Genomic DNA, 285,268 nt, shown 5'->3' on the forward strand with positions numbered 1-285,268 from the left:
GTATTTTCTTTTTTCTTCTTTTACCTTTTATTGAATACAGTTCATTCCAAGAAAAGCACGAATGCACGATATAATAGATCTAAAACAAATATTTTCCTTAGAAAAAAAGATGTAAAACAAAAAGAAATACTTATTATTACAATTACAATGAAATTGTATGATATTTTTTGTAACAAGTTTTTCAGTGTTTTTTTTTTTATTATATCAACTATCCTATCTTGCACATTCTCATTTTTCCTCCAAATTATTTCTGTTATATAATATTTTGATATTTGTTATATCAATATACTTTCCATCATATAAAATGAGTAAAATAATTTAAGCTAACTTTATTGTATTATTTTGTAATTACATTTATAACGTTTTATAAAATAACTTTGAGGAGTATTTTAATTAAATCTTAATTGGATTATTAATCAATATTTTCTTATTATTTTTTCATAATTAATTAACGCTTGGACAAGTACTCAATGAATAAAATTATAGATACTAAAGTTACCGCTACTCACACAAATGAAATAGAGTACAATTTTTTTTTCTTTCTTAAATACAAGTGTATCGACTATCGACCTCGTGTCCTAACATTTTGTATCGGAACAACAAGTATAGCTGTATAGAAATAAATAATATATTACCTTATCCAGATTCTACATTTCTACTTTTATTATTTCACAGGGAGTATTTATACTTTCTTTCATTAGTGACTTAGTGTATTAACCTATAGCATCATACACTTTAGAACAAGTACATGGGATGCCACAGCTTCGGCTTGGGCTCCAAATTCCTACTTTTTGCATGAAAAATAAAATGTAACTAAAACCATTATTTACAGAATAAAATTAAATAAATAAACCATATTGAAAAGAAGTAAATTAGATTGACAAAAAAAAAGGTAGATTAATAAATTGATCATGCAAAACCACGTAGTAAGTTCCTATTTTTATTTTTATTTTAGAAAACCTCATATATATTCTATAGTTGACAAATTTATTATAATAGGATAGGACTACTATTCATCCTTCGGTTTAAATTAATATTTGACTATTTTTTTAAATGTCAAAAATGAAATGTTTTACCATGTAATATTATAGTACAACAATCTTTTCTTTACTCATATACAAAAATAATTATATATCTCTATTTTTTTGAGATAAAATCCGTTTAAAACATGTGTAAGTTTAATTACTTACACCAAATCTTATTCGTCCATTCAATTAGATCTAATGCTTTAAAATATTCACTTAAAAGTTAAAAAATAAATTAAGTGAATTATGTGACTCCTCCTTTTTTATATCCAGTTTCCGATTGATACCTCTCATCATTTCTTCGAAGTTCGAAATCAATTATCATCACCATATCGTTTCCGTTCTAAGGAGGAACCCCTAGTAAGAGAAAGGTCACTATTTATTCGACTACAGAACCTGATATTGCCACCTCCAACGTTTCAATTGGCCCTCCTTTGTTTTTTTACAGATATATAAGAAAGGAACTATTTAATTTACCGTGCACTTCAATTACATGATTTTGATTCAATTCCAATCAGCTTTAATGGATTAGCATGACTCAATCAATTGAGATAGGTAATCGAAGAAACCTGCAGAAAAAAATAATTATTAGATTAAAAAATTATTTGTTAAAAAAAAAACAAAAGAATTACGTGAATCAATTATAGCTTCAATAACCATTATTACGTGAAGCTGAAAGATCAATTCTGAAAAATAATAATTCTTGCTCTTGTAATTCTTGAACAGTTGAACGTGAATTAGAATGTCTTTGCGAGGCTATTTGCATTGAATTAATTAAGTCATGCTCCTGTAATTCTTCTAACACAGTGAACCAATTCTCTAATTCTTTAATTAATTGGGGTGCATGTCAGTTGAATCACATAATGGCCCAGACGGGTGGAGAGATTTGCATCTAATTAAGGCAATTTTAGGGTTTTTGGTCACGTGCCTCACTTAATTTTTCTTTAAACTTTTTTAAAGTGAATTGTTATATATAGTTACATCTAATTGAATGAATGAGATTTGTTATAAGTCATTAGACTTACACTTTATGTAAATACATCATGTTCCATTTTTTTTTATGTATAATGATAACAATCAGAATTAAACCTATTACCATCCATCTACTTCAATCTTTCACCCTTAAGTTAACTGTGTTGCTGGTTCTATTTCTCTCTTTATTAAAAACAAAAAAAAAAAATGACTTTCTAACAATCAGAATTAAACCTAAATCACCATGTATCTACTTCAATCTCTCACCGTTAAGTTAACTGTGTTGATGGTTCTATTTCTCTCTTTATTAAAAACAAAAAACAAAAATGACTTTCACTTCTCTTTTTCTTCGAATAAAATTAAATATCAAAAAATAAATATATAAACAAAATACTAGAAAGTAAAGTTCTTAAATTTATTAACTTTAAACTACAATGTGAATCACAGGCTCATCATTCCCTTATCATTAATAATGTACAAGAAAACTAAATAAGTTAAACAAACACAACACACAAACCACGAACTAACCTCATTCACTTATCCTTAAACTCCTATTAAAATTTTCACATCCTTTCTCCATGTTTGCTGTTGCAACCTACACTAAGAGATCAATGTTGCTATGTGAGACAAGTAAACACTAGCCCCCATATCTAAGACGTTTAGATTGTGGTGGTAGTAGATCTTCTAATGACACATATAAACGATGTCATTTGAATAATGTATTTAGATTATCATGCATCAAGCTCGTTGTCTACTGTTTGGATTGTACTGACACCATCAATGTTTTGTGGGGTCTCCAATGTTGTTTTTCTTATTTAAAAAAAGGAACCAATGTTGTTGTTATTACTTATTATTTTTCATTCAAATATGTTTTAATCCAGTGAACCACTATTTTTTTTTTTCATTTTCTATGCATCACTAAAAAAACGAAACATAAATGACTATAATTAGTTACAAAAACTAATTTTTCTTCTTCTTAATATAGGGTAAAAAAAGTATATGATTTTTTCATTAATTTTATTTTATTGTAGTGTGTTTATTTTATTTTACTTTTGTCTTTTTACTTCTTGGTTTTTTATAAAAAAATTCAATCAATAAAAAATATAATAAAAAATGTTAAAAAGAATGTGTTACTAACATTTTTCTTATTAAATAGACCTCCCTCTTTACTCAAAGATGACGTGACCTTTTACGATGGTAAAACAATAAAGATAACCTTCCTTTTCCTCATTTCATTCAAACTTTTGCTAAAAAAAAAAACTGACTTTATTCATCCCATTCAGACGAATTATGAAGATGTAAGCATAGTACGTCATAAGATTGTCACGTTGCCAAAATTCATTGAATTAATTCGAGTTATGTAAATACAAACGCATTCCCGAGGCTCTTTGGCTCCAAAGTAAAAAGGTTTAATGTTAGAGTAAGATATTTTCTTTCCATCAAGATATTTTAATTACATTTTTTCCTTTTAAAACAAAAACACACTTCTTCCTTGCGAAATCAATATATGTTATTACATTTTAATTCATGTCATGTTAATATAAACAAATTATAAGTAAAAGTGAACGACAATAAATGAATTTCATAGGAATAGATTTTTTCTTTCTTTCGACTTTTAAAGTTATTGCCCATTAATTTTGAATATTATATTATTAACTTGTACACCTAGTATATTAAATGATATTTTGATCACTCATATTATCAACTTTAAAAATTTATTCAGAATTTTCATTTCATTTTTTACCATATCAAAGTGTATGCTAATGATTCAAAACCAACCATTGATAATACTAAAATATTTTTAAAAAAGGACTTAAAATTCGTTTAATTAAAATTTAAATGGTTGGATATACAACTTCTTCATAAATGAAATGGGCTTTGTCTTAAAAAATGAAATGGACTTGCTTTCGGACTAGCAACCGTTTCAAACATAATTGGGCTATTTTGGATTGCCATATATTAAAAATGTTGTGACACTCAACAAATTTTATTTGGGCCTAGTAGGCGAAATCAATTGGATCTGGCATATTGCAGTGGTGTGCATCTAGATAAAGGATGATACTAATGTCTACAATTTGTAGTTTGGCTTTGTGTCCCTTCCCTTGAAGACTTGTGATTGGGAAGATAGGGGTCATTGATGAAGAAAAAAAAAAAGCCTCAAAGAGCCTGCTGATTTTGTTGTTACAGCACCAAAGGTTTATAAATTTCTTTATTCTGGGATTTCTTTCTTCATGCATTCACATCAGAATCCATATTATTCCTCGGCCCTAAGGATATGTGAACTAGGTTGTTTTTTATTTATTTTTATATTTTATCTAGGTTATTACTTGAACACACGATTTTTACCTCTCTTCATTTTCTCTTTACCATCAAGCAAATTTTATAATCCCTTTAAATTATGTGTTTGGTTAAGTTATTTTAAAAAAGTAATTAATTATATTCATCTGAGTTACTTAAAAAAAAAAAACACCTTATTTTTTCAAAAAAATATTTGTTTGAAGAAAACATTCATGAAATCATTTTTGAAGATTACAAATATAAGACTTTTTTTTAAAAAAAAAGTTATATATTGATAGTGTCTCATAATTTTACACTATCATTAAATTATAAACTATGGTGTATGCATTCTTCCTGAACTATTCCCCATTATGTGATGTTTGTTCTTGATGGAATCAGTTCAAAAGATAAGGGTGAAGGCATTCCAGTCTTCCTGTAATTAAGCATAAGCCTCGCGGAAATTAAGCAAATTACCTTATAAGAAGCACCACCAACAAACATGGCAAGGAAACATATTTGGTCTGGTTTTAGGCATAGCAGAAAGAATGCCGATAATTTTGTGCTTTGAAGTTAGCACGTCCCTTTGCTAAATTTGTATGCACTGAATCTGATAAATGGAAAATGACCACGCTGTTGTGAGTGCATACTTTGACTATACAGCACAATTTTCCCATATGTGTTCAATGAATTGCACTAGGCCGAAATATATACATTGGATAATGGTCATGAAAAGTGATTCTGTCTTTACAAAATAAATAAAGATATATTTATTTTTAATTTTAATGAATTAAGATTATAATGACCCCGCTGCGGAAATAATGAAAATAAAATAAATAGTATTATATGATAAATATATAGTCTTTAAAATATTAATTGATACATTTAATTTTCTTAATTTCATTTTAATTCTGTTTCTTAAACTATCTTTTATTAAATTAAAACTTGATATTAAGAATAAAAAATATCATTACAAAGAGAATTTTAATTAATTAAATGAAATGTATTTTAGAGATAATTTCATTAAATTATAAAGTAAATTTAGTTATGTAATAAAATTTGTTTAAGTAGAGACTAGAGAGTATCGACTATCAATGAAGCATTTAATTAAGTGTTCGGTAGTTTTAAATTTCAATAAAATTAATCTATGTACTAATTTTTGTCTCAATCCTTCGTAAAAGAATTTTCAATGCAATCATAAAAGAAAAGTTCAATGCTAAAGTATGCATGGCTCCATATAATTTAATAAATATCGATAATGGATAGAATTTGGCCGGATAGATTATTGTAGATTTTATACCCATATTTTGAAAAACTATTTATTTCTGAACTTATATTAACGCGTGAATAGCATTTTCATGGTTTATTCTCGTGGTCTTTTTGTAGTTACATATTAGTATGTAAACATGTTACTCACACTTATAAGATTATGTTAACATATAAATATGAAATGGGTCGAGTAGTAAAATTTTCGTACCCTCGCTCATCCTTGTGAAAACTTTCATTTAACAAACAATTCATCTCCTCATTATAGATATCTTTTGCAAATCGCCATTGAATTTGAGTTCAATTGTTATCCCTGATCATACAACTTGGATCTCAAAGCCTGAAAAATCGATTACTCAAATTATTTTACCCACTGTTTACCAAATAGTTCTGCAAACGCCATTTTTATGACAAGGTTAACATAGATTTCCAAAGCAGCACCTTGAACATTGAATTCCTTCTTTCATTGTTGGGATACTATACACGATGGAAGAAGGGCTCACTCTCCTACTCATTTCTGAACTGTATAGCGCTATTCCTATGTTAGGTTCAAAATTATATGGCGCAGTGATTAAAAGGCATAGCCACTTCGCAACACGTCAACGAATTAAGCAAGAAATAAACAATGACAATGAGTCATGCACACATCACAAGAGCATAAAGGATAATATAGCAATTGGGATACAGAAACAAGAATATTGTTCAGCTTGAGGTTGAGCTGAGCTGGTTTTCTGTTCTTGTGGGCGTAGGTTGTATTTTCTGTTTTCTTTTTCCTTCTTCAAAATGAGGTCTCATGCCGAAATTAATTGAATGGATGGGCGTGACTAAAAATAATGCCTTCTTTTCCTCCCTCGTGCTGCTTTTTCGTTTTCTTTAATGGGAGCAACAGAAAAAAAATAAAATTGGTGAGACCCTTATTAAAAAATTTAAATAATTTCTCAAGTTAGCCTTGTATATTAATTTTAAGGATTTTTCGTTAGTTCCCAGTTTTGTAAAATGTTATTTATTCTAGTTATTTTTAATGTGAAAAAACAATAGAAAATAAAGTAAAGAAATGACCGATATGAAATCCACATATACTAATTCAAGAATTTGTATAATTTTTTCTTTTCTATTCTTATCCAAATAAAAGAAGATGATATTTCTTTTTTTCCGGAAATCTCTCGTTCCAAAGTTTTCACTGATGTATAATCAATAGTCTACAAGTTCGGGGATATGTTATTAACTTATTATGCGCGTCTAATTACGATTGTGCAGAATAAAGTTGATCATTATGGACCATTCGGCTATTACGGTGAGAGCCCTAATTTAAACAATTCTTAACTAGATTCTTTATCCACTTGCTACGTTGTAATTTTCAGCAATTGAAGAATTACAAACAATTTTTTCATGATTTTGTCCCATTGAAAAAGCTAGAGAGAAGAACGACTTAGTTCAAAACTTTTTCTTTTTTGGATGATTGCTTAGTCAGATTTCTGTTTCCAAAATAACGGCTACTACGGTCAAGTTTACAATTCAACTCAAGAAATTATTAATGATCATTGACGGCACCACTCTTCTACTCAAACCCAGTTCCCTTTTCTCATCGTGGCTGGTAATTTTTTTTATTTTATTTTTAATAGTGGATATCGAAGGCAAGCGTGATTGCATTGGTCGCAGTAATCAAACATTTTTTTATATGTAATTGGACGTAACTTATTTTTAAAATGTAATTATTATTGAAAGTTAAAATAAGATGTTGTAGTGATTTATAATAATTTAAGGGTAAAAATATTTAAAAAAGAATAACACCAAATAAGATTATTATTACTTTAATTTATAATAGTTACATATTAGGGTTATGATTAAAATAATATATAAGTGAGATAGAATTTTTATTAGTCAGTTCATAAATTAGATTTTGAAGTTAATTTAAATTTAAACCCAAATCAAATCTCTAAATTCAAATGTTGGAGAGAAAGGCGGCTCTAAGCTGTTTTTGATGGAGGCTAGATAAATGTCTACAATAGATCAGTTCATAATTCAACTAAGAATTAAAAGTCTTTTGAAATTCACGAGTAACAAAAAAATTGGATTTTCAACGGACATTTCCTCTTAATCGTACTTTTTCCTTTTCCAAAATTCTAAAAACTTGAAATCTTATTTAATAAATTTTAGTCTCGGTTTATGCAGACTGTACACTTTTCTTACGCAACCCAGGCATTCTTAATTTCTTATCATGTAGTAAAAGTTTAAATTGTTGCTCCGCACTACAATCAGTGATTGCAATTATTTTACTTGTCATAGCAATCAACTGTACCCTATTTTTTTGGGGGTCTATCAACTATTTGTTTGTGATTAGATGGATATCACAATTTCGCAACATAAAACGCCTATTTGAGCGCCAAGCTTTAAATTAGTGAAGATGTTAAAGGATTGATTCAATTGACTTGTACTACATGGTTGGTAGTAGTTTGAGAAAAAAATAATAGGGACGGACTTCTGTATATATTATGATTTTTTTTTTTTTAAACAAGAAGCCTCACATATGCACATGATAAGTGTGAGTTTTTTTTTTTCATCGATATATTTATATGCATTTCTTCCTAGTTATCATAAGTAACTTCACACTTAACTTTTAATTACAATTTTTATTTTAAATAAACTATAATGAGTTGTTTTCAATTTAAATATATATTAAAATATTATTAATTATTATCTTTAACTATTATCATTCCTAAAACATATATTAAAGTGACAGTTCTCATTTCCTTTTTTTTCACAAGTATATATGCTGCACCACTACTAATCTCAATGGGTGACATAACTTAAAATATATTCCAAATATGTTTAGTTATTTTTTAAGATAACATGAGCTCGAATGAACATATACATGTTTAGTTTGAGTTATTTCACATAATTAATCACATTTTTTAAGTGAGATTTTGAAGAAAAAATGAATATTTCTTAAAAGTTTAACTAAATTGAAACAAATTAAACATGTCCGGTCACGCCAGTAAAAAAATAGCTTTGAAGTTAATTGATATAAGTCAACTAAAGACAATATTAAATATAGATGTTAGACGAAATACTGAGTGAATACTAACACGTGAAGGTTATTAACATGACATAATCCGATGAAGTAAATTCATAGACACATGCAATAAATTTAAAAGATGATTTCTACGAGTTAGTGACGGAAAAATATTGACAATTAAGAAAGGAAAATAAGATATTTTTTTAACATTGACTGTTATTCATATATAGTTTTATTAGTAGACAAAAGCCGAGTCTATTACAAGTAAAAATTATAAATACACATTAAAGATCTAATTCCAATTATTATTCTTACTTGCACTACTTATCTTTAAACACTAAATTCACCTAAAAGTTCAACGATGTGTTAAAGAATATTAATTATTATTCACCATTTTAAAAACTTCATATCGTATTCGAAAATATGATACAAAAGTGAATGATTTTATTTATTTTGCTGTAAACATGGAAAATATTCTTCTTCCCATCATTTGGAATAGATTTATCAGTGAGATTTTCAACAGTTAAATCACGTGCAACTGCATATGTTAATTAATGATTTTTGTTTCCAAGTGCAAGTGCGAAGCTTTCACCGAGGATAAGGTGTACACAAAAAAAGAAAAGAAAAGAAACTAACGATAAGGGCATAAATATATGATTAGTTTCTGGGCGGCTTTTATATTCGCGACCAAAAGGCAATGCGAAAGAAGAGAAGAAAGACGGCCAAGTGAAATGAGGTGGCAATTCGATCTTATCCAGAACGAACCTAGACGCCCACGAGTAAAATTCCTAGTGGGATCAAAAGTTGTTGCTTCAAGTACTTTGTCACTTGGATTTCTTAATTAGTTGAAGGAATTTCTCACTTGAATCTCTTAATTAAGATATAAAAAGTGATTAATTGAAGTAGTTCCCTTGGATATTTTTTAAACTGAGGTTGATACTTTCCCGAGCGAGCGAATCAGAAGAGGGAGCCATCAAGCCGCATTTGAAAGGTGACACTTGTTTTTAACACGTCATTGTCATTCCCACGAGCCAGACATCGCCGACAACTTCACACACCTCACCATTCACCAACCCACCCCCTCTTCAACCCTATCTTTCTTTTTCACCCCAATGTTTTCAATAAAGGCACCGAATAATATCATAGAATGACAATTGAAAATTCATTATCCATGCTAGCAACTTCCAAACATTTAATTATTGTTTTAACTTATGTAAAAGTTTACTTTTTACAACTATTCTTTTGTATTGTGAACCAAAAATATGTTACTAGGTGGAGTAGAATTATATTTAAAACTTTTAAGTAAAATCTTGTCTGCAAACTTTTAAATGGACTTTTTTATGTTATTGTTTTATTTTGTGAACCAACAATAAGTTTTCATATGTAATAAAAAAATCATGCATGTTTAATATTTCAATTTCAATATTATCATATACTCGTATTGATAGTAGAAAACCACAATAAAGAAAATTAATAAAAAAAACAAGTTTCACCACTGTAATTCTAAATAAATACTAGCTAATAATGAACTTGTATAATTTATATAACCGATCTTATTTAATTAGTGAAATGAAATTTTATTTTTGTTGTTGGTGATGTTGCTGTAAGAAGAAGAAAAAAATATTCTCTTGTGATTTAAATTCAAGAATAGATATAAGCATAAATACGTTGCCGGAAAGATGCTTACCCCCCCCAAAAAAAAAACGTTAGATGCTTACCCCCCAAAAAAAAAACGTTGCAGGAAAGATCAAGGACAGTTATATTGTTTCAAAGCCAAGTTTTTTTTTTTAGTATGTAGAATACCATTGTGCGCATACTTCTTAAAAAATCTCATTAATTTGTATACCTTCCGTTCTCTTTTATAAGATTTTTTTAAAAAATATATATATATAAGTAAAACTAAATTATTTTTACTTAATGACATTATATTTAAAATACCTTTTATTTAATCAGAAAGCTGTGCCCAATATCAAGTTTTAATGAAGCATAATTTAGATAAAATGGTTATTTTTAATTGAAAATGACATAATTTAATAAAGTAGACTAATTTTTTAAATAAATATGAATTTTTTTTATAAAAGAGTTTTAGAAAAAATTGTTTGATATGGTTTTTACTTTGGGTGTCTCCAGAATGTTTTTTATTATTATTATTATCAAATTAACAACATCTACTTCTTTTTTTACTCCCTATACACTGTTTTCCCAAAATTTCTCAATCGCCCCAAGTTCTGACGACACGGTTCTACTTATTTGAGTTTTATTTTAAAATACATTTAAATCTAGAATAGTTGTACGGATAGAATGTGACACACTAGGAGTTTACACTTTACACTTATTTGTCGGGCACACGGTTGGTAACAAGACAATAAATTCATCTTAAAATAATTATGTGACGACGTACAAGTTCATTGTTGAGTTAATATTATTGGTCCACCTCAAAACACAAGAAATATATTTAAAGATTACAAGTCAATTAGAGAGATTTTACAACTACAATAAAAGTAGGCCAATATTTTAAAAATAGTCAAGCTTTATTAATACAGGAGAAACAGGGAGGAGAGGGAGAGACGGAAATACACTGGTTTGTTTGGTAAACCGTAGAGTGTAGACATGATTAGGGTGAGAATATTTTTAAAATTTGAAGGATTTACCTGTCCTATTTTTTACTTATTTGCCTGATTCTATGGTGAGTTTTAATCAATTCTAACTCAGTTTCTTTCTCTATATTAAGAGATTTGAAAATGCAATACAAAATAATACATGTTATATTAGTAACTTTTATGTAAAATTAAATATATCTATTCTTAAAGTTGTAATTAATTCTTTAATTTATTACTTCTCTACATTGTGTGACTTATTTTATATTTTTTCAAAAGACAATAAACTATAGATGATGTGTTGTACAAAGAATTAAGAAAAATTCTTCAAAGGTAAAAAATTATTTAGATCATATTGTGTGACTTATTTAATGATATGTTTTCTTATAGGTTAACTAAAAATAATTACAAAATTGACACTTTTTTTCATAAATTATAGAAAATTTAAATATCATTCTCAAATGCATGTATTATTTGATTTGCAGGATCTATGATTGTCAATTATTACAGTATTGTAAATAAATAATATTTTTCCTTTTGACTTTTATAAATGTAATATTTGTAAATTGTTATCTTTGTATATAATTTAATTTATTTATACTATTATAATACACATCAATGCACAATATAATAAAATATAAAAAAATTTAATGATTTTAACAAAAAAAACACGATAACACAATAAAAATATAGATACACAAGCGCAACAATGTGTGTTTGACTAGTTTTAATAATATTTTGGCTTTCTTTTTTACTTCCCCACCCGTGGACCACCTATTTTATAGGTCTACCGAAGAAAGAGCCTATTTTAACTTATATTTTTGTCCTCTCATCATTTCTTAAATTATTTTTTCTTTCAACCAAACACCTAAATAAAAAATAAAATTAAAATTAAAAATGTTTGATAAAAAAATAAAAAGAGAGAAAAAATAAAAATATATGAAAATACACCGAGCAGGAATTCCAACATTTAAATTTTTTATTTTATTTTCAAATATCCAAAAATATTTCCATTCATGCTATATTATTTACATTCACTGTACCAAACAAGGGATTTACTCTTGTAATTTTTTTTCTTTAATGATTATATATATATATATATATTGCTTGAGTACTAGCACTACTTAAAAAAATGATATATGAATATTTTTATTTTCATGTTACAAATATTTATTTGACACTTTTTTTATTAATCATATCATATTTATGTTTCTCTGGATTTTTTTCCCTAAACGTCAGATAACATCGGAGTGTCACACTGTGACTAAACTTTTTCTCTACGTATATTATTACAAAAGCGATCATATGACACTTTGAGAAGAAGGGTAAGATAGAAAAAAGAAAAAGGAAAAAAATGATAAATGATGCACTTTATGTCAAGATGAGTTTTCATATAAATAAAGCTACCACTCCACTTTATTCCATGCAAGATATCAAGTGAATTGACGTTCATCAATTACAAAATTTAAAAAACTAAATTTGTTTATCACAGTTATGCCTTAGCAATAGGCTCCTTACGTGAAACTACAGATGACATATAATGTAATTAATTTTTTAATATGTAATTGTATGCAACAAAATAGAACTTAGTTAAAATGTATTTTCATATTTTTTATTCTCATTGTAAATATTAGAATAATTATTCTAGACCAATGAAAGGGAGCGAATGTGTATGAAGGTGAAGAGAATAGAATAACTAGATGAGTTGCTTGTGATGCCTCTTAACTACGTTTTAGGTGTAGTGATCTGTAAAAACTTTGTGTCAGTTGTTGAAATAGTAAAAAAAATTAATATAATTGGAATATGTGCATTTTGTACCCATTGTACTTTGTGGTTTATTAATGCCCCCTTGTTGCATGGGTGGTACCATCGTACATGAATGATACGTCTTATATCTAATTGTGAGGCGATTATTATGAATATTTTTCCAAATGTGATCTAATTAGTGCAACTTGTATTATTTTGTTGTTGTGCTTGGTCTTGGGTGTTTATTGTTAGGTCTGGATAATAGTATCATTAATCACTTGGGCTGACGTGTTTCACCGAGAGATCTAAATATGAATTATATTAAATTCTTTCCTTTTTAAAGTCAAATTATTATTATTTTTATTCGTGCGTTGTATGTTTTTATTTTAAATTTCATTTTTTCGTTAGAAAATATAAAAAATTAAAATTCTAATAAGTTTATAGTACTCCACTATAATGAATAGTCATTTAAAGTTTGTTTTCATATCTATGTATAATATAGAAGCTATTCCATTATAATTTTAATAGGATATTTTGGTTATGTTCAGTAAAATTAATTAAAAAATTAATTGTTAGTTGAAAGTTGAAAAATCAACTTACTAAATTAAAAGTGTTTAATAAAATTAGCTGTTAAAATAACTAAATATAAAATAATAAAAAAATAATAAAATCATGATTTATTTAAAAATAAGAAAAATAAATAAATATATTGAACATAAAAGTGAAAAAAATATAAAAATTAAAATTTAAAAACTAACATTTTTTAAATGTAATGTTTAAAAAATCCTAAAAGTTACTTAATTTTTTTTTATTTAATAAATAAATAAGTTTTTCAGTTAGTAAAAAAAATAAAAATTAACAATGAACATAACATTTATCTACAGTTTTGTTAAAAACAACTATTGTACTATTTGAATGTTTTTAAATTTTATTCTTGCATGTTTTAATAAAAAATATTTGAATCATACTACTCTTGCCTTATTCTTGCTTTTTTTTATAAAAAAAATAAGTATTTCCTCAAAACAACTTTAATTGAACATGTGAAATACGTCATAATATATGCATCTTCATTAAATCTCACTCGGTGTTGTTGCTATACTGAAACATTTTTGTTTATGATTTTATAAAGTGAACACACTTACAGTGCAAATCAATCGAACAAAATAAATGAAGAGCAAAAAATAATACTAATGTATTTACCAATTATCAATTTATGGTTTAAATATATTTTTGTTTTGTAAGTTAATATATTTTTTTCATTTTCATTCTTGTAAATTATTTTTTTCCGTTTTAATCCTTGCAAAATATATATATTTTTTATTTTTTATTTATCTTTTAAGTGTTTTAGATGTATTTTTTTTCTGCTATTCAAAATGTTTTTTATTATTTAAAGCGTTATCTAAAATATTTTAAAGATAAAAAATAAAACATACATTTTATAAGAATTAAGATAAAAAAAAATTACAACAATAAAAGTGAAAAAAAAATTAAACTGCAGACACAAGAAATATATTTAAGTCCTTATTCAAATAGAGTGTTGGTGGAAACTGGAAAATGTCAACTTGAAATGCCTAACACGTATGGCAATTGGCTGAGAAGTTCTGGTGAATGAATTAGTTCGTGCAATTTTGCGTTCATGGCGGGTCAATATCACAGTTCAAGAAATTTGAAGCGAATTAAAGAGCATTTTTTAATTTTACTTTTCCTACAAAACAAATAACAAATTCATTCTTTTAATTAAAATAGTCAAAATTAACAGATAATTAGAACATAACGGCTAATCAAGTTGGAGCTTTGCGTGCTAATTGGAATAGATAATTGGAGATTCTAGGGATAAACACACAGAGGAAAGATTCTGCAGTTAAATTTGATTTAACAAACAATAAACTAAAAACGGTTGGTGTTGGATTCTATTCGCCGAAAGACTAATTTATTGGTGTCGGTTTGACTAAGACCCTTTTTATACAGAAAAAGATGGAAGTCCCACTAAAACAAAAACACATTCTTTCCTCTACAAGCCCGCGAGGTTTCAGGAATTGGAATAAGAAAACACTGGCTAAACACAATAAAATGGAAATTTCCTGTATTCATTTATCACATACGCGTTTGTTCTAAAGCAAAATTGAGAAGTAGGTAAAGCCAATTCGTTACTGCGAGCAACGCGTTTAATCTCTTCATGAGCATGTTTCACTACCCAAATAAGTATACTCTTATCCACATTCAAAATTAAAAGAAGCCGGAGAGCATCAAGGAATCTTAGGAATGAATCGTATTCACTTGACCACACACACGAAAATGACTACTATGCAAAGCTCTATAGAGAGCATAGCTTAATAAACCGGCTGCATATAAACATAAACCACATTTTACGACAACGTTGCTCACGAGAAGTGCATATATATATATTACTATACAAACACATGCAATTGACAGTCCAGTTCCTGCCTGAACTTTAGAGAATGCTCTCCCAGATACAAATTTTGAACGGTTCATTTTAGAGATTGCGAATGTCGTTGGAGAAACACTTTGATTAAGTATCCGTGAAATATTTTTATGTCTTATAATTAAGACTTATATTATAAATAAATTTTATCTTTCATTTCAAATTAAGTTTCAAGACAAGATCGAAATGAAATTCACTTTACAATTGGATCCTATTGAAAATCAAAAAGACAAACTTTTAGTTTTACCTTTTAAACATAAATTGAACATGTCTCAACTAAAAATCAAACATGCCATCCGATATTGGTGATCACCTACAAACACTCTTACCTTTGATTAATGGTCCGACATAATGTCTATATAGTAATAGAGGTGGTTAACGTGACAAGATACCACATTTTGTTGGTTCATTAATTGTTTCTACGTAACCTAAGCATAAAAGAATAAACTTCATATTGTAAACTAAATTTGCAAAAGTGACCTTCATTTTTCTTCCATTTCAAATTAAGTTTTAAGAAAAAGTTAGAAACAAAACTCAATTTATAAGTGAATTCAACCAAAAAATAAACATTTTTTTTTAGTTTTACTTATTGGACGTACATTCCAAATATGTCTATGGTTTTTTTTTTATTTTTTATATTTGCATAAACATGTCTATGGGTGACGGCCACTTTCAAACATTCTCATACTTAAATGAGTACTAGTTTGCTAAAGTAACCTTCCACCTACAAACCATGAACCCTAACTCCTAAAACAAGCAAGAGAAATTCCTAATTTTACTCTTTGAATGTATGCTTAGGACATTATGTTGCATAATGCATGTATAGAAAAATGGAGGTGATTTATGAGGCAGGTCAAGCAAAATGATGACAAGTTTTGTCTGTCTATTAATTGCTTTTACATAACCCAAACATAAAGGAATTGTCCATATTTGTGTCAATAAGTAATTTCATAACTTATGATGATCGAATGTTTCAAGAAATGTGTAAAATTCGACATTTGGTATTTAGATTTCTAAATGACATAAGTCAAGTGTAGTGTCTACCTGTGATCACAATAATAAAATGAATAACTCAACATGTTTTTTCGTCATCAGCCTAAAAATATGTTTAGATTGTAACAAAATTTCACTTTCAGAATAAAATCATGGTTAAATCATCACAAAAACAATTATTTATTATTTTATAAAATCATGATACAATTAACTAACTTCTTATTAAACATAAGTCAAGTGAAGTGTTTATTGATGATCACGGTAATGAATTGAATAACTCAACATGTCTTTTTGTAATTAGACTAATAATATGTTTAAATTATAATAAAATTCCCTTTGAGGATAAAATCATCACCAAAGCAATAATTTATAATTTTAGAAAATCATAATGGGTTTAATTAACTAACTTGTTATCAAAATGGGTAAACAAAATCATTATTATTATTATTTTCCAAAAACAGATGAAACGGGGAGTTGTTTCTTTCTTTCTTAGCTTGTACTGTACAGTATGACAAGGAAACAAAGAAGGAAAATAAAAAACAATAAAAGGAAAAACGTGTTGCTATTGAAGACCAGATGAGCTGGACCCACCACAACAGGTTTTCCAAACCCCTCCTAAAACTAAAATAGTTTTTTCATGAACAATTAGAAGAAAGTAAAACAATTTGTTTTAATTAATTTCAAGTCCCCTATAAATGAATCGCGTTTGTTTTCTTAAATCTCTCACCAAACCAAACAAAGGCAGAAGCGAGATCTCCTAGAAAGCGAGTTTCTCTTTTCTCTCTCTCTTTCAATTTTCACATAGTCAGCGAAAACAAACAAACTATTGGAGATTTGGAGCACGAAACACAACACAAGCAGCAGCCACCTCGTTTCATTGTTTTGAATTCAACTGAGAAAAACGACAACGAGGATGTTTCAGGAGAGCAGCGTGACGCGGTGGCCGACTCAGTGGACTCGCTACCACGACAAGCTATTCGAGCGGGCCCTTCTGGTCGTGCCGGAGGATCTGCCGGACCGGTGGGAGAAGATCGCCGACCAGGTTCCCGGCAAGTCGGCGGTGGAGGTAAGGGAACACTACGAGGCCCTCGTCCACGACGTCTTCGAGATCGACTCCGGCCGAGTCGAGGTCCCGAGTTACGTCGATGACTCGGTGGCGATGCCGCTCAGTGGCGGTGCTGGAATTTCTACGTGGGACAACGCTAATCAGATCTCATTCGGTTCCAAGCTTAAACAACAAGGCGAGAACGAAAGGAAGAAGGGCACGCCTTGGACTGAAGAGGAACACAGGTTTGTTAACGCGTCAACGATTTCGCTTCAATTCGATTCCTTCTTTTTCTGTGTATGGGGTTTGGGGTTTTGATTTTGGGTTTGTTTTCTTTTTAAGAGAGCTGTTTAGGTGTTGTAATTTTAGAAAAAAAAAAAAGGAAAAAATTTTCAAGCAACTTTGGGTTTCTGTTTGATGCTGTTTTGACCTGGAATTTTTTTTCTTCCTGAATTTTATTTCTTGATGACCAGTTCGGTTTTATAATCTGAGGAATTGTTTGTGTATTTTTATCTTTTTTCTGAGAACATGCTATAATCTGAGGCAATATATTTTTGTTTGTCATGTATTTGAAGATTGTCTAAACCCTCAATATTCAAGTTGCGAGTGCCATGAAGGTGAAGGGCAATGCTAATTTCATGGTTGCTGACCTACTCTTTTTGTGACAGGCTGTTTCTCATTGGGCTTAGTAAGTTTGGGAAGGGAGATTGGAGAAGCATTTCAAGAAATGTTGTTGTGACAAGAACACCAACTCAAGTAGCTAGCCATGCCCAGAAATACTTTCTTCGCCAGAATTCGGTGAAGAAAGAGAGGAAGAGATCAAGCATTCATGACATAACGACTGTGGACAGTAACTCAGCGCCTATGCCCATTGATCAGACTTGGGTTCCTCCTCCGGGTGGTTCAGTGCAGCAGTCACAGCAATACCCATCAAGCAACATGCATGATCAAATGGGTACATTTGGGTATTCAAACTATGGCTTTGACATGTAAAGAATGCTAGAAGCCATGTGTTCTGTATATAGTGCTGTAGCTTTGATTCATAAGGTTCCCCTCTTTGTAAAGTTTTATGGTTTTGCTAGCTGACAAGGGTGATTGGGAGTATTGCTAGTTATTGAATTTTTATCAGTGTAGGTTTCGTTTGAATACCTTTGTGAATCCTATAAATGAACCATGAGGATGAAAGGGTAGTGAATACTAATAGTGAACCTTTAGGAATGAATTCAACAGGAATGGAAATTCTTTGTATGTGTCCAATTCAATTACTGCTTTGCAATTCGGATTTAAGTATTGAAATGAAACCATAAATAAACCTTGGCCATTTGTTCAGTCAGTTTCACTTGAGTCAAAGCTGCTTACTATGAGTATGCATTCAATCAGCAACCAAAGCCTGTTTTGGTTGCTATTTCTTGATGGCTACTTTATTATGGTAAAAGCCTGTAATCTTATTGAAGGTAATGAAAAGAGTTGCAGAACTCTTGTGTAGAAAAATGCATTGTGTTTCAGAGGCGCCCATTGTTTACTGATCTTGTGCCCACTACTAGATCGTTTTAATTTTTTTCTCTCCTTTCTTTGCCGAAGACAAAACTTCACGAAATCAATTGCACTTTAAAGCGCAATATATAAGAGAATCATAAAATAAGAAAAGAAATGAAAAAAAAACGGCTGAATCAAGGATTTAAAATCATTTTTCAACTCGGCTAAACATTATTTGGGAATGGTTTGAATGGGAAACACATGTTGTGGCAAATGTGGTACCTGAATTATTATCAAGTATAATAATACGAGTGCAACAAGCTAGGGGGGATGATATGTGGGTTTGGTTGGAGAACCCCACAGGGAACTACACAGTAAACTCTAGTTATAGGGCGTTGTGTAGATTGAAGAGGGGGAGCCATTTTGATGAGATGAGAAGTTTCATGATTATGGAAGGCAAAAATACCAACAAAAGTGGCACAATTTGCTTGGAGATTACTTAAAAACAGGCTGACTGCTAAAGATAATTTGAAGAATACCTATGCCCTTTTTGCAGACAAATGGAGATGACTAGTTCACATCTCTTTCTCTCGTGCTCAAAGATCCAAAAGTTGTGGGTAGAGTACTATGCATCATGGCTCGTCTAAATGCTGTTTTTCAAAATGATGCAGTGACTCAAGAAGGAGAGATGAGAGAAATGCATGCGTGTTTAAGGAGGTCATTGATACAACAAGAATTATGCTCACATATATCTTGGACATGGTTTAGAAGCCTGGAGGCAGATTTTAGCAACAGAGTGTGTTATTGACACGATAGTATACATGCACTCTGATGGCGGTTATTAGCATGGTAGTGGTATCAAAAGGTTAGGCTGGTTTGTTATTGGGAACGTTGGGTTCATGTACTTCCTTAGTAGGGATGAGCAATAACTTTAGGCGGCGCTATTAATTCTGGTTATTTTGCATTTTTAATCCCTTTAGGATGCCCATAATTCAGCTATTAACGCAGAGCAATACCCAATATGAGATATAAAATCTTTAGTCAGAACTCCATTATCACCCTGTAAAAATGAAAAAAAATTCTTAAATTGGCCCTTAAATTTGTAGGACCAACATTTTAGATCAGTCATGTTGGTCCTTAAATTTTTAAAGCTTATTCATGTCTTCACAAAAAAACATTCATCTTAATCATTTTCACTTTATTCTTCATTATAGTTTTACAGAAAAGGGAACATCATTTACACTTTATTCTTCATTATTGTTTTACAGAAAAGGGGACCAAAGAAACGACACTTGAAAAGTTAACTAAGAGTTCATATAATTTCGTGGATTAGAAGTCTAATTCATTTAATCTGGACTAACACAGAAATGACTTCCTAAGACGCCCAGGCACTACCCAGGAGGACAATGCCAAAAAATGTCATAATGGCTTCAATCCTAAACCAAAGATTGCGCATCAGCTTCCATCTGAGAACCCGTGATTTCCCCCACATTGCATCGGCGTCCATTTGAGAACCCGTGATTTCTTGTTCATATCGTCTGTGTTGATGACGTTGGGCTAATAAATCCCACTGCAAACCATCAATTTTAGACCCATTTACCCATTTGGAAAAAGTACTTATGAAAAATATAAAAAAAAAAACAATCAATTTGTTTGATGAATTGATCGTGTAAATTCGAAATTTATAAAGAATTCTTAAGAAAATAAAAACTAAATTATGATTTCAATTTTCTATTCAAGAAACATATATGTTAACTGTTTTCTTGTCTATACTTTGATCTACTAGTATATCCTAACGGAAACAAATTAAACATGGAAAAGCCGTATCAGCCACTCCAATCCCAGAAAGAACCTTGAGCCCACTCTATAGGCTCGAAAACGGTGGGTTTGGGTATAGTAGCGGCATGTAACTTTATACCTGGAATGACACTAGATTGGACCAGAAAATCATTCTCCATTCACAATCACCCATATCATCTTTAATCCCAATACTACAGCCAAGTTAATCTGTTACCTGCATCCAGTCCCTTTTTTAAGCATTGATAAGTTACACAGAGAAGCTTCGATCTATTCAGTTGACTTGCTCATTTCCTAAACTGAATTCATCCACGACGAAACTTATATTAACTTTCCCATTTTTTCCTTAATCGAAACATACTGATTAGTTTTGGCACCGACAACTCACAAAAGTGAACAATTACTGGAAGGGATTACATGACAAGTTCATAATAAACGTACCAAGTTTGGTGGATGCAATGACCTGGTTTCATCCGTCAAGAAACTACAAATAAACAAGAAACACAATCTATACAAAGACCAAAGTTCACTAAGGGTCAATGTGTTTTATTCTCCATCATGCTTATTTCCCACAAAGTGACCTTGCCGGGTTGTGTGAAGGATAAACTCAGCCCTTTTGAGAACCTTCAGGTTTCTACATAGAAAAGAAAAAAAAGTGTTAGATTGATGGAGTGAAAGAAAAAGAGAATAACATAAGATCCGCAATAAAATTTCAATGCCACCAAGTTGCTAGAAAACAGATGCAATAAGTAAATCTAGGTAACCACCCCACCAACACTGCTATGCACATGTGTGGCATATGGTAGCCCTCATTGGGAAAAGATCCCCCTTTGGTTCACAGCAAATTGAGTTTGATAACCAAAAAATGCAAAAACAAAATATTAAAGAACGGAACTGTATCAGCAATCAGCATTTCAGATTCAGAAGTAAAGAATTTTAATGCAGTCCCTTCAAGGGTATACCATTTCACGCACCTTAAACATGGCATCGAATTGATAGCAAAAATAAAGAGAGAAAAGTGTAAGGCTAAGGCTTGAATTCATTCCATGTATGATATAATGATGAGCCTAGCAGAGTATCAAAGGGATTTTGCAAATGATCTCAAATCAATTGTTCATTATATGGAAAATGAGCATAATTGCGTAACAAAGGTATACACTCTGGGTAGTCCCTCCTCCCCACAAAACAGAAATGGAAGAAACAAGCTTCAAGTCATGTCATGATTCACATGAACGGTAAGTAAGTTGAGTGTTTTTGTAAAAGATGGAAAATGGATATTCAAAATTAAAAGAAATAAGCAGAAAGCAACATAATATTCTCAAAATAAAAACAGTGGATGGTGGCAGAAAAGGTAACAGACACAGCAATGGCCCACAAATCTAATTTATCCCCACGAACAAAAGGATTCGTATTCGTAGAAGCGAAAGGAAGAAGAGAAGCGTGTCCTGTACCTTATCAGCAGCAGCATCTTTGCCCTTGTCTGCCTTGGTCTTCTCAGCCTGTTGCTTCTGTTTCTCCAACCTCTCCCTCTCCCATTTCTGCACACAAACACAAAGTAGTACTTCAACGTTAAGAAGATGGATCTCGAGATCCGACCCGACCCGAATAGGGTGAAAGTGGAAGTACCTACCTGGATGTAGACGTTTTCTTTGGCCTGTTCCTCCTCGCTGAGAACGCGACCCTTGTCGCTGAAGAAGCGACTGAAAGCCCCTCGATTTGCTGAGTCCATCAAACGAGTCACGGATCCTCGACTCACCCACGATCTCATAGCCATTAGTGGAGGCGGTGCTTGTTAGAAAGAAAAGAAAGAGTCAAAAGACAACTATCTAGAACTTTCGATTTATATATTCACTATCCTCGGACGTGTCACTGTGTCAAACTCAACCCGGATAAAACTCACCAAACACAACAACCCACAACTCACAACTATTTAACTAAGTATTTCTTAAGAATCTTTTGTTCTTATCCATTTATTTGGAATATAATAGTAGCAATTAATAATTAACAAATTTAATAATAGTTCAACCTATACTATATAATGGTACATGCAAGACTCCAACATTTTGATTTATTAGTACAATCAATTAATTGATCAATTATATTATAAAATAATTAATGTTATTATATGTAATATTAAAATTTTTAATATATATAAGTTTATATAATAAATTTTTTGACAATTAATTTTCATTTAATAATTAAATTTTTACATATATAAATTTTTATTAAATTTATAATTTTTATTTAAAAAATATATATATATAATATTATTAGATCAAAATTAATTATAATAAAATAAAAAATAAAAATATACTTAATGTAATAATTATAAAAATCTATAATCAAATTTATTAAAAAAACATTAAAAATACTTTTTAAATTTTTTTTAAAAAAAATTAATTAATACAAATTGACAATCCATATATTTATTAGCTGAAATAATTTTAAAAAAGGGCGTGCATGTGCCAATTTGTAGTGCCCATTAAGAGTAAGCTATGTGAAGGCCTATGACGGTAGCAGTCCAGCTTCCTGTTGCTTCCTGTGCTGTTGGCATAATTGGGCTAGGCTAGTCTGCTTGGGCTTTTGTTATTTCCAGACTCCTTATACTTAAGTTCACCCCCCCAAGTTTGTAAGAAATTACCCTAACCTTTTCCCTCCCTCTCCCCTGCTCACTCGCTAAGATCTTTAGCACATAGAAGATCCCTTTGTCTTGATGTTCCTTCCACAAACGGATAAACCTCTTATCACTGTTGTCACGTTAGTCACAAACATAATGAGGAACTGTGGACAAAATTGCATTTGCTGCTCCTCCCAATTTATTTAGTAGACGACTCTTCCAAGAAGCTAACCTTGACTTTATTTGCTCCACAATGTGATTCAAGTCTGCTCTCTGAATTGTTTCATGCACAATCTTAAACACCATTTTTTTTAGTTACTATATGAATCTCCCATTTTTTTATGGTACAATTTATTTAGATTGAACGATAAAATGAAAAAACTAAAATAGCTAAATCAGATAATTTTTTTATTAAAAATCAATCCGTGAATATCTTTGTCTAAAATTTTATATAAAAAATTCAAATTCAGTTTGATTCTTAATAATTTAAGACTTTTTAAAAATACATGTATGACCATGAATATTAAAATAATTAAAAAAGGAAATATATTTACAAGAATTACAAGTTTATTTAAGCCTTTCTTTTAAAAAAATACATGTATGAACACGAACATTGTAGTATCATGGCCACATCCTACTTGTTACCATCCCTGTTGAATCACATATTTGGTCCTGTTCTCCATTGAAAAAATGACACCATGTTAAAAAAATTGTTTTAAATATGAATATTTTCTCTCATAATTAATATTTTTCTGCAGTATTTTTTTTTCTTTACTTAAAAAAGCGGGTTCAAAAGATGCAGCTGATCTGATTCTCCACTTGTCTCGGATAGACATCACACTGATTACAGGTGGAAACCAAATTTGCCAAAGTTGCAACGCCTCGGTGTGACTCAGCCCGATCGAAGTGACGTCAACCAAACACGTCCTAGCTAAGGTGAAGAAGAATCACAGGAGAGTTAGTGGAGAAGCACTTCTCTTTTTTTCTATGTTGAAGATGTTTTCCGGGAAATAAATAAAATAAAGTAAAAATCTTAATGCATGTTTGATTGTTTGAAAATTTGGTGTCGAATGACTTTTGAGACGTTAAAGAATTAAGATTTTTATTTTTATAAGTTGGATTTGTATTGTAACATATATTACAATAATTGTAATTGCAAATCAAACATACACTTAATTATGCATTCTAAAAAATAATTATAACATGTACCCAGTTTTTTTTTAGTTAAAATATAATTTTTTTCTTTCTTATTTTTTTAAATTCGTAATTTTAATTCTCCTATTTTTTTAATTGAAACATTTAATCTTTTATTTTTTTAAAAAATTTACAATTTTAATCTCCTTACTTTCCGAATGATACATTTTGTCTTCCACTCTTTAAAAATATACCATTTTAGTTTTCATTTTCAATTTAAGATTTGACTATGTACTTTTTAAATTCTCTTCTTTTTAATAATTAACTTTTTTAGCAATTATTTTTTTTTTAAATTGTTGTGTGGATAAAAAATAAACACTTGTGCGTCAACATTTATATAATATATAGAAAAAAATTTGAAATTAATCACAAAAACTAAAATTAAGAATTTGTCTAAAATAAGAATAAAGTATCTCAATTAAAAAATAAAAACTAAAATCACAAATTTTAAAAAAGTGAAGGATAAAATGTATCATTTTATGGGAAAACGAAAATCACATATTTAAAAAAATAAGAGATAGAAATTGCATTTTAATATTTTTTTTTTATTTCTCTTCCTTTTTTAATTATACTTTTAATCACATTAATGATTTTATTTTCTATTTCTCTTCTCTCCACCTACATACATCCCAAAGATGGAGGGTGCAATTGTAAGTTTATTAGCACTCTTGTTTTTACCTGCATTTGTGTGTGCTAACCAAATTGCATTCTTCTCTTTACATAATGTATTTGATTTGAATTTTCATACCACATGCAAGCATGATTACGTACGTGTCCATGATCAAATACAAATGCTGTCTGGTACTGGCAATTTGGTAAACAGCCATCCATTTTTTTTTGTCTCTAATTATTCTCTAGAATATCTGAAGATTCCTCTGTCATCGAATTCCTTGCTTGGTAACAACGTCGTCAAGTTATTATTTTGTTCTATTTTTTTTTATCATATTTCTTATTTTGTTCCAAGTATGTCATATTTTGATCCATCTTGACAAGTAGATTGTCATGTAGGAATAGGAATATCACTTTAAATTTTAAAGCATTGATTAGTCTGTAGGCAATATTGTCTTCTTCTTCCTCCTTATTAATATTTTTTATTCTGCCTTCAATCACCAGTTATGGGAGATGGATGTAATACTAAATACCATAGTTGTTCTGCTTGAAGTTTAGTTGTATAGTTGTTCTGCTTGAAGTTTAGTTGTGTGTAATGTTTCAGCGTTGGCTTCCCCTGTAACTGCTACAATGGTACTGAATATATATTTTTTGCATTGTTCATTTTTTTCTTTTACTTAATCTTCATTGCTTTGAAATTAATAAAACAAAAAGAAGGACCGAATAGTTTGAAGTTTGAACTATTGCCTATTCATGTAACTTATTCACCCAATCTTATATAGTTTTTCTGGTAGAGATCATTTTAAATTGAAGGATATAAATTAAGAGGAAATACTTGTATGTGATGTGTGGCAATTTGGAAGATCATGCGTAGAGAGTTTAATGGCAGGGTTTGCAAATTGACCTGTAGTCATAATTACACTGGGCCCTCTCGGAGTTTTGTGCCTTTTTGTTGTCGCTGTGTTTGGTTCTGCATGTTAGCCTCACACAGATATTTAGTAGTTGTTGTTCTGCATATAAGCCTCACACGTATACTAAACGAGTGAACCTCAAAATCATGGCCTTACACCTATTGAGTGAAATTAATGAACAGTGCATGTGAGTATGTGACTGTGACACAACCCCCGGTTTTCATATTGCAATGTGCTACTGTGGTGATTAACCTTGCTACACTGTCGTCCTTGTTTGTTTCCTTATGTATATTGATACCATAAATTATTACTAGTATATCATTTTATATTGTCCATACCATTACGTGTTTATAGTCTCTTTATGACATGTAATTGAATTTTTTAATTATAAAAAATAATAAAACTTAATTACGTACTATAAAGAGATGCTCTTGACTAGAATTGTGATCTCCTAGTTTCCTAACCATATACTAATATTTGCTTGTATTGATAGCCCCTCCGTTCCCAAGAGTATAAAACTGCATCGAATAATACAAGCCACTAGGCATGGTAAATTAAATTGTGCCTGCACCTCGGGATATTTCATGTGGGGTTCATCATATTTGTTGAGGAAAAGAAACTCCCGAAATTGAATTATGCATTTATATATCCTTTTTCATTTCTAGATTTCCTGAAGGCTTAGGTGTAGGCACCTAGCTAGTAGCTACAATATCAGCACTTCTCTCTATTGATAAACAATTGGCTGTAATGCCGCAGTAGAGGACGATCACAACATTTCGTGCTGGTTACTTTTTGTTTTATGGTCATGATTTCACTCTCTCTAATCTCTCCATTCATTTTGTAGTTGTCATTATCTTTAGATTTTTCACTACCTGGTTTAAAATTGAGGGATTGTAGTTCTGTTGGTACATATTACACATTCAGCAAAACAACTGAAACTCAACTGAACTTGTTTATACTTTGACACAGGGTCTAGCAAAGGAAACAACAATGGGAGGTAGAGGTCGTGTGGCCAAAGTGGAAGTTCAAGGGAAGAAGCCTCTCTCAAGGGTTCCAAACACAAAGCCACCATTCACTGTTGGCCAACTCAAGAAAGCAATTCCACCACACTGCTTTCAGCGCTCCCTCCTCACTTCATTCTCCTATGTTGTTTATGACCTTTCATTTGCCTTCATTTTCTACATTGCCACCACCTACTTCCACCTCCTTCCTCAACCCTTTTCCCTCATTGCATGGCCAATCTATTGGGTTCTCCAAGGTTGCCTTCTCACTGGTGTGTGGGTGATTGCTCACGAGTGTGGTCACCATGCCTTCAGCAAGTACCAATGGGTTGATGATGTTGTGGGTTTGACCCTTCACTCAACACTTTTAGTCCCTTATTTCTCATGGAAAATAAGCCATCGCCGCCATCACTCCAACACAGGTTCCCTTGACCGTGATGAAGTGTTTGTCCCAAAACCAAAATCCAAAGTTGCATGGTTTTCCAAGTACTTAAACAACCCTCTAGGAAGGGCTGTTTCTCTTCTCGTCACACTCACAATAGGGTGGCCTATGTATTTAGCCTTCAATGTCTCTGGTAGACCCTATGATAGTTTTGCAAGCCACTACCACCCTTATGCTCCCATATATTCTAACCGTGAGAGGCTTCTGATCTATGTCTCTGATGTTGCTTTGTTTTCTGTGACTTACTCTCTCTACCGTGTTGCAACCCTGAAAGGGTTGGTTTGGCTGCTATGTGTTTATGGGGTGCCTTTGCTCATTGTGAACGGTTTTCTTGTGACTATCACATATTTGCAGCACACACACTTTGCCTTGCCTCATTACGATTCATCAGAATGGGACTGGCTGAAGGGAGCTTTGGCAACTATGGACAGAGATTATGGGATTCTGAACAAGGTGTTTCATCACATAACTGATACTCATGTGGCTCACCATCTCTTCTCTACAATGCCACATTACCATGCAATGGAGGCAACCAATGCAATCAAGCCAATATTGGGTGAGTACTACCAATTTGATGACACACCATTTTACAAGGCACTGTGGAGAGAAGCGAGAGAGTGCCTCTATGTGGAGCCAGATGAAGGAACATCCGAGAAGGGCGTGTATTGGTACAGGAACAAGTATTGATGGAGCAACCAATGGGCCATAGTGGGAGTTATGGAAGTTTTGTCATGTATTAGTACATAATTAGTAGAATGTTATAAATAAGTGGATTTGCCGCGTAATGACTTTGTGTGTATTGTGAAACAGCTTGTTGCGATCATGGTTATAATGTAAAAATAATTCTGGTATTAATTACATGTGGAAAGTGTTCTGCTTATAGCTTTCTCCCTAAAATGCACGCTGCACGGGACAATATCATTGGTAATTTTTTTTTAATCTGAATTGAGGCTACTCATAATACTATCCATAGGACATCAAAGGCATGTTGCATTGACTTTAATCAGAGGTTCATCTAGAGGATTACTGCATAGGCTTGAACTACAAGTAATTTAAGGGACGAGAGCAACTTTAGCACTACCACGTCGTTTTACAAGGTTATTAAAATCAAATTGATCTTATTAAAACTGAAAATTTGTAATAAAATGCTATTGAAAAATTAAAATATAGCAAACACCTAAATTGGACTGATTTTTAGATTCAAATTTAATAATTAATATAAATTAAACTTAAATTTTATAATATATGTCTTGTAATATATCAAGTTTTTTTTTTATTATTGAGTTTGGAAACATATAATAAGGAACATTAGTTAATATTGATAATCCACTAAGATCGACTTAGTATTACAGTATTTGGATGATTTGTATGAGATATTCAAACTTCACTCTTATCATAATAGAGACAAAAGTTAATACTGATGGTGGAGAAAAAAAAAATGTTATTGGGAGCATATGGTAAGATAAGACGGATAAAAATATGCTGCAGCCTGGAGAGCTAATGTATTTTTTGGTGAAGTTTTCAAGTGACAACTATTCATGATGAGAACACAATAATATTTTCTACTTACCTATCCCACATAAAATACTGATTTTAATAATGATGATAAATAATGATTAAAATATTTGATTCTTTGTTAAGAGAAATAAGGAAAACATAAATATTCTCATGGAAAAATCAGCTTGTAGGAGTAGAAACTTTCTGATTATAATTTTAATCAAGTTTAATTCATTCTTTTAATTTTATTATTAGTACAAAATCATTCTCTTGAATTTAGAGATGTATGTTGTAGCTTAATAGTAATTTTTTATTTTTATAATAAAATTCAAGCAGTCAAATTTCATCCAAATAATCGTGTTCGTGGGTGTAAGTCAGTTATTCCTTCTTATCTTAATATACACGCAAAGGAAAAAATAAAAATAAAATTCGAGGAAGCGCAGCAGCAGCTGATACCACGTTGCTTGACGAAACTGATAAAAAGCGCTGTCATTGTGTCTTTGTTTGATCATCTTCACAATCACATCTCCAGAACACAAAGAAGAGTGACCCTTCTTCTTGTTATTCCACTTGCGTTAGGTTTCTACTTTCTTCTCTCTCTCTCTCTCTCTTCATTCCTCATTTTTCCCTCAAACAATCAATCAATTTTCATTCAGATTCGTAAATTTCTCGATTAGATCACGGGGTTAGGTCTCCCACTTTATCTTTTCCCAAGCCTTTCTCTTTCCCCCTTTCCCTGTCTGCCCCATAAAATTCAGGATCGGAAACGAACTGGGTTCTTGAATTTCACTCTAGATTTTGACAAATTCGAAGTGTGCATGCACTGATGCGACCCACTCCCCCTTTTTTGCATTAAACAATTATGAATTGAGGTTTTTCTTGCGATCATCATTGCTTGAATTGAATCATATTAGGTTTAGATTCTGAATTCGATTAGATTTAGCATTTTAGGTTTGCAATTACAGTATAAGGCTTTTCTTTGGATTTTGTGATTAATTCTTGTTATTTACAACTTGGATTAGTTGTTGTGGGATTCAGGTATTGGTGTGATTGTTTGTACCATCCGGTGGTGGAGCTTGTTGGAAATTGGAGATGAGTCAGAGGGGTTTAATATATAGCTTTGTTGCCAAAGGAACTGTTGTTTTAGCAGAGCACACGCAATATACCGGGAATTTCAGTACCATTGCCGTTCAGTGCCTGCAGAAGCTGCCATCAAATAGCAGCAAATACACGTATTCCTGTGATGGTCACACCTTCAATTTCCTCCTAGACAATGGATTTGGTATTGATTCTTCTTGATTGATTTTATTTATGTATTGGCTGTTAAGTGTTAAGATATATGCCAATGTCTTAAAGCTTTTTCTCCGCCTTGCAGTTTTCCTTGTTGTTGCTGATGAATCGATTGGCAGGAGTGTTCCTTTTGTATTTCTTGAACGGGTGAAGGATGACTTTATGAAGCGCTATGGTGCTAGCATTAAGAATGACGGTGCCCATCCACTTGCCGATGATGAGGACGATGACGATTTGTTTGAGGACAGATTTAGCATTGCATATAATCTTGACAGAGAATTTGGGTCCGTTGTTGCTCGGTCCTTTTTAAATTTTCGTTTACTTCTTTTTAGTTTTGTTTTTAGTGTTTTGAATTTTTTTATCTGGTTATGCAGACCAGCACTCAAGGAGCATATGCAGTATTGCATGAACCATCCAGAAGAAATGAGTAAACTATCAAAATTGAAGGCTCAAATAACTGAGGTCAAGGGGATAATGATGGACAATATTGAGAAGGTATATAATACTAAGCCTAATGACATGCAAACTCTTTTGGCTGCTAGTTGCTATCAAATGTTTTTAGCTCGGGATCCTAGAATTTATCTCTGGATTTGCTTGGAAGTGATTTTAATTTTTGGGAAGGGGATAATGGTGGAAGGATGATAACATTAGTATTGCAATGCTGTTTCAAACAGTGAATTTTAATGTGGCTTCCTAGTGGGACTCAAAAAAATTTGAAGGCCATTACTTAATATTAATACGGTTACAACATGACACAAATACGGGCATATCAGAAAGTCTTTGATATAGAAGATATGGTATAGCCTAGATACATTTTTGAAATGTTTGTTCTGTTTTTTTTTGTAATCTCTCTCTCTCTCACAAATCACACAATTGCAATTGTGTTGGGTGTCATGCTTCTCAACTTGAACTTAGTAGATCTTTTTAATGTCAATTGATATTGCAGTGCCTCACCCTTTTACTACCCATTTTAAAACTATTCACCATGATTTTGTAATCTCAGGAGTCAGTGCGAATAAACAGTTGAATATATTAGGATGGTAATAAAGATTTTTCAGAACTGGCTAAAGGTCAAGGTCAATAAGCATATATGTTAGGCCCCACATGTATTTATTTAATAATGTTATACTTATTAAAATTATAATATTCAACATATTTCTAATAGTAAATGTACAATTTTCTGTGTGAAGTTATTTTCAATAATAAGCTCAGTTTATTAGTTATTTACGATGTACATAATTACTAAAAGGCTACACATTACTCAGTTTCTTTCCTAACTTAATAAGATCTTTTATTATCTTTTTTATCTGTTACTTTTTTATCATCCATCTATTATCGATTTATTTGTCCTGTTAATAGAGGAGATAAAAAACATGTGTGGAAATTACAAATAATTTCAATATACATAAGAACATTAGTTATGTTTCTTAATCTCTCTGCAATAACCTTAAAAGACAGTTAAAAAGGACGATTAAAGATTAACACTATGTTCAATAATGAAGAGATGCATACTTTTTTATTTGGATTTAGACCTGTAAGTGGATTGAGCCACCGGAGGGTGAGTTGATGAAGACTGGTTGTTGAGTCTTTTGCACATGCATTCATAAAAGACTGGCAGCTTCTGTTAACTGAGCCAAAATATTTGGAAGGTTTTCTAGTCATGGAAAAAAAAAATAGTTTCTGTACATGCACAAGAGATTGTATCTTCTGGCTTGTAAAAATGACATGGCTCATACAGGAAATGGTTACATTCATCTCAATTTTTAGTTTTTTAGGCATACTCAAAGATCCTCTCCTATCACTGGACCATTATGTTGGGGGAAGAGAGAGACATTTTATTGTGTACCTGCCATGGTGGGTTATAAGGTCCTCTAGGTATATTTAGTCAGCTTTATCTCTCTGACAGGATCTTCTCTTGTTAGTATCTAACAAGAAGAGAGGTTCTGGATCCAATATTAGATGAAAATATCCCCTCTTAGGCCATGGTAGCTTCATGAGATTGCTTGGGTTTGATTTCAATAGCATATTAGTATGTCCTTCAAAGGTTGTAATTCAATAATCACCCCTTTAGTTACTCATAAAATGTATGTGTATAAAAGCATAAGTTCAGCGATTGTGACAGTTAGACCAACAAAAAGGTTATTGACGCCCTTAGTAAGTAGCTTTGGTTTTAGGAAAGGCTATACTGCTATAAAATTTAATCCACATAATTGAGGGACTAGAGAAGATTTTCATCACATCTAAACTGTCACAGAACTGGTAAATCGAAACTAGAACAAGAGACTGCTTAAACATTTCAACTTTTTCGAAAAGCCATGTTGTAAAATATTAAGCACTTCTAAGCAACATCTGTACTTGCTGTTTTGAAGGTTTTGGATCGTGGAGAGAAGATTGAACTGCTGGTGGACAAAACAGAAAACTTACAGTTCCAGGTATGTATGTATGTATGTATTATTATTATTATCCTAATCAAGCATTAGTATCTCTCCTTTCTTAATAAATTCTTTGCTTACCCAAAAGAAACATTATTGTTTGAATCAACTAGTCTGAACTCTCAAGTAATCTTGCTGATGTTATGGTATTTTCCGTTCAAATTTAGGCTGACAGCTTCCAGAGGCAGGGCAGGCAGCTGAGAAGGAAGATGTGGCTGCAGAATCTCCAAATGAAGCTGATGGTGGGAGGAGGAATCCTTATCTTAATTATAATTCTGTGGGTTATTGCTTGTGGGGGTTTCAAATGTTGATGGAGACACTGGAAGTTTAAGTCTGTATAAGGCAAGAGATGCACAAAATGATATACTACGTGTACATGAAATTTGGCACTGGAATTTATGGTCACTGTCATAGACTGTAATTAAGCTTGTGGTGAGCTGCTAGTTATTTTGAATCAAGCTCTTACTTTAGATGGCATATCTGGATTGGTTGTGTGTATCAAGACAATGTTTTTACCATTAGATAGACTATTGACACTTGCCCTCTCTTCAAGTTTATTTATTTCTTTCAATTAAAAATGTTAACTGGACCTGCAGGGGTTAAAAAGCGATAGCAGGTATCGGATGGCCACAAATCTCTTACGGTGGGAAAGAAATGTGGTCCACAGGATGTGGGTACTTTTTGAGATAAGTGTGGGACTACATTAGAAATGCCCACACTAGAGTATTATTATATTTTATATATATATATATATATATATAAAAGTGATTCCCTCCTGTTGTTTCCATTCTTTCTCGTTGCTCGTCAAGGGGTGCAGGTGGATTTTATCCCATCCGTGAATCCTCCTTAGATTTTTGTTGTTTGGATTAGATTTTCGTATACAATTAAAATCAATAATATAAAAATCTTAAATTAACACATCTCAAGAATGAGATAATATATTATTTATCTAAAGATAATGTATTATTTGAGTTTATTTTCTTTTATTTATTTTAAAGTAATAACATTGTTTAATAAATGGTACTGTAAATATGTATTTATGTTTTTTTATGTTTATGATATGAGTAGTATAATATTTTATAAATATTAATTTTTAAAATATCTTTATTATTCTGTCAAAAAAATAGTTATTATTTTTGAATTTGAGAATTATTTTAATTTTTTTTTAATATTAAAAAGGTGACATTTTTTTAATGAACCAATCCCATTTAATTTCACTAAAATTGGACTGATAAAATAGAAAAAGACAAACTAAATTCAATCTAATTGAATAAAGTTGAAAAAAAAAAAGTCACAAAAGTCAACCTAGGCGGTTCACTAACACCCGTCTCCTAATTTGCCGTTTGGCGTATCTACTATATAGTTGTAAGATGATGACATATTGGCCTGAAATGAACCATTGTACCTCCCCGGGAGAGAACAGCGTTCATCTCGCCCGATTCATCCCGGGTCGGGTACCACAAATGCGAAGATACAGTATCGTATAAACTGTTGTCGGGAAAACATTTATTTCCGAGAGTTCACAAGTTAATTTTGTATCCATGAATATTGATGAGAAAAACATTTTCAAGAGTTTAATCTTAAACACTGACAGAAGCAGAAAAGGGAATAATTTTTCTAAAGCAATCCCACATGTATCTCAAAAAATACCCTCATCCTACGGACCCCATTGTGGGAGACTTGTGATGCTTGACGTCGCCACATATGTTTGTATACAAGTTTCGCAATTGCATGACATTTCTATGGATTCAGGTGCAGCTTCCATCAATGATAGTAGTTAATTTCAAGGTTTGAAATACCAAGTGACAACTCTGATGATTTCTTTCGGCTTTATAATGCAGCATTCTGCCACATTTGCATTTGCTGGAAAACTCAACCCCTATTTGGCTTTACAAAACAGCAACACCAAAACAGGAAAAAGAAAGCAATTATTAATTTCATCCCATATCACCCCAGTTAGGGGTTAAGAAAAGATTAAAAATGATGGACTGAGTTTCAACAGCTTCCATTTTGGCTTTAAAAATGATGCCCAGATGGTACTTTCTCCCTCTACAAGGACTTCTTCTATACACTTGCATTTTAATCTTAACAGAGAAAAAAAATTCTTTAAATTTAAGGAACATCTTAAAATAATTTATGTCTCCCAACATGTTTGAGACCTGCCATGTGGGTTATAAGCTCCGCTAGCTATATTTAAAATTGTGCCTTTCGTTCTGACATGACTTTCTCTTGTTTTTTAATCAGAAGAGTTCAGAATCCAATATTAGGTGACGTCCCTTTTAGGCTGCGGTGGTTTCTTGAGATTGCTTCGGTTTGACTTCTTGGTGTATGAAAGCGTAAGTTCAATTAGACAAACATAAAGGACGTCGACGCCCTTTGTGAAATAAAAAGATTCTCGTTCCTATAAAAAATAAATAAAAAGATTCTCTCAGAAAAAGTTTCACATTAAATACCGAATGGATTCAAATAAGAAGTTAAATTTGCCCGTCTAATTGGTTTACTCCCATGTATTAAAAATTAGAATGCATTTGACAATACTAGTGTCTACAACGCAGAAAAGGGAAGATAGGAAATGCATCCTTCCGCATAAAAGATACATGCTATAGAGTAAACAGACACACTTGAGCATTAATTATGTAAATCATACTTTGCGCCATGTCTTGCGAGGTAAAACTAAGTACAAATTCGAGAATAGAGGCAAGTACAACTTAGCAAAGCCTATTGATAAAAAGAACTACGACTGTATAAGCAAAACTGTTATAGGAACCCAAATTCAAGAGGGAAAGTCAATCACACAATTTGGTAGCTATCCGTTATCAGCTGTGTTCTCTGAGCAAATTTGGGAGGATTACCACCCTTTAATGGTATGATGTTGGTAACCTGCAATGAGTAGTAAAAAAAAGGGTAAGTTTAAGCTCCCATTAAATCAATATTTAGACGTGGATGGTAAAAATTGATGACATTGACAGAAACGATACTCTATATTTAGACATGAAGATATAGGACTTCCCCAGCCACAATATAAAATAAAATAAAATAAATATCCAGGTCAATAAATGTGTGTAAGGTTCAACTAGATCATTTTGAAACATCATTTCACATAGAACTATAAATACACAGCTACAGTTAAAGTCAAAATGTAAACAAACCTTCAGGTCACTAAACGTGTCAGTTGCCATAAAGCAGACTGAAATGGGAAAGAATGTTGATGAATCTGCTAGTGGAACAACAAACTCCATTGACCCACTGCCAAACATATAGTCAGACAAAACAAAGTAAACAGAAATTAAAAAGAGAGAGAGATAATAACACAGCATAAGTTAGCTCTAAAAAAAAATCACTCCAGATCTAGCATACCTGCGGTTGGAATTATCAATCAGAAGGACAGACCACTCCAAAATGGAATTCCTAGAGTCATACCTGCAAAGCCAGTTTTACATGAAATTAAATAATTTAGAACCAAAACTAAAATATTAATGATTAAAATCAACAATTTCTGATCTTAAAAAAAAATCATAGAGCTTTCTAATCCATGCAAATCTGGTCAGTAGATTCAGTACTTTCATGTTTAAAAGAATGCAAACCACCATTGACATGTGTGTGACACAGATAATTTCTAATACAAAACCACCAGCTTATTTACTGCAAAATTCAACCCAAAACAGAAATTATGGTTGTCCCTAACACTTATTAAGAGGAAGGAAAAAGCAATCCACAACATTCCGCTAACCTCCATTCCCCATCAATCTGCCTAACAGATGGTGCTTCTCGAAGAGCTGGAAGAGGTACAGAGATCACAACATTCCGCAGATCAAACATTGATGAAGCCTCATATTCAATGTTGACATAAGTTTCGTTTCCAGAAGAAGAGGGCCAACAGTTGACTGCAATAGGCACATATAGCACACAAGTTATTAATGCACCAATACGTAGTAGAGCATATAGAAGATAGTTATAAACCCACTTGTCAGCGGCACCATTGACTCATCAGTACTTTGCATTCTCCACTTTAAAAGACCAACACCTCCAGCATCACTGGCTTGACCAGTGGGGAAAGGCCTGTTGGGATCTTTTAGGCCTAGTATATAATCATTGGCAAATAATTCTTTATTCATGTTAGGGTGTGTCTTGAAAGAGACAGCTTGATTGTCACCAGTTTGGACCTGCAAAAGCAAGGCACAATATGCAATTATTAATACTTTTACTTGTCCTCCCAAGCCTATATCTGCATTCAAAACCAGTCTTAGCAAGAAAAAAACCTAGGAGCACTACAGAGTGAAGGATGGTAGGATCAACATTAGTTACTGTGCAGAAAATTTGGAAAAAAGTAGGTTGAAATGAAAAAAATAAAACTGAACATAAAAATAAATCATTTGAATATCTACAATTGTATTTCAATTTTCAGACAGACATACACCTTATTGTTTTTCTTCATTGATAAAAGAAACTAGAAATTCATGCTAACCTAAAATGATTATTTCAGGAAAAACCTAGATATACATCACAGACCAAAAGCACCAGAATACTTTATGGACAAACCAAGGAACTGGCACTATTATCACCCTACAGGAATTGTAACCACCATTATCTGCCCTTTCATTTTTTTTTCTGCCTAACTGAATTGCCACTGCTATCTGGTCCCTTTCCCTTTTTGTGTTTTCCTTTTCTCTTACTCCCTTATATTTTCCCTTTTGGCCAGCATGCCTGGTTCAAAAGTCTCCAGTTTTTTTAAGCAAAAAGACAAACTGATATAATTCAACACAGTTGACTTTATGGTTGTGCGTGATGAGAAGATTATTTGAATAAGTACACCAAAACCTGCTAGCATTTATGCCTCAAATTAAAAGTCTGGCTAAAACTTATGATTGACTTACTCGAGCCTGGCACTGCTTTTGAAACATTGTTCTTTTGAAAACTAATTAACTGTCTACCGACGAAATCAGTATCAACTACACTTAGAGGATGCAAACTGTGAGGAGTGAATGTAGGCAAAATAAAGAAAAATTAGAAAATAAAAGAAACTAGTCAGAGGAGAAAAAATTGTTTCATAGATCTAAGGAAATGATTTTTGACATGACACAGTAGTGTTATTTGATCCATGTAACTGATCCCACCTACTAGGAAAGGCTTTGGTTATCATCCTAGTTGAAAAAAAAAGTGTTTAATATGAACTTCTTCCCCTTAATGCTGATAAGATTTAATGAAACAATTATTTCATATCAATAAATAATTAATTATTTAAAAAAATACTCAGGTTATGAAAACCAGAAGCCTAATGGACACACATTAAGGTATAATCAGAATGCAATACCTGTACTTGAATATGTCCATCCTCTTGGTTAAGAATTTGGAGAGACAATGTGCCTTGAACATCAAAATTACTGACACCACCATCTCGTTTAAGTATCACATTTAGTTTCTCCTCAACAGTCAAAGTGATAGGATCGGTAAGTTGTGGGGCGGCAGCCCGAGACTGGGAGTGTTTTGGCTGAACATCTTCAAGAATGACCTCACCTTCTGCTTTCAATGATTCCAAAAACTGGTTTGTCCTTTGAGACTTACCAAGCTTCATTCCAAGACCTTTAGGTGGAGCAGTGGCTGATGAAGTTGGACGACCTAAGCAAGAGAATGATGGAGTACATAAATGTAAAGGCTACTCTTAATTTAGCAACATGTTATTTTGAATATAGAAAAAACCAAAGACAGGATACAGCATGCTTCAATGCCCTTTTAAGTCATTACATATAGATGCATTCTAGAAGAATGCATGAAAATCTATGAAAGCCAACCTTTAGGCTTGGTTGCAAAGGAATCGACATCAGAAGTCAATCCAAAACCAGAGCCACTTCCAAAACCAGTTCCACTGCTAGATATGCTCAAATCACTAAAGCTATTTTCAATTCTTCCAGAGCCCATTGACTGTAATGGACCAAATCCTCCTTTATCAGCTCTGTTCTTTTCAATCTGTAGAGAGGACACGTGACTTGAACGAATGATGTGCAATCCCAGACTTAAAATATAAACAAATAATAAAACATAGTCCCTTCAATCATACCTTGCTTTTATCAATCTCACTAGCTTTTCGCTTCATAACATCCTTAGTTTCATTAATCTTGCTCTGCAAAACCAACTTGTGCAGCTTCTCTTCATGACTCTCCATCTCACAGTATTGCTTAACTTGTGCAACAGTCACATTTTCCTTGTGCCCAAGAGAGATGACTTCATCAAATGCAAAAATCAACTCAAAGGCATGTTTGCAAACACCCTCTTCATCAAGGGAGTAAGAATATTCAGGTACCTAAAAGTGTTTAGGAATGAACTCACTGTAATATTGATATTTTGGCAAAAATTTTACCAAATGGCTCTAAAAATGACCAATAAATCTAAAAAAGCCTCCCACTACCAGCCATTTGATCTAACTTAAACCTTCCTGAACCTTCATATAAAAATCAATATATTAAATGCTATGTTTAAGGTAAGAAAAGGCTATAAACTGAATGATTGCTCCATTGAAACTCTGTGAGAAAACCAAAATGACAAGAAAATGAGTAGACAAGGCACAGATGACAGAACAAATTCCAGATTCAGGCCAGTAGGTCATACTAGAGAGAACAATGCTACTAACCAGGTAACAAAAGACCAAAGCAGTTGAAAAAAAATTACATAATAACAGAAAATGTCAAACTTAAAGCATCAGAAAAAGGATACAAGTTTAGAGAGAAGTCTCAGAGTTTCCAAATCTTCCAGTATGTTGCTGTTTTTGTTTGTTACGAGAAGCAGGTACAGTGCCTCTATTGGCTGGTAAACATAGCGCACATTCTCAGTCTCAACATATGTGTGTTGTTTTCCAGTCCCTACCAACTTGGGAAATGCTGCTAGAAGACCTTCAATTCTTATGCGAGTCATATCCACAAACTGTCTAGAAACTAGCACTGCAAACAAAGCAAAGGGCTTGCCAGCATAAGAGCATTGATGTCGAATTCAAATACATAATTATTTAGTCACCACCAAATTCAACATCAACTCATGACTTAGCTATTCTTTATAAACTAAAATTTAATCCTGAATATTAAAAAATCAAGTAATCCCAATTTAATAAGATGTAATATTGAGAATCCTACACAACTAACAGATTGAAATATTGAAGTAGGAAAAGGATTTCATAAATATGTTGCATACAGAGTGATGAGAAGATAGACTATACAAATAAAATAAATATATAACCAGATCATGTTTCCCAATTTAGCCCATATAACATATGTTAGTGTATATGAGGTTTCACAGTGGGAAGTATCGCAATTGATTTTTCCCTATCAAATGTGATTTTAGTGAAAATGTATGTTTGTTATTGTAAGGTAAAACTGTTTTTGCCTCAAAATCTCAATTTGACCAGAAGTGATAAAAAGTAGTTTTTGCATTAGGTTGGAAAATTTACACTAAGTTTTACAGCAAAGTTTCTTTCAGGGTAAAAAGATTCAGTGCATGTTTAAATTTACGTTGAACTATACAAAATCATGTTGAAATAACAACAAATGTAATTTTTAGGCAAATGTTCACATGTTTGGTTCTACCATTGAGGAATTGATTCTATATCTAGAATTAATTTTGAGTTGAAGCTAACTTTAGGTATCTCAACATCAGGACCCAAGTTTTGAACCAGATCAAAAGATATGACTTTCACAGCAGACTCCTCACATGTCTCATTAATACATATATGGCTGGAAAGCAATTACCCCTCCTGGAACAGGAATTAATATCATATATTTTCCAAAACTATATAGCCTGGAATTCATATTACTAAAAAGGAAGTTAACTATAGTTTCACCTAAATAGCAAAGGAATATAGGCCATCTTATTTTTTAACGCTGAAGGATAAGTAACACAGTTACAGCTTATGGGTGTTCAAAATTCAAATAATATTTTTTTTTAAAAAAGAAGACCACATGTCCAGACTCTAATTATAACTATATTCTAAAAATATGAACCTTGAATGGGCAATGTGTCTAATGTGTTTCTCTTCCCTTTGGTGAAATTATCAGTTATTGAGGTTATAATTAATACAACAACTAAAAAAGGGAGCTAGCCTAACACACACTATCAGTGAAAATAATTCCAACAAGGATGGAATGAGTCAGGTGTAGAGGGCTGCAGAGAACTAACCTTTCCCAGATTTGCTCACAATGGATGCAGCAAGGACAACCTGTTGGATAAATTAAAAAAAAAAATAGAGAATTAATGGAGCAGAGGGGAAGTGAAGAACTGATAGAAAGAGAATATACCAACCCCATTCCCAAGTGAATTCTTCTTTTTCCTAACCCAAAAGTTATAATTCATTGTTTATTTTATTTTTTCATTTTTCACAAGGGAATGTGCCTGTGACCTCTGCCAAACCCCATCCCACCCTCACCATCACAACTGGCATTTGGAAAGCAAATTGCTCGTATAATCAAGCATGGCGCCAATTCTGGATTACATTAAACATTTAAACATTCAAAGCTACATAGCTTAAATCAAGTTGAACAAAAACAACAAAATGTAGCACAAGCTACACGAGAATATCCAAAATTACATGTAATTTTACCACGGAGGGGAAAAAATTATACAAGGATTTCAATTTTAAAACAGTTCAAGACATACTAGTAAGTCCCTTCAGCCTGTAATTCTAGATCACAGGTTAAACTACATACATATAACGAAATCGACATTTGTAGGAAGAGATTCATGCCATCAACGTGATATACTAGCATTACAAGCAAAAAGCGACAGTTAAATAAATAAATTAAAGAAACAACAAATAATCAGCGTTAAATAGTTAAGCGAGATAAGAAAATCCTCGAATGTTAAACCAAGGGAGTGTACGGAGTGTTACCATGTTGTTCGCTTAATCTTTGAGGCGAGGAAAGTGTCGAATTGAATCTGCCAAAAAAATAAACACAGAGAGTGATAGGAGGCATCAGATCCCGAAGTGAGAATGGGGTGTAATTGACTGGCCAATTGGCAAGAGACCAGAGTGGACAAACAATTTACCCAAACGGAGAGAGCAGATCTGATCCCAGACGACCAAACTCAAGAGAAGAACGATTGCAGCGTCTAATGAAAACACGATACGGTGCGCTTTCTTTTTTTTTCCCCTTTTTTTTTTCAAATTCAACGTAAAATAACAATATCTTTTTAAAAAAAATATTTATTTTATCTAATTTCATAATTTTAATAAATAAAAAATGGACCTATAATTCATAACTTACCGATTTTGGTCATTCTGATTTATTTATATTTTATATTTTGATTCCTATTTAAAAAAACCTACAATTCTAGTCCATCTTTAATTTTATATATGTTTTTTTTCTTTTATTTTAATTCAATTCAAAATTAGACCTAATATATTCACATAAGATATCGTAAAAAATAATTTTATTAGTTTAAATATAAAAAAATAAATGTAAAATTGAATATTATAACAAAAAATAATATTTTTTAAAATATAAAGATCTAAGGATAGAAAGATTAAATTGTGAATTTAAAATTATGGAAAATCAAAATTATAATTTAATTTTAAATTTTTAGAATAAAATATGTTTAAAGTTCTTGTAAAATTTTAAAAATATTAATTTTATCCTTATAAAAATTTATATTAATTTGATTCTAAATATATTTATGTTGATCCTCGGTAATAATTTCATTATACGAGTGTAATAAAATGGATAACAAAAATAACACCAAATCTTCTTTTATAAAGAAAATTAACACCATGTCATTTAGCAACTAAAAAACAACAAAATCTTAAACAAGTAACTTCAAGTCCTCAAATTTTCTAATTCTAGATAATTTTGGTGCTTGGGAGTCCTTAATGATTAAATGAACCAAGATTTTACCATGACTGCAATTTTAGAGAGACGCGAGAGCGAAGTCATACAAAAATCCAGTGCATATATTTATAACTTTTAGATCTATTTAAGGAAAATATTCACTCTCTTTTAAATGCGTGAAATCAGTAAAAATTGTCCTTTTTTAATGCAATCAGAAAACACAAAATATTTGCAGGAGGGCAAATATGATTAAAATATTTAATGATATCTTTGAGGCTAGTTTAATATATAATTCATTATTTATTATTTTATATTACTTTAAGACTTAGATAATTTTATTAAACACATATAATTTAAAATAAATTACACTATGATCCCTTCTGGTTTATTCATATTTCTTGATACCCCTCCTTTTTTTTCATGAACTCCTAATTATTTGCTTCCCATTACACAAACCACCTGCACCCTGCACCCTAAACACACGTTAGCTCTGTTTACATGATGCGTCATGTGACTGCACGTGATTTTCTAAATGTTTTCTTTTTCCTAGAATGCCCCTTCCCCGACACATGTTAACAATTTTATAAGGATCAAACAAGTGTCTTACAACATAAAAATAAGAACAATGAAGAGCCCATGAATTTTCAATCTGCAAAATTTGACTGAATCGAGCAGTAAAACCACTCAATTTGACACCAAGAAAACTAGCACAACATGCCCAGAGTTGGATGAATTTACATCAAGACACAAACACCTAAAATTCACACGAAACAGGTGTTGATCCGTGTTCAATTACTATTCAAATTTTGACGCAAACAAATTCACAACAACAACGACAAATTACTTCTAACAGATCTTCGCGAGCGATTACACACTCTTAGGTTTACTCAAGACATTATCGGGCTTCTTCACCACCTTTACAGTAGTCTTCTTTGTCGCTACCTTAGCAGGCTTTGCCTTGGGCTTCGCAGTTGCAGCAACGGAGGGGAGATCGCAATAACAGGAGAGGAGAGCACAGATGGAGTGATTGCGGTCGTCGTGGAGTGGATCTGGAAAAATAAAACGATCGTGACAGAAAGGAGAGCACAAAATGGAGGGAGATTGCGATCGTGGTGAAGTGGATCTGAAAAAATGAAGGGTTACGTGAATCGCTGTAGTGCATGTTGTCGATCAGGAAAGCATAGAGGGTTGGGTTGAGGAGGAAGCGGGAGAATTCAAGGAGGATGGGGAGAGAGAAGGAAGGAGGAAACAATAAAATCATGTTTTGTTTAAAAAAATAATTAGAAAATTTAATAAATATATTAAAGATAAAAATTATATATATAATAAAAAATTAAAAACTAAAATTTAATATTTTAAAAAATACCACTTCAAGTTTTAAAAAATAATAAAAGTTATTAAAATAATTTTGTTTATCAAATACTTAATAAAAAAATTATAAATTAATTGGAATTATTAACTATAAATTAACTGGAATGCCTTCTCAAATATAATCAAAATGTATAAATTATATTTTTAACATAACATTTAAATTATGAACTAAATGGATGGATTGGATTGAAAGAAAAAAAAACACACAAATTAAATGGACCAACGATTTTAGAAATGTAGTGAGGTGCGGGACAAGTGGGAGAACATGTGGTGTCTTTGGGCGAGGTTATGCCACTTAACATTTATATGTGATTCTGCCAGATGAAGGAAAAGCGTCATGTAGCCCTGTACATATCCTTCATTTTGGACAATAACCACTTCCTCAAAGCCAACTACCGGTTTATGTACCTGGTGTAGACTACCTTTGTGAGGTAATTTAATATAATGTTTTTATTATTTTTTATATATAAAAACAAATAATTTATTGGTTGTATTTTCCCTTTTATGTGAGATATTAATTTATGCATTAGGACAATGATTTCTTTTGAAGTTTGATCAAATGTTGTATATAACTCAATTGATTCTTTGAAACAAAAATCTCAAAGGATGGAAAACATATTTATCAAATCATTATTGTCTTTAAACTCTATGTAGTCATATTCGACACAATGATTACCTACATATATAAGTTGATGTTAAAAACTGTCAAATAACATTCTACTAGTTTTGGTGGTATTTTATCAAAGTAACAAACAATGTGTTCTCACTTATTCTAATGAATTTAAGACATTTAAACAATACACTCTCAAAAATTGATCATGTATCATCCTAATACACAACAACAATAACTTCCTCAATCTTTTAAGAAATAAGGTGAAAAAACAAACAAGGGAGTAAGTTGCCTTATACCACCAATGATATTTTTATATTGGATGATGTACTATTTTTCTGGTGAGTCAATTATCACACTCTTTGTACCGTGTCTAACAAAAAATAATGGTTAAGATTACATTAATTAAATATATGTTTTAGATTGCATCGAGCTTTACGGAGGTATTATTTACACGTTAGATCATCATTAATATGTTTGCTTAGGTGAAGCAGAAGAAATACGCATTTTTATTGTTCATTAGGGGATGTTAAAAAAAATAACAACGGAATTACGATTTGTTGTACTATTTCAACAAAATTATATTTCCGTTGTTATTTCAATGGCGGAGGTGTGCAACTTGGTGGCATAGTGCACACGGGGTGGGCGAGTGGAAGTGTGCGTCGGCGCAATGGTGGTGCAAGGGACTCGTAGAGAACAGGCAGTGGTGCAGAGGGAGTTGCAGAGGTGGCTTTGCGACGATGGTAGCTGGATCATGGTAGAAGGGGTCACATATGGATTTAATGTTAAGAGTGGGTGCGACGTTGTTGGAGCAGTGGTTGTGTTGCACGCAGCCAACATTGGGGTCGTGGGGCAGTAATGATGGGTTGCTGGGAAGGGGAAAAGGAAGGTTATTGAGAAGTAAGGAGATCTTTTCACAGATTTACAGGGGCTAATAGCAAAGAGAGTAGGGGTCAATAGAAGTTCCCAGTGTAATGTAATATAGCTATACGAATAATCAACTCTTGGATGGATGACTGATATTGGATATTTTCCATTCCTACAACTTTCTAAATAGCCCACTTCACCACACTGAATAAACATGTTGCAACAACTTTCAAAATCTTTATTTCTTGCAAGATGCAAGCCTGGAGGCGCACTATATGTACCAGATGGGAGGGGGGAGAAACTAATTCCATAGATTTAGCTTCCATCTCACATAAAATGACAAATATTTCGACCTCTCTTTCAATTCATCTTTTTTTCGAAAGCCAAATAATAGGCTTTTGGTTTGGGCCGTTTCATTAGTACGAAAAAGGAATCAATATAGTCCATTTTCAACGCATATAGGATCTTCATCAATAAGGAAATCTATCGCATGTGGGTTAATGTGATTTGATATTCGTTTAAAGACCAGATCTTCATATTTGAATCTTTGGGTGCGATTGGTTTAAATGATGAAAATAAAAAAAATGGATATGAAAGATAGATTTTTGAATTAAAATAGAGTTTAAAACGTGTAGATCCTAAAAAAATATAAAATTTCTTTTTAATATTATCTATTTTTTCTCTACCAAACGCACCATTAGAGTCTCCATTGACAACAAAAATCTCAAATTTCCTTTTTTCGCATTCCCTATGTATATCAAGCCCAAAGGTAAATGCTTCCAAAATTTTAAACAACTTTTTCCATGAAATTTAGTGGACTTTTTATTCCTCTTCTTTCTTCAGCCACCAAAAATTAGAAACCATAGATTCATTTTCTAAGCAACGATGTAAACGGGACCTGGAAACAGCTCATAATATACAGTGTGGACATGGCCCGTACCGTACAATTTCTTTGATATGAGAATATTCTTACCCTGTCGTTGACAAAAACAAAACCTTTAATTTCCTCTTCCATATACACAACTGAGGAAACAACCTTCGAATTTCCAATAATTGTTAGGAGGCCAAGTAATTTGGAAATTGGAATGAGTGGGACCAACTGGCAAAACCTCACTTATAATCTCTTGCTCTTCCTAAGTAAGTACTGCCCAACAATAACCTAAACATGGTCCACCATTATCATCCACCACTCACTCAGGAAACTTGCATATCATTCACATAGTCACATGGCTAGCTAGTGCCACATGCGCTGTTAATATCAATCATCTTGTATGATCATCTCATACCCAACGGCTATTTGACTCATTCTCTATCGCATAAATCAACTCTATACAATAATAACATATTATAACGTATTCAATCATTATACTATCTCAACTGCATTGGTACAAAATTTAATTGATTAAAAGTAACCAATGAGATAGAACTCTTTTAAGTGCCTTTTTTTTATATTGGTTGGAAATGGAGTTTGCTCATAGCCATTTTTTTCCCTTTCGAGAGAATTTATTTTGAACTGTGATTTAGTACATAAAAAAAATGCATAATTCCGTTTCACTATTCAAACAAACAAGGCCTTATTTGAATTACTTGTTCCTCTGCTACCTCATCATTCTGCATATTATTGCGGAAGACGTAGCATCGATAGCATACAAAGAAATAAAAATGTAAAAGGATGTAGCTATTTTATTATCCACACTTGCCTTTCTTTTAATCTTTTTAATGTATAACAGTGGCAACAATATTTGAAGTTAATATCTTGTATAAATTATCCAAATCTCGTCCCTACTAACTATTCTCAGTGGATTTTTTTTTTTTTTGTGTGTGAATCTTAGTGGATTCTTAATTCTTTTAACTCAATGTATTTAGACTTTTTCTATCAGTTTTATGGCGAAAATTTATTTCACTTTCAAAACTTTTTTTTTCTTCTGAATAACCACTTTCGAAACCTATACATAATTAGAATAAATAATTTGCTCGGATCAATCCATCAAATGCATTATGTTTATTAACATTAAACATAAATTATTGGCTCCAATTATCAACATTTCTTGAGTAGCGATTTTGCTAAAATTTAATTTAAGAAAGATTAATTTCGGATTACAGGAATATAATTTTTTATTCAAATTTATATAGTTTGATAATTGTATATAAAACTTTATTCATCACGTATTAGATGTTATAAACAGTAATTGTAAAAATTAAAATTATAAAAGATTATCCGTAGTCTTATAGAAATAAATAGTAAAAACAATGTTGATGGATGTTGACTCATTAAACGTTAGCACGACGGCCAAGCACTACAAAACAACAAGACCGTGTGACGGTTACTTCGAGGAAACAATTTACCAAGAAATCGATTATTCTGAACACTATTGTACTATTGTTTTTATCCTTTGCTATTTTTCTAATATACACGGCTAATAAATATTTTTGAAATTAAAGAAAATAAAAAGGTAATTTTATTTTATTTATATAACATATTTTCATTTATGAAAATTAAAGTAATAAATAAAGGAAATAAGAAAAATGAAGGCTTAATTAAGAAATTAATTAATACTAAAATAGTTTAATACAAAAATCCCGATTGACTAAGTTTATAATGCACTTATAATATTCTTTATATAAAAAAAATAAATTCTAAATTCTTAAATAAAGATTTCAAAGACACTTGGTAGTAAATTTTAATAACAGAAAAGCATTTAATGAATGGAAATTTTGGTATTGACCAACAGTATTTGCATTAATTTATTTGACTCAGATTTCTTGTTTTCTCATAGACTGCTTTTTAAATTTGGTATTGACCAATAATATTTATATCCTTATAAGACATACCCGTAGCTTACAAGGTCACGTATCTCTCGTGGATCAACTAAGCCGAATAACCTTCAGCATGTGCTGAGAAGAATGACTGAAGGATCCTGAACATTGATGATTCCACACTCACGCACTTTTAATATCATTAGAAATTGACCTTAAAACAACATTACTTATATGAATAGATCTTGTTTCTCCCCGGTCGGTGACGCTATAATCCAAATTACGGTGTCGTTTTCGGTTCGTTTAAGCATCACCTATCCCAATTTTATTCATAATCATATTAACAACAACACTACTACCACTTCCCAGTATCTTAATCTAGTCCACAACCACCCTCAGCATAATGGGCAACTGTTTGGGGAAGTCGGAGAAGAAATTAACGGCGGAGATTGTTCCACGCGACGGGGCCAAAGTGTATCCCACCGTCCGTTTACACGGCTCGCCCAAGAGCATTCTCGCCGCTTATATCCGTTTCGCGCTTCTCCACAAGTCCGTTTCGTTGGACTTGGTCGAAACGGAAACGGAGCGCGTGGGAGATGGTGGTGGTGGTGCGGTTACGCTCCAGGTGGGGTCGGAGGTTGTTTCCGGCTCACGCGAGACGCTGCTGCGGTTCATCGACGCGCGCTTCCCTGGGCCCTCGCTTGGGAGCGGGAGGGAGGACGAAACGACGCCGTTGCTGGCGAGCTTGACGCGGGCGCACCACACGAGCATGCTGTGGCACGTGGAGAGGATGGTTAAGTGGGCGGAGGATCTCACGACACGTGGCGGAAAGAAGATCGTCGATCCTTCCGTGGGGACTCCCAGGATGGAGATTAGAAAATTCGCCAAGAGCTACTCTGAGCTGCTTGAGCTCATGATGGAACACGCTCAGATGGAAGAAACCATCCTCTTCCCTCTTTTTGATAAGGCCGATCGAGGTAACTTATTACCAACAATTTCAACCCAACCTTAGGATTTTTATTTTTATAAGATAAATTTGATTTGATGTCACGTATTTTGTAGGCCATGTCTTGCCTTTGAAGCAATGCTGTGAATGATTATTTGATTTTGAGTTACTCTATGTTAATTGTTTTTTGAAAATAAAATAAAAATGCAGGGCTTGCTAAAGCTGCAAAAGAGGAACATGCTAGGGACCTACCTCTCATGAATGGTATCAAAGAAGTCATAAAATCTGTTGGAGTTTTGGACTCTGGCAGCCCTGATTACCATGAGGCTTTGTGCAGCCTTTCTACTCGCCTCAAGTCATTGCAGGTATGTTCAGTTCCTATAAACAATTAACATTCCTTTTTCTCATGCTCTAAATTGGGATTTTTTAGTTTCTATCTGATTAAAACCCGTTGAGAAATAAGAAATCAAGCCTGAAACGTGGAAGCTATAACTATTAGTGTATCTGGAAACAGATTTCAGAAGTGATATAGTATTTTCATTGTCAATTTGAGATCTGGATGTGTGCATTATTTTTTTTATTGGGGGCTTGCTTTTGTTGTTAATTTGTTTTTAGGGGCAATGCAAACAACATTTTGCAGAAGAGGAGGTGGAATTACTTCCACTAATGAAGGCATTGGAGTTGAGCAAAGAGCAAGAAGTGAGTGCACTTGAGCAGTGTTTTGAAGTGATGCAAGGAACACAAAATCGGTTGTTGAAGTTTTTTCTTGAAGGTCTCCCTCCTCATGATGCTATGAAGTACTTGGACTTGATCAGCAAGTGTAGGGACAAAGAAAAAATGGAATCTATTCTCCAGAAGATAGTTAAGTGAGAGAGATCTAGTTAATGGGTTCAATCATTGTGCACACATGGATGAACAGCCAGGCTTGCTTTGTCAATAGATGCAAAATTGTTTTTTTTTTTTTTTTGTGTGTCAGTTCTTCTAAAGGAAGTTAAGTACCCAGCATATGTGTAGTGTTTCTTCATATTTCTGCTTTTGTCATCTGGGACATTCTTCTTGAACATGTGTCAGTCTGACCTTTTGATTACGGAAGCAGAAAACTTGGATAGGATTTGGAAAAGCAGGGCGTTCTCTTTTTCTTTTTCTTTTTTCCTTTTCCCTTTTTCCCTTTTTCTCATGATAGTTTGGATAAGGTTGTCTTGAACATGTTCATAAATAATGTACATCCAAAATATATGCACCCAAATATATTCAAAAGTAAGTTAAGTATGCCAGTTTACCTGTTTTGATTTGTAACTCCACAGTTTCTTTTTAGCCAAGTTCTTGTTTGTCCATTAGCTGATAGTTCACGTGGTATCCCTTCCAAAATTCCCTCCCCTCTTGTTAAGGTATCAGATTGCAAAGTCCGCTTCCTTACTGCGTAAAAATTAAGTCTTTTGTTATTTTGGATCCATTGTTCAGAACCTTACAAATACAAATAATTGTGGTAAAACTTGAACAGGGGTTGAAATATTCGACAGATCGAGTATAATAGATTATGACCTGGCATACTCGTGGAGCTTATATGGGTTATATTCAGCAACTAATCATTTGAAAATAGATCTATCATATTTGTAGCGAGAAGAATAACTCCGTTATTATCTATAATAAATATTGTACACCATGTTGTCAGCGATAACATCATAACCATTGTCATTCTGCCACCTATTTCAACCAGTAACATTGCCAATACGGCACTACCAAATCTCCATCCCCATCACCCCACTTTTCTCCTCCTTCATAATTTTCCTGTTATTGTTAGCATAACTACCTGTGTCTACACTCCACCTATCTTAACCACCTCACTGCCGTTATTAACAATTTATCATCTACCTCCTCCATCATGACCTCATTATTGTCACCTTCACTGCACTCATCTTTATTGCAATCACACAATGCTACCAAGTACCACCGGAAATGTTTCACTATCACTAACACCATTCTGACCACTAACCACCGCTTAAACTTTCAGTACTACCAAACACTCCTATTGTTTGTAAACTCTTTAAATTTGATTGTTACCTTTGCCCGAATGATGAACTTATCATTAAGTATTTGTGTAATATTTTACAATTCTTTTGCCGTTGTAACTTGTGTCATTTTATTTTCTTACTTCAGTTTCAAGGTTTAAAATCATCCATTTTTGGGTTCAAGCTGGGAAAGTGGGAAAATGGTACATAAAAATGAAAATTTGGGTCATCGTACTCACTGCAATGTCATGACATTTGGCAAAGATAAAACTTGTGTTTAGTTACGAGGAATGAAAAGAAGTGAAATAGAGGAGAAAGAGAGTGAAAATTAGTTGTTTGGTTTAAGTGAAAAAAATATTAAATATTTAAATGAATAATTATATATGAACACCTAAATATAATATAAACATATTTGATAATTTTGTTTTTTCTCTATCGTAGTTACATTTTTTTCTTAAGGTGTCAAATAGCATAGGAGTGTCAATACAATTTTATTCTATTTGAATGAGGGAAGTGGTTTGATAGGTAAGAAAAGAAAGAAAAAGAATTTAATATTAAACAAAAATACACTTTTATTAATATTATTATTTAGTACAATTATTTTATTATTAATGTTATGTTATTTATTTGTTTTTATTATTATTATAATGTAAGAAAACATGAGGCAGAAGAAAAAAAAAAAAAAAAACGTTGAGAGGCAATGACAAGCGTTGAAAGGCACGGTTGTTATTCGGTTAGTGTAGCTTTGACGCCACTTTCATCTCATTCTTGCAAGGAAATACTATTTTGTGAAGCCTACATTTAAAAAAAAGAAACTTTCATATCACTTTTAACCCCAACCAAACAGTTTTCATATTTCCACTCTTTCCCACCCTTTTCAGCTTTCACTTTCATTCATACACTTTCACCTTAAGCAAACACAATGTCAAGCAATCAAAATGATTTTGATATGACATATCTTGACTCGCTTAATTAGTGGGTCAATTAGACTTGATCTATTTTGATGAGTCTTAAAAATGTTGATGACCCTTAAAGATTGATAGATTAAATGAATTAATTTACTCAAAATAAAAAATTCATTGAAAAGATCGTCATGTTTAATGAAAAATTTATCTTTTTTTCCCTTTCTTTTATAAAAAAATATTTTGAGATCTAAACATGACAAATCATATTTTATATGTAATGAGATATGATATAAGTTTCATAGATTTTATTTCGTGATCTGAACATAATAAATCATATTTTATATGTAATGAAATATAAGTTGCATATATTTTGTAAGGAGCAAGATATGATTTTTTGCTCTAAAAATATTTTATTTTATGAATATTAATTTATATATTAACAACTTCACTACACATATTCTCGGGGTATTTATATACCTAGATATAGACTCGTTATTCACATTTTATTTAACATGAATATGAACATGATTTCAGGTTTAACAAATTAATAGTTATTTATTATTATGCATGATAAAATTATTAGTTTTTATAATAATTATTTTAAAAGATATATTTAAACTAACTTTCAATTGATGGATAGTATACAATTTTAATAATTGGTACGTAAAAATTAAACTTTTAATAAAATACGAATGTTATTATAAAAGAAAGGGAGAATCAATAAAAAAATATTGATTATAAGTAATAATGAAAAATATTAAAAAGTAATTGAATCTATAATTAGAAAGTAAGTAAAAATATTTAACTTATTTCAAATTGGATAATTTTCATAACAGATAATGTTTATGATTGACTTGTGTCATTCTCATATATTTTCTATTTTTTATTTATATATCATTTATAGTATTATTTTATTAAAATTTTAAAATTAACTATAGAGGTATTTCTTAAAATTAAGCTTGTGCTTACCACTATGAAATTCATTACTGGGAGTATAATAAAATATTACATAACATTAAGGAATAAAGGTATTTGAATTTTTAAGTGTCTATCTTTACTTTCAATCTACCACCATCTTTTATTTTTCTTTCTAAATTGAATTTCAATAGTTTTTGTCAATAGAAGTTATCAATAAATAAATATAATTTTTTGGGGTTTATAAATAAAATATTTTTTAAAGGTAATAAAATATCAATTTGGATGATGATTAATTTTCTTTAGAAAATTAAGGTATTCTCTCTCAACTTACATTATTTTCATCTACAAGATTTTGGTTATGATATTTAAGTTCAGTTTCATTTGAATGATGACGTGTTGATTTAAATATAATTTTATGTTATAGTTTAAATTGTTTATTGTAAATATAAAGTATAAATTATATATTTAAATATATAACTTATTATAAATCATAATTGTAATATAATTTATTATTAATTTTGTTTATTTAAATTTTAATTAATGTTTATATATATTTATATTGCATTTTCAAAAAAAATAATTCAAGATTCATGTAAAAAGATTTTATATTAAGAATGCATATAAATTAATCATTATTACAAATTCAAAATAATAATATAATAAAAAGTTAGCTAACAAAGATTGATCTAAATTATAAGAAACAAATTCATATTCCATAAAGACGTGATTCATTTTTTTGCTGGAAATATAAAGATCCTTAGTGACTAAGTATGTTTACAAGTATTTTTTAAATCTTAAAATTTATTTCGACTCCAAATGAATATCTAAACTTTTGGTATTGAAAAAAGATATAATGAGTCCCTAAATGTAAAACTATTTTTTCAATTTTGTTTTTCTTATTTTATAAGACTATCTTCAAGTTGTTTTTTTACATAAATTATTTTTTTATCCAAGTATCCTATATTACTTTACAATAAATGCTGCAAAAATTTAAAAGATAAAAACAATATCTCTTTTACAAGGGTTCAATAAGAAGACTAATACAAATTAATTAAGTGAAAAAAAGAGTTATAAGTCTTTAATAAATTTAAGGATAATTTTTGCAACATAAGGTAAATACTAATAAATTTAATACCAATAACTATATTAATTAAATTTGTTAAAACGTGTGAATTAGTTAAAAAAAAAGTTTTATATTTTTGGAATGGAGGGAGAAGCCATAAGAGGTAAAAAAGATTGTAAAACTGATAAAATAACGAAAAGTTGGTGCCCTAATTGGAATTTGGAACCACAGCGAGGCAGAGTAGAAGATGTTTATGTGGCGGGAACCTCTTGACTCTGGAGAAGAAAACCCGCGTTTCCTTGGGTAGTCGAAAGGAAGCAGAATGGGATTCAAAATTCTTCCAAAATGGGCATCGAAGCCTTGCGTAATGGGAATCGACGAAGCTGGAAGAGGCCCCGTTTTAGGTCCATTCCCTTTTCCATTCTCCACTTTCCCCCTTTTTTCTTCCTTTTAACATATTTTCGTCATTGTTTCAGGGCCTATGGTCTACGGTTGCTTATACTGCTCTCAGTCCTATCTGAAGACCCTTTCCACGTTGAGTTTTGCAGGTACCATACCGCCTCAACTTCTCTTTATTATTACTATTTTTTGTTCCCAATGTTATATTATTGGAAGATTTTTTACGAGATTCGATTAGTTCCACTTAGCAGTTTAATTTATATTAATTTTAGTAAATACCTTATGCTTGGTGGGAAAATATTGAATTGACGCTGTTACTGGAAACACTGCCTAGTGTGCATCCGTTGAAACTCAGTGGTTCACCCTTTTGCAATTCTGTTGGTGCAGATTCTAAGACACTCAAGGAAGAGAAGAGGGAAGAATTGTTTGAAACTTTAAAACTCAATGATTCTATTGGATGGGATGTTGATGTCATTGACCCCCGGGAACTCTCCGCTAAAATGCTTAAGAAGTAAATCAATATAGCTTACTCCTTCAATGTTTCACTGGGATTCTCTTCTATTTCCTGAGTGCTCTTCTTGTTGTAATTTTTGACAGGAATAAGATTAACTTGAATGAGATTTCACATAGCTCTGCCATGGGCCTCATTGATAGGGTACTGAAAATGGGAGTGCTTCTAACTGAGGTAAAAACCTCGCCCAACTTATATGTAATTATTAATTAATATAAACTGTAAGCTGATTCTGTGGTTCATCTATAGCTCAAATGATTAGAGGTTCAATATAAGGCTGGTGCCTATAGCACCTTTTTGTTCATGATTTTCACTTTCAATGAGAGCAGTGTGCTTAATTTCTTCCCTTGGACATTAAGTGGAATTAAGTGCCAAAAGAGAGTATATAGGGTGTGGTATTAAGTAGTAAGCAGACGATAATTCAATTACTGAGGGAGAAGTGCATAATTTGTTCCTTGCAGGTTTATATAGATACAGTTGGAGATGCAGGGAAATATGAAATGAAGCTCTCTAATAGTTTTCCATCTATCAAATTTGTGGTTGCAAAGAAGGCTGATAGCCTTTACCCCGTTGTCAGTGGTGCAAGCATAGTTGCAAAGGTAACTGTCTCTCCTTTATGAAATTACCAGTGGTATAAAGTCCTGTAGTCTACCTGCAACCTTAATCCAAACTTTCAGGTCACAAGGGACCGTGCTTTAAGAGAATGGGTGCTTGATGAGACTGCTGAAAACATGCAGAGGAATTTTGGATCCGGATATCCTGGAGGTAAGACGGATGTGATTCTATCACATGCCGTGCCTATTGTTCTTATTAAAAATTGTATGTACAATAAATCTGGTTGTGTTCTCATTTGTGTAGATCCCCAAACCAAGTCCTGGCTAGAGGATCACAAACATCATATCTTTGGATTTCCATCATTGGTCCGATTTAGTTGGGGAACCTGCAACTCTTATTTTAAAGATGCCGCAGAAGTGTTATGGTAAGTTTGCTTTCTTAAGCTCTGGGAAAATCTGTGACTGTAGAACACATGATTCCCAAGTTTGTTCTACTTGATATATGTTAATGCATTCATCATATCAATTCTTTGCCATGGTCTCTGTTGAAATTATGGGGTTTTAGGTAGAGGAAGGAAAAAGGGGATAAAAGAGACTGAAAACTTTCAAATCAGTATTAACTTGGCATGATGTGATGTATTACAATGTGATGATATGTTCATGAAACTTAGAGTGTGGTTAAATATTGCAACCTAAACCAGGTGTTGAGTTCAATTTACAAACTAAATCTGACTATCATTTTCTTTAAATTTCTTTCGTAACTCTTAGAAGACTATTTTTGAGTTTTAAGGGCTTCAAGGTTTACTTGCTACTACCAGACTTAGCAATCTCCTAAAAGCTTAAGGTGTTAGGTGTGGTTTGATATTTTCAACACAAACTACTCACACAAGCTTTGAGCTTGAAGCGTGAACAATCACAGGTCCTTTATACCTTGGTAAACCATGTTGAAAGCCAACCCCCCTGGCTTCACTCTTTGACATTTTATGGATCAATCTTTTTAAAAAGTTGATTTCTTGGCACGCATCATGTATACGATATGGATGAAATTTGAATAACTTGCAGGGCCACCCACCCTGGATATGGGCCAAGTCCCCTTTCCCTTATCTACTGTGTTTATGTTCCAAGGTTATTGTAAGAGTTGTTTGTGCTTATCTCTCTTCATTAACACTTGGAATTATTTACAGGGAGTCTGACAATTTAGATGAAGATGGTGGTGGAAGCAACAATAAGAATGGCAAGCGGCAATTGAAATTAAGCAATGTGGGTTTCACCACATCCAAGAGAAGTGAAGAAATAGAATCAAGTGGTAAAGGACGCTGTAGGTTTTTTCAGGCTCGGAAACTTGAGCACCTCACTTATTTCTAAAAGTGATGCTCAAGTATTGTCCCCTCTATTTGCCTTATTCCAGTAATATCTAGCTATGTGAAACTATATATTATTCGAATTTCATCCTTAGATAACATTTTCTGCATATACAGATGATGCTCAGTCTAACAAGATGTGTACCAAGTATTGCGTCAATTTAATTATTAGTATACTTAATATCTATTGAAATTTAAGCCATCATATTAAACATTTATTTCTATGTATATGATTTAAATGTCCTCTACTCAGCTCAACCAGACAAAATTCTTGGATGTCTGAATGGAGTAGTTGAGTTACTGAGCGTTTCCAGGTTTGGATCTGAACCTGGGGAGCGGGATACCAGTTCTCTCCAACAGGCCTGCACACGTCATTTACTGGCTCTCTAGTTTAAAATCTGGAGGTTTCAAGGATGTGAAAATAGTGATTCCGATTGAAAACAATGAGTTGTGTTCTCAGTTTAAAACGGTTACACTCAACTTGCAAACACTGCTTCGTATGATAACAGAAAATGATAATATATTTTGAATGTGCTGGGAGCAGAACTTTGTTTTTAGTTTTATTCATGCATTATCAGCTCACTTGATTTCTTGGTCAGTCTCTTTCACTCTAATCAAAGAATAGTAATTGCCATTTTTTTTAATAATTAAGAGAGAAAATGTAACATTTAAAAGAGAATTTGTATTTGGCACATATCAATTTTTCAAGTGGAGGGACATTTAAGGGAGATTCTGTATAATTACCTATGCTATTTATACTGACTTGCAATTGCAGTTAGGCATATAAACGAGTCAACTGCACCTTCTTCCCACATTGAATCTGTAAACTTTTCTCTTTTGGTACAGATTCTATAAAGTTTACGGGCTTTCTATGTGCTTGATTTGGTATTTTGAGTATTGAACATATATTCCTTGCCATTCGAAACAAGTTTTATTCATCAGCATTTGATACATTCTGCAAAGTGTCACAAATTTAACCTAAACAAAATACATCAGTAGACCATGACAGCACTATTTCTCGAAAGACCTGTAACAGTTGTTACATAATATACAATGAACTATTTTTTGCGCTTTCTATTACAACAAAAATGACAGTATGAGAGGATAGACCAGGATGATCATAAGCAAGTTGGAAAATCTGATTTTGTTAAGGTTGCAGTTTGCAGCACCATGACGGGTCTGATGTTGGTGATTTTTGTTTGCAGCACCTGCTGCATAAACAGGTATAAGTGCAGCTCCTCCTCCTCGTGTTTCAGGTGATCCTGAATTTCCATTTCCATTTCCGTGTGAACTGCCTCCATGACCAGCGCCTCCTATCCTACTTCCATATAGTATTCCCTTATCTTCGAACTTGCTATTCTGCACAATTTCTGTTTAAAAAAAATTGTCTTACTACATGCTTAAGAAAGAAATTAACAAGGTTAATTCCCCTAGTATTGCTTATAAACTCTGCCCAAATGAAAATCGCAGAAGAAAATGATGTGGTTATTTATTACAAAGATTTGTACTCACATCCTACTGGTAAATACTAGTGCAATAACAATAACTATATTCCCAGCTTATGTTGAAGTACTGACTGCAAAGTAGACCTCTTCAATTATGAACCCTCTCACAGGATGCTGTAAGCAAATAAAGGTAATAATTCTAAATACTTTCAGTTGTTAAAGATTTGTAGACTATACAAAAGCACACACGATATCGAAGTTCATAATTTGGTATTGGATACCCCTATAGATCACTAACATTGAAAGACAACGACCAATGGGAACTGCTGTCTGGTAAAACATCTTTCAAAAGCGTTATTTTTTTTCCTTCCCCAACCGACCTGTAGTAAAGTTCATTCGCCTTGTATTGCAAAGGAATTTGAGCAAAAAGCAGTTATAGCATCTGAGATTTTTCTAATAGTGGGAGACAAGGAACATTGGAAAGGGACGGTAATAATCTATGCAAAAATTCAATCTTTAGACTTATGCGATACATGAAAGAATGGCATGGTTAAGGAAAAAAGGACTGTAATAATAGATTTGGAATAATACTATACTAAAATATCAGAAACTCTTGATACAGAATAGAAAGTGTTTAGCACCGGAAAAGAGGGTTACTCGGCAGTTCCACAATTAGAAAACTTGGCTTGATGACCCTGTAATAATAATTCTATTAAACAATAAGCTTATGCATGTGCAGCTTATGTTATTATTATGGTCATTTTCCACAATCTTGATAAGATATCCTACGTTTATTGAACATGATACCTATTAGCTAGCATACACTCAACAGGTACCAACAAATGCAGTAAAGGGCTATAACTATAAGCAATAGTGAAGAAAATTAAAAAAGAACCCAAATCAAAAAAGCTAGAGGGAAAGGGATTGGCAAGATAAAAATTGAGTTAAAACTTAGGACATTTTCTAAGTTAATTAAAAGAGAGAGGAGTTAGGATAGTACCTGAAAGCAAGGTGTGGTGAAGAGGATATGCAGGAGCAAGATTAATGAGATAAATCAAGATAAGAAGAGAAACTCCTAATAATACTCTGAAACACATTTGTCTGTTTAGCTAATGGCTAGTAATGTATACAGATGATGATTCTTCTTCTTTTATATAAAAATGAAATTAAAAATTGGTGGCCACAACTTCTCACTTTCTCGCTCACTGAATGAATCAATGGATTGTGTGGGCGCAGCTGGTAGCAGCTTAGAATGATTTTAAGAAGAATATTTAACAAGTTTGACCTTATCTTCAGCGGAAAGTGGCCTTACTGTAAAGCTTTTAATTTATATAACAAAATATAGTGAGTGGTCCAACTATTAAATGATGAATCTCTTGGCAATTAGTTTGTCATCTAAAAAGTGATTAGAAAGTTTAACCACCATCGACCATGCTTCTGTGTACCACAGAAACTCATAACAGTAAAGCATATTATTTTTGTTGATCATGTTAGCTCTTATAAAGTGAAAATTATTATTTTTGTTTTTAAAAAATAAAAAGTCAAATAATTCGTATTTTTACATTGATGAAGTCCATTAAAACAATTAATTAGATTTAGGGTTAATATTTAATTTTGAGAAATAATCACTCATGTTTTATTAATTTTTAAGTGATTTTTTAAAAAATAAATGATAACTAAAACTAAAGTAAAAAATTAAAAGAATGTTTTTAAAAAAAAAAAATTAAGGACTAAAATAAAGATATTATGTAGAGTTAAAGATTAAAGTAACTAATATTAACATTTTGAATTACTAGAATACAAGTTTGTTTTATTATTTTTGCTTACAGTAAGTTAGCAACTCTTACCGGGTTGCGTAACTTTTACAATTAAGTGTTTGTTTGAGTTGCTTGGGGATCCGCATAACCAGGTTTTCAAAAGGATCTCGAGAGTATCTTTTGCAAACAGCCTTTGGATCCGTCTGGAAACGTACGTGCGATGTCGCATAATGAACAGCACTCCAAACATACTCTAAAGCACCTTTGCACTCCCGGTTATCATTAGAAAGGGATGAGGTGGCAGTTATATATTGACTATGTTAGGAATATATTATATATAATAAGTTTATTAACTTTTAAATAATTATTTAAAATAATTTAAACAATAATTTATAATTAAATAATAATTTAAAATTATTTTTCATTATTAATATATATATATATATATATATTAAACTCTTAATATATACTTCCTCTATTTGATAAATAGTTATAAATTTTCTAAAATAAGGATCAAATATTTCTAAAAAAATTTTAGGCTTAAATATAACTTTCATCTCTCTTTCAAATTCACAATTTTAGCCATTTCATTTTAAAATAGAGATATTTAACCCCTATTTTAAAAAAATCATAATTTTGATTTAATTTTAAATTTTGCCTATTTTTTTATTTCTTATGTTTTAGTTAATTAAATCATTTGGACCAAAATAAAAAGAAATAAAACATAAGTAAAACTGAGAATTGAACTAAAATTACAAATTTTATAAAATAAAGAAACTATATTTCTCTATTTAAAAATGAAGAGAATAAAATTGTAAATTAAACAAAATAGGGAACCAAAATTAGATTTAAATCTTTTTTTTCATTGGGTTCTTTTACTTTTATCCATCCTATTTCTCTCCCCCTCATTTTTATCCTACACTAGCAATACCAATTAGTTTGTTGTTGCTTTTAGATGTGTTGCGGTGTCATTGCATTGCAATTTTTGTTTAAATCGAAGCTCATTATTATCCTACACCAATACAAATTTGTTTTCAAATATAAATCACTTTAATGCAAACTCAATTTTAATTAAATTGATTTTGATAAAATGAACATTTAAAATCAAATTTAAAAACACTTAATAAAGTAAATCGATACAGTATAAAAGAAATATAACAATAAAGAAGAACGTAACAAAGTTTCTTGCGATGAACATACAACTGGAAGGGGGAAAACATCCAGGGTATTTTAGTTAGGTGAAGAACAAAATATTCTATATGAAATTAATACCTCATTTCATTCACGGGAGTATAATTGAAGACGATGGAACCAGATGCAGACATAAGCCAAACTCAACCTAGCTAACATCAGAGATAATGGAACAGTTCCTACAGAGCACATGTGCCCTGCTCCTCTGCGGATACCATATACTCAAAAACATAGTTCCTACATTTACATGTAAACACGTGCTTTAGTATAAAAAGCAGTAACTTCTAACAAACCCCATCTAATTGCTGGCCCAGCATCCTTGATGTCCCTAGAGAAACAGACCCTTAAATTCACCATTGGCTAGTTGGCACAACTGATTGTAAGAGAAGGTGTCTACAAAGAGGGCAAGATCAAAACCAACATAAATATGTAGGAACAGAACAATAGAAACAAGAAATAACAAACAGATCCTAATTCTAATTTCCATTGTGTCCATGGTAGAGGAAGAGAGCAATCGCCCAATAAATCCAATACGGGGTTTAATTGACAACAAAACACATGTTAGAAGAAACATTTACTTCAAGTGATTCGTTTCTCATTTTGACAGAAAAGTGGATCTATTAATTGACAATTAAGTAAGAAATAAGGTTGTAATGGTTCGTACCAAATGTGCTGCCAAAGTCAGTCCATATTTCGGCATCAATAGAGTTGTTACTTTCAGCAATGCCAATGACCTCAATATAGTTCATAAGAGGGACTTGTGGCAACCCTTTTATGGTTAATTGACAGTCATCTGTGGATTTTGCTGTGGCAACCCCACCATCACATTGGCTCACCTGAACCACTGTTCTTACTTTCTTCCCTATAAAGTTGGGAATCAACTGAGCATTTACAAATACAGCAGGATTTGACGTGTCCATGACCTGAAACAAGACAAAAACAATCAAGCTTTGCAGGCATAGCTTAAACAAATGGGAGATATAAGGTTGGCCGGAAGGGAGGGCTTAAGGACGAAGGGAGAAGAGGGGAGAAGTAGCAAGTTTGAATCCCTCACTAATATTTATAATAAAACTAACATTTGTCGATAAAAAAAATAGCTTAAACAAATGAACTTCCTGATTAGTGGGTAACTAATGATTGCATAATCTGAAAAAAGTCTGGTTTCAAATTTTCAACTCGGCACATAATTACAGTAAGCGTTGGGCGTGTTAACGAGGAAAAAGGAAAAATAACAACTATGCCACATGATAGCCTAAGAGGATTTTCCACAAACACGTCGAGTGCGCAAACAAAGAATATGAGTATCGCGTATGTACAACAGATCACCTAACCCTAAAGATATGGCAAATCAGTGAATAATATTATGCAGCAAAAAAGACAAAATCGAAGCAGAAGAAAAAAGGAGACGAAAGAGTGAACCTTCTAATGATGGGAAAGAAACCCTTTGCGTTTGCGTAGTTTGACAGAGTGTCTGTGACGCGTCACTACACTTTGATATGAAGAGAGAGCGCGGAAAAAGGAACAGAGCGGGAACCCTAAAAATTAGTTTTTTTTTATTCTTTGGCGGGAAACAATTATACTGGATTTTACCTTTTTCTCCCTCAAATGACAAATCTCAACAACATACTTCCTTTGTTTTTTTTTCAATTTAATTTTATATGAAGGAGATCGAAATTATAAATTCTTATATCTTTCATTGAGAATATTTTAAAATTATTGTTGATAATTTTTATATTTTGAATAAATCAAAATTAAAAATAATATGAATGTTTGTTTTAGTTAAAAATAAAAAATTAATAAGTAAAATGGAAAGAGATGGAACAAAATATGTATAGTTTTGTAGTTTATTTGAATTAAGAGAAAAAAAGAAAGAAATGAAGAAGTATAATTGAAAAATAAAACTTCTTCCTATTATACTATGCTATTTTCTCTCAACTTTTTCTTTCCTCTGTAAATCATGTTTCCCAAACTCACCATTTGTTTAAGCAAGGGGAAATAAAATAAAGACGTAAATTTTATAATTTGAATTACAAAGAATATAGAAAAATATTTCTATCTTTTTTTTTTCAACTAAACAAAATATTTTTTTATTTTCTTTTTTCCCCTTTATCCAAACGCATGAAAACTCAAATAAATTTTAACCTTTTTGTATCTTACAAGAATAATAATGCTCCTTACTATTAACATATTTTGCTAACCAAATTCTACAAACTACTGGGAATAATCCTTAAAAATATTATATTAAATTCAACGATCATGTCTTGATTCTCCTTTTGTTAATGTGGCATCATTTCTGCCGAATGTAAGCTTTACTACTCCATTGCCGCCAAGAATAACTTCAAGGAATATTTTCTCAAAAAACCAGACCAACCACGAGTAATTAGTAATTACTATACTTTTTATTTTGATATTCATTGAACATATTTTATTCCCTTTTGATTAAAAGAAAGGAGAAAAATAAGGTATCTTTTACTTTTAAGAAACACCCCCTGGAAAAGGAACAGTCCATAGAAATTAATCATATTCTCAAGAAATTGATGGGTATTTATATCTTGTATTTCCTTTATTACATCAGCCACCTTTCATTGCATTCCAAAAAATTCATTCTGCAATATAAATTTTAAAATGAGAGGTCAATCATCTTTTATTACATTCCAAAAAGTTCTTCCGCAATATAAATTTAAAATTGAGAGGTCCAGAATAATAGAATGCAGAATACAATAGCCAGGATTGATGTTTACTAGCTTACGGGTAAAGTTGGCAAAATGGCCCAGCTTGTTGGGCCAAGCGTGAAAAGTAGGCCACTCTGAGTTCTTTATGTAGCTTTGTAGCCAGACATGGCACGGTGACCGGTTGGGCCAAATCAAATTAGCTAGATTTTTTCTCTCTTTAAATTTACATAACTTTAAACGAAAAAAAAAAATAGCATATGAAAATAAATCCCATTTAACTTGGGCTTGTAATTCTTAACACTGGCTTAGCTTGTCGAGCCAAATGGGCCATGCCAAATTAGTTTGATTTTGGGGCATTGTTATGTGCACCCAGCAATTATGCAATTTTCTTATTTTGCTCTTTTGTAAAAGGGATACCGATCAGTTAATTCACAAGTCTTTTTTTTAAATTTTTTTTTCAAAATAATATTTTACAAATTAATTTAAAATTAATGATTCAAGTAAAAGTCTAACTTGTTCAAGTTATTAACACAATTCTTTAACCAACTGAACTAATAGGTCAATTATGTTATAAAATAAATAATGTTGCTATATGTAACATTAAAATTTCTAATGTATATTTAATGCACATGTAAATTTAAATAATAAATTTTGAGACATTAATTTTGATATAACTCATACGGATTATCTAATATGTATATTTTTTATAAAAAAAACATTTACTATTAAAAAAATTAATTTATTAATAAATTTAAAAAACATACAAATTAGTTAATCGTATGAGTTATATCAAAATCAATTTTTTATAATTTATTATTTAAATTTACATGCACATTAAATATACATTAGAAATTTTAGTATTATATATAATGATATTATTTATTTTATAATATAATTGACCTATTAGTTCAGTTGGTTAGAGCGTCGTGCTAATAGTGTGACTAATAGTGTAAAATTCACAGGTTTAACTCTTACTTAAGAATTAAAGACATTTTTGGAATTTTCTCTTTAATGCTTGGCGCACAATTAATATGGCTGGTGCACCTAGCATGGGCCTTGATTTCGTGAGCAGTGAGCAGCGAGCTTAATCCTATCGGCTTAATGGCCAGGATTGAGATACTATACATTAGATCATAAATTCAAAGTTTTGTGTAACAAGTGTACACAAAAAATATATATATATAAATTTGGTGAATACACTCTAATATTTAGTAGTTACATCAATTCATTATTTAAAATAGTTGCAATAATTTTTATATTTATATAATAATAATAATAATAATGTTTACATTCATCAATTACATTAATAGTTAATGTTATATTAATTTTTATAATATTTATTTAAGAAATCAATTAAATTTGGATTATACTTATTTATTATATCATTTAATATTTAGAATATTTTTACGACGAAATGTTTATAATAAATTTATTAAATTTTATATATGTTAAGTCCATTTAATATATGGATTAGTTTTAATATTAAAATTATATTTAACAATTTCATTCAATGTTTAAAATTGTCTTGGTATTGAATGTTTGATTTATTAAATTCATTTAATATTTACAGTAATCTTAATTTTTTAAGCAATTAGAGTAGTCTTGATATTAAATGTTTTATTTATTAAATTCGGATAGCATTTACAATAGCATTTATCTTTTTTTTATTAAAATTCATTTGATATTTTTTATTTTTTATATTTATTTAATATTTAGAGTAGTCTTGATTTTGAGTGTTGTATTTATTTTATTCATTTAATATTTATAGTATTATTGATATTAAATGCTATATTTATTATACTCATTTAATATGTATAGTATTTTAAATATTAAGTTTTATATTTATCATATTTATTTAATATTTAGAGTAGTCTTGATATCCTTTAAAAAATTGGTCTTGATATTAAATCTTAGAGTCATTATATTCATTTAATATGTATAATAGTTAAAAATTAAATGTTATGTTTATCAATTTCATTAATATTTAAAATATTTTTCATGTTAAATTTATATTTAATATATTTATTTACTTTCTGTCTCATTATAACTGTCATATAAGAAAAAAAATATTCTAAAATAATTATTATTTAAATTTTTAATGTAACATTAATTAATTTTTTCACTAATATCTTTTATGAATAAAAAAATGTATAAATAAATCAATAATAATATAAGATTAATTTTATAAAGTTATTATATTATTTCATCTATTTATTATTTATTATTTTGTCTTGATCTATATAAAACATCCAAGATGACAATTATTTTCTGACTAGAGGAGTAACGATGATAAAATTGATTTTATCAAATTTTCACTCACTTTTATTTATTTTTAATTTTTTTTGTTTGCATTAAAAAAAATAGGACAACAAATTCTATGGGATTAGAAGATTAATATTTAGAGTAGTCTTGATATTAAATGTTATATTTATTATATTAATTTCAATACGTATAATAGTTTTAAAATTAAATGTTGCATTTATTATATTCATTTAATATGTATTATAGTTTTAAAATTAAATGTTACATTTATTAGATACATTTAATATTAAATTTTATATTTATTATATTAATTTCAATATGTATAATAGTTCAAAAAATTAAATGTTGCATTTATTGAATTCATTTAATCTAATTAGTATTAAATTTTATATTTATTTAATGTTCAGAGTGGTTTTGACTCTTGATATTAAAATTTACTTCCTCCTTTTTGTTTCTAAGTGTCAGATTTTTTTTAAAAAAATTGTTTCTATTTTTCTGTTATTTCTAAAATTTAAGATCACATTAATTATTCCTTTATTAACTATATCTTTACTTGTTTTCTATTCCATCCATTTTTTATAAGGAAAAAAACATAATTTTTTGTTTTGTTTTATAAGTAAATTTTGACTATTTTTACTTCATTTAATGAGACTATGTTTAAAATAGTTTTCATTTAATAGGGAGTTTATGCTTAATATTAAATTATGAAGAATAGCTTAGAAAAAAAATTATCTTTTGATGAAAAATAACCTAAATGAACGAAGTTAACTAATTTTTTAATAAGTATGACATTAAATTTTTTCTTCTAAAAAACAAAGAAAGGAGTAATATTTAATTATTATACACATATATTCATCGTGGAATGAGAAGAAAAGAGCGAAAAAAAACTCCGTAACTATTTAAATATTGAAATACTTTAAAAATTAACACAAAATAAAAAATATTTTTAATATAATATTTAAACTATTCTAAATATTAAATGAATTTGATAAATATAACATTTATTTTTAAAACCATTCTAACTAAATTAATTTAATATTTATAATGGTTTTAAAAATTTCTAAAAATTTGCTCATTGAAGAATAACTTATAAAAATGTTCTCATTCAGGATAGTTATGCAAATTTATATATAGCAAAAATCGTCAAACAACTTATACTTTTTTTTTTTTATCGGTCTTATACTTTTTTTTAATGCTCATATTTTGAACTTTAAAGTAAGCTTTAAGCTTTAACATAATATAGGAGGGTTTTATTTAATTTATTCCTCTTATTATTAAAAATTTTAATTTGATCATGCAATTTTTAAAAATATTTAAATTCGTTTTTTTTAGTTTCAATTATGTTTTCTAAAAAAAAAAGTGTTAATTAGGTTCCTTATTTTTTTTAAATATATTCAATTTGATCTCATTTAAAACCAAACTTATTCCTATTTTTAAATTTTTTAGAACAAATAGAAGAAAAACTGGACTTATTTAAAAAAAATAAAGATTTTAATTAAACCCTATACAAGTAAAGAAACCTGATTGAACCAATTTTTTTTTATCAACTAGTATTATGATTCATACAACTTTATAAATATATGTTTCAAGAGGATTATATTTTATGATTCAAACCAAAATAGTATTATGATTCCCTGACACATGATTCATATAACTTTTCTTTTATCACACATGATCATAATACTTTATATTAGACAAAGTAAATAGTCCAACACGTGAGTATGAATCACATGTGCTAGGGGAATCATACCCTTAATAAGAAAAGTTGTGCCAAATATTTTTGAAAAAACACTCCTACAAAATTAAGAACCCTATTTTTATGTAAAAAAACATTTTAAGAAAAAAGCTAACTACAGTAACTTTTCAAAAAATGCATACCCTAATCCTTGTCTCCTTTTCACCCCGAACAAATGATACAGATTAATTGTCTTGAGACGATGAAACAGAACTTTAATCTCTCCTTTTAAGCAATAATCGCCAAACAACTTACACTTTATTTTTAAAGCTTATATTTTGAACTTCAAAATAAGTTTTAAGGTTGAATATAATATTGGGCGAAACATAGCCTTATTCTTGAATGAATCGATCTAATGGCTACATATTAAAGTTCACATAAATTTAGAACGATTCAAAAAGTTGTACCAACACCAACAGAGTTTCACAATATGTCTAGCTACCATGACACATCCAAGCTTAGAAAAACTAACACAAGACACACACCACCACCACTTAAACGAGATCTTCCTCCTTGTGGGTGTGAATCACACAATCTGATTTCGGGTATGAGACACATGTCAGAAGGTAACCCTTTTTGATTTGATGGTCATCAAGAAAGGATTGATCTGCTTGATCCACAGAGCCTGAAACAACATGGCCAGCACAAGTAGAGCATGCTCCAGCTCTGCATGAGTAAGGTAGCTCCACTCCAGCATTTTCAGCTGCATCCAGAATGTAAGTGTCATCAGGGGCTTCAAATTCATTCTCTTCACCGTCTGGTCCAATCAGCTTCACTTTATATACCGCCATCGCTGACACTCTAAAGGAAGATGATTTCAATCCAAATACTTTAGACACGTTCTTCACAGACCTCAAAGATGATGGATTCTTGATGAGAGCACAAGATCTCCTAGCTGGTGTCGTTCCAGACAAGGAAGCTCTTGGAAGTCTCACAGTGGACATATTCAATGCTGCCATTTTTACACCTGAATTCAGACAATGGTAAATTGGTTTTTAGAATCAATCACATAGAAAACCAACACAAACTCATTAATGGGAATAGAACAGAAGCAAACAGGAATAACACAACTAAGTGAAACAAGATCATTAAAGTATTCATTGGCTGGCACAACAATCATAAACCACGTTTCAAACATATATTGCACGCAAGAACAACAATGACAAAAGAATTAAGGATAGTTTGGTGATAAAAAAAATGACTTCAGGGGATGGGTTGAGAAGGTGTTAAACCACTCAAGGTAATGTGTAAAATAAACAATAACTGTTTTAGAAGTTAAATAGAAAAATTGCATTCAATTTAACCAAAGTAAAGGTAATATGTACAAGCACATGTAGCAATACACAATTTACGCAAAAAATGGAACACAGCACAGCCAAAGGTCATCAGAATACTTAACAGTCTCGGATGGACTTCAGTATAAAATAGTGAAAAACTCAAAACAATTTGCCAAAAAAATGACTCAACTAATCAAGTACAAACCTTGATTTCTCAAGTTGACATATAAAATATAATTGTTATGATCATGTAACTTATGGTGGGCAAAAAGGGTATGCTTGGTATAGTAAAATTGCACGTGAGATGAACACATCTTGAAGAAATTGTAGAACAAAGACAATACAATAACAGACTATATTATCGCCGTTTTATAGTTAATTTATCTCTTATCATAAATCTTTTAAGAGATCAAATCAACGTGCATAAAAGGGGTATTTTGGTTGGCAATTCCTCCTGTTAATATACAGTAGCCCAAAAAAAAAGGGATTGTTAACCAATGAAAATGTAAAATGGCGCAGTAATTATGAATTCCAGAGTGTACATAATCGAAAACACTTAGACCATTTCAATTTCAAATCCCAACCATCATATTCATATCGATCCCTATCTTAACCCCTCTTCCCAGCTACAGATATTGAAATTCGATGAACAATCAAAATAATGAATCAACGGAAATGAAAAAGTGGGTGTGGATCAAACAATTCAAAACACCAATCAAATTAAAATTGTCATCTATGTATCGGACAGCAGAGGAGATCACCCAATAAAACAAAACTTTATCACAAGAAAACAACACAACAAAGAAAACAGGAAGTCTATGTAATATGCATGCACAACAGGTTAAATTCAAATCCAAAATCACGAAAGAGATTTGGCAGAAGGAAATTGGGCAAAGAGGCTTACTTGGGTTAAGTGAATGAGAAAGATGAAAGTTTGACTGTTTGAGGGAGTGAGAATGAAAATGAAGTACGAATAGAATGTTATATATGGACAGACAGAGACAAGTCAAGTAAGATGGCTTGTGGTTGATATGGGAAAGTGACCTTTTGAGCGTTCGGCGCAGCTACTTATGCCCGCTTGTGCTTATGTTTCATTGGCCTTTGCAATATGCTTAAAGTAGAATGAAGCAAGCCCCAGTACATTTTAGGTCACAAGAGATTTACCAAAATAGACTAAATCAAATATATTAAATTTTGAAGTTTTTCAACACTAAATTTTTTGGCCAATTTAAAAGAATATTTTATGCCTTTATTTTGTATTTAATAAATTATATTATAAGTATGAATTCAAAGGTTTAAATTTGGTAAGAGCCATATATATATATATAGTTGTTTTGTGACCAAAATCATAGATTACATAACAAAATCAAGGGAAAATTCTTCTATAGCTTGTATGGTGCTTCAGGAGACACCTGTATACACTTTGACACTTAAGATAATAAAAGTTTTAGGCAATAATAATGTAATTAAAGAATCACGATGCATATCTTAAAGGAAAATAATGCTCTTATTTATAGGTGCAGATCAAGGAAATGCTTGACTTGACCTGTATGTAAATTTGAATGAAAAATTTTCTAAGTCTAGACTTTTTAGTATGATAACCAAATAACATTTGGATGATTATGACCTCTAAGCAAGATTGGTGGCTTGAAAGGCCTTAGTTATTGGTGTAGATCAAGGAAATGCTTAGCTTGATCTGCATGCAAATTTGAATCGAAAATTCTTCAAGTCTAGACTTTTTAGTATGATAACCGAATAACACTTAGATAATTATGACCTCTAAGTAAGATTGGTGGCTTGAAAAGCTTTATGCCCTTTGCTGTTAACAAAATGAGATTCATGAGATTTTGTTATATTTTTCATTGATGACACTTCTTTTGTAATTAAAGAATTAGGCTACATACCTTAAAGGAAGAGCAATGCTCCTATTTATAGGTGTATATTAAGGAAAAATGCCTGGCTCCAAACTGTATGCCTATTTAAATAAAAAATTCTAAGTATAGACTGATTTTCAGTATGGTAACTAAAAAACACTTAGATGACTATGACCTTTAAACAACATTAGAGGCTAGGATGCTTTATTACATTTCTCATTTCCCAAGTGATGTGCCTCTTGAGACATGACAAAATGTTTCAAAATACTTGGCTAGTGAGAGCCCCTAAGATGTAAAGAGGTGGACTTAAAAATCATGTAGCATGACTATTTATTCTCGAGATGAACCTCGGTTCTAGAGGTGTTACAACTTTCTTATTGGGCTAAATTTGTTCAAGTTGGGCCTTTTTCAAGGGCCTAATTCATAACAACTTTGATGATACCTATTATCGAAAATATTATCTTAACTAATAAAAATGTTTCAGTGATGAAAGGATAAAATTTCAAAAATTATGAAAGTTGAAACGCATAAAATATAGAGTATGCATGTGAAATACAAAATAATACATATGTATTAAAAAGAAAAAAAATGATTATACACTGGTAGTATAAATTTACATAGTCATCTAATCACAACTTATTATGTATAGTAAGTTTGTTGTTTTTAAAAATAATTATTTTAAAGTAATTCAAACGGTGATTTATGATTAAATGACTGTATAAGACAGTTTTACATTGTTAGTACATAAACATTAAATCCCAAAAAATATCGGTTTGATTTTAAAAACATCATTTGAAAAGCGATTTGATTGGTCATCCAAATATGGTCAAAAAATTCTAAAGAAATTCCGGATATTGCCCTAAAAGTTCGAGGTAATAACTCAAGCATACAACTTAATCACTCATTGTTTCAATTTCCATATTACGGTATACTGCATACATGACACTGGCAGCCATTTGCCAACACTTTCCAAATGACCCTTCCAAATCCAATTAATCAAAGATAGTGCAACGATGTGACCAAGAACAAAGGTTACTCCACTGCGAACCCTCGAATTTTTCATTTAAAATTAAAACCCGGACAGACAATGTTGCATAACGAATTCCAGCATGCTCATTGTCATTAACAATCTCAGGGAAAACAAAACTAATGACAAGTTGAATTTTTATGCGTTGGGCAACAAAATGATTCGTCTCGTTCTATTCGATTCTTTTATATTCCAACTTTTGTTTTTAGTAAAACTAATATGTATCATTTTCTAACTTATGTCTCATTTTGTTCTAGACATAAAAACCATTAACATAAGGCATGACTTGTATTTACCAACTAACTACCCTTGGAATCATCGTTCATGGGCATACACAATGAAATGATGTATATAGATGCTACAGCTTCTCATAGTATGTAATCCCACTATTCCACTCATTAGGTTCAACTTGATCAAAGCAGAAGAAGCTGACTACGGAACAATTGGGAACCGCACATTAGATTTTGGATTCAAGGAAAACAAGGATGCTAATAAAGTAAAGACACGAGGAGACTCTGCTTTAGTTTTTCTTCATTTGCCACTGTTTGGTAAACAATCATACAGTGAATGACTAAAGAATCAGATTAACTCAAGGAACCCACGCTCATGTCTCTACTTCCTCGGTGCAGACAATTGGTGTCTGGACCATTCTTCAAGTGCCTTGCGATGGAGAGCATTCATCCGGATGTAAGGTCGTTTTTGCTTGATAAGCTTCTCAGCATTCTTCCAATCCTCTGTGATGCCTCGTGCTACTAACAGTGCACACATAACAGCAACACTTCTTCCATGACCTTTACACCATAAAACAAAAAAGTTAAAAAAAAAATGAAGATAGCCATATCATCTTTTTAATTCTTATGCAAGCATAATAATCTGGTATGAAACTAGACAATATAGCATTATTGTAACTCAATTATATTGATCCAATATTTTTAGGTCTGAAACAATTTCATTATGTGTATGCTTGCTATTTGTAAGTCAAATGTTGTCTCATTGACTGATGAGATTTCCAAACTATTATCAGAATACAACCTCTTGTCAGTCAAAATGCCTAAACTTTATGTCAGTGCACAGGACCATATGTAAGGACCCAAGGGTATGATAGTTTCACTTTTAAGTACGCTTCCCTCATCTCTGGAGGTTTACTCTCCCAGTATTCATTACCACAAATTGATCAAATTTTTCAGTGTATGATATACTATTAGGATCGTACTGAGGCATGAATAAAATGAGTATAAAAGTAACATTTATAACGTCATATAATCCTACCTCATCGAAAAATTTGCAGCTGTAATAATATGCCCAATTTTTTTCATTGCATATCTATGCTTCTAACTAAAAATAATATCTTCATATTTGCAGCTCAGGTAGTGATCATAATAATGAAGAACCACAAAGTGGCAAACACCCAGTTAAAAGGATGGGTAACCCTTAAAACTCAAAACATTAAAGAATATGTTATACTCCTAATAATGAGCGACAGGAGAACCAGTTTATCTTTAATTCAAACTTGGCAATGGTCTGATGCTAAGTGATAGTTTGTTTTTAAGCCTTCAAATGACACATTTCATTCCATTCCTAGTTTTCATTTTCATTACTTTTTCCCCTTTCAAAATAGGGGGAACCCAATTACCCAAATCCACTTGTCTAAACAATGTACAATATCTTTGGGTCAATTCTGTTGGGTTTCTTATACTGGACAGCAGTATAATTGAGTTTAATACTCCAATGCAAGGGCATACTTAATGCATTGCGATTGGAAAAACTACCAATTCTCTTCTTGTTGAACCAAAGAGTTGCATTTATCAATCTTCACTAACAGAACCATAGAGTCAACCTCAGATAAGCTACCAGAACAATTAAAGATCAGCCATAATTATTTTTCATGAAGGAAGCAAAAGGCCATTCCATTGACAATGTCCAACCGTTTGTTGTTGTTGATGATGACAATGGAATACAATGCCCAAAACATGTATTGTCATTAGAACACTCGCAAATGACCTTTCCATTTTCTAATATTAAGTCATTCAGAGGACATAGAATATTGCAAATGACCTTCATCATTGGTTATTCAAAACTCCTTCTGAAGTCAAGTCTCTTGTTTGGACAACAGTAATTAACACAAAACAAAAGACATAATAACTTATCATGTTATCATATAATTGACCCTTGAGTTAAGTTACAAAATACAAATTGAATTATGAATGTCTATCAACAGAAAGCTATCACTTCGGAGGTCACAAGTCCTTATGTCTCGTTCTAATAAACTTCTCATCAATCATTGATAAGAGAAGGAAGGTAAAAAATGAATTTAAGTTATATGCAAACATGAAAAAGCGGCTCACGGTTTTTTTTTTTCTTCTGATCCATAGGAATCGAGAAACAGATATTGAGGATTTACAACCACTCACAGACGCTGTTCAACTAACTCAGCTAGGTTTCCTCGGTCAGCTCACGGGGTTTAATATCAAAGAAACAATATATGTCTTAAAAAGCACAAAATGCTCCATGATTTTATACATTGAAATAACACATTTCTCATTGCGAATTAAATAGAAGCAACAGAAGAACAATACTAAAGAGCATTCAGATTCATCAACGAAGTCAATACTAAGTACTAACCATAAGCACAGTGAACGAAAATGGGCTTGTTGAGGTCTCTCTGTCGAGAGGCCCACTTAACAGCTGATTCAATATCAGCAGGTTGAGGCGACCTCGTGTACCACGTCGGAAAGCAGCGGTAAGGCAACCCCGTAGTGAAGTCCTTCACACGTGGGAACTCGCACGCGCAATCAACGATGGCGGGTCACCAGGTGGCAGCTTCTGAGGCGACGGTGGCCAGCCACCGACATAGAGACCCTCGTGGACTTGGGTGTAAGTAGGTTCCCCGCTTCGAAGTCTTCGGAGCAGAGAGAAGATTCTGACGAAATAGATGTAAGGGCTGAAGATTATGAGTGAGAACAAGGGGAAGCTACCGTCGGTGGTTTTGCCGAGAAGTATTGGAAGGTTGATGGATGGGTGAGACGCAATTGAGATCAGCGAATAGTAGAGGAAAGGGAGAGAGAAGAGAGTGAAACCGAGGTTTTTTAGGTACGCGAAGCATAGGAAGAGTGTTGTTGCTTTTAGTGCAATGAGAAATGATATGCCACGAGAGAAGATAACAGCTATGCTACTTACAAAGTTCTTATTTGTTAACAAATCAATAACATAGAAGAGTGATTTCTAGTAGTAATTATGTTAAAAATACTTATTTTTAATGTGTATTTAGTTGTAATGAAAAATCGTCTTGATGTATTGTGTTATTTTTAACATAAATATAGCAAAAGGATAAAATTTGCAACATTCTAAAAATGGAAGGCTAATGAGCTAAAAAAATGTCGAGAACAAAATTTGTCAGATAATAAAAAAAATAGTTAGAGATAAAAAGTGCAGTTAAATTTTATTTTATATATAAAACTTAATTAGCCCTTAATTTGGGTGGGTATTCAACTTAATGCTTTTGCGCTTGTTTTTCCGGGCCATCAGCTTCTTCAGTCAGAACTGGAACTTGAGAATCCGACGATTAGTGTTGTACTGTTCTCTTGGAAACTTGCATTTCAGATCCCGCCAAAATCCCTTTGGACTCCAGAGGTGACTATGGAAGCGAATCAAGCGACGGTGACGATGAATCAAGAGGATGACGAGTTGGAGTCCAAGGAGAGTGTGCTCCAAAAGTACTTCCTCCAAGAATGGAACATCGTCAAGTCACTCCTCCACGACATCGTTTCCAAATCCCGCGTCTCTGACCCTTCCTCCGTCCACCGACTCAGATCCATTGTACTCTCCTTTTTTCAATAACAACAATTATACTTTGCTTTTTGTTATTGCAAATTAATTTTTATCGGTATATATTTGCAGTTGGACAAGTATCAGGAGCAAGGCCAACTTCTAGAACCCTACCTTGAAACCATAGTTTCCCCTCTGATGAACATTATTCGCTCACGAACTCTTGAACTCGGGGTAGCTTCCGATGAAGTTCTCGAAATAATAAAACCTATATGCATCATTGTATATACGTTAGTCACGGTTTGTGGCTACAAATCTGTGATCAAGTTCTTTCCGCATCAAGTTTCCGATCTCGAACTCGCCGTGTCTCTGTTGGAGAAGTGTCACAACACAAATTCGGTGACTTCTTTGAGGCAGGAAAGCACGGGAGAGATGGAGGCTAAATGCGTGACGCTGTTGTGGCTCTATATACTTGTGTTGGTACCTTTTGACATTTCCAGTGTTGACACCAGTATTGCGAACAATGACAATTTAACTGAGTTCGAGCTCAGTCCTCTTGTGTTGAGAATTATAGGGTTTTCTAAGGATTACCTCTCGACTGCTGGACCAATGCGGACTATGGCTGGACTAGTCCTCTCGAGGCTACTTACTCGTCCGGATATGCCGAAAGCTTTTACCAGGTTTATTTGATTATGTTTTGTAGCTTGTTTAGAGTTAATTCAGTTTTCTCTCTGATCGACTTAAATATTTGTGTTGTCTCATGTTGTGTAAATGTATTTTCGTTTCAATCAAAGTTTAGCTCAAATAATCAATTAATTCCTTGTTTTCTGGATCTTGTTTACAAATAAATGAATGGTTTTGTTTGATCTCTTGAAAATGTCTAAATTTGAATTGTCATTAGTTCATGACATTATGTGTTATGGCTTCAGACATGTTCGGGCTTGTATGCATGCCTGCATCTGTGTTGTATAGAAGTTTATTTTTATTTTTATTATTATTAGTCATCATCTGTATAAACTGACTTTTTCTAATGGCTTCAGCTTTGTTGAGTGGACCCATACAGTCATGTCCTCTGTAACTGAAGATTTACTCCATCATTTCCAGTTACTTGGTGTTGTTGAAGCACTGGCTGCTATTTTCAAGGTTTGTTTTTTTGTCTTTTCCTGTTCACAACCTCAAGTTAAAATGTTTTTATCTATCATTTGTGTAAAGATTTTAGATTACTTCAAAATATATGAATGAGAGAATGATGCATGATAGACTAGGATAATTTTTGTTATGGATAATTGTGTTAATTTTTTAGGGATCCAATACATTTATCTCTAATAAAACTTTTTATGATGAAAATTTGTCTTTGTTACCTTTAATGATTCTAACTGTTATAATATCAATCTGTAAGTAGGCAGGTAGTCAGAATCTCTTGCTTGATTCAATTCCTGTTGTTTGGAATGATGCTTCAATGCTGTACAAGTCCTTAGATGCATCTCGAAGTCCTTTGCTCCGCAAGTATCTGATGAAGTTAACTCAACGAATTGGGCTTACTGCTCTTCCTCATCGTTTGCCAGCATGGCGATATATGGTTAGCTTCTCTCTGATCCAAGTTCGATGGGATCTTGTATCTTAAATGTTGGAAGACACCTTTGTTTTTGTCCACTTGCGAGTATTGTATCCATATTTTGTTTCCTTTTTATTTTAACTGGTGTAATATAAAGCCACAGTAATTAATTAACTATGGTTATATGCATTATTCAGAAATGCATGTTATGCTGACAAAACAACAAATGCTCCTCATGCAAGTCTAGCATGTAGAACTCAAAACAGAATTGGATGGATAAAATTGGAGCCCTTATTGAATGGAAATATGTAGAGTTGAACTCAGTGTTCCCTTATAGGCAATTTGGCTATGGTATCATGCTAGGTAATTTGTCCTCTTGAAAATTTGAGCTACTATGCATGAAATACTTTTTATCATGTACAGACCCAAGTCAACTTAGTCGTGCTAACTGCTAAGTGTTATATTTAAGCTTCTTAGAATTAAGTTGTTTGACCCCTTGATCTAAGCCAGCTGTATCAGCACCATAAATTTGTACTCAAGCATTTGGTTTTCATCAGTGGTGGGTCACAATTACAAATATCTGGGCATTATGGCTTCTTTTAGGCTTTTAGCAGGACATTTTAGGAAGGACACTTGTGTTTTAATTATTTACTTGTCATAAGCAATTGTAGAAGCTTCATGTTTGTCACAATTTTTTTTGCCTTAACGACTATATGCCTATTATGCAGGGAAGAGTTGCCAAACTGAATGTTTCTTTGAATACATCCAATAAAATTGATCAGTCCAATTTAGGTGTGAACAGCAATGATTCCAACTCAAACGAAATGTCAGACAGGGAAGAAGATGAGGATATGGATGTTCCAGAAAATGTTGAAGAGATTATTGAGATGTTGTTGTCTGGTTTGAGGGATATGGTATGTCTAAAGGGTGAGATTCTTATAGTAAATTTTGTATTTTGCCATTACACTATGATGCTTAGTTCTGGTGATGAAAAATATGAAATTCTGTCTAAATGTAAGCCAATGAAGATAATCTGAAATGGAATGGTTGAATTAATGTCTTTGTAAATGGTTTTTGTGAAGGAACCTTGTAAGCTGCTGAAAGCTGTAATAACTCTGTTGATGTTGTTCATTTGTCATTAATCATGAAATAGTTCTTTTAAAAATATCTAAAACCAAGATTGTGTTGATGTCTTCTATGAATTTGCATGAGATGTGAAATTGTATTGATCACTTATCTTATGATGTAACTGATCCTACAAAGAACTGGATGAATGCTGTTGGATATGAAAGAACTCAAACATATCTATACTTTTTTTTTTGTTTATGGTAAATTGTGTTTTTAATCTCTCATAAACTGTTTTGAGCAAATGAGGATTTAAAAACATGGTTTATCATAAAAAATTATACATGACTGCCCTGTTAAACTCTGATGACGTGACTACTAAATGAATTGCCAACGTTACTGTTACATCATTAGTTAACGTTGTTACTTGACAACAAAGACTAAAACCAAAAATTTTAAATTTTACAGGGACTAAAACCAAAAATAGGTTATTTTATAGGGACCAAATTGTTTTTTAAGCCTATTTTCATCACTTAATGACCAAATTATGTTGGTATTGGATTGTAGGATACTGTTGTCCGCTGGTCTGCAGCAAAAGGTATTGGGCGCATAAGTTCACATCTTACATCTTCCTTTTCTGAGGAGGTTTTATCATCTGTTTTGGAGCTGTTTTCACCTGGTGAGGTGTGATGCTAAACTTTTGTTTGCTTAAAGTTCCTGAGCACTGTAACTTACTAGTTTAATTTACACTCACCTGGGTTTATATACTATATAGTTACTGTGTGAGAGGTTTACTATGTTAACTATTTATTTGTCTGGTTCTACTGTTATAGCTCACATGTAACACTTTTTACAGGGTGATGGTTCATGGCATGGAGGCTGCTTAGCTTTGGCTGAACTTGCTCGTAGGGGCTTGCTCTTACCTGCTAGTCTTCCCAAAGTTGTTCCTGTTATCGTGAAGGTGGTTTATAATGGATAGATTGTATCCATAGATTTCTGGAAGTAGGATTTGTGACTTCAAACTATTTTGGTTGCTTATAACTATTTAGTTGTTTGAACTTTGAAGTACTTTATTTATGTGCTACTTAAACTTGAAACAAGAATTGAGAACCTTAAGGATAACCTTGTTATCCTGTAGTATGATTGAGAAAATGATGGAAAGGCTACAGAGGAAAAGATAAAAAAGGACTTAGTCTTGGAAAATTAAAAAAAAGACAAATATTCCCTTAAATGTTGACTATTCTTATTTTATAATGCTTATGAAGCTTAAGATATCCTTCCTTGGCAATATGATTTATGGTTGGTACTTTGTAGTTTTCCTTAAGACATCCTTATTTGAGAGATACATTTACTGCATAGCAGTGGGAATAATTATAGTTTTGTTTATTAGGCACTACATTATGATGTTCGAAGAGGTCCACACAGTGTTGGGTCTCATGTACGTGATGCTGCTGCATATGTATGTTGGGCGTTTGGACGTGCATATTATCATACAGATATGAGGAGCATCTTAAAAGAGTTTGCCCCCCACCTCCTAACAGTGGCATGCTATGACCGTGAGGTCCTTATATCTTTTATGTCCTTCTCATGACATGATTTGTTTTAGACTATTCACTTCATGTGAAAAGAATCCCTAACTAACCTGTGATACTTAGGTTAACTGCAGAAGAGCAGCAGCAGCTGCTTTTCAAGAGAATGTTGGAAGACAAGGGAATTATCCACATGGAATTGACATAGTGAATACTGCGGATTATTTTTCACTTTCTTCGCGAGTAAACTCTTATCTTCATGTTGCTGTTTCCATTGCTCAGTATGAAGGATATCTTTTTCCATTTGTTGATGACCTGCTGGATAGAAAAATCTGTCACTGGGTATGTTCTGATTAAATCTCTCACTCTGCAATCAGCCAAATCTTCTGCTCCCGTGTTGACCCTAATTGCACTTGTGAATTGTGATATGGATTTATGGTTTACTTTCTAAGTGAAGGCCATAAATCACTCTAGCGTGATTTTCTGGACGTTGAATATAATAATATTTTTGTAGGGAAATCATGCATAGAAGAGAGATGACAGAGGTATTTTCTCAATGTGTGCATGCTTTTTGGTCTATAATATGATGTTTGATGAAGTTTTCTTCTATTCAGGAGTCATACATTAGAATTTTTTTCTTTGTAGTTTTATTGTTTCCTTAAATTTATTTTTTAAAAACTTCTTCAAAGGATGAAAGAAGTCATGCCTTATGTACGTATTTGCTATTTCATAGTTGTGACAATAGAGTAAAGAGGATGGTCTAGCCTTTTAATTTTTGTTTCTTCTTTTCTTATTATTCCTTGTCACTGTATATTTTTTGGCATAAATTTGTTCAAATTTTGGCATTTAGTAACAATTTATGGTTATTCTTTTTGTTGCTTCCTGTATCTCAATTTTCTTGATATATTTTGAGAGAAGTTACTTGGAAATTATGTCTCCAGGAGAAAAGCTTGCAAGAACTTGCTGCAGAGGCCCTTTCGTTTCTTGTAAAATATGACCCTCAGTATTTTGCGAGCACTGTCATGGAAAAGTTAATTCCTTGTACTCTTTCATCGGATTTATGCATGCGCCATGGTGCAACATTGGCAACCGGAGAACTTGTTTTAGCTTTACACCAATGCAATTTTGCTCTTCCCTCAGGTTGATACTTTATCCTGACTTCTGATTATGTTTACTTATATGGGATTGAAGGAGAATATCAATTATTTCAAACAAAAATACTTTCACTTTCAGGAAGAAGCCTGCAAAATTAAATAACTAGAACTATTTGACTTCATTCCTTAAGATGATAAGAAAATGAATAAAAGTTTTAGTTAAGTCTTTCTTGCCAAATACTGGTCATATGGTTAAATCTTTCTTTATTGAAGGTGATTGGTTTCAAAATAATTATGATGCTAGCTGAACTGTGACATTTTTGAAATTGTCATTGACAGATAAACAGAAAAGTCTTGCTGGCGTTGTTCCTGCTATTGAGAAAGCACGGCTTTATCGTGGAAAGGGAGGAGAGATAATGCGTGCAGCTGTTTCTCGATTTATTGAATGCATCTCCATATATAAAGTGGTATTATCAGAAAAGATAAAGAAAAACCTACTTGATACTCTCAATGAGAATTTGAGGCATCCTAATTCTCAGATACAGGTTCTATTCCTCTGATACAGGCAATTTCTGTTGCCATTTTAACTTTTGTTTAATATCGTTGTCAGCTTATGCCAGTTGGGCACTATATATCTGAAAAGCAATATCTTCATTTGATGTTCAGAATGCAGCTGTTAAAGGCCTGAAACACTTTATCCGTGCATACTTGCATGCTTCAGATAATAAAGGTATGAGTGATGTGATAGCAAAGTACCTCAGTATGTTGACTGATCCAAATGTAGCTGTAAGGAGAGGATCTGCATTGGCAATAGGTGTTTTGCCATATGAGTTATTAGCCAGTCAATGGAGAAATGTGCTTTTGCAGCTTTGTGGCTCTTGTAAAATTGAGGTGCTCCACGTTGCAAATGCTATATATTATACTATCTTAGGTTCAATGATTGTGTTAGTGTGTTACACAATGTTTTCCCATGTGCAGGAAAACCCTGAAAACAGAGATGCTGAAGTGCGAGTAAATGCTGTCAAAGGGCTCACATTAGCCTGTGAAACATTAATTAATGGAAGAGAATATACTGCAACCGCTTTTGTTGAGGATGATTTTTCCCTGTTTATTCTGATAAAGAATGAAGTGATGATGAGTTTATTTAAAGCTCTTGATGACTATTCTGTTGATAATAGAGGTGATGTAGGTTCTTGGGTTCGTGAGGCTGCATTAGATGGCCTAGAAAAATGTACATACATGCTCTGTAAGATAGACAAGTCAGTTTGTTTGTCTGGAAGATCTGATGGAAATGAAATTGAGCCTATTGCACATCCCTCAATTGATAGCATGCTTAAGAACAACCAAGAGCTTTCTTTATTTGATGAGAATCTTGCTACCAATTTAGTTGGAGGAATTTGTAAGCAAGCTGTGGAGAAGATGGATAAGCTGAGAGAAGCAGCAGCAAATGTTCTCTACAGAATTTTGTACAACCAGATAATTCATATTCCATATATACCTTTCCGAGAAAAGTTAGAAGAAATCATTCCTAAGGAAGCAAATGCACAATGGGGTGTAAGTTTATATAGATCTTTCATCAGTTCGAGGTTGGTTGCATAGATTTTTCTATTGAGAGACAATATTGTTTTGTTGCAGGTTCCTTCCTATTCTTACCCACGCTTTATACAGTTACTTCAATTTGGTTGTTATAGCAGAGATGTGCTATCAGGTTTAGTTATATCTATTGGTGGGTTGCAAGATTCTTTGAAGAGGGTATCACTCTCCGCACTGTTAGAGTATCTAGAAGAGGTTGAATCTGAAGACCCTAATACAAGAACATCTAGGTTATACATGCTATCTGCTGATATCCTGTGGGTTCTCCAACAATACAAGAAATCTGACAGAGTTATCGTACCTACTTTAAAGGTATTAAATTTCTTAAACAGTGGTTAATTATTCTTGCTTTGTGAAATTGAACTTTCAAACAATTTGAATCTACTTTATTATATCATTTTTTCTTTCTTGGGGAAAAACCTAAATTCTGTATGTGAACAAAGTGCTGGATCCAATCTCAAAATCAACATGTGACTCATTTCAACCACAAGCATAATAGCATAGCATGACTAGTAGTCATGCACTCACACACATTGATTTTTTTCTTTTTACAAAGGAGTCTGATAGTTAAGTATCCATTCCATGTTGAAATATATAAAAAAAGGTGAGGGGGAGAGAGAACCTGAAATAGAAGGAATGCTGCTGTATAATGGATTGCACTATCTTTATTTTAGTTAGGTTTCAAGTGCATTTTTATTTATTGTAATAAGTCAGGTGTATACACTGTTGACTGTACCTACTATAACAGCCTCAAAACTAAGACTTCAGACTGCGACAAAAGACAGTTTAGTGTACCCTAGGATATAACATAAGCCCAACAATTCACTACAAGGTAACCACTGGATCATCGGTTGTAGTGGTATCTTCATTTATATGTTTCCAGCATAAAGAATCCTGGTTAGCACCCTACTTAACATCAATCCTTAAAATTATTTCATAAAAGAGTTTACCATATTTTCTTTTATGTTGCATATATAACACTCATTGCTTGCCTCCTCTGTTATGAAATGTAAATCTATTTACAGAAATCAATTTGCATTGTTTATTCATGAATCTCTAATAAACTGATGAACTTATTATGCATTCCAGACCATTGAGATTCTGTTCAGCAAAAAGATATTCCTTAATATGGAGGTTAGTTTTCCTTTCTGTTCTTTATTTTTCATCTTTCTTGTTAGTAACCCTTTATATTGATTTGTTTGCTAGAGATGTGTGGTTATCATTTACACTTGGCAGAAACAATGAAAAAAAAATTAAAAAGAAAAAAAGAATAATGGCTAATATGAGAAGGGAATTTTCTGCGAAGTCCCTAAGATGCATTAAATCATCATCATGCAGACATCTTGAACCCCAACATAGCAACTCCACATTTTCATTTAACCTCTCTTAATTACTTTTCTTGTGTAACATGCAGAACTTGTTGCTTGTTTATGCATTAAAACCAATATGGTTTGCATAATGTTGAAATGTAAGATTAGAATGCTTCCAAGAAAAATTACACAACTCGGCCACCACTTGTTAAGCTTGTCTGTGTATACCCCATTGTTGTGTATGAAATATGATGTAGCAATCATATGTTTATGATGGTTATACTTTAGTATATAGTTGTCACTAGCTTTACAAAAGTTTGTTTTCTTTTATTTTCTTTATTGTGACAGTAAAGGACAACATCTAAAATTTTAGTAACTTGAACAGAGATTGAATACTGCTAATTTTCTTTGGTAGAGTTGTGAATACGATACATAATAGGTAGCAATGATTAAACTGCCAAGAGAAAACAAGCAGTAAAATGATTTGATAACACAATTATGTGAGCTGAAATTGGATTAAGTACACATCTTGATACCTAATTCAACTTTAGCAACTAAAGACATGAGCAATAAGCTACTGACCTAGAAGAATAATAATGGATTAAGAATGCAGAGAATTAAATTAGAAAAAAATCTAGTGATTGCAATAGAGTGAAAACTGATCATAATGCATATTTTTACTTTATAAATATGAGATATGGGAAGTTTTTGTTCTATAATTCCATTTATTGATTATTATTTTACAAATGCTTGGTGATAACATGTTTTTTTTTTTATCAGCAAACATAATATATATATTAATAAATAAATTGAGTACCAGAGGTACTAAAGTACAGCTATATAATTGGCCTTACTCTGGTTCCAATACAGACTAAATGGAGTCTGGTTAGGAACCACAGCCAGGCCATACCCTCATGTTAAACTCTACTATTAATCTATGGTTATATCCTCTAGTGACACACAAACCCTTCTCTTGGGTTACTAGACCATTGATTAAAATGAATTTGCTTTACAAAGCTTGGTGATAACATGTTGATTAATAAATTGTATTTTCAGGCTCACACTCCAGCTTTTTGTGGTGCTGTTTTGGATTCTGTGTCATTTGAAGTAAAGGGATCAAAAGACTTCTCTAAGTTGTATGCTGGTATTGCAATACTTGGTTATGTAGCTGCAGTTCAGGAACCTATCAATATGAGGGCCTTTTCGCAACTTCTTAACTTTCTTGGTCATCGTTACCCTAAGGTGATATTCCTGTATATTCGTCAGTATGAGATTCACTACTTTGCATCTTTTTTTTTGCATAACTGCAATCACATGCATAATAGACAGGCTCTTTTTCCACAATTAAGAGTTTGTCTATTTGTGCTTATTTTATAGAAAAAAAATCTTTTAAACTACATATGTTTTAAAAAATTATGATAATTATTTTTAAAAAAAAGTGTTTTTCTCGAAAGATAAAAAAGTAATTAAAAAAAACTGAAAAAAGTTGTATTATAAAATTACTTTTTATAAGCTTAAACAAACTAGTCATTGCTTTTGTTGCTTGCTTTGTGACTTCCTAAATTTTATTTTATTTCAATTTGTTTATCAGATTCGAAAAGCTTCAGCTGAACAACTGTACCTTGTCCTCTTGGAAAATGGGAATCTTGTGGCTGAAGACAAGATTGATAAAGCACTTGAAATTATTTCTGAGACTTGCTGGGATGGCGATATGGATTCAGCTAAACACCAAAGATTAAAATTGTATGAGATTGTAGGTCTGGAGGTGGGGTCACTTGGCAATAATAGTGATGGAACATCAAGGAAAACCAGCAGTAAGAAGCCTGCAAACTTAGATGAAAATGCTTCATATTCCTCATTAGTTGAGTCATCCGGGTTCTAATTTTTGTTGATTCAATCCCAGGTTTGCTGTTGTATAATGTAACTTCCTATAGTTGATATGAAATTTTCATGTGCATTGGTCAATTTCCAATCATACTGGTGTCCTCAATGGATGTTATGCATTTACTAGATTAATTCTAAAGCAATAGAGCTTTGAGGGAAGAAATGAACGGTGAAGATAAGATTTGTTCTTCTAATGGTAGATCCCACAAAATTATTGAAATTTCAGAGTTAACATTCCGTATTGATCATTACTAACTTGTAGTTGATCATTCCGTATTGTGATCATTACTAACCAGTAATCATGACCTGAGCTGTTCTGGAGATTCCTAATTAATCTCCTTTTACGTTTGTGTGAATTTGATTCTAACACAATTATGCAATTTTGGTCCTAAATTTTTTGTAGATATTGCAATCAATTCCCTCTGTAGTATTCCATTCATTTCTTAACTGAATTTGCTTACCTCATTCATGTTATTCTTAGATAGATGCTGACTTGTTTATTCCTTGATAACCCGTCATCTGACATTAATATCAGATAAGCACTTTATAAAAATACCAATTAAATCAAAAATATGAAGAGTGTCACGTGTGTCTTGTGTCCCGAATTCCCTCTCCTCCAATGGTGATGTCGTGGTGTTTAGTGTTGGTGTCAGTGGGGTGGTGCTTGGGTTATAAGTTGTGTAGTTTGGATGTGGTTTTTGTAATGATTAAGGTACTAATGATGTAATGTAATCTAACAGAATGTGTGAATGTAAGGAATTCACAATATTTGGTGTGTAATGAATTGGAAATGGTTTGGTATGGTATGAACCCAACCGAATTTATAATTATTTATCTCTGCATTGTTCCCTTTCTAAAATCTGTTTCCTTTCTTTTCAATTGGTTTGAACTAAATTGCTTTTGCATTGATCATCATGTGGAAGAGGTTTTAAATGTTAGTTTGTTAGAAATATCTTTGGGATTCAAATCTTGTTTCAATGTTTCTTGTCCCTCGTGTTTTTTTTTTTTTTTTTTTGCGTTCATTGAATAAATATTAATCTGTACAATCTCCTTGTGATGTGCATTTGTTGTTCGAGTAAAATTAAGTGTTATTAGCAAGGAACATTGCTGCAATTATAGTTACATGTGAATTCTGCGTAAAGGACATCGCACTTAACGCATCTAATACGCAAAGTAGCATAGCTCTTCAATGGGTCCATTGGAAATTTGTAATCACTGTTTTTATGCAAACGTTGCTTTGTTTGCCAGAGCCTGACGAAGATTCCCCCTCTGCAGTCCCTTTCGAAGACCTCGTCGGAATGGCAGAATGGTATTATTTAGGACCCAAACATTTGTTTTTTTGTTGAGTCCCAATGATAGAGATGAAAAGAAAAACTCACGTGCAATACACATCACTTCCCTTCATAATTTTGAACTAATTATTTTAAAATGATATATTCCTTATTCCTTATTTTTCTCATGTATTGTGTTACATACATGTCACTCACTGTGTCAGATGGTATTATTAAGGGACGGACATAATGAGATTAGAATATTTAGTTAGAAAATGGAAGACATTTTACCTACTGTTTAAAGCCTTAAATTACAAACTCAACCTGCGAAATTTCTAAGAAATTTCTCCACTTGGCATATTCTTACAAACTGTAGTAATTTCTGTCTTAAAAGAAAATGCAGAGAGAATATTCTGCAACACAATACACATATTAAGGTGAAAGAAGAAACCAGTTAATTGTATTGTAATAAAGCTCAATACAACATCTAAAAAAACAAGAGAAGAAGCTCGATACAAATGAGTGCTGCTAAATGATATGAGAAAACGATTTCGCGAATAAAATAAAATACAATTATACAAGTATTGGTAAATTTCAAAAGCCGTTCAGTTTTACAAAAAAAATTGAATGTGTCCAAAAAATATATGCCACTTCACTTTTAGTTATATAATAAATTATAGTTTGAAATTCAGTGTAACTTGAAAATAAGTCGCTTATGTATTCATTGTAAAAAAAATATTCATGTATTATTTAATCATATAATATCAAGTGACGTATATTATCACATCAGATAATTTAGTTTAATTTTTTGTTTTTTGCAATCAAAGTCCAAAGATTTTTTTGTAATATGATATTTTTAATTTAATATTTTATTAAAAGATATTTTTATTCATAATTAATTTATATTCATCCTAATTTTAAACCTAGTTTTTCCCTTTTTGCGTATCAATCATTGCCACCGTTGTCAAACAGAAGAACACTTTCTCCGCTTCGCTTCCTGCGTCATGTTTCCTAATTGGCCACCGATCACGATTGTAAAAGCTACTATAAATTGGCAAAATTTGAAGAGAAATAAGAAACGTCTAGTTGCCTCCTAAATAAGTTAATTGGACATTTATATTCTAGGTTACATAGGGAGTTTAAGTATTTTATTGTTGGTATTTATGTTGATTTGGTAACATGTTTCGTTAAAACAATTTAGGCTATTTTGCAAACGCGATCAGTGGTTAGGTAGGAGTAGGAGGCACGTCGTAGAAAGCGATGCATGAAAAGTGTTTTTTGCTTGACGACGATGGGAAAGATTGATATGCAAGGAAGGAAAGCCAAACTAGGTTTAGAATATGAATTAATTAGGGATAAGAGTGTTTTTAATAAAAAAATAAAAATATCATAGTTACAAAAATAAATTGGACTTTAATTACAAAAAATAAAAAATTAAGCTGAATTATCTAATGTGATAATATAAATCACATGGCATGATTAAGTAATACATAAGTTATATCTTTCAAGTCACCAAAATAACAACCTAAATTATAATTAGATTACTTATGATTTAAAAAAACTTTTACACTTTCAGAATATTTTAATTAAATTCTTTGTAATACAATGGTTTTACTGCATTCTTCCCTTAGTGCCTATAATTTATTAAAACCTATGAAAGAGTATAAATCTTATTCCTAATTCAATGAATCTCACTCCACCAAACACTGATTCTTCCCTATTTAATTTACTATTTGAATCAGAAATCCACATTTACATCTTTACCTGCCAGCCAGACGTATACGTTTCTCTATACTTTCAGAATGGTACAATTTCAATTAATAATACTTATGGCTGTTAGCTTGAAATTTCCTTAATGGAAAAGCACCTTAACAATAACAACCCAACTTTGGTTGTCCCAGCCTCTTCTTTCTGTTTTCTTAGCGTAAAATGCCAAACCTTTTTCCTTATTAGGCACGCACCACACCACACCATCCTTGTGAAAGGGGGTTTCAGGCCGTGTCACTAATTGGCTTCACTCACTCACATGTCATAACCAACTTCATCTGCATTCTTGAGTACCCAAAATAAGAGAACTCTATAAAGATCATCTCATTTGGTTTGCCCATTGGAACATAAAACAGTTGTGTGTTGGTGTTTCTTTACTATTTGGTTCTGAGTTCTTAGAACAATACTACTATATTTCCTTTGATGAACAACAACACCATCTAATTAAAACTCCTACTGAGTAAGTTTCTTTGAAGTGTATCATACATTCTATCAACACCTATCGTTTATCTGTATCTCTCTTTTCCTCGCATCATATCACCTGTCATACATACACTTTTTTTCCTTTCCCCTCTTTATAAGGTGTTGAATAGAGTTTAGTGTCCGCCAAAGTTTTCTCGTTTCTCTTGTGTTGGCTTAACTAACAGGCACTATGTTGGAGGGACATCAACTTTTGGGGTTTGGCTTCTTTGTAATTGGTTTATGGCACTTGTTCAACCACATCAAGCTCCATGCTCTTAGTTCCAAGTCCTACACATCAACCCTATGGTTTCCCACCACAATATCCAGATACTTGGAGCTCCACTTCATCATGGCAAGCTGCACAATCTTCATTGCCATGGAACTCTTCATCGCTCCCATTCATCACCAACCATTAGACCCTGATGGAACCATTCCCACCACCCATCTCCACAACTTTGAACACTCTTCCATGGCCATGGCTTTCTTGGTCTATGCCATATTTGCCATAGTTCTTGATAGAATTAAATGCACCAAAGCACAGCATGAGCTAACTCACTTGCTAGGAGCCATAGCTTTTACACAACAATTTCTTCTCATCCACCTTCACTCTAGAGATCACATGGGTCCAGAAGGCCAATACCACTTCTTGTTGCAACTTTTGATTATTATTTCTTTGAGTACAACACTAATGGGAATTGGCTTCCCTAAGAGCTTCTTGGTCTGCTTTGTGCGTTCTGTCAGCATAATCTTCCAAGGTGTGTGGCTTATGGTCATGGGGTTCTTGCTTTGGACACCAGGGTTTCAAGCCAAAGGTTGCTTCATGCACCTTGATGAGTCTGATGAATATGTGGTTAGATGCAGTGATCATGAGTCCCTTCATCGTGCCATCTCCTTGGTGAACATTCAGTTCAGCTTCTTGTTGATTCTAGTCACCATTTTCGCCATGTCTTTCTACTTGATTCTGGTCAGAAGATATGGTGGTGAGAAAGTGGAGTATGTTTTTCTGACAAAGGAGGAACATTACCGTGAAGAAGATGGCTTTGTGAAACCTAACAACGACGTTGAATCCCAATCCCAAGAGAAAAGCATGCAAGAGCAGATTTAAAATAAGCACTTTCTTGGTGTAAACGGTGAATTAATCAGAAATATTATCATTCTTATGATTTTCAAATAATTATTGTAAAAAATCAACAAATTTACTGTTATGGTTAATTTATTGAGCCTCTGAATCACATTAGTGTGTATGTAAATATTCAGAAAGAGTCTTGCTATCAGTGATCTTACTCTGTAGGAACAGAATTATCTTCTGATAAAAAATGCATGTAGATTAGCTCTATCATAAAATACACAATTTTGTAATTACATTGCTGGTATTCTTAGCATACTTAACGTTAATTAGGAAAATAGTAAAACATTGCTTTGGTATATGGGAGTGTAAAACACTCATATTTGAAACTATAAAAATTAGGATGTGAATTTAACCCCTAAACTTAATTATTTAATGTTATTTCAGTCCTTTTTGAATTTTGAACACATGTAATGACATATCGCACTTTCAAGAACTTTTTTTCAAATTTTATTTTAAAAACTCAAATGGTGTTTTACACTTTTAGCCTTAGGAAAACTACTCACAAAAGCAAGACTTGCCCAACATAGTTGCCACAAGCACATAAATCATGGCTCAACTAATTGATAATATCTCAACAAAACATATGTTTGACAACCATCTCTTTTCCCCTCACGTTTGAAAAATATTCTCGGATTTTCTTGATACCCATGGATATTTCAAATTTAAAATAAATAATTTTTTTCCCATAAAAAAAGGTCGTGGTCCATGCTCCGTTTCATGGTCGAAGAAAAGAGGAACAGAACAGAGGGAGAGGGGCTGAGGGCGTGACTTGTGAGAGTTGAGACTTGAAAGCCTCTGTCTCATGGACCACGTGGTCGAAGAAGAGAGGAATAGAGGGTGAGGGGCAGGGGGCTAAGGGGGTGACTGAGGGTCCTACTAAGATTTAGGGACTAGGATTATTTTTTTAGATAATATATATATATATATATATATATATATATATAAGATTTTTCTTCTATTATATGGGATAATAGATATTCACGAGTATGGATACTATGATATCCATATCCTACCTATGACCGAACGAGTAAAAAAATATCTAAACCCATGGGTGACAAATACTCATTTAAAGTATCCACCATTTACCCATACCAGATTTTATCTGAGGATATCCACGGGTACTATTTTTTTTTGTCATCCCTACTTGTGCAAGCTCATGAACACAATATTAAGACCTTTTAACAAAAAAAAAAACGTTGAAATTACTATGTTATGAAAAGAAAGAAAAAACTGATTTTCAAAATTTATTTCCTAAACTTCAAATGAAAACAAATGGGTATTAAGCAAAGTTTTATTTTTTTGAAATAGAAAAGTATTTTTAAAAGCAGTGTTCAAAGAGGTCCTAAATTATCTCCAATTCTTCTTTTTATGTTAAAAAATATTATTTTAATTTAAGCTATGTTTGTGTTTCACAACAAAAATAAAATCATAACAATCACAAACCATTTAGGAAATGAGGCAAAATTCATTTTCGATTTTTTAGCTTTCATATAAGATTTGACGGATGATCAGTGAGTTTCAGGTATCCTAGATTCCATGCCATAGGCAACATGTATTCATTCCATAGTTAGTTACAGGTATTCATTCATTCCATAGGCAACACGTACTCATAACTCATTCCATAATGTGGTAGCAGTAAAGCTACCATATGATTCGCAGGTGATATCGAGCTAACTGGGGAATTGGTATAAGAAAGAACCATTGTATTGGCTTATTTCACAAGGGTGGTTTCTTCAGTAACTGTCAATATCTGTCTCTGGCGTTCGCAGGTAGTAACGCAGACAATTCACCAAAACCTGCTCATTCAAAACCACAAAAAAGAGTTCGTTGTGCAGTTAAATTCAGCAGAATGACTTGGTGTTGGATAAAAGGAAAACCGACTTATTTAAAATCAATGCAATAGTTAGATAAACAAACGATTGCTAAATTACTTCTACTCCAGCATCTAGGAAAAATTTCTCCATTTCTTTGAACACAAAGGTTACCTGAGCCATTGAACTGTTCAATGCAGCCCCGCCGTAACTAACATGAAATGTATCCTTAGCAACCAAACCCTGAGAGAAAAGAGGGTAAAGTTACTTAGGGTAAATGAATCAAGTAGAGGCAAACAGAGGCGGACAAAGACAAAAAGGAAGATACCTCTGTATCAATCTCAGCCGATTCAACATCAATGTTTACATCTGCAATGACTTTGATGATTTCAACCAGCAATCCCGGCCTATCTGCTGTCTCTATATATAGCAAGCTGATAAATATTGAATTAAAAAGCATTAGATGACATCATGCACCAATTGCATATTGGGTTGCTTATTATGTTAATTATTTGGAGTCAACAATGCAAGTAATAAACAGCTCAAAAACTACAATATGCACTGGTTATAAGATGCAAACCTCCTCTTGGGTCCATCTTCCTTAACTTGTATACGAGTTTTGATATCATCATCAAGCTGCACAAAACAGCATAAAGTTGATATTGGCAAGACTAAAGCTACACATTGGACCAGTAAAATCATTGAATTGAGTACTTGCAAAGTGCAAAATTTGGTAGAAGTAACTAAGCTTTTTTTAGGGTTTTGTGAATGTGTGGCCTTAAGAGTTAGGACACATGTTAGGGAATAAGAATAGAAACTAATAAAAATTACAAGCATTTAATTTTTGAAAATCTTAAAAGCATTTGATATTTTCCTTGAAAGCATTTAATATTTTAGACTACCAAATTAATAAGGAAATGTTTTATAAATATCTGCAACCTTGAACCTTCCTCAAAAAAGTAAAAAAAAATAAAAAATAACAAAGCCAGAGGTCTTCCTCAAAAAAGTAATGTTTATTTTATACAAAAAAAAAAAGGAAAGCAAAACTGGAAGAGTGCAATTCACCTTTTTCTTTGGAGCCTTTATGCCAAACACTTCACCCATCGCTAGTAGTTCACTGGACTCCTACACAAATTATATAATATTTATGAGTAAAGAAAAACTGAAAATCAAGAGCAAACTAAAAAGTATGTTGGCAAAAAGTAACAAGGAAAAATTGTGTTTAGAAAAAATGTTAATTACAAGGAAGCTTCTTATCTATAAAGTAACCATATAAGAAATCCAGAGGCAATTATCTATGAAACAAACTTACAGGATGATATTTCAACAGATTGTTAATAATGGTAAGTCGAATTCTCTCTAACATATCAGGATCTTCAACTTTGCGCCCAGTGTCTCTGACAATATGAACATCAAATAAATCTGTAAAGACTAAAAGGCTCTAATGAAGCAGTGAAAACACATTAGGCAATAATCAATCGGTGAGATTTTTATTTCTTCTTTGTCATATGTTCAAGATACCTCATTCAAGTATATCAAAACTAATGCAACTTATACTTTTGAAAATATGAAAATAAGAATAATTTGATTAACTTCTTCTTATTGTTCAATTTTTACAAGATTTGACGTGAATAATCTAAGTAATATTTGGTTATAATTCGATAGTTAGATCAGTAAAATCACACTTTATACGAAGTTAATGATGGTGGAAGAATAAGAGCAACTTACACCAGAAGTATCAAGAGAATAAATCCTCTATCTGGATTCTAAGAGAGATTAATTGAATTTAGCAACACCGAAAGAGAAGACTGTAATTCAGAGAATTCCCTAACATGCAGGTTTCTAAATAAGTGAAAATTCTGGAAAGCAGCTGAATGATATGAAGAATAAAACAAATTACCGGAGCATAGAGCAAACAAGAAAGATAAAAAAAAGTCTACGAAATGCATAAGGGAGGACCCCCCAAAGATCCTCACAAAATTTAAACCATTGCCCACACCCTAGGAAATAAAAGATCTAGAAGGAGCACAACCTTAAGATATAAATTTCCAAGGTCTACAAAGCAATAACCACAGAATTGACACCCATCCCATCACAATGCAAACTACACTTTAGATAACTTGATGCCATAAAGAACTGGTCCGTGGAGGAAAAAGCCAAAAATCCATTTTGGCAGTCAAAGCAATGTTTAACTAAATTTGCAAGACCTAAACTTCATTCCTTTTAAGTTCTACAACAAAATTACTAACAACCCCAGACTAAAGAAATCCCACATAAGCTTCTCAATTCATTGAGCCACGGCCACCAAAATACAAGGAGAGAGATAATACAAAGGGAAACTAGAAAGGACAATGAGTTAGGGATATATGGCCACCTCTTAGAATTTGGACTTAGTGCGTAACTCAAACCAAAAAGCCAGCTTGCAGATAAGGACTGCTCGAGCTTTATAAGCTCTGTTTAAGTCAGCTCTAGCCAATGTGGGACTAAACAACACCCTTGAGGCTGCAATTAAGGCCACCCCCAAAGAGACTGAAACTAAGGCAGGTTAGGGGTGACTGCAATTAAGGCAACTTTCCAACACCATGTAAGGAAAAGAAAGCGCCTTCCCAACTATCTAACCTCCAGGAAATCTTTCCATTGACTGGACCTGAGGAATGTTCTTCTCAAGTACAAGTATGGATAAGAACATGGGGCAGTCCATTGTGAGTTACAGGATGATCCTCCTGAGTCCAGACACGCCTCCATAGAAAGAATATGACGATGATTCACAGATAAGGGAAATTTCAGTTAAAGACGGAAAAACTGACTGATATCTCAATTTATCAAAGAAAAAGAATATTTATCAGTTTAAGAAGAGCAAATTCACCCATGTTATTCAAGAAAAAAACAGAGGTAAAGAAACTGGAGGAAAAAGACAAGGAAGACTTACGATTGTGTAATGAAAAATTTTGTTTGCTTGACTAATCCCTCTGTGGAGACAGTTCCCTTTGAAACATCCAATCCCAAATCTTTTAATGCTTTCATCTGCCTTGATATGAGCAAACAAAGATTAACCATTGACAATACTTATAAAATGATGTAGATAGAGAAAATGAGCTCAAAACTCTAACAAAATTTTATATAAATGATGTCGTTTAGTGACATAGCAAGAACAATTATCTCTTTTCCAACATAATCTCAAACAAGTTTCTGATCGTCAGCCTTCCAACATTCTGATGATTACAATTTTTTTCTTTCTTTAAAAGTAAACTATAATGGAATACAAAGGCTGCTCTGTAGTTTTCATGTGAATTTTATAAAACAAGGAGAAATGAGCCAAAAGAGGCTTGTTCACTAAGGGAGTCATGACTTAAGGATGACAACAAAGATAATAAAAGAAAAAGAAAGCCACTCCATAGACAACATAAAACTATCATCAAATTTTACTTGCTCTGTCAGATGTGTTTTATTAATAGAAAAGAAGATGTATAATGAGGAAACATAATTAAACAAAGCAAATCTTAGGACCTTCATAAATTGAATAAATCTTATCTAACAATCACATAGTGAGAGCATCGCTTAAATAACAAAATTGCAGTTAAAGGACATCCCATCAAAGATATCCAACTGGTTTGGAAATTTTGGAGATTGCATAATTTAGTTTCCAGTAGCCAAATCACCGTGTCAAGAAGAGCTCCTAGGCGATCCCCAAAGCTAAGCTGCACAATTGTTGCTTCAGAATCTGATTCTTGATCTATTAGAACTATTGGCATAGGAACACTATCAGGATTGTCACCAGATTGCTGCACAGTAAGAATTATCCAATCAAACATCCTATAAATATATGTACATAAAAGCATGGCATACATAAAAGCAGGGCATATGTAATGAATAATTAACAAAAGCTCAGATTGTTGGCAAATACATTTGTCAATTATAGCAGTCACTATCTTAGACCAGCATAAACACCACCACCAACAATAGGTGAATATAATACAAGATTGACTTATAAAATACACAGGAGTTATGGATGCAAATTTTTTTTTTCTTTTGCACTTCAGTCCCTCGTCAATAATTTTTTTGCAATTTATGGATAATAGCATAGATTGTAAATCCCAAATAATAAATCAATGCTTACTACTCCTATTTTTCAACTGCAAAAAAAAAAAAAAAGGTAGACGTGAATGATATGGCGGCAAGAAACACATCACCGACCAGTGAAGCAGAACCAACTGCATTCAAATCATAAGCAGAAGCTTTTAGAAAGTTCCTGCAAAACATTTCAACCAGTAGTAAGAGACAAGTGATATAGATACATCGTGGTGACTAATATTAAAGAAAACTAAAGTTGCAGTTGTGTTCATAAACTAGAGTATAAATCTGATCAATAACAGTGGCTGAACCAACCTTTATCAACTCAATGAACCTGCAACAGCAAACATATTGTGATCTTAACCATATATGGGATCAAGGCCCTACAGAGTGCATGCCCAAAAAGAGCAAGAGGATACAAGATTCCAAGGGATGCATAAGAAGTGAAAAATAACAACAAAAACTAAATAACCAAAGTTTATCCATAGTGGGGATGCTAAATGGAAGCTTCAAGCTTAAGGGTTTTCAAAGCAGGAGAGATATGGAGCATTCCTAACCAAGCATTGGTACTAATAGAGAGGTCCTTACATATGAGAAAGATTCCTGAAAGGATTAATTGATACATAGCTTTAAGGTTTACAGTTACCACTGAACTAGCAGAGGCATTACCGCATCACAATTATATACTTTTAATACATGCACTTCTGTAAAAGGCCTCAGCCTCCCCCTCCATCCCAGGTAAAACAGAATTAATAGCTTTGACTAGCTCAAATAATCCCATCCATTTTTTCAGTATATACAAATGAAATGATTAAGGAATAGCATCAATCACAATGATGCATCAAGTTGACTACTTTTGAACCAGCAAACCTTTACTATTTAGCACAGGATTTGGCAAAGCACGAATTGAAAGCTGCATATGAATTTGAAAAGGGGGCATTGAAAAGGTGGTTAGAAGAAGTTGGCACACAAACTCTTCCAGATCATCAGAAAAGAAACAGAAAAATAGATCAATAATTGGAAAGACAAAGAACTACGAGCATGAATGATGAAACCATGCAACTTGAACTATTAGTCAGACACTTGAATAAACTAGTACATTTGCTCACTCGAAACACTTACACTGCATTTAAACACAACAGAAGTAAGTTCAACCAAAATATCCAGAAAACGGCACAGGAGTCACTGAATCCATGAACAACATAAGCTCACAACTAAAAATACTGGTTCCATAAGAATCCGATTCCCCTCAAACTTTTGTTCCTCGGAGAATTGACTTCAATCAAATTTTAAGAAATTCCAACAAAAATACAATTAAAATTTGAAAAACAAAAGTCAAATAACAATAATAATATTTGTTTTCTAGTTTCTACTCATTTCTTTCAAGCAAATCAGTGTCACTCTTTTGATTTAATTCCATCCCTAGCGAACATGTATCAGTATTACATTTTCATTCCATCACTACCGTCTTCGTTCATCTGTCCACACTAAACTCGACTTCAATCGCAAAGGAATAACAGACAACATCCCAATAAATCGCAGCGATTTCGAGAACTGACTAGAAAAGATAAAATACTAAAAAAGGAAAGTACGGCGAAGAGGAAATCTCACTTGTCCCTGGAGAGGGAGGTTGGGGAGCGGAAGAAGGCGTCGGAGGGAAGAGAGAAGAGAGGAATGGAGCGCGGATCGGAAACCCTACCAACACCGTGGACGGCGAAGGAAGGAGCGAGGAAAGCATTGGTGAGAGCCATTAGTGAGAGTGGAAGAAGTTGAGTTGGAGAGACTTGTGCCTGTGGGTGCGTGCGTGCGTGCTTGTCTGTATTATTATTGTTACGTGATGTAATGAAAATCAAAATAATAAGAAACCGAAAGTGCTTTGTCTATTCAATTACATGGATTTGTCTGTCTCTTTGTTTCTCACTACTCAAATTGCTGCTGCTGTTTCTGGATGCTGACGCTCGCTTCGATAATATTATTATTCCTTCTCAAACCTCGCCGATGCTTTTTTTAAAAGTTAATTTGGCTCTTATATTTTTTAAAAATGTATAATTTAGCCATTTTCTTTTAATTAAGCTGTGAGACTGTTTCTTAGGATTATGAATTACAATTATGTTTGTTTACGAATATTTATTATCATTAAAAAAAAAGATTTTGTTTTTCCCCAACTTCCCTTCACACTATGGGCTCCACCGCGCGCAATAGGAGATTAAATTCGTCTTTAAAATTAATGAAGTGCCCAAATAATCTCTAAAATTATCAATCACTTTAATTTCTGAAATTGGAATAGATGGTCAAATTAATTCCTATGATAAATAAAATAGAACATTCATTCCTAAATTTGTAAACTATAAATCGATTTAGTTCCTTAAATTTTACTAACAAGTTAAATCGGTCTCTAATTTTAATAATATTTCTTTGTAACTTTGTTGATTATGGGAAAGTAGGGGTGAAAATGAGCAAGTCAAGCCAAGTTTTACTAGGCTCGGTCTGAGTTGAATACGTAAGGCTTGAGCTTGGCTCATTATCTGTCATAGGTTTTTTTTAAGGCTCGGCTCAGCTTATATAAAAGTCTGGCTTGGCCCACGAACCTATTTAAAAGTCTGCTTAAAAACGTCTTTGATTAATTAATTATTTTAAAACCTAGTGAAATACTAACTAAAAAAATAAACTTATAAAATTTCGTATAAGTAATGTACAAATCCAAAAATAATTGATAAACAAAATTATATTGAATTCAAATCGTTAAAGCACAACATATATCAAAAGACAATAAAAAGAACATAATATTAAAAAATGTATGGATTAGAAATGATTTGCAGAAAATGAATTTTATTCTACGACAGTGTGCATGAACAGTAATAAAAACTGGAATTCTAAAATCCTATAATTATTCTCCTCTCCGACAAAAAACTCCCTAAACTAAAACCTTGGTGCTGTTATATAGGCCCTCAACCCCAAAGCTTACAAATCTATTTTAAACTCAAGCCCATAAACGAAATAAAATAAAATTTGGACAAGATAAGATAAGATATGATGAAATAAAATCTGGACGAAATAAAATCTAGATGGAATAAAATTTGAATAAAATAAAATCTAGATAGAATAAAATCTGGATAAGATAAGATTTGAAAAATAAAGTTATTATTATTATTATTATTAGTTAAACAAGCTGGCTTGTCAAGCTTAACAAGCTTTTTTTATGGTTTGAGCTTGGTCTTTTTATTTAAAAAGCTTGAGCTTGACCAAGCCGAGCCGAGCCTTACATAGGCCGAGCCGAAGGGCCTCCACAAGCTGTTTGGATCATTTCCACCCCTATGGGAAAGGAAGATGTCAAGGATTCAAACTCTTTTTTTCTTTTTAAGCTAAGGATTCAAACTCAACTTCTAACACCTTTACCATCTTTTTAAAAGCTTAATTGTATTTTAAGGATAAATATGCAAAAATTTCAAAATAGAGGTAACCAACTAACGTTAGGACAAGTTTTTTAAGATTATACAAGTTTTTGGTCAAAATTGGGTGAATAAAAAACTTTATGGACAAAATTTGCATTATTTTAAAAGTTATGGGGTAAAAAATATAATGAAGTCTTTTATTAATCAAACAAGTTTGACCATGCACATTTTAACATGACATAAGTTTAAAAGTAACAGCCTTTTTTAACCAAATTTCGAAAAGTCTTTTTCAAAAATAAAATTGAAAATATGTGATTGATTAATTGAAAAATGTTATGATACTCTCTCACCGTCTCTTTCATTACCCACTCTCATTTTATAGTTAAAATTTATTAAAAAAATTGGTGGATCATATTCTTTATTTAATGATTATATTTCTTAGTTTATTAATGAGAACCACTAACATTAATTATTTTTAATAAATTTCAATCAATGATATTTATTATCTATCACTATGAGTTAATATTTTATTTTTTGAGACATAACCATGAAGTAATATAATTATAAATAAAATCAAGTAACAAGTAATTAGAGATAGGTATATGGACTAGATCTGCAGACCAGCAAAGTTCGTGGATCGAACAAATAATGGATCTTTTTAAAAAAAAATCATATAATTATATTAAATTTTTGAGTCCGACCCATTAAACTTGCGAATTTAACGGGTTTTACCCATGGACTCACAATCTATCATTTAATCCACTTAATTCTAATGTGCAAGTATTATTAATTTGTTATATTAAGATTTTGATTTTTAATTTAGGCTGTTATTGTTAAGTTGATGTGTTTAAAATGTTGGTATATTATAATGTGATAAGTTTTAACTTAAAAAATGAAGTCAAATTTTTATTTTAATTTTATACATTTTTAACTTTTTTATTTTTTTTATAGAAAATATTTTTTCAAATCAATATTTGGATCCGGTCTATTTATTCATAGACTTTTGCGGGCCAAATATGAACCTTAAAAAAGTCAATTTATTTTGAAGACTGAATTTATTCAGTTTATCTTAAACGGATTTCATTCCTAAAAATAACAAGTTTAAAATAAAAATACACGTGCACAATGCAAAAACTTTATTTTTAATAAATTGTAAAGGAAAGACTCTTGAAAGTAAATAATTTACTCTCCAAAAATCTCAAAGATGTAATTTCCATTGCAGTTGACGAATGAAACAAAATTATTTATTATTATTTACTTCAATAAAAATTAATCAAATGTTCAAGTATTTTGGGTTTAATCTCGTAAGATATATATTTGGGGAGGGAATATAAGGTTTAATTGTGATTAAGTCTAACCCAAAAAATTAAAATTTGTGGGGATATCTCATGATCTCACCCAGGAGATAAATGGTCTAATTTAGTTGGTTACAAATAAAATACTTAAGGAAATTAAAAAACTTATGATATTGGACATTCAATTTTTTCTTGTATAAATAATTTTAAAAATTAAATATAATTATTAAATATTCTTTAGTTACCTTCCTTACAAACTATTTAGTAAAAAAAAATGATTTGTATAAATTAATATTTACAATATACAAATAAAAAATGATTTATATTCATGAATATCCTAAAAATACTATTCAAATTCAAAAAATTAATTTCATAAATAATATTTTAAAGAAAAAATTAATTATTTTCTAAAAATTACAAAGTACAAACTAATTGTTGTATAATTAATATTTAATAATATACAAAATAAAAAGTAAGACTACTATTCATGAATATGATTAAATTTTAATTAAATTAAATATTTAATTTTATAGATTATAAAATAGTATAGAATAAAAATATTAACTTAAAAAAATCTTAAAAAATACATTATAAATATTAATTATTATTTATCTAAATTAATATTATGTGATATACAAAAATAAAAGTCATATTCATGAATGCACAATAAATAATAGTTTAAAAGTCATTAGGATCAACTTTTTTCTAGACTTAGATATATTTATAGTCTCACAAAATGAGTGAATTTTGGTTATGCTCATCTTAAATTTGTCCTTTTATTGTTGTCTCTACAAATGTGAAATTATTCTTTTTGGTCGTCATTATTGTATGTCACTCGTTAACGAAAAATCAAATGTCTATTTCACATTATACTCACAGTGAGACCAGTACATGTCACGTGTAACACTTTAAAAAATAAAATCTAAATCCTTAAAATGAATATTATTTATCTATTTTAAAATAAATGTTATGGGCCAAAATAGTGATTTGAAATATTTTAGGGACTTAAACCAAAGCATTTTTCACAAGGACCAAATCTAAATTTCACTCATCATGGACCAAAATTATTGATTTCAAATTTTAGATGAAAAAAATACAACATTTTACAAAATTTTAAAACATATTCAAGCCTCTGGCTTTTTTTTTTTTTTTTTTACGTTGGTCACCAAGATTAAGTTTTTTTTTTCTTAAGATTTTCATGGACATTGGGTTGAAAATGCTAAATCATTCTTATGTTTGGTATTTATATTTTTTAAATTATATTTTTACTGCAAAAGAAAATAAACATTTTTTTAATCAAGAGAATCTACCATTCTTAAGACATATGAAACATACTTATGAAATTTCCAAGAAACATGATTTTTGAGAAATATAATTCCCAATAAATATGATTTCTAACAATGGACAAAGATTTCGTATACAACACAAGATCATGCTTTTTTTTATGGAACACAAGATTATGTTAGTAAGGAAAACATTAAATAATTTGTATAATTATAAGTTTAAATTTCTTTATCATTATTGTACCAGAAAAAAACATTAATTAAAAAAATTTACTCCCTTCCTCCGAGAATAATCTTCATATATAGGAAGAAAAAATTTGTCCAAAAATAATTATCATTTTAACTTTTTAATGTAACATTATTATTTTTTTTACTTATATCTTTTATAATAATGAACCAATTTGTTTAAACTTATTTTTTTAAAAACAAACACTTATTTTAATAAATAAATAATTTATGTTTTTTAGCGTGTTTGTCTGCTTATGCTTAAAAAGTAGTTTTTGTATACTTATTAATCTTATATGTTTTATTAAAAAATGCTTATATAAAAATGTTTTTTTTTAAGTTTTTTTAAAGTTTAAACAAACTCACTCATTAATTGTATGGGCTACAAAAACAATAATTATTTTAAAGTTTTTTTATACTTATTTTAAGAAGTGAATCTTTAACTTGACGGTGTAAAATAACCTAAAACGACAATTATCATAAAATAAAGAGAATAATGTACTTAAATACTAAATATCTCATTTATTAACAAATAAGAGTGTGTGACTTTTTTATATTCTTAATCTAATAAAATACTACTTTTTATTTATGGATTCAACTCTCTTACAATATATTTTTAGAAGGAGAAAAGAGTTTAAGTGAGACTAAGTCTCGAATCTAGATATAGTCTCATTGTTGATTCAAATGATCGAAGTTTATAGAAATACCTCGAATTCTAACGAAAAGCCAAAAATTCTAATTATGTTGTTACCAAAAAAATATTACTCATTTTTTACTCTTATTCACTGTTAAAATGTTTAATAATAAAGTAAAAAAATAAATGTAATATATATTGAGTCCAGTAAAATAATTTCTTAAAGACATTAATTAAAACATATTTATTGGACAAATTAAATTTTATTAAAATTAAAAATATTATATAATTGTATTATTTGCATAACAATTTCAATTTTTTTCCTTTCAGAAAAAAAGAACTGCAATTTTTAAATGATGTAACTTTTATGATACTACAACATATAATTAAAGTTTATTTAAAATTATTTGCATGACAATGAGAATCACAATTTTTTTTTGTTATGTGACTTCTAAAAATACAACATATAATAAAGGGTTATTTAAGTTTTTGCATGCCTTTAATGCCTAGTTTTAGTCTCTTAGTAATTTTTCAACTAATGACTAGGGTGAGTTAACTTTCATTTAGTAAGTGATGAAATGTAAGCTTAAGCTGCAGATGGTTATATACAATGTGTCCACGTGGTTACCATTTAGATGCCAAATAGAGCAGGATGCCATGTTTTCCATTGTTACTGGTTAGTGCTTAGACATTATTTTTTTTTTAAGTTAAAAATGTGATCAATGTGTATGTTGACTTGATGAACATTCTAGTCAATTCAAAGAATTTTGTTTTAGAAAGTGGTTGGGAATTATGCTTGAGGTTGCTATCCATAAAAAGGTGAAGGAGAGATCCTCATCGCAACATTTGCTGGTTTAGTTCTTGGACGCTTATGCATAATCCACTGTCATTCAAAAAAATGAAGTGTGATATATCTTGGGTGAAGCATGGTGTGAAGGTATGTGTTTCTGTTTGTACGTTTTTATGTAGCAATAAGTCATTTGTAATGGATGCATGTGGATTTGCTACATTTTTTTAGGATTTGTTGTTTTTAATTTGGTATTGTGGGATAACATGTGGGAATACTGTGAGTCAAGGTTGATTGTATTTCTATCGTTACCTTGGAATTTCTTTTATTAATATTTTCCCATGCGTCTTGCACATTAGGAGCATGTAGGGTTTGATAATTATTTTTTCTTTTGTTTTTTTGTGCAGGAAAATGTTTGTTATGGATGTATTCCATTACGTGGGGTGTTTTTGTAGAAGTACCCAGTTGTAGTACCAGGGTAGAGAAGACATCCATTTAAGATTTTAGTTGTTGATATATTGTCATATTTAAGGCTTTAGGTATTGTTAAAGAGTTGGGGTACATAAGTCGTGTTAATATGTTATGGAAGCTTGCACCTATGTCGTGGGTATTAAGGTCGTTTGGAGATGCATTGAATGAGTTAGTTGAAGACAATGATGCTTTAGAAATGCCCAACTATGCTTACGATGAGGTTAACATATATGTTGAATACACAGTGGTTGAATCAAAAGTTGTGGAGTTTGTTAGTTGCTTGGTTGATCACAAGACATTGAACCATATTCCTATAAATGACAGGGGATATAATTAAGATCATGAGTTCAACCAAGGTAATAAAGCTTATTGGTTAGGGAAGTCAGCGTGAGAAAGCAATTGGGTGAAGTTTGGAAGTTGGTGTGGCTTGCGATGAAGGCAAATTATGAGAGGTATATGATGACTTTGATAATGTGAATAAATATGTAGTAGGAGAATTGTAAATGAAAAAGATGATAATGTGGAATATTTTGTTCCTTTACCCAGTGATGTTCACTTTGGTGGACAAAGTGTGGAGGTTGGAGAAAGAACTGAATGCGGTGCTGGTAAAGAAAATGTGGATACTGGACAACAAGTTGAATGTGGTGTGTGATGGGGAAGGCGTGCATGTTGGACAAGGAAATAGGAAATAGAAATCAAATGGGTATTTGTTCACAACAAAAAACGCCTTTCACGACTAAAATCTCGACGAGGAGATTGGGGACACGAAGATTGCAGAGAGTGGTGCTACAATGGCTGACAACTATAAAGGAGCTGTGGAGGCTTGAAGATTATCCCAAAAAAGTTATCCTGAAATAATGAATCCAATCTAATGCTAATTAAAAGTTGTGCACCATGGTCTATGCTGACCTTTGTTTTAAAATAAATTAACAATATTATAATTTTAAAATATTTTAGTAAAATTTATATTTATATATTTGACTAAGGATTAATGTTCAGGCTAAAAAAAGATTAATTTTCAACGATCTATTTTTTAATTAAACAAATTAAGAAAAACTAGCTTATTTTTTTTTCAACAAAGTAATGAATTCTTGTTTAGGTGAGGAAATTTGAAATTTTATCCCGAACATAAGTAATTTTGGGAGATAGTAGACGATTGTCAACCGTGGAGTTGACGGTGACCACATTTCCCAAATCGGATAAAGGGCCCTGATTTCATAAATCTTGCGGGACCCTTTCTCTCTCCTCCATCACTTCAATTTACCCCCAAACGAACCTCCTCTCTCTTATTTTCTTCCATGCTCTTTCTCTCTCTACAATTTGATCTCCTCCTCAATCCTCTGGTCAATGCAGGTACTTCCTCGCCGCTTTTTCACTCTCTCTATATCCCCCTTCCCTCAATTCTTTATCTGCTTCCCTCCTACTGCGCTAATTTTGCTTGCATTTCATCGAACCCTAGTTTTTTTTTTGGGGGGGGGGGGGGGGGATTCGGATTCTGAGGTTACGAGTTTTTTTCGCTCGCTTGACTTTTGGTTTATTTTTAATTTTTTTTGCATTGTTTTCGGGTGGCAATTTTGAATTTCGAAACCTCTTACTCGCGCGTTCATTTTAGCTGAATTCCATTATCTTCTCATGCTTCGTTGTCTAACACTCAAGCTCGTTGGTTCAAACTTCGAACTGTTCTTGCTTCGTTATTTTCAGCAATGTGTGTTTTGTTCAGTAACGTTTTTGTGCCGAACCACGCCAGCACTCGTTTACTGTAATTTTAGTTTATCTGTAATCGCATAGCATTGTTATGTATTGTATACGCAAAACAAGGTTTTTTTTTTCATCCCATTTTTTATTCTCTCTTAAAGTTAAAGCCGCTTATATTTTATGGTTCCGCAGTTTTTGTAAAGTGATGTGGTTTATTTTGTGTGTAAAAGTAGTTTGAGCTTCTGCAAGGGTTGTCGACATTTTTGTGCATCTTGGTAAGGTGTGGTGTGGCATTAACCATTGGGTAACTTTTTTTGAGGTGTACATGCTGTCAGTGATCTTAAGTGCGGGTTGAAATTGTATAAAGTTGTATATTGATTATAGTTCGTGGTTATTGACTTATTGCAGATACATTTCAAGTATCTGATTTCTCGTACTTGTTTATGGTTTAATGGCTTGCAGTCAAGAGATCCTTTACTGTTTGAGTTGCTAAGAGAAAATATGGTGGAAGATGCTGGATATATGTTTAGTTAACACTGACGTATGGCAGGAAATACTAGATTTGATTTAATTGCAGCTAAATCAGATGAATTGGCTTTCAAGGGGAGTTTTACAAATGGGCAGAGAGGGAATTTGATGAATGACACTTTGGACAGGTCTGCAAGCTTTCGTGAGGGTAATGAGGGGCAGATGTTTATTTCGGGTGCTAATATGTCGCGGGGGAATTCCACATCAGCAGGGGATTTGGCTTCTGTTGCTCAATGTTTAATGTTAGATCCAATAACCATGGGAGATCAAAAATATACTAGGTCAGGCGAGTTAAGACGAGTCCTGGGGATATCTTTTGGAAATACTCTTGAAGATTATGCTTTTGGAACTGCTAATCTGAAGCCTCCCCCTCCAGTGGCTATGGAGGAACTAAAACGATTCAAAGCAAGTGTACAAGAGGCTTCTGTCAGGGCTAGGTAGTTTGAGGAACTTTATACAATACCATTAATTCTTTCTTCAAGTCACACCGATCTAATCTTTCACCCCATTCCATATAATTTTTAATCAATTATTTCACAGAGCTTGCTTTTGCTGCATATATAGCTGATTGCCTATCATCTTTTAAGTTTTTTTCTTCTCTGTTTTTGGAATTTATTTTGACTAAATTGTCCTGAAAAATGTTTAAAAACTGATGACCTGAAGTTTGTTTATTATCACTTGAGTAGTCCTCGGTTCTGAAGTTTTAAGATTCCTCTCAGATATAGATCAAAAAGGTTGGATGAATCTTTAGACAAATTGAACAAATGTTGGGAGGCTGTAAGCATAAAGAAGCAACTTCGGAATGATTTGGTGCCAAATGAAAGGCTGGGTGGATCAAACTTCTCGAAGATGGGAACTCAGACTCATCGAAGCCCATCAGAGTTTGTGAATCAAAGACCAGAGGACAGACCTAAGAATGTCATTCTGAATAAGCGTATCCGTACATCAGTTGCTGAGACACGGGTTTGTAGCCAGTGTTTTTAATTAACCATTGCATTTCCTGTAGCAACACTGTGATTCTATGACATTTCAATTACTTATTATTGCATTTTTTATTGTAAACCTTATTAGGAGAATAGAATTCCAATTGTATCAAACAGTAAAATAGAATTGTTCTGGTGCAGAGGAGTTAAATTTGGGTAAGGTATAGCATGGTGATAATCTTCTCTTGATTCTGGTACAAATATAAATATTTTTCTTTCATGCATGTGTTTCTCTGAAGATTTAGATGACACACTATGGTAATTGACCTGAATGGAGGACTGGGATATTTAATGTTGCAACCTTATCAGTCATTTTAATTTTAATAAGGATCCATATGGCTGAATTTTAATGGTTTTGGTTGAGGATTGGCCAAGTTAGATATCTCATATTTTCAATAATCACTATTTAAGAAGGAAGCACAAGCAAAGGAGGAACCAAGGTAGAGGGGATTGTGTCTCCAGAAGAGGTTAACAACTGACCAACACCAAGCATTAAAACCTGTATGTATAACAAGGCTGTAAAGGAACATAAATGGAGAAATTTTACAATCAAGAAGCAAGAGTTTCTCTGCTTGCAGAAATACTAACAGATATACTCTTATTTTTAATCCTACCTCTGCTGTCAATATATTTGTTGTAAATATCTTGAGGAACTTGACTTAAAATATTTTGTATTGCATGTGTAACTTGTTGAAGGCCATCTCTTATTGTAAACAATCATTGATAACTAATTGTTGCTATGTTTTTCTTCTCTTGGATACTGACTATGCCATGTTCTTTTTATTTAGTTTTTACCTAAATCCTAATAGCTACATATTCTTCTGCCTTATCATAACTTCATTTTTTTCAACATTCATATTTACTCTATTTGTTTTGTTGGAAAAACACTAGGCCGAAGGACTAAGTAATAGCTTTGCAAGGCAGCCTCTGGCCATGGGAAAGGATAGAGACAACATCAAGGATGGTAGCAGAGGTTGTGATATTGTTGAAGAGAAGATTCGAAGATTACCTGCAGGTGGAGAAACATGGGATAGAAAAATGAAAAGAAAACGTTCCGTGGGTACCGTTGTTGCCAGATCCATTGATGGTGAAGGAGAGCAGAAAAAGGTTATGCATCTAAGGCTAGCTAATGAGTCAGGTTCGCAGGGTTCTGATGCCCAAGGTTTGAGGTAATGAAAATTTATGAAATACTTGGTTTCTGATTTCTTTTATTGTCAAGAAATGGCAATGATTACTGAGGTCTGGGAAGTGATCTCACCAGCTGTAAAAATTAGTTATGGAACATGTTAATGCCTATCAAGTCAATTTATCGTGTTGAAGTATCAGCATTTTGTGTTTATGCATGCAAATCAACTTATCAAGTCAAATGATCATATTGAATTTTTAGGAATATTTTGTTTATGCAGTTCTTCATAAAAAATATATTTATTGGAGAAGAGTAAAAAGCTGCAAAGATGGCTAATATTTGGGATGGACTGACTTCTGGACATGTTATTATTAAGGGGCATTTAATCATAGTGCATAACTGGTATTCAATAGCATGTAGCATTTTTTTGATACATTTTTCGGCGTTCATTATTTTGGAAAATGGCATGCAGTGTATTTTGTGGTTGCTGCATCTTGTTTGGGAACAAATAATTGGATTTTTCAATTTTCAGGGCATGGACAGTGTAGAAAGAGAAAAGAATCTAGAGAGAGAACCCTTATTTCTTTGAATATCATTACTCAAGTGTATAGCATGTGAGTGTTATTTTATTGTAACTTAAGAGGCTATCTGCTGCCTGTAGTACAAATGATATAGCTTCTATTTCAACACTCCCCCTCAAGCCTAGAGTAGATAAATCACTTTCATCATGTTATAGAAATAGGAATTTAGAATGTGAGTGTTATGAGAGACAATAACAAGCTATGTGGTTAGCACTAGCTCAAAAGGGCAATCCTTTAGTAGTACATTAGTCTGATTTTGTACTTGGAGTGATATTTATTATTTAAAATTCTAACCTTCCCTTGGATTTAGAGATATTTTAAATCATTGGAGTGTTTTTTTTTCCCATTGTGAAGGTGATGAGGTGTGCAACATATATCATGTTTACTAGTTTGACAATTCTTGGTGCATAGCTACTAATTTTACTAATGTCAACCAATGGGGTATACATGAACATGCTTTGATCTCATAGTTGAGTGATCAAAGATTGGCCTATGGTGACTTGATCCCTGTTGAGAGAGGGAGAGGAAAGGGAAAACAAGTGAAAGAATCTATATGTTTGAATTGCACAGCAAAGCATATATTTGTATTAGGAGTCATAAATACAAGAGTGGTTACAACTAATTACAATAATATACAGTCCCTCTAATTAACATAATTACATAACATATAATCTGCCCTATTTGCATTACTATGATTGGTGTGGATGACCTTGTCCCTTAAGCATGTGGTCACGGGTTCAATCCTTGGCTCGTGCGTATGGAAAAACATCTATTGGGAGATGTCAATTCCTTAAATGGATCTCAGTACCTTGGAGGATTTTTCATTGACTTTTGGTTGAGGGATACCTGGTTCACCCAAAAAAATCTAAATTAGATGTGCTAAATTTTTTATCCTGGAATCAAATCTGAAATGACATTCATATGGCCAAGTTGATTTTATGCCATTCATACCCTGTCTCCTGAAAGTGCAAGTGTCTAATTACATACCTTGCGACCTTATTTCATGATTCTGTAGTTCTTTTTTGCTTTTATAATTTACTAGTGAAAGGTTATGCTAAATAGGTTTCTATGATCTTAAAATGTGCTTTTTGCTATAACAGCATCAGAATGTCATACTCATACACACTAGTAACAAGTAGTTACTAGTTAGTTTAGTTCCTGTTACAGTCTATTCTGTTGTGTCAGTCTGTTAATACTGTAACTAGATTCTGTTACAACAGAACTATGTTTGGAGTTCATTTAGCGGATAGAATTCGTAGATCATTTGAGATTCTATCTTCAATTCTCTCTGGTTTTTCCTATTTTCTCACCAATTTACTCTTAACAAACAGCAAAGAATAAACTTTTTGCAACATTCTGTTTGTCACAGATCAGGATATTCTGGCAGTAATAGCAAGCTTGATGGTGCTTCCCTGCCTGCCACTTCCAATGCATGTACGACTGGCAATAATGAACAAGAAAAGGTGTCAAGGGGTTCAGTGGATGGATCTAATAAGGAACGGGTTGTGCTTAAAGGAAATAAGTATGTATCTGTTATTCATATCCATGATGCATCTATATAGTTCTTTGCTATAAACAGCTTTTAATTCTCTAATATAACATTATATTACAACTTTACAACTAATCTCCTTTTTTCTTCTTCTAGGCTTAATGTCCGTGACAATAACTATACAGGTGGTATCCATACTTTGACCAAAGGAAAAGTGTCAAGACCACCTCGAACAGGTGCTTTGATGGCTGGAAACTCATCTTCTGTTCCTCGATCTTCTGAAATACTTGATGCTGAGGAACAACCTTCAAATGTCAACAAGCCTCATTCAGTAAGTGGTACTATAAATCGTAAGCGTCCTTTGCCTGTAGGATCATCTTCATCTCCTATGGCCCAATGGGTTGGACAGAGACCCCAAAAAATTTCTCGCACTCGAAGAGCAAATGTGGTATCCCCTGTCCTAAGTTCTGATGAAGTGCATACGTTGTTAGAAGGTTGTTCCCCTTCGGATGTCAGTACCAGAATGACTTCTGCTACAACTAGTGGATTACCTATTTCCAATGGTGCTATCAATGGTGGCATTCACCCAGGTAAAATGAAACATGAAAGCGTTTCATCCCCAACCAAATTATCTGAAAGTGAAGAATCTGGTGCGGGAGAAAATGGTGAAAGTAAATTGGAGAAAGGATTGGAAAGTAATGAAGTTGATGGAAGAGCCATAAATAATTCTCATAATACAAGTTCCTCCATGTTAACTTCGAAAAAGAAAAAAATACCCAACAAGGAAGAGGTTGGAGATGGTCTGCGTAGACAGGGAAGGGGTAGTAGGGGCTCTTCAGTTTTGAAGAATGGCATCTCACCAATGAAAGAGAAGTTAGAGACTCCAACCTTGATGAAGCCAATTAAAAATATGAAGCCTGCTTCTGAAAAGAATGGAAGGTATAATTCTCTCTCTCTCTTGGTAGTGTAAAGAAAAGGGACACCTTCACACTACAATAAAGGTTAGTGGCAATTTTTTTCCTTTTTTTTTAGAACTTTGTCTTTGTTTCAGTAAATCAGGGCGTCCTCCTTTGAAGAAATCATGCGATAGGAAAGCTATTAATTGTATTGGTCATCCATCAACTCACAATTCCCCAGATATTGCAGGTATATCTATCTGTTTGAGCAACTACTTGTTGCATTAGATGAAATGGAATTATTTAAAATGTTATAAATATGATAAACTTTTATTTACTTGTCTTTTTATACCTATCTGGATACTTTAATATAAACCTCAATAATGCTTTCTGACTCCCGACACTTTTGCTTGCAAACTGTCAATGCCCCTCCTCTTTATTGAATACTACAAAATCATGAGTGGGTCTCATTAAATAAGAAGTGAGGCCCACAAAATTTTTATTTCCAATAAATTTTGGTTAATTGTGAAGTGTGTCAGGAGTTTGTTGCTAGCTTCTCTTTATATACTTAGTCTGTTTTATAGGGGGTCTGTTAGTTATCAAGTTAGTTCTCATTGATATTTTCTGGGAAATTGTGCGTACAAGATTTATATGATTGTGTATTTCTTGTTCATATTCACTATGAAATTTTTGCATAATGTACTCAACCATCTGAAATGCCAGTGGAGGAGGATGATCGTGAGGAACTGTTAGCTGCTGCCAACTTTGCTAGCAATGCCAGCTGTATGTAACTAAACCCAAAGCTGGTTTATGCTTTTGCAGTTTTATACTTGCCAGTTGCCACATTTGGGGTGTATGCATATATATATATATATATATATACATATATATATATATATATATATATATATAGATATAGATATATAAATAAATTCCATTTATATTTTGCTTTTGACCTTGGCAGATATTGGCTGTTCTAGTTCATTTTGGAAGAAACTGGAACCTATCTTTTCTCCTGTCAGCTTGGAAGACATGTCCTACATGAAGCAACTGGTGGGTGCCTTTAGTATATTTGCTTTTATGAAATTTATGTGGCCCTTACTGGAGGCATTGCTTTCCCCTCCTTTTATGTTATTCTTTGCATCAGGTTAAAACAACAGAGGTTGATCTAAGACGTTTGTCTCAGATGCATGGCATTGGAAGTGATACACTGGTAATGCATAAAAAGCTAATATTTCATATTTCCAGCATTTTGCCTCTTACCTCATAACTGACAATTGGCATTGTACTTGGCATAATTTTTAACTGCTATTTTAGTGAGCATGTTTCTTCCTTTTTAGTCGCAATCTGGATTTGACCTTCGATCTAGCTGGAGTGCATTTATTTTGTTGATTGCACAAACAACCTCCAAACTAAATCAACCTAAATATCAATTCTGAATGGACTGTCTCATTTTATACTTTCTATCATAATATTCTTCCATTCTTTTGCATCATATACATTAGCCAATAAGATGCATCTCATTGCATGGACATGGTAACACCGCTTATATAATTTGATCTCTGAAATTTCCGTGTCCTTATGATATTTCAGTCTTTCCCATAATTGAGACGAGTCAATAATGTGCAGCTCATGGCATTAATACCTCCTCCAGAACATGTTTAATGAAATCTCTGTCTGTTTCTCTCTTAGGAAAACTTTAGGTTCTGATCCATTTGTTATTTAAAGTATTGCATATGATGATTAAAGTCATTATGCTATGTAGAAAAACTTTGGAGCATAAATTTTAAAATAGGAGACATGAACTGAAATGTTTGAGTTTATATTGTTAGTGTAAAGATTTTTACATTGTCAACTAATTAAAAATCATCTTAGATATGAATTTTACATTAATTATTACAAAAATCAACTGTTTTTAATTATATTTACATTGTCCATGGATTTGAATTAAAAATTTAATGTTAATTATCCAATTTTTTAACATTTGTCTTTCATTTATATTCTCAGGATAGACTTACACATACAGAAAGCCCTTTGTCACAAAGTTCTATCTCTAGAGAAAGAGAGAGAATTGTTGTAAATCAAACTGGTTCCAAGGAGATATCCTCAATGAATGACATGGTTGATCAACATCTGGATGTTAGTATTTTGTGCAGACAAATGGATTCAGAAGTAAACAAAGTTGTGCCGTTGTATCAAAGAGTATTGACAGCTCTGATCATTGATGATCAATATGATGAAGAAACTGTTGAAGATGGAAATATGCCTTCTCTTTGTGAAAGAGATGACTCTTCTCAGGCGGCTTGTTACGTTCAGGATGTTGAGAACCAATCCAGCATCAGGATGGAATATGAATTCAACTTTGACAAGGTTTCTTGTAATGGGAATGCTACCTTTACTAGTTGCACAAACATCCATGATCAAGAACTTAGTGTTTTTCAGCAAATGAATCAGGGATCGTTGCATCCAGAAACTGAGAGGTTATCCATGTTATCTGAAAATGGTAATGACGAGTCAATGGGTATGCATGGAATTTCTTGCTCATCATCTTTCAGTCGCCATTTTGAGCAAATGCGTATGGAGGATAAACTCTTACTGGAGCTACAGAGTGTTGGCCTATATCCAGAACCAGTGGTAAACTTATTTTTAGAAACTTTAGAAAGCCAATGATCTTTGTGGTTTATTTATATCGGAGGTTTTCTGTATGTTTCAACAACGGTCTTTGTTCCTTTTTTCTTTCTCTTTCTATTCCATGCATGCATGCACACACCATGCATGAAATTGAATTGTTAGAGATATGAACTATTTATGTGGTTTTATTGTTAACATCCCCTATCTATTATCTAAATTAAATTAAATTTCCGGACTGTAAAGTTTGCCTGTGCATTGTTTATGGTTCAAGCCTAATAACTCTTGTTTGATAGTGTTAGGGATTTACTATTCATATGCCTATGCCTGATTTAATCTTTTAGCATGAGTGATGCTTGAATCTTTCACACAGAACATGATCTTTATGTGCTAGCAGATGGACATTATGTTTAAAGAGTTTGCTGAGTATTGAATATAATAAATTTTTTGTTCATTTTTTAAAAATTAATGCTTGAACTACTTACTGATCTCCTTATGGTTGTCTTCTAAAAGCCTGATCTTGCTGATGGAGATTGTGAAGCTATTAATCAAGATATTATTCAATTACAGAAAGGACTCTTCCAACAGGTTCTGATTCTTTTGTTTTATGTTTTTTATGTCTGCTGAAATGTAAGTAAAAGCTTTCTATAAACGAAAGAGAGAATCTCTAAAACAGAGAATGAAGAAGTTGATATTAACAACCCAACTGAAAACAGTTACAACTCTAGTTTATATACTAGAGCTAAGATAGCTGTACACAGCTGTTAACATAACTGTCAACTAACCCAAAGTTAGTTGAGGTAACCAGAGTAACTAACTAAGGTAGACTGAAAGAAAAGACAAAGAGTAATTCTACTCTACTACTCTAATAGTAAGCTAGTTAATTGTTTAGGGGGCAGAATCTGCTTATGGTTTTTAGTTATTCTTGATTTATTTATTTACCCGGTTGCCTATCCTCTATTTGACCAATTTTGCAGGTCAATAAAAAGAGAGAATGCTTTATGAAACTTATCAAAGCAGTAGAACAAGACAGAGAAATGGAACAAGGGTACAATATTTGATAATATATAGTTTATCTTGTTTCATTAATTGATTATACTTCTGATGTTGATAAACTTTTTCATCCTTTCTATGTTGATAAATTGTTACTGAAGTAGTCTGTATATAGTGTATCAATACGCTGACCCTCACCAACAGCTAATATATATTTTGTATTAACTTGCAGAGCCCTCGAGCAAGTTGCTATGGACAAACTTGTTGAGTTGGCTTATAAGAAAAAGCTGGTAATTATTTTTTTTTGTGCTTTTTTTCCTGTTGCTTTGTTCAATGTTGGTAATTTGTAGAATGTGGATGTTGTTGCAAGTTGCAAATGGCAATTGGATTGAGCAATTTGATAGATTATTTGTAATTGAAATACAGTTTATTTTTTATTATAAAGGTTAGTGTGCCCCCCCCCCCCCCCCCCCATGTGTTACCAAGCATGTGCATGTGCTCTTGTATTATTCTTGTTAAGAATTTTTCTGTGATAGTGCTTTTGTCATTAAAGAGTTTAGGTAACTGGTTTGCACCTTGAAATGACCCTTGATAATTTTGATAGGCCACCCGTGGGACTAGTGCTGCAAGATATGGACTTTCAAAGGTCTCAAGGCCAGTTGCTCTGGCTTTTATGAAGAGGACTCTTGCTAGATGCCGCAAATTTGAGGGAACAGGGAAAAGTTGCTTTTTGGAGCCTCTCTTTAAGGACGTCCTATTTGCTGCTCCTGCTCATGACAACACTGGTTCAGCTGTTGCTGCAAATCTCTCACTAACCCGTAATTCTCAGCAAGAATCTGCACCATCAGGTTTCCTCTTTTAACCATGTTTTAATTGTTTTGGAAGTATTTGCTATGGTATACATGTATTCAAATAAATTGAGCCTTGGCAGTGAGGCATCATGTTTGTCAAGAAATAATTTCCTTAGGCTATTGCTTTTTGCTTAATTTATATCTGTTCCTTCTTTCTGAAATCTCTTTGACTAGTAGGATACTTCCATTTTGTTTCTTATTGAGTAATGGATTGGGCCCTCTGGCTCTTGCAGGTTATTTTCCTTGCAGGGAGCATGATGTGTTGGGAAATTTAGACCATCCCTCCGACCAGGATTTTGCTAGGACTGGACCAATACTAAACAGAGGGAAGAAAAAGGAACTGCTGCTTGATGATGTTGGTGCTAGTCCTTCGCTGAGATCTGCATCAACTCCTGGTAGTTCTTTAATAGGTGGAGCAAAGGGAAAGAGGAGTGAACGAGACAGGGACAAAGACTCTTCTGGAAGAAATTCTGTTTCAAAAGGTGGTCGTTCTTCTGCAAAGGGTGAGCGTAAAACAAAAGCAAAGTCCAAACCAAAAACAGCTCAACTATCTAGTTCTGGAAATGGATCTCTAAGCAAGTTAATGGTAAATACTAACTCGGAGAATCAATTGGCTTGTGGCTCTAATGAGTTTGTTTCCGGTGATGGCAACAGAAAAAGTAAAGTTGGGTCTGTATCTCATAACTATAATGCTAATGATTTGTCCATTGGAACTGAGGAACCCATAGACATCACATTAGACTCCATAGAACTAGGTGTAGGTAATGAACTTGATGGACCTCAAGATCTGGATTCTTGGTTGCTGAACATTGAGGAAGATGGTTTGCAAGATGATGCGTTTGGCCTAGACATACCAATGGATGATCTGTCTGGGTTGAATATGCTTTTATGAAGACGAATGCAATATATATATGCTCTCAATCCCATGCAGGATTTGGTATTTATGAACAGTGCTGTGTCGGTGGAAAGCTGCATATACAATTCATGCCTCTGATGACTGGAACTTGTAATTATGCCCATTCTTTTTGTATACTTATTATCTACCATACCAAAGATAGAAACCCAAAGAAAGGGGTAAAGAAAAAGAAAAATGTAGTCAATTGTTCATATGATCTAGAGCTCTTTAGGTTGTAACTACTACATTCTTCAACAAAATTTTGATCATTCTGCTGTGCATTTTCTCATTTGGACTTCTAAATTACTTCATTCTAATTCCAATGTCAGAACCTGACAGCTTTAAGCTAAAATTTTCGTACACATGCTTTATACAAGCTATCGTGCTTAAAGCTATCTTATATTTTTGGTATACAATATGATAGTAATGAAGTTTGAACTTTGTTGGAGATTCCATGTTGATTGATGATATGGTTAAAGTAGTGTATATAAGTAGGGGATGATGATCTTTATTTTACAAGTTTGTTTTGATGTGGGTTTAAATTTTGAAATGATATCAATGTCTATTTTAGTTATTGCTCTTAGGCTTATTGAGTTATTGAAATTGGATTGTTATTGGATCATTTGTAGATGTTTAGTCTTGCAAATTTCTTGTTTGAGGGGGATGTTGGAGATCATACTTTGACCAGTGATATGAACAGTTGAGTTATGACATTTTTTTTTTTATCAAGAGTTGGGACATTTTTCTTTTTTTACCAAGAGTTGGGACAAACTTAAATTATAAGAAACATAACTATCTAAATCTTCCAAATACGCTGCATCCTAATGAGCATGAAATGTTTTAGTTCGATGTGCACCTGCATAGAATTGTCCGTCTAAAATGTTATTGCTGTTTAAAGTCCGGGCTTATTCTTTGATCAATTGATGAAATTATTTATCGATTTTTTTTGTCTTAATCGTTTGATTCATTAGAAAAAATAAATTCTGATTAATTTAGAGTTTGATAGAGAGATAAATAAAATTTAACAAAAAATTACTTCTTTCAAAAATTAAATTCGAATTATGCATCTTAATTTCAACATACTAATTACTTGTATTTAATGTGATGGTTAGATTTATTTTTGTTTTTATATTAAGTTCATATGATCCTGTATTATGTATAAAATAAAAAATATTATCTTGTTAAAGAAATGATGAAAATGAAATTTGTTTTGTAAATTTTTAAGAAAATGGTAAAATGAAGATTATATTATTTAGTATTTTTAAACGATTTTAAAGTAAATATATAATCTCCTAAAAAAAGTAAAGAGTAATAAAGTAAGTTGATATTTTCATATTATTAACGAAAATATGTTAATTAAAAAAATAATTTGATGGATTAGGAATTTTTTTATTGTTTTTTTTTTTTTTTTTACAAAAGAAAGAATAAAACCAATGACTTGTTTTCCCTGACAGTGTCTCTGGAGGCAGGATTTCATCTGTTCTGTTCTGGCTCTTATTTTTCTCTGTCTTGTTCAACCATCTTGTCCAAACCAAACTCCAAAAATACATTTAAGTTTGAATTTCTTGACGGAGAAACCAATGCCTACTGCACCATATTTTTATTGAATGGGAAGAGAAGACAATCTCCAAACACAACAATTTCTTTTGATACTAAAATGATTCGTCAATCTCTTTACAACCCTCCTTCCATCCCCTTCTCAACCCCTTCCGTGAAACGCCACCGTTTCTCCCCTCCAAGTTGGAGAATTCGATGCGACGCGTCGTCGGTGTCGGTGGAGCAGAAGGTTGTTGGGCCACACACGGGTAGAGACCCAAACGTGAAGAAGCCAGAGTGGTTGAGGCAGAAAGCTCCTCAGGGTGAAAGGTTCCAAGAGATTAAGGAATCCTTGTCCCATTTGAAGCTCAACACTGTCTGTGAGGAGGCACAATGCCCCAACATAGGAGAGGTTTTATTTTATTATTTTTTAAAATTCTTTTGCATTCCCTCTTCCCTTCTCCCTTGGATTGTTGAGCTTTGGATTGTTATGTGTGTGTGTGGACAGTGTTGGAATGGAGGCGGAGATGGCATTGCAACTGCGACAATCATGGTTCTTGGGGATACTTGCACGCGTGGGTGTAGGTTTTGTGCTGTGAAGACCAGCAGAAACCCTCCACCTCCTGATCCTATGGAACCGATAAATACTGCCAAGGCCATTGCAAGTTGGGGGTGAGTGTGAGCTTTCTGCTATTTATTATGTATGGTTGTGTGTTTTATGTTCTTAAACCTTTTTGGATTAATTTCTATCAAACTTGTACGCCTCAGCTTTTGGAAAAATTAGACGAAAAGTGTTTCTATAGAATTTAAAGTGTGTAAGTTGATTTTAACTTGTGGGAGAAATTGAATACATTTTTCTTCTATAAGTGTTTTTGGAAAAGTTTATCCTAACAGAGTCTATCTCTGGTGTATTTGCTTAGTTTATAGGGATCCTTAGATCATTTATGCGGTAGGATTGTACCCTGTGGTGTCTCTTTAGAGCATAGCCAATGATTTCTTTAGGGAATTAGCGCAGATCACATGATGTCATGCAAAAGGGGGTTTGAAACTTTACTTGGATAGTTACTCTTTAAATTTTGTTGTTCTTTATTTTGTTTTTTTCATTCAATATAAAAATATACGTGCGGGTAATCTTAGATAGTGCCCAAGATGTTGTACCTTTCAAATTGCACATCCGCACCTTAGGCTCCAATGAGTTCTTACCTGAAAGTTTTCAGGGAGTTATTTGCTTGCTAACATAAATATACACAAAATTTGCTTGGTGATAATCAGATAGGTAATTAAGTAATCATTACCATAATAATCAGATAGGTAATTAGGCAATCATCTTGATGGTCATTACCTTCTTTCAGGATGCATGTGATATACATTACTGTAAATAATTTTATGCTAACTTTTCTAGTTTGTTAAAGATTATCAAATTCACATACATCTTTTCTTAGGAACCAGGATTAGAAAATAGGTAAAAGAAAAGAAAGATTGTATTCTAGATTTCAAAAGAACAGAACAAAGGAGATCAATCTCTCCTCCGAGGGTTCCCCCTTTCACGCAGAGCTAAAGCTCAGTTTATAATTGATACAAAACAGAATGATCTCCTGATGGGTCATGAGGTAAAGTCTACAAGTTACAATGCCTAGATTTATCATGGGCATATATTGTGTGCTACTAAAACTTTATTAGATCTCATTCCCTGCTAATTACAAGCTACCATTTTTGCAGTGTGGATTATATTGTCCTAACAAGTGTGGATCGTGATGATCTGCCTGATGGAGGAAGTGGCCATTTTGCTCAGACTGTCAAAGCTATGAAGGTGCTTTGATATATTGGAATGTTGTTTATAATTCATTTTAGAAGGTATACAATGCAAATTGCTAATACATGCTAATTGTTGTCTCTATAATTGCTTTGCAGAATCTCAAACCTGAGATCATGGTTGAGTGTTTAACTTCTGATTTTCGGGGTGACCTGAAGGCTGTAGAAATTCTGGTTCACTCAGGTTTAGATGTCTTTGCTCACAACATTGAGACAGTCAAACGCCTCCAAAGAATTGTTAGAGATCCGAGGGCAGGGTAAGCTGCATTGTTGATCCAACTGCTTTGTCATATCATAATATCAACCGTAAAACCATTGCTTCCTCAAAAGTAAAATAAAAGCTAATACATATATAATTTCCTTAATGAGGAATAGTTGTTTTGCTGGAAATATATATAATGAATGTATAAATAAATAAGTATAAATATATTTATTTCTTTTTTGTTGTATGGTTACAGGTATGAGCAAAGCCTGTCAGTTCTAAAACATGCAAAACATAGCAAGGAGGGTATGATAACAAAAACTTCTATAATGCTGGGCCTTGGAGAAACTGATGATGAGGTGAAGGAAGCAATGGCTGATTTAAGGGCCATTGATGTTGATATTGTGACATTTGGTCAATATTTGCAGGTTAGTTATGTAAAATACTTTAATGGTTTCCATACCTGCTTCTCACAGATTAGAAACCAAATCTCAAAATCCTATCCACCATGCTTACAGATGGTGCTAATCTTTCATTTGATCTCATAATTTTAAGTTGTGATAACATGTTTTATTGAATCTATATGAGGTTACAGGTTGGCTAAGCGGACAATAGTTATAATACACCTTGCAGATCTTTATTATTGATTTTTAACTTGTGTGGCTTATTGTTAATTCAAAAGATTTTATTGTTGCAGCCAACTCCCTTGCACTTAACTGTCAAAGAGTATGTTACTCCTGAGAAGTTTGCTTTCTGGAAAGAATACGGGGAATCTATTGGTTTTTGTTATGTAGCTAGTGGTCCACTGGTAAGTTCTTCACAAATGCATTAGAATTTGATTGTACCTTTCTTGCGGTATAACTTGACATATGTGTGTTATCAATTGTGCTTTTAACTGGCCTCCACCACCATAGGCCAACTTCAGTTGATAAGTTGCTTAATTATCTGATCATCATATCATTAAACTTATGGAATCCTTACTGAAGGCCTTCTGTGTTTTGCAGGTGAGATCATCGTACAGAGCTGGGGAGCTGTTTGTCAAGACAATGGTACGAGAAAAGGCCAAGAATGCTGGTGACTCGTTGTTATGATCTTTGGTTCTGCAATTATGTATATTAGGCAACACCAACTGACGAGGTTTTTAGCACTTTCATTGCTAAGGAGAAAACGGTTAAGTGCTAAGGACAGCTTTACGTATTCTTTGGACCGGTATTGTTTCTCAATTTATATTCTTTAGTAAATTGACAATATACGTAAGTTAAATTGAGAGAGTGAAAAAGAACAAAAATTTCAAAAGCATTATAAAGCGAGAATGATAATTGGTTTACTTACAAGTTACAAGGAGGGTGTTTTCTCTTACTTGCATTTGGTTGTTAGTGGCAATAGCTGTTTTTGTTTGGTTACCATTTTTCTAGTGTAATGGTCACGTTTTGATTTTGATTTTATCATTTGATAAAATTGAGTATATCTAAAAGAGAAATACTCAATGTTCATGCTTAACAGTCATCACTATTTTCTTCGGCCATCACAATGAAGATTGCTTTGGTAATGGAGAACATTTCTTCTATGCTTTGAACTTTTATACCTGGCTTATGCTTTGCTGTTCACGAATTTATTATTGTTTAATAATATTTTTTGTTAATAAACTACCATTTTTCCCCTAAACAGGAAAATATAATGTTAATAACCAATACGTGTTAATAATTAAGTGTAGTCCAACTGTCAAATTTCAGGTGTAAGAATAATATCAATGTTTTACAACTGGAGCGTTGTCTTTGACGTTTTGCCAAGGAATTGTTCAATGCTTACCATTTTTTACATTTTGGCTCAAATGAAAATAAGTTCATGATTTAACGAGCAGTTTGGTCCTACTGTCCAAGGTTCTTGATATGAAATTAATTAGTCTAATAAATTCAGATATTATATTTTTAAAAAACTAAAGACGTGATGTGATTTGTTCTGGAAAATAACTTAGGTTCTATCAACATATTTTTGTGTAAAAATTATGTGGCTTGGTTTTAGTAAGGTCGTTTTTTTTAAAGCGTTTAAATGGTATATGCTTGAGAAGTTATTGACAAATATAAAAGAACTTTTTTAGTTTGTTTACGATAAAAACTATTGTTTAAAAAATACAGACAAATTAATAAAAGAAATATTAAATTTTATTCATTAAACATGTTTTCTTTTAAAGAACTTCTAATTATGTTTAATCCGATTTCTTTTTCAAAAAAAGAAGAAAACATGACGGGATGGGTTTCGCACGAATGACGCCATGCAGGGCCTAAGACCAAGGATTGTAACATGTAAATCACAAGCATTTCTGTCATCCAACATCCAAGTCTTCCACCAAATTTGAGTAATTTTCCAAGTGAAATGATCAGAAATCTCTGTGCCAATACTCTCTCATATTGCTAAACATTAATTTTGAATGGGATATTTCATTTAAACGATCCCCGAGATTTTTTTTAATAAATATTAACCTTCAGGTTTTAACCCTAATCACATGGGATGCATCCTGCATGCACAACTTGGTGGATTCCACTGTGTCAGTACCTATTCTCTGTAGTCGTTGTAGATTCTCTCAAATGTTTCCAATTTAACATGTATATGCCCTCAATTTCAAACATTACAGTATAATGTTGGTCCATTTATTTTCCCCAATATAGCATTGAAGAGTTTTTTTATTACCTTTTCAAATGAGTGGGTTGGGTAGTGTTCACTCTATACGATAGGTGTTCTTTAAAGGAATAATCGGACCAGTGGGGAAAAACTCACTATGACCAAATTCTTTAGCTTATAAGACAGATAAAATGCAATGAATAAAGGAAAAAGAAGGAGTTGGCAAATGCTGTCATTTAATGACCCAACTAATTAAAGTACCCTCTCTTTTTTCCCAAGCAAAGTTGCCGAAGAAAATATGAACCCCTATAAATTGATTTAGTGCTCAATAATTGATGAGACAAATTGAGAAGAAAAGTCTTCTATTGTGACTCCTCAATCCACTTGATTCACCCCAAACTTAAGCCAAAAACAACCAACCAATTATCTTCAATATCACCTTCCATATATTGATGCTGCAAAAGATAGTTACATATCATTCCAAAAAACAATGATCAACAAAGTAGTAGTTCTATTAGTTGTTTTGCTTTTCATCATTGCTGCTTTGGCTTCTGATCCTGATCCAGTCATAGACTTTTGCATAGCCAAATCACCAGACAATAGCTTCAGTTGCAAGAACTCATCCACAGCAACAGTGGAAGATTTCACATATTCTGGCATAAAGTCTCCTGGGAACTTCAAGCAAACTGGTTTTTCTTCTATGGCAGTGAATTCGAATGTCTTTCCAGGTTTCAACACTCTTAGCGTGTCATTCGTGTGTGTGAGCAGATTTCGGTGTTGGTGGTGTCAATGTGCCACACTTCCATCCAAGAGCAACAGAGGTTGCTTTTGCGCTGGAAGGAAAAATTTATTCAGGATTTGTGGATACCAAGAACAAGGTTTTTGCCAAAGTGTTGGAGAAAGGAGAGGTCATGGTGTTCCCAAGAGGCCTAGTGCACTTTCAGATGAATGTTGGAGATGGGCCTGCTACCATTTTGGGCAGTTTTGACAGCTAAAATCCTGGCCTGATGAGGATTCCTAATGCAGTTTTTGGTTCTGACATAAAGGAGGAGCTTTTGGAGAAGGCTTTTGGACTGAGTTCTAAGGAACTTTCCAAGTTGAAGAAGAGGTTTTCTCCTAGTTAAAATGCATTTTCTGTTTATGGAGATAGTGGAAAATTTAATATGATACCTATTATTGCAGAATGTTGCTGATGATTAGATAAAAATACCCACATCAATAGAAAGCTATTGGATTGATTTGTAGTTAGTAATTATTTTGATAATTCAGCCTTTCTTACTTAAAGGGCTGATTTTAGAGCTACGGTTATTTAGTATAGAAATACTTCCATTTTAAAATTCACTTCCCTTCAGTTAAGGAAGGAGCTTGAACTGATTAGAACTTTATTTCCAACTTCTTGCTTTTGTCTTCTGGACATATTTTAAAGTCAACACAATCATTGACATTTGGTTCTATTACACGTTTGACACAAGCTAAAAATCAGAGTGGTTGGGGGCATGCTTTGTATGTGTGTCTTCACTCTTTACTTTTCCATTCTTCTACACTTTGTTTCTGCCAGGGTGCTTTTATCCAGCAGCATCATTTTGAAGAGTCTGTAACTGCTCCAAATGCTCATCTGTTAATGATTCCCCTTCCCCTGTTTGGTTGTTTTACCTTTTTGACTAGCATTTTAATTTGCTTTCTCATGTGCATTTAGGTGTCACGCTTCTTTTTTCTTTTTTTATTGGGAACCAAACAAGCCATGACTATAGGACTATAGGTGTCAAATACCTTCAAAAGGAGAAGGGTGAATAAACTAAACATACTCTTTTTTGCAAAATAAAATTAAAGAAAATTATTCATTTTTTTTGTAATATTTTATTTCGTGTTTTCTCCCCCTTCGTTTACATTTTATAAATTGTTTTTTAAATAAGTTTTAAATCTCAATTTTTTTTCTTCGTTTCAATGGAGCAAAAGTGCTTAGGAGGTAATAGGTAGAAGTCATGGAGGTCTCCCTAAGAATCTCAACCTTTGAACCAACATTAGAAGCCTGATCATAAATGGTACTTGTTCTTAAATCTTAAGGCTGTGTGGTTTCTAAGAAGGTGGGGTGGTTTTACATTAACATATTTATTACTAATAAATAACATATATATGCATATTTTCATTTTGAGCAATCTTCACTTATTACAAACAAAAGGTGATTTGGCTGCTTGTAAAAATCTGAATGACAAATCCAGTGTTATTGATCAGATAACATTGATAATAAAAAAACACTCAAACAACCATGTCCTTCGAGGCTCTCTAGATGATAAAAACAAACCCTGATCTAGATGAGTTGTTTAACACTGCTTACATTTTCCATGGACATTCCATTTATGTCATAGTTAGATCAATGTACTGAGCATCTCATTCCAAATGTCTGGCACCCCAGGGAGGCACCAATGGCTGCAATCAGAGGAAAGACCTGTGCCTTTCTGCCTCTCTTCACTCATTGCCTTGCTATACACTGAAGGATGTCCATCTCTTCGGAAAGCAGTCATTGTTGTAATGTCTTGCAGATATACTGGAAATCTCATTCTCTTTAGCACTCCTTTTAGCACTACCAGTGGTTCAGGAACGTGTATGTGGCTGAAAAATTGTAATGGCTTCCTCTGCTTATAGCATTTCCGACCATTTAGCCTACATATATATAAAAATATGGAACCAGAGGAGCTGAGTGTAGCAAAAAATTGATGTATCCGGGTCTAAAGTGAGCAATTCATTTTAGAGAATAAAGTAATTTCAATCGTTGATGCGAAAATCATGGTTGATATTATATACACATGCATCACAAATCATGCATGTATTAGATTATGCACTTTACTTTTTGTTTATTTTATAGTAGTCAAATCCAACAGTTTATTTTAATTAGGCAATAAAAATAGATTGTACCTGTTATGCCTAGGTGACATGCTTCGGAAAATAACTCGAGTTCTTCTAGGGTCCAAATTAAGATCCACCCACCTTGCCCACGTACTGAGTCCTTTCTGACAGGCAACCATAGGATTCATGTTTGTGATGATACTATTTCCCTCCATGTAATAATCCCACCTGATATTAATCAAGGCTGAATCCATTAGGATGTGAAAATGGCAAAAAGGTTTGGTACCCTTTGGTGCATTCTTAACTGTTGAGGACTTTAGATTATAGAAAATTAGAAATGTCATTATTTACCGAGAATTAAATTATGGAGAGAAGAGAAAAGAATACTACATTCAAGGGGAAGACTAGAGAATGAGAAAGCTTTCTTACGAGCGTGTTTGGCCCGAGTGAGTCCACCAGTGGGCTGAATCAAAAACAAGAACATCAACTCCCTTCCAACACCTTGCATTCTCTTCAATCAAATCCAAATGTAGAATTCTCTTATTGCCAGCCCCTTTCTTCAGTTCTACCAACAATGGTGCCCAGAAGAACTCAATTGATGTCTCAAAATCCTGCAATTGAACTATATGGTGTCAGTCATTTTCAAAAGGAAAAGAAGAAGAATAAGCTTTGATTCATTCATTGATTGATGCTATACCATAGCATGGAAAGCCATTGAAGAATAAGCTTTGCACAACGTTAATGTCTTCAGTTTCCATGTCAATCCAGCTGGTCTCATCCTCTGGGTTGATCAGTGAAAATGTGCAGTGGAAGAAGCTTAGCAAGATGGTGCACAAGAGAAAGGACAGCAAGTGAAGCTTTGGTTTTGCCATGGAAGCACAAGGTGAGAGCATAATGTGAATGAATGGTCCCAATGGAGGGAAGACGGCCTTTGTAATTTAGAAGGGCATTGTGTTGAAAAAATAAAGTGTTTCATCGTGGCATGACTTCCGGTGGTGTGGACCATGGAAATATGTTTACTTTCACTTGTTGACATTGCCCTAGACTGTGGTAATTGATATATGTAGCACTTTTCTTCTTTCTTACTACAATCGATGCGTACCTTTTTACTTCTTTAATGAGTAGACTGATTTTTAGAACATAGAGCAAGTAGTAGTATATTTGACTGATATGGGTAGCATTTGCTTTTGCTTAATAGATTGATACATTGAAGAAGTAGTGGAAAACGATTTAAGGGTGATTCACTTAATTATTGAGGCTTAATACACTTCGTTAGTCTAATCTAATATGTTACACATCAATTAGTAAATATTCTGTCCTTAACGTCCATTGATAGGAATATGATTGTTAAAATAGACATGATTACAAATGCATGCCAACTTCTCCAACCCCTTTTTGCAAGCGCTTTACCCATTTAGTAAAACATTTGGACCTAGTGATTGTAGGAAAAAACTTAGCATCAATGGAGATTGATCATCCAACCATATCCAAGACAGGTTAAACAGTTCATGGTTGTTATTTTGGTAAATGGTTTTTATAATCATATATGATGTCTTTCAATTGTTTACACCATCTACGCATAGACAACGTTCAAGTGAAGCTGTTGATGAAAAAGTGTTGCAGTGCTGCTTGGGAGAGAAAAAATAGATAACGGGATAGTTTGGACATGTTTTCTGGTATGTGTAAAAAAAGCACCATGTAGTAAGAATTATCAACGTGTTAGGAGTGATAAAAGGACTCTTCGTGTTTAATGTCTCAACCAACTGAACCAAGTAATGCTTCTGTGGTTACTTCGCCATGGGTTGCTTATCAAACCAGTGCGGTCTGCGGTGCACTAGTGCTTACTTGACGAGTTATAGCATTGACATCAAGTTATGTTGAAATGCCTGTTAGTTCTGCGTAATACGGGTTCTGCTTGGCTACTTGGTTACATGCATGTGTAGGTTGAACAAAATGTTACTACGGTTGAGGGTCCATAAGGTGAATGAGCATCTTTATAAGCCGAAGTACAATAAGAATAAAATGGAACACTTAATCAAAATATAGCAAAGTAGGGACAATTGTTCACATAAAAAACTGACAAGTTTAACTTGCAAGCTCAAATGAATTGTTCAAAAAAGAAGCGAGACTTATTTTTCTCCAACAAAATAGCCTAACTAGGTCTGAAACAAAAATTACAGATACTTAAACGAACACATACTGCGAACTAGGAAGGAACGAATCATCATGCCATGGGTAGCACACGGGCTTCCTTGAAAGGGTCCTCCAATCAAAATATTTTGGGCTCAAAAAGCCTGCTAGTGAAGCCCAACGAAGAATAGATCAACCACGAGAATGTTTCCCATGAACTTACTTGGGAAGCCCAGTTTCACCGTTCAGAAGTGCTTGACTGTTATCAGAAAGCAAAACAGGTCCCCTTCCAGGTCTGGTACATATGAAATAACTGACATCCCCCTTGTATTTTTGGGGTGGAATATTATCTTTGATTTCTGGAGGAGGTGGCAAAGCTTCTACGTCCTGTATTCCATTGATCCCCGCATCTTTTGCAATTGACTTGTCCCCAATAATGTAACTGAAGGGAGTGTGTATTGCAGGTAACTAAGAAATTCAAAAGATTGACAAAAATCTAAGAATAGTATGCATGCAAAACTTTGAAAGCACCTGCTGAGGTCATCTGAATTTGGAGGGAAGTAGTAAAGCAACCTCTGAATCAAAGAGGTAGCAGCTTTCCTATTACGTGCAATTAGAACAGCATTTGGCCCTGCATCAAATGTATAAGCTACCTGCAAGTCAAAACTAAATTAACTAATTAAATACTTAAATAGATATATACAGATTTATACACATTTGTTAGTTTACATGAGCCCGTGTAATATCACACAACTAAATCTAGATGTATATGAACACATTATTCAAATGGGGATTATACGAAAGTTTGATGTGGTGCAGGGACATGGCATAATGACACAGGAAACTCAGTTATGGAATAGTAGTGAAGTGGAAAATGCTTCACAAAATTAGGAGAACAAAGAGAATAGGTCAAATCGATCCCCGAATAATAATAATAATAACAGTTCTCAGATCATTCAACTGTTTTAAGAAACTTGTGGATATCTTTTTTCCAAAGTATTTATGATATGATCATATGATATGACCAAATAAAAGAAAGCTAAAAGATTTGTCCACTACGTTTGAACTTGAAAACAATTAATTTTATTTTAATACGAGATAAACTTCACAAATATTGACCATGGGAATAAACTGTGCTACATATAATATGACACTATAATATGACCAACAAAGTAATTCAAACCTGGGGAGCTTCTTCTGAACGGTTCCACTTTTCAGCAATGCTGATTATTCTGAAGAGAAAATGCACCAGCAATAGTAAATTAGGAAAGAACTGTGCCACACTTGTCATCTAATCACAGACGTAATAGTAATGCCCAACTCTTGCAATAATCAGTAACTACCTGTGGGATGTATCATTCATGTAAAATATAGGGGGGGATGTATCCAGGCAGACTGCATGAAACTGGTTGCTATCAGCACAGGTCAATTGCGAAAAAGATGCAAAATCACGATTTTTAATGGCTTCTTCCATTTGCAGTATCCGCTTTGGCACAATTTCCTATTGCAGTCAAAATGAGTAAATGACAAAAATACAAAATAGTCCAAACTATATCACTGAGATAGTTATTTACTTATTTATTTATATAACAATGGGCGGTGAACAGACCATAAAACTTTCATACATTCATAATTAATAACTAGTGTTTGCATTCGAAGTTGAAATTGGTAGAGAAACAATGGAAAATAAATTACATTGTTAACAATAGTAAGTAGCATAGCTTGAAGTGAGGGTCTTAGTGTAAACAAAATGTATTGGAATAAAAAATTCTCCCTGATTTTAGTAATTAAAAGCTCAGAATGTCAAGATTCTAGAAAAAAACCAAGGGGATCCCCTTTCTATAGTGGTACAGGGGTGTATTTGGGTAAATAACTCATTAAGCACTTACTCGACAAGTGCAACTATGAAAGCTTATTGAAATAAGTTGAAGAACTTGATTTGTTAAGCTTCTCTACAAAACTTATTGAAATAAGCTAAAAAGAACTTGTAGGAAGGTCATAAGTCATTTTTATATATCCAAATCAGCTTCATTGAAGCTCTACCCAAACCCCCCCTAGATAATTAATCTAATTTGTACAGAGGAATGAAGTACCTTTGCCCTGTGTTGTAAAAGCAAACTTGTTTCAACACTCTCACACATTCCAGAGGTGCTACTTGTTTCCTTCTGCCGTGAGCTAACCTATAAATAGAGATACTACAAAAACCATAAAATACAATGCAAACACTTACATTGTTATACCAATGTTGCATAAACTTAACCATAAATGATATGGACAAACAAAATATAGAGTTCTTTGATGGAGTAAAAACAAGTGACAGATTTCAAGCATACGGAGTTCTATGATCTGAAGAAAACACATATTCCAATTGATAATATGATTATTATCAGGTTGGCAAATGACTACAACAGACCATTTTTATTGAAATATGTTTCCAGGTGGGCTTTACATTGAGAAATGACCACAACAGACCATTTTTTATTGAAATATATTATAAGTCACTCAAAAGTAAATGCATTCATTCAATTAAAAAGACCAAGTGTCATACCACGGCAATAACAATAACAAGATCATCCCAGTGCTTTTCATCAGCAAGTTGAACTGCAAGACTATCACTGCCATTATCCTCCTACAAATTTAGAAAAATAGAAATTACAAACTGGTTTCTTGGACAACATGGTGCAGTATCAAATTACTTACTTTTCCCATTATCCACTTAACAAATCCCCCAAATAAGCTGCGACAAGCACTACCTGATCCTTGCCTGCACATAATGACAATTTTCACATGTGTTACCAGCGTGTTATTGAAATTCAAAGTGTCCAAATGAAGCCATAAGACCTCCCAAAATTAAAGCCAATAACAAAATAAAGACCTTGCGATAGCAGATAGCTGGCTTTCATCTTCTTTGACATTCATTAGCTTCCCAAGGGCATAAGCTGCAAAGAGAAGACAAAATCATTAAGATGGGTGGTAACTAATATTAAGCTCAATATAAAATAAACAAGCACCAAGAACCTTGCTATTTCAAATAAGAAAGCATGAAAACAAGATTGAGATTGCAGTAGAGGGAACAAAACTAAAATTTGAATATCTACACGTAACTCCATAGAATATGATGTTAGATGCAATATTAAAAAATTCTTGAATGAAGAATAAGGCTACTCCTCTATGAATCCAATCCTAAGGAATAAAGCACACTTCATGAAATTAGCCTGTTTGTCCAGGAAAACCAGTATTCATGGTGGAATATTGAATGAGTAATTAAAATTATTGTAATGTTGTCATAACTATGAAATGAAAGAAAGCTCGAACAAAAAATGAAGAGTAACATGTGTAATACCAAGGCAGGCAAAACCCGCGGCTGATGAAGCCAGTCCTGCTGCAGTAGGGAAGTTGTTGTACGAAGCAATGTGTAGGTGCAATTTGGCCCAATCCTCCTTTGTGATCTTTATACCCTTATTTTCATCCTCAACATCACAAGCACGAGCACGGATCTCCCTTAAACAGCTCTGGAACCTGCCCCCAGAAAGAGAAATCTCCTACACTAACCAGCATAACCAAATTCCATGAATAAAAAAATGAACAAGATTAACTAATTTGAATCGTAAACTTCGGCATACCTTGGCATTGAGCCACATGCGATCTTGGTGGAAAGCGGAACTGACGGCAACAGTGGTGGTGGTGCAGAGGTGGGAGGGATCGAGAGTGAGACTGATACTATCGTTAACCGGTAAGATCAAGGTTTCGTCTCTTTTACCCCAATACTTGATAACGGCAATGTTGGTTGGGGTCTGTGCAGTCACCATGAATACCCAGTTTTGCGACTCACTCGCCATTATCTCAATTTCAAAACTTTATTTGGGTGCAAATATTGATTTAAGAGATTTGGATTCGATTTACTGGGATCGACGAATAAAATATTGATTAATAATATTAAATAAGATGAATTTTAGGTAAGTCAACTTCACTACTTTCATAAGAAAAAGTGAATGTGAGAGAGAGTATAGACATGAATAAACAGTAAATTATTATCACATAATTTATCTATATATGGATTTATTTTATTTATTAATTACAAAAAAAAATATTTTATTCAAAAGCAATTACTGCAAGTTATAATTAAAAAAAAATCTTACAGAGAGGGGAAAATAAAATTCTTAAAAAGAATCCTATATACAGTTTTTTTTTAAGGGACCACCTATATACAGATTTAGTTTTCATATTTTTTTTATTATCATATCATATATGTTAAATATTTACCCAATAAGCAGTGTTTTATTTTACAAAAATATTATAACGAATTCATTTGAATTTAAAGTAGAGAGTTTTTATTAGTTCTTACTTGTTACCTCTATCCCACATTCTCTTTCACATATACTTTTTTAAAAAAAAATTCTCTCCGCAATAAATAATTTGTTTTATTTAATAAATTAGGTGAATTCTTAAAAACTTACCAAATGAAGAAAGATCTCAAAGTTCAAAAAGTATTTATAGAAATTGATTATCTATTACAAATGTATCTATTATAAAGTGAGATTGAACTCACCCTTTTTTTCGATAACAGATTGAACTCACCTTTGGGAGATCGTAAAATGATAAATAAAATGAAATAATTTGTTTACTAAAATGTCAAACAAAATCAGATAAAAAGAGTAATTAATTAACAAGATAAATAACTTTAAAAATAAACGAAAAATTAATCACGTAACATAATATACAATTTAACATTTTCTTTTACCTAATTTATAAATTATAAATATGGGAGCACATGCGACAGAATTTTATCACCGTGTTCTCTTGCTCGTGGTACACGAGGACACATCATAAGTAAAATAGAGAATGGAATAAGGAGGAAGGTGTTGCGCGTGGCACAGAGTTTACTTACAATAAAAGATATTCAACGCTGATTCAGGTTTGTCACCAGACCACATTTTATACTAAGGATGTGTTTGTTGGCAAGAAAAAATAAATAGGATGCATGAAAGTAAGAAATAAGACTTGAATTTAATTTTTACCTAGATATAAATATATTTTAGTCTTTTAAATTAGGTTTATATTTTTTTTATTCCCTCTTCCAATATACCAACAGTGAGTGTCAAACTGAGATTAATGAATTTATAAATTATGATGGTTTTTTACGTACCGAATTAGATTTTGTATCAAAAGTCATCGTAAATTGGGAATTTAATATTTCCCGTTTGATAGGTGTATAAAGAGGGAATAAAAAAGTATTTTGCAAATTTGGATAACTAAAAAAATAATTTTAAATTTTAAATTTTAAAGGATAAAATAAATTTTTTATTATATTCAAGGAGTTAAACATATTTAAGACTTATACAAAATAAGTACATAATTGGCATGAGACAGAGAGCTTTAAGCACGGATGGATTCAGAAAATCATTAAAGGGGTTGATTTTTTTTTTAATTTTAATTATTTAAATATTTAACTCGTAAATTTTACGAGTAAAACTAACATTGTTTTTTATTTCAAATGATACAAGAAGAAAATAATTCATGCGAATTTTTTGTTTGAGTTTTGAAAGATTTTTTGGTGTGACAAGCACAATAGTAATCAAATCAACAATAATTTTACCTTAAAAAAAACAAACTCGTTAAATATAATAATAAGTAGGATAAAATATTTTTTAATCTTTTGTATTTAGGTGAATCTTGTGTTTAGTCTCATGTCTTTCATATCGTGAACTTAGTTCCTAAAATTTATATATATATATATATATATATATATATAAGTGATTTTAGTATGCGCCCTCCTTTTCATAAGTATGCGGCTATAGTAGGGATGATTATGGAGCTTATTGCAAGGGACTGGACTTTGTCTTTTGGATTGGACTTATTATAAAGAAAGTGAATCATATTAGTATTTTACTATTTTTATAAAAAAAATCATGTACATAATACTTTTTTTTATCAGTACCATTTTAAAATTCAAACAAGTTTAAATGGCAAAACAGTCTTCATATCCTTGTGCATTGTTCTAATGACTGTAGTAACCTGCTCAGTCTGATCTTCATTGGTGCATGCTGCAAGAAGAACCTTAGCATCGATCGTTTCTTCAAATATTTCTAAGCACTTTAAGTAAAGCTTTTTTTAGAGTAGGCTCCAATACGAGAAGTCCAAGTCACCACATCAGGTTTTAAGCCTTTGCTAGGTAGCAACTGAAAGAAGTCCTCCATTCTCTCAATAATCCTGCTTGACCATACCTATTTATTAAGATATTATATGTACTAATGTCAGCTACATATGATCCTTTTTCCATCACTCTCAGAACTTCTTCCATCTTTCCAAATTGGCCCAACCGTCCATACAAGTTCAGCATGCTTTTGAGAACATAAGTGTTTAGTTTCAGACCAGATTTACACATTTGGTTAAGAATCTCCTCACATTTATTCACATTGCCCATTTTGGAATAGGCAGACTGAAGAACCATGTGGGACTTCATTGTTGGTGTTATTCCCACTCTTTTCATATCTTTAAAAACAGCCTCAGCATCTGAATTTCATTTATAAGGACGTGAAGGAAAAAAAACAAGTATCAGACCGGTAAAGTGGATAAACAGATAAAAAAAAACTAAAAAAGCAAAATTTTCAGCATGGCTGTGTATAAGAAATAAGGACTTCGTCAGTATTTTTTTAGTGCGGCTTGTGTAAAAGGCAAATAGTCTATAAGACATATCTTGGAAGAAGTTGGAGGATTATCATGATTATCACAAGCCAAAATTTTCAGCATCCTGATTTCAGTATATCTTTCACATGTACAAACCCGGATCAAGATTTTGAAGTTGAGAATTCAGAATGGAATAATTTGCACCGAACTTCTAAGAGATTTCACCTTTTTTTATAAGCTGAAAATAAAGTTTTTTTTTTTGTGGGTTGGTGGTATTTGAAGTAATGTCATTTGCAGACAGATAATACAAATTTTTTAGATCAATTCATAAGATTTTCTGATAGATCATTTGAATTAACAAAATAAAATGATAACTTCCAAGAGAAGGTAATTACCATCTTGAAAACTTGCTTTCCCATATGCGTCTACCAAGATATTATATGAGGCTCTATCTGGTTCACATCCCATGTGCTGCATTAGTGAAAAAATTTCTGCAGCCCCATAAGGATAACCTGCACGACTGTAGGGAGAAGAAAATTCTTGATTTTTTCCTAGATATGAAACCATTAGATTAATAACAGAAAACACTAAACAAATGGAATGTCCCGAACACACATCAGCACAGACAAGGTAACCGATCCCGTGGCACATTAGACAGAAACAGCTTTTATAAAAGGCCACTAGCCTAGCACTTATACAATTTAATCACGTATTGTAAACCTTCTAAGTTCTAACACATAACCTTAGCGGAACATTTATCCAAATAATGTGACAAAGCCTATTTGATGCTATGACCATTTATCTAATCAAATAAGCCCACAGCATTTCTTAAGTTTCTTTAGCGGAACATCTAAAATGTCATGTATTCATGGTTATCTAAAAGAGAAGTGGATAGAACAAAACAGATTAAAGGGATAATAAATTCACATTCAAGAAGGCATTTATGCCATCTAAGGTATCAAACTGTAAGTTTCCATGAGGGCATTATAAGCATATACATCAGGTTCAAGTCCGGCTTCCTGCATCTGTTCGAACACTTCCTCTGCTTTCTCACATAGTCCTTCTCTCACAAATGCGTTCACCAGAGCAGTATATGTGCAAATATTAGGTTTGCACTTATGGGTCGTCATTTCATGGAACAATTTTAAGGCCATAAAGGATTTACCAGCCTGCATAAATTTTAAAAATATTAGTATTATGTTATGACTGCACTGTCTGTCAAAGTGTTTTCCATGCTAAATCTATGTGTTCATTATTTGCACATTATTTCTAACACCAGTTCATCCTGCATCCAGGTTGCTCTAACCAAGGGTCAACCTTTATGACATGAAAATTTGTCATCTTTAAGTTGTGAAAGTCAGCAACAATTACACACACTAACAAAATTTGATGCCTATTTTGTGATCCATCAGATCAGATCATACAGAAAATGTAAAAAGTAAAATTTTAGACAGAAAACAAAGAATCTTACTAAGCTCACCTTTCCATATAAATTTATCAACATGGTATAAGTTTCAGTAGTTGACTTGCATGCATCCTTCTTCATCCTTTTGAAAATCTCTTCTGCTTTGTCAGAATTTCCTCCTTTCATTAGTCCATTTATATAAGCATTGTATACAACTGCACTTGGATTATTCATTCTCATATATGGTTAGCTATTTTAAAGGATCAAATTTCCAGTTATCATAAATGTATGCACATATAAGTTTTCCATAATAAAGTTACAGGATAAAGTTTGGAATAACCTCACTAAATGCAGAAGAAAACCAAAGCTGCTGAAAACATGATACATACAGTGTACTTATCACTTCCTCCTATATCTTATCTCTTCCTTAATGTTTGAAATCTAAAATTGGATATTCACCAAGTCATTGCACAGTAAAGTTGGCACAAAACCCTTTTCACTATCCAAGGTTCCTAGTAACCTTATCGAAATTATTCTCCCATCAACATGAAAATAAGTATTTCTGATATTGTACAAGTGACCAACACATAATAGAACTCCTGCAACATATGTAATCAGCATGTTTAACTTAGGCATAAACCTTGAGGAATCAGGGGAAAGAGCAATTAATTGGCTTTTGTTGTTTATAAACTAATTGGATTTTTTTGCCCATTTCAATATCAACCGTATCATGTCAAGTATGAAAATTGTTTACTTTCACTTTGCATAAAATATTTATTTTAAAATCCTTTTATTTTTCTCCAACCAAATTTTAATTATAATATTTTTGAATAATTCACGGGAATCAATTATCAATCATCAATCATACTCTACAAATTTATAGTAATACAATAGCAAATAAAAAATATTTTTCACTTTACCTTTATTGTAAAAAAATAATTGATTATTTAGTCCAAACATACTATTAGGAGGAAAAAAAAGAAAAGAAAAGCAAAACGGGACATTGGCATCCTAATAAGGACCATACGATCTTAAAACCCACATAAAGTCCTCAAAGCGAACGGTTAAAGAGAAAAGGTCTGTGGTCTCAATTTACCTTTATTTTTACAATATATTTTTTGTTAGTTTTGAGAAGGCTCGTTGAACAAGCAAAATTAAGCACAAAAGCCCAACCCTCTCTCTCGCTGCTGGTCTCCCCCATTTGGCATTCGCAGATCGAATACGAGGTAGGGTTTTCCCCGTTTGAGGTTTAATTTTATTTCCCTTCCTTCTTTGATTCATTGTATGTTGACCTTGTTGCTGTCAAAACTTTGGCTGGATGATTTTATGCTGTTTAGTCAATAGTGTGTGATTTGTTGGTCGAACTCGAACATGAGAGCTCGTGCACTATGGTAGTCACTCACTCGGTGAATATCACAGTACATGGGTTGTTTCATGGAGGCTTAAAGGTGAAGAGACGCTGCTTATGCCTGAACTGAATTTGTTATGTAAAAAAATGAGAGATAGGGAATCTGAGAGGGGGTTTGCGTGTATATGTTTAGCGGGAAAAAAATCAGAGGGTGAGAGAGAGCAGGTTTGTGAAATTGAGAGCCCGGTTTGTTGTGGTGAGGATAGTATCGGTTTATGTATGTTTTAAAAAGAAATTTAAAAAATCAGTGGAGAGGTAGTGTGAAATTTTTGCGGTTTGAAACTGAAAATACCAATGTCATTCTGTTTTATGATCTTGTGTAGTATTGCATTTTCACGTATATTGTTTTGTTTTTTAGAGAATGGTGCATGAATAGGAAATAGGTGAATGTGTTGGATTATTATTATTATTATTGCTAGTTCTACCATGCTCGTGTTAGATTTATAATGTTGGATTAATATCAGCTCACTCGCTATTGTAAATTCTACTGTGCTTGTGTTTGATTCAAGTGTTAGATTTTAAATTTTAAATTGTAGTGTTAGATTGTTAGATCTACAAATGTGTTAAAAGTGGTAAACAGTAATCAGGGGCGGGGAAGGAAAAACCCGTCCTCGCCCCATTTCCATGCCTACAAACCCCAGTGAGGAACAAAGCAAGTGCCTCTTCAGTAATTCCCAATATCCCCAACCCCAACCCCAAACCTTTCCCATCCATTTTACTCTTTCCCCTCTTTGTTCTAATCTCTTTTTCTTCAACCATTTTATGCAGTAATTTCACTGAATCTTATTGAAGATGTTTCTCACAAGGTGAACCCACCCCCTCTTTTGCTGCAAACTTGCATTTCAGGGTTTTTCTGTTTTGCTCTATTCAATTAACAAATGGGTTCTCCTGAAATCTATTAGGTTTTTTTCCTATTTGCTTATTTGTTTATTTTGTGAGTGAAATAGAACTGAGTATGACCGAGGAGTCAACACCTTTTCTCCTGAAGGCCGTTTATTTCAGGTTGAATATGCAATCGAAGCCATCAAGGTATGTTGCTTCACCCAAATCTTTTTCTTCCGTGATTTTTTTGTCCATCTGTAAGAAAAAAAAAGGGTTGACAACTTTAAGAAGATTTTTTATTCAATTTGTTTTTTTTTTGTGTTTGTATTTGTAAATGGGATTTTATTGAATTGCAGCTGGGATCAACTGCGATTGGATTGAAGACGAAAGAGGGTGTTGTCCTTGCAGTTGAAAAGCGCATCACTTCACCACTGCTGGTGTGTTTATTTACTTTTTAATTATCTTAGTTGATTTTTATCATCTTATTGTTACACTTCTACACATAAATGTGCTGTTAACTATTAACTATCACTATCAGTATACAATTTGATGGAACCAAGTAAGAAACATGCTTGTGCAAAATAATATGGAACTTGATTTGCACCTTAATTGATTTAAGCATGAAACTTCTCTTTCAGGAGCCAAGTAGTGTTGAGAAAATTATGGAAATTGATGAGCACATAGGATGTGCAATGAGTGGATTGATTGCTGATGCTCGAACACTTGTTGAGCATGCACGGGTTGAAACTCAGGTACTGTGAACCTTATAGCAGATATTAAGTAGTTGATTAGCTAATGATTGATATGTTTTGGTTTATTGTTCACAGAATCATAGGTTCTCCTATGGTGAGCCAATGACTGTTGAGTCCACAACCCAAGCTCTTTGTGATCTAGCCTTGCGTTTTGGTGAAGGTGATGAAGAATCCATGGTAAAGAACTTCTCAGCTTTGATATTCGTGTCTATTTTTATTTGTTTGCTTGCTTATGCTGCATCTATTTAGGAAAAAGGGTAAAATAGGTTTTTGGTCCCTCTAAAATATTCCAAATTTGATTTTAGTCTTCCAAAATTTTTTGCCCTAATTTGACTCTCTAATTTGGAAACTTTTGGTCCTCAAAGTGGTTATACTTAACATTTTATCACAGTTATAATTTATAAATCATATGGAAATATACTGAGGATAAAAAATGGAGTATTTCCAAATTAGAGGGATGAAAATAGGACAATTTTTTTGGAGGGCTAAAACCAAATTTGGAAAATTTTAGAGGGACCAAAAACATATTTTACTCTAGGAAAATAATTTATGAACATTTCTTACGAAGTTGCTTCTTATTTGTGTATCTGCTAGAAAAACTGATGCCTTATATATTGCATTTGGCAACTGTTGATTGGAGATATAAACAAGTGTTATTTACCTGAAAAATTCAGAATGTACATATATCCTGATATTGCATCAATTCTTGAATGTACAAAAATTAAATGTGTAATTCCTCTTATAAGGTGCTTCAGAGTTCAGACCGACAGGTTCAGTAGCATGTGCCAATAAACTTTTTTGTTTTGTACAAAATACTAAATAGCAGTGTTCTTGTTGCAGTAGATCATGATATATGTATTTTAACTTTCACCTTTTCTTTTCTCTTTGGCAGTCTCGACCATTTGGAGTATCTCTTCTCATTGCTGGCCATGATGAGAATGGACCTAGCTTGTAAGTTATTGTTTCATCTATTAGGCAATGGCTACTTGTGGGTAATGTGATGTAGTTGTCTTTTTTGCTCATTTTCTGTGTTTAGCCAGTGATCACTTTAAAAGTTTACTTGTTTGATTTATGATATCGGTCATCTTTTTAAATTGACGTTGTTCCTAGTATACTATATTATGTTTTTCTCTGGGGATTAGGGAAGTTACTAAAAAAGGAATTCTGGAGAAAAAAAAATATTTCAAGAACAATTTCATTTTTTCTGGTTGACCATGATCAAAGAGTATCGAGTAACCACTTATCAACTTTCTTAACTACTTGGATGTTTAATGGTTTCTAAGTTTGACATGATTTTGCCAAGAATTCCTTTTTCTCTAATTTCTCTCTTTTTTTCCCCTGGTTCCTTGAGGATAACTTGTCCTCTTTTGGTTGTCACTTAATACCTTTCCTTCTCTTGTGAGCCTGCTTGTTTAAGCTAAAAAAAGTAATTTTAAGATTGTAAAGTGAGAGTTTTTGTGGAGATTGTTTTAGGAGCTACTTGTTATAGTTTCTCAAAATAATATAAAACATTAAAACCTGACCCTTTTCAGATTGTAATTTTTTTAAAAAAACTTATGGCTTACCAACCATGTTAACATATTACTAAAGTGATTTTCTAAGAAAAAAATCTTAAAAGAATGCACTGTATATTTTGTCTACCTTTGTCAAAGGAAGTAGGAAGTAGAACTATTATGTTCTTTGCAGTTTTTTCATAGTCATGTAGTAGTACTGTCTCACCTTATCACTTCTTTTGTGGTTTAAAGAGAATGATATTTTAGGCTCAACAATGTACCTTTTCTTACCATTGATTTGTGGCATAAATTAATTATATGGTTCAGCTGTCTTAGTGTCTACCCTGCAATTTCAACTCTCAAAGTATATATTGATGTTTTAGCTTCTCAATTGAAATCAGTTCATGGTAGCAACTTGCAACTTTTTCTACCTTAACGGGAGACAATTAGTGATAGCATGTAGGTCTCATTCCTAAAAAGGTTTGAGGCTCAATTGTAAACAATTTTCATATTCGTTTATGTCAGAGGCACACAATGCAGATTATTGTTTAAACAGTAAATAAATGCACAGCATGGGCATTCTTTTTTTTGGCGTAGGATTTATTACTTCAGTAACTAGATGATATGTAGTTTATTGGTGCTGGTCCTGTTCCCATCCTTTTTCATTTTGGACTTTTACTTTTACTGGATTGAAACATTCTGATTTTCAGATATTACACTGATCCATCTGGCACATTTTGGCAATGCAATGGAAAAGCTATCGGTTCAGGGTCAGAAGGTGCCGACAGTTCTCTGCAAGAACAATACAACAAGGTATCGATGATTATATATTGATAGTTTCTAAACCTTATATTCTGTTTATGACAGTAAACTTAATAGTTGACTAGGATTTGAATATGGAAAAAGAGTGAAAACATAAAGAAATCAGGAGATACCCATCACTCTTGGCAGGGCAGGTAGAGTAGAATGAAAACATGCTAATCTATACAATACCTACCATTATAAATAATGTATAAAAGAGGTAATACTATTCAAATAATATATGTACATTTTATCTGGAATCAGAAAAATTAAACTTCACCTTCAAGTTCACTTAATTGTTATTTTACTTGAGAAGATAAAACAAACCATGCCAATGGTCTGCAGAATTGTTCTTTTCTAATCATATTTTCATATCCATGTCTTACCATGTATACTTAACTGTTCAGTTGACATTGTTCCTTTATTTTCCTGTTTACTTTTCTATAAAGCATTATGATTTTTGTCAAACTTCATTTATATCCACCATGTGTGTATTGTCTTGGAAAATGATAAGTTAGTCAAATTTTGTGATAATTTTGATTGTCAAATTAATGCAATGCCATTCTCAACTTGTTGGAATTTTTTTAAAATTAAGCTGAACTATAACATGCTGTAAGCCTATAAGATGACTTGCAAACAATTCAATTTGGTGCTAATTTATCACGTTACAGGACCTAACTCTTCAAGAAGCTGAGACTATTGCTTTATCCATTTTGAAGCAAGTTATGGAAGAGAAGGTAAGGATAATCAGATGCATGTTCTGCCAATTTGATTGACGCCCCTCCCCTGAAATTGAATGAAAAATAAAGTATAATTATTTCTTTTGTATTTCATCTTAGGTCACTCCCAACAATGTCGACATTGCCAAGGTGGCTCCAACATATCATCTTTATACCCCCTCTGAGGTGGAAGCTGTGATAAGTCGTCTATGATTTTCTTTTCGTGACTTTCTCTATTCAACATTTGTGTTTCCTATCATTCCTGCCTCACGTCTAATTATTGAGTATTATGCGGAAACTTTTTTGGTGGGTGATGTTTACATGTGCTACACTTGTGGCCAAGTTGTACACTGTACGAGATTCTGGTGTCATTTGCTGCATTCGGTCTAGTTGAAATTGAGTACTATAAGGGTTTCAATGTTTTTGGGAAAATCGTAATCTATTACCCGAATACCGAGCTAGATTTTTACTGTATGAGATATTAAGGAACGGGGAGACGATGGAGGAAAAAAGAATTACACAAAGTATCTATATGCATTATGTGTATACTATTGAAAGAATTAGGATTTATTTTAACCATCTTTTATTCCTCGTAGTCAAAGCAAATTGCTCACCTCAGTCAAATACTTAATTGGATATTTTCTTTTATAAATTATATAATTTTTATCATTATTTTTTTAAAATATATTGTTTTTATTAGAAATTTTCAGATTCTATTTTTATATTTATAATATCGTGCTATAAATTTTATAACATTTTTATCATTTTTATTCCCCATGTTTTCTCCTTTCCTTTATCTTTGTTATAAAAAAAAGGAGGTAAAATGGATCAATTTTTATTCCGTGTTCATTTTTTTTATCTCATTATTCATTGACTTGGATGGGTACTATCTCACGGACTAACTATATTCCTAAAAGGCATGAATTATAGTCGACTGTATTGAGTTATTTTAACTATAATGTAAATTGAATTATATTGTTACATGAATAAGAACATCAGTAGTTGTGGAATTTGTTTAATACCGTATAGAATTCCAGAAGCTACCTAACATAGCTTCTAAGTTCTCAATAAAAAAAATATATAGGTTCCAAGTTTTTATACACTGGACAAAAGGCGGAGAGATTATGCTACGCACACATATAGAGTGATGTTACACTACTCATTTTGCTCTTTGCACCACCTGCTCTCTTTCTTTTTGTATAAAAATATCCTTTGCAGAAACTATTTTCCGTCATATATTTATATTTATGTTCATATTCTAATACATTACAGAAATTAATTTATCATTTATGCGTAAAGATGAAAGAGAAGAGTATTTTAGGAATATAAAGAAAAATGAAAGTAATGGGTGTGAGACAAAAAACGAGGTGTAAATAGCACGGGCTACACATGAAATCACCTTGAGAGTGCCATAGTAAAATTCGTCTTGAGATATGATAAATTTTGGTATCTTAATGAAAATTCAAATTTAATTTTTGAATGTGTAAAAAGTATAATAAATTAGTCATGTTCACAATTTAATGACAAATTAGTTTCTTAATTTTGTAACTTAATGTGAAATAGAATCTCGAAAAATATAACTTATTATCAAATTATTATAATTTAATGATAAAATAATTTTACAAATTTAACGGCAATACTCATTTATCGTACTTTTTGCATATTTAGAAACTAAATTTGTATTTTTTATTTTTTAGGGATTAATTTATCATCGCATCATACTTTTAAAGATGAATTTGACTATTTACCCTTAAAGAAATTCTGATTTTAGTGGTTGCACATCTCTTATTTTGTTAATCATAATATACTAAACGTAGAAACAAAAAATTAAGGGTATATTTAGAAATCAGTTTAGAAGCTTTTAAACAGAAAAATCCCACTTTCCAAATAAATAAATAATATAAAAATATCTTTACACTAACTATAAAACAAAATTTAATCCAAAAAAATAATTTTTTACTCTGATTTTTTCTCAATATATATAAAAAACTATTATTTTCAATTTTTTATTTTATTGAAAATATTGATTTTTTAAGAAATTAAACCAAAAAATTGAAAACTAGCTCTACTCCCGCCTATTTTCATTTCATGCCGGAGGGATTCTTTTTTTATCCCAATAAAAAAACTCCTGTTTTTTTTATATAAAAAAAACAATGAAAATTTTGGTGTTTACATTTTATCAGCTTTCTCTTTATTACTTTCTTCTCTATTTACACTGAGAGAAAAGTAATAAATTCATTTAACTAGATTTTTTTTTTATTGTACTGGAATTTGTGTTACTAGGTTTAGGCTACATAACTAACGGAACTTTGTGGTGAGTTTATATGTATATAGAAAAAAAATGTTATTTTCATTAATTTTATATTATTATTTTAATTACTTGATCTAAACATACACTTCCCAACATGTTTCCCCCACTTTTTATTTCTTCACCATCGGGCACCACCCACCACCCCACGATGAATTCTCCTCCACTACTGTCAATCAAGTGTCAACCAACTTTGTCTTTCAGCCTCAATCTCATTGTTGGCGCCATTACCCATAAAACAGAGCAGGAATAATTTTTAAAAATGGCCAAGATTATTAAAAAAAACATATAGATTCAAATTCAACCAAAGCAAAAATAGTTAAGTATTTTCTAAAAATTCTACTAACGTCTAACATTATTGAAGAAACAAAAGGGTTGTATTCAATAAAAACTATATTTGAAGGCGATAAGTACGTAGAATAGTGCCACATGACGTAAAAAGATTGTGTGCATGCACCCGAAAGCCAAAACCTAACAGAGACAAAACCAAGTTGTTTTTGATAGTCATCGTAATTCCTAATTAATATTATTACCTAAAGAATATCACAAAAGTGTATTAAGTTTTTTTTTTTAATTTCCAAATTATAAACTACTATTCAAGAAAGGCAGGCGATAAGAGGGACAGTCCCAAGTCCAATTAATCAAAACACTGAAGACAGGCTGAGCCACGTGACTCAGAAGACCATTTTTGTTGGGTCAAAACTCATAAGACTAGTCAGTTATCGTAAGTAGACGATTTTTAGACCAAATGTGTATACTACCCAGATGGATTCAATACATGACCCAAGGCTAAGAAACTCTACATATTAACATTGATTATTCCAATTCTGACCTGAAAATAAATGAATTGGAACTGTCTATTCAAGAAAACACAATTTTTTTTTAGCCTAAGTTAAGTGAAAAGAAAATGAAAGAAAGTGAACAAAAAATTAAATTAAAATATAAAATATAAACCTTACCTCATTTTATTGTTTTTTTTTTCTCTTCAAACGAATGAAACTTAAAAGAATTCAATGTCAAACTGTAAAACGTATAACTGTATAAGCAAGATATAATAATTATTTGCTTGCTTCAGTTCACGCAGAGTGACATCGAGTTTCAAGAGAACATGTTGAAAATGAATTTATTTTTTTCGCATTAAGTAAAGTCCAATTAAGAATTATTTTTGTCAAAAATAAAAAATTGAATAATATTTAAATGATTCAATCTTAATCTCAATACATTAACACTTGTATTAAATTACTTGATTATTTAAATAAATTAATTGAATTCAAGTTGAGTTGGATAGGATTTATAATTTTTTAAAACTAATTAATGCATGTTATCAACAAACTTAAAATTAAAATAAAAGTTTTAAGAGAGATATAATTTCATATTATATATATATATATATATATATATATATATATATATATATATATATATATTATTTTTAAAATTTTGAAATCATTGAGATGAACGCATTTTGAATTTGTAATCCGATAATAATCAAATCGCATACCTTTCGCTCTAAACCATCCCGAGCGTACTTAAATCAACTATTTTTTTTTTATTAGGTTAGGTGTGTTAGATTGAAAGATTTATATGAATCTCTCTAATCTCTTTTGACTTACATGTGATATTTGATACATAAATATTTTATCTTTTTATTATTAACTTATTGTCTTTTAGTATACGGAGTATTATTTGGTCTCAAAGATATATACTTAAGCATTATGATTTCGGTCACAATTCCATATTCCATATATACTACATTTAAACCAGTGTATCGTACAATTCAATAATCATCTACTTAATTTTAAAAACATTGCTAGGAAGCATGTGACATAACGGGACCATGCATCACGCTCTGAAGATGTCCAAACCAATTTATGCACAAAATGCCAAAGTATATATGAGCAAAGTCATCTCTGGCAGTCAAATTTAAATATAAGTAATGCATTGTCCAATATTGATAACAAAATCTATTAAATTAAACCATGAAAATCTTGAAGCTAGTTTGTTTATAAACCGAATAAACTTATAGAAAAGTAGGGAAAGAAAAAGCTGAAAGTTGTAACGGAGTTAAAGAAACCTAATTTTGAAGTCTAATTTGCTTGCGCTATTAGTAAATTGCAGAAACTTCCACATACGCTTCCCTATTGCAGCACCTAAAAAAGCCTTAATTAGATGAGCTGGACAGTCAAGTTTCAATGGAACAAGTTGAAATCCCTGCAAAAAAGCCAAACCATAAATAATTGCGAATTTTCTTGTTGCTGAAGCTGAAAAGATGATTCCAAAACTTTGCAAGTTTAATTACTTAGCTAAATTAGTAGAGCACCACCTAATTCGAGCTGGCCTATATATAGCGAGACAAATAGAATAGACTGAACAATTATATCTTCTAAGTTCTAACAACAACATCGTCTCAAACTGATGAAGAAAACAATAAAATACTATGAGAAGACATTTTTTATTCGATAGTGAAATGAATAAATATCAATAGTTTCATGATAGATTATTAAAATATTACAAATCATATATATATATAGGGATATTAATTAGTCATTAATATATATATATATATATATATAAAGCATATAAGTGAACTCTTATTAATGTAAGAATATATAATAATAAATATAAACAATTAAAGAATATTTGAATGATTAGAATTTTTTAGAAAAAATATGCATGACTTATTTAAGTATAATTTTTTTAAAACAATCATGTGACTACTAACTTAAACCTGCAAGCATATACTATCATGCAGCAACTAAACATTTGCCCCAAACTTTTTTTAAAAAATAAACAAAACGAATGCATCACAACATTATCATAATTGGATTTAATAACAATAAGACATTTATTCTATATCACAAAGTTATAGATAAAGTATTTGAAATTTGTCCATATCAAACATTCTCTGCAAGCGTTTAAAAAATATTTAATTAAAAAAAATATATCATATTATAATCATATATATGACGTGGCAAAGACATGCTGAGTACCACCAGTTTGGCACTCGTGACTCTGCAACCCAAAAATATATCCAAAAATGGAAGAAAACGAAAACGAGAAGACAAGAGAAGAAACAAAGTACTGCAGAACGTCGCTGTCCGCCCCATGCAAGACAACTTGTCAGAGCACACACTCTTTTTCTGAACACATTAATTTTTCTTTTTTAAAAAGGTATAGCACCTTTCTAACATGGACCAAGACCAATAATAATAATAATAAATAATACTTAATATACATTCCCATAATCCCATCTCTTCTATTTTACTTTCATTTTATTTTATTTTATTTCTATTTTTAACTTTTATTTTCTATAAAATTATTGATCATCTTTATATTTTTTTCCTCCTCTTTCTATATTTTTCCTCTCAAACTTTTTCATTCATTTAACCCTGAAATGAAGTGTATACTTGTTAATACTAAAAAAATAATAATAAACCCACATCTCATTTTTAGACGTATATAGGTAGAAGAAAAGAGAATTGAGTATGATAAATATGACAATGATGTGTTGAAAAATTTGTTGAAAGTGAGTTAAAAAACAAATTGAATGTAAGAATAAAACAACTCATATTAGAAACATTAAAAAGAAAAAAAAAAAACAAAAAGCAACCCCTAATCACCTCGATTTAGGAAACCCGAAACCCTTCTTGAATGAGTATAATCATAAGAATAATCATTCCCTAACATGCCATTAATCAATATTATAATTTGGTTGAGTTGACGTACCTTGTACTTTGTTGGCATCATGGAGGATATGAATTTTCTCATCACTGAAAATTCCCTCCACCACCTCCAAAAGCTTGCCCTGATGACGGCGCAGCATTATTACTATTATTATTATTATTATTATTTCTTTCAGCTTCCAAAGAACTCAAGTTGAAGCCATGTTGCTGTTGTTGTTCTCTCTGTGCAACCCCTCCACTCCCACTCATTCCCCTCACTATCTGACCAACACCCAGAAAATCGCGGGTGAGTCTATCAGACCCTCCAACGCTGTTACTTCCACTCATTGCAAGCACTTTTGGGTCCCTATTATTATTGTTATTACTATGATCATATGCTTCAAAGCCACCAGCTTCGAAAATGGAAGAGTTTCCACCAACAGCGAACGAGTTCATCAGGTCTTGGAGGTTACTGTTACTCTGTTGTTCGTTCACGTGATTCCCTCCGAACATTCCACCAACGTAGTTTGCAGCATTCACCAGTGGTGGCACCCTGTGTTGTTGTTCAGATTTTGAGCCGCCGCCGCTGCTGGAAGACGCGCTTCCGAAGCTTTTCAAAAGCGAAGCGGTGCCGTTGCTCGAAGTTGCACCCATTTGTGCTGCTTTCTGAAGCAGTGCAGTTGCAGACATGTGAGATAACGCATTCGCATTGGCATTGGCACTGTTGCTGAAGAGAGAAGGTGCACTTGAAGTAGCGAAGTAGTTAGTGCCCTCGTTGTTGTTGTTGTTGTTGCCTCCTCCATTGGCATTGTTGAAGTGTTCAGAGAACGAAGCGTTGGCTGTGTTGCTGGAGAGAAAAGGAAGGTTGAAGGGTGAATTGTTGTTGTTAAGGTGGTGGTGATCAGACAACTGCTGCATTAACCCTTGTTGGAAGGGTTTGTTTTGGTCGGGGTGGTGGTAGGTTTGGTTGGGTTGTTCGGACATGAAGAAGGGTTGTTGTTGTTGGTTGGAGGGTCTGAAGGGTGAACCGAGGATGTGGTCGAAATGGCCGGTTCGACCGGAGGTGGCGCCGAGGCGGAGGAGCTCGGTGGGTTGGGCGTTGCTGGGGTCTTGTATCTGAGAACCGACCTGAGATAGGTTTAAGGCCATATTGGTAGTGCTTCCGTACAGGTGGCTACCAATTCCGCCGCCGCTAAGGCTCGGTGGTTGTCTTGCACTCTCTTGAGCCAGTGCATCACAGAATGCCCTGTGGGTGATGAAACTGTCTCTCCTGCAGTCATCATATGCATTCCAAATAATTAGTCAATTAATTAGAAACTAGTAATTCTTATGAGATGTTTTTTTTTTTATGGATGATATGATAATATTGTTTAGTTTGATCATAATAATTTTAAAGGCCATATTTGGAGAAACTTTTAATTAATTATTAAGTGTAACTGAACAAAAATGTTGTTTATATATGTTACATGTTATTAGATCTAATTTGTTTTTAATTTTCTCTTGGAATTGTAACAGTGGTTCTTATGAAGAAATTATTACAGTTTTGAATTACTATAATTATGATCAAGACACATAATTATGTTTTATTATTTCTTTTGTCTAAATTGAAATTTTTGCAGTAAAAAAGAAATTGTATAATACTACCACACATACTAGAGGGAGGAAATTCCTCATAGAAGATTTTTAAGCTTAAATCAAATTTTAAAAATAATAAGTTACAGAAAATAGTTCGCTTCAGAAACACTATAACAATAATATTAATTTAAAGCTGTTACGCATCTTAAGCATACATAGATTACTAGAATTAGGACTTGGCTTTTCCTAGTAAAAGACAATAAAAATCTCAATCACACAAAATCACTTAAAAAATTGTTAGCATCCAAATATAAGAATAAAAGCCTTAATTGACCCGAGGACAAACATTTGCGTGTATTTATGAAACGAGTAATTAGAAAAAATAATAATGTGATAACTCTATAAAGCGAATGAGAAGATAACTAAAAATTTCCAAAAGGATACACAACGAGTAGGTAGAATAATTTCACGAGCACTTGATAAAAAGATTAGCCAATCAATTAAGAAATGCAGTGTCAAGGACTTCAGGGTTGGTCTGGGTGTTCAATAAATGGAACCGAAGAATATGTATTCAATGTTTATGAGAGTAGAGAAAAAGCGGCACAATCAAGAACCATAATTGTGGGATTGTGCTCAAACTGGACTTGGTTTGACTCGAATGCTATCAAAAGTTGTCAACAAGGTTGTGCCCACTGTGTTAATCATTAACATTTATTAGGTACTGCATATCTCTGATCTGAATTCAGCGTGACCACTCGCTCTCACCAAATTAAACTTTTAAAATCATGTGGAAGGAAAAGAAAAATAGTACTATCTACATTGCATATATAAAAACAGAGAAAGAAGAGAGAGAGAGAGAAAGTTGGATACTTGATTAGACCATAACGTTACCACGAAAAGGAGAACCTGCAAGAGCACAGTACTGAACACATCTAGCCAACCCAGAAGAAAACAAAGCTGGTAACAACATATCACATACAAACACTTACACACACTCTCTCTCTTCTTCATGACATAGCAACACGTGAATAGAAAAGAAAAGAATATATAAAAATATATATGGAAGAAAAAAACAGCGTTGTTTCCGAGGTAAAATTGGAAAGCAAGAGTTTTTTTTTTCATTAGCTTTATGCCTTTTGACGAGAGAGAGTGAAAGAGGGTGCTGTTCCTCCGTGTGTTTGTTCTGAAAGCCCTATGACCAAGGCAGTTTCCAGAGAAAGATTCACGTGGGGCGATGTTTCCTTCCATTTCAATTGGTACCAATAGAAAGGAAAGATGACAAAGGAAACCAAACTCAGTAGATAAAAAAAAGCATCTAAGCCCTTTTCCTCACTATAGTTATACCCACTGTATACTATATATTATGTCTTGACCAAGAAGAATCTAATATACACCCTTAAGCCAACCCCAAAGAAGCCAAAACCAAAAACAGTGTTTTCCTTCTTGTGTTTATGGCCATTTCTGGCTGTGTTAGGCTAAATTTTGCATAATAAGCAAAAAAGCTTAGTGTTTGGAAAAAGGGTAACAAAGTAACAATATATAGCAATAATAGAATATATGTATGTTAATTGAATTGCACGCATGAAATGTTAGTGTTAGTACCTGGAGAAGAGGGTGCCACAATCACATCTATATTCTCTGGTGCCACAGGTCTTAGAATGGGCTTTCCAATCAGATTGAACAGCATACTTCTTGGAGCACTTGTCACACTTCCACTTCTTCTCACCGTGTTTGCGAGAGTAGTGTTTCTTAATCCCTGTGAGGTCTCCAAGAGCCCTTGAAGGGTCATGGTGGACGCATGTGGGCTCAGGACACAGATAAACCTTTCTCTTTGGCTCTTTTGTTGTCTTCTGCTTAAGCTTCCAAGGCAGGTTGTGTCCTCTTCTGTGTAGCTGTAGGTTTTGCTCTCTTTGGAACCCTTTGTTGCACACCTCACATATAAACCTGTTTGTTGCCATTAGGGTCTTGGGAGATAGTGCTATCACCTCCGCATCTGGATCTGTTGTTACCATGGAACAAAAATGACAAACAACAACAAATTATTAAATTACAAAATTAAATTAGTTCACTACACAAGCTATAATTGAAAATTAAAAATCTGGAAATCAAATTGAGAAAGCTTCAAGACAAAGAGTTCCAAAGACATACATATATACCCATTTAATCTCAGTCCATTTTAATTAAATTTGTTTTTAAATTAGGGTTTCCTTGAGAATTAATTCACATATACCAAATGAAAAAAAAAATTGTGGAAGGAAAAAAGTTCTTTCATTGATATAGGAAACGATTTAGAGATTAGATCTTAATTTCTGATGATAAAAAAATTAAGATACTTGCATGGTGTTCCAGGTTGGTTTCTCTTTTTCTTCTGGGGTGGGGGTGCAGCTGGAGTTGTTGATGAGGATGGTGTCAGGGAATGCTGTTGCTTCATCTGGTTTTGTTGATCCTCTTCTCTAAATCCAAAGAGCGATGCTGAGGAAGATGACGCCGCCATGTCTCTAATAGCAAGTCCTATATATAACAATTAGCCTTCTTCTGCTTCACCTGAGAGAGTGTTCTTTTAATCCTTGAACCCCACAACTGAATCAGAATTCTGGAAAACCCACATGCAATTTGAGTCCTCCCTCAATTCACATCCCCAATCTCAGGAAAAAAAAAACTCATAAGCAAGAGAATTCTAGCAAAAGAAAAATCTAGAGGGAGATTAGAACAGACAGAGATATTGAAGAAGAAGAAGAAGAAATTAATAGCAACAGCAAATATTCAACCCCTCCCTGAATACTCCTTGATGTGATTTTCCTCCTGAGGCTGGCTTGTTATAAATGAGAAATTTGAGCTGGCAGTAATATTACTCAGTTTCTTCACTGATTTGGTGTCATGCAGATACACCAACACATATACACACACCATTTCCTTCTTTCTTTTTATTTATAATTCTCAGCCTTTTTTTCCTCTTCAAAAGCTTTTCCAGATTTTGCTCACTTCTCTCTTGTCATAAATGAATTTTTTACAAAATGGAAAATTAATAAGAGAGAGGGTAAGGCCTACGGGTCGGTGGACCCAATCCTTTGCCACATAACGACATAGGATGTGTGAGAGCAGCATGAAATGAAACAGCTACACCACTCTCTCTCTCTCTCTTATTTCGTATCTTCTTACTCACTCCCAGACAAACTTTCACTCATCACCCAACCCCACTGGACCTCACACAAAATTCAAAAGAAAAAAAAAAAGGACAATGAATGAAACTCTCAAACCGTAAAACCAATAGAGAGGAAACAAAAATATAAACAATAAAAATAAGTCTTGGTAAAAGAAAAATATATGAAAAGTGATTAAACTATTTTAAAGAAAGTCACGTGATGAAGGGAAAAGAAAAAGAAAAAGAAATCATGAATTTAAATTTTTTAACAAAAATTAATAATACTAATAATTAATAAAAATAGTTAGCCGCTAGTAACACTTAACAAGTAAATGGTAAGTAAGAAAGGAATATATAAGGATGTTTTGTTTTTCTTGGCTTTGTAATGTTTTCAAACAAAAACACCTGATGGTTGATTGGGTGAGGGGATGAATGACACTGTTTGTCTGAAATTCAGCGGAGGCAGAGTGTACTGTACTGTTACCGTTTAGAGTCACTGACATGGAAAGGGCAAAAAAGGATTCTGAAACTCTATGTGCTGTGTTTGGCTGACTTGGGTTGAGGAGTGAGGTCCTTCTTCCTTCCCTTCTGTTGTTGCATTGCATCTTGCATGCAGTGGCTGGCTGGTCCTTCCCCAAAAGTCACATCACTCACTATGAAACAGGGGTAGTTTCGTCATTTCATTTAAAGTGGGGAAAATCACAATCAGAAGACCCAAGAATGGACCTAATCCAACCACTATAGATAAACAAATCACAAAGGAATTTTTTTAGATAAATCAGAGTGAAACCAAGAGACAGCTGAATTCTAGACCGTGGATTCCTGTGGAAACAAAATCACTGTCACCTTTTTTCTGAGATATTACCATGGAATAGAATAGAATAAAGTGAAATGTGTGCTTTTCGGGAATTATGAGGTCTTGACAGGGATAGTTAATAATATTATTATCAAGTTTATTTTTTATAATCATTTTGTTCAAGGCAGTTTTTATTCCATTTCTTTGCTTTAATTGCTGCCTTTTCTTAAAATCCTATTATTATTTTATTAAACAGCAAATAATTGAGCTTAACCACGTAGATTAATTGATGTGGGTTATTTCAGGATATCTCATGTTAAAGTCAATATTTGTGATATTTTAAAAAAAATATTATCTATTATAATCCTACTTAATTAGAATAAGAAGAGACAATCAATAATTACAAAGGAAGTTATCATTCTTTCAAATAATGACAGCTTAACCAGAAAGATTTAAGACTTTTGACATTGATATTTACTAGAGATCATAAAGTCAATATTTGTGCGTCATACAAGGGTCAAGTTTATACCGGGACTACTACAACTTTAAGCATGTCGTCTAACTACTTCATACTGTAGCCGCCTAGTCTTTTGATTTAAATACCGTATAATAGTATATATAATAGATTTTTATTTTTTTAATTGGAATAAGATTATTGTTAGATACTGGATATGAAATATCTAGCCGAATCTATCCCCCAAAATTTACAGATTAAATGAGTTTACTCATCTAATATTATTTTAAAAAAAATAAAAATCTCTTACAGTAGTATTCTAAACAGTACTGTTCATGTGCTTTTTATTTTTTTGGAAAAAAATTACAGAAATAATTAATAGAAACTCAAGAAAGTTTTACGTTCAAACAAATTGACAAACAATAGTGCTAAAGTTACTTAAATTCGAATGCTTAATCTCACCTCATTTCCTTAATATACACAACATAAACATCGGAGAGTAAAACTCTCTTCGACCTTACACTTTTTTTTTTTAAAAAAAAAAAAGAAGATTTTATTCCTTAAGTAGTCAAACCAGTGACAAGCATATATACAGGCCGACAAAGCTCCGGTTCATACACCTAATTTCTAGATTTATAATCCATATAGAAGTTGGTGAAGTTATGGTGTTGCTGATGTGGCTATTAATCTTAATTAAAATCAATCAAGCTGTGTTAATTTATTTTTAGGTTGATCAATGTGAAGGGACCCCACCCCAAAACAAATAAAATAAACAAAATTATATGTAATGAAGTCCCAATCATCGTTTTCTTTGTTGGCTTCTATTTTGTTGCCATTCTTTTAGACAAAGATCCAAAGTACAAGAAACCAAATGAAAAAAACTAAGGGAATTATGGTGTGTAATATAAAAGGATAAGAGCCTGCATCCATAACAGTACTTCTCTCTGCTTAGTCTTTAAAATATTCAAGCGCATGATACAAAAACTGTCAATCAAAATAACTAATGCTAGTTTTTAAAAACAAATCACGTCCACATTATTTTAAAATATCTCTTAGTTTAAAAATATATTCATATTCAAACAACAAACGTTTATTATCTACTCCTCGGTCAGCAACATATTAGTATCAGAAGTAAAACTAACAGTTACAAAAACATTGAAGAAAGACACAACATAAATAGAGATGCTATTAAACGGCAAGTACAAACACATTGCACACATATATAGTTTAATTGACACAACATTTGCAAGTATGTGAATTGAAACCCGTATATTTCAATCAAAAAGCTAGCATTTGGAGACAAGGACTATGGTGAGACTCTTTTAGACTTTTTATTGACAACTCATAGTTCATGCTGCTACACGAAGACGAAGGTCTCCTTCATCAGAAGGACACGCACGCTTCAATATGATTATTTTCAACTGCGGCGGCATTTTCTTCTCACAAAACTAGCCTTGTCTTTTTTCATGAGTTTCTCTCCTGTCCTCTTACTAACTACAATCCAAACGCATTCCTCACGTACATGGCTATGTATTGAAAAAGGTCAAATACTACTGTTTTGTAATTGTAGGAGCTAAAGATCTAGCATATATTAATGCACTTCGTTAGTTTCTTTGGGGATTCTAGAGGACCCAATCTATCTATTATCTATTATTATATATAAACTCAAAAAACTAACAATAAATACAAATGGACCCAATCCATGAGTTCTCGGGTAATAGGTTGGGCTTATATAGACTTAATGGGTTTCTTGGTCGAAACCCACATTTACGGACATATAAATTATGGGAATTGTAAATAAATAATATGAAATTGGAGTGAAACTTGTGAGTTTCAAATAAAATTTAGAGCTGACAAAATCAACCGTCTCACACCAGGCCAAGCATTAAAAGGTGGTCTGACCTGGCTTGATTTTTTTTTATACATGGGCTGTAATTTTAATTTTGTAGTCTACTGGCCAGCCCAAATAGGTCCATTTGACTTCTTTTTTTTATAGTTATATAAATTTAAAAGAATATTTTAAAAAAAAAAATAGTGGACCAAAATAGGCTTAATTGATTTCATGCCTATATTCTTGAGTCCAACCTAGCTCATTGTACTGGACTAGATTGATCTAATTTTTCTTAGGTCATATTTTTTACCCAATCCAACCTAACCCATCAAGTCTCTAATTAAAATGCTAGATTGAACATAATTTAAATATAATATACCAAAAAAAGGTTGGTTCAATAAATTTATTTCATAAGAATGTGATTTCAAAATTTGTTGTCAATATAAAATTTTTATTGATTAATAATATGCAGATACATTTATAAGCACTCTTTAAATTTCGAGGTTGTCTATCATCTTTACTTTAACAAGTCTTTAAAACCCATCTCACCTAAACATTTACACGAAATTCACCAAAAGAAAGTGTTAAATTAATTTTGACATACCAAATTCAAGTAGCCTATTCCATGCACAATGTTTTTTTATATATTGATCTATGAAGGGTAAAATGAGAATGATAAAAATAAAAAATCTTTAAAAATAATTTATTTACCAAATCATCACCAATCATTTTTTCTCACCACATCGATAAATTTAACCACCATAATCACCCATAACTGACTAGATCACAAACACCATAGCGAAAATCCTGTAATTGAGAAAAAGAACATGAAAAAGCTCTTGTGCAAACTATACATCTTCAAATCCAAAGGTATGCATGCCATGCTCGATTAGGCCTTGGTTTGAGCAATGGGGAATAGGGGGCTATAGATGAGGTTAGGGTTTAGGGGTTCCCAGTGGGAGATAAGGGATTTGGTCAGCAGGGCAAAAAAGGGGCAAGGGATCGATGCGATGGGAGAGGTTTTTTTTAATATACAACTTCATTCTTTCAAATTTAACCTTCCAATCAAAAACTATAACGTGGAATGGTTTACATTATATTGAATCCATATGTCTGTCTTCAACTTGGCTAATGGTTTGCTTATTGCAATACCATGTTCATGGTCTCAGGTAGGTTCGAGACATGACAAAATCCTTCAAAACCAAACCAACAACAAAATTATATTGAATCCATATAATATTTTAACTTTTTTTACTTTGGTCCCATTTTGTTTGACGTTTTTGGTATTTCTTTTCATTCCAGTTTGATTGTCATTTTATAATACTAATTAGGCATTAAATATTTCCTTACTATATATCTTTAACCATTATCTGTAGAGTGAGAAATAGAAAAAAGTATAAATGAGAGAATTAATCTAACTAATCATAAATACTATCTTTTTTCCTATATATAAAAAAAATACTTAAATTTTTTTTACCCAAAGAAAAACCTAATTTTTTAAGACAAAAAAATATAGTGAAATTAATTGATTTAAGTAGTGGTCAGATATATTAATACTACTCATAATTTAAGGAATAACTTTTTCAACCATTGGATATGGATTGAATAGATATGTCTTTGTAATCATTTTGTAAATTAGTTTTTATTCTATTGGAATGTAAAAAAAAAATAGTTTCTATATTTACATAAATGTTAATTTGAAAATAACATCATTAATGAGGTGAATTATTGATATTTTTAGTGTCACGTACACATTTCAAGTACGAGAAGGCAACAAGCTGTTTCAGAAGAGACACAAACAGTCTATGAATTCAAATGAAGTAATTTTGTCCTGTTTCTTCTGTAGCCTGATTTAATAGGAAGCACCACGTAATGCAGCACAGCAAAATATAAGACTTAAAACCACAAATTCATTCAATATGCTGCTTCCAATAACTCGTACTACTTATCTGATAATACAAGAGCTGTAATTTAAGCAATAATAATCTATCTTCATCATCATGAAATCTAAATTTGTGGACTTGCATGCTTACAACGTGGGGAAGGTGGAGCATCATATTCACCATAGTCATAGTACCCAACTGGCTGCACACCATAGCCTCGTCCTCGTCTTCTACATCAAATCATATTACTGTCAACAAAATCCAGTCTTGAAACATTAAAAGAAAAACTCGTATCCGCTGTTGGTATCCACTCGTATCCGCTGTTGGTGCTACAGGTCCCTCCCTTTTCTTTTCCTTTTTCTGTTACTTACTTCACGTTTTACTGGCAGGCGTTTTTTCCCATCTTTTACTTTATTTTATTCTTGAGTTGACTTGCCACATGGTTGCAAAGACTTGTCAGACATATGATTAAGAGGAGAAATTAGATTTCAATACCAAAGATTTATTTGCATAAGGGAGGATAGGAACCAAAATGGCCAAAATGCCTATTCACTCTCATTGGATATGAGTTATATTATTAATAGCCTGATAAATGCACTCACTTTCATGGAAAATGAATGATATCTTATTAATAGATTTCATAATATTTTTTTAAAGAATAAAATAAATTATTTTAATTCATTTAATATAATTTGAATAAAAAAAATTTAATTCATTGTTTTTTTATACACGGTGAACTTTGTACCCACAAAAGCAATCTTGCTTTCTAAAAGGGACCAAGCAAGTGTGCCTAAAAGGAGGTGTTATTCTCACTCTCCTCTTTGTTATTTTCGCCCCCATGTGCTTTAGACTTTTTCCTTCCAAAATGTCCTTTCAACAGAAATACATTTCTGTTATACAAAATATGCATCGTAAATGTATTTTTGTTGTAGTATGGGTAAGAATAGCAACAAAATAGCATTTCAGGGGAGAGAATAGCAACCCCTTACCTAAAAAGGGCTCATAATAACATGTTGACTTCTAAAGCCCAACAAAGTATTGTTGTTTTTGTTTGGACGGCACTACAACTTCTCCCAAGATATATTCCATACTTTTATTCATTTTATTTTATTGAGTCAGTTTATTTAAATTTAAAATAATTAATTTCAAAATAAATGTTTTTTAAAAAATACTAATAAACAGATAGAATTTTCTTATAAAAAAAATTTTAAGACAACAATTTAGACAGATACACTAAAAAACAGAAAATAATTTATCAAAAAAATATTATTTTTAACAAATAAATTTAAACAAATTAGTCCATTAGTTAGTGAATCTCGCATGAGTTCTGCTAAATAAAAAGTAATATATAAATAAATATATATATATATATATTAGTTAGCATATCCCATATTAATTTTATCTAATTAATAAAAATCATCATCGTTATAGGTGCAAATCAAAGACATTGAACTGCATATTTCTTGCAAAATCTTCAGCGTCTTAATTCATAAGTGCAACGTTTAATTTTGTACATTTTAATTTAGACAAAATTACGAACAACACAAGGTGGGATTTGACTCCTCTAAAATGAGTGGATGCAATTTAGAGGATAAAGTAGAATAATAATCATTAATTAAAAATTAGTAAAAAAATAGGATTAAACATATAATTAGTGAAAATTAAAACATACCACCAAGTTTTATTTCTTATTCTTGTTAACTAATCATTCTAGCCCGTACATATTACATAACAAAAACACAGAAAAAATATTAAGAATATATTTTTTACACACTTATATAAACACATTCTTTTTTATTAGTTAAAATTTATTAAAAATAATAAAATTTTAATGATTTTATATCATATATATTTAATGATTTTTTTATTCTTTAATTTTTAATAAAATTTAACTAATTTACTAAAAAGATAATTAAAAATTAAGTTGTTACCATTCTCAGAAAACTTTAGTGTTACAATTCCATAACTCATGACAGTCCAAGACACAAGGCAAGAGAGCGCCTCTAGGCGTTACGGTCTCCCTTTTCCATTACCTCCATTTTGTGTTTAACCTTTTGAAGTTTCAATGACTTTAGTTCCTCAATTTGATCTTTCAAATTGTTGTGAGAAGATCCACCAACCTGAATTGCTTTTTTTGCAGTATCACTGAGCGCTTTGACTCTCCTCATTTCTACAGACTCTTCCCCTCCACCCATCAACAAAGCAATAGTTTTTCCTATGTCCTCCCTCTTCACTACCTCACTCCCAAATTCATTCAAGCTTTTCCATTCTTTTGCTCCAACTGAAACTCCAATTCTAAGCACATCTACCAGAAACTTCTCATTGAAAAACTGCTCTGCAAAAATAGGCCAAGTCACCATTGGCAAACCTGCGATGGCACTTTCAAACAGTGAGTCACCACAGCTCCAGTATAAGAAGTTGTGCTGCCCAACCCCATATTATGTACCCTTTGTTGCTTGCTTGTACCCTCTTCTCAAATTCCTCCACAAAACCCTTAGCTTCATTCACCTTAATCAGTTTTCCTAACCACCCAGATGAAATCAAAATCATGGCCTGAATCTTCAAGTGCGTGAGCTATTTCAACAAGCTGTGTGGAAGGGAACTTGTTCATGCTCCCAAAACTCACGTAGAGAACAGATTCCTCTTTCTTCGAATCAAGCCATCTAAGTAACCCTTCTTCTTCTTCTTCATTTGCATGTCCACTACCAGCCTTATGACCTTATCCGAATCATCTTGGTTCACCTATGCTCCAACTCTTGGTTCCCATGACCGTCTTGTAATATGCTCCTCGTAGGCACCCTCAAACTCATAAAAGCTTTTGAACAGTGATCCGTAGCTCTTTTTCTCTGATTCTTGCATCATCTTCTTTAAACGAGTGTATCCATTTGGTGCTCTAAGCCAATCCGGTAACCGAGAACCTGTGGGGCAACCCAGGAAGCACAGAACTCTCACTATCAGCGGCAGCATCAGCAAACCAAGGGTAGAACATGTCTGTGACTATGAAATCAGGTTGCATGTCGTAGAAGAGTTGTTGGAATTAGCATTTGAGAATGGACAAATCCTCCATGAGTTTGGTCCGCACGTGTTGAGGAGTGTCTGCGTTGATGGTCTCCAGTCCTTCTGGCAAACCAGGTAGTTGTGGAAACTCGACAAGGTGGGTTCAAATGGCACGGCCACCGCGAGTAGAATCGCGGTCGATGGAGGTTTGGAAAATGGCAGCGATTGCTGGTGTGGTCATTACAGTCACATCCACGCCATGCATTGCATGGCCAAGAGCCTGGCCATATCTACTACTGGAATTAGGTGACTTGTTGATATGAAGGGAACAAAAATAGCCTTCAGCATTTCAGCTTTTGTTTTTCTAGCGCAACGTGGATGGATTTTTAAATTGGAAAATGGTTTTCTAGGTAAACTAAACAAAATGAATTAACGTAGGCTTTTAATACACAGCAACCGCCCAGGAATTCCATCAAAGAGTTTATTTTCTATTTTGAATTTAAAATTAGCGAACAACATTCATCAGCCACATGCACTAGTTGGATGGACGTTGTAATAAAGTTGTGCAGAGATCCTGTCCATCTACGAAGTAAATGGAGATATACCATTTTATTAAGTCTGATTAGTGAAGAGCTGCAAATTAACATAATGGTTAAATATTAAAATTAGAGACAAATAAAATGAAATCAACAGGGTGTGCCAATAATCAACAGCTGCATTTTACACCTTCTTTATAAATTTCTTGAGATAATGAATGAAAAAAATAGTTTATTTATTTATTTTGGTGCCTTGAATCAAGGATGATTGAAAAGGTTGTTAGAGAGAGCTATCTGGAATGACACTGATTTTCTTGCTGTATGTCTCAAAACTTTATCTGTGACACTATTTCTTCTCTTAACCCACTCTTTCTTGTTTCTTGCTTAGGAGGGGTCTGAGTTGGCTCTTTTCTTGCAAAATGCACATCTTATGTTTTTAGGATTGGTTTCCACCCAAAGCGGGGAATCAATGATATACCTATAATGCCAATGGTTCTGAAGAGTGAAGCTGGCATGATCAGGAAATTTTGTGCTAGCCTTGCTTTGCTGTGTGATGTAATCAGTGTTATCTTTATGACATATAGCAACAGCTCTTTTTGCAAATTCACCCTTTGCTCAATATGGTTTTGCCAGTGAGAAGGTACATCTGTACATGGAAATTCTTATGCAGTCATTTTCCTTTCACATTTTGCATTGTTAAGGTGCCTTATCCACTTTTCAGATGCTTCGAACAACCATATTTGCACTGTTACTGATAAGGACTGCACAGGCATGCTTGCCTTTTGTTTTTTTATGATTCTTTTGTATGAGTTTTGTTGGAATATCAATATTAAATAAAAATAGGAAGGTTAAATATCATATAAGTGAAAGAAAGACTTATAAATCTCAACTTTAAGATTTTATATTAATGTGATGTTAAGTTTACTCATGTAATATGCTAAAGGATTATTAAAAATTTCCATACATATTTTACTTTTAAAAGTGTTCTTCCCTCCCTCCTAAAAAAAAATAGCATAATGCAGAGCCAGAAGCTCTTTCTGTCACTGATGTGCTTTTATTATAATGAAATATGAAATCAAATATAGATTTTGCGACATTCTTTCCTTCAGTGGTAATCCAGCTGTTAATTACCTGATACTCCAAGCTTAAGCTCGTCTCAAAGAAGCATCTTTGTTTCCAGGATGGTTTGAGCTTTAACTTGCTGATTTCTTTTTCTCTGTTATTTTTTAGCTCATCCTCTACCCATTGAGAAATTTTCACTATTATCATTCCATCTTAATCAAACCATTTTAGTCTTACAGCATATTGTTATCATAAGCCTTAGTTGTCTGTTGCTGATATATATGTTTTTGCATATGTTGTTTTTGTACTGGAAACAGGAGGGGGCTACGTTATGTTTTATAAACTACTTCTATCCAGACAATTAAAATTCTCTTATTGTGCAATTAATTTATGATTTCAAATTTGTTTACTTCTCTGACAGATCTAAATGCTTATATATGAGATCATGCTTACTGTGCTAACTATTTGGTTGTTAAGATAATAATAATAATGGGTATCCAAGTAGAAATATGCTTATTAGTACGAGGAGAGGTGGGCAAATGGGTTTGGGCATGTAAGCCACCTGCGAAACGCGCAACCCCCACGGTATATGGGTTATGTTTTTAAAGCCCGTTTAAATTGTGGACTTTTTAGTCCAATCTATTTAACCCGTGGATTAAGTGAGTTTTATCAATGGGCTTTGCAGGTCCTGCCGGTTTTTAATAATTTAATATAAAAATATAAAATACTAATAAATAAGGGATATAAATTTAGTAAAAATAAAATTAAAAAAATATAGAATTTAAGTATTTTATATATGATTCAATGATTAATGAATGAAGATATAATATTTTGATTTGGTATAGAATTATAGATTAAGTAAACATGATGTAAAAAATACTTTTTAAGTAGCTTAAGATATAAATAATATTATCATTTTGGAAAAATAAATTTTTTTATTAGATATTTCATAATTAGTTTTTAAAATGAATTAAATTTTATATTTTATATTTTAAAATTTAAAATTTAATTTTTTTATTTTTTTGAATTATTTTTGTCTAATGTGGGTTGGTCACTAAACTGTATGCTATGTGGGGTACGGTGGTACGGTGCGCAATTGTTAAAACTGAGTCCTTTTAAAATGTGTGAGCTTTGGCGAGATTGGTTTCACTGGTTGCAGACATTGTGATTTGTAAGCTTCGCATGTCCAGCTCTAAGTACAAGATAAATGTGTACGCAAAGTTTCGTGCCCAGCTCTAAACAATTATCTAAGCATGATTTCCGTGTTTTTTTTAGCAAAGAGGATTTTGGCAGCCATTGCGTCAATTATTTACAAATAATAATTTGTGATTAACAATATAAAAATGAGTGCATCAAAGGAATATGCGGGAATTTCTTCCAACATGCAAGCTAGCCTTTCTTCTTATTGCCACCTGCGCAGAAGATCATGCTGACATATATACTAATAATAAGTAATAACTGAGTCTGGAAATTAAAATGTTACTTTTCACTCATACTGTCATACACTCATACACCAAAGGAAATACTTGAAGTTTCATAAGTATCTTTATTCATATCTGATCTCCTAAGCCACCGTCTCCACCCAGTTAGGCGCTGAGCTTTTGAAGTTTGAGTGACTTGAGCTCCTCAATTAGATCTTTCAAACTGTTGTGAGAAGACCCACCAACCTGAATTGCTTTCTTTGCAGCATCACTTAGCGCTTTCACTCTCTTCCTCATTTCTTCAGACTCTTCTCCACCGCCCATCAACAAAGCAATTGCCTTTCCTATGTCCTCCCTCTTCACTATCTCATCCCCAAAGTCATTCCAATTGTTCCATTTTTTGGCTCCAATTGCCACTCCGATTTTCAGCACATCCACCAGCAACCTTTCATTGAAAAACTGCTCTGCAAAAAGTGGCCAAGTCACCAATGGCAAGCCTGCATCCACGCTTTCAATAACGGTGTTCATCCCACAATGAGTCACCACAGCTCCAATGGAAGGGTGCTCCAGTATGAGAAGTTGTGGTGCCCAACCGCATATTAGATACCCTTTGTTGCTTGCTTGCACCCTCTTCTCAAATTCATCCACAAAACCTTTAGTTTCACCTTCATCAGTTTTCCCAACCACCCAGATGAAATCATGACCAGAATCTTCAAGGGCATGAGCTATTTCCACAAGCTGGGTGGTAGGGAAGTTGTTCATGCTCCCAAAACACACATAGAGAACAGAGCCCTCTTTCTTAGAATCAAGCCATGCAAGCCAAGAACCATCTTTTCCTTCTTCTACTTGTTCTTCTTTAGCTTTGTTGTCACGTGATCCCCTTGAAGCCTTATCCGAAGCATCTTGATTCACCCACGACGAAATGGGTCCCAAGTTCCAACTCTTGGTCCCCATGATTTTCCTGTAATGGTCCTCGTAGGCTCCCTCAAACGCATAAAAGCTTTTAAACACTGATCCATAGCTCCTCTTCTCCGACTCTTTAATCGTCTTCATTAAATAAGTCAAGTTGTCCGGCGCTTTGAACCGATCGGGTATCTGCGAACGTGTCATCTCAAACTCGTGGGGCAACCCAGGAATCAAAAAGCTCTCATCATCAGAACCTACCTTGGTGTGAGGTTCAAACCGTTCGAGAGAGTCCATAGCACAATGAGCAAAGTAAGTTCCGCCGACATAAATGAGCCTCGGAATTCCCAATTCATCTGCGGCATCGACGGACCAAGGGTAGAACATGTCGGAGACTATGAAGTCGGGTTTGATATCGCGGAAGAGTTGACGGAATGGACCTTCGAGAATGGAGAGCGCGTGGCCGATTTTGGTGACCATGTCTGCGGGAGTGGAAGCGTTGAAGGACTCCAATCCTTGTGGCAAGCCAGGGACTTGAGGGAACTTGACAACATGGGTTCGAATGGAGCGACCGCGGATACAATCACGGTCGATGGAGCTTTGGAAAACGGCGGCGTTTGCTGGTGTGGTGATTATGGTCACATCCACACCTTCCATGGCGAAGATCCTCGCTATGTCTACGACGGGCACCAGATGACTCGGTGATATAAAGGGCAGAAAAATACCCTTTAGCACCATTTCATCAGAGGATGACTCCATCAATGATAATCTAGGATCCATGGAGATAATTATTCTTTGCCGATCAAACTTTACTCGTATTTTATTAGGCACGTATGACACACCTATGAATAGTTTATTAACATGCGAGACTAGCACGTGTGACACACCTATGAATAATTTATTAACATGCGGACAACCATAGATTTTGTTTTCAACGGTACGTCATATCTACATTAGTTAAATTAGTCATTTTCTTTCGTATAGTTTCATGATTGTTATTTTAGGAAATTAATGTTCCTTTATTGATTAATATTCATTTAATTTTAATTTTAAAGAAAAAAAATTCTTTCATAGAGAATATCTGTTTTTTTTTTATGAAACTACAAGTATCTCTACAGCAGATAATAATATTTGAGTCTGGATAAAACAATTAAAAAATGATTATTTTCATGAAAAATGATCATTTTTTATGAAATATAAAAAATTATTTAAATTCAGCATATAAAAATATAAATGATTGAAATAAAAGGATTGTTTTTTTTTTTCACGATACCGGCCTCGGTGGGGTCACATATAAGGCAAAGGTAGTAAGACAAAGGATCCATGGCCGTTTAAGCTCCACCACTTTATTATACTTGAAAATTAAGCATTGTTTAAGCATACAAGATACTAATTAAGAAAATTGGTGTAGTTGTTGACTTGTTGTTGGTTCCTGGTAAGTAGCATTCGTCTATGCCGCCTACTCGTTATCGTGTTTTTTTTAATAATGATATATATCCAGGTTTAGATAATAAACACTTAGTTTAATAACCACCTTAAATAATTTTATATTATTAACTAAGTTATATTAAGCAAATTTTACTAAAGTTGAAAATTCAACTCATAACTGATAATTAAAAAATTAACTTTCTTAAATTATAAATATTTGATCAAATTAAATATTGAAGTAACTGAAAAGTGTAAAATGACATAAATATAATAAAATTATGATTTATTTATAAAATATAACAAGAAAAATTAATAAATATATTAAAGATAAAAGTGAGAAAATATAAAAAGTTAGAAGTTAACATTTTTAAAAATAAAAAACTACTAAACAATATTTGTTTGCAAATAAGTGAAATAAATTTATCAACTAAGAAAAAATTTAAAACTAATTAAAATATTTTTCTGAACATAACCTTAATTAAAATTATTATTAATCATGACTTTTAAATAGACATGGCAATTGGGGTCAAGGATAGGTTTAGCCTCCCCGTCCCCGCCTGCAATCTTGGTGGGGACCTAAAAATTAGACTTATTTTTGTCCCCGCTTGGAGATCAAGTTTTCGCGTCCTCACCTCGTTTTCGATCCTAGTCTATCTTATTTTTTTACTCATAAAAAATGGAGAAACCAAAATATATTTTTTTTTTGTAATTTGACTAAATTTATTACAGCATGCTAAATTGAAATTTCAAGTAAAAATTATTTGATTTCATTTATTTTTTAATAGTTTAAAAAAAATAATGATCATGACATCTTATTTACCAAGGTTAAAATTTCAACTATTTAGCAACAAATTAAGTAAAAATTGTTTGTTTTCATTTATTTTTTTAGCTCAACATGAAATTAAGTAAAATTTGTACACAATTATAAGAAAAACAACAATTTCATGCATAAAACAAGCATTAATTCATTAAAATTATATAATTATAATAATAATTTAAAATACTTATTATATCAAAATAGCAATGGGACAAGGGCGGGAATGAGTACTAACATATCCTATCTCATCTCCGAACCCGACTTTCTTAATTAAGGAAAACCTGAACCTAGTCAACTTGATTTTTCACATCAAAGTTAAAGTGAATCCGGGTCGGTCTCCACAAAAAGGGATACACTTGTCATGTTTACTTTTAAAGTAATTATTATAAGAAAAAAAAACTTATTTTATACATTAATTTGTAATTAAATAAGAATATAAAGTGTATAGTCTTTTTACTCATATTCACTCAATATTTTTTTATTTTTTATTTTTTATTTCTTCTTTTTGTTATACTATTATGTACGATATCTACATTTTTTAAATAATTATTTTCTTTCTCTATATGTCAATTAACATTGAGATATCCATTAATATTTTTTTTCATGTTCGTTTCCTATTTCCCTGTTGTCTATCCTCCACATTGTAGTCTGTAGAGTAAGCATTATTTAATTTTTAATGTCTTTTAGAGGGTTACTTTAAAAGTAAATACGAAATCATAATATTAATGATATATACACTGATAGTATAAAGATCTATTTCATTGTGTTATCTACTTACAAATTATGATGCGTTGTGAGATTTTGACGCTACTGGTGAAGTATGTCAGCGCACCTCAGGAGGCCATTTTCCTACAAACTTCTCTCCTCAGTTATCGACTTGTAGTAGTGACTTCATGATAATTTAACTCATGGTCTTTCAAAAGACTTGAATATTTTGTTTGTTGTTACTAATAATTATGGTCTTTCAAAAGGGGATTATTTTTTGGATGTTAACACGGGAAATTTGGAGGAGTGTTGGGAAAACTATTTTAAATTTGAACACCCATCAGTTTGCCTCAGTTGTGACCTCTTTGATGTTGCCTAGAGTACAACCTTAAGGGAATGATTTAGTTTCACATCACATTGACTATTTTTCTCTAAACATGATTTATACTTTATTTGATATCTATTATGAGAATTCAAACTCGAATCACTTAGTTGATGGATATAGGCCACTGACATTTATTCAAGAGTGTTGATAAGTAAACTACAAATTATTGGTTTCTATTTTTCTTTACTTAAATTGTTTATTTTGTTCCTTGCTTATCTCCGGTAAGACTAAAAAGATTGTGTTTAACAAGTTATTTTAGTTAATTTATATTTTTTATTAGATAAAAAATTTATTTAACTGTTTAGTAAACAAGTATTTCTAAAATATGTTTGATAAGTAATTTCAATTAGTTTTTAACTTGTTTTACTAGTCAAAAAACATGTTTGACTCTTTGGCAAATAAACATTTTAAAGTAATTTTTAATGTTTTTTGAAATGTTATTTGAAACAATATTTTTTTAAACACTAATTTCTAATTTTTTATATGAGAAAAAAGATATACATCGACGATGTAAAAAGTTTTATACAATTATTTAACCACAATTCATTGTGTATGATAAATTTGTTGACTTTTAAAATAATAATATTAAAGTCATTTAAATAGTAATTTATGATTGAATAACAACATAAATGTCAATGCATATGCATTAAACTTTTTTATATTTTATTCCGTTTTATCTTAAAAATATTTATTCAAATTCCTTATTATTTTTGTAATATATCATTTTATATTTTTTTAACTATTTCAAGTGTTAGTTTTACTAGATATTTATAACTTAATAAATTAATTTAAATTTTGTAGGTAATTGGGAACTATCTTTCCAATTTTCAAGTAATTTTGCATAGCCAAAAAGAGCATAACTATTGGGTGTTGCTAGGTGCACCTAGTAGTATTGTTGGTGCACCCAACATTTTTTAATGCCTAAAATGCCCCCGACTTGTTGTTCCTTTTTAAGTTGTTTTTTTTTGTTGAGTGGTGATCCATAAGCAGATTTTTCATATACGGATCAACTTGATCCGTATGAATTATACGGATGAAGTTGATCCGTAAGTATAAAGTTCATTTGTATAAAACATATAGATCAAGTTAATCCATATGATTTATATGAATAAAGTTCATCCTTATTGATTTTTTATTTTTTTTAATTCCTTAAAGTTTTATTTATTTATTAATTATTAATATGTTAAATTACTCATTTGTGCATTAAAAAAATTTACTATTACAAAATTTAATATATATTAAATTTTATAATAGTAAATTTTTTATATTTATAAAAAAATATACAGATTAAATAATTTGTATGATTTATATCAAAATTAATTGTTAGAAAATTTATTATTTAAATTTATATACGTATTAAATATACATTAAAAAATTTAATATTATGTATAATAATATTATTTATTTTATAATATAATTAACGGTTGGTCAGAAAAGCTAAAAAGGCACGGAGAGAAGAAAGAAGGAAAAACAAAGGTGGGGAATATCCTGAATATTTTATTTTTACTTTTTGCCAATAAACACTTTTATATCCCTTAAATCACGTTTTTTTCCCCTAAGTAGAGATTCTTGCTGCTTTGGTTATTCATTTATTCACATTTCAGAGTCCACATCGCGGTTGATAGCATAGCATCGTTCACTAATGGAAGCCTTATCTGTTGTACCTGGCGCGCCCCTATTATAAATGGAGCTTTCTGCATTTTCCAGCTTCAAAGCAGTTTCTGATGCTTCCTTGTTCCCATTTTCTTCGAATCAACTTTGGTGCCGATGCTCTCTTCCTCTTCGTCGCCGCGATTATGGTCTCTGTTGGAGTCCCAAGTCAAAACCGTGTTTTCGGATCAGAATGTGCTCGGAGAAAGCTTCGTCGTCGAACGGTTACGGCGGAATCGACTGCGGAGAAACAACGAACTCTGATTTCGTCGAAGTCATTGTCATTGGCTCTAGGAAGGACGCTGTTTTTGATTTCTGCTTGAACTCGCCGTTTCAATTACCGTCGCCGCGGTTTTGGTAATTGTCTAGTTTCTTTCCATCGTTTTCGCGTTTTATTTTTTAATTTCTGAATTTTAAATTTGAAACTGTTTTGTTAGAACAGCGTAAGGTAGGGTCGAATTAGCAATAAACCTTATCTACATCGAGAGGATTGTTCGAGAAATCGAAAAATTATGAAGAATTAATTGCGTCTGGTACACATTATTTGTACATAGTTAGGTTTCTATAATGGTAAAGAATTATAAATCAGTGTGTTGTTGTTACTGTCGGATCATATAATTACGATGATTTTTTTCTAGCAGGCAGCGTGGGACGAAAAGTTGTCTCATATAGTTTGTTATAATGTTATTGTTCTATCACTGCTTTTACTGATTTTGGGAGTGAAAACTTTACTTCATATGGTTGAAATTCCATAGTATAAGTGTGTGTTTGGTTAGCACTTGGCAGTTTAAACCAAGCAAACGGACTGTCAAACTGAATGATACAAAATCTTGCTTCTTACTTTAAATGCTTTGGAGGATACCTTTTCCACCTTTGTTGTACTTTCTTTCTTTTTTTTCCTCCTCTTTAATAATGTTTCTGTTAAATAAATAATTTACCAAAAAAAAATAGTAAGCCTGGACAAGTGCAGTTTATGGTTTTGTTGTGCCAGATAATAAATACTAAATACAACATCTTTCACTGTATATAATAAATGACTTTTGGTTTTAGTTTATTAAATTATTTCTTCCATTCCAGATAAAATGATTTAAATGCTTCCAGAATTGATTTTTATTTTTATTTTTCGTTTTTGCATTTTGAATTTGTTTTGAGATGACAATCTTCTGCAGGAATATCCTCATGAAAGAATCAGAAGAGGTGCAATTACAGCAAAGATCAGTTGAAGAAGGTTTTGATTTGATTTAATATTATTGTGATTATTTTTTATCCTATAATTATACTTTGTCTAGTTTTATATAGAAACATGTACTGGCGTATTTTTGTGATATCTAATTTGATAGAAAAATGTTAAATTGCAATTACGTTCTTCTTGATTAATTCTTTAGAGTAAATTATGTGACACTCCTTGAGATTTTTTCATATTGCACATGATACCTCTGGTTTTTTAACATTTACAACAACCTCCCTTTTAAGGGTACATGATGTAATTTTTTTCAGACCATTAAGGGGGTTAGTGTAGGAATAGAAAAAGGAAGGGTATCGTGTGCAATCTGAAAGAACATTAGGGGGTTTCAGCGTAATTTACTCAATTCTTTATTATAATATGTAATTCACTACAAAAGTGAAGCTTAATTTTTAATGAAAAGAAAATAGACTAATAGAGAGAAAAATGGGGTAAGTGCCTTTTTTCGTGCATGAATTTCAATTCAAATATTCATGCATTTCCCTTGTTGTTCTTTGTATTTAGAAGGTACTAATATTTTGGGCCATCTTTTGCAGAATCTCACCCAAGACTTGTCAAAGCTCCATTATTTTTGAAGTCATGTTCAAAGACTATTGTCCTTGTTTGTACATTCCTTACCTTCAAACTCTTGTAGTAAAACCTTTGTTTCAATGGTGGTAATTTTCATCCATGGGTTTCCAAGTGGTCTGGTTTGCTTTATCTGTTTCAGCTGAAGATTTTGTGGAGCATGCATAAGTTAACTGAGATACTTAAATTCATTATTCATTTATTTATCACCATAGAATTAATATATTTATTTGATCAAATGAAATTCTGTCATTATGTGTTGTTTTAGATATTAGCTGACTTGCATGACGTAACGTTATATTCCTTGCATGGTTAAATATTTTATGCAAATTGCAAAATCAAATCAGAAGATACATAATCCCAGCTAGAATTTGTTAAAGTAGTCTGATGGTGTGTGGTCTTTGTCTCCCCTCCCTCCTCTTTTTTAGGTGGCCAGTGCAGGATATGGCTTGTACCACACTGTTGCAGCAGATATTTTTGAAACTGTAAGGTCGAGGAATGGATTAACAGTTGCTATAGTTTTGAAGCCATTTAGATTTGAAGGGCTTAAACGGCAAGATGAGGTATCTTTGATGCTTTGAATTAATACTTGGTTACTGTGATGCAAGAGATCACAACTACAAAACATTCTTTCATGTAGTTTTTTAAATTTTAAATATTTCTACCTGCAATATGATGAATATTTCTGTGGGCTTAGGGAGTCTTGTTTATTTTTTCACTTTATGGTTGCCTGAGATTCCTTGACTAATGTTAATGTTTTGCAGTTAATTTATTTTTAGATCATTTAGTCTGTTTGATACATTTATTTGTGCCATAAATACTCAGGTGAAAGCCTTGATGCAGAAACTTAAGGAGAACACAAATTTACTTATTGGTGAGCTATATTTCTTATGCCTGTTAAAATTTGATTCTTACAAACTTCTTATCTTCCTCAGAAACTCCTTTAGTTCTTTCCTTCTCCCTATTTAGTCCATGTGCCACCTGTAACTAAGCAACCTTTTCCCAACTAACTCCTAGCCGTTCTGTGTTACTATTGTTACTTCGAAAAATGGAAATAGAATTACTTATGTCCTCTTTTATGCTGTCTATAACATACACTCTTTTTAACTAATTGAGAGTTGTTTCTCCTCTTTTGGAAAGTAATCAAGTATGATTTACTTTTAATTCAATCACCAAAATGCCTACAAAAAATGTAAAATTTTGCACTTCTGTTGATTTATGATACAGAAATTGATATTGATGCACTGCTCGAGAAAGACTTATTGACTCTAGATGAGGCCATGAAGACCGCTAATGATGCAGTTTTGCTAGCTATTAAGGCTGTCTCTGTTCTAAAATCTGTAAGTTTAATTTTCTTGTATACTTCTGGCTATTAGTTTGTATAAAACTATTCTATGCTTACTGATTGAAAGTTTTGCAGGAGATGCACAAAAAATTTATAGATAGATTGAATGATGGCATGAAAGAGGCCAGCTCTTCAGAAATTAATAAAGTAGGTTTCTATGATTTTAACCCTGATAGTTTCAGAACTTTTTTCCCTCAAAAATTACTTTTTAGCCTTGTTTATATTGTTCTTTAGACAAGATCAAACTTGTATATCAATGTGCCCTTTTTTAATTATTCCAATTTTCATGTTTCCATTTCCTTTCACCCCATTCATGTGTAAAACTGATGTTATTGTGTACAGATATTGGAATCCTATAAAGAAGCAGGGATTGGATTTGGAGCTGCATATAACATCAAAGCTTCAATTTTGCAGTCTATATTTGATAGTCCTTTCCTGGGTGTTCGTTTGAAGGTATCACTCATTTTCCATATTCATGCAAGATAGGTGTTTTTTCTATGTTGACATCACATTTTTCAAAATACATTGATTTTGTTATTAAATGCTAAATCCTTTTTCAGAATATGATTGACCCTACTGCAATTTGTTCAGTGTAGTAGTGCCTTTTTTATTACATTATTTATTTTAAACATTTAGCTATCACTCTTCTGGTTGAGTTCTGGTTCCTTTTCCTCTACTGTATAAACTTATTATAATCATTATTTTGTTCAGGATCCAAATAGCCTAGTTATATGCACCCTTGCGTGTTCAGAACCCATCAATGATAGTGATATAGCAATCTTTCTGCATACTTTCCGTCAAACAACAAAATACACGAGGGATATTATAATATCAACAATACATGACCATGCTGTTGAGCCCAACCTATTCATAACAACAGTCCTTACACTTGGGTAAGTTTTATTTTGTGTGTTTTTTGGGGGATAAAGAAGATATTTATCAAGACAAAAAGGAAGGCTTGGGCAAATATCTTACTTGAAGATATTAATGCTTGTTGGCAAACTTCTTTTTTTGGTGTTAGGACTTAAAAAAGATAAGTGTTTTTTACATCTACACATTGAAGTTCCTTTGATTTCAATGGAAATAACCTTATTGTTAATGTTGTTACTGAGTTGAGAATACTTGAGATTGAGCATGATTTGTCTACTTGTGACTCTTGAAAATTTAACCAGTTGATTTTATCTATTTGTTCTTTGCATCAGTAAGAGTTTAAATGATGTTTTGCTTGCTTAATGCTAGTTTTGATATGATGAACTGACATTAATGGGGCACATTACTTTTTTAGATTTATGCATATCTTGTTGTTAAGCAGAAGCTTCAAGTTTCTTTCTCTTGTTGTGTATGGACTGTAATGAGGTTCAGACACAAGCATTATTTTGGTTGTGTATCATGTCAATTGCGGAGAGCAGTGGGATATTATCTGTTTTGTAATATTTCTTATCTAAATGAAACTTCATGTCAAAAAGAGATGAGAAAAATCGTGGGTTTCATTTCAAGTTGAAATTTGACTTACAATTTGAATTGAAAATTGTAGTGAGTTTTCCAGCAAATTAATGACTGATAATATATACTATGATCTTATCATTGGTGTAACATATGAGTGTTGTGTAGTGTATGTGTAGCTAGGACTAACAAAGGAATTTCAAATGGCTGTTCAGTGGTTGTGCACTGTTCTTGTAAGAATAAAGAGGAAGGTCTTGTTTTTTAGATGTGTTAGAACAGGATAAAACATATATGGGTTCTATTATGTGTTCGGTAAATTTTAAAAATACAACATAACAAAACCCAGGGTTAAAAAATGGTACTTAGTTCCACTAAAAAGGGCAGAACTAAGGAGAACAGAACATAATGTTCCTTTTCCATTTTGGCCATGTTTCAAATGACAAATGATACTAAGATAAGTTCTTTAAACAATTTGTTGTTGACCATCCTTTGGACATAAAACAACAGCTTCATTTGATGAATGGCCAAGAATTGGAATGAGGATGATTACTCGTGTAAGAGTGTATAAGTAGCGTATATGAGTAACTAACTGAGTTACTCATATACACTACTTATACACTCTTACAACTTAGCTAATTTGGTACCTAAAAGAAACAAAGAAAGGAAAAGAAAACAAACTTCCGAGGGCACCTGCAGTTTCTCAGTATTTTACATATCCTAAACATTTTTTTTCAAACTATGATGTGCATTGATTTTCTGATATTAAAGTCATGTATTGACATAAAAGACTTACTAGCTAGCTCAATTTTAAAGTGATAGTCCTGAATTACTAATAGTTTCCTTATTCCCTAGACTGTTTCTGATTGGTTTCTCTTGTCATATAATTAGCTGTTTAAATGTGCAACGGTCTTCCCAGAATGGTGGTATACTGTCCAGACTTGCCCTGCATTTTCCTCTTATTTTTAGCTTTTGGGGAAGACATAATCAGCAACAAGTTGGCACTGGTAAACAGACTGAAGTATTTCCTCATGAAGTGATGAGTTCTGATGACATTGATGAGAGGACAAATAGGATTACTTCTGACAACATAGATAACAATCTTGACAAATACTATGAAGAGCCAGCATTGAGAAACAACAGCTCAAAGTTGCCTACTTCAAGGTTTTCACTCTCTTCCTTGCTCACTTGTTCTTTTCTTTTTATTTTTTTAAGCAAAATTCGTCCTGCTATTTCACTTGTTTTCATTTTTGCTTCTGAACTATAATAGGGATTCTGGAAAAAATGGAGAAGATTTATCTGACACCACGTCCAACTATAACATCCTTTATGACTCTATTACCGAAGGAGGTAATTTTGAGACATGGAAAATTCAATTACTTTGTGCCAGGTGCACTTAACAGTTGTTGAGTAATTTCTTCCCCTGTTGTCTTGTCCAATTTGAAATCAAGTTGCATTAGGTGACTCTGCTTTTCAAAGGGAACAACTTGAGAACTGGAATCTAGGTCCTGGATTTGAGGTGGCAAAGGAGTGGGCCCAAGAAAAAGCAGCTGATGCTACACCCGCTGTTGATAATCTAAGCATCTTCCACCTTCCTGTTGGTGTGAGGCATTCAGAAGATTTGAAAGACTGTTTGGAAATCTCATTTCTGACAAAACAGCTTGAGCCAGATACTGATAACGATGTGAAAACACAAACATTAAATGGAGGTATGTCTCCTTGGAGTGCAGCAACTGATGCAAGTTTGGAAGCAGTGATGGAATTTGCATCTTCACTTTTGAAAGGAAAGAATGCTAATAAATCAAAGAAAGACGGAGTTCTATCTGTTCGTGCTGCGTCTATGTTGGTAATAATGTCATTGAAATTTGTTGATGTTCATGCATATACTACTGAAAGAGAATCTGAGGAATATTCTGTTACTAGTAATATTCGAGGGACTTGTCTTAAGTTGTGTCAATTATGTGACAATTTAACAAGAGATGGTTCTCCAAAAATAGATGTGCATCATGTTGTCATTTTCTACTCTAGTTGCTCTGTATGTACTTTTCTGGAGGGCTGTTTTTTCAACTATCTTTAGATTTATTTTTAATCTCTGGTTTGATTGGTTTCTCACTTGAGTTCTTTCCTAGTTTCCTTTTAGTAAAGTTCTTCATTTCTAAAATAATAGAATAGAAAGAGGGACCAGAAAAATTGTAGCCCCAACACTAGCTCAAATAAGCTTGTTCAATATTTGAAATTGGGCTCAAGTATGAAAATACACATTTGAAAGTCTTACTTAAATATGCCTCTTGCTAGTTATATAAATTTGGCTTTAGTAATTAGTACAAAGGTGAAATGGATATTATCCAATGTGTTGGTTGTAGTTTCTTCAGTTCATGCTCCTATAGATTGTGGGCCATAGAACTGAATTTCCTATTTTGTATATGACAATGTAGCTTTTCAAAGAAATAACTCCCAGGACTGTAATACCTCTGGTGTTTATCTAGCGCAAGGAAATTTCAAATTTTTTGAGGTCAAAGTATTCTTTAATGAATGACTAACATTTACTTTGTTTCAGTGAGATTTGTGAAATTTTATTTGTCAATAGGTATAAACTTATATAACTATCATTGCTTCATTATTTATAAATTTATATTTTCACGTGGTACTTTAATTATTGGGTTAATGGTGTTTTAGTCTTGTTCCTGACTTTTATAACAAATAGTTTTTGTCCCTGGATTTTTTAAAATACTCACACTCTAGTCCCTAAGCTAGCAAAGTTTGGGTATTTAAAAAAATATAGGGACTAAAACCAATGTTTAAAAAGTCAAGGATAAAAACTATAATTTGAAAAATTTTCTCAGACTAAAACACTATTAACCCTTAATAGTTTATTGCAATCTCATGTCATAAGGATTTTAGGTTTAACTTAATACTTATTTGTGCAGGAGGCAGAACGTGATTTGTCAAAAAAGTGGAGTCCGGTCGTGGAAATGCAATATAGGGGAGGAAGATACAAGGGACGATGCCAAGGAGGTCTACCTGAAGGGAAGGTAAATTCTTAAAAATCTATAATAACAAGAAGGCCAGGCTCAGGAAGTCTGTTTTTTCTCTTTTTGCCTACAGAGCTACACGTCGATAACAACTATGTTAAATGAAATTTTAAAACCAGGGGCGTCTTGTTCTCAGAGATGGCAGTATATATGACGGTTTATGGCGCTATGGTAAGAGATCAGGTCCAGGTTCATTCTACTTCAAAAATGGGGATATGTTTCAAGGATCATGGAGGGACGATGTCATACACGGCAAGGTTTGTATCCTTTTTCAAGTTTATTTTTTTATGATTGTCAAAGCTAAAGATAAGACAAAAAGTAATTGTTTTGGAATTTTTTATAATCGATATGGCATATTTATACATAAATTACATGGTATGTGATTCTTCTATCAACTGTTGCCAAAACGTCTTGTGTATGTGCCGGTGTAGTTTGTTTATATAGGTTGGGTTAGGATCTCTTAATGCTGGTGTAAATTTTAGCCATAGTTATACATCCTTTACAGAAAGAAATTGATTTTGGTTTGTGTATCTATCCAATTATTAGTAATGGTGCATTGATCTTGTACACCAATTTTTGAAATTGGATGATAATTGCGGCTTGTTGATTAAACAATCGTATGGTTGATATAAATTTTGAAAGTACAGTATCGTGCATGATATAATGGATTACACAATAATCTTTGACAGAGTATTAGACAAAATTCTATCAGTGAATTGGATGGTAATTGCGTCATATTGATTATGCAGGGTTGGTTTTACTTTCGCACTGGTGATCGGTGGTTTGCAAACTTTTGGAAGGGAAAGGCTAATGGTGAGGGGCGGTTCTACACAAAGTCCGGTGATGCCTTCTTTGGCAATTTCAAAGATGGATGGCGACATGGCCAGTTTCTTTGTATTAATGCGAATGGGACAAGGTTGGTAGTCCTGTTAGTCTCTCTCTCTCAATTATAAAAAAGCTTGGGCAGTCCTACCAATTATATTGTTAACATATGCTTTTTAATTTCATCGGCATGCTGATTATGTTTCCTCCTCAAACAACATATATATGCCCACTATTTAGGTTTGCTTTCTGTCAGATATGATGTTTTGATTAATAGATTACAGTGGAAAGAGAAATGTTGAATGGACCTCAGCTTCAACGTGATAACTAAGGGTGTTAATAAAAAGATATTAATCAATTAGGCCTCTTTTGTCATATATACCACATGTTTTGTTCATCTTACAATTGTTTTCATATATTGAGTTAAATGTTTCTCTTTTTAGTATTTTTATTGATTAACAACAAAGTCTTATCCCACTAGGTGAAGTTAGCTACATAGATCACACGATGTCATTCGGTTAAAAACCAAAGTTTCATAATATTTTTATTGATAAAAATATATATTTTGTATAATTGAGGTCTTCATTTGGAACTGGATATTCGGTGATAAGAAGTCAATAAGAAAGTAAACTCAATGTTGTGCATTGAATGAATGCATTAGGCAAAAGATAGGATAGATTATAGAAAAAAATTGTAGAAAAATGAAAAGATTAAGCATGAATGCATAGTAACCTTAATACTATAGAAACTAACGAGAGTAAATAATTAATGAGAGGTCAATAAGTAGTCTATAGACGCATGATTTGTGACAAAATTCTATAGTCATTTATTCCATGTATCCGATCCCACTTAGTAGGAAAATGCTTGGTTGCTGTGTGGATCATTATTTAGTAACAATAGAAGTTGAATTCTATAATTGGTTAATTATAAATTTATAATAAGTTCTACTTTTTAGAGGCAAAAGTCTTGCAATGCAATATCACAAACTTGGGTTAGACTTTCTTTAATTGCATATTTGAAATGTCAATCTTATATCTTCCACCTTTTTTTATAAAAGGGCATACTTGATGTGCGTGAAAAGAATTTTTCACATACCATGCCAGTATCATTGCTTGTCACCAAATTGACTTGTGTGTGCAACAGGTACACTGAAATTTGGGAAAATGGTGTTCTTGTAGATGGCAAGTATTTAGACAGATGACCATGGTGGACAAATGCGGTCGGTGCCCAAAATTTTGTAATTACTGTGAATTTTAGTCTTTTCTCGATTTTTATTTGTGTTTTATGTTGTATAATAGCTGTTTTTGCCGGCAAGCTATGTTTTGTAGTCTGTTATTTTGCCACGAAGCTAATCTACGCTTTAGCTTATTTTTCCTACCTATTCTTATAGAACTTGCCACAATCCATGTCAGATTTTTGAAGAACTACGAATCTCATTATAACTATGTATGAAGCAAATTCAATCAGTTTTAACATATGAAACATGATATCTTGAAGCTTTAGTATGCCATATAGATTACCTGGTCCGCTTGTATCCATATCCCGTTAAACCAAATCTGTACGAGTTTGGGAAATTGATCAAACTAGGTCACTTTTACAAACTAATAAATTTTAAAATTTGAAATGATGTTTTGAAGACTATTTTAACGACTGATCAGGTCAACTTGTCAGTTAAACTGACGAGTTTCATGCCATATAAGCAGTTAAAGGGAACTGGCTAGTCAAACTGGCCATGGTGCTCAAGTGCCACAAAAGTTGGTGTGTATTGATCAATTCACATTTTTTTTTTTGTAGACAAAGCCATGTTCACGAAAGAAAAATTAAAATAAGATTATGAAGGAGATTCAAGTTTAATTAGTTTGTTTAATTATCGTTTTAACTTCAGTGATGTTATATCCTACATACAAGCAAACAAAATACAGTAAAAAATAAGGGTAGTCCATGAAATTAAAAATAACGAGAATTTTACTGGAAGAAAAATTTCACTCCTGCAACTATAACCAGAAGAAAAAAAAGAGATACAAGATAAAATAATTAGTAATGAAGAGCTAAAGAAAGAAAACAAGTTAGAAAGGTGTACATAACTCTGAATCTACCTGAAGTGGACACGATTAGAGACAATGCCAAGCCATATTTGAAAATAAGCCTAAATTCAACTATATTTAGGAGAAGTTTTATTTGTACAATAAAATTATTATTTTTTTACAGAGAAAAATATTAACAACACATTCTTTCTCACACCACATTCTTTTGCCACACCCTTTATAGTTGAATTTAATTAAAAAAAATGTAAAATTAGGATAGCAAAATATAAAATAAAACAAATAGTAAGCAAAAGAACTAAAGAAAGAAAATATGTTTAAAAAGTGTGCATAGCACTGAATCTATCTATTTAGAAGTGGACACAATTTGAGACGAAAGACCTATAGATAAATTTAAACACGTAAAATAAAAAAATCAAAATATTTTTATAAGATAAAATTAGTTTAAATAAGTTTTTGAATAAGTTAATATGAGATAACTTTTACAAATTATTTTACGTAAAACCTAATTTAGTTAATAAGAAATTTATTTCATTTTTTTCGTATAAATGCTTATAGAAAATTCATTCAACCACAACCAAAAGCATCATACTTCAAATAAGTGTAAATTCAACCATATTTACTAGAGAAGTTTAACAAATAAGATTAGAGACAATGATAGGAGAAAAAACAACTAAGATAAATAATAGGATGAAGAGAGAGAGAGAGAGAAGTTTAGTAAGAATAAGAAATCTCGATTCAAAATACGACATCATTCCGAAGGAAAATACCGATGGTAACAAAAAAATACGAACTTCATCCATACAAATTTCTCCGAAAAACATTTTTAGCTGGTTCTCTTGACCACATTCATGTAGGACCCTGTCTGCATACCATCCCTCCGAAGTGCTACAGAATTTAAAAAAGCAGTCACTTTGGTCAAATCCATGGACAGGTATAAGTCCCTACTCCCTACCAGCAAAATTAGTAATTAGTAATTGCGTTAGCAAAGAAAGGGAAGCAGGGCAATGATTCAAAGCAGAAAGTAGCACTCGAATCAGCCATCAACACCATTTTCAACTATTCTCCGTTTTTGTACTTCATTGAGGGAAGAGAGGAAGACATGATGGATGTTGACTTTTGAGGATCGGAAATTAGTTCCACTAGAACATAATGTTGCACAAAATTGTGCAAATCACACAGAAAATTTGCACTAAGAAACACAAAAAATCAACGAATTGAACAGTGTGTTACATATTACATTGCCTAAGTGTACTTTTACAAGGAAGGAATCTTCCATCAAATGTTGGTTTAGCCAAATTGATTCCTGTTCAAACCTTAACCAAACCTTTCATCCAAGAGCACCATTGAACTTCCACATTTAAGACAGAGAAATGTAGCTCATGCAATGAATATTTTATTCTTCAACACTCTTTTCTGTTGAATTAGGGTGCAAGAGAGATTCAATGCTGAGGAGAAATTTCAGCCCATTATGAACAAAAAATGAAAAGTCATAAAGAGTAGTTTCAGAATGGTAAGCAAAAAACAATGTTAAATTATAAATACAAAGGCTTGAGTATATGGCCAACCTGCATTTCTGAGGAACCCTCCAGGAAACAACTGACAACCTCTTCAAACTTGGTGGCAAGGATAAATAATGTTTCCAATCCTGGAGCATAATTCTAAGATCGTGAAGTTTGCTATCCATACCCAAGCAACAGTTTGCATGCATCGTACAGACTTGGTTTAAATCCCTACTTGGTTCACAAAGACCACCAAAATTAGTTGTATCCAAAAACCTCATCTTGAGTCCAATATCAGTAATGAAAGGATGAACCTTGATGAAGTTAAGGACATCTTGATCATGGTATCCAGGATAGGTTTCTCGTGAAGAGTACCAGAATTTGTAAAACTCTATTGACCTATTATTGGATTTTACATAGTTGAACCCTCCGTTGGGTCTGTTCTGTACATCATCAAATCCACCTGTGAAATGATCACACGCTATCTGGAAATCTGCATGAAGGTCAAACTGCGGAAAAGGGTCCCTGAACCACATGATATCAGCATCCTGGAATAAGAACACCAAAATAAGAATCTAATTAAGACACTTCAGAAATTTATCTAGCTTCTTCTATGGATTTTTTTTTTTAAGTCCTGTCCTTTTTATATTTTCCCCTTTCCTGAAAAAGAAAACACAACATAGGAAGATACAATAAGAACAGCAACGATAAAATGCATAACCTAAACTTAACTGCAATGAAACTATGCACTGATATGGTTGTTCCTATCAGTTGCAAAATTGATTTGGTAACTAATTTTAGTGGAGCTTTGCAAAAGCTTGGTATTATTGTTGCATCAGTTCAAATGAAATTCAGAAAAGAAAGTTAGAGGCAGAAGTTTATCTTCAACATACAGTCAGTGTTTACCACCTCTATACTTCGATGTGAAGAAATGATAAAACATTCTGATTTCATTTCCCTTTTCAATTAGAAATTACAATTTATAATTATCAATCAAAAATTCATTATTAAAATATAGCAAAAAAAATGTTTTCTTAAATTAAACAAAACTTCAAACGAGAAGGAGTTTTCAATTTTCTAGGACCATAATAACTAAGGAATAGAATTTTACATTAACCACTATAAATTTTAAATTTCCTTATCAAACTATACCAAAAAACAGTAATTAAAAATCCTCCCACAACATTACTTATCTAAGATGATTTCTAATATAGTTACAGTTTTAAATGTATCAAAATTAAACTCAAACAAAAATCCAGTATATTCCATACTTTTGCCAAAAAGATAAATCCCTTATGCATTGCTACAATCAATACATTATTTGCTTGTGAAATGCAACTAATTAGCTCATTAATTGAAACAGGGTCAACTCATAAGTAACTCATTCCCCCAGTCATATACCAGAAATTTTTTCCCATTAAGCATTATCATATGAAAATCAATCACAAAAAAACAATAAACTTCACAACTTTGAGAATGTTTCCATGGCTCAAAAAATTAAAACAACATTAAGGTTTACACAAGTCAGGCCATGTGAGCTTCAAGAGGTTAGTGATGGAAAAAATAACTTACTGTAAACACAAAATTGTACCCCATCTCAAGAACAGTACGTAGGAAATCAATCCTTTTCCACATCATCATCAAGTAGCGAGGAGTCATAAAATATGCTTCTTCATGAAAGTCGGCTTCTTCACTAACAAGAGAAAAGCAATGGGTATGTATAACCTGACAGCGTGCAAATGCCTTTTGGTCCAATGCAATAATTACCAAATGATTTAAAAATGTACTGGTACGATCTCCTATTCTAAAGCTCTCAAGGAAAAGATCGATGACTGAATTTGGAGTTGCCCATGCTTCATTTAATGTGGTCAAGATTACAGTTCTGTCTTTCATGGCAGCATCATTCAGGATCTTTTCAAGTGGATATTCATTGCTAGTCTGCAGGAGAGTCAATTCAAAAAGAATGATGAATATACCTTTTCAAACAAATTGCACACATAAACAGCAACACTACAGCAGTGAAAATAAATAGTACTTCTGAGTGGGGCTGCAGATTAGCATCAAGATAATCTCATGGTAAAATGGTAATACTTTCATGAAGGTAATGATTGTGCTTATGAAACTGAATAAAACTAATGGATCTAGTGTTTATAAATGTTCACGTTTAGATTAACTTTATTCCTAAGACCAGAGAATGACATAAGTATGAAAACACCGTCACTGTTAGCACAGGACAATCTATCTATATTTTGTAATGACCAACAATCCAGATCAACAGAGGCTACAAGAATTTATATTGGGAAATCACCAGCTATTGTTTCTAATCAATTAAATTAGTAGTTAATAAACCTGTTTGCCCATTTTTTAGATACCAATACCGTATACATTCAGAAGGTTAAGCAACACTTGTGATTGTGAATACTTAAAATAGTGCTTAGTAAACTTGAACAAATCAGATTATCCATTTAGCTAATCATGCATATCAGGTGATAGTCCAAATTTTGCCCATAATTAAGTAGCTCGTCTTCCTCTATAGACTATTCAACATGCAGAAATTCCAAAAACAAATAAAAAGCAAAATAATACAGTAATTATTTATCCTGGATCTTTCCCGAGTAATGGTTTCAAAAAGATCCAATTAAACTTGCAAAGATATCGATTAAAGAAACTTATAACACATAATTTCGGTCGGCAATTATTGTAATTGGTACAACATTATTAATTCCTCAGGTTTCTGGCGTCTCTCGATTTTATGCATAAAACACAGTCTCAAAAAAATGTCCAGAGTATTCAAATTCTCAAAAGAAATTAGAGCTTCCATTGCATTTCAATCAGTAAAATAACACAGCAAAAGCAAACAAACACGATAAAGCTAGAGCAACTACAAGCGTCTTTAGAAACTCGTTGAAAAGAAGGAAATCACCTTCTATAACTGCTAACTTCTTAAAGTCTCATCTAAGATGTGGAAAATTACATCCGAAACGTGCAAAACACACTATACATAAGACAATGCAAATAGATAAGACAGCGCACTAATTATGTATAGCAAATTAATATGTGCTCAACAGATAATAAGACAATGCAGTAATTAAACATACGAAAACGGTGAACTAACTCAATTGCGCTGTAACGGTAGCAGGAAAATGTTGCGTAACGCGAGAGAGAAGAGGAGCTAGGAAACTGACCGCAACGGGATCGTTATACACGGACGGAAAAATGCGAGTAAAGCCAGACAGAGAATAAGAGGAATGGAAGCTGGATAGGAACCGGTGCGAATCAACGTCTCCGAGGAGGACCAAGCAAGAGAGAGAAACAGTGGCGAAGAAGAACGAGGCGGCGACGGCGCGCCGGAGGTGGATGGTTTTGGACTCCTGAAGCATGTCGGCGGAGGAATCACCGGCGGCGAGGCGGTGTGTCGTCGTCCTCTGGCGGCGCGTGAGAGGTCATGGTGCGGAGAGAGAAATTAAAATTTGAGGCATGCGTGCACGAGATTGAATGGACGGGAATGGAAATGGAAGTGAAGTGGGGAAGTGTGCGAGTGTGAGAGTGAGTTGAAAAAGCTCGAGATTCGAGGTAAAATCCGTTACGAACGCGGAACGCATTCTCGCCTCCACCGACTGTGTCTGCCCACGTGGAATTTCACCTTCAACACACAAAACTTTGTGCACCTTTTTTTGTAACTTTCCAACGAAAACGACTCAACACTCCAGCCACCGTCTTTCTGCAATTCCCATCTACAACCATTGTTTTAATGGAAACAAAAACTTTCAATCCCAACTTGTTGTCTCCTGTGTTAATTAATGGGAAGAGGAACTCTAGTTAAAGTTGCTTTAAATACATTTTTATCGTTTAAATTCTGTAATTATGTGGTTTTGATTTGTAGGTTCTAAATTGGATTTTCTAAGATCCTAAGTAATTGTCTAATTTTGATAACAAGGGAGTGGTACTTTACTTCTTGACTTAGACTTTTAATTAAAGTTTGAATCTTCTATATGAAAAAAAATATGGTTAAGATAATTTTTTTTACTAAAAATGAAAACGTGACTAAAAAAGGTGATTTCATTAAAGAAGATTAATTAAATTTTTTAACAGAGAGATTAAAGATTGATTATTAATAAAATTGATAAATATTTCATTCCAATAAATATTAAAAATGTTGATATTTCCATCCATAACATGAATGCTAATATGTTATTTGACATATATGATGATCCAATTTAATTATGATTTTTGGTTCCTTAGGACTCAAAATTATGAGAATAAAAAATATAATTAAGCTACACTGAAAAATAATTCAAACAAGAAAAAAATATTGTTGTCACATTATCATTCAGTGTTATGTCAACTTTTTAAAATTCTTTAATGAAAACTATAATTTAAGAAATCAAAATTCCACAATTATGATATTTAGATAATCAAATGTGTAATTAAGCATAATAATTTTTACTTATTTATTAAGAATATATTTTTGGTATATTGTTGTGTTTTATACATAACAAAATTATTAAATAATAATAAATTATGAATAAGATTTTTTAGATAATTATTATAAAAAATAATAAATATTTTGTATGGCGGTTTATAATTAAATGATGGTGTAATTTTTTTTCCATTATGAGTGCATAAATTATTTTTTCTAAAATTTTCCTACTAGTCTTCTTATTTATTATATAAAGAAAATATTTGATATTTGTAGGTTTTTAAAATATTAAGGCTATATTTGGATAAAAAAATTTATTTATAGAAGAAGGAAATAAGAAAGTAAATTGAGTTAAATTTTTATTTTTAAAAAAATCAATTTATGCAATCAACTTTTTAAAATACTCTCATTTTAGTTCTCCAAAAATTGAAGCATAGGTTAATTTTAGCTTTCCATAAAAAATGTTGATTTTAGCTTATGAAAAAAATAATTCAATTTACATTCTTATATTCTTTCCTAAGTGCTTGCAAATATATTATTCAACCAAATCCTAAACGTGCTTACCTTTTCTTTTAATACTTATAGTATTTAATGTTTGTTTACGGGAAGTATTTAATGTTTATTAATGCAATACGGTCACAAATATATAAATAAATAGATTTTTTTTTTCAAATCTTAGGATATACTTTGTTAAGAGACAAACAAATAATGTTGTTTACCAAGCAACATCTCATGCTAAACTCAAAATTTATGACCCTATTTCTACTTATATTGTCCATACTTTTATCAATGAATTGATGTGATGTAGTTTTTGTAAAAAAAAAAATCTTACATAGTATGACACAATAATTTAGTTAATAATTTATAACATCGAAATTATCTTTTTTTTTATTAATTTAATCATATCTCTTTTTCTATTTAATAGTTATCTATCTTCCTCAATTTTTATAAGAAAAAATAATTAGTTTATCTCATTAACTTTCAATATTCATTATTGACTTTTTCATACTTGTAATATATTTTTTTAGTTTATTACTTAAAAGATATTTTTTTTATTTTACTATATGACATTTTTAAATTTTAAATTTTTGATATTTATCATTAGTCTAAGTCTGTTAAATAATGATGTGATACTCCGTAAATTTATCACATCATTACTTTATCAAAGCAAATAAAATGAAAATGATAGATAATAAAATAAAATAAAAATATTTTTAGATAATAAACTAAAAAAATATATTAAAAGTATGAAAAATATATTTAAATTTTTATTATTTTTGGTTAAAAAATCTTAGTTAAACAAGTATACTTAGAAAAAATAATTAATACAAATAGACAATTAGAAAACAATAACATTCTTTGAAAAAAGGATCCTATAAAAAGGATGAAGGAACTAACATGTTTAAATGCTTGATAAATTGACGTTAAATTATTTCATATGTGTGAGTTTTAAACATACAATTAGGTTAAATATTCAAATAAAGACTTTTAACAATTTTAAAAAATTGTTAAGTGCCTCTTTAAGTAAGCATGATAGTGGAACTCTTATGCGTGGATATCCACCTAAATCTATCCTAATTTTGATAGGAAATATCCCATTGACCGGATACAGGTTCGAGTTTGAGGATTATCTGACTTTTTTAATCGGGGTCGAGGACATGGATGTCATTACTCGTTCCATACCCATTTTCATACTCGCACCCGATGATGAAATTATTAAAATTTTATTAATTACTTATTATTTTTTTAGAATCATTACATAATTTAAGATTTTTTGCTTGATGATTTTTATAAATAAATGTACTGTAAATACAAGTAGTTAAAAATAAATGTGTAATAATCATTTTTTTAAAATATGAACTTGGGATGAGACGGGTACGGGAACGGGGAGATAATACCCATACTCGCCCCCACCTCGTTGCCATGTTTATTTTTAAGGTAAGGTAATATAAATATTTTTTTTAAAGGAATATAACTACCTCTTAGTGTAAAAGGCTTTCTCTAATTTGGATTAGAGTGTGATTTTCTTCTCCTAAATTAATAAATCATTTCTTCAATTAAATTAAACCTACTAAATCTAATTCAAAAATAGAATCTAAATATAATTCAATAATATTCTGAGCATTTTTTTTATAATCTAAATATAATTCAATAATACACTGAATATTTAGGACCCCCCCAAAAAAAAACCTATTTGGACCACTAGTTGATAAAAACATTGCGCAGGTTTGGCAATTGGAAATAACCCGAACCAAACGGTTACACATGATCGAAGAAACAAATAGGCTGTGATATAATATAATAAGCTTTTTTCCACGCACCTTTAACCACTCTCTAAAACCCCCCTTTCCGATCTAAGCTCTTCCCGGTCCCATTTTTGCAGATTCGACCGATCTCGCACCAGGTTTTCCCTGCATTCCCTTACTCGACCGCGGTTTGCTTTCCGATTCGATCATTTTCATTTACCGGATTGCTTCCTCGATTGCGCGCTCATTTGTTATTCTACTGCGTTTTTTTCCTCTCAATTTTCTGGAATATTGTGATGATTTATGAATCTGTGTTTCCTGTAGATCTGGATCTTTATTTTCACGGTACTAGTTAGATAATCTGGTGAAGCAGAAGGAGGATTGTTAGAAATTGACCTCGGATTTGATTTGATTTGATTCGATTCAGCAATGGCTGCTCCTGTGCCTCCAGGGGCACCTAGACCCGGCAGTAACACTGCACAGCCACCTCCCCCTAATTACATCCCTAACATCAGGGGCGCTCCTGATGCACTAGCTAATAATATGCACAATTTGAATCTTAATCGGCCTCCTATGACCTCAAATCCTGTTTCTAGACCTCCACCCTTTGGTCAACCACCACCTTTTTCTTCCTCGGGCCCGTCGACGGGGATCCCTGGTTCCTCACCTCCATTTTCACGGCCCGGTCCACCTCCCGGAGCAATGGTGAGGCCTGTAGGGCCTCCTACTGGACCGCCATTTTCGACAGTACCGCCAAATGTTGCCCCTGGAAGGCCTACTGGGCCACCTCCTGGTCAACCTCCGTCTTTTGTATCAAGACCCCCTCCCAGTTCTCCGTCTTTTGGTGCCTCACCAGTGTCTGGGGCTCCTCCTCCTGGCGGTTCTCCACCAGTCCGTTCACTTGGGCCACCTCCACCATCTCTTGGTGGTCGTCCAGGTCCTAGTCCAAGTCCTTTTACTTCGCCACCATTGACTACTCCCCCAGTCGTTGTACCCCCTACAAGTGCATCCGGTAATTTGATGAGTAATGGGCCACCTGTATTTTCTGCTGGGGCCATGCCAGGTCCCCAACGCTTCCCGGTTAGCAGTCTGCCACAACCTCCAGTTGGACCTCCACCAACAATGAGAGCTCCTCCAGGCCCTGCTGTTCAGCCCCAGCCCCCATATCCCATGGCATCTCAAGGAACAATGCAGCCTCCAGGTTCGCCTTTTGGAGCACCTTCTTGGCAGATGCAATCCCAGCAGGTAGAACTTCTCTACATCTGAACTTTATTGTATTTGAATGTTTTTAATCCAAATTTTAGCTACAATATATTAGTTGGTTTCAAAAGCAGAAAAGTTTTACAAGTAGAATTTCTATCAGAATCTTAGTGTTGCACAAAGAGTCTTGGAATAGCTTAAGAACAGGCATGGAATATTTAATATACCCAGAAAGTTATAAAACTTAAGTATACATATTTTTAAATCATTGATTCTATCCCGAGCATATTGATCACATTGTAGGATCAGTTTATATTTATAGATTCTGCTCCTAATTTAAACAAAAGACCATTTTAGTTATGGGGTATTAAATTCGGTCTTCAGTACCCTGTAAAATTGCATCTACGTGATTTTATCTTTTTTAAAAGAAGTTAAAGCAGAGAGTAAAAAAACACAGGACAGGATATTCTCTTATTACAGCTATTGATGATTAATCCCCATACAAGTCTTGTTTATTAAACAGTCACCCTAAGGATGCAGAAGGGAAAAAAAATACACCTCTCCAATCAAATGCAATGGCACAAGTTCTGCTATGAAGCTGCTGTATTTGCCCTTAATAAGTTAGAGCAAACTATTAATGTGTCTTGCACATAATATTTGCCTCTTATTTCTTTAAATACCTATTTTCAATTTCCAGCAAGTTCAGGGCTTGTGAATGGTTAAAGTAAGCACTTATTATTATATGACTTATCTGCTGTTGCATCAGGTCTTGGTTTAAAGCAGAGACACAATATTACTGTTGTCTGAAAATATATACCTTTAACTAACTATCATATGGTGTTTTAGAATTAGTGTTTTGTTATTGTGAATATATAGACAATGAATAGGCATTTGACAATGGTAAAACATTTCATACGTATCATTGTCAGTGTGTACTATTTAAGTGTTCTTTAATACCTTACCATATCTAGTACCCAAACATTGGTTTAATATGCCCTATATGCATTTATCCATCTTTTGATAAGTGGTCTGGATTCTGATTATTGGGAATTATGCAGGTAGCACCACCTCCTCCAGTTCCTGGTCCTTCACAGGCTCCTCGGATGTTTGGCATGCCACCACCACTGCCAAATCAATCTATGACTACTACTATATCACCTGCTGTTGGTCAAACTGGAGCCCCTATGGCAGGGCCTTCCAAAATTGATCCCAATCAAATTCCAAGACCTACTCCAGGTTCCTCAGTGATCTTGCATGAAACTCGTCAAGGCAACCAGGCAACTATTCCTCCGGTAGTCATCTGAAAATTATAGATGTTTTTTTCTTTCTTTTAAAAAAAATAAACTAGAGAAAGAGAGAAGTGGCTTTATGTTGACATTGAGGCTTTGCTAAATGTGCTTGCATGTTGTTGTTATTATGAGTTTCCTTTTCTCCATTATTATCATTTTAGTTTTATATTACTCCTTTTTCTAAAGACAAAAAGTTATAGTTTCTTAGCTGATGCTTTCTGGAAAGTTATTTACATTGCATTAATATATATATATTTTTTTTTAATTTTGTCCAGCCTGCTACAAGTGAATACATTGCAAGAGATACAGGGAATTGCAGTCCACGTTACATGAAGTGCACAATCAATCAGGTCATATATAACATCTGCAATGTTTTTTAGCTTTAAACAAGGTCATGAGAGATGCCAGGATTTCACGGCTTCTTACCTGTATTGTTTGTATAGAGGATGAGTTTTGGTGCAGTGGTAAGGTTGCTGCCTCGTGACCTGGATGTCACAGGTTCAAGTCTTGGAAGTAGCCTCTCCACTTATGGGGATTAGGATTTATACATCTATTTCCATAGACCACATTAGATGGGAGCCTCATGCACCGAGAACCCTCCTTTTTATCACTTGATTTTCTAGAGCTGTATTTGTGGCTTCTATATTGTGGTTGCTTAAAAGGATTTGTTTTTCTGATGTATTTTTTATGATTTGGCTTTTGAATAGTTTTTTTCTTCTTAAGAAGATGCCTCATTCTATTGCTCTGTTCTTCTCTTTCTAAAAACATCTCTTTTATTTGAAGTGAACTTTAGTCATGCAATAATTTCCTGAGGTTGGTTACTTAAATTTGAAAATGTAGAGATTTCTGTCATTTTGTATTGATTTTCTTTCATTTGCTTTGTTCTTTTGTTGAATGAAACAGATTCCTTTCACTGCTGATCTTTTGACAACATCAGGAATGCAGTTGGCTATGTTAGTCCAACCTTTGGCCCTTCCACACCCATCTGAGGAGCCCATTCAAGTACTGATGATTTCTTTCTTTCTTTAAAGTTTCCGCATCTGGCATTATTTTTTGTTTAAGTGTTAGTCATAGATGTTTTCTGTATTTGTGATTTTTCTTTTCTGAATAAGTTAGGACTTTACTTTATCTTGCTCAAATGTTTGATGGCCAGCTAGCTACCTGTGACACATCTGTTTGGGGAAAAGTTGCATCTATTTTAAGGATTCATGAACTAACAGCCTTTGGGTTGCTTTGTTCATATTGTAACTTTCTGTTTCCTTCTCATATTTGCTAGTATCTCCTTCAGGAATGTTGAAAAATATTTCTCTTATTTTCTATAGGTTTTTAAACTTTTAAACTTTCTACTAATTAGGTCAGTGACTGTTTTTAAGCGGATAAATACTGTCTTCAAATCTTTTTTTGTATTGCTGTAGTGGTGAATGTAAACTATCATTAAGTTCACTCTCTGCTATTTCTGACATATTTACTTCAATCAAGAATTGGTGTAGATTTTTTAAATAAATCTTTTGGCTGAATACATACTATTATAGGTTGTTGATTTTGGGGAGAGTGGTCCTGTCCGTTGCTCACGTTGCAAGGCTTACATAAATCCCTTCATGAAATTCATTGATCAAGGAAGGCGTTTCATCTGCAACTTGTGTGGTTAGTACTATTATATCTGCTATACAATTGCTCATCCTACTGTTGTTTGTTGTCATATACTATGGAAGTTGCCAATGACATGCGGATATAATTTTTTATAGAGTAAATTACAGTAGTCTTCCCTGTGTTTTAGATTTATTACACTCACCCCCTCTCTTTGTTGGATCCGTACACAAACCCCCTTACTTTTACAATCCATTACACAAACACCCCTTACACCGTGTGCTGTTTCCGTTAAGCGAAAATCGTCATGTGATGTGCACATGTCTGTTTAAAGAAGAACTTGGACAAAATTGTCCTCATCTTCCTCACGACTTTAGATCTGGAAAAGACTCTTCTTCCCAATCTCGTTAGGGTTTACAAACAGGGCCAAGAACAAAACCCTTGCGCCAATTCAAATCACCATTGAGCAAATTCTCCATGAGGTTTGTGAGCGTAAAGATAAAGAGACTGAGATCTGCTCTCCCTAGCAGAAAATTGTCAACTCCACCGAGCTCGGCAAGTACCGTCTCCAGAAGCACAAAGAGTTTAAGGACATATTTAGCATGTTTGATGGAACATCGGTGTATGGGCTTGTGGAAGAAATCACACTTCAAACGTGCGCATTCCATTTTGGGAGAAAGTGTTGGAGGTGGATTATAAATAAAAACCACACCTTATGGCTGAAGTATGTGGAGGTGGAGGTGGAGACTAAGAACAAGTTCATAAACCATGCAAGGAACTTTTGGGACCGCGTTGTGATGCTATTGCTGAGGGTTTATCATGTGAGGAATGTTTAGGATTGCGAGAAACCCTTTAATCCATATGTGTCTTCCCAGATTTTTACTTTCATGTGTTTTCCTCTATCCTTTGAAATCTTGTGATTCCCTCTATCCTAGGAAATCTTGTGTTTCTTGATATTACAGGCTTGTGAAAATGTTCTTTCATTTTCGATCAGGAATTTTTGTGCTGTTTTTTTTTAGTTTCTTTCAGGGTCTTTGTCAATGGTTGCTGATTCTGTTTTTCTTTATATTGCTTTATGCTTAATCACTATTGTCTCTTCTCTCTACCTTGGTTCATTGTCTTGGCCCTTTTTATCAACATGTAGTTTTTGTCAAGTTATAATTATAATGAATATGGTTTCTTGATAAAAATAATGCTTTTGTGACAAGTAGATTAAGAATTAGATATTTGGGTTTCTTACATCAAGTTTTCTATTTGCATAAATCCTTGATTCTTCTGCAAGTTGCTCAAGATCTCAAACTGTAGAAGCAAGATTAATAGCTATGAATTTCTGCCATTGAAGGTGGAGTAAATGGGAAACGGGGAAAGATTTGTTTGCCATTGAAGGTGGAGTCGGTGGGGGTGTGTGTGTAGGAGAGAGGTGTTCTGTAAATTTTTAATTATTTGAAAATTAAAATTTTGGGGTTTTTAAGGATATTTTTGACCTTTCACTAATATTAACACCGTTAGTTAACAGTGTTGGCTCAGGGGGTGTCAAAGTAATGAATTTTAACGAAGGGGAGGCAAGTGTAATAAGCCTATAGCATAGGGGAGGTGAGTGTAATTTACTCCTTTTTTTATATTGCTTTCCCTTGGAATGAAGAGAGGAGAAATGGGAAGCTTTATTTTGTCATTGGTGGGTAAAGTTAATAGTGGTTGGTTGATAATTGTTACTTGTATCACAAGTTTATGGTTTCGAGGTACTAGTTATTTAATGCTTACTTTTAAGGATGCATTTGGAAGAACTTATTTACAACTTATTTAGGCTTATCTTATGACATAAGCACTTGTATAAATGTTTTCAAAAACTTGTGAAAATAGCTTATGATTTATCAATGTTGTTTTTAGCTTATTTGAATAAGCTTTATAGGATAACTTATAAAACAGCTTACAATTTATATGAAAAATGTTTAACCCTATTTCCTCTTTAGTAATAGAAACAACTTAAATAGAATTGGTTACATGATAAACACTTATTTAATAATCCCTTAATTACTTTCCTTACCCAAACACACTTTAAATGTGATTAGGGGATGATGAGGGGTCCTCCTTAGGAAAAAAAATAAAGAAATATAATGTAACAAAAGAGAAAGAGAAGACACCAATGGAGTGAAGCTGCCTAGTTCCTCTTCATATCTGTTAAGGAAAACCCTTTAAAAAAGCTTGTGCCTTACTTCACATAGAAGCCAATTGCCTAATCTTATTCCAAATCAGCTGATGTGTCAATGAAATGTCATCAAATAATGGGTGATTTTGTTTAAACTTAAAAAAGGCAACTTTAAAATAAGTGCTTTTTATATAAGCGCTTGTTTAAGAAGAAAATTAAAATAAGCAGAAAACTGTTTTTTTTTAAGCAGAAGCAGTTTAGACAAACACACTAAAAAAACAGAAAGCTGCTTATTTCAACAAATAAGTTTAAGCAAACTGGCCCAATAGCATATATTGTTCGTTACAATAAAAATTTAGCCTCTTCAAATCTACCATCTAGCAAAACCACTAAAACAAGTCACCAAGTTTTATTCAAAGGACTTAAGATCCCTCTATTAGAGTATATATATGTATAACTGTTAAAACAATTTAGTTAGAGCTGTTAGCTTTTGCTAATAGCACCTCCCTCTTAGCTATTAACAGCTGCACTCTCTTAGTTCAGAGTTCTATAAATATCTACTCTGTAACTAACTTTTGTGATATTCAATAATATGAGATTCACTCTTTCGGTTACACAAAATCTCTCTCTCAACTTATCTTAGACCCTCATTCATCAAAAAGGCTGAACAATTTCATAAACGCAGAAAAACATGTAAGAACAGATTCTGGTCAAGTATGCATGAGTCATGACACACATAGCAGGGTAAAAAGCCTTATGTTGCTTGTGATCCTACAATGTGTGATTATAAGATGGAAAGTAGCTCTGATCAAGCTTTTAGGTTTTTTTTTAAAAATTCACTGGACCACTTATATGGCCTCACTAATTTTCTCATTGTTCTAGCTTCTTTATGAGAGGACTGTTCAATATTTTGCTTCTTGTCTTTTTGTGACATAAAATTTTTGTTGTTGATATGTCTGTTACAGGATTTAGTGATGAAACTCCACGGGACTACCACTGCAATTTAGGTCCAGATGGTCGGCGTAGAGATGCTGATGAAAGGCCTGAGCTGTGTAGAGGAACAGTTGAGTTTGTTGCTACAAAAGAATTCATGGTTAGTATTTGTAAAATATTTAAGGCTATATGAATATGGATTTTTGAGTGTGTATTTCTTTTATTGATTGTTTATCATTAGAAAAATGTTGAATGTGCAATATTTGTTGTAATTGAGATGATATCTAGTCCTTCATGGTTAATACCTGGTCCTTCTTAAAACATGGTTGGTGGTTGTTGAAATACACTTTACCAAAAAATTAAAGTGTAGGAAAGGAACTAAACTTCAATAAAATTGTCACTGCTTGGATGTATAAGTGAAATTTAATAAGGTAGCAATTATGACTGCCTGAAAGTTGATATTACTTATTAGGACCATAGGATGATCTCATTTCATGAAAAAGTATTGCTGCACTACTTCATAACAGGATTAATTATTCCAGAGGTAATCAGGCGAGTCATTTTTCATAAATAATAAAAGTTCCTGAACTTCTTTCCCATGGCCTTTGAGAACAAATTGGTGGTTTTATGGTATTTAAGCTCCCCACTTATAATAACCAATAAGTGAGACCTAAATATGAAAATTAGGCCCAGTACGCCAGTAACATCTAAATAGCCTAAAGCCCAAATGGAAACATTAAAAATTTAGAATTAACCATTATTTTAACAACAGACTTATCTCACTAGGTGAGATTAATCTAGTATTTCAATTTATAAAAAATGTTCCTAGCCTAAAATTATTAACAAATAGCAGCTTACTAAATGTCTAAACTTAATAATTCTTTATCCTTACTCATTTTTACTTTTCTGTTATTCTTGTTTCTTCAATTAATGTCTGTGATGATGACTGGCGTGTGATTCACTATTTTCTGTAGGTCCGTGAGCCCATGCCTGCTGTGTACTTCTTTCTCATTGATGTATCCATGAATGCTGTTCAAACTGGTGCAACAGCTGCAGCTTGCAGTGCCATAAGTCGAGTTATTAAAGACAAAGACCTTCCTGTGAGTTCTAACTGTAAACAATTTATCAATCATTTATATATGGCAGTTTGTATGATGCATTGATGCTTAACATTTTCCAAATTTTCTTTTGTTTCATTGGACTGAAACTCATTGCTTCATTATACTCTGTTTAGATTGATACTTAAATATCTAAAGATAAGAACTTTAAGATTCTTCACTCCTAGCCTGCCTTAATTGCAGCCTAGTTAGTTGCCAATGTCTTGGAAAGGGCTACTTATGGAGTGGTTGACTAGAAAGGTTGAGTGGAGCATTGTAGTGTGTAGCCACCGTGATGTTGGCTAGGTGGTTGAGTTTTCACATCGACTAGAGATATGACCTAAGTAATGCTTATAAGTTTTATGGCTTGGGCAGTCCTCACCTAGTCTCTTTACAAGCTGGTTTTTTGTGGGGTTGAGTTAGGCCATAAGTGCAAATTCTAAGGCTATGTTTTGTTGGAACTTGGAAGTGAGAATGATGTTATTCCTAGCAACCAGGAATGAGTTAACTTAATCTTTTCCCCTTATTTCTCTTCATCATTTGTAATTATACTTGTGATTTCTTTCCATGCACCACACATGCTCTGCAATAGTATATATATTATAGAGCTTATATCAAATTCTTTTTATGTCCTAACTGAATGAGAGAGTGGGGGGCTTAAAAGGGAGAAGTTTGTGTGCTTATCAGATCTTTGTTTCATCCTTTCTCATTCAATGAGCCATACTATACTAATAGAAAAAAATTCAATATTCTTTATCTCCCAAGTCTCTTATTGTTGGTGAAAAAAGGTTGAATTCATTAATGTGTATATCAGCTAAGTAATTGTGAGAGATTAATACAATCACAGTGTGCTATCTCTTAAAGCCACTAGTATAGTATGGCTCATTGAATGAGAAAGGATGAAACAAAGATCTGATAAGCACACAAACTTCTCCCTTTTAATGAGCCATACTATACTAGTGGCTTTAAGAGATAGCACACTGTGATTGTATTAATCTCTCACAATTACTTAGCTGATATACACATTAATGAATTCAACCTTTTTTCACCAACAATAAGAGACTTGGGAGATAAAGAATATTGAATTTTTTTCTATTAGGAAGCTTTGGTTTTTTCCCTTTTGTGTTGTGACCAGAGATTCTTACAAATATCTCATTTTGTGTGACCTACACTTTGTGACTAAATTTTTTGGTCTTATTGCTATAGGAGGGTCCTCGCACATTGGTGGGAGTTGCAACTTTTGACTCAACGATTCATTTCTACAACTTGAAACGTGCATTGCAGCAGGTAGCACAAAAACAGAAATTAACAGTCTGATTTTTTTATTTGGAAAATTTAGTTGTAAGTTCATGTTTTCATTTTTTAGAAAAATATATATTATTTTATCATTTTATGGGAAATTGAAGATGGATTTTTTTTTATTTTTATAAATGCCAGTATGTTGCTTTAATTCGAATATTCTGCTTTTAGAGGCTGAATGATACCACAGACTCCAAGTTAATTGCTGTCTAGGAAACTGAGCAATCATTTTTGCTTTATTTTTGCATCTTTTTTTTTTTTTTGTGTTTCTGCATAGTGGAAGCATTGGTTATCTATTATTAATTTGTTTATATTGATGTTTTTTACTTGTGATTGAATATTCCTTTGAAACTTGTTAGAGAAATTTCTATTTACAGTTCTAAGTAATTGAGTAATTAGTTTAGATAACTAGCTCTTTGCATTTTACAGTTTTGAGTAATTTATTCTCAGGCTGATTTTGAAATTTAAAATTTGTAGCCACTGATGCTCATTGTTCCTGATGTCCAAGATGTTTATACTCCCTTGCAAACTGATGTAATTGTTCCACTATCTGAGGTTAGTTACAAATATTTTCATGCTTGCAGAATTTTGGTAGATAAATGATCATTAGAGAATGTATTTACTTTATTTTATTTTCCTTTGTTTAGTATTGTTCTTCGCTTAATTGGTTTTCTTCTTTCGTATTTAGTGCCGTCAACACTTAGAATTACTTCTGGAAAGCATTCCTACCATGTTCCAAAATAATAGAACCTCTGAATCAGCTTTTGGTGCAGCTATCAAGGTATTCATTCTATTTTTCTTTAAAGTTGTACTTATCTTTATTTGTTGTTTGCTGAGATGGTTGTAGAGTTGGGATCAACATTTTTTTTAATGTTAATATAATTTCTTGCTTCTCCCTTTTAACCTTGTCCCTCATAACTTATTCCTTGCTTTGCATTTCCCACTCACCTTGGTAATGTAGGCAAGGTTGTTACACCCCAAATTCCACATACCTTTTCTGCCCCTTACATTCTATTCATTACTTAGGTTCTCCATTTACCTATTACTTTTCTAATTCTCTTGTCATATGCATTAGCAACCAAAGGATTCCTAACAGGCTATTGGCATTTGCCATTATTTTTACTGTCCTCTCACTAAGTTTGACAAATTGACACACTCCTCTATCCCAGACAAATCAAATTGTTATATGAAAATATGTTAATGCTTATACCGTTATTTTTTTTCTTTTTCTTTTAGGCGGCTTTCCTTGCAATGAAGGACACTGGAGGAAAGCTGTTGGTTTTCCAGTCAGGTGAGTTTCTCAGCTTATATATTTGTTAAATAATTGATCTTTATATTACATAATTTTTGCTATCAACATCCTAAGTGGGTCATGATTGGATGGGATATATAAATTCATGTTATGTTAATTTTCTTGCTTGAAAGTATGCATCTGCCATTTGTTATGTGATCAATTCTTTTTCTCTTTTTGGGAATTGGGATATGACTTTGGTAAAAGTCAGCATCTAAATTAGAAAGTTACAAATATTCTGAAAAAATATCTTAAAAAAATCTGTTTTAAAAACACAGTTTAATGACAAAATTTTAATAAATAAAAAATTAATATGGTATGTAAGTTTGTTGATGCAGCATGAAAGAAGTCCAGAGTAAACAACATCATTGACATTATCTAAAAGCTTTTCTTTTCATTAAAACCTGTGCCTCTGTTAAAAGTAAATAAACAGTAGGCCCTGCCATTAAATATTTTAACATCTCTTGTTGGAATTATTTTTGTTTGGCCCTAGTGGTTAGACCTTCATTTGTATGCATTTTGGATCTTCCCTTCAATCTTTTGGTCAGTTTCTTGTCATTATATTTTTATTTTGTTCATTTCTTTTTCCCCTTCTTTTCTGCAAGACCATATCTGTGTTTTGATGTCTGGTTAATCATTGAGTTTGTTTGGTGTTTTTCATGGCTTTGGCTTGTTGTCTCCAGTCTTGCCATCTATAGGCATTGGTGCACTTTCTGCACGGGAGGCTGAAGGTAGAACAAACATCTCTGCAGGTGAAAAGGTATTTGTCTCAATTTGGTTGTTGAATTGTCGATTCTTTTCTTTTTAATAGAAAATATATCAATTGTTATTTGTCTCAACCTTGAATCCTTGATAGATGGTGACATGGGATGAGATTAATTCCAAATATTTGCAAGTCCCATTGTATCTAGTGATGAAAATGGAAAGGATACCAACTTATATAGATTTAATATTTGACATTTGATTTATATTAGCAAATATATAAACTATTCGTCTGCATAAATCATAATATGTGATTGATGATTCATCTGAAATTGTTTTATTTTTTCTACTTGGTGCTGATAGTTTTTGTATATTCTTCAACGAAATCCCATTCTTGTCGAATTTCAGGAAGCCCATAAGTTACTTCAACCAGCAGACAAAGCATTCAAGGAACTGGCTGTTGAATTTGCTGAGTATCAGGTTGATATTGAGTACTTTTGGTTGTGATTCACGCATTACTTTTATGTCTGGTTGAAGTTACTGGTTGATTTTTCTTGTGAGCTTGTTTGATGGTCAGCTTGATATGGGATCAGTTAAGTATAATTATTTTGTCATGCTGCAGGTTTGTGTTGATGTGTTTGTGACTACTCAGACTTATGTAGACATCGCTTCGATATCTGTTATCCCACGGACTACTGGTGGACAGGTAAACGTGAATTATTATGGCTCTGTCGTTGAAGTAAATGATTGAAGTATTAGCCTCGTTGGTTTTTATTTAAAATGAATTGATCAGATATTTTCTGTAAGGATGAATAAATAAATTTTATTTTTAATCTGCTCTACTTGTATAAATTATCTGTTTGAAAATGCCGGAGATGCTGTTAATCACTTGCTGGAAAATTTTAATGAAGGAAATGGAGTTAAAGGGGGAAGTAATTGAAATTTTTATGTGTGTGTGTGTATATAAATGAGTAGCAGTTGTTTCTGAAGAAAGAGGAAGCATTAACTATAATCATATAGGGTTTTGCAATGGTACCATCTTTGTTGAGGCTTCTATGATTTTTCACAAGTCAAAAGTTCATATCAGAAGAAAATATTTAAAAGTGATAATATTATGTAATAATTAATATTGCACGTTTTAATCTACAACACTTGATACATTCATACCTTCTTTTTTTTCAATTATGTGTTTTACATATTAAAGTAACTTCCCACTTTTTTCCAGGTCTATTACTATTACCCTTTCTCAGCTCTTTCTGATACTGCAAAACTTTACAATGATCTTAGATGGAACATCACTAGGCCACAAGGTTTTGAGGCTGTAATGCGTGTGAGGTGCAGTCAGGTAGTGTGTTTGTTTCACTTTCTTTGCTACCCCCTGTCACACAACATATAGGCTCTGTAATTTTCGTTTTTGTTCTTTTGTCAGGGTATTCAAGTGCAGGAATACTATGGCAACTTCTGTAAACGCATCCCAACTGATGTTGACCTACCTGGGGTATGTATATTTTTCTAGATTCTGGATGTAACTATATGCATGTGTATAGGCAACCTTGAGCATATTTATATTTGTGTGCGTGCATGAACACATTGATGATTAAATGATATTGAGATCTGTTGGCATTTTAGATCGTATAATGTAATTGACGTGTTGATATATTCCAAATCATAATTCAAATATAATTAAAAATGTCTAATCCTCTTTGGAATAAGACTATTAGAATTTGGGTTGTGTACAAGTGTTCCATAATCCTTTAAGCTAGCTGTATACTAGACTTTGTTTTGTTGTTCAGATTTAGTTAATATTTTTGGATTATGTGTGAATTATGCAGAGAGATATAATTGAAAGGAGGGGGGGGATCCATTTTGGATTCAATATAGTGACCTCCAATTCTAATGAAAATTTTACACAGGTTTGTTGTTGGGAAAATAATACTAACTTCTACTGAGATCATTGTATCATCAATAAAAAAAATGTTCTGTTAATTTTTCTCTCAAATCTCTGCCTGAAACTTGCCTGCTGTCATTTATCACTGGAGTTAGCTTCTTCCATTTCTATTCCCCTATCAGATACCAATCCCTGAAAATTCTACCTACCACATATTTTTCCTGTTACAAACAAGGTTGTACAAAATTGAGAGCTAAAGGAGCTGGCTTGAAGATCTCTGTTTAATGAAGTTGGTTTTTCTTAGGATTTGGAAAGTTTTCATCACTGATGGAACTGGTTTAATCCATAGCTATTACATACTTAAGAACTGAAGTGCCGGAGGCTTGAATTTTCTTTACTTTTTTTTTTCAACTTGTGGGTAAATTGCAGGTGAAATTTGTTATTTTATTTGCATACTACATTTTAGTATTTTACTATTTTGGCTTATTTGAGTGGATGCCATCAATCAGCTTGCTAGGAAACAATTAAAAGAGAAAAGAGGTGGGGAGGGTGGTATTGCTAGAATAGTTTTCCTAGAAATAGATAGAAACTACATTTGATGTGCTGTCTGTTGTGTTTATATACTTACAAAGTTACAAGTGGTACCGTTTCATTTCTTCTTATGTTGACCAAAACTAGAATTCCTTAAAAATACTTTGGCATGCTCAACATGGCCTAATTATTCTTTTGTGCAGATTGACTGTGACAAAACTTTCATGGTAACTTTGAAACACGATGATAAATTACAGGATGGATCAGAATGTGCTATTCAGGTATTTGGGAGGTTTACTGCTCTAGTATATTCCAAGGGGTTTATGATCGTCAGTTCACCTTATATCACTCTTGGAAACTTGTTAGTCACTGTGGATGAAAATATTCTACTCATTTTGTTTTGATTATGTATTATTTTCATTACTCAGTGTGCCCTTCTTTACACAACTGTGTATGGCCAAAGAAGAATACGTGTCATAACTTTGTCTCTGCCTGTCACTAGTATGCTCAGTAATCTGTTCCGTGCAGCTGATTTGGATACTCAATTTTGCTGTTTCTTGAAGCAAGGTATATATATCATTTATCCTCAATATGCATTGCCATCACAATTATTCTGTTTTAGACAATTGTGATTGCCAGATATTGACTTTTAACAGCTCTATATTGAATTTTGTTGGCTTTATATATTGTAAATGTTTCCATGGTTGTGTCATTCTGTTCATATTTTAGATGGTGTTTACAGGTATAATTTTTGGGTGGAGGAATTTTAACACTTTTTTTTCCCTGTAGCTGCTAGTGAGATTCCTTCAAAGCCACTCCCACTTGTTCGGGAACAAGTGACAAACCTTTGCATTAATGCACTGTTTTCATACCGTAAATTTTGTGCTACAGTGTCCTCATCTGGACAACTTATTCTTCCGGAGGCACTAAAGCTTTTGCCCTTGTACACACTTGGTATGTATGAATTTTCATGCATTTTAGAAATTTTCTGTTTCGAAGTAGGGTCTTGTTTTTGTGAATAGAGGATGTCTATGCTGATTTACTTTTGCTTGATTTGTCAATGGCCAATCTTGATTAATGAAATTCAAAACTTTGATGATATGGTCTCCTTAAGGAGGCATGTACAAGTGGGTGCTAATTCATTATTCATTTATTTTTCAGCATTAACTAAGAGTACAGGGTTGCGAACTGAGGGAAAGATAGATGAGCGGTCATTTTGGATAAACTATGTATCCTCTATCTCTGCTCCATTAGCAATACCACTTGTGTATCCTAGGATGATGGCTATCCATGATCTTGACTCAAAGGTATATTGATTGATCATGCCAAAAGAATATATGATTATGAAAAATCACGATGTTCTGTACAAAACACATTTGATTGAATGACATATTATCAAGTACTTAATAAGAACTTGATAATGTATCGAATTTTGAAAATGATAATGAATGCTTGTTTTTTAAAAATAGGCATGTGGTACATGCTATTTGATTAATATGAAATTTTGTGAGCATAGTAAGCTAGGTGATTAAAAGGGTTACATGATTGATGTTTTTTTACTATTATATGTTTTATACTGGTGCCTATTAAACTTTATCTCATGTTTATATTACTTCTTGAGACACTAATAGATTTTTATAAATTGCAGGAAGATGAAGACTCTGTTATTCCTCCCTTTCTTCCTCTTTCTAGTGAACACGTCAGTGATGATGGAATATATCTTCTTGAGAACGGTCATGATTGTTTGATATATGTTGGAGACTCTGTGAATCCAGACATTGTGCAGAAACTGTTTGGTGTTGCTACAGTTGACAAAGTTCCTACCCTGGTAATTTCCATCCTGTCCTGTCTCTTCTGTTGCCATTGTCTATCTAACAGCACATTTTCTGTCAAATTCTACCCCTAACTGTGGTTGTTTTCAAGGAAATTTTCTATCATCCTTAAATAGTAGCCTGGTGTATTTTAGTGACAGGACTCTTTAGGGTGATGAAAGAAACAGTTATTATAATCATGTTGCTTTAATGCTTTTTTAGTGCTTTATGGTTTAGAACCGGCAATCCAAAGTTAACAATCATGTTTTATCAGTTTGTATTGCAGCAGTATGACAATCCACTATCAAAGAAGTTAAATGAAGTGATAAATGAGATACGGCGGCAAAGATGTTGCTACCTCCGGTAATTTAATTGTTTTGACAGTTAACGCATGTTTGAGACCTTGTAAAATAATCTTTCATGTGATTTGATGACTAAATAAAAGGCAAATTTTAAGTAATCTTTTTAACTCTGGCAGGTTCAAGCTCTGCAGGAAAGGAGATCCATCAGGTCAGTGCTTTAGAATGATTGTGTAAACCTGGTTGCTTAATGCAGGCTGGATTTTTAAGTACTAGCATAAACAGATGAAAGTTAATTTAGAACATGAAATCACATGGCTTCATTCCCCAATCCTATTTGCAATGTTTCATTTTTTCCCGTCTTTTGAGAAAGTTCACTGCTCCGATTGCTTTAGTCTTCAAACATGTTGCTTACTCTCTTTGATAATATTTGCTTCTTGAGCCATTGTTCTGTTTTCTTGGAAAAAATTGCTTCCTGGTAGCGTCCAAAACTTGAGGATGTTCACATCATTATTCACACCAAACGAGCAACCTTTTTTATTTAAAAATACCAAACACTAGTTTTGTTTTTGTTTTTTCTTTTTTGTTAATTTCAACCGAACATTTTAATTAACCATCTTTCATAATCTTTGACCCCAAGCATTCTTCCTGATTTTTATGCATGCTCAATGGCTCTATTTTTCCATTTCATGATTTATTGTGGCAAATTCCGAGGATGCTTTGGTATGTGTGAAACTTTTTTGGGTTGTTATATCATGTAGTACTTGTAATGTAAGCAGTACATATACTGTCACTTGACGCCAGTAGAATCTGTTGATTGGATTTAGGCTCTCCCTTTGCTAGGATTCTAGTTTCTTTGCAGAGTTACTTTATGCTATATTGTAGCTGTTACTTGCCTCACATGACCAAAACACATTTTTTAGAATTAAACATTGTTTTTAACAATTTAAATATTAGCTTCAAGTTCAAAAGCAATATGGTCAGTGAGTCAATCATGCTTTGACTTAATGTACAACTTGTTTACTAAAGTCTCAACTTGTCTGCATTGTTTACTAAGATTAGTAGTTGGTATGCTAGACTAGTTTAGACTGGGAAGTATTAAAATAGAAGAAAGAAATCTGTAGACAATTGTTATGCTGGTGTACATTGTTCTTGATTTTTCTACTTAAACTATCTTATTTACCATCCATCAGGAATGTTATTCTTCTCATATATGATAGAAGACAAGAGCGCAGGTGGCTTCTCCTATGTAGAATTTCTTATCCATGTTCATAGGCAAATTCAAAATAAAATGTCATCATAACGAGTATATGGCAGCTTCATTTTTGCAAGCTTTTAGACCTAAATGATAGAGCAAGCCCCAAAGTATAGGTGCGATTCTGCATAATTATGTGCATTCAAATGCCTTGAGTTTGTCAAAGGAATACCAGACGACACAAGTTTTTGACAAGTTTTGTTGATGTACATGTATAAGTTAATTAATGTTGGTGATAGTTGGATTCTTCTGAGGAAGTTTTTTACTTTTTTGGGTTCTCTAGTTACCTGACAAATCAAATTTTATAAGCAATTGTGTTTTCATGCGAGATATTAACAATGTGTCTCATTTATATTTTAATAAATATATAGAGGACAAAGGTAAGTTAAGTAAAATCTTACAAAAAAAAAGATAGGTTAATTAAAAGAATTCGTTTTTACTTTTTAGTTTGTACGAAAATATTGTTAGACATGCATTGCAGATTTAGTCCAGCAGTGCTAGACAGTAAAAAATTTCCTAGAGTTCGAATTCAAAATTGAACAAATGAGAGGAAGAATAAAAATTTAATTCTATCGAAATTGAAACGGGCAGGATTAAGTTTGACAGATCATGGGTTGCATAGATTCGTTGGTAGGAGAAAGGGAATATTAAAGTTTTATTGGAGACATTGTTTAATGGAGACATTGTTTAAATTCTTGAAAAGTGTATTTGTATTGAATATTTGGATGGAGAATTTTGTTAAGTATAATGTTTTATCTAATTCGGTTTGAATTAGTTGGGTGTTTAATATTGTATCGAAATATAATATTAGACTGAATAAAATGTTAGCACTCCATGTGCAGTGATAGGAACAACGTTTTTTATTTGAAGTTCAAGCAGAGGATCTCACAACAGGCTTCATAAGAAGTAACGGAAGATAAAAAGAATAAAAATGAACAAAATTGTATAAAGACGAACTTGCGCATTTAAAATTTGCCATTAGGTAATTCGAGGAATCGTTTTTTCCTGTATTTCAATATGCTTCTAAAAGAAAAAATCATTAAATTCTAATCAAACATCATAGATTCATTATAAAACTTAAATGACATTAAAAATATTAAGATCGTGTTTTATTCAAATAATTATTTTGGGCTGCCACCAAATCAACTAGCATTTTGTATGAAAAATTATAAAACATTATGGTATATTCGAAAAGATATTTTAGTTAATTTTTAATTTTATTTTACTAATTGAAAAATTTATTTGATTGTTTGATAAATAAGTTTTTTTCTAATAGTTTATAATATTTTCTGAAACATTACTTAAAATAATATTTTTTTAAATGTTAGCTTTAATCTTATATTTTTTTTTCACTTGGTTGCGGCTCTTGGTCTCCGACAGGGGAGTGGGTGTAACACTTGCTGGCTCAGGCTCATGTGTATTGTATTCAGATGATGTCGCGAAGGAAGCCAAGTAGGACGACAACAACAATTCTCCTTCTCAGATCTGGATAGATAATCAAACCAACAACAAAACACTACACAACATCTTTCTATTTGGTGTTGTCTATAGTTGTGTTAATATTGAATCATACTATCTAGAAGTAAAATAATAGTTTCTCTTACTTTAATTATAATCTTTAAAAACCAACCAGTATTCATTCGAATGCTACCCAACTTAATCTTTCTTTTTAAGCAAGATTTTGGACCAAATCTTACTAAAGATTTTTCAGCTAAATTTTTCAATAAATATTAATAAGTAAAACTAATGAATACAATCCTTAAAAAAAACCCATAACCCTAAATATAATGTGTTTGGTTAACATACAAAATTAATTTTATCTTACAACATTTGATTAAGGTTATGCTTGATAAACTTATTTAAAAAACTAGTTAGAAGTTAAAAAATTAGTTGATAGTTGAAAGTTTTTAAATTAATTTATTACATAATAAAATTAATTATTAAAATAATTAAAAAATATAAAATGACATAAATAACATATTTAAAAATATAATAAAGAAATTAAATAAATATTTTAAGAATAAAAAAATAAAATATAAAATGTTAGAAGCTAAAAATTAATATTTTAAAAAACCCTACTTTAAATAAATTTTCAAAATACATTAGAAATTACTAAAAAAACACAAAAATCACTTAAAAAAAACTTATTTAACGAATTTTTTAATTAATAAAAAAATTAAACCATGTGAAATGACTTACAAACATAACCTTAATGTAAATAATTATTTGTTACAAGACCTTTATCATAAAAAACAATTGATTTTTTCACCATGAATTTATTTCTAAAACGCAAATACTAGTAATAATTATCTAAGTCAATTAGTTGAGCGGCACTTAGAATTATTATAAATCTATAATATCTCTCTTGGATTTATACGGTTAAAAATAAGATGAACAGTAATTTAACGTGTACTATTGTTGAAGTAGACGCGTGCTTACTCTACTAGTTTACTTACGTGTGGAAGAGATGAAACGCAAAAGGCGATGCCGTTTGAAGACGACAAAAGCATTAAAGGTCACACTGCCACCTTTCAGATTTGACTTCCTCTCCGGCGCTGCCATTCTCTTCCACGGCAGTGTTTCTCTTTCTCTCTCTCTCTATCTTCAATTTCGAGGTATCTTTGCGCTTCCCAAATCTCTTTACTCGTTAATTCTTTCGCATGATTTCTCACCCGTAATCTGCAAACTACTTGTAATCATTTGACCTAATTAAATCCCTTTTTAATTATATTAAATCATTGTCTGTTTGCATCAATTTTCTTGACCGGTAATTGCTGGAATCTAGCCACCGATTACTACTGCTATTTTTATTTATTTTTTTATTTTTTTAATGGAAGGGAGGATTGCGACAGTGTTGTGATGCTGTGTTTCGGGAATGTTTAGGAAATGGGCATTGCACAGTAAAAATCATTATTTTTTTTCCTTTCATTCATGAAAATTAAATAAATGAAAGGAGAAGCGAAGAAATTGTCTGATCAGGGATGGTGGATGCATGTTTGATGAGATCTTCCTTCATACTTCATAGTCATATGCGTGCTTTGCCCTTTAAAGAGAATAATCATTTAGATGGATTTTTTGCCTGTCCTCTCAGTGGTCATCGTTTAGTAAACTTTTTCTGATAAGGGCTGCCTCTAGGAAGGGTTTACCAATATCTAAAGTTAATCAAATGATGGAGAGATAGAGTACCAGATAAATTTGGTTTTTTGGTACTACTAGATTAAGGCCATGTTCGGATCAACTTCTCCATTAGTACTTTGTTTCGTTTTATCTTCTTATTTACTTCTCCAATAAGTGCTTATACATAAGTTTATCCAAACAGGCTTGAGTATTTTGATAACCATCTATAGAAAGATTCAAAGGATTTATAGAACTATGTTAGACTTTAACACCAACGTCTCCCAGATTGAGTGGATGATTGCTGAGCTTTATTTTTTCTTACCCAATCTTGATTATGAAATAGCTATTAGATGCAATGGGATGTTATTCAATGAGTAGAAGGATACATGGTCATGACGCATGAGTCTTTTTCTGTGAAGTGTGAACCATTTTGCTTTATGGTCTTACATTGTCACTATTTGGGTTTTAAAATTAAACAAATATCTGCATTTTACATACATCAGAAATGTATTTCTGCTCTGTTGAAGTCATCTTACACTTTTGTTATGGCATATCAGAAGTAGCTCCAGTATTATATGGCGTCCTTCAGAGCATTCTGGAACAGTCCAGTTGGTCCCAAAACAACTCACTTTTGGGGACCTATTGCCAACTGGGGATTTGTAGCAGCTGTGAGTTTCACTCATATGATCATCTGTTTATATTGTTGAAAAACTCCGGCATTTATTTACTTAACTAGTTCTTCATAATGCACATTGGTCTTAACCTTTGACTTCTAAACTGATGTGAAATTTTTTATTAAAAGGGATTGGCTGACCTGAACAAACCTCCAGAAATGATCTCTGGCAACATGACAGGAGGTTTATCATCTCTGTTCCTACAAAATGTTGAATTTTTTCTTGGCATATGGTCTGTTGCTTATTATGTCTCTTGTTTGTTGTTAATGCTGCAGCAATGTGTGTCTATTCAGCATTGTTCATGAGATTTGCATGGATGGTTCAGCCACGCAACTATCTACTTTTTGCTTGCCATGCCTCAAATGAGACTGTTCAACTCTATCATTTTTCCCGATGGGCAAAGGCACAGGGGTAAGCAGCTTGCATGCAAGTAAACTTAACTGCTATGATTTTAACCAGTTCTATTTGATGTTACTCTCCGTGGTGTTAATGTTTCATATGTTATAAAGGCTATTTTAACTTGTATGATTATGATATGATACTTTTATAATGAATTGCTCTTTTGTCTATGAATTGTTTGTTTTACATGCTTCCACCTTTATTTATAATTGACTATCACCTGGGGCTCCCTTCGGATCTGACATTTGAAAAGGTTTCTTCAAGTTACAAGCCCCACTAGGAAACAAGGCCTAGCTATTTAATTGGCAATACTTTGTATAATCACAGTATAAAACTGGCCATGCTCTGACATACACTTGATTTATTATGATTTATCACTATCATTGAATCATTGTTAATAATACTCTCTTTGACACACACACACACACACTATTATTCATGTGGGTCTTTATTAAATAGAGAGCCCAAAATTTTAGTGCATTCACATAAAATTTATATAACGATAGAGATTATCTTAAAAAGAGTGTGTTACTTAGATTTCTTTCTCTATGTAATTGTTTAGCTAAATTGAGCCCCCCACAGGGGCTGCTCCTTTCCACCATGTCTTAATTGGAACTTGTCTTTTATGCATTGTAAGACATTTATTTTAACTCAATGGAGCTGTGAATGTCAGTTTTCTGATAAAGTTTGTGTTTCTTGCAATTTCTTTTCAAGGCTTCTGTCGGAAAAGAAGGAGGAAGCTTCATCCCAGTGATTTGATGATGCTAACACATTCTTGAGTGGAGCGATTTTAAAGATTTTGCATTTGAACTTGGTGATGTATGAATAATTGATTACTGATTGTAAGAAACGGCTCGTGGAAACTGTAAAAGATTGTGGCTGTACCAGAGTATTCGGATTAGAAAGGATTTCTCAGAAGTCTAAACTATTTGTTGAAGGCATATGGGTGGTTTTAATATGTCTAACATCTGACTGACCCAAAAGTCTTTAAACTTATAGCACAGGCAAAGGATTTGTCTATATCTCACACTGAAATTCCGTTCAATTACTCTACATAGTTGGGGGTTAAGAATTGTTCTGTGACTATTTATTCATTGAAACTTGGATGTCATGTTAATAATTTTTGACGCCCTATTCTTTCTAAATTACAATCTGAGCATGAGGAATGAATAGGTTTCTCGGCTTAACCAATCTGCTATTTTTCTAGATCCTCCTTCAGTTGTACCTTAAGTAAAAACAGCCTTGAAAAGATGATTATTCGGTTACTCTCGTTTTTCTTATTAATATCAAGAGATTAATTTTGATACAGATTTTTAAATCTACTCTTATGTTTATAAATTAGAATGGGAAGTACTTATTCTCCCCATTTATTTTCTCAAATAGACATTGACAAAATTTTGTCATCTTTATCTAAAGATGTATTTCACACATTACATTTTCATTTACCCATTTTTTCATTCATTTCAAAAAACTAAATTATCTTTATGTATAAATTAAATTTTAATATATATTTTAAAGAATTATTTAAAAGTAAACATTTATCTAATTTAATGTATTTGTTTTTCTATTTTTACATAAAATGTAATGCACTTGTTAAAATATTAGTTGTTAACTAATTAGAAATTATCTTAAATATAACTTCTATGGAATTTTAATTTTTTTATATTATTTTTTTTATAAAAGGGAAAATATTATTAAGTTGTCATCAATCGAGGAAAGGAACAACCCCTAGCATCAGCTGAAACCAGCATAGTTAACATTGGGGTACATAGTTGACAATAGGCATAAAAGAATCAGATTCATGACCCAAATTTGCAAGAAAATCAGGACAACCATTTGCTTCCATGTGAACATGAGTGATGGTGGCTCTCCATTGAGTATCCCTCAACATAGAAGGGGCATTGCTTTGTGCACCTAACAAATTATTGGTACACCCAGCACAAGATAGGCAATTTCAATATTAAACTTATGGATTATTAATCCGTAAGTGACAATCCGTATTATGCTTACAAATTGTTGGTACACCCAGCACAAAATAGGCAATTCCAATATTAGACTTATGGATTATTAATCCGTAAGCGACAATCCGTATTATGCTTACAGATTTGCAATCCATATCAATTTTACGGAAGGATAATATTAAAATTATCCATCTTGTGCTCGGTGTACCAGTAATTTATAGGTGCGCAAAGGAATGGTCGCATAGAAGATATCTCCCTGACCATGACTGAGAATTGATGTTTCCTGATTGGATCATTTGGGCCACGGCCGACGAATCCATTTCAAAAATGACCTGGCTAGCTTTATTCCATGTTTAAGATCCCATAATTCTGCACACATGCCAATGTTCGAGTGAAAACGAAGTAGGACCCTTCTCTCTAAAAACAAGCATTTTTATGAAATAAGATTACTTTTTCATAAGTATTTTTAAAAAGTTTACAAAAATGTCTTATAAAATCACTAAAATAGTTTAAAATAATTCTGAATGGCTACATTTTATTCCATCTGATCAGAATGCATTGCTTGGTTACGGGAATCGAATGGTGTGAAAAAAAGGGTTTGGGAAGAGAAGAGGCTCAAGAGAGAGAAAATGGAGGACGCAGACGCATACGCAGTAGGGATGAATCCGTGGGAGCAACACTCGGGTGTTATCAAGCTGCCTCGCTATGACTACAACTCTCCCTCTTCTCTTCTCTTCTCTTCTCTTCTCCGTAACTCCCATTCCGATTTTCTCATCACTTGTACTATCAGTTCAGTAAACTCACTTACTTCTCTTCATTCTCATTCTTCTCCTTCCAACCTTCCTTTTCATTTTTTCAATTCCTCTTTCCATAGCGCTACAAAAGAAGCAATCTCTATCCTTCATAAGGTCAATACACTATTATTATTCCTCTATGTCTGTTTCAATCTGCAAGAAATTAGTTTCATTAGTTATGTCGATATATAATTGTTTCTTACAGTTTGTTGCTTATGACTCTTCAAACAACCCTAAAGAAGAAGGCACTAGTTCTAAGAAAAGGAAGTTATGCACACAAGATACTGCTGACGAATGTTTCGACCACAAGGATACTGAGTCTGCTTCTGCTAACTCTGCAGAAGATGGTATTCACTTTTTTTTTGCAGATTATACAATGTCTATGATTCTGATGGCAGGTGTTAAAGCAGAGGGAGAGAAAGATGGAGTAGCTTGTCTTTCTTTGGTTAAGCTCACAAGGAATGGGTTGCTTCTCCTTAACTTTCCCAGTAACACACCTCCCAACACTGTTAATATTGTGTCCAATATCATTCAAGCTTTGGAGTCTGGAACTGTAACTTTGCCAGTGTAAGTAAATTAGCTAGCACTAACATTGTTAGTTGAAATTGTTTTGTTTGTCTAATACTCTTAATTGCCTAATGGATGGTCAAGTACTCAAGTTATATATTATTATATTAGGGTGAATTAAGGTTCCCAACAATAGAACCCTATTCAACCTCAACCACAACCTGCCCAAACTGAATCCTATTCAACCTCAGTATTTGTGTTGTCATCGTATATTGTTGTTCTGTCAGGATTCAATCCCTATCTAACAAAAGGGAGATTGTATCATCTGATTTTAGGATAAAGAAGATAGAATATGCAAGAGCAGATGTTCCTCAGCCTAGGAAAATTCCTTTGCCCCCAAGTTATAAACCAAAACTGAAAGTGTTAGGATCCAATTGCAAGGTTCAGGACTTGAATCCCACATTGGAAATATGAGACTTGCAATGTTCACTCAGGACTAATCAAAGGGATAGTGTACAGCTGATCCACGTGGGTGATGTTAGAATCCAATTATGATGGGCCAAGGCTGCGGTGCATGGTGTGATGTTAAATTCAATTGCAAGGTATGATGGGACTTGAGTTCCATATTGGAAGTATGGGAACATGGTGTGGGGTTTATACAGACAAGAGCTCTCTAACTACAATGGCTAGCTTTTATGTTGTGGTTCTCCCAAGATTCTTATTAGAAAGAAAACTGGCCTTTTCCTTATAAAATTTTATCTAGATAGATCTGAATCTCTTTTCTCTATCTTCTAGATAAGTTACCCTCTTGTTTGCTGTTGGAATTACAACATTGTATGGGTAGTTGTTCCAACAAAGAATAGTTATTAATGTACCTAGTTAGTCACATATTCTTGTATCTAGGAATTCACATGCATGTACATAGGTACTAGAACTTCATTAATATTCTTGTAAATTGCAAATTGTATTTACTCCCTAAGTCTATATAAATATAGATCAGCTGAGTGGGTTAAGCACTCAAGCATTTCATAACCTCTAGTCTCTTCAATATGGTATCTAAAGTCACCTTGTTTGTTTTTTAAAGGTTTTTGCATCTGGTCAGCAGAACCTAAAGTCCCGTCTTTGTCCCTTTGTCCAAACAACAACCTCAATATCCAAAAGTCCCTTCCACTGATTAGACAACTCTTTGACAAGTGTTGAAATGGCTTCAGACTCTCAGAAAACTGATGGTTATGTCTTCTCTATCTCTGGAACACCAACAATCACTTCAGAAAAATTGAATGGAAAAAATTATTTAGCATGGTCAGCCTCTGTTGAACTTTGGTTTCTTGGCCAAGGTTATCATGAACATCTAGAGCAATTCTCATAAAAGATTTCAGAAGACAAACGCGAGCAGTGGAAGAAACTTGATTATCAGCTTTGTGCTCTCTTGTGGCAGTCTGTTGAGCCAGCTATATTGACAAATTTCAGAGCCTTCAAAACTTGTTATTCTTTCTGGAAAAAGGCACAAAGTGTTTTTGCTAATGACATTCAACAATTGTATGATGTTGCTAAAAAATTAGCCACTCTTAAACAAACTAATCATGACATGGTTGCCTATGTTTTGAAAGCCCAATCTGCAGTGGAGGAATTAAAATTATCATTGGAAGCCAATAAACTTGAAGACATAAAGACGAAACTTAATAATCTATATATGGTGTTGGTACTACGTGGGATGCATCCAGATTTTGATCATATTCGTGACCAAGTCTTAACTAGCCAAGAAGTTCCTTCTCTAGAGAATTTAATTACTCGGCTCCTTCGAGTCCCCTCACCAAAAATAGGAGGAAATTCAGTTGACAATATTGAAACTTCTGTCATGGTATCTAATCGAGGGGGACGAGGTGGTCGTGGAAACCAAGGAGGACGAGCTGGAAGAGGAGGTCGTCCTTAATGTTCTTATTGTAAGAGAGTGGGCCACACACAAGACACTTGTTATTCTATTCACGGATTCCCCGGAAAATCGGTGAATATTTCAAAGTCTGAAACATCTGAGATAAAGTTTTTGGAGGCTGACTATCAAGAGTATCTCCAACTAAAAGCTACCAAGGAATCTCAAACATCATCTGTTATAAGTGGTCACAACTCCACTGCCTGCATTTCCCAAGTTGGTAATAATCAAAGTCCATGGATAATTGATTCAGGTGCTTCTGATCACATTGCTAGTAATAGTTCTTTATTTTGATCCCTCTCTCCTCCTAAAATTCCTCATTTCATTACTTTAGCCGATGGTTCTAGAGTTGCAACAACAGGAATCGGCCATGTATCACCCACTTCATTGTATGGATAGTTGTTTCAACAAAGAATAGTTATTAATGTACCTAGTTAGTCACATATTCATGTATCTAGGAATTCACATGCAAGTACATAGGTACTAGAACTTCATTAATATTCTTGTAAATTTCAAATTGTATTTACTCCCTAAGTCTATATAAATATAGATCAGCTGAGTGGGTTAAGCACTCAAGCATTTCACAACCTCTAGTCTCTTCATTATTTGCCATGCACATGATAATTTTCCTCTAAGGTGGGTTTAGGCCTGCAAAAGTAACCTAGTAGCCTTTTTTTGCCCGATTGATCCGTAATCCTTTCATTGCCATTTACCTAAAATACTGGCTTGTCCTCTATGCAGAAGGAAGTGGATGTTGCTTTCCCTTTCCCAAGTTTCCTCCTCAGTAGACTTAGACTTCCACAAGATGAATCTTATACTAATAAGCTTCCCATGTTTCTGGTCTCTTGGGTGGTAATGATTGTTCCAGGATCTATTGGGAAGTGATCATTGGTTTCCATTCTTGGAGGAAGGAATTGAGGGCAGCTTCCACTGGTTGAGCAACCTATAGCCTTCATCAGCTGGGGGACATGGAAAACTGGGTGTATTTGGCAATAGGTGGCAACAACCAGCTGTAAAGCACTTCCCTTACGCGGCCTGTGAACTGGAAAGGACTATTATACCAAAGGGAAATTTCGAGATGATAGGAAACACCTATTTTAACACTCTTCTCTGCCTTGTATTCAAAACAGCTCATCAGCCCCTCCCAGAAATCACTTAAGAAAGGAGGATTTCTATCATGTATCACCACTATAACAAAAATCTCTACACTAGTAGTCTTGGTGATAAAATTATGTTTCAATGGAATGCAATGTGCGCATATTTGGACAAACAATTCAGGACAGCCATCATTAACTCAAGGTTTTGGGAACTTGGTAATTCTGTCATAAAGTCCATGTCCCACACTTGCTTTTCTATTTCATATTTGAGATGGTAGGCATACTTGTGTTGCTTCACTGGCTTGCACTCACAGGTCCTGTGGACCTGTACCTACTGCCAATACTAACATGATCACTGTCCCTCTTAGGAGGTAGACAGATCTGAGATTTATTTTCTCTCTTCTCTCACTAATTTTCCCTTTTATTTTTCTGTATACATGTTAGTTCCCTCGTAGGTAGGTGTAGGCTGACAGAAGTAAACCTAGAGTCTTATTGGGCCCAATTAGATCCATAATCCTATCTGGTTTCTTCACTGATTTTTCATCTCTTGTTCATTATTTTTTGTCTCTGCTCGTGGTGGCACCGTGGCAGAGCTAGAACCCAAATTCTGAGGGGGCATGTTTTTTATATAAAAATAATAGTTTATAAAAATATAGAAATTCCTATATTAAGAATACTACAATTCTTTATTTATAAATTATTCTAAATGCCTTCTTTTTTGTTTTTCTTAGCTGTTAGTCTGTTAAATCAGATAAAAAGTTGTTTGTTTCTGTTCATTTAACTTTTAAGTTTTAACAACCATTATTGAGTACCTCACAGCACAGCTTAAGCTTTTAGAATGGTTGATTTTTATTGATTGAAAGTATGGACATATGTAGGTTTGTTGATGTATACTAGAAAAGCCCTTCTCTCTGATTTCAGTATCTTTCATTTTTTTTTAATCTATATCTAACAGTGTACATGTTTTCTTCTGCAGTTGGTGCCAATCGCATTTTCCCTATCCAAGCTACCTGCAATTTGAACGAAAAAGAACTACAAGAAGTAGTATCAAGGCTTGTTAAGAAGTTCTTGGCTGATAAACAGGACAAACTTTAACGACCTCTAAAGGTCCAATACAATACTTTTAGTTGCAAATCAACCATGCTTTTTATAAGCTAATATTGTTTGCTATTTTCATCACCTGAGATGCATGACCCCCTCCCCTCATCATTCTCATTGCTAAAGAAAAAAGAATCTGGCTTTTAATTAAAATTTCAATATTAATAAATCTGATCTTAGAATGGTGGCCAAATATTTATCTGCCTGTAGCTTCTTCACATCCTTACTGGTTTCAACATGTGTCGATGGCAATTGAAGTCAGAGCTGAGATTTTGTTTTCATTGTCAACCAGGACTTATGCATTTTTGGAACTTCCTCAACTTTGTAATTGAAAACTACATGTTTGATACTAAATCATACATAAATAATATCAAAAGTGGCTGGATTTACAAATGATTAAATATGACACTCTGATTTGTAAATAAATTGATTTCTTAAACAAATATAGTTCCAAATAAGTTTCAGACTAGAATTTCTTTATGAATTAGATGTTTACATTAGAGATTTTCAGAGTTAAATTATATTTTGGTAAATGTCACATGTTTAAATTGATGCTTGTCAGTTGGCAATCTTAGATGAAGACAATTATAATTGCCCTTGTAGTTTGCTGTTGGGTTCAACCGGAGAGGAATCGAAGAGACCACGTTTGCAAAAGAATATTCAAATGATTCTAATGCATTTAGTCTGCTGGTCCGTAATAAATGCTTTGGAGTCGTGTCATCTGCAGTCAATCATGTTGTGGAAGATTCAGTAGTGGATCTCAGATCTCCAGAGGTAAAGATGTTGTTATAATATTTTTGCTGCATACTCTGAGCATTGATTGGCATTGGTGTTGCAGCTCTCTGTGCTTGTTGAGTTGCTACCCCTTTCTGAGTACCCATTGGGTCCATAATAGTTGCTGTCTCTGTCCTCCCAAAGAACCCTGTTAGTACAAAGCCTCGACTATCATCAAAGCCTTGAATTCTAATACTAAGGAAGGGTCTGTAGCAACATGAAGACTGGTGCTAATGTCTTACTTTGGCTTGCATGGACAATGTTGCTTTGTCAGGTTGCTTATCCTGAAAATATCTATTGGATTTCGTATGATCCTGCAAATGGAAATTGAAAGAAGCAGCTAGAAATAAGAAATAACCCACTTTTCTGACCCTTTCTTTCTAACAAGTAAAAGCTGTTGCCACCCACTTTTGCTCCCCTCCACCCATTTATATTTGAGGCTATATCTTAATATTAAATGTCATCTGCCAAATCAAGTTGAATGTGTGTCGTACATGTTGAACTTTTTGCGCCTTATATCTTCCTATATTCGCTGGTTTCTGAAGCTTTATTGGAGGCCCTTGTATTTTTTTTGTTTGGATAGTACTGCATTAATTTGAGATATATTTGATGAAAAAAGAGATAATGTGGATTAGTTCGAATTTTATAGTTTATACTCAACAATTATGCCAAGTGAGTAATTTTATATTCGGATACACAATGACTATGTAGGTAACCTCATTTCTTTTTTGTTTCCCTAAATTTAAACTGAATTATGAAAAGAGTTACACTGTACCAATCCTTGTATATTTATCAATTGAATTTAAGTTTTCACGGTCGAGAGTAAAAACTAAGGAAGTGTTATCAATGTATTCTAACATTTCATTTTATTTATTTATTTATTTATTTTTCTCATATTACTATATGTAAAATTGAATTTTCACACATCCATTCAATTAACAGTTTGTTAACATATAATTTATTTTGATACTTGTTAACTCATTGGTAAGTGTATCAAGTTGTCAAGTAGTAAAGTATTCAAAAGTCCGAATGTTGAATTCACGTAAACTTTGTTTGTATTTGGATTGATGCAAACTTAATTTACAAACAAGATATAAGAAATTTAAATGCAAAATTTAAAGATAGTAAGAGATAAGAAGGATAAGAAATTTAAAATAGAAGATTAGGAGATAAGATAAAAATTTAAAGAAATAAGAGATTTAAGTAAAAGATAAGAAATGTAGAAGATAAAGATAATGATGCTTAAAGATAAATTCAGAATTTAAAATGTTAGCATGTCTATCTATCCTTGATGCAATGTTAAGGTGTTTGTCTATTTAATGTTATTCCAATTTTCATCCACATCTACTAAGTTACAACCTTAATCCCTCATGATGAAGAATCTAACTTATCTATTTTCTCTTCCAAATCCCTTTGCAGAGATAAAATAGCAAATTGCATAAAGTTTTGAAGATGTATGCACAGGCAAAACAAGATCACTTTATTCCTACCAATGAGTTGTTTAGATGCTCTTTTCCGGTCCCTTACAAATTACAATTTCCAATGTATAATCCCTAAACAAATGAATGAATGATCAGGTCATATAATAACAATAAAGTGTAGGAAAGAAACAATAAAAATTAACATTGCACTCTATCCTTAGCAATGAGTTGTTTAGATGCACAATAAAATATTACATTAATTGGTCGTTGAGCTCCCAATAATGGGGTTTTAGTCTCATTGTCATGAGAGACTTTACACTTTAGGAATTGTTGTAGATAGAATAAGAAGGATGGATAAAGGAAGAGAAGTGGATAATGGACATAAAAAGAGGATTTCCCGTATTAGAGATGTTGATGTATTTTTTAGAGAGAGCTCTAAGTCTCGGTGTATAGGTTTAAGGTAACTTAAAATTCACGCGACTACGCGTTATGCAAGCCTTTGGGGCTTAGCGAATATGGCGGTGATCATGCGCTTAGGCAGGATTCGCGCTAAGCGTGCCTTTTGATTTTTTCGTGGACCTTCTTCGCGCTAAGCGTGAGCTGACCACTAAGCGAGAAAATGCGTTGGGTCTGTCTTGTATGCTAAGCGAACTGTCCCAATCTCCAACTTTTCTTCAAGGTTTTTTCTTTCAGATTTTGTATCAATTTTCCTCTAAAGCACTTAAAATTTTCTTTTGTTGATAAAAAATTAGAATGATATTAATTTCTTCATTATTTTATTAAAAACAACGTTAAAATAAAAAATTATAATCATTCTTAACTAAAATTTGACTATCAATTTAACTCAAATTTCACAGTAAACAATAGTCAATTTCAAATGTCTTACCTTTCCTATTTATTCATGGAAAATGCTTAATACGAACAACTTTTCTAAAAAATGGGTGAACCAATATTATTGGTTGAGAGTGTAATAGAAGGATGAGCTATAACGGGAAAAAAAAACATTTTACAAGGATCCACCATGAATGATTAGTTTAAATCCATTGTTCTTATTTACTTTAGTAACAATTGGTTCGTACCAAATTTCATAACTCTTTATTCATATGTAACAAATTTAAAAGTTTAACCTTATGAATTTATTCTTACATAATAAAACAAAATCTTACTTCATTATTGTATTGACTTATCGTCAATGGTGAAGCTAAGATCATCAGCTAAATCATGTAATTAATCTTTTGATGATCTTAATTTGACTCACCTTTATAAAAATAGTGAATTGCATGTTTTGTTTTGCTAACTATTACAATATTTACATGCAAATATCTCTTTTAGGACAAAGTATGAGTATTTTCTTATATAAAAAAAAGTATGAGAATTTTTCAGAGAATGTTCTATTTCAACTTGAGAAAGAAATTAAAAAATATTTAATAAACATCTAATGTATTATTCAACATTTAGAGAAAAAAATATAGATATTATGATATTTATGATGTGATAGGAATAAAAAAAATAAAGTGTGAGAGATATTTAGAATAAAAAATAATTAAGATGTATATCATTACTAAAAGGAATCTGAGAAGTTTATTCAATATTATATTTTATAATACAAGGTGCGTCAACCACAAAAGTTCATTGTACCTAGCAGGCATTTACATCAATTAATACTTGATTTGATATCTTTTACGTACTTTAAACAAAAAATGTAAAGATTTTTACGCAATTAAACCGTCATTAAATGAAAAGTAGAAAGCTAAGTACGAACTCTAGTGTACGTAGTATATTATCAATACTGCAATACAACTATAGAAGGGGATGTCGAATGAAACATGGTAACTCTATAAACGTTAGATCCGGCTCACCTCTAACTAGCAACACTTATCACTTGTCACTTGTCAGTTTCCAAAGCAAATAGTAGCTTCTTCTTTTCATTTATGAAGTTCGTTCGATCGACACCCTTTTCTCCCAAACCATGCTGACAAACCGTGGAACCAAAGAAAGAAGCAAAGAAGTACGTAGCATAATGGCCTCTTGTAGTTGTAGCTTCCTACTTTTGGTCAAAATGCCAACAGCTTTAGCTAACGAAATTAATGATGCAATTCACAAGCCACCATTACACAATATTACAAGAAACGAGCTAAGGGGAATGTCTGCCATACAGGTAACCGTTGCATCAAACATTTGGGAATCATAAAATCATGCATCATGCAAAGCTTATGAACAGATAATATTTCATCGTTAATTTATCATATAATCTTTGAGATATTCATCAGAGAACACGATGAAATTCTCATGAAACATTTTGATCATTAAACTATTAAAAGAATAAAAAGATAAAGCATGGACATTGCATATAGTTAGAGAGCACTAACTAGGACAACATGAGATTAAGAATCAAAAGTGAGTTTTTTTCTACAACTTGATTCCACTATCCAGTATGCATGCGCATCTCATATTTTGGAATTGAAATTATACCCAGAATCATATAATTATAAGTAATCTATAGTAGTATCTTTTTAGAATTTTTTTAATAACTTTTTCTAATATTTTGTAAAGAAGATATTATATTAAGAATGTATTTAATCATGTTTTGAGCCTAAAAAGTATTTAATATTTTCTATATTTAAAAAATATAAAGATTAATAAAAGCATGTTCTAAGAAATTTAGAATTAATATATACTAGTACTATTATGCACACACCTTGTCCGCTTCGCACTCTGCATAAACTTTCCAAATGGGACACGGTTTTAAATTAATCCGGCAATTGAATTTAGGTCCCAACTCCCAACTACACATTGTTGCTAGCTAGCTGAATTTAGCCTTTCACATTTTTATTTTCTACCCATTTCGCCATGCACAGAAGACCTTGACCTGACGTCTAAATGTCAGATCCACACCAGTTAATTATCAAAAACAACAGTAGTAAAGAAATTCTATTTTCATGTCACTTTCTTAAAAAGTTAAAACGCTCCTTATATCATATGTCACCATAACTTTTTTAAAAGGAATTAGCCCCTTTTTTGTTGAAAAAAAAAATAGTTACATGATTTTTAACTCCTCCAAAAAGATTGTTCAAACTCTGTCATTAGGAGTGAAATTATTATAGGTCAGGTCAAGTCTTGCTAACCTTACCTACTTTATAATTTCAATAACTTTTTTCAGTAAAAATAAATCAATAACTTTTTTTTTTTTAGAAGAGTAAAATTTTATGGGTGACTTGTTTGGGGCCTAAAGTTTATTTTAGGTCAAGGCCGAACTCTCTTTTGTTGACCTAGTTTTTAAAGTCTACATGAACTTTATCTATTTTTAATATTAGTATTAGATAGAAGTTATCCAATCTCAAAGTTGGACCACCCACTCCATTTCTAATAGAGGGTTAAAAATCAACTGTTTAGCAATCAATACATTGAATTATTTGAACATGAGAGTAGAAGAAAAAAGGTACAAAAAATACCTTTAGCTGTGTGGTTGCACAGGAAGATTTCCCTGCCATTTTTCTGTTTATAAAGGGGGGGAAAACACGCTTCAACGATATATAGTCGAAGTAAATATTTGTTTTAGAGCATAAAAAATTGTTTTGATCATGTTAACTTGGAAAAAAACGAAATCATCACAAAAACTAGTTAAACAATTTCATGGCCATTCAGATCTTCATGTCACCGTGCTATAACTTTATATTTGCTAAGAGAGCCAAGATACAAAATAAATAAGATCAATCCATGTCTTCCTTTAATCAAGTTATTTTGGATATTTTGGAATATAATATATAAAAGGTACGAAATCAATAACAATCCAATTTGGTTCTGTTTTTTTTTTTTTTTTAATGAGTTGCTTAAATTGCATCATTGATGATGAGCAGAGGAAAAAAATACACGGCTTTGGTGAAGTATAGACCAAGATTTAACTAATAGTCTGAAAATTATGATATGAACATACTATAAATCAGGAACGCTAAAAACTATTAATCATTTATACTTTAGAAACTCACTTTAATTATCTCACCAACTTATGACTTTCAAAGTATTAAAGTTTGAATTTCGATTTTTTAGTTTAGTTGAATTTTTTTAAACTTCAATGTCCATCTACAAAACACTTCAACGTTTGGACATATTTGATTTTGTTTTATATGTTATGAGTAATGACATTTATAAGTGAAATTTAATTTTTCATATTATGATATTTTTTTTCCTTGATTTTATCGCTCAAAGAAAACTACATTCTTCGAGAGCAAATCACAAACCATAAATGTAGTTTGCGTTCAAATAGGTAGATGCCTTTCTCACTAGCCGGCATGTTAGCCTCTCAACACCAATTTGTGGATTAATTCATCTCATCTCTTAGAAAAGTAGACAATACTCAAAATAGCTTAGCTTAGAATTAATTGACATGGTGATTGGAAAGGTACCCGGTAGTAGAAACAAGAAAATAACCAAAACTGTTAGAGAATGAAAAAGAGCTACCGTGGAATTATACCTATAGTAGATTGATTTTACAAAAGAGCATCAAATCAATTGCCACATAGGGCTAAAGATAGGTCCAAATTAATTCTTTCTTTGACAGTGTGAGTGGATGAACTAGAGCAGTCCTTGTAGTTGTTGCTAAACCCATGGCATGATGAGATTGCCTCACTTATCTCACTGCCTGAACTTCTCTGAGGTGAAGGATTTGGCAATGTGAGCGACAGTGACAATTCATCTTCAATTTCTACATTAGCTGTCTCAGTAGTAGTGTTCACAAGTACATTAATAGTCTGTGAAGTGCTTTTTCCTTCATTTAATTTAGTAACCTACAAGCAGAACAAACACATAAGCAAATAGTGATTAATTATTCTCACTTTTGTGCAAGGGAAACCCGATTATAGCAAGAGTTATCCCACATTTGGTGACAACTCCTAATACATGCACTGAAATAATTCTAGAAAGGGAATAAATGAAGAAAGAAAAGCAAGTAGTTCTTTTTGAAAAACAGTGTTCCTAATAAAACCCTACTTGGCACTTACCATTTGTTTTTATTAATTTATTACAACCAAGCACTTACGCAGATGTGAATATTTGAACAAATAGATGTTGTATGATTAAAAAAAAATCTTATAAAATACTATATTTCATATCCACATATGTCAGTGATAGAGAATCCTCGCATTAGAGGTTATCCTTTTCCCCTTCGTTTTAAAAGCAAGAAAAATAAGGGAGTAACAAAAATTCAAGAAAAGAAAAAATGAAATTTTATTTCTAAAAAATAACTTTTTCTTGATTTTTTTCTATAGTGAAACTAAAACAAATACATTGATATCCTTCTCTTTTCTCCCGATTTTCCAAACACCAATTGTATGTTTTGGGTTTTATGGCGTGGGAAGAAGTTAAGGTTAAGTCCTAGTAGAAGAACCTCTACCTTCAAAAAGAAAAATCCGTATAGATGCAATAAAGGGAATAGGATAAATTTCCATATAAAAAGTCAGAATTTCAATAATTTGGGAGGACCACTGAATGTGAAAAAACTCAATACAAATTAGAAGCTATGATGACTCTTTCGGCCACATTGCAGCCCATGATAAATTTTGGACAATCACAACCAAGCCCCCTCAATTCCCACTAAAATGCTCTCTAGTCGTACAAGGGGACCAAAAAAATCTAACCATTCCATAAGGCGATTAAATGTTACATAAACTAACGTACCTATGTTCCAACACTTCACGTTTCTTATTTTAGCCACTTCATTTCGCTCGCATACACAGAAGCGTGGTTCTCAAAAAACCAACTTCGTGAGTGAGAACAAAGGAAATAAAAATTTTAAAAATACAGCTGCAAAGCGTAAACACTAAACAGATCTCTTAACATCGGTACAACAAAGCTTTCCAAAAGTAGTTATAAGAAATTATTTTAAAGGGAAGATATTAAATAATAACACGAGCTCTACCAAAAGAGTTTCTAGTTTGAACCTAAGAACAAGTTAGTGATTTAATAGTATATTTTCTTTTAGAGAGAGAGAGAGAAAAGGCACAGGCAGCTGAGAAATTAACCAACGGTTTCCCATTTAACACAACGTGATCCCAAAAGCTGTGCATAATTTGACAGGCGAAACGTAAGATTCTGCTTAACAAAGTGGAGTGTTTGGAACCTATGGATTCGTCATCTTGGTCTTGGGCATGGCACAAGAGATATAAATAAAATTAAGGCCAAAACTTATACACATTCATTTGTATTAGAATATATTCCTGTACTATTTATTTAATTAAAAGAAGAGTTTTATGTTGGCAATCTACATTATAAAAAAATTACATTAAGCATCAACATTTAATACAAACAATAATTAAGTGCATCATGGAAGTAAAACTCAAATTCTAATTAAGCAAAAGTGAATCATATCTAAGTTTTATCCTTAAAAAAAACTACCCATAACACTTTACCCCACATAAAAAGCTAGTGGTAGCAAGATAAATACACATAGACATACACACATTAATAAAATAAAGTAGTAGAAAAGAGAAGAGAGAAAGAAAGGTTGTTTTAGCACCTGAAGGAAATCAGATTGTTGATCAGGAGATTTGAATGAAGTGAGGTTGGGAAAATCTGGAAAAGGAGGGGAATGCTGATCAGCCATGGGCATGGGCTTCTTCTGTTTCAGATAATCATAAAAACAGTACGGATTTGGAACTACAACATCACATAATCTTTGGCTGCATTGCTGCAGCCTCTCTGAGATGGAACTTCTCATCTCGATTCTTGCTCTGAGGACAGAATCCAAACGAAAAGGATTTTCAAAAGAACCAAAAAAGTTAAAGTTAGCCTCATTAAAAAAAAAAAAAAGAAAAAGAGATCAAGGCAAGCCAAATACCAATCCCTTTTGCTTCTCTCCCACACACACCACTTTTTTTGACGTTTGAAAAGTCTGAAATTATTTCAAGCGAGAAAGAAAGAAATAAAGCTATATAGGCTTACCTTTTTGGAGGGAGATTACTGTGCCCGAAGAAGGAATCAGATTCTCTTCCCAGGGGTTTCGAACATGAGTACTCAACACCAACATCATTCACTTCATCAACACATCCATCATCATGCTCCTCAAAAGATTGGTTCCTATGTTGGGAGGGTGTCCTACCTGACAATAATACACATTGTGAAAAGAAAAATGAGACCATTTTTTTACGAAACAATTAATTAATGCTTTATATTTTGAACTCAAGTAAGTAACGACCTTATAGTTGTGTATGGAAAGTAGGGAGAATAAACAAAAAAGTTGTGGATTTCATCAAAATGCCATTAGAGGAAGATTTAAAAGGACATTGGCTTCTTATTCTTGCTACACTATTTTGGCATAGAAAAGATTAATAAGTAATAAATGTGCAACTCAGTCGCAGATTTCCCAAACTTGTGCGTAAGTGAGAGTTCATAGGCTTTGTTTTTTAAGTTCAAATATGTGCCAAGAGAAGAAACAACAATCAGCATTCAATGCACAAAGCATGGTCTAAATTAAGTTCCCATATATATATGACAGACATGGATATATGACAGACAAATAGGATTACTATATATAAGCAGAAGAAGGAAGCATTGAGGAGCCATGATCATCACTAAAAAGAAGGTTCAGTACCTTGTCTGCCCAAGTCACCCCTCATGCTTCTGTACATCTGGTTTGGATAAAGAGAGAAACCCAATATTAGTAACACCCAATATCAAACATAACCATGCGCCACCAAAATTTTATTCTATGTTCCTAACCTGAAGATGGCTCTTGACGTGTGAAATTGTGAGCCCTTTAACATCCATCAACTGAAGAACAAGCTTCGGAGTAGCCTCTGAAAAGTTTAATTTTTAAAAGAAATGGTCAGAAATCCTTCATAGTGAAAACGAATCAATATATAAATCCAAAAACAACAGCATTACTTACTATGATGACCTCCAAGGCTATCAATAGCATGAACAAAGCAACGGTGCAGCTCAGGAGTCCACCTTAAACGAGGAACCTTCGATCTTACATATTGCCTCACGGCTCCTTCTCTTCCACAACTACCCATTTTTTCTCTATATATCCAAACGTACACTTGGTGTATGTATAGTCAAGAAGACCTTCACTTGTGTTTGTTCCTCAACACCAAATGGGAACATACATACGTCCTCCCCTCAACAACTAGAATAGTTCCTTTTTTCACCTCTAGCTCGTGTCTTACATATAGTATATATCAGAGAGAAAAGCAGGAGCTTTTTGCTCCCCACGCAAACAGAAACCAGAGGGAGCAAAAGGGAGAGAGAAGAGAGAAATATGAGTAGGGGGCTCTGCAAATTCCTTAGGAGTCACACACACTCTGATAATACTACCTGATATATGGTGGTTGCTGTACCTCCCTTGAGTTGCCAACGAGAAACCAAATAAATAAAACAAGGGAACAGAAACTACACACACTCAACTCAAAAACTGAAATCCCCAAAAAGCAGAAAACCCAAAACACTTTTTCTCAGATAAAAAAAAATCACGAGGAGGCTTCTGATCTTGTTTGCACTGACCTTCCTTCCACGAAATGATTACACCTATGCAACATTTATGCTTTGCCAATATAATGGCTAGTACTATCCCACGGTGTTGCAATTACTCAACTGCCTCAATTTGACCTTTGTTTCTCTCTCTCTCTCTCTCTCTCACACACACACACACCACTTTTCCCTTCTCTCTCTCCAAAGACTTATTCATTAGAATATGACCACTGCTAGATACGCCAACGTCGTCATGATCACTGTGTAAGACCCCATGAAAATGATTTTCTGATTTTCCTTCATATAGTTATTGTTATTATTGTAGTATGGTATGAATGAATAATGTGTGAATGCGAGATCATTATTGTTATGGTAGAAAACAACTTAAGATTTGCCCTTGTTACAATGTTTTAAGACGCTTTTACCCCTTTCCGTGGGTCCCACTCTGTTCCCCCCTAATCTAAAACTTAGGTTACCTGTGTGCCAAGATATACGCTGTCTGTGGTGCCACCTGGACGTGCATGGGAAGTTGTACAATTACACACAATTATACTTTCTTACATATATTTTATTTTTTCACCCTGAATTTTTTTTTTATCAAAATGGGTGTAAATTTTTTTTTATGTTTTTTTATACGAGGGGCCATCTTGAATTATTATAAAAAATGAAATAAGTTGTAATATTTTTTTAATTTATTAATTTTTTTTTATTTTTTTAACTGGAGTATAAAATTTTGTATAATTTTAGTTTAATCTTTTTTATTTATAACTTTAAAGTGATAAGTTTAATTTTTTTTTTACATTTTATGACTTTGAAGTCATACTTTTTTTACCAGTAAATTTTATTTTATGATTTTTTATTTTGTTTTCAATTTTTTTTAAAAATTATAAATATTTTTATTAGTTTTATTTTATTAAATAAAACTAATAATGAGTAAAATTTAAATTATTTATTTAATAAATAAATAAAATTATTTACACTTTTTAAAAAATTTGAAAGCAAAATAAAAGAAAATAAAAAAAAGTATACAACTTTAAAGTTGTAAAAAAAATTAAACTGAAATCATACAAAATTTTACAATTTAAGTTAAAAAATTAATAATTCGTAATATATGTTATAATTTCTAATTCAGAATTCGTATCACATAACTCATTTTCAATTCAAAATCAACTCCCACATAAAAAAAACAGTAAAAAATTTGCACCCATTTGATAAAAAAAAAAATTCATCATGCATTTATTTTTTTTACTGTGAAATAGTCAGCTTCATTATTTATTCATCTTATTTCAAATTTTAAATTTCAAACAAATTTAATATGCAGCATGAGAAACTTCTACATCTTTATTGTAGTATTCTTTTTAGTTAAGCAGGAGATAAATTTGTTATGTATTTGTCATATATATGTTTTTGGGAATTATTTATTTGCACTCTCCCCGTCAACAAAGACTCAATTTTGCCTTTATTTTCTCGTCTCAAATAATGTTGTTTTAACATGGGATGTATTTCTATTTTTTAACATCAAAGCATGTCACACAGGCTCCATTTGATTGGGAAGAAGAATGAAGAGAGAAAACATTTAAATTTTAATTGAATAAAAAAATGCATTTTAATTTTGAAGTATTTATGTTTATTTCCTATTCAACTAAATAAAATGAAATATTTTATTAGATTTTTTTCTTTCCTTTTTACTTTTTAACAACAAGGCTATTTGATTGGAAATAACAAAAGTGGAGAGAGGGAGGGGAGAAAGTTTGAATTGAAGAAAACAAATTTTTAATTTTTAAATTTTACAAGTTCACTTTTTTTTTCTCGTTTTTTATCTTTAATTACATAAAAGAAAACACATTTTTATTTGTGATCCCTTTTTCTCCTCCAAACACACTGAACGAGAGATCTTACAATATTATTTTTAATTATTCTATCAAAATCATATTAACAAATATTAAATTTAAAACTTATTACATATCTGAGTCGTAGCCTAGTTTTTTTTTAAAATTATATTTTTCTTTTTCATTTATATTTAAACATAAAAAAGATATATGTGATATTATTTATTCAGTCAAGGAATTAAAGCAAAATCATGCGACACAAAGCCATGCTTTTCAAGGTGTATGACTACAGACTAGTAGTACTAGCTAGTTTTCTTACGAAAGTTCAAAATAATATATATAAGAAAATAGATATATAGATAATTATGAGGAATGTTTGTCCTAAATGTCTTATGAATTCATGAGCAGACATTTCGGTTAAGGTCCTAGGGAATACCTTTCTTGTCAAGTAAAATAAAATTGAAAAGCCAAGTCAAACACATACATAAGATGCCATGCAAAAGGATTAGGATTTAGCAAGTGATTAACATGACCCAAACAAGAAAATCAAAGGGGAACAAATAATTACAAGTTTACAACAAAAGCCAAACCTAACCCACTTGGGTACGAAATTTCCCTTTCCCATCCCTAGCACCTCCAAGTTACCCCGTGAGCATTCAACGGCTGGGATCGTTGGAAGGATCTTTACGTCAACGTGATGAATTCCGTATGTGGAATTTCAACTCTAAACTATTGTCAATCTGCACAGCTGGGATGTGCCATCAAAATCAATCAATCAAACTATCTTTATTATATTCTCAACAATACTAATAATGATTTTACAACTGTTATAGAATAAGTTAACTTTTATTGTTCTTTTATTTTTAGTTTTAATAACCTAAACGTTCATTACTTTTCTATTTATTTTTACCACATATGTTCCTCTTTGTGTTGGTTCTCGTGAGTCGTGACAGAGAAAAAAAGAAGGGAGAGTAAAATTCAGTATATTTTGGTACCGGTAATTTCGAAAAGTATAGCAAGAAAAAGAGTGAAATTAAATACCAAAATGCTAGTTGTTTGGAGAATAGAAATACAAAGAAATATTAAAATTTGGTGGAACTCACAAAAATATTTTTTTTTTGTGTGTGAAAATGTTGATGTTCCGTAATCGATTATGGTATTGCATAGTCGATTAACCATCGCAGTCCTCCTTCTATTATTTTTGTATTATAAATAAATAAATAATATTAATCATATTAGAAACTATTTATTTACATTAATAATATTATTTTTAAAAAAATTAAATAATCTAAAAAAATATTTTCCTTTATTTTTTTCAACTAAATATCTTATATTTTTACTCTAATTCTAATTTATTTTCTTTTTTTTCCTCACACACATACTTTTTTCCTTTATTTCCACCAAAAACTATCTAACAAAAGAGTAGAAATAAGAAAACATTAGTTTTACAATAGTGTGAATTGTTGTAAATCTTTTGACATTATCTTCAATTTCTATAGATAAAAAAAAAGAAAAATAAATACAAATGAGAATATTAGTTGTCTGGTAGGATGGAATTGCAATGAAATATTAAAAAAAGTAAGTCAAACACGGATAGAAAAAATTGCTGAAAGAGACAACAAGTTGCACAAAAATGACATAAAAATGTGCATAATAATTAATTATAATTTTTAGTTTTAAATTCAAGTTTCATCCAATCTATTAGAAACAACATTTACATCATTATCAATCCGGGATATAAGATTGACTTAGTAAAAAAATGGAGGGATAGGTCGTAGGTTTGACCACGCTAAAAAATATCATAATAAACTAGCAGCTAATATTTGTCATAAAAACAAAAAAATCCAAATATAGTATTTAGATGTGCAAAAATATGATAAATTGACTATGTAGGCAATTTAGTGATAAATTATTTCTTGAAATTTATAATTTAATATCAAATTAGTTATAAAAAATATAACTTATTATCAAATTAAACCTTGAATGTTATAATTTATTAATAAAATGATTTCATAAATTTAATAATAAGACAAGTTTGTAGTATTCTTTACTCATTCGAAAACTGAATTCAAACTTTCAATTTTTTAGAAAATTATCTATCATCATCTCACACTTTTAAATACCAAAATAAATATTTTCTAACTATAAGTTAATTATTATAGCATGGCAAATTTCCCCAAGAATGTATGTTATCGTGTCGTGTTGGGTGTATTGTATTCAAAGAAGTTTAAGATGAGAGATATTTTTATTACTCTTGATCGTAAAGACAAAAGAGGGTGAAAAATAAGTTAAATAAACAGTAAAAATTTATGGAATTTTCACTTTTATTCATGACTTTCATGTTTTTTTTTTCCTATTCTACCAAGCATATACTAAGGCTTAAACTAGAGATTACAATAGAGAATTTCACATTATACCTCTATCTAAAATTTAAGGTAATAAATATAAAGATATTTTTACTTTATTCTTCATTAAATCATTGTTTTAAGAATTTTTTTGTAAAAAAACTAATTTTATATATATTAAACAATTTGTGATGTTCGAGTGTGAGTTTTGTAGGAATGACAACATGGTGGGTGGATATTGCAGTATTGGTAGCAATCTCTTGTTATCCACCTTGTTCATTCAAAGTCTCTATCCGCTTCGCATTCAGATATCAGTTAAGCCTTTTTTTTTTCTTTTTCTTTTTTACACTTGACTTGAGGGGGAAAAAAGAGAATGGAGTTAAATAACTGAGAGAAAATAAAAGAAGAGAAATAAGTTAGAAATTAAAAAAATGATTAAAGAAAATAGAGTGAAATATAGAGAAAATATTTTTAAAAAAATTGTTTGATAGATAAAAAATATTAAATAAAAATACAATATTAATAATAAGAAAAAATAATTAAAAAAAGAAGACAATATCATATTCTACTATTTAAGTAGGGATATTAAGCAATTTTATAATAATAAATAATAATGGATACCGTAGGTATGTGTGGCAGACTGGTAGTTGATTTTGTCCCCTTAGTAAACGAGTGGTGAAAATATATGTTTAACTTTTCTTATTATACATATAAATGAATAAGTCTATCTCTACTCTCCTTATTTCACTCTCATCCCTCTTCTTCATATACATTGCCATGTGTGTGTTTAAAGGAAAATGTTTATTCAATTATAATAATTTTATTTAATTCAAACTAAAATGTCTTCCATAAATAATAAGTTTATTTATTATTCTAAAATAGACTAAATTAAAAAAATGTTAAAATTATGATTTTTTTTCTCAATAATTACCATGTTAGATTATTTTACATCGATCAAGAAAAACTTTTATGTGGCAAACTTTAACTTTTGCATTGGGTTCACATGGTGAGATTGTGTTACCAGTAACATCGAGCGGCATAACATCTTTATTATTATCCCGCTGGAGAACGGCACATTCCAAATTTGTCATTCATGTTCCTACTTTGTAAAACTCCACATGTAATATTCATTAAGGCAGTGAACTTGCTGAAATTTTGAAAGTGACCAGATTAATTATTTGAGATAAGGTTCCAACGACATATAAGTTTTGCTTTGAAGCATTAAACAAAACCCTCAAAGACATCATGAGTTTTTCTCTTCACGGTGATTCCCCTTCTAGAGGCAAAGTTGTTGTATGTGAGGATGACTTCACACAAATTATGCTAGTTTTTTTTAAGAGAAAGTATATCAAATATTATAAATGATACTATCAATTCCTCATACTTGTGAACATATTGTCAGGTTTTGAAACTAAAAGGAAACATGTGTTTCCAAAGTAATCCCAACAATACAAATGTACAATAATTAAAGCAATTTTCATATTGATTGCTCCAATTGGGTGATGGAAAAATTTTTGTGCCTAATAATGGATATGCAAGAATAGAGATTATCCATGAATTTCTCATTACTAACTACATTGGTCCTATTCATGTCATTGTTCATAATAGTTATCCAAATTTGTTATGGGAATATGTCAATCCAAATTTCTTGCAATCAAGAGTAATTTTGGCTTCAAATATTGAAATCATTGATCAAATCAATTATCATTGATTCTTGGTGATGAAAGAGAATATATTAGTTTTGATTCAATTGATACGTCTAACATTGTTGAAAATACACCTTTTGAGGTGATTCATCCTTAATTCCTTGACACTTTGAAGACGTCAGAACTTCCTAACTATTGAATTGAGTAAAAAAAATGACACTCCTGTCATGTTGTTAAGAAATCTTGATTAGTCTGAGGGTCTTTATAATGAGACTAGATTAATAGTCACACAACTTACAAAATATGTCATTGAGACCAAGATCATGTCTAGGAAGAACATTGGGAATCTAATATATATATTCCTGGATGTCTTTATCCCCTTTCCAATCTCCATGGTCATTTAAGCTCACTAGGAGACAATTTCCTCGGATTGTTTGACCATTAATAAGTCTCAAGGTCAATTCTTACAAACCATTGGCTTATATTTGACTCGATTTTTAGTCTTAGGCAATTATTTGTAGCTTTTTTTAAAGTACAAAGTAAAAAAGGATTGAAGATAATAAAACATGACCAACAAGGAAATGCCATAAAAACAACCACTAATTTTGTATTTAAGAAGATTTTCCAAAATCTTTGGTCAGTATAAATTTAATTGGTTGTACTTTACAACAATTTATGTGTTATTATAACGTTAATTATTCTCCTTTTCTTAATTCAGAATTTCTGCTCGCAACATAACTTTTTGGAACTAGACATAGTATATCAAGGTTTGGTTGATTGCTTCAACTATAACTATATTATGAAACTATGTTAACTTTTGTACACATCTCACTGCTTTTCCTAAGTGACAGATTGTTTGTTTCATTACAGTTTGACAAATAAATAGATACAGATTGGAATGGACTTTCCAAAGTGTCATGCTCATATCATATTTTGAAGGTCAAGCCCATGCAATCATGGAGTTTATTTCCCACTTTAAGGTTGGTAAAATGCTTATAGCATCTTTCTAGGTGATTTAAAGTTAAAGTTTCAGCCAATTTTATTAACTATAGTAGCTGCCACATTAGTTTTGCTAGTCGTCTTAGTTAAGATTGAGATTCATAATATAGTTAAGTATTAATTTTTTAGTCAACTGATAATTGTGGAGATGATAATTGTGGAGATAAGGAAAACAATTATGATAGCTTAGTGCATGGCAGACAGTCAGATTGTTGGTAAATTGGTAATTTGGGGCTAATCCCAAGTTATTCACTATGTATTGCTACAACTTTATAGAGTTTCTATGGGAAGAAAACTGATAATGAAACTATTTTATATATGAGTGAAAAGCTTTTATCAGTTTTTTTTACTTTAAATATATTTTTTTTGTCTTAACCCTTTGATTTATGGAGAAAAATTGGTGCTGACTAATTTAAAGTTTGATTGGAAGATAAATAAAATAAAATCTAGTTAATAATTATTTTTGTCAATGATTAAACTCAAGTAATTTTTGAATGATTTAACTTTAACTTTATCACACTAATTATTTATGTTTAATCACTTGATTTTAATTTTAGATAAAAAAAAATCACAATTTTAAATTAGGTTTTGTCCTGCACATATTAGAACTAAGATCTTTACACTAAAGAAATTTATGTGTTTTAAAACAGCCACATTTCATCATACTTAAGTTGCATTGTGTATGTTTGTTTGAAGTCATATTATTTGCCTTAGACTAATCGTGTCGTCTGATCCAGCTGATGGGTTGTGTCCAAATTTATAACAGTAGCATCTAAATTTAGCATTCGGCAAATTTGAATATTACCTGTTATAGCATTGTGCATCATTAATACAAGAAATATAATTAATACTATATTAAAATAAGTAATAATCATCTTAAAATAATTTTTTGAATCTTACATAATAATTATAATAAAACAGAATAAGTATAATTTATCTTTACACGTGTCCCTATATATTTGATGTAGAAAAAGGGAAGGCAGAGTTGAAAAAGAATTGGGAAGAGTGGTACGGATATGAATCATAAATGGGGTATTAAATTAGGGTACTGAGGCAGCTGACGATTTATAACAGAGGAAAGAAACAAAATGGTATTCTCAGCTAATCAGAAGGAATTGTTCTAAAAGATGCCAGAAAGTGCAGAGGTTGTGGCCAAGGCTGGGAGTGTGGTAATGGTAGTAATGGTATTAGAACAGAGGCAAAAGGAATGGAGAGAATTAACAGCACTCTCTCTCTCTCTGAAGTGTGTCAGTGTGATAATGATGGAAATGGCAGAAGGTAAAGGGAAGGGAAGGAATGCTGGAAATTCCTGGCCAAATGGAATGATGGGTTATGAAACAGTCCAAAGAACATTAAATAAAATGCGACCATGGGCACTGTTGGCATCTGATAGGATAGGGTGCATGAATTGCAACTTTGTATTTTGCAGCGCAGAGGGAGCCTACACACTAACTAGTATAGTGAGTGACCAACATTTATTCATTGCACTTTCAACTTAGTAGATTAACACTGTGGACTGTTGAGTGAAAAACAACAGAGTCGAGACTGCCCAGGCCTCGAGGCCGCCGGTACCCTTGGCGTGACCTGCCAAACGCTAATGTGCCTTGGTATACGCACCAATTCTCATCCCTTTTTTCTTTCAAAATTCAACAACTCTCTCTTTCTTTAGTGCTATTAATCACTAAATATTGTTCTTCTCTTACATAACATTTCGTATTTAAGTCTTGTCAACCAAAAACAATTTATAAGCATCAATTTTTATTTATCTAAAATAAACTGAGCCATACCACACACTTTATCGTAATGTTTGTCAAGAATTCCACTACTTTGAACCTAGTGACGGATTTAGGATTGAGTTAGTAGAGACAATTTATTTTACAAAAATTATAATCATAAGATGTAATGAAATACAAGATGGGATGAAATGTCCAGTTAAATAAAACGTAAGAGTATTTAGAGAGCTAAAAATAAATTAAAATATAAGAAACAAGTTAGCTGGTAAAACAAAAAATAGACCGAGAGTGGGAAATTAGGGACAATGAATTCAAATATATAAATTTAGAGGTAAAAAAAGACACTTCCAATTTTCTCAAAAATACACCCATACTTCATCACAAACATTATTTGAACCTTTATTTTTCTTGCTCACATTTCTTAATTAAATAAGACAAATATCCCAAATTCTCTAGTTTTCATCTGTTCAGTTTTTTTTTTCTTTCACCACGTTCCTATTAAAACAATCAAAGGCTTAAGATAGTGTTTGTGACGGATAAAATTGTTGCTAAAGTGACACGAGAATAAAAGAGAATACAAAGTTTTTTATGTTTGATAAATACAATAAAAATGTTATAAGATCTAATTGTTGAACATATGTTAAGAAAATAGTGTTTCATCTTTAAAGATGAGAATAATTTTTTAGCAAGAATAAATTATAAAGTTTTTTTTCTTCTAAAAATAAGATATTTATATCGTCCAAAGTCATAAGATTAATTCTAAAAAATTAGAAATCATCAAAAGTGAATTTTATTTTTTTCAACAAAATCTTTTCTATATGTATTATTAGACTCAAATCCCTTAAATATGTTTCAAAAGTTCAATCACCTATTTATTATAATAGACTTTCTTGATGTTAAATTGTAAAGTTAGCATTGCATTCATTTTTTTTAAGTTACTTAATTTTTATTTTTAAATTTAAATTATCCTAACGCTCATTAATTCAAGGCTCATTTGTTTTCTTAATTTCACACCATTGTAACTTTTACTTCTTTTTTTTTTTTTGCACAGCCTTTTACTTCCATTATTGTTATCATTAATTTAGTTATGATTATTGTAGCCACATGATTATGAATAGTAAATTTTGTTCAAGTATTTAAGAATCTATGTTAGACAATGTTAAAAGATGAAGTCCAATATTAAGTTATATTTATTTAGATAAGATGTTATGCTGCGAAATAACTAAGACAAATATCAATTACTCACGTTTCTAACCTTTACACCAAAATTAATTTTTATAAAATGTTTAGTTGAAAGGAAAAAAAGTGAAATATAAATATGAGAGTTTCACGTCTTTTATATTATATTTTAATTTAAATATTTCTTTTATATTTTTATCTTTGAAGTTTCAACCAAACACAACATTTATATTGATAAAAAAAACAACCTAACAGCAAATTATCTAATATTGGTAGAAGTTTTCTCTTAACCTCATTTAAGAAGTTTCATTCTGAACAAACCATTCTTTTACACTCTTTTCTTCACTTGGGGGATGATTATTTTGCTTGTAAAGTTTCGATACTACTGGTACCAACATGAATATATAATTATCTTTGCTTATTAAGTTCACCTATATAAATAAAGAGCACACTACCTTATATGACCAGCATACAAAAATTGGATTATTGGTTTAATTTAAATAAATGGTTTAATTCAAGAAAACGGTTTAAATGGACTCACATAAGTCTTTCGTTTTAGCGTTTTCTTACGTTTAATTTTCATCGTCTTTTTTTTTTTTGGGATTTGAGTCCCTTATAATTTTTAGTTTATATAACTAGATCCTAATTCCCCCTAAATTTTAGCACCTTCTTATTTTAGTCTTTGTCAACTTTTTTTTATATGATTTACTTGTCTTGTTAAATTTTTCTTATAAATAAAAATTGAATACGATACCAAAAATTTACATTATTCATATATCTTGTTCAATTAACGAAATTAAATTTCTTTACCTTATTAAATTTCTATCAGCATAATTAGATCCAACCATTAATGGTTATATATATATATATATATATATATATATATATATATATATATATATATATATATAAAATAAGAAAATAAAGAGAACAGTGAGAACATTTAGTATATCCATTGATCCCTTCCTTTATTGATGATTAATCTTTAGACACATATATAATTATTTCTTAATTTATATTTTATATTTCTTTATTTATGGTTAATATGTACAATAATATATACTTTAATTACATATTAAGAATTAATGTAATTTAATTAATATATTATATATTATACAAAACCTAATCAAATTTTTATATATACAATTAAAAAATACAAGATTGCACCAATATATTGTTCGTAAAAAAATATTAATACAAAAATAGTATATATTTTTGTTTAAGTCTTTACTTGTTAAATAATTATTTCTTAGAAGTTATATATTTAAATAATTTTAAAATAAGGAAAAAAATTCCCCTTACTTGAGTAACTTTTTGGGGATCCATCTTTGTTGGTTGACCACTTTTAATAGAATTTTTTTCTTTTAATTGTGTTTTTTTTTCAACTATAAAATTCAAATTTAAAGTTTTGTTTAAAGAATATGAGTTCAATGACACTTAGGCTAACAATATATTGGTGCAACCTTGTATTTTTTAATTGCATATAAAATGTTTGATTAAATTTTATATAATATATAATAATTAAAGTAAATTAATTCCTAATATGTAATTAAAATATATATTATTGTACATATTGATCACAAATAAAGAAATCTATAAAATAAGTTGTTTTAATTTATTTTAATATAAATATATATTTTAAAACTGTATATTTTTAGTTTATGTAATAACTTAATATTCAATATTCACATTACATTCTAATATGCATAATGTGAGTATATCAGTATTATACTGTCACATTTAACATTTTCGATAAATACCAAATGTTAAATAAATAAATGAATCAATTTTGCATAATAAAATTTGTAGGGGCCAAATTCCCGAAAAAAAGAGAGACTAAAATTCAAAAAATATCAATGGTTAGTGGATAAAAAACAATGCAATTGTTTATATATTCTTATCCTACTAAAGTATGAATTGCTATTCAATTTAAAATAAAAACAACTTTTCTTACTTTATCTAATGAAAAATATAGAATACTCGCCAATAATTATTAAAGTGGTAATTCTATATTCCATTTGGATGGCACTTTAATTTTTTTGAGTGTACATTTTTTCAAACTATGCCCCTTACTTCCGTTGCGTCCCTCATATTTTTTACCTAATTACCTTCTTTTAACCTTCTTTTTTGCATTGCGGCAGACTTTAAGCCATGCTATAAGTCAATTGTTTTTAAGAATCCAGAAGGCTAGCTAGGCAACGCACGTGTTCTTCTTATCGCCATTGTGTATAATGCATAGCCTGCTACGTCCAAAATGCGGTTTGACATTCTTTGGCATTGAAACCATTTTGTCAAAAAAGGGACGGTGAATCCATATATACAAAACAAACCCCACACACATCTTCCTTGATTCAAGGACACCTAATTAACAAAACATTCATTTTCCCATCACTAAATCCCTGAAAGGAACACTTAAATCAAGGCATGATATGAATCCTCCACCTTTGGCTGGCTCCAAAAAACATTGTTTAACAATTAATTATTGGCTAATCAATCAAAGGGTGCGTCTAGATTGTTTGGTTTAGGAATTAGGCAAAAGACAAATTATTTCAACCCCGTACTTTGCCCACTTGTTTTGACAAAGGGTGAGATAAAGAAAAAAGGGGCCATTAGACACAATTACATGCGACAAAAGACTTCAAATTTGAAGTCCATTATTGAAGAGTAAAAAATACGTTTGTCTGGTTTCCATATACATGCACTGTGTGTACAGTTATGTATTGATAGTTCTCCTAGCTAGTATATGAATGTGTGTGTGTGCGTGTGTGTGAGAGAGAGAAGTTCATCTTGTCACTTATAAATGTTCATTCCGTGACAGTTTCACATAAAAATATTAGGTTTAGTAAGCACAATATATTATGGAATAAAGCTCGCATGAAATCGGCCAATTTCATATATCACTAACTGACAGTGATATTGTGACAAAATATTGTCACGCTAGCTATTTGAACATGCGATTAGTTTTAACCCAGGCTATTATATAGTAAGAATATCTTTTTCTACATGTCTTTTAAATTGCATTCAAAATATTACTATTATAATTAATATTTCTTAATCAGTAAGTTCAAAATCGATCATTTGTGACTTAAGCATGGCGACTAATGTTTCTTAATCCACCACTTTATTTATTGAATAATAAAAAATATACTTAATAATATTTGTAAGAGTTCTTTAAATGCATCTTAGTTTCTCCACTTCCTCGTAGTGATACTTTGGGTTAAAAAAAATCCATCACTTTTTTTGAATGTTTTATCTTTTGATAATTTTTGCAGTAATAGTTTATAGGAGGTTGATTCCTCAAATACATATTAAATATGTCTGGTATTTTATTGTAAAACCATTAGTTGTTTTTTTTTTTTGCATGACTCCAAAACCATTAGTAGTTGTTAGTACTATTAAGTTCTAATTGTTGAGTAATTAAATTTTGCACTATGGAAGGGCCCACGATACATGAGAAAAAAATTAAAAAACAGAATGAAGGAAAAAAATTGATAAAGACACGAAATCAAATCCTAATACCTAATGAGGATCCAAGGAGAAAATGTGATCAGAGTTTTTTTTTTCCCTCTAGAAAGCTCGTACATGGAATGGAATTATGGGTTTGAAGAAGGTTTGTTAATAGTTTGATAATTTAGAAAATTCATTAAAGAAAAGGTACTCAATATTTTACTTCATAAATTGTTAAACATGCAGGCATATCGACACCAATGGTTTATTGGTCATTTAGACAAAAAATCCACCATGACTTCAAAAAAGCAAAAAGGGAGGGTGTTTCCTAAAATTTAAGTGAAAAGGTAACGGCTATGTAAAATAAAATTGAATTTCACAATATAGATAATATTAAAATATTAGTGAAAGATTTGCAAGAAATTTAATTACTAGAATGTTCATATTTGAAGAAAGAACCAGAATTCTCATAAAAAAAAATCATTGTGGGTGATATAGCCTACACGGATTAACAAATCACCTTTTTTTTATAAGAAAACTAATTGAATAAAAATATTATAACACGTACCGAAATAAATCTATATCACGAAGGGCTTATCATTAGATGATCATGAATTATATATTAGAACATTCTACAGTCAGTTACGTGCATTTATATAAGACCAATGTAGACTAAACTATATGAAAACAAAATAAAACCTTTCCCTCACAAAGTTTAGTCCACCTAATTCCCTATCTTCAAGGATTAAATAAAACCAGGCATGAAGATGGGGACAATGAACATGGGGCCTATCTCCATTAGTCATCATATATTCCTTGGATAGAATTGGACTTGCTGCCTAAAAAAAAAAAGAAGAATGTGTATTGCCCAATAGTTTGCTTTGGCCTATAAAGTGGTTTGTCGTGCCTCACTAGTTCGTATACACTATATCGTGTGTCATTCCCTCATTATCATATTAATTAACAATATGAATTATATATATTGGTCCTAAACTACATGCCATAGCTAATATTTTTAACTTGCCAATTATTATTATTGCATGCAAGTCACCTGTCACTCTAATATGTGCATTCACATTATAAGGAATAAATTTAAATTATCGGCATTGATTGCTCTCCCTTGACGTCAAATCACACTTACTATATAGTCTACTGCGATCACCTTTTTTAAAAATGCACTACATTATTATACTAAATAACAGTAGTCTAATATAAACGAACGTAAGATCAGATCATAGATAAATACTAGTGAATGAATTGTGTGCTATATGTGTGTTCCATGCATGCATATGATCCACTTCACCGACCCTAGTGATTACACATTCCCAAAAAATATGTTAATATTATCACATAAGTCATACAATATGGTTTTTTGAATTTTAAACTTAAATTATTGACAAATAACAAATTATATATACTTTTAGGGATTCAAGCACTAAATTAACAATGTCTCGACAAAACTGGCCATTTATCCTAAATTATGAATAACATCTACCCCCAATCATTCTCTTAAATCTAATTTTTATCCTTTATTTTTGGAAGAAAAAAAATACCCAGATTTGTTCAAGAATGGTATACGTACTCTTCCATTTTCTATTTTCTTTTAAGCTTAAAAATAGATCCTCAACTGGGATAAATTTTTAGTGGAGTCTAAAACATTTATAATATCTTAAAAAAATGTTCAGAATCGTTGGAATGCCAGTTTTCATCGGTTTAACAAATTCTTGACCGGTTCACGAGTTCAACATCCAAACGATTTTAAGGATTGCCTGAATTGGTTATTTAGATTTTAGACTGTTCCTGATCGAATTCATCACTCAGGTTCAATTTGAAAAACTATTTTATTCATCAATTAATATACTCACTAAAAAAAATCAATTAATCAATAAGTTTTATTTTTTTAAGAGAAACTATAAACATTTAATAATATCTTTTGAATTTTTTAAACAAGGGTGATCATTATTACTATTTTTCGCTGGTTATATATCTAACATCACGATCACCTGCGACACTTGCTGTGTGAATCCATTATTTTCCGCGTATAGCTAACTGTTACTAAAGAAAAAGACAAACTCAGGTGAAAAATTAAACATCTTTAAAATGTTCAGTAACAGTATACTAACCTCTATGTTTATTTGATTTGGAGGATGAAAATAAAAAAACAAAATATTTAGTCTAAAGTTCAGTATAAAAGGTGTGAGGCCTATTTAAAACTTAAATTATTTAATGAAAAATTGTTGACACAGTAATTTGACACTTAAGCATCATAATCAAAATTTGAAGTTTGATCTTTAATTTGAACATGAGGCGACAACTGATAATATCACCTTACTAAAACAATGGATCATAATAGGAATTACACCTTTTGATTATACAAAAATAAAACCCACTTTATTTCATTTTCTTTTTTATTTTCCTCCCCTCCTCCGAACCAAACACAGACTTGTTTAAAATTGTCTAGTTTTTTTTTTTTTAAGAAACAGTTTTTTTACTAAGTAGTATTTTTTAAAAAAAATAATGAAACAATCATATAAAAAGTGAAAACATTAAACATATAAAAAAGAAAAACACCCTCTTAGATTACTCAAGTTTTATTGATACCCCAATGTTCAATTATCGTGCAAGATGTGTGTAGAATGTAGAGTTTGCTTTGAACGGCACCACACAATATGTCAAAGTTGGATATTTGATGAAGGTCTCTGGATCAGGGCAGTTGTTGTTTTTGCTTAAAAGGCACACTGGAAACTTCTGCTTAGTCGAAAGCACACAGACATACGATAATAAATTCAAACTTTTGTTTTTAACCTAATTCAAATTCGATGCATTGAGAATGTAAAGTCAAGGTGGTAGGTACTTATACTTCAATCATTGTTCATTCTCTTGACATGTTTTGAAAGTCCTAATATTCTATTCACTTATATTCATGTTTACGTTCCATATATTCCACTTAATTATTCTGGGGGACAAGTAAACAAAAATATAATAACGCTATTTTATTTTAATAATCAAATCGACAACACATTCAAATTATTTATTTTCTGTTTTGTATCTGCTCTAAGGCCAAGATCCTAGCCCAACCGTGTGACGGTTCATGCTTCTTTCAAGTCTGCACCTATTGAGCACAAAAGGGAGAATTTCTTTGTGCACCCAACTTTTTTTTTGTATACCCAACACTTTTTTTGTTTTTTTTTTCAAAATTACCCCTACTAATAAACAGATTCATAATCCATAAGAGACCTATGGATTTGCAATCCGTTAGAGTAAGCTTATAGATTTGTAATTTGTAAGCAAACTTACTAATTCATAATTAGTTTATGATTTCATAATTTGTAAGCATTATTAACACGACGTTTTAACCAACTACGTTAATAGATTAATTATATTATAAAATAATTAATGTTGTTATATATAACATTAAAATTTCTAATGTATATTTAATGCATATATAAATTTACATAATAAATTTTGTGACAATTAATTTTGATCTAACAATTAATTTGTTTACATAAAGATAGGTTTCATAAAAATTTATATATACAAGCCTCTTACGAATTACTAATCTGTATACGAATTAGAAGTAAGCCTCTTATGGATTACGATCTGTAAGCTCACTCTTACAGATTACGAATCCATAAGTCTCTTACAAGAAAATCCATTTATTAGTAGAGGTAATTTTAGAAAAAACAAAAAAATATTGGGTGTACAAGAAAAACATCGGGTACACAAAAAAATTCCCCACAAAGGTTGCATAGGAGTTACTATAAGCTTATATGATGTCTTAGCTTAGTCATCCCAGTTCTCTTCATAAAAACCCTATACAATAATATATAGGATACATGTTGGCCTAAGTTCGCTGATCACTTCCATTAACGAACATATCAATGATCAGATTAGTAAAACCACATTGTAAGCAAATTTTACCAGACACGACGGAACGCAGTTTAGCCCAGTCACTCTAGTTCAGGAGTACATCGTTGTAAGCTGCAAAAACTCGTGTTTACCCTGATAGTGTTGTTCATGTGTCTTTGCTTGTACGGGATGGGGTTCAATTCTTGCTAAAAAGTTTTAGGAACTCAATAGAGAATTGAGGGGGTAAGAAGATCAACACAGCATGTAAAAAATATCAAGGAGAAAATGAAACCTACAACAACAAACCTATTCATGATAGCACTAATAAAGAGGAGTAGAGATAGTTCTGAAACAAAGAAAAACCCTAACAGCATAAATGGGGCAGATAAGTGATGTAGAGAGATAAAAGAAAAAAGAAAGAAGAGAGGAGGAGCATCCTCTCCATGACACTTCCAGGGGAGGCACCTGTTGAGAGGGATGAGCATGTGGCCTTCACCATCTCCTCCTGCGTCGCTATCATCTTCTTCCATTTCTTCCGATTCAACTCCACACTCTCTCTTTTTTAAGCTTATATGCTTTCATCGCCCTTACTTTAAAGCTTTTAATTAACGTCATATTCTAAAATATATTTTTAGATAACTTATTGCTATATTAAATCTTAAAAAATATCTTAGATTTTCTAAAGTCAGTTATGCCTATTTTCATTATTAGATTGCTGTTAAATTATTATAAACTAGCTCCTTAAATTTTAGGTTTAATTATAAATTTTACCATTTTATTTTCATGATTAGGTAAATTTTATCATCTAATTTTTCTTTTAAAAAATTTTACCATCAAATTTTTTATCATTTTCTGAATTTTTTCTTTTTGCGAAATTTACAATCAAACTTTCACCATTTTGTAAATTTTAAACATTTTACCATTACATTTATAACAAAATGATGTAATTTTATTTTAAAAATATTTTGTTGACATGTAAACCATGCTAAAATATATAAAAATTGAAAATTTAAATTGTAAAATTTGTAATTAAATCTAAATTTTACTCCGGGGAGAATTTTTTTTTCCATTTTAATTATTACTATTTATAGTAGAATTTATCCTTTTCTAAATAGTCTCTTCTAACAAGAGGCCGAACCGAACTACCAATAAACTAATAGTCCAGACATGTAATTGGCTCAACTCAATTCACTATATTCACAGCAGATTGGTACGAATAAACAAACTCAACCCAAATTGAAGGTTCATGATGAAGAGGAAGTACTATACATGCACAACTACCAGAACAAGCGAGATGGAGGAAATAATAATAGCTTTTACAATTTCCTATACCTAATCTTTTGCTTTATAAATGCTATTGATCGAAGAATTTTAGCATCTCTTTTTTTGGTTATTGAAACAACTCTAGAAGACTCATATTTTAAGGGAACTAATTGGAAAAATTGACCAATGAATGATCATTTCAATTTACAAGGTCAACTAATAAGAACCATAGACTTAAATGTGCAGCAAGACTCGAGGAAGAGTAACTCAAACTATGCACCCCTAAATGAATTCGTCTTTCAATAATTCATGAAAATAAACAAAAAAAAATTTTGTATGAAATATTTGGTAATAAACCAAGAAACATTTTTGTACATTATTCAATATTTCTTATTATAATGTTAATATTTGTTAACAGAGCTTTTTCGGTAATCATTTCATATTATCGTTATGGGTGATACATTGCGAAAAGACATTCCAAGGAAAAAATATATTTGAAAATTTATTGTTTTATTAAAAAATAATTTTCATTTTTTTATAATATCTATTAATGAAGAAACTTAAAAAAAATCTTTTATGTTTTTAAAATATCACATACATTTATTTCTTCACTTGATGTTTTCCTTAAAAATATAAAGAGGTAGTATTACATTAATAATAATAATAATAATAAAATTCTAGATAGAAAATATTTTTTCTACTTTTATTGTCAATGGAAACAAACAAAAGTTGTTTTTTTTTGTTATTTGAATCCAAGATAGAAAATCTTAATAAGCATTTTTACGACATTGATTAAAGAATAAAAAGTATCAAACTTCTATGATTTTTTTTGACAAACTCTAACCGTGATTTTTAGTAAAATTTTATCATAATTTTTATTTATTAATTTCTTAAATAATACCCTTAAGAAACTTTTAAAAACACTCCTAATAAAAAAGTGTGAAGTTTAACTGTATAAACTGGCCTACAAAAATTTGTTCTGAGGGTTAATCATGACAATTCAGTAGGAGGCACGTAGCATATGTAGGATCATGAAACGAATAGCTTCACTTGCTAATTGCTATGATCATAATTTACTTGGTAGTGTGTGGTGGATGCAATTGTTAGCTTGAATGCTCTTAGTACAAGAGTGGCACCATCTTCACTTCAAACTACATGCATGGCTGCTCATCGTCCAGAGAAGGATGATACCTAGCCAATCCTTTTCTTCAAGGTTATTCTTAAAACTAATCTTGAAAGGCTTGTAAGCATTCCTACTTAGGCTTCTAGCACACAAAAAACTCTGCATTGTCATGGCATATACCTTTTTCTCACACGTGTGTGTGTGTGTGATATTTGAAATATTTGATACTAGATTGAAATTACATATAGATATAAGCAATAGAGATTTGATATTACGGAAAGTAAGTGTCGCATATGAGCATTATTAACACGCTAACCAACAGGTTCTTAATTTGTAGAAAATACCTAACAAGTTTACAAGCAAATATATATGGAGGTGGCTTGCCAAATCCAGTGCTTATCAAGCCTTTACGGCAATGAATGGAAAGTGAATTGGACAAAACAGAACGGTGAGGTGTGGTTCGAAAAAGGTTGGAAAGAATTTGTTGAACATTACTCCCTAGATCAAGGACGTTTGATTTTCTTCAAATATGAAGGAACTTCTCAGATTGATATACTCATACTTGACCAAAGTGCACTAAAGATAGACTATCCTTGTGACACTTGTGATGAAAACGACAACCTTGATCATACTCATGAGGCACCCGATATAATTTTTGGTGAATGGCCATATCAGAAGGCTGGACAAATGACAGGTAAGGATCCATGGTTTTTTTTCATCCTTTTGTTGATATTGCTCGATGAGATCATCTATTAAACTTTTCATTCGAGACTTGTGGATGGTTTATGACCCCCAAAAAGGAAATGTCTACTCCCTTCAGTATATCCTATATATGTATATATACAAAAGAGGACCCATAATCAAATAATTTAAGAAATCATACCACAATCTCATGTTATCAATGTTTTTCTTTTGTTTTGATAAAATTGAGTATCTCTTTATATAACACGGAAGTATCAATGTATCATACTTAAGGATGGCAATAAACATCAAGTAGTATAGCATTCACATTTAAATTTTCACTATCATGTTGGATCAAAATTTTTATAAGTAAATTGTCAATTCATCTATAGCTGCTGCAAGGTTTCTATAATATATATTCATTTACTCTTTTTTTTTCTTATAATTTTAAAGGGCTTAGATTTTGGAAGCTGCGAGGACTATTTTTCTGTTAACTTGTGACAATATATAAGTTTCTGACAGAGAATTCCTCGAAGTTTTGTGAATAAATATTGGGAAGGAATGTCAAACCCAGCACTCCTTCTGCTTCCAAACGGTGCTAAATGGAAAGTGAATTAGAAAAAACTTGATGCTGATGTTTGGTTGATCGACGACTGGAAGAAATTTGCAGAAGCTTATTCATTGGACCTGGACCATATTTTGGTGTTCAAATATGTCGGGAGGTCAGAGTTTCAAGTTGTAATACTTGATCAAAGTGGCTTGGAAATGAGTTATCCTCTGACGGAAGCAACTTTAGATGGTGAAGACAATGGTAACTCTTTGCCCCAGAGTAAAAGGGCAAGTTCTCCCTTACCATTTTCTCCTTCCACTAAGAAGGTGAAAACCAACACAAGAAAGGAAACTAATGCTTATCCCATCCAAGATGAAGATGTTGAAACTAAGTGTGCTCAATCTAAAAGGAACAAGGCCAAAAAAAGAGGTGTGGAAGTGGACTTTTTTTCTTCTCTTTTTTGTTTCCTTTTCAAAGTCCTGAAAGTATTATTGCTTTGTGGTTATTTTGTCACATCAATTTGTTTACAGGTGGAAGAAGGATAATGTATGCCAATAGGAGATTCTCAAAATCTAAGGCTATTCAAAATGAGGAGTTGTTACAAAATACTGAAAGTAGCACTGCTTTAGAGAGAGCCAACTATTTCCACTCCGAAAATCCCTTCTTCATTCGTGAAATGCATACATCTTATATTAAATATCATATTCTGGTACCCTTTCTTCCAAGATAAACAAATTATGTATAATACATTCGAAATTTGTGACAAATTTTGCTATAATGTTGATTTTTATTATGTATTATCATCAATACATTTTGCCAATGGGAAAATGGATTTATAAATAAGTTACATTGAAATGTTGTTATCAATGTTTAAATAGTAAGTAATTTTCTGATTGTTAATGTCGTGCAAAAAAAAAAAAAAATTAAAACAGGCCATGCCAGGCAATTTCATAACAGAAGACCAACAAAAAGAGAATGATCATGTTTTTCTTTGGATCTCTGAGGAGAGAACTTGGAATGTCAAGTTCTATCCGAATCGTTGCAGTGGCCAAATAATACTAGGTGCTGGTTGGATGGAATTTTTAAAGGATAATAACTTGAAAATAGGGGATTTATGTGTTTTTGAGCAAATTAAGAAACCAGGAATTTCTTTTAGAGTTGTTATTTTTCGTGACCGAGAACAATCAACTGCTTCCCAAGTTTCCAGGTAACTTAAATATTATATTTACCTTGGTGTTTTAATATGCAAATTGTGTGTTTTTTTTTTATCTTTTACTTTTTTTATTGAAAAGCGCATGTGGATGGAGTAAACCAGAGCAAACAAACAGGGCTTCAAAATAGTTTTCATGAAAGGGGCAGTGATGGAATTCCAAAAACGCACAGAAGGAAAAATGTCTTTGATGTTACTATCAACACATACTATTTTTTTTCTTTTCTTTTCTTTTTATTGTAGACATGTTTATCCATTAAATTTTACTTTTTCTTTTTGTTGTCTTAGATTCTAAATTTCATAGATGCAACAACGAAATGTTAGAGAATGACTTCACCCTCTCTGTCAAACCGAATCAAAACTATATGGTAGGATTAATTAAACTCATGTTTACATTTTTGCTTTAATTAATCAAATTCACTTTAATTTTATGTGTTGGGCAGAGCATACCAATTGAATTCGCAAGGAATCATGGCATGGAGAATATAACTAAGGTGATCCTGCGTGTTGGGAATAGATCATGGCCTGTGAAGCTAAATTATTATTCAAAGCATAACTACTGCAGATTAACTTCTGGTTGGTCTGAATTTATGAGTCAATGTAAGTTGAAGAGTGGGGATGTTTGTCACTTTGAGCTAATTGATAAGGGCAAATTTGTGTTTGAAGTTAGAGTTACGGGATGCATCGATTGAGTTGTCGTAATTTCTGCTGTTAGTATCTTCAGATTTCATTTTCAAACATATCTATTTTCAAATCTGTGTTGAGACCTTTTGTAAATCATATTAGACATTATGTATTTGTTTTTTTTTTTACTGCAATTTTTTATTTGCCCTTAGTATCAGATTTAAAATGAAATATAATGGAGTACGGGTAAAGAAAATTCTTGTCAATATGAATGAACGAGTTCATACTCATCTATTTACATTATATTACAAGAAATTATTCTTTGTTTTTATAAAGAAAATTTTCTTTTTAACTAAGGCGTAGCTAGAGGTAATTACATCTGATTATTTTATTTAAAAATCTTGCAAGAATCGATTATATATAGTTTCCTTTGAAATTTTTAAAAATAATAATAGTAATAATGTGTTGTGCATTGCATTATTTGTCTGCAAATCTTTGATTGGCAAAGTCCCAGGTAATTTGTTTCCCTGACTATCACAATGTAAATTAATGAAATTTTAAAAATATTTATAGATTCATCACAACTAAGGAAAACAGAGATTATTCATTACCTGAGGCTGAAATACGTCTTCCATATCTCCACGGCTCCACCTGTAAACAAATAGTTTTGTCTGAGTAGATCTTTGAGCTGATTCATAAGAAGAAATTTGTATTTTTAGTTACAAGATGCATAATTTGAGTCATTGTAATTCTTTAGTATCTTCTCAATCCACGTATAAGCATCTTTATTCTCAAATCTATGGTGAAACATGACAGTATGTAAATTTTATTTGAAATTACATATGTAATATTTTTTGTTCACTTGTATTTTTTTACTGGATTTTTTTTAGATTTATTTTAATATAAAAGAAAAAGAAATTGCTTATTAATGTGAATGTACAAATCCAAGCTTGTCAACTTTTGTATAAAATCGCAAGTCGTATCATCAAATATCACCTCTTTACAAGAAATTGAGTAATAAGGGGGAATTCTGATTTTTTTTATATTAAAAAATATTCTTTTCTATTTGTAACGATAGCAATAAATAATATCAAACTAACACTTCAGTTTATTGAAATAGTAGTGTTATTGAAGTGAAGGGGTGAGAGTTTGAATCCCACCCCTGATACTTTGTAATTTTTTCTTCAAATTTCACACACAATATCAGTGTCACTTCAGATATGTTGTTTAGTGGAGGATTGACAAAGTCGAAAATTGCAAAATTTAAGAGAGAAAAATCGCACAAGTAAAAATAATTAAATTCCTTGATTGGTTGACAAGTAAATACCACATACAATTTCAACTCTATAAATTATCATTCTACTTTTCATCCATACTATTTAGGATGTCAGTTTAATAAAACCTGTGTGCACTAGAGTTCGCTAAACTTAATGAAGAAGAAATTCTCAAGACTTTTTTTATAATTATATAATCAATATAAATAATTGAAAGTTGAAAGACATAATAATATTTACTTAAAACCGCTACTAATCAGTGACAAGACGAAACTTGAATGTGTAAGTCAGTAAAATTTAATTTTTTTGACATAATGCAAATTTTGATTTAATCTTTTAAATGTGTAAAAATATCCATTACAATCTATTATTATATTTTGTACTATCATTTTATTATTAAATTATAATATTTAAGAATAATTTAACAATACTTATATTTTTCATGGATTGACATTTAAGTTGCACAATATGACGTAATTAATGTATATTTTATATGTTCAGAGAATAAAATCAGAATTTTTTATTTTTTGGTAGATTAAATTGTTACTAATTTATATGTTGATAAAATTATTTATTAATAAAGATTCACTTATTAGTTGACAAATAGTCAAATACATTCATGAAATCTTTTCAAACTTGATATATATTGATGTATTGAAGAAGCTATTTCTTTTTTTAGTAGAAATACCATGATTAGATTCAGACGGAACAGAGGCTCAAAAAGTCCCCATATCATGATCTTCAGAAGAACGGATTTGATTGGATCTCCTCGATCAGTCCAACACTTCTCAAAAGTGAAAAAAAAAAAAGCCTGCTTAGCTAGAAGAAGCTATTTGCCTATTTCTTGAGAGAAGCTATATATATAACTCTTTTCGTGAATCCTATATTCCTATTAAGGATGCCAGCTTAATAATTCTGTGTACACATAATATGCAGAGTTGTGCCTTCTAAATTAATCTAATTAACAATTAAATACGTTATATAAGAACAATAAAAATTCATTCAACTACTTTTAGTATTTATTTTGCATAACTGGTGGCTCCAATATAGTTAAGTGACAAAAGAATAATTACATTTGCTAAACTTACAGAAGAAGAAATTCACGAGACATGTTTATTTTTAAAAAATTATATACTAATCAATGTAAGTAATTGAAAGTCGAAAGTCATGATATTTACTTAGAATCATGATTGTGAGAATCGGATTGGATGGCGGGTTCAACCAAAAATCAATCACTTGTTATGTTGATTTAAACTTCAAAATTGGTGTGTAATTGAATCAGTTATGAACCGGAGAAATCGATTAAGAACGGGCAAAAACGCTATAAATTGGTGGTTGGATTGATTTAAGTTTAAGCGATTGGATGAAAGTCAATTTTTTTTTCTAATTGATTTTATTTGCTATCTTGAACTTAAAATATTATGATATATTAAATTTATTTTCACATATAACTTACATTTATCATATGTTATGACTTATGATATTTTGAAGTAAAGTTTAATTGTTAATATTATAAATTTATGTGTATCATGTTATTTTTTGTTTAATATTGTTTAATATATTATATAATTTTTTTTAAAATAGTATTTTATTGAAACCAATCTGACCCGGTTTAAATCCGAATCATTAAATCTTGAATCTGTCCATTCACTTGTTCGATGACCAATAGCATTGCTTATAATAGCCACTAATAAATTGATTATATGAAATTCAAGAGACATACTTTTTTGAATTAAAAAAATCAAATTATATAACCGAAATTTGAAGTTATGTAAGAAGGGGGAAGAAAGGTAGAGGATACATAATAAAGGACCTAACATGTATGGAATTGGAGACATTATTGAAAACTCAAATGCCTATGAAGCACTGCAATGTAAAAATATTCAAAGGTCAATTAAGAATAAAAATACTTATTCACTAGTCATTCCTAGGGATCTTTTGGGTTAACAAGTAAGAAGGGATTTTAGAAGGTTGCCAATTGAAACGTAAGAAATAATTGGGCCATAATTAAGCACTTTTACAGTACAAGACTACGTAGTAGTTTTTATAAGACATTGATTCTGGACTTACTAATTCATTACGGTCATTGAGCTCAAACCTTTGTGTCACTAAACTCTGGTTCATTGTTAAACAATGTCTTCTCATGTAAGTGACATTCACTTTTTTAAGAGGATCGAAGAAGAAACACTTCGCATTGGAGAGCTGGTAAGTAACTATTCCTCTTCTCCTCTCTGTAAATCATGAAAATGTGTTGTGTACTATGAGTAAAGGTAAAATAATTTTGTTGACAAAGTCAACCAATACAGGTATATGCATGACTTCTTTAATCTTTATTCATCTTTATGATCATATTCATATATATTTTTTTAATCTTTTTTTATTTTTCAAGGACTTTAGATTTTGGAAGCCGTTGTCAGTAAGCTAAAGTGTGGCTACATTTTCAGCTATAAGGGGTGGTTTTAGATGCTGTTAGAACATGACAGTATCACTTTCTGTATGGCCACATCTTGTGGTCAAGCCAATGCTTTTGATCAATAAATTTGTTTTGCCTCTTAAAAAAAAAGATTTTGGAAGCTGTGAGGGTTATTTTTCTTTTTCACTTATGTTATGTTAACAACAATATTGTTGAATGTAATTCACTATATTGACAATAAGTTTATGACAAAGGATTCCTCGAAGTTTTGTCAACAAATGTTGGGAAGGGATATCAAACCCTGTAGTCCTTGTGCTTCCTAATGGTGCTGAATGGAAAGTGAATTGGAAAAGGCTTGATCTTGACGTTTGGTTAATCGATGAATGGAAGAAATTTGCACAAGTTTTATCTTTGGATAAGGACCATCTTATGGTATTCAGGTATGTGGGGAATTCACAGTTTCAGGTTGTAATACTAGATCAAAGTGGCTTGGAAGTCGGGTACCCTTTGATAAATGCAACTTTAGATGGTGAAGAGACAGGTAATGTTTTTCACCAGAGAAAAAAGAGGGCAAAGTCTCCCTTACCAATTTCTCCTTCTACTAAGAAGGTGAAAACCAATCCAAGAAAGGAACCTACTAATCCAGGTCAAGATGTTGAAACTAGGCATGCTGAATCTGAAAGGACTAAGGCCAAAAAAAGAGGTGTGGATGTGGGATTTTTTTCTTCTCTTTTTTGTTTACGTTTCAAATTAAGGTATTGTTACCTTGCGGTTTTTGTGTCACATTGATTTGTTAACAGGTAGAAGAAGAATGATGTATGCCAATAAGAGATGCTCAAAATCAAAGGCTTTTCAAAGTGAGGAGTTGCTAGAAGATAATGAAAGTAGCACTGCTTTAGAGAGAGCCAACTCTTTCCGCTCTGAGAATCCCTTCTTCATTCGTCAAATGTATCCATCGTACATTCAAAAACATTTTATGGTACCCCTTCCTTCTCCCAAAATAAACTGATTAATAATATAATACATTTGAAATTGTGACAGAATATGAATTCGTAATTAAGTTACATTGAAACTTTTTTAATTATGTTTAAATAGTAACTAATTCTCTAATAGCTAATTTCGTGGAAACAAAATTATTAAAACAGGCCATGCCAGGTAATTTCATATCAGAAGGCCAACGAATGGAATTTGACAGTGTTACTCTTTGGAGCTCTGAGGAAAAAACATGGCATGTCAACTTCTATCTGAATCGTTCCAGTAAGCAAATAATACTAGGTGCTGGTTGGGGGGATTTTGTAAAGGATAATAACTTGAAAATAGGGAATGTATGTGTTCTTGAGCAAATTAAGAAACCAGGAATTTCATTTAGAGTTGTTATTTATCGTTACCTAGAAGAATCAAATCCTTCCAAGTTTCCAGGTAATTTAAAATTATATTTACCTTGGTGTTTTAATATGCATATTGCTTTTTTAATTTTTATTTCTTTTTTTCAAAAAAAATTGACAATCTTATGAGGATGTGGCAAATCGAAGCAAACAAACAGGGCTCTAAAATGGTTTTGATGAAAGGGCCAGTGATGAAATTCCCGAAAAGTACTCAAGGAATAAAGTTTTTTATGGTCTGCTTAGCTTACTATCAATACATACTATTTTTTTTCTTTTTAATTCTGCACTTGTTTTTCTATTAAATTATACTTTTTTGTGTTTCTTTTTGGTTCTCTTAGATTCTGAATTTCGTAGATGCAACAAGGAAATGTCAGAGAATTGCATCACCCTCTTTATCAAACCAAATCAAAGCAATATGGTAGGATTAATTAAACTCATGTTTACATGTGCTGATATGCAAACATCTTAGCCATAACTTATTAAATTCACTTTATTTTATGTGTTTAGCAGATCATACCAATGAAATTCGTCAGAAATCATGACATGGAGAATGTAGCTAAGGTGATCCTACGAGTTGGGAATGGATCATGGCCTGTGAGGCTAGACCATTGTCCAAAGCATAGCTACTGTAGATTAACTTTTGGTTGGTCTAACTTTATGAGTGCATGCAAATTGAAGGCAGGGGATGTTTGTAACCTTGAGCTGGTTAATAAGGACAGATTTGTTTTCCAAGTTAGAGTTGCAAGATGCATCCATTGAGTTGTCGTAAATGCTATTTGTGTCTTCAGATTTCATGAAATCTTATTTGATACAGTATTATGCAATTTCTTTTTTTGTTCACTTGCATTTTATTACTTTAATTTTTTATTAGCTATTATAAAAGAAAAATGGGATCCAAGAGAAGAACATGCTTGTCAATACGGATGTACCCGTATTTCAAGAAATTATTTGACTAACTAATGAGTCTCAAAGAGGTAATTACTTCTGATTATATTTTTTTAAAAAAAAACTTGCCATTATTGATTATATACAGTTTCCTCTGATAATGTAAAATATAATAATGGACTGTGCATTTTGTCTCCATTTCTTTGTTTTGCCCATTCCATATCTCCACCCTGTAAACAAACATGTATGAAATTAAATGAAAAAATGAATTAAATAAAAATAAAATACTCCAGTTTGACTGCATTGAATTCATTGATTATACCTATCAAATATACATAGTAAATAGGTAACAATTAAAAACTGATTAATATACGCCATTTATCTATTCTTTGTTTCCAAAATAATAATAATAATATATTATTCTTATTATTATTTGTGGTTGTCTTAAGGACAGTTTTTCCCAACTAAATTACGGACATTTGAGATTTTTTATTTTTTACTATTTACTATACATATTTGATAGGTCTAGTTTAAAAATATTCAATTCAATGGTCAATTAAGATTAAAAATACTCACTCGTCACTGATAGGTTCTTTCGGGTTACCAAGTAACAAGGGATCTGGGAAGGAGGATAATTGCAATGTAAGCATTAATTAGGCCAAAACTAAGCACTTTCACAGCATTTATAAGACATAGGTTGTGTGGAATAAATAAATCACTGCGGTTATTAAGCTGATACAAAACACAATTGAGGCACCAAAGTCTAGTTCATTTGTTAAACAATGTCTTCTCATGGCAGGAACATTCACTTCTTCAAGAGGATTGAGGAAGATACCATTCGAAAGGGGGAGCTGGTAACAATTCTTCTCCTCCTTTTTTATATTCATCATGTAATTTACGAAAATGTGTATGCGTACTATGAATATAATTAAAATAGTAGGTGCACGGCTTGTTTAACCTTTATGATCATATTCATTCGTGATTATGTTAACATAAGAATTAGTAAATGCAATACACTATATTGACAATAAGTTCCTGGCAGAGGATTCCTCGAAGTTTTGTGAACAAATATTGGGAAGGAATATCAAACCCAGTACTCCTTCTGCTTCCTAAAGGTGCTGAATGGAATGTGAAATGGAAAAAACTTGACGCTGATATTTGGTTAATCGATGAATGGAAGAAATTTGCAGAATTTTGTTCTTTGGATCAGGAACATCTTTTGGTGTTCAAATACGTGGGGAAGTCACGGTTTCAGGTTGTAACATTTGATCAAAATGGCTTGGAAATGCAGTATCCTTTGATGTCAGAAACATTATTAGATGGTAATTCTATATGCCAGCGTAAGAGGGCAAAATCTCCTTTTTCACATTCTCCTTCTATTAAGAAGGTGAAAACCAACCCAAGAAAGGAACCTGCTAATTATCCTAGCCATGATGTTAAAACTGAACCTGCACAATCTCAAAGGGCGAATGTTGAGTTGTCTAAAAATTTCCATGCTGACGATCTTGTTAAGGCAAAGCCAAAAAAAAGAGGTGGGAATGTGGGATTTCTTTCTTTCCTTTGGTCGTTTCCGTTCCAAATGTAGTAAGTATTGTCTCTTTTTGGTTTTTGTTTAACAGGTGGAAGAAGAAGGATCATGTGTTCCAAATCTAAAGCTATTCAAAATACTGAAAGTAGCACTGCTTTAGAGAGAGCCAACTCTTTCCGCTCTGAGAATCCATTCTTCATTTGTGCAATGAGAAAAACATACATTCAAAGAAGTGTGCTGGTAAAACCCTGTACATTTGAGATTGTGACAAGTTTTGCTGTAATATTGGTCTATATAATGTATTCTTATCGTTACATTTTGTCTATGGGAATATGGATTCATCAATGTTTAAATAGTAACTAATTTTCTGATTGCTGTTTTTGTGATATTTTATTTATTTATTTATTTGTTATTAAAACAGTTTATGCCAGGCAATTTCATAACAGAAGACCAACAAAGGGAGGATGACCATGTTTTTCTTTGGATCTCTAGTGAAAGAGCTTGGCATGTCAAGTTCTACCCGAGTCATAGCAGTGGACAAATATTGCTTAGCATCGGTTGGATGGATTTTGTAAAGGATAATAACTTGAAAATAGGAGATGTATGTGTTTTTGATCAAATTAAGAAACCTGGAATTTCATTTAGAGTTGTTATTTTTCGTGACACAGAAGAATCAAGTCCTTCCAAGTTTCCAGGTAATTTAAATATTATATTTACCTTGTTATTTTAATATTCATATTGCATTTTTAATCATTTTATTATTATTTATGGACAAGCTTATGATAAGGATGGCGCAAATGGAAGCAAACAAACAGGGCTTCAAAATGTTATTGCTAAAAGGGGCAGTGATGGAATTCCAAAAAAGTATTCAGAGAACAATAACTTCGATGGTCTGCTTTCTAGTTATTATCAACACCATACTTGTATTTCTTCTTCTTCTTCTTCTTCTTCTTCTTTTTTTTTTTTGTGGACATGTTTCTCCATTTTATTTCACCTTCTGACATTTTTTTTGTTCTCTTAGATTCTGAATTTCGTAGATGCAACAACGAAGTGTCTGAGAATGACTTCACCCTCTCTATCAGCAAGCCTTGCCAATTCTATTGTATGGTATGATTGATGATTAATTAAGTCTCATGTTTTACACATGCATATGTCTTTAATTACCAAGAATAATGAAATTCACTTTATATGTGGTGAGCAGTACGTACCAAAGAAATTCATCAGAAGCCATGAGATGGATCATATAAATGAAGTGAAGCTGCAAGTTGGGAAGAGATCATGGAATGTGAAGCTAGACTGTTACGGTAGATTCACTTCGGGTTTGCATGATTTTTTGAGTCAATGTAATGTGGAGGCCGGAGATGTTTGTCACTTTGAGTTGATTGATAAGAAGAAATTTGTGTTTGAAGTTAGAGTTACGAGATGCATCAGCATCGATTGAGTTGTTGCAATTGCTATTAGTATCTTCTGAATTCTTGACCAAGCATTTCTGTTTTCAAATCTTGCGTTGATTTACTATAATGTTTTATTTACAATTTTAATAGAGTTTAATGTTTATGTATTTTCGGTTAAAAAAAATAATTTATATTATCATTTAATTATAAATTATTGATTAAATTATTTTAAAAATTAATAAATTTATTATATATGATAAAGTGTAATTTTATGAATATATATAATTTTTTAGGTTGTGTATAATTTTTTCTTATTTTATTGTAAGATTTAATATAAAAGAAACTAAGGAAGAGATTATTGGTTATGTTTTGACTTATGAGTTATGACAGTATAACATAAGAAGGGAACGTTTTTTTTTTACGAGAATGTTTTATTTATGCTTGTCAATTTACAATTTACCCGTATTACAAGAGATTATTGTCTCTCTCTTCTTTTTTTTTAAACAAGAGATTATTCTTTTTGAATTTATTAAGGGTGTATTTGGTTTATATTTTTATTTTTTGAAAACTGTTTTTATTTTTAAAAGATTAGAATTCTGAAAACACGTTTAAAATTACATTGTCACCGCGTTTTCATTTTACTTAAAATGAGATTTTATTATTTCTATTTTTTGGTTTGTTTGGAAAAATATTTTTACTGGAAATGTTTTAAAATATCCAACAAAACACATTTTCATCACCATTTTTTATTTTCAGTAAAAATGAAAAATAGGAAACAATTAAACCAAACACCCCTAAAGTATTCTGTTTACTTTTTTTTTCTTAATCTTGTTATTATTGATTTTATACAATTTCCTCTTAAATTTTAAAAAATATAATCGATTGTGCATTGGTCTCCATTTCTATGATTGATCCAATCCCAATGCTAATTTGCATAAACATGAAAATACTGGGATTTCTTTCCCTTACTATAATAAACAAAATAATGAAATTTAAAAAATATTTAATATTATTATTTTATTCTTTAATGTTACACATAACTACGTAAATAAGTAGTATTGATTAAAATGATTTTTTTGTTTTTACCTTCCGGATCATTAAAAAAAATGAATATTGTCTATGCGACAGTTCAATCGAGTAACTGACCAAAATGTTTTCCATTCAACCTAACTTTAACACATTAATCATTTATATTTGATAATTTGATTTTAATTAAAATGGATTCTTTTTAGTATTTTACAATACGAAAAATGTATTGTTGAAAGAGTTTAACTTTCCAAATGTTGTTTTTTTATAAAAAAAATTAGTTTGTTATTATAGTTAAATTAATAATAATTAAATGGTACTTATACAACATTAAATAATATAAAGTTTTTCATGAACAAAGGTCCAAGCGATAGAGAACAATTTTTATTCGTTACTATCAGCCACAAACTAAAGGACTATTTTTGTCTTTGGAGAAATAGAATGGACATTATCCGATGGTAGTGCCCAACGAGAGGCCCAAAGACACTCCCGATTCTTGAACTCATCCTAATGTGGTTACGTTATCTGAAAGGGGCCGAATCCTATAGCAAACTTCAACTATTACACCACATTCCACTCATCAACAATATAAGGTTAAAGGAATCATATGTCAAAGTCATGTCCATGCACCAATTTTATTGGTCAGAAATAAGTTAGTATGGTTAAGTATTCCACACTGGATAATCTATCTCTAATACATTATAAGCTAAAAGGACCAACAACTGAAATTATAACCTCAACTAGAACTATCCATACATAGCCACTTCACACTCACTCACTCTTGTTGCCTTCATGGCCAAGCCAGTGTCCATTGAGGTATGGAACCCAAGTGGCAAATACAGAGTTGTCAGCACCAAACCAATGCCTGGAACTCGTTGGATCAATCTTCTCATTCAAAATGATGTTCGCCTTGAAGTAATTAATCATACTTTCTATCTTCCTTTTATATTTTGAGACAGCTTCTAAGCATATCATATCTTTTAGTATATGATGAAATTTTTTATTCATTATTTGTCTCCTACGTGCTACTCAGATATGTACCGAGAAGAAAACGATTTTGTCAGTTGAAGACATCATTGCTTTGATTGGTGATAAGTGCGATGGAGTTATTGGACAGGTAATGATAACAAGAATTACAAGATAGATATTGATCAAGAAATTAGAGCTTCATATTGCAAACTGATCTCATATAGTTTTTTTTTTTTTTTTTAAATAATTTTGGTTTTAGTGTGGATTTTTCTTGCTTTTGGCTTTGTGGGTATGTGATGGAGTTCCTATTGCAGTTGACTGAAGACTGGGGAGAAGAGTTGTTCTCTGCTTTGAGCAAAGCGGGAGGCAAAGCTTTCAGTAACATGGCTGTTGGTTATAACAACGTGGATGTTGATGCTGCAAACAAGTATGGTGTTGCTGTTGGAAATACTCCTGTAAGCTAGTATTTCTTTTCTCCTCTCTGATCAATATTACTGTTACATTACATCTTAAACGCATATGTTGGATTTTTGTCGCATACAGTTAGCATTTATAGATTGAAGAAGATTTTTATTTTTAATAAAATATAAATGGTACTGCTGCTGCAAGGATTACTAGTACATGCTTTCATGTGTGATGCTGAAGTGGTTTTAGGCCTAGTTTGGATAAAGTTCTCTATGAATACTTATAGGAAAAGAAAATAAGAACGTAAAATGAATTGAGCTTTTTACATATGCTTAAATCAACTTATGCACTTAAATTTCATTGAAGTTCTCTCATTTAACTTGTCCAAAAGATGAAATGCATCGGTTGAATTTCTTATGGAAGAAGTCAAGTCATTTTATCTTTAAGTATTTATGGAGAAGTTTATCCGAACAGGATTTTAGTTATGTTATGCACGTTTTATGAGAGAAAGTGGTACCTTGAGGAGGTTGTGTTTATTTTAACATTAGTATCATTCCTTATTTGTAGGGAGTGCTCACTGAGACAACAGCAGAGTTGGCAGCTTCACTAACTTTGGCAGCTGCTAGAAGGATAGTTGAGGCAGATGAGTTCATGAGAGCAGGATTATATGATGGATGGCTACCTCATCTGTATGAAATTTTTTTATTACGCATTCCTTTCTTGTTTCTTTCTGTGAAGATTAATGTTAAATACCATGAAAATTATTACCATCATTCGGTCAGTTTCCATACACTGAATTGTAAGTAACACACTCTTCAGAAGGCCGGAATAAACTGTTTTTTCTTTGTTTCTGTGGCAGATTTGTTGGAAACTTGCTCAAGGGGCAAACAGTTGGTGTAATTGGAGCTGGTCGAATTGGATCTGCTTATGCAAGAATGATGGTAAGTTTCCAATATGTTGCAGTCTCACATTGATCGTCTCTCCCATTTCATATTCATTTGATGGAGTTGAATTTGTTGTATGCTAAACTTGTCACTCATAAAAATGACTTGGTTTCTGACTACTGACGTATTGGTTTCTTTAGTTGATTTTTCTTTTATGTCAAAATATTGGAAGAGCACCTGGGCTGTAATGTCTTAAGCTAGTGATAGTTGATACTTGATTATTCATATAAATATATGATCATCATATTTAAAGTTGGCAAGGGTGCTTTGCAAAAACTTTTAACTTAGAATCATGCAAGAAAGTACATTATATAGTTTGCTGGTGTTAGTGACTTCAAGTTGATTGTAATGCTCAATAGTATAATCCATATAATGGTTTTGCTCTGTTGATGACAAAAAACTGTTTTCCACTGTATCACTATCAGGTTGAAGGGTTCAAGATGAACCTAATTTATTATGATCTCTACCAGTCCACACGACTAGAAAAGTTTGTCACAGGCATGTTCCTACCAAGTCCTATTTATAAACCAAATTACTATGAAGTCTGAACTAATGGTTCTTTTTTCCACATTGCAGCCTATGCCGCATTCTTGAAAGCAAATGGTGAAACCCCAGTGACTTGGAAAAGGGCAGCAACCATGGATGAGGTCCTCCAGGAGGCAGATATAGTAAGAATTTGATTATGGAAATTTTAATGTACATTTTGTAACATGCTACATATGACTATTCCAAACAACATGGTTTATCATGTTTGCTTCTATAGATTAGTCTTCATCCTGTCTTGGATAAAACCACTTATCATCTAGTCAACAAGGAAAGACTAGCTAAGATGAAGAAGGTAAGAATTTAAGCAACATGATTTTGCTCTAAATTATGTACAAAAATCAAGCGATGCATATTGGTTTTTTTTTTGTTAATGACGATGTCCCCTATGCAGGAAGCAATTCTTATAAATTGCAGTAGAGGGCCTGTTATTGATGAAGCTGCACTTGTGGAGCATTTAAAACATAACCCAATGTTTCGAGTAGGCCTTGATGTGTTTGAGGTAATTGATCCCTTCTTTTCTCTCTCAATAACTGGATTCAATATTACAACAAAAACACCTTTTTAGTCTCTATGTGAAATTGAAAATTATTTTAGGAAGAGCCCTACATGAAACCTGGGCTTGCAGAGTTGAAGAATGCCATTGTGGTACCCCACATTGCATCTGCCTCCAAGGTAATTATTATAAATCCTAACCCGTATATAAAGAAATTTCGGTATTAAAATAGTCTTTAATGGTTGACTCACTTTCAACTATTTCATGTAAATCTACTTGCAGTGGACTCGTGAGGGAATGGCTACACTAGCAGCTCTAAACGTGCTGGTATGTGTCTCTCCATGTTGGACTTATTACTGTGATCAATGCAAATTCTAAGTGTCTTAGTCCTTAATTATAAAATGTGCAGGGGAAGGTTAAAGGGTACCCAGTTTGGTTTGATGCCAATAGGGTGGAACCATTCCTCAATGAGAATGCTCGACCACCAGCTGCATGCCCAAGCATTGTTAATGCAAAAGCCCTGGGTAAAAACATTTTGTACACTTGAGCTAATATAAAACTTATAGAAGAAAAAAAGTAATCTTACTAGTTAAAATTAGTTTTTGGAGAAATTAAAAAGTTTAATTCATTTTTTACTTTTCTTCTTATTGAACTTACACGCTCTCTTTCTAATTTTAGGTTTGCCAACTTCAAAGCTATAAACACACATGGTTCAAGGGCCTCAAATTGCACAAATGGCCAATTTTTGTGTGTTGGGTTAGGCTCTGGGGCTAGTCTGTTCTTTTTTGTGTATGTACTATGTAGAGTGTCGATGGCACTGTGCATATAAAGACTGTGATGTTAATAAGCATCGTGTGTTTGTAGTATTTCAAACATTAATTAAACATAAATGAAGTTATTCCTTATGTCCCTACACTAGTTTAGTTGGTTTGTTTTTACATTTAAAGGTTAACAGCATGCTCACTACAATTTTGATTGTTTTGCACTTAATTTCTATATTTTTTTTCATCATATTGTTTTTTTTGTCTATAGATCTTCATAGATGTCTAATGATACTTCACACGAGCAAGCAAAATGTTAACAAGAGCATTACAGCAGAGCACAACATATCAACAATGACAGATCATGAACGCACATTGAAACTAACAAATTAGCCATCCTGAACTTTAAAAAAACAAAAAAGAAAAACAGAGAAAACAAATCGTCCTATTACAGAAAAGCTTAGGTTAAACTATATTTTTTTATTCACTTTTTTTCTTTCTTTAGTAATTTATCCCGGATCAATACACATCACATTATTTTCATATCTCTGCTTTTTCTATGTTTCCTTCTTATCTCTCAATTCCAGTATTTTGATATTTTCCAAGGTATATGTACCGGATCCGCGTTTCATGGGAAATGGCTTGTATAGTTTTGCAATATGCACGCGACATTAATTGCGTAATAAATTATAATTCTAATTCTCTTATGCTTCAATTCATATATTCATCTTATTTCTCTAATCATAATAATTAACACAATTGGTAGCAAATTGTGTCATTTAATCAGGTGATCGAAAGTTGAAATTTTGATTTATCCTTAGTATAAAATAAATCATATTAAAAAAAATCATCTTATATATTTTTATCGTCTCTAACAAAGATTAATTATTATTTTTTAATAAAACAATATTAACTTCCTATCAATATCATGATAAAAAAAATTATTGTTTATCTCTTTTCATATCACATTATTTATTATATTTATCTTTTTTCTCTTTTTTCAATCTCTCTTATATTTATAATTTTTTAAAAAAATTAATCTCGCTCCTCTCACTTGGAGTGTAAACATTTCTTTGGTATTTAAATCCTGTCTTTTTTTTTCTTTCTATATTCTTTTTGGATTAATTTTACTTTTAAAGGAGAATTACAATTATGCATGTAATTGAATTGGAATGTGCCTAACCTTAACCAACTTAGACAAAAAAAATCATTTTGACTAATTTAGAATTTTCTTCGACTTACAAGAAGGATAACAATTCGGAAATATAATTATTTGCCCTACACCGGACAAACAAAATCTTTTTTTAAGATTTTTTAATTTTTTTTATCATTATATATATGTTCAGATTTTATTTTCACACTCTTATTTCTATTATCATTGAGAGTATAAATTATCTATCATAATAGTTAAATAATTAAATAAAAAATTAAAATTGTACTCCTCTTACTATATAGTTGAATAATTAAAGTAATAATAGTTAAATAATAATTAAACAACCACTATAATAGATTCATGGTGAGAAAAAATCTATTATTTTTTCATTGTGAAGATGAAACGACAAATAATAATTTTTACTTTTTATGTTTTTACCATAGTTTTAAGGGTAGAATAAATTTTGTGCATTAAAGACACTAGTAGTAACTAGTAAGTGGAGATTAATTTTGATGCATTTCTAATTAATTTTACATTAATAGTCAATAAGAAATTACCTTAAAATGAGTTTTGAAATCATTATTACAAAAATTAATAATCTTATGATCGATGTGGAAAGTTCATATTTAGATAAAAATGTAAAAAAAAAAAAAACATTTTCGGTGCACTCAAACTAACTTCATAATGAGTGAACAATCAATCAAAGGCCACCTAGGCTTGAGACACGTTAAAGCCAACTAATTTATTTCACTCTTTCAATTCCAAGTTAAACAATAATTTAATGAAGGCTATAGATGAAAACATTGGCATTTATCACTGACATAGAAGATAGAATGCCGATTGATCGTAAAATTTGACGGTTGAAACTTAAAAATGATTTTAAGAGTACTTGAGGAATGTTCAACAAGATCTTTTCTTTTTGGTTTCTTAAGATTCTTAAGTTAGAAAAAGATAGAAATAACATTTTTAAATCATACATAAAAACACTCTAAAAAAATTAAATGATAAATTTTGGTCTTCTAAAATTACATGTGGCATCTGATTAATTCTTTAAGAAATTTAATCACCAAATTATTTCTTTAAAGATTCTTTAAGTCATTACAATTCTAAAAAAAAAATATCATCACCCCAATAGCCCCTTAAATATTGTTTGGGTTACTTGAATCATAATAATGTAATGGAAAGAGATTAATTATTTCCATTCAATTCCATCCAAAACACTTATTTTTCTTACCCTCCAATACGGGAGGCAGAGGATGCAATTGAATGAGATGTTCGATCTCTTTCCATTCCATTATGATTTAAGTAATCCAAACAATAGAACTAATTAAAATTTCATTTCATTCCACTTCATCTCATGCCTTTTCTTTCATCCAAAGAAAACCTAAATTTCATTCTATTCTATTCCTTTCCATCAATTCAAATGAGTTAACTACAATTTTTAGAGGCCCTACGAAAAGTGATAACAAATTAAATCTCAAATGCATAAGATCACGATCGCAAATGAAAGGAAATGGAAAAATAGCTAACCCCGACCAAACTCAGGCTTAAATATACGTAGGGAGGTATAAATTCCCTTGAAAACTCCACAAATTAATTTCATATCTACATAATGATTGGAAATAGTCCACTAAGAAGAACCAATATCCCAAGCAAGCATATAATATTTGAAGTTCAAAATAACTCCGCAATGCTCCATATGTGCATTGCAAAATATTCGACTATAATATTACATGATCAAAAAGCACTCTAAAAAGTGCAATCCACCACTGAAACTTATCAGTATGAGAACAATGCGAAATAATAACACACCACTACAGAAGTACCTTAGTCAGGCAATGCAGTTCCTCGCTCAAGATTATTTTTAATCTCCAGTGTGTATTTACCAAAGGCTCGCTCAATCTTCTTGTTGAAATGCTCATTACGGTCATTGATTGAGTCAATATCTTTCTCTTCATGGAAGCGTCTTCTCCTGCTAAATGAGTTGCGCTTCTCGTCCCTATTCTTTAGCTCTTGAACCATCTTGTCAATCTTCTCCTCTGAGATTTTTGGTGCCTATAATGAAAGGAAAGACAGCTCTTCACAAAAATAATTAATGGAGTGCAAATATTGAAAAGCGATATTAATGTTCCAGTAGTACACCTTTCCATATTGGAGACTTGAAGCATCACGGTAGAACTCTGGATCAGCTTCTTTCATTCTATTATATTCTTCTACATCGACTTCAACATTCTTGGTCCGCTTTTTGTATGCATTGTATAATGTCTTCTGATTAAAGACTGATAAAATAAAATAATATTAGCTTCATCACTACTACAAAAAATGAAAGTTGCTTGGGAAAATTTTGCAATCAATTACACACAACAATAAGGAATCTATTTCTCATAAGATAAAAACAAAAATGTTCATAAAATATACAGTAGAATAACAAAAGCAATCGAGCCTTTTCTCACTTAGATTTCAAATAACAAAAATGTGAATCTCCAAAATTATATGTAGGAGCAGCATACAGTTAAAAAAAAAACAATCAAGGTAAGTATTTTGATGTGCTTTTCTGTGTATAAAAAGTACTTTATGAACATTTTTAACAGTAGAATAGCAACAGCAATCAAGCCTTTTCTCATTAGGATTTTAGCAATAGATCATTTCTAAAAAATCTGTGTAATTCCAAAGAGGTAACAATCCAGCAAACATCTATAGTCCATCTAGGAACATTTTTTAAAGGAAAAAACATCATACTCTTCAGTTAACAACAACCAAGACATAAGCATTAAAACTCGGGTTGAAAATCTGGATTTTTTGGGAATTGTGAAGAGTACAACTATCTGTATGTATACACATGCCATAAAATGAATAACCATGCCAGCCACAAAAGTAGCATACTGATAGCACAATAACATTTCTTGGATAAGAACAAAACATACCGTCCCACCCGAATGGAGCAGGATCCTTCTCCCATTTCTTGTATTTTTCTTCTGCTGCCTCCTGTGTGTCAAGCATATATGCCTTTGTCATACCCAATCCATTTGCATCGAGAAGTTTTCCAATCTTTTTCTTCCTATCCTCGAGCCATTTCTGTTTAGAAACACCCCTAGACTCGGTTGGAGCTTCCATCCTCTTTTTCTCAGCAGCTATTTCAATTTGATTACGCTTTTTGGCTTCTTGCTGCCAGGAAAATAAGGCATCTTCAGTCTAAGTTTTCTTCAAATAAATAAATAAAGTTAAAAACAAGGGACTTTTCATTAGTTTACCATCTTGGCTCTCAACTCCATCCACTTTTTCTGTCTCGCAGAAAGTTTTGTGTAATCAACCTCCTCTTGCTCTGCTTCCTGGAGGGCGGGCTGGTCAGGATCACTATCAGAGTTTTCTTCAAGATCAGGTCTGTCGTCGTGTATTTCCTCACCGAGATAGGATTCATCTGGGATAGCTTGCTTAGAGTTGCTTCCACCACTAGCTTGTCCAACTTCTGATAGATATAGAAAACAAACTTAAATATAGACCGATAAACTTAGCAGCATATAACCCTAATCAATCGAAATTAGAAAAATTCAACAAAATTAAATAAAAGTTCTGTAATCTTAAGTAATATGGTAGGATAGAGCATTAGAGTTATCAGCTTATTTAGCAGTGACCATTACAGAAGAAGTTATTAGTAAACATAATCAAATCAATAGATAACTATCCAATTAGTAGAGAAAACAACAAAAATCGCATCACTCGTCAGTCGTCACCTGAATTCTCAATAGAAAAAGATTGCAAGCGAAGAAGCTAACCTGATTCCTGTTGTTGTGACCTAATTTTAGCTTCAGCTATTACTCTAAAACAGTAATCACTGCATTCATGATAAGGGTTACTAGCATTCCGGCAATCAGGATGCACTGCTCGTTCATCAGACATGTCGTGCAGAGAAATTGTCACCTTAAGAATGACCTGTTGCGTTCGTGTCAAAACCCTAATCAATCGAACTCTATTTCGAAAATTGAAAGCAAGTAGCGCATACAGAAATTGGAATTGAAAGAACAAATATTACAGTTGAGGATTGTGTTGCTGTTTGATGTTCCGCTAGCTGGCACTACCAGTAAAACATTGAACCAACGAGAAGAGATATACGAACGAACCTGTAACGACACAGAAGCGATTTCTGAACAAGAGGCGGAGTTGGAAATTGGAACCGGATTCGATTCGAGTATTTTATATATGGCAAACAAATCGAATCTCGCAGCGAAGTGATTGGTTTGGCATCTGATTTTTCTTTAAAAAAACTAAATTTGGGGATTAGGGTTTGTGTTATTATCCTGTAATAATGTTGGATTGTGGATAGATTTTTGCTAAAAGAATGAAAAAAGAAATTCTTGATTTTGACTCTCGAATAATATTTCATATTCTACCACTTTCTCTCTCTTTTCTAATTAATTAAGTAATTAGTCAAAATTGGATGAAAGTTTAAATTATTTATAATAAATTTAAAAATAATTTACATATTCAAATTTATTTATTTATCAAACAAAATTACATTTTTCTCTCCTAATTATCTTCAATTTCGATTTTAGTCCTCTTTTAAATTTATTAACAAAATTTTAGATGTGATCTGAAAGTATATTAATTGGAATGTTGATTTTCATGTATCATATTCTATAACAATACATTTTTATCGTCACATGACACGTGAACATCAAAATTTACTTAAGAATTACATTTATATGAGATAATTTGAAAACTAAATTCATAAATAAATTTAAAAAAAATTAAAATCAAAATTGGAGACAATTATGGAAACTAAAAATATAATTTTACCTATTTATTAAGGTAATTTATATATTTAATATAAATTTTAATTATATAAAAATATAATTTTAACCTGCAAATGAACAAACTACCATAGCACCATTAATAAATTTATTAATTGTTTAAATTTAATTTACACATATTATTAGTGCATTTTTTACACAAAAAATTAATAAAAATTTACTCTAATAGTAGTTTCTACTCATGAATGATGTGATAATATAATGAATTTCTATTATATATTGTGTAAAACAAAAGATTATGAATCCATAGAAAGTAAAAGTTCATATTATTTTAAGAATTTTTTTCTATTACATTTTTGTTGGTGGAAATTATGAATAAATAAGGATGATTTAATATTTATTCATATACTTATTTACTTTAAATGCAACAGTTTAAATTTAAGTTAATATATACAAAAGATTTGATAAGGCCGAAAAACATTTCAGCCCCATTTAGCCCGAACATATTCAACCACAGCTTATGCTAAAAACACCTCCACTTTTTACTTTTACATCCTCTTTCCCTTACTTTCTAACTGTTTATATATATATATATATACAGAAATCAGTACACCCCCATTCTCCTATGCAACACAAACCCCAATTTCTTATAATTTCCCAAATGAAGCACCAACGAAATCAAACTTAAACCAACCGGCAAATTGCTTGGCACAGTTCCATGGTTCCATCATTTGTATTGAGAATTACATTAATCCCAACCTAACCACACATGACACAACACAATAAAAAATAGAACGAAAAGGAAATCCAAAAAGAAAACATCAATTATAGGAGCAAGTCTTTTGAGATCAGGCTTGCTGGTGGCCTAGGGAACTAACGAGAACAATGGACTCAGCAGTTTTAGAAGGCTTCACAGCATTTTACAACAATGGATCCCACGCCAAATACAATGTAGACACAGAATAAAAAAACTTAACATCTTTGATTTGGAATGAAGACAAAGATGCGATAATTTGAACCATCTTTGATTTGGAATGAAGACAAATATGTGATAATTTGAACGTCTGATGGAAGAGAGAGCAGAGGGGAGAAAAGGGGTGCAGTAATTTTCAGAAAAATAAAAGGAAAGAATATAAATGGAAAAACGATTAGAAAGTAAGTGAAAGGAGGTGTTTAAATAATCTATGAGTTGTGTTTAGCAAAAGCCTTCGAGTCGCCCAACCCACAATCCAATAAATCCGAGGCCCATCTATTGGTAATGGATCAGATAGTGCTGAATTTAATTTTAATTAGCCTTGCAAACCCCCATTTTTCTCCACACCCTACTATAAATTTTAATTATATAAAAATATAATCTTATAAAATTATATAAAAATATAATCTTATCCATTTCTGTTCAACCAAACAACTTTCTATTCACTTTTTATCTCACCCATTTTTACTCTCCTTTTTTTTTCATTTTGTTAAATTTTAATCATTGTCTTAAAAATACTAGTTAAAGAACTTAAAGTAATTTTTTTATTAAAATGCTTAAAATTAAGTTGTGCATGATATTTTAGCAAATGCTGAGACAATGGTTAACAAGATCTTTTTGTTTTTATCTACTTTATTTCTCTCTTATCTACCAAACAGCAGAGGTGAAAACTGAAAACTAACATGAGCCCAATTATCCTTTGCTTGCCGTGTGTTTGAACACACCTTTTGACCATAAAATTTCAATTCCAAAGGACAAAAAACGTGAAAACCTTGGTGGATAGATTCTGAGAAGACGTGGAAATTCACGTGTAGAACATGTATACAAACACACGCATATTAATGTCAAAAAAATTTCTCTATTCTTTTCAGAGCCAATTTACTTCAGATATATTTTATTTTTTTGACAAAAAGATGTTTTTTTCCACTGCGAACACTACCTGTTCAATTCATCTACAAATAAACACGTATAGCTTCCCAATTTCAAAAGATTTTTAAACATCAGGTGACCCACCTGTCCAAAAGAAAAAAGAAGAAAAACAAAAGCCCTTTTCTCATTCTCACCATCCAAACCTTAATATTTAGAAACCCGTGAGAAATACCGACAATATGAACTATTAATATAGCAAATAAATAAAGTATATACAGTTTACACATCAAACAAAATGTCGCGTAAGCATACAAACTAAATTCTCAGTAATGACTGCAATTTCAACCCAAAGTTGTTGGGATATTTAGATATAAATAAATAATAATAATAAATTGAAGTTCAACTTAAAAATGTGCATGTGAGTGTGTGCAATTTGTATTCATACCATTGCCTAGCTTAAAAATATAGCTCATGCGTTTATTCAGTACCATATTCTACAATTTAAGCATTACCATAATTCTGAGGATGAAATTCAAAGACAAATTGGCTAGAGAGTTTCATTAAACTAGTTCATCTAGCAAGGATTTGCTGTCTAAATTATCAACCTTGGACTTGATTGACAAGATGTTCTTGTCCAAATCACAAGACTTCAGCTCAAGCTCGCTTAAACGCTCTCTGATCGCTTCAATTCTTGTTTTGATATCAGTTACCTCTTGTTCTTTCTGAGCCAAAATTTCCAGATTTGATTCTAGCTCTTTGTTCAATGATTCCACTTCACGATCAGAGTTAGCCTTTGCCGTCTCCGCCACGCAGTGCTCATCGATGAGTTCAATGTTCTCAGTAATTTCATCAACTATGCTGCGCAACCAGGCCACGCGAAGCTGAGCAGATTCTACATCCTTAAGAATAGCCATCAATTCCTTGATTTTAGACTTTGTCAATTGCATTATTGGGGTAGATTGTAGCTCTTGGACCACAAAGCACACACACTCAACGTAATATGACCGCATAACAACTGATTCCAAATGGCAGCTTGCTCCTATGTCCCCGTACTTTTCAAAGATGGATCTCAGGATGGGAGCAAAGCTTTCTTTCACATGGTATTTTCCAACCGGGACTCGCGACTCAGAAACCACAGACTCAGTCTCCTCTCCATCACTGTCCTCATTATCATGGAGACCAGAGAAACAAAAATTCATGGACCCACCATCTGGTTTAGTAAGACATCCCGTGTCATCAACAGAGGTGATTGGAACAACTTTTGGTGAAGCATTTTTGTCCCCATTGTGCTTTGCTTGGACCTTGTGATTGGTAGGCTTTCAAACAAACAAGGACAAGAGACAGGTCAACTATATGCTTATTTGGTTTGATTGTATTCGGCCATAATTATAAAAGAATGTTGATTGAAGAGAATGAATGCGAGAAAAGAGAGGTAACTACCATGACATCTAGGACATGTATTTCTCCAGAAACTGGTATTAGCTCATTGCTTTTTGACTCCTCCTTTGTCTTTTCAGAATAATTTGATAATGGCGATGAAGCATCAGAGAGATAAATAGCCCCAATTTTTGAGGGTGGAACACTGTCAAGAACGGGGAGTTCTGGCTTAGAACCAACCTTCTTTCTCCTGTCAAAGTTTAAAGACATGGTACCTGCCATTTAAGAGAATACTAGTAAGAAACATATATATAGTTAAAGATCTCAGGTATACCAATGATCTGTTTATTACCTCAAAGTAACATATTTTGACTAGTCAAACAAATTAGCAGGCAAGCCTTGGTAGGCTGCTGGCAGCTTTATTAACCACCATTCAAAGTTTATGCTTCAGGCCACCATTATTTATATATGAATCAATAATATGATGGTGGCTTGAAGCATATGTTCCATTCATATAATATATATATATAGTCAATGTCATCATATTATATTATCCTAATATTATGAATGACATTAACTATATATTTGTGAACTTAGCAAACCAATTGCACACATAGTGCAGCTTTAGGCGATGGACAGTATAATGTTTTTGTCAAAGAAGATTAATCCGTTAATCATGAATTGGTCAGACAAAATCACAATGTCCATGCAGTTTATTTGATTTTTACAAGCTGTTGAAAACTGAGTTATATCAAATGAGACCTTTTTTTTAGTCTCCAAATCAATCTTTTTCTAGACTAAACTCTAGATGAATCCCATAGTACTTTCATTTGAATCAAAAAGGTCTGTTAACATGGAATGTTTAAATTGGAAAAAATAACTGACACTCAGTCAGTATTCAATTGAAACCAGAAATATTTCTCAGGTCTCCCTTTGAGACAATCACATTCTTCAAAATCACTAGTCTTTCATATGGGGTGAATGAGATTTTATTATTTATAAAAGTAGATTAAATCAGATAAACAGAGAAGTCTTGCTTTAAAATTCTGAGCGAAGAAATTCAGTTCATGACATACTTTATAAGCTATTAATTAAATAGATAAAAACGAGAAAATTGTCACTGAATTGTATATCACAGATATCCTTAAATAGTAGACATAGAATGGAGGGAAACCTGAATCAGCCTTCTGGCAATACTCATCACAGACATGGTAAGGATTAGACGCTTTAGGGCAACCTGAGGGCCTGCGTTTTTCTTCTTTCATCGTTTTGCCCAGTTCACCATCTGTAACACTTCTGCGATAATCTTTGAAAGCTAAAAAACAAAACGAAAAAAGACAGATCTTACAAGTGTTCAGACATTGCCAACTAGCAACTCTCCCCAATATATTGGTTAAATTTGAAGTATTAGAATTATAGTTCAATTTTCATGCTCTCGGTGTAAAGATTTTTACACTAGGACCTTTTAAGTAGTTAGTACAAAAGTCAACAATCGTAGTCAGTGTAAAAAACTTTTACACTATTAGTGCATTTAAATTAAATTCTCCGACTTAAAGTTTAGCCCTGCTTTTACATTGTATCTAATCATTAACAATTTCAAACAAAGCTTGATGTATATAAACAAGTAAAAATAGCCTGGGCAAAAAATCACTAATATACATACAGCATTCATGCAAAACAGACACAAACAGAACAGAAGCATATAGCAGTAAGTAGTTACACTTTTGATGGAATTGGATTCAGTGTAGTCAATTATTCACACATTCATACAGTCAACTCACTTTTAACTGCTGGATGAAGATTTGATGACTCAAATTTTGAATGCATGTTTTAAATCTGATTTATTGAAATAAAACATGAGTCATCTGTCGGATCTGACAGTTCTGAGTTGTTGAATGTGTGAATGCATGGGAAACCAAATACATGGAACAAGGTTTGAAAAAATGGAATGTCATTGCGATTTTAGCCACATCGTCAAGGTTTTCTACTCACTACAACTACATCGCAACTACAGTTGTGGCCAAAGATTGCAAACAAACCAAGACAGCGACTGCAATTTAAAACCTTGACAGGAATCCAGATCCTGTTTTTCTATTTGGTTTGTAAAGGGGAGGAGACATCATCCCAAGTTAACAGTCACACTTCATAGCACTAAAGAAGTGATTTAAGGAGAAAAAAGAATGCCATAAGCCAAAATCCAAAACTAAAAAAGCTAAGATAGGCCACCAGGAATAGAAAGATGATGCTTTACATCAAAAAACAAAATTATACATAATATATAAACGGGTTTAACTCTTGTAGAGCAAGGAGGATGCACAAAATACATTAATAGCTATGAATTAATCAGAAAATTGGAGGAAATAGGAAGAACAACTAACCGGTACCCTTTTTAGTTTTAGATGGCTTGCCAGGCTTGGCTTCCTTGATCCTATGCACGCAAGCCTCCGTGCATTCATGGTAGGGATTTGGAGCATATACACAGTCTGGCATAACTCCTCCGAGCTCAGCCATCTCTTTCTGAGTCTCCCCTGCCTCACCTTTGGTACCAACCAACCCAACTGTGACTGTTGCATCAAGTCAACAAACTCAAACTAAACATCAAATGAACCATATATCTCACGAAAATCCTTACAAGTAGAAAAAAAAGGAACACAAAATTCTAACTCAAATTTGAGTAAGACATATTTTATGTAAAAAAAAAAAAAAAAATCACTTATATACAGTAAAATTATGGGTTAAACAAAAAAAAAAAAAAAAGAGTGATAAAAACCTAACAAAATCAAGATGTCATATCTATCCAATCAAGCCATTCCCCCTTCCAAGTTCCAAGAGAAAAGGAAAAAGAAGAATAAGAGAGACAGGATTTTATTTTTCTGTATGTACGCAACAAGGAACAAAAAAGCAATATTCAGAAGTTAACCGCCTTAATCATCCACTCCATGAACTCATACATGTTTTGAGAGGATGTTTATGTTAATGCATGTATATTTCTCATGAAAGCATAGACAATAGTTTGATAGGAAAACAAAAACACAAAAAACGCGAACAGGCAAATTGAAGATTGCGAAAAGAAGAAGGGGAAGTAAACCGAAAGGAAATCACGTACAGCAGAAAGAGACACCCATGAAGAGAAAGAAGGAAAGGCGAATAATAAGGAAAAGATAAGGGATTTGAAAAAAACAAGAACCTAGAAAGACAGAGACAGCTTGTGTTGGAAGGTAGAAGGAGTAGGTGCGCAATCCGAATTCCTAATGAAACAGTGTGGGATTGGTATTATTATTAGGAAAAGCAATGTTGAGGGAGCGAGGAAGCGTTTGTTTTTTGACCATGCGGGGGTGATATTTGAAAGTCTTTGACCAGTGGAGCATGGAAATGTTAAAATAAAGGACGAGAATAAATGAAAGAGGACCCAGACTCGGAAATCGCAAACTACTTTTGAATGCTGGCTCTGCCAGACAGACAAGGGAAATAAAGCATTTCAAAGTTTTGCCAAATGCAAATTTTGTCAAACTTCTAGAAACTCACGCGCCACAATTACGTATTGCTGCTTTCCTACGTGTCAAAACGCTAAACAAATCCTCTTTTATTCTAATTAATAATGTAGTATTCTGTTTAATACTTATGGATTCACTTTTACATTCTTATTTCATCACAGATTATTATATGATAGATACGATTATTAGACTAATTATTATGCAAGTAAATAAATTTATAATATATTGTTAGTTATAATTAAATAATGATATAAAATTATTTTATATTATCAATACCTAACTTAATTTTTTATTTATTAAATTGACAAAATTATATTTTATAAATATCCGTAGTATAGATAAAATAAAGTTAAAATTATTTATCATTTTAAAATTTATTTTCAAAAATTTAAAATTAAAATAGTTCTCATTGAATAATATTAAAAAAAAAAATTAATAATTTGTTATAAATAAATTTTAATTTATCATATATAAAAAATAAATTTACATAATTTAAAAATTATATTTATTTATCTTAACTCAAATAGTTAATAAAATATTATCATTACTTAAGTATATTTTTCACCAATAAGTAATAGTTAATGAAATATTATCATTACTTGAGTATATTTTTCACCAATAAGTATAAGTTATGTGCTCATTTTATAAATATATAAAACTAAAAATATGAACATAAATGATATTCTAAATTTATGAATAAAATTATGTATCTGTATACAAGTTTTGATTGAATTGATTTTTAAAATTAAATCTAAAATTCGATTTAATTTAATTAAAAAAAGTTTAGTTTTTAAAATTTTCATCCGTTCGATTTTTTATGTGCCCGGTTATAAGATTTTTTTATTGATTTTTGCGATTCTTATTGGACTGAATCGGTTCATAAATATGCCTAACTAATAGTGCATGACTTATTTTCAAACTATTTTAATAAAATACATTTTATCGCTTTAAACAAAACTTTTTTCTAGAAGTTTATTAAAATATTCAAGAAACTCAACAATTATCTCACCTGTAACAGCTTTTTTTGTTACGTGTGAAGCTAACAACAACCCCGGAAGTCACATGCTGTTCCAGCTCCGATTTATGACAGATTCAGTTAATTGTTAGAGTTATTTATATTTTAAAGGTTAAAATGTAATATTTTTATTTTCTTAAATATGTAATCGAGACATTTCATTTATTTTTATTTTAAAAAAACCTGTAATTTCAATTTTTTATTTTTTAATTGAGATATTTTATTTTCTACCTTTAATAATTTACAATTTTTATTATTATGATCAATAAACCTTAATTTAATATATTTTGTAAATGTTGACCGAAATATATTTGTTTATTATTCACCAATCAAATTATTTTAATTAATAAAAATCTTTGATTTATTAAAAAAGCAAAATGAACTGCATAATCAATAAGTCTAAAATTGATTAAGAAGATTAAAATTGTAATTTTTTAAAAGTGGGAAACTAAATGTTTGAATAAAAAATAGAAAGATCAAAATCTAAATTTTTTAAAGGTGAAAGGAAAAATGTTATAATTAAAAAATAAAAAGACTAAAATTATGAAATTAACAAAATGGGAGGACGAAAATTGTATTTAGCCTATTTTAAAATTTAATAAATCTAGAAATTTCAACCGAAACTAATTTAAATTCATTTTAAAATATTTTTTCTCTTTATTTTTTTATGTATCTTAAAACTAGTATATTAATGAAGAAACATTTCATATGAATATTAAATAGTAAATACAAATAAATTACTAAATGAGATGTAACTTAAATAATAAATAAACTGGCACTTTATTGTATTACTCTTGAATTAAAATCAAACTGATATAATTTATACTTCAAATACTATAATATTCTTCTATTTGTTTTGTATTTTTAATTTGTTTTTTACTGATTAGATATTTTGTTTAACATAGTTTTTTTTTCCTCTATTAGTAAATTAAAAGGTGTAAATACTTAAATATTGTTCTAAATAAAGCTAACACTCAGGCAGTCCTGTTTAGCACAACTCACTTAATCGAATTAAAGTGACGCCACCTTCTCTTTGACAACATTCACAGATTTGGGCATCCTCTTCTTTCCATTCTAGTTGCAGCTTGTGGTGACTTGAGAAATCTTGATAAAGATGTATCTAAAAAAAACTATTAGGATTTTAAGACATTTAACATTTTTAATTTAAATCCTTACACGTGTCTATAAATATTCATCAACAATTTTTTTAAAGAAAAAAAATTGTATTTTTATAGATAATATTGAATAAAAATATGGAAAGTTTTGATCTTCTTAAATCCCATCAACAAATATTTAACGAAAGTCATCAATAATGTTAATATAGACTATTCTTCGTTTAATGATAAAAAAAAAAATACTTTTCTTCGTTTTTCTTTGGTTGAAATTTATAAATAATATATCTGAAAGAATCTTATAAAACTAAATTTAAAATTGAATTATATATGACTGCACAATAAATTCACCTGAAAAATATACACTATATTTAAGAATAAAAGGGCCCACTTTTTAGTTATTAATATAATTATGTTAAAGGAAAATACTCGTTATAAAAATGGTGATGAAGAATTGTATGATGGCTGGGAGGTTCACCGTTTACGGGCACATCTTGTGTTCTGTTTTTTTCTTCTTCCTGAAATAAGTTTCATTTGCTTCTAAAAAAACACGTAAAAAAAGTAATGGCATTAACATATTTTTATTTAAATCCATTTACTATTAGAATTTAATTATAATGTATTTGCAATATAGTTTTTATATATGATTTTATTGTGGATTATTATGTGTAATGATAAGATATATTGCTAAATTTTATAATGATTATTTTTAAAATTATATCTGGAATAATTTTTAATTAGTTGACGATATATGTAAAATAAACTCTTACTATTATTGAGAAAAAAATTATTAAAAAATTTAAAGTAAATTATACTCTCCTTCCATGAAAGATGTGAATATCACGTTGTCTTCCACTCTTGTTTTAAAATTTACACTATTTTATCAAAACAGATTAAAGTGTATGCCATTACTCATTTGACTTCATTTTTCAAATTTGTTTTGTTAAAATTCTGTTAACTTTACATTAAAATTATTACTAAAATCCTTTACATTATTATTTCCTCAAAGATGCAAGTGTTGTCTCCCTTCTTTTATTAAAATTAAAATGCACATTCTTCAATGGAGATAAAAAAAAAAACAACAAATAGCACAAAAAGTAATAAGCTATTCGCTCCATAATCTGTTATCTATCGTTTATCGAGGACACGATAAAATTAATTTTGAATGAATTTAATTTGTAAAATTAATCTTAAAGTTGTGTAATTTAGAAAATAAGTTAAGAATAAAACTCATAATTAAATGTTTTATCCAACATAAAATTGAATTAAAATTAATTCAAAAATCTTGTTCATTATAAAATTAATTATATAAAAAATAATAAATTCTCCAATGTAAAAGTAAAGTTTGCAATCGAATTCCAGATACGCAGTTCTAGAATTGGGTCCCAACTAAGAAATGAAATCCTTATAATAATATACTTATATTATTAGGCTAACGATAATAAAAGGGGGCATGCACAGAATATCCCTCTGCTAGCTGCTGGTTCCATGCCTAAAATAATAAATTCACTCAAAAATATATGGTACAACATATTTTAAAATTTGAATAATAAAAGGGACCATTTTTTACGAGAAAGGAAGCAGGTAACTAATAACTTACCTGCTTGATTAACAAGACTCAACATTTCTATATGGAGAATGCTACTAAGTACACCTCAGTATTTATATATACTTTTTGTAAAACTGAATTACATTTTTAGTATTCGTGCAATACTTATTTTCGACTATTTTTTATATATTTTAGATAATTAAAATAAAAAAATCAAAGTATTATTTTTAAATCAATTGATGATTTTAATTTATCATTTTAATTTTTTAAATTGAATTTTAATATTTAAAAAATACGGATTGTTAAAAATAATTATATTTTATAATACAAATGATTTATTGTAGATATAAAACATAAATTTTAGTCATTTAAATTAAATATTTACCCACTGAATTAGACATGCTAAGAAGATTTTATTTTATAATATAAATTATTTATTGTAGATATAAAACATAAATTATAGTAATTTAAATTAAATATTAAGAAGAAGATGATGATGATGAAACCAGCAGCTTAGAATATCCTTAAAATATTCTTTACATGTGAGGGGCTGCGCTTTGCTTAATTGTCGAGCTTATAATTTATTATTTAGAAACTTTCATAAAAAAATATTTACTGACTGGCCAGTGATAGGTGTGATTTTGTTTTTTGAAGTAGGATTAGCCATAAAATATTACCACATTTGTTGACAAAAAATCAAATATTAATTGATCACGTTTCTAGATTACATTAATAACATGCCTTTGGTATTTTATTCTATTTTAGTTCATCTCATTTTCCCCCATATACAAGAGGAGATGATGGAGTGATCGATATCGATGTTGGGTTGGTGGGTTGCATAGAGCATAGTAGAGGGAAGCTTGAATTAATGGGTAGTTAGCCATGCTTGTCTTGACGGACAAAAGCAAAGGGTAATTAAAACACAAAGATAACTCATTCTGACAAGGAATGAAAAGTCTCTATTTATTATTATTGTTAAAAAAAACTTACTAACATAAATTGCGCCAAGGACTCAAAGTGTCCATGATGGGATTAATTTATTCTGTTAAAATATTATATCATTTTGGTTATATGTTTTTCTTTAAAAAAAACGATAAATTGAGATGCATGATTAAAATATCTATGCCTAAACCAAAATATTATTAACAACGCATTACGCTTAAAAACCTGCAATTATATTGCAGTAGGTATTAAACTAAAAATAAAAATTATTATATTTATAATTAACAGATACATACATTTAATTTAAAACTATTTATTGCAGTGAAAAATAAAAAAAATAAAAGCTAGTTTTCATCACAAAATACCAGCTGTCAAAAACTTATAAAGTATATTATACGTGTAATTTTCTTCAATTCACGTTACCTCTAAATATATTTGTTTTTCAACACATTGTTACAACACTGATAGAATACGAAACGCAACTCCGAACAAATAATGAACATCTTATCTATACTAGATTTTAAATCCGTGGATTGCACGGATTTGTTTAAATAATTTTTAAATTAATATTAATTTTTAAAAGTTTGTATGTAATTAATTTTTTTTAATAATCAATGATATATATATATATATATATTAACATTGAAATTAAATTATAATATTTAGAATATTTATTTATTGATAAAATTATTATGAAAATTATATTTCATTGTGAAGTTTATTGAATATAAGTAGATTATAATTATTTTTAATCAGTATGTTAACAACGTAGTATTTTTATCTGATTTTATTTGGTTTGTCTATACAGTATTTTCTTCCGTCTGTCTGTCTTTTTGTTGTTAAGTTTTTTTTTTTTATTCTATTTTTTAAAATTTTGATTTTAATATTTATTCTTCTGTATGAATCGAATATTTTCATTTTGTTCGACATTTTTTTTGAAATTTATAAATATAAGAATTAAATTTGATGACATTTTACATTTAATTGGCGGCATAAAAATGTAAATTTGATTGTAACATTTTTTTAATGAATAAAAGGGACATAAATTTTGTAAAAATTTGAATATTAAACAATTTTATTAGAATAAGTAAATTAAAATTGCAGTGGACTATTAACTCAAATTAGCATGTTTTATTTTGTTGATCGCTAATATCAAAATAAGTGTCAAAATTTTAGAGTTTTCTTTTTAAAATTGAAGATGTAAAATTCACGAAAGGATTTTTAAATTTTATTTCTAAAAAATAAATTGTAATTTAAATTTTTAATTTACACTTTTAAAATTAAAATTTTGAAATGTACAAATAAAATTTACACCTTGAAATTTAAATTTCGAAATGGATGGATGACTTAATGAAGCAATAACGTGGAGTAAGATGAAAAGAATATCTGATGATACAACCGGTAACACTAAGGAAGCATTGACATTTGGTTAATAAAAATTCATTCCTTGATAAATTAGCACTAAAATAATTTCTCTCAAAGAAAAAATATAATATAACAAATTCGCATATAAATACTATATTGCATGATTATAGTGTAACAAAGAGTAAAAGAGAAATTGAGACCTCCTCATCAATTTAACATCATATTTGTGTTAAATAATTATGTGTTTCGATTAGCCTAAAGAGTGTCACACATTCACAAAATTCTGATTTTTATAATACTTTTGTCTATTTTAATAGAAAGATTATTGAGCAAAATAAGGTTGTCAAATGAGTATGAAAAACATTCATTTTATATAAGATCTCTATTTTAATTGTAGAAAAGTCTTACTTGTTTATAGTGTTGTTGAAAGTAACTTTTCTTTTCTGATCATTGTCGTAGGTAGCCTTTTTTCCCCGCCATCGTTAGAAGTAACCATTATTTGATAACAAATGTGTAAAAATAGTAGGAATATTGTTGAAAAACTGTAAGAAGGAAAATTCTATAAATATGATGTGGAAACATGATATTTATAAAGCCGAGTGTGATATCATCATTTCGTTCCAAAAAAAAAAAGTGTGATCATCATCTTTGTTTCATATTCTTTTCGTAATCATAACTTGACTGTTACAACATTGATTTTTGAGTAAATATATTCATCACATTTGTGATTAAAATTCTTAAAACCAATCAACAAATATTGGTTAGGAAAAATAAAATAATTAGTTTTGTTCTTAGGACCAGATTAGTTCTAAAAAAAAGCGTGAGATATAGAGAGAGTGGAGAGTGGAATAGTAACTGCATAATTAATATTATATTATTAAAGCAAAACAAAAATGTTACATTAAACCTTAATTCCGGCCGTTAATGTGAAATGACTTATGGCAGTTTCTTTCCTGTGAAAATTGAAATGGTAGTTATGAATAATTAAAATAAAAGATAATCATGTCCGTGAATATTTTGAATAGTTTTTAATTTTATTTAAAAATTATAATTTTTTGCAGTAATTATATAATAAATAACATTAATATGAGAAATTTTATTAATCAATAAATGAAATTTTACATTTACATTTTAAAAATGAATAATTATTTTAAAAATTAATCATGAGTAATTAAAAATAAAACAATACTTTAAAAATATAAGTTTTAATGTTATTAATATATATGTGCAGTAATTTTTTATAACCTTTTAATTATTTAACGATTATTATCCTTAGAATAATAGTTAAAAAGATGATTTTGAAAATAATTTTGAATTTATGATTATATTTAAGGATACATTTTTTCAAATATATAAAAAATGATAATTATTTTTTTCTTATTCTATTTAATAATTATATAATTTATCAATTTTTTATAAAGATATAATTTCTATTAAATAAATTTCATAAAATTTTGTAAATAATTGTTAAATTTTAAAATTAAATAATTATTTTAATAGTAAATAACCATTTATTAAAATTAATACAATATTACCTCTTTATTTCTATTTAATAAATATATAGAGGATAATAATAATAATAATAATAATAATAATAATAATAATAATAATAATAATAATAATACTGAATTATTATTTTAACATTTTATTAATCCTCCATTAGAATAGAACAATTATTTACTTTCGTTAATTTATAAAAGTAAATAAATATTTTTAAAATATTTTTTATTTTTAGATTGATATTACATTATTTCCTATTTTATTAGTTTTCTCTATTTCTATTTAATAAATATATAAAAAATAATAATGATAATAATAGTTAATCATTATTTTTTCATTAACTTTATATCACTTTAAATCATATTAATGATTATTGAGAAATTGAAGTTTCTAACTGTTTAAAAATGTTGAAGTAAATGTTATATATTTAAATGGGATCAAAGTTATTATTAATTAGTTAAATTTCGATCTCACGACTCTAAAATAAGACACTAATAAAATAAATTAATGAAATGAGAATCACATGAAAAACAATATAAAAAATAGGAAGAAGAACAGAAGAAACATGTAGCAAAAGTCTAAAAAATAAGAAGAAAAACACGAAAAATAATATACAATAAAAAGAATCTACAAAATGTAAGAGATTTTTCTTTTTGCCTGCCTCGTTGTTTGCTTGTTTTCTCTCTTTGGATCAAAGTCAGTTT

General features: G+C 31.8%; 29 protein-coding genes and 5 pseudogenes across 42 annotated transcripts; 17 read left to right on the forward strand and 17 right to left on the reverse strand.

The window, feature by feature from the left end:
• Nucleotides 1–17,030: 17,030 nt before the first annotated feature.
• On the forward strand, nt 17,031–18,721 carry LOC114371158 (transcription factor DIVARICATA-like). Its single transcript, XM_028328594.1, has 2 exons — nt 17,031–17,622; nt 18,046–18,721. Exons 1-2 carry the CDS (start codon nt 17,246–17,248, stop codon nt 18,368–18,370), a joined length of 702 nt encoding a protein of 233 aa, XP_028184395.1. The 5' UTR covers nt 17,031–17,245; the 3' UTR covers nt 18,371–18,721.
• A 2,229-nt stretch (nt 18,722–20,950) lies between these two features.
• LOC114371159 (uncharacterized protein At2g27730, mitochondrial-like) lies at nt 20,951–22,554 on the reverse strand. The gene is made up of 3 exons (XM_028328595.1): nt 22,281–22,554; nt 22,102–22,188; nt 20,951–21,284 (listed from the first exon to the last, which is right to left on the reverse strand). The coding sequence occupies exons 1-3, from the start codon at nt 22,422–22,424 to the stop codon at nt 21,258–21,260; spliced, it is 258 nt and encodes an 85-aa protein (XP_028184396.1). The 5' UTR covers nt 22,425–22,554; the 3' UTR covers nt 20,951–21,257.
• Nucleotides 22,555–26,422: 3,868 nt separating this feature from the next.
• Nucleotides 26,423–28,304, forward strand: LOC114370405 (omega-6 fatty acid desaturase, endoplasmic reticulum isozyme 1). Of its 2 annotated transcripts, none has more exons than XM_028327750.1 (2): nt 26,423–26,530; nt 26,951–28,304. In XM_028327750.1, the coding sequence occupies exons 1-2, from the start codon at nt 26,528–26,530 to the stop codon at nt 28,109–28,111; spliced, it is 1,164 nt and encodes a 387-aa protein (XP_028183551.1). In that variant the 5' UTR covers nt 26,423–26,527; the 3' UTR covers nt 28,112–28,304. The 2 variants fall into 2 exon arrangements, with proteins under 2 accessions (XP_028183551.1, XP_028183553.1); XM_028327752.1 differs by having other exon boundaries at nt 26,525–26,783.
• Nucleotides 28,305–29,342: 1,038 nt separating this feature from the next.
• On the forward strand, nt 29,343–33,188 carry LOC114372001 (vesicle-associated membrane protein 727). Of its 3 annotated transcripts, none has more exons than XM_028329363.1 (6): nt 29,343–29,500; nt 29,944–30,203; nt 30,297–30,495; nt 30,586–30,706; nt 32,581–32,643; nt 32,811–33,188. In XM_028329363.1, the coding sequence occupies exons 2-6, from the start codon at nt 30,014–30,016 to the stop codon at nt 32,952–32,954; spliced, it is 717 nt and encodes a 238-aa protein (XP_028185164.1). In that variant the 5' UTR covers nt 29,343–29,500; nt 29,944–30,013; the 3' UTR covers nt 32,955–33,188. The 3 variants fall into 3 exon arrangements, with proteins under 3 accessions (XP_028185164.1, XP_028185163.1, XP_028185165.1); XM_028329362.1 differs by having other exon boundaries at nt 29,960–30,203; XM_028329364.1 differs by lacking the exon at nt 29,343–29,500 and adding an exon at nt 29,524–29,793 and having other exon boundaries at nt 29,960–30,203.
• A 1,963-nt stretch (nt 33,189–35,151) lies between these two features.
• Nucleotides 35,152–41,785, reverse strand: LOC114372071 (coatomer subunit delta-like). The gene is made up of 12 exons (XM_028329463.1): nt 41,671–41,785; nt 41,513–41,559; nt 40,804–40,843; nt 39,352–39,575; nt 38,699–38,941; nt 38,433–38,607; nt 37,955–38,259; nt 36,608–36,806; nt 36,374–36,527; nt 36,001–36,063; nt 35,793–35,889; nt 35,152–35,523 (listed from the first exon to the last, which is right to left on the reverse strand). Exons 2-12 carry the CDS (start codon nt 41,513–41,515, stop codon nt 35,434–35,436), a joined length of 1,593 nt encoding a protein of 530 aa, XP_028185264.1. The 5' UTR covers nt 41,516–41,559; nt 41,671–41,785; the 3' UTR covers nt 35,152–35,433.
• Nucleotides 41,786–48,152: 6,367 nt separating this feature from the next.
• On the forward strand, nt 48,153–50,296 carry LOC114372430. The gene is made up of 3 exons (XM_028329974.1): nt 48,153–49,031; nt 49,211–49,365; nt 49,616–50,296. Exons 1-3 carry the CDS (start codon nt 48,458–48,460, stop codon nt 49,868–49,870), a joined length of 984 nt encoding a protein of 327 aa, XP_028185775.1. The 5' UTR covers nt 48,153–48,457; the 3' UTR covers nt 49,871–50,296.
• Nucleotides 50,297–54,093: 3,797 nt separating this feature from the next.
• On the forward strand, nt 54,094–56,942 carry LOC114372114 (ribonuclease H2 subunit A). The gene is made up of 8 exons (XM_028329526.1): nt 54,094–54,299; nt 54,372–54,443; nt 54,682–54,805; nt 54,892–54,979; nt 55,267–55,404; nt 55,483–55,570; nt 55,664–55,784; nt 56,544–56,942. Exons 1-8 carry the CDS (start codon nt 54,218–54,220, stop codon nt 56,722–56,724), a joined length of 894 nt encoding a protein of 297 aa, XP_028185327.1. The 5' UTR covers nt 54,094–54,217; the 3' UTR covers nt 56,725–56,942.
• A 684-nt stretch (nt 56,943–57,626) lies between these two features.
• LOC114372115 lies at nt 57,627–59,442 on the reverse strand. Its single transcript, XM_028329527.1, has 2 exons — nt 59,166–59,442; nt 57,627–58,090 (listed from the first exon to the last, which is right to left on the reverse strand). The coding sequence occupies exons 1-2, from the start codon at nt 59,260–59,262 to the stop codon at nt 57,798–57,800; spliced, it is 390 nt and encodes a 129-aa protein (XP_028185328.1). The 5' UTR covers nt 59,263–59,442; the 3' UTR covers nt 57,627–57,797.
• A 1,648-nt stretch (nt 59,443–61,090) lies between these two features.
• LOC114370524 (replication protein A 14 kDa subunit B-like) lies at nt 61,091–62,648 on the reverse strand. Its single transcript, XM_028327901.1, has 3 exons — nt 62,533–62,648; nt 61,778–62,036; nt 61,091–61,506 (listed from the first exon to the last, which is right to left on the reverse strand). The coding sequence occupies exons 2-3, from the start codon at nt 62,031–62,033 to the stop codon at nt 61,442–61,444; spliced, it is 321 nt and encodes a 106-aa protein (XP_028183702.1). The 5' UTR covers nt 62,034–62,036; nt 62,533–62,648; the 3' UTR covers nt 61,091–61,441.
• Nucleotides 62,649–68,039: 5,391 nt separating this feature from the next.
• LOC114369455 (ferredoxin, root R-B1-like) lies at nt 68,040–70,142 on the reverse strand. Its single transcript, XM_028326686.1, has 2 exons — nt 69,964–70,142; nt 68,040–68,749 (listed from the first exon to the last, which is right to left on the reverse strand). Exon 2 carries the CDS (start codon nt 68,739–68,741, stop codon nt 68,277–68,279), a length of 465 nt encoding a protein of 154 aa, XP_028182487.1. The 5' UTR covers nt 68,742–68,749; nt 69,964–70,142; the 3' UTR covers nt 68,040–68,276.
• A 2,087-nt stretch (nt 70,143–72,229) lies between these two features.
• On the reverse strand, nt 72,230–75,555 carry LOC114371865 (annotated as a pseudogene).
• On the forward strand, nt 75,437–85,992 carry LOC114371914 (tubulin-folding cofactor D-like). Its single transcript, XM_028329234.1, has 17 exons — nt 75,437–75,776; nt 75,858–76,405; nt 76,766–76,868; nt 77,128–77,304; nt 78,009–78,194; nt 78,913–79,029; nt 79,202–79,306; nt 79,736–79,906; nt 80,001–80,216; nt 80,816–81,014; nt 81,308–81,513; nt 81,635–81,859; nt 81,947–82,522; nt 82,604–82,873; nt 83,651–83,695; nt 84,928–85,113; nt 85,463–85,992. The coding sequence occupies exons 1-17, from the start codon at nt 75,597–75,599 to the stop codon at nt 85,751–85,753; spliced, it is 3,801 nt and encodes a 1,266-aa protein (XP_028185035.1). The 5' UTR covers nt 75,437–75,596; the 3' UTR covers nt 85,754–85,992.
• A 2,990-nt stretch (nt 85,993–88,982) lies between these two features.
• LOC114370304 lies at nt 88,983–90,594 on the forward strand. The gene has a single exon (XM_028327612.1). It carries the CDS (start codon nt 89,446–89,448, stop codon nt 90,358–90,360), a length of 915 nt encoding a protein of 304 aa, XP_028183413.1. The 5' UTR covers nt 88,983–89,445; the 3' UTR covers nt 90,361–90,594.
• Nucleotides 90,595–91,829: 1,235 nt separating this feature from the next.
• On the reverse strand, nt 91,830–98,178 carry LOC114370758 (ACT domain-containing protein ACR12-like). Its single transcript, XM_028328151.1, has 10 exons — nt 97,878–98,178; nt 96,390–96,444; nt 95,855–95,977; nt 95,125–95,219; nt 93,508–93,592; nt 93,261–93,320; nt 92,776–92,831; nt 92,524–92,629; nt 92,370–92,438; nt 91,830–92,180 (listed from the first exon to the last, which is right to left on the reverse strand). Exons 1-10 carry the CDS (start codon nt 98,015–98,017, stop codon nt 92,118–92,120), a joined length of 852 nt encoding a protein of 283 aa, XP_028183952.1. The 5' UTR covers nt 98,018–98,178; the 3' UTR covers nt 91,830–92,117.
• Nucleotides 98,179–105,456: 7,278 nt separating this feature from the next.
• Nucleotides 105,457–117,378, forward strand: LOC114369568. Of its 2 annotated transcripts, none has more exons than XM_028326798.1 (16): nt 105,457–105,706; nt 106,457–107,013; nt 107,296–107,539; nt 108,451–108,728; nt 110,636–110,788; nt 110,912–111,694; nt 111,807–111,901; nt 112,375–112,434; nt 112,616–112,704; nt 112,799–112,864; nt 113,659–114,285; nt 114,793–114,867; nt 115,257–115,327; nt 115,505–115,562; nt 115,877–116,120; nt 116,357–117,378. In XM_028326798.1, exons 2-16 carry the CDS (start codon nt 106,592–106,594, stop codon nt 117,013–117,015), a joined length of 3,924 nt encoding a protein of 1,307 aa, XP_028182599.1. In that variant the 5' UTR covers nt 105,457–105,706; nt 106,457–106,591; the 3' UTR covers nt 117,016–117,378. The 2 variants fall into 2 exon arrangements, with proteins under 2 accessions (XP_028182599.1, XP_028182600.1); XM_028326799.1 differs by having other exon boundaries at nt 105,574–105,706; nt 106,511–107,013.
• A 1,101-nt stretch (nt 117,379–118,479) lies between these two features.
• Nucleotides 118,480–122,068, forward strand: LOC114369569 (lipoyl synthase, chloroplastic-like). Its single transcript, XM_028326800.1, has 7 exons — nt 118,480–118,966; nt 119,063–119,226; nt 120,274–120,364; nt 120,466–120,623; nt 120,825–120,996; nt 121,266–121,376; nt 121,573–122,068. Exons 1-7 carry the CDS (start codon nt 118,676–118,678, stop codon nt 121,657–121,659), a joined length of 1,074 nt encoding a protein of 357 aa, XP_028182601.1. The 5' UTR covers nt 118,480–118,675; the 3' UTR covers nt 121,660–122,068.
• Nucleotides 122,069–123,461: 1,393 nt separating this feature from the next.
• On the forward strand, nt 123,462–125,053 carry LOC114370624 (annotated as a pseudogene).
• A 331-nt stretch (nt 125,054–125,384) lies between these two features.
• Nucleotides 125,385–127,117, reverse strand: LOC114370623 (protein trichome birefringence-like 36). The gene is made up of 4 exons (XM_028328018.1): nt 126,729–127,117; nt 126,461–126,642; nt 126,101–126,259; nt 125,385–125,848 (listed from the first exon to the last, which is right to left on the reverse strand). Exons 1-4 carry the CDS (start codon nt 126,807–126,809, stop codon nt 125,554–125,556), a joined length of 717 nt encoding a protein of 238 aa, XP_028183819.1. The 5' UTR covers nt 126,810–127,117; the 3' UTR covers nt 125,385–125,553.
• Nucleotides 127,118–128,038: 921 nt separating this feature from the next.
• LOC114372671 (diphosphomevalonate decarboxylase MVD2, peroxisomal-like) lies at nt 128,039–132,052 on the reverse strand. The gene is made up of 10 exons (XM_028330353.1): nt 131,785–132,052; nt 131,505–131,703; nt 131,037–131,100; nt 130,862–130,925; nt 130,710–130,790; nt 130,255–130,341; nt 129,505–129,662; nt 129,345–129,393; nt 128,693–128,814; nt 128,039–128,603 (listed from the first exon to the last, which is right to left on the reverse strand). The coding sequence occupies exons 1-10, from the start codon at nt 131,998–132,000 to the stop codon at nt 128,381–128,383; spliced, it is 1,263 nt and encodes a 420-aa protein (XP_028186154.1). The 5' UTR covers nt 132,001–132,052; the 3' UTR covers nt 128,039–128,380.
• Nucleotides 132,053–134,110: 2,058 nt separating this feature from the next.
• LOC114371866 lies at nt 134,111–136,427 on the reverse strand (annotated as a pseudogene).
• Nucleotides 136,428–137,282: 855 nt separating this feature from the next.
• LOC114372685 (proteasome subunit alpha type-5-like) lies at nt 137,283–142,734 on the forward strand. The gene is made up of 10 exons (XM_028330372.1): nt 137,283–137,419; nt 138,370–138,407; nt 138,549–138,630; nt 138,780–138,860; nt 139,062–139,175; nt 139,251–139,352; nt 140,068–140,126; nt 141,379–141,481; nt 142,141–142,206; nt 142,309–142,734. The coding sequence occupies exons 2-10, from the start codon at nt 138,394–138,396 to the stop codon at nt 142,399–142,401; spliced, it is 714 nt and encodes a 237-aa protein (XP_028186173.1). The 5' UTR covers nt 137,283–137,419; nt 138,370–138,393; the 3' UTR covers nt 142,402–142,734.
• Nucleotides 142,735–146,340: 3,606 nt separating this feature from the next.
• On the reverse strand, nt 146,341–152,739 carry LOC114370718 (protein indeterminate-domain 5, chloroplastic-like). The gene is made up of 4 exons (XM_028328112.1): nt 152,071–152,739; nt 151,336–151,732; nt 148,223–149,428; nt 146,341–146,707 (listed from the first exon to the last, which is right to left on the reverse strand). Exons 1-3 carry the CDS (start codon nt 152,225–152,227, stop codon nt 148,264–148,266), a joined length of 1,719 nt encoding a protein of 572 aa, XP_028183913.1. The 5' UTR covers nt 152,228–152,739; the 3' UTR covers nt 146,341–146,707; nt 148,223–148,263.
• Nucleotides 152,740–159,842: 7,103 nt separating this feature from the next.
• LOC114371867 lies at nt 159,843–161,410 on the reverse strand (annotated as a pseudogene).
• A 2,395-nt stretch (nt 161,411–163,805) lies between these two features.
• LOC114372669 (soyasapogenol B glucuronide galactosyltransferase-like) lies at nt 163,806–165,584 on the reverse strand. Its single transcript, XM_028330352.1, has one exon. The coding sequence runs from the start codon at nt 165,536–165,538 to the stop codon at nt 164,021–164,023; it is 1,518 nt and encodes a 505-aa protein (XP_028186153.1). The 5' UTR covers nt 165,539–165,584; the 3' UTR covers nt 163,806–164,020.
• Nucleotides 165,585–169,657: 4,073 nt separating this feature from the next.
• LOC114371951 (protein ACCUMULATION AND REPLICATION OF CHLOROPLASTS 3) lies at nt 169,658–179,702 on the forward strand. The gene is made up of 16 exons (XM_028329291.1): nt 169,658–170,100; nt 170,913–170,971; nt 171,523–171,587; nt 171,982–172,116; nt 172,379–172,427; nt 172,781–172,893; nt 172,974–173,045; nt 173,241–173,351; nt 173,610–173,791; nt 175,230–175,502; nt 175,609–175,688; nt 175,790–176,184; nt 177,266–177,370; nt 177,490–177,627; nt 178,120–178,286; nt 179,336–179,702. The coding sequence occupies exons 1-16, from the start codon at nt 169,778–169,780 to the stop codon at nt 179,391–179,393; spliced, it is 2,325 nt and encodes a 774-aa protein (XP_028185092.1). The 5' UTR covers nt 169,658–169,777; the 3' UTR covers nt 179,394–179,702.
• A 1,263-nt stretch (nt 179,703–180,965) lies between these two features.
• Nucleotides 180,966–185,513, reverse strand: LOC114369762 (uncharacterized protein At4g15970-like). 2 transcript variants are annotated; one of them, XM_028327015.1, is made up of 4 exons: nt 184,922–185,511; nt 183,309–183,674; nt 181,803–182,284; nt 180,966–181,682 (listed from the first exon to the last, which is right to left on the reverse strand). In XM_028327015.1, exons 1-4 carry the CDS (start codon nt 185,114–185,116, stop codon nt 181,631–181,633), a joined length of 1,095 nt encoding a protein of 364 aa, XP_028182816.1. In that variant the 5' UTR covers nt 185,117–185,511; the 3' UTR covers nt 180,966–181,630. The 2 variants fall into 2 exon arrangements, with proteins under 2 accessions (XP_028182816.1, XP_028182817.1); XM_028327016.1 differs by lacking the exon at nt 180,966–181,682 and having other exon boundaries at nt 181,833–181,967; nt 182,051–182,284; nt 184,922–185,513.
• Nucleotides 185,514–188,410: 2,897 nt separating this feature from the next.
• Nucleotides 188,411–206,062, forward strand: LOC114369628 (protein transport protein Sec24-like At4g32640). The gene is made up of 25 exons (XM_028326854.1): nt 188,411–188,560; nt 188,727–189,647; nt 190,661–190,894; nt 191,167–191,241; nt 191,795–191,893; nt 192,424–192,535; nt 195,590–195,717; nt 196,532–196,657; nt 197,861–197,941; nt 198,431–198,508; nt 198,642–198,734; nt 199,190–199,244; nt 199,928–200,004; nt 200,355–200,426; nt 200,569–200,652; nt 201,172–201,291; nt 201,376–201,444; nt 202,569–202,646; nt 202,794–202,932; nt 203,155–203,319; nt 203,527–203,672; nt 204,014–204,193; nt 204,451–204,539; nt 204,655–204,686; nt 205,669–206,062. The coding sequence occupies exons 2-25, from the start codon at nt 188,832–188,834 to the stop codon at nt 205,776–205,778; spliced, it is 3,258 nt and encodes a 1,085-aa protein (XP_028182655.1). The 5' UTR covers nt 188,411–188,560; nt 188,727–188,831; the 3' UTR covers nt 205,779–206,062.
• A 2,137-nt stretch (nt 206,063–208,199) lies between these two features.
• LOC114371216 (mitochondrial pyruvate carrier 1-like) lies at nt 208,200–211,040 on the forward strand. Its single transcript, XM_028328660.1, has 5 exons — nt 208,200–208,345; nt 209,405–209,515; nt 209,650–209,704; nt 209,797–209,932; nt 210,635–211,040. The coding sequence occupies exons 2-5, from the start codon at nt 209,423–209,425 to the stop codon at nt 210,672–210,674; spliced, it is 324 nt and encodes a 107-aa protein (XP_028184461.1). The 5' UTR covers nt 208,200–208,345; nt 209,405–209,422; the 3' UTR covers nt 210,675–211,040.
• A 1,295-nt stretch (nt 211,041–212,335) lies between these two features.
• LOC114371215 lies at nt 212,336–218,855 on the forward strand (annotated as a pseudogene).
• Nucleotides 218,856–223,851: 4,996 nt separating this feature from the next.
• LOC114370250 lies at nt 223,852–228,155 on the reverse strand. Its single transcript, XM_028327549.1, has 6 exons — nt 227,385–228,155; nt 227,216–227,292; nt 227,088–227,124; nt 226,439–226,595; nt 226,014–226,227; nt 223,852–224,286 (listed from the first exon to the last, which is right to left on the reverse strand). Exons 1-6 carry the CDS (start codon nt 227,509–227,511, stop codon nt 224,008–224,010), a joined length of 891 nt encoding a protein of 296 aa, XP_028183350.1. The 5' UTR covers nt 227,512–228,155; the 3' UTR covers nt 223,852–224,007.
• A 30,562-nt stretch (nt 228,156–258,717) lies between these two features.
• Nucleotides 258,718–259,469, forward strand: LOC114369510 (B3 domain-containing protein REM19-like). 4 transcript variants are annotated; one of them, XR_003657649.1, is made up of 3 exons: nt 258,718–258,818; nt 258,950–259,035; nt 259,130–259,469. XR_003657649.1 is itself a non-coding variant. In XM_028326745.1 (3 exons), the coding sequence occupies exons 1-3, from the start codon at nt 258,726–258,728 to the stop codon at nt 259,367–259,369; spliced, it is 414 nt and encodes a 137-aa protein (XP_028182546.1). In that variant the 5' UTR covers nt 258,724–258,725; the 3' UTR covers nt 259,370–259,469. The 4 variants fall into 4 exon arrangements, 2 of the variants coding, with proteins under 2 accessions (XP_028182546.1, XP_028182545.1); XM_028326745.1 differs by having other exon boundaries at nt 258,724–258,818; nt 258,950–259,030; XM_028326744.1 differs by having other exon boundaries at nt 258,727–258,851; nt 258,950–259,030.
• Nucleotides 259,470–261,018: 1,549 nt separating this feature from the next.
• On the forward strand, nt 261,019–264,618 carry LOC114369623 (glycerate dehydrogenase-like). The gene is made up of 13 exons (XM_028326850.1): nt 261,019–261,263; nt 261,382–261,465; nt 261,632–261,772; nt 262,290–262,411; nt 262,582–262,663; nt 263,092–263,164; nt 263,243–263,334; nt 263,430–263,504; nt 263,604–263,711; nt 263,807–263,884; nt 263,988–264,032; nt 264,115–264,229; nt 264,384–264,618. The coding sequence occupies exons 1-13, from the start codon at nt 261,141–261,143 to the stop codon at nt 264,404–264,406; spliced, it is 1,161 nt and encodes a 386-aa protein (XP_028182651.1). The 5' UTR covers nt 261,019–261,140; the 3' UTR covers nt 264,407–264,618.
• A 2,555-nt stretch (nt 264,619–267,173) lies between these two features.
• On the reverse strand, nt 267,174–269,916 carry LOC114372443 (pre-mRNA-splicing factor syf2-like). 3 transcript variants are annotated; one of them, XM_028329997.1, is made up of 6 exons: nt 269,738–269,916; nt 269,393–269,549; nt 268,871–269,085; nt 268,544–268,784; nt 267,762–267,898; nt 267,174–267,674 (listed from the first exon to the last, which is right to left on the reverse strand). In XM_028329997.1, exons 2-6 carry the CDS (start codon nt 269,514–269,516, stop codon nt 267,447–267,449), a joined length of 945 nt encoding a protein of 314 aa, XP_028185798.1. In that variant the 5' UTR covers nt 269,517–269,549; nt 269,738–269,916; the 3' UTR covers nt 267,174–267,446. The 3 variants fall into 3 exon arrangements, with proteins under 3 accessions (XP_028185798.1, XP_028185800.1, XP_028185799.1); XM_028329999.1 differs by having other exon boundaries at nt 269,393–269,552; nt 269,738–269,912; XM_028329998.1 differs by having other exon boundaries at nt 269,650–269,912.
• Nucleotides 269,917–272,540: 2,624 nt separating this feature from the next.
• LOC114372015 lies at nt 272,541–276,995 on the reverse strand. Of its 4 annotated transcripts, none has more exons than XM_028329384.1 (5): nt 276,694–276,995; nt 275,972–276,151; nt 274,762–274,902; nt 273,651–273,862; nt 272,541–273,526 (listed from the first exon to the last, which is right to left on the reverse strand). In XM_028329384.1, the coding sequence occupies exons 1-5, from the start codon at nt 276,710–276,712 to the stop codon at nt 272,771–272,773; spliced, it is 1,308 nt and encodes a 435-aa protein (XP_028185185.1). In that variant the 5' UTR covers nt 276,713–276,995; the 3' UTR covers nt 272,541–272,770. The 4 variants fall into 4 exon arrangements, with proteins under 4 accessions (XP_028185185.1, XP_028185184.1, XP_028185186.1 ...); XM_028329383.1 differs by having other exon boundaries at nt 275,966–276,151; nt 276,694–276,990; XM_028329385.1 differs by having other exon boundaries at nt 275,966–276,151; nt 276,775–276,987.
• Nucleotides 276,996–285,268: the final 8,273 nt, after the last annotated feature.

This window comes from Glycine soja, chromosome 10 (genome assembly GCF_004193775.1).
Source record: "Glycine soja cultivar W05 chromosome 10, ASM419377v2, whole genome shotgun sequence".
Lineage (NCBI taxonomy): Eukaryota > Viridiplantae > Streptophyta > Magnoliopsida > Fabales > Fabaceae > Glycine > Glycine soja.

What these genes read in the sequence shown, in the direction of transcription:
- LOC114372001 (XM_028329363.1), top strand. Translation starts at nt 30,014, where the DNA reads ATGAGTCAGAGGGGTTTAATATATAGCTTTGTTGCCAAAGGAACTGTT. An exon ending in CCTCCTAGACAATGGATTTG is followed by an intron (nt 30,204 to 30,296) that starts GTATTGATTCTT and finishes TCCGCCTTGCAG; the next exon opens with TTTTCCTTGTTGTTGCTGAT. An exon ending in CAGAAAACTTACAGTTCCAG is followed by an intron (nt 32,644 to 32,810) that starts GTATGTATGTAT and finishes GTTCAAATTTAG; the next exon opens with GCTGACAGCTTCCAGAGGCA.
- LOC114371216 (XM_028328660.1), top strand. Translation starts at nt 209,423, where the DNA reads ATGGCGTCCTTCAGAGCATTCTGGAACAGTCCAGTTGGTCCCAAAACA. An exon ending in ACTGGGGATTTGTAGCAGCT is followed by an intron (nt 209,516 to 209,649) that starts GTGAGTTTCACT and finishes TTTTATTAAAAG; the next exon opens with GGATTGGCTGACCTGAACAA. An exon ending in CTCTGGCAACATGACAGGAG is followed by an intron (nt 209,705 to 209,796) that starts GTTTATCATCTC and finishes TTAATGCTGCAG; the next exon opens with CAATGTGTGTCTATTCAGCA.
- LOC114370250 (XM_028327549.1), bottom strand. Translation starts at nt 227,511, where the DNA reads ATGGGTAGTTGTGGAAGAGAAGGAGCCGTGAGGCAATATGTAAGATCG. An exon ending in ACGTCAAGAGCCATCTTCAG is followed by an intron (nt 227,125 to 227,215) that starts GTTAGGAACATA and finishes TATCCAAACCAG; the next exon opens with ATGTACAGAAGCATGAGGGG. An exon ending in AGTAATCTCCCTCCAAAAAG is followed by an intron (nt 226,228 to 226,438) that starts GTAAGCCTATAT and finishes TTCTGTCCTCAG; the next exon opens with AGCAAGAATCGAGATGAGAA.
- LOC114370304 (XM_028327612.1), top strand. Translation starts at nt 89,446, where the DNA reads ATGTTGGAGGGACATCAACTTTTGGGGTTTGGCTTCTTTGTAATTGGT.
- LOC114372015 (XM_028329383.1), bottom strand. An exon ending in TAAAACTAAAAAGGGTACCG is followed by an intron (nt 274,903 to 275,965) that starts GTTAGTTGTTCT and finishes TTTGTTTTTTAG; the next exon opens with CTTTCAAAGATTATCGCAGA. An exon ending in TTGCCAGAAGGCTGATTCAG is followed by an intron (nt 273,863 to 274,761) that starts GTTTCCCTCCAT and finishes CTTAAATGGCAG; the next exon opens with GTACCATGTCTTTAAACTTT.
- LOC114370718 (XM_028328112.1), bottom strand. Translation starts at nt 152,227, where the DNA reads ATGGCGGCGTCATCTTCCTCAGCATCGCTCTTTGGATTTAGAGAAGAG. An exon ending in AAACCAACCTGGAACACCAT is followed by an intron (nt 151,733 to 152,070) that starts GCAAGTATCTTA and finishes TGGTAACAACAG; the next exon opens with ATCCAGATGCGGAGGTGATA. An exon ending in TGTGGCACCCTCTTCTCCAG is followed by an intron (nt 149,429 to 151,335) that starts GTACTAACACTA and finishes TGATGACTGCAG; the next exon opens with GAGAGACAGTTTCATCACCC.
- LOC114371951 (XM_028329291.1), top strand. Translation starts at nt 169,778, where the DNA reads ATGGAGCTTTCTGCATTTTCCAGCTTCAAAGCAGTTTCTGATGCTTCC. An exon ending in GCTCTTCAGAAATTAATAAA is followed by an intron (nt 173,046 to 173,240) that starts GTAGGTTTCTAT and finishes TATTGTGTACAG; the next exon opens with ATATTGGAATCCTATAAAGA. An exon ending in TTCGTGCTGCGTCTATGTTG is followed by an intron (nt 176,185 to 177,265) that starts GTAATAATGTCA and finishes TTATTTGTGCAG; the next exon opens with GAGGCAGAACGTGATTTGTC.
- LOC114370524 (XM_028327901.1), bottom strand. Translation starts at nt 62,033, where the DNA reads ATGGACACGTCAAATCCTGCTGTATTTGTAAATGCTCAGTTGATTCCC. An exon ending in TGACTTTGGCAGCACATTTG is followed by an intron (nt 61,507 to 61,777) that starts GTACGAACCATT and finishes CCCTCTTTGTAG; the next exon opens with ACACCTTCTCTTACAATCAG.
- LOC114369623 (XM_028326850.1), top strand. Translation starts at nt 261,141, where the DNA reads ATGGCCAAGCCAGTGTCCATTGAGGTATGGAACCCAAGTGGCAAATAC. An exon ending in TTGCTGTTGGAAATACTCCT is followed by an intron (nt 261,773 to 262,289) that starts GTAAGCTAGTAT and finishes CCTTATTTGTAG; the next exon opens with GGAGTGCTCACTGAGACAAC. An exon ending in TAGCAGCTCTAAACGTGCTG is followed by an intron (nt 264,033 to 264,114) that starts GTATGTGTCTCT and finishes TAAAATGTGCAG; the next exon opens with GGGAAGGTTAAAGGGTACCC.
- LOC114371914 (XM_028329234.1), top strand. Translation starts at nt 75,597, where the DNA reads ATGGAAGCGAATCAAGCGACGGTGACGATGAATCAAGAGGATGACGAG. An exon ending in ATCCTAATTCTCAGATACAG is followed by an intron (nt 81,514 to 81,634) that starts GTTCTATTCCTC and finishes TTTGATGTTCAG; the next exon opens with AATGCAGCTGTTAAAGGCCT. An exon ending in TTATCGTACCTACTTTAAAG is followed by an intron (nt 82,874 to 83,650) that starts GTATTAAATTTC and finishes TATGCATTCCAG; the next exon opens with ACCATTGAGATTCTGTTCAG.
- LOC114369568 (XM_028326798.1), top strand. Translation starts at nt 106,592, where the DNA reads ATGGCAGGAAATACTAGATTTGATTTAATTGCAGCTAAATCAGATGAA. An exon ending in GTTGTGCTTAAAGGAAATAA is followed by an intron (nt 110,789 to 110,911) that starts GTATGTATCTGT and finishes TTCTTCTTCTAG; the next exon opens with GCTTAATGTCCGTGACAATA. An exon ending in GCCTATATCCAGAACCAGTG is followed by an intron (nt 114,286 to 114,792) that starts GTAAACTTATTT and finishes GTCTTCTAAAAG; the next exon opens with CCTGATCTTGCTGATGGAGA.
- LOC114372430 (XM_028329974.1), top strand. Translation starts at nt 48,458, where the DNA reads ATGGGCAACTGTTTGGGGAAGTCGGAGAAGAAATTAACGGCGGAGATT. An exon ending in TTTTGATAAGGCCGATCGAG is followed by an intron (nt 49,032 to 49,210) that starts GTAACTTATTAC and finishes ATAAAAATGCAG; the next exon opens with GGCTTGCTAAAGCTGCAAAA. An exon ending in CTCGCCTCAAGTCATTGCAG is followed by an intron (nt 49,366 to 49,615) that starts GTATGTTCAGTT and finishes ATTTGTTTTTAG; the next exon opens with GGGCAATGCAAACAACATTT.
- LOC114372669 (XM_028330352.1), bottom strand. Translation starts at nt 165,538, where the DNA reads ATGGATCCTAGATTATCATTGATGGAGTCATCCTCTGATGAAATGGTG.
- LOC114372685 (XM_028330372.1), top strand. An exon ending in ATGCAATCGAAGCCATCAAG is followed by an intron (nt 138,631 to 138,779) that starts GTATGTTGCTTC and finishes ATTGAATTGCAG; the next exon opens with CTGGGATCAACTGCGATTGG. An exon ending in AGCAAGTTATGGAAGAGAAG is followed by an intron (nt 142,207 to 142,308) that starts GTAAGGATAATC and finishes ATTTCATCTTAG; the next exon opens with GTCACTCCCAACAATGTCGA.
- LOC114370623 (XM_028328018.1), bottom strand. Translation starts at nt 126,809, where the DNA reads ATGAGACCAGCTGGATTGACATGGAAACTGAAGACATTAACGTTGTGC. An exon ending in CACTCGGGCCAAACACGCTC is followed by an intron (nt 126,260 to 126,460) that starts GTAAGAAAGCTT and finishes GATTAATATCAG; the next exon opens with GTGGGATTATTACATGGAGG. An exon ending in ATGTCACCTAGGCATAACAG is followed by an intron (nt 125,849 to 126,100) that starts GTACAATCTATT and finishes ATATATATGTAG; the next exon opens with GCTAAATGGTCGGAAATGCT.
- LOC114372443 (XM_028329997.1), bottom strand. Translation starts at nt 269,516, where the DNA reads ATGTCTGATGAACGAGCAGTGCATCCTGATTGCCGGAATGCTAGTAAC. An exon ending in TGGAGTTGAGAGCCAAGATG is followed by an intron (nt 268,785 to 268,870) that starts GTAAACTAATGA and finishes TTTTCCTGGCAG; the next exon opens with CAAGAAGCCAAAAAGCGTAA. An exon ending in TGCTCCATTCGGGTGGGACG is followed by an intron (nt 267,899 to 268,543) that starts GTATGTTTTGTT and finishes TTATTTTATCAG; the next exon opens with TCTTTAATCAGAAGACATTA.
- LOC114369455 (XM_028326686.1), bottom strand. Translation starts at nt 68,741, where the DNA reads ATGGCAGCATTGAATATGTCCACTGTGAGACTTCCAAGAGCTTCCTTG.
- LOC114372071 (XM_028329463.1), bottom strand. An exon ending in TGTGAGCAAATCTGGGAAAG is followed by an intron (nt 39,576 to 40,803) that starts GTTAGTTCTCTG and finishes CTTTGTTTGCAG; the next exon opens with TGCTAGTTTCTAGACAGTTT. An exon ending in ATTGATAATTCCAACCGCAG is followed by an intron (nt 35,890 to 36,000) that starts GTATGCTAGATC and finishes TATGTTTGGCAG; the next exon opens with TGGGTCAATGGAGTTTGTTG.
- LOC114369628 (XM_028326854.1), top strand. Translation starts at nt 188,832, where the DNA reads ATGGCTGCTCCTGTGCCTCCAGGGGCACCTAGACCCGGCAGTAACACT. An exon ending in TTAAAGACAAAGACCTTCCT is followed by an intron (nt 196,658 to 197,860) that starts GTGAGTTCTAAC and finishes TTATTGCTATAG; the next exon opens with GAGGGTCCTCGCACATTGGT. An exon ending in GATCAGAATGTGCTATTCAG is followed by an intron (nt 202,647 to 202,793) that starts GTATTTGGGAGG and finishes TTCATTACTCAG; the next exon opens with TGTGCCCTTCTTTACACAAC.
- LOC114369569 (XM_028326800.1), top strand. Translation starts at nt 118,676, where the DNA reads ATGATTCGTCAATCTCTTTACAACCCTCCTTCCATCCCCTTCTCAACC. An exon ending in AATGCCCCAACATAGGAGAG is followed by an intron (nt 118,967 to 119,062) that starts GTTTTATTTTAT and finishes GTGTGTGGACAG; the next exon opens with TGTTGGAATGGAGGCGGAGA. An exon ending in GTTAGAGATCCGAGGGCAGG is followed by an intron (nt 120,624 to 120,824) that starts GTAAGCTGCATT and finishes GTATGGTTACAG; the next exon opens with GTATGAGCAAAGCCTGTCAG.
- LOC114371159 (XM_028328595.1), bottom strand. Translation starts at nt 22,424, where the DNA reads ATGGCTATGAGATCGTGGGTGAGTCGAGGATCCGTGACTCGTTTGATG. An exon ending in AAGAAAACGTCTACATCCAG is followed by an intron (nt 22,189 to 22,280) that starts GTAGGTACTTCC and finishes GTTTGTGTGCAG; the next exon opens with AAATGGGAGAGGGAGAGGTT. An exon ending in AAGATGCTGCTGCTGATAAG is followed by an intron (nt 21,285 to 22,101) that starts GTACAGGACACG and finishes TTTTCTATGTAG; the next exon opens with AAACCTGAAGGTTCTCAAAA.
- LOC114369510 (XM_028326744.1), top strand. Translation starts at nt 258,753, where the DNA reads ATGTTATTGCTAAAAGGGGCAGTGATGGAATTCCAAAAAAGTATTCAG. An exon ending in TTATTATCAACACCATACTT is followed by an intron (nt 258,852 to 258,949) that starts GTATTTCTTCTT and finishes TTGTTCTCTTAG; the next exon opens with ATTCTGAATTTCGTAGATGC. An exon ending in CAAGCCTTGCCAATTCTATT is followed by an intron (nt 259,031 to 259,129) that starts GTATGGTATGAT and finishes TGTGGTGAGCAG; the next exon opens with TACGTACCAAAGAAATTCAT.
- LOC114372114 (XM_028329526.1), top strand. Translation starts at nt 54,218, where the DNA reads ATGGGATTCAAAATTCTTCCAAAATGGGCATCGAAGCCTTGCGTAATG. An exon ending in TGGAAGAGGCCCCGTTTTAG is followed by an intron (nt 54,300 to 54,371) that starts GTCCATTCCCTT and finishes TCATTGTTTCAG; the next exon opens with GGCCTATGGTCTACGGTTGC. An exon ending in TGGATCCGGATATCCTGGAG is followed by an intron (nt 55,571 to 55,663) that starts GTAAGACGGATG and finishes TCATTTGTGTAG; the next exon opens with ATCCCCAAACCAAGTCCTGG.
- LOC114372115 (XM_028329527.1), bottom strand. Translation starts at nt 59,262, where the DNA reads ATGTGTTTCAGAGTATTATTAGGAGTTTCTCTTCTTATCTTGATTTAT. An exon ending in TCACCACACCTTGCTTTCAG is followed by an intron (nt 58,091 to 59,165) that starts GTACTATCCTAA and finishes TTTTTTAAACAG; the next exon opens with AAATTGTGCAGAATAGCAAG.
- LOC114369762 (XM_028327015.1), bottom strand. Translation starts at nt 185,116, where the DNA reads ATGCTTCAGGAGTCCAAAACCATCCACCTCCGGCGCGCCGTCGCCGCC. An exon ending in TGTATAACGATCCCGTTGCG is followed by an intron (nt 183,675 to 184,921) that starts GTCAGTTTCCTA and finishes ACTCTCCTGCAG; the next exon opens with ACTAGCAATGAATATCCACT. An exon ending in AGGGTTCCTCAGAAATGCAG is followed by an intron (nt 181,683 to 181,802) that starts GTTGGCCATATA and finishes ATTTCTCCTCAG; the next exon opens with CATTGAATCTCTCTTGCACC.
- LOC114371158 (XM_028328594.1), top strand. Translation starts at nt 17,246, where the DNA reads ATGTTTCAGGAGAGCAGCGTGACGCGGTGGCCGACTCAGTGGACTCGC. An exon ending in TGGACTGAAGAGGAACACAG is followed by an intron (nt 17,623 to 18,045) that starts GTTTGTTAACGC and finishes TTTTTGTGACAG; the next exon opens with GCTGTTTCTCATTGGGCTTA.
- LOC114372671 (XM_028330353.1), bottom strand. Translation starts at nt 132,000, where the DNA reads ATGGCGAGTGAGTCGCAAAACTGGGTATTCATGGTGACTGCACAGACC. An exon ending in GCATGTGGCTCAATGCCAAG is followed by an intron (nt 131,704 to 131,784) that starts GTATGCCGAAGT and finishes TGGTTAGTGTAG; the next exon opens with GAGATTTCTCTTTCTGGGGG. An exon ending in TTGTTATTGTTATTGCCGTG is followed by an intron (nt 130,342 to 130,709) that starts GTATGACACTTG and finishes CTCTATTTATAG; the next exon opens with GTTAGCTCACGGCAGAAGGA.
- LOC114370758 (XM_028328151.1), bottom strand. Translation starts at nt 98,017, where the DNA reads ATGGCTCTCACCAATGCTTTCCTCGCTCCTTCCTTCGCCGTCCACGGT. An exon ending in AAATTTTTCATTACACAATC is followed by an intron (nt 93,593 to 95,124) that starts GTAAGTCTTCCT and finishes TCATATTGTCAG; the next exon opens with AGACACTGGGCGCAAAGTTG. An exon ending in CGGCTGAGATTGATACAGAG is followed by an intron (nt 92,439 to 92,523) that starts GTATCTTCCTTT and finishes CTTTTCTCTCAG; the next exon opens with GGTTTGGTTGCTAAGGATAC.